Genomic DNA, 287444 nt, shown 5'->3' on the forward strand with positions numbered 1-287444 from the left:
GGAGGAAGCAGAGGGACGCGGACATCTTCGCTCCCCCTAATTTCCTCCCTGCCTTCTGCAGCCATTTTGCACCAGCAAAGCTAAAGGAGGTGCAAGGGGGGGGGGGAGGGAGGAGGTGGACTGCAGAGGGCGGAGGGAAGCGGGTGAAGAGTTACAGAGAGCAAAGAGGCAGCTATGAGGGATCCCAGCTGGTATCTCTGCTAAGACTGGCTCACAGCTGCAGCTGTCATCAGCAACATGGTGAAAAGGAAAAGCTCAGAGGGCCAGGAGCAGGAGAGTGGCCGTGGCATCCCTCTGCCCATCCAGACCTTCCTATGGAGGCAAACCAGGTGAGAGCAGCAAGCCCTGGGTGCTTAGGATGCAGCTGCAACAGGGCAGTGGAAGTGGGGAGGGAGGGCTGGCCAGCCGCTGCCCAGTGCGGGGGGAGGAAGTGGCTGTTGCAGCTGTAACATGAAGGTATGAAATAAGCTGCTCTATACTGAGTGCAGAGAGAACAATTTGTGTGTATTGGGGGGGGGTACACTAAAGATCACTTAACCCAGAGGCAGACCCAGACAGTTTCTTGTTGATTTTAAAACACCCATGCATTTTTGTTTCTATGCACCTCTCCCCTCTTTCCTGCCCTCCCTCTCCCACTTCTAATAAGATTTAAATCAGTTGGAGTTCTGGCACCAGAAACAATGTTAGACAGTGCCACACCATACTTGCAGCTTTACTTTTATCTGTATTTGCAACAGTTCTGGAAGTGTAATCTATGCTTTGAGAGGTCAGCATGCAAACAGATACGTCAACACTTCACCCTATTTCATTGGATTGGAGAGTAATGATGTGTGAGGGGCAGGCTGAATGTATGGTTGGGCTTTATGTGCCTTCCAAATCCTGGCTGTCTCTTGTCTTGAGAGAATTCTAGACTGAAACATTGCAGGATTGTGGGGGGGGGGGGGAGAGATTAGAAGGTTTGAAGTTGTGGTTTTAAGGTTGTGGTTTTAATTAAGGCCTCAGTTGCAAAATCCCTTTATTCTGACAAGTTTCTGTGACCTCCAAGGAAAATCCTGTAAAATGGTGACCTGATTAATTGCTGCTATTATTTTCTGATTTTTCTTTGGAGGGGAATGATAGCAGAGGTGGGCGTTCCATAGCTACAGGGTACAGGCCTGCATTTCATCACAAACCTTCCAGACCAGCAGTTGTAGAGGAAAACACTTAATACACAACCGATAAATGGATCCCTAGCTCAAAATACAGGCAAGACGAAGTTCAGCATTATTTAACATGTTTTAAATGCAAAGCTATGAAGTTCAGTGATATTTAACACATTTTAAATGCAGTGCTGTGAGAAATCTATCACTGAAGTAAAATGGCTGAAAACTGTCTAATGGAGGATTTAATCTACTTTCAAGAAATGTCCTGTTCCCCATAGATAAACTGTCTCTTGGCATAGTAGTGTGGGTACTTCTGTCTTCCAGAAAAGGTAATGGTATTTTGCCAGATGCCATCAACAGGTGTCTGACTTATTTTGGCATAATATCTGTCTTTTCTTGGAGTTTCAGCTATCTTCCAGCCATGTGACATGTGGAAAAAAAATCCCCAACATAACTGAACAAAATTCATACTTTAAATGCTAGATCTCTAACATTTTTGATTTTTTTTTTCTTTCAGTGCATTTTTAAGACCTAAATTGGGGAAACAGTATGAAGCTTCCTGTGTGGTAGGTGCCTATTTGTCTTTCAACTCATACTAATAAGTAACATTCTGTGCAATTTTATCTAACTGTGATGGCCGATCAGCAGGCTTCGCAGCTTACATGAGAAGTAGATTTAGTCCATTCAGTTTGATTTATTACTTTTATCATGTGAAGGATTGGGAACCTTTCCCCATCTAGAGAATCTGGATATTATATACATCTCTAGACACAACAAAAATGTAGCCTTGAATATTAGTGATTCAACTGGCAGAGTGAGCTAAGGCAACTTGGGTCTAGACTTGCAGTCCGTTGTGTGTATACTTAATTTCAGATGAGATGAATGTGGCTTTAGTCTGTGACTAATGGAGCTTTTCAGAATTCGAGACTGAAAATATAAGAGTTTCCAACAATAGGCTTTAAACTATATATTTTTTTTTCTTATTGTGCAAGAGAAAAATACCCCATCTGTCAGAAAACAGAGGATACCTTATCTTAACAGCATAATCAAGGAGAGGTTATTATGCAGGTTATTAATAAATCTTTATTTCTAACTGTGTTCAGAATAAAATCTCAAAATTGAGTCTCTAAAGGGGCAGAAACGGAGGACATTGAGTAAATTTGAATTACATGGATATCTAGGAAACCTTAAAATTCCTTGAACTGTTGCTGATCTTTGGGTGACTTAAAGTACATTAAGTAATTGCAGCCGAACTTGACAGACTGGAAAAATGCAGTCTGGACATGTATCTTAATAGTTGAAAGTAGCTAGGTCTCTCTGCAGCAATTTTCTGGCTCATTTTTCATAAGATGTTAAGCTGGAGAAGCCCTAACCACTACTGACTAATCTTCTTCTAAGAAAGGTCTAAATTTTTTAGTGTTATTGCTAGATGGCAAATACAGATAGAAGCCTGCTGTCTCAGTGTGTTGATGGGCAAAACGCATTGCAGTTTTGCCGTGTGGAGCTCAGAACATGATTGCTGGTTATACTGTTGACAGCTCCTGGCTGTACAAGGGATACAAAATGGAGCTTGTTGCCTCATACCCTTCCAGGAGCCTCGGGAACGTGCAGGGCCTGTGCCTCCTCATACCAGTGTTCTGAGGCTGTGGTCCCACCTGTGAGATCAGGTTACTGTTGGATAGAGGGACAGAGCTGCCCTCTGCATGGGTTCGCCTTGATGCAGCAACCTGTGAATCTGTGATATTCTTGGGCTTAATGCTATGCTGTATTGGCAACAGCTCTTGCTCTATCTCCACAGCGTGAGTCTAAAGGCACCTTTCTCTTATAAGCACGTATCAGAATTTTCAAGGCGTAAAAAGTACAAAAACAACATAAATCACTTCCTTTAGGTGAAGGAAAAGGAGCTTTAAAACCTTTGGGAAGAAGGGGACTGCTGGTGCTGGGCGGGCCTACAGCTAGTACCAGGACAGTGCAGCAACACCTGCGTCTAAGGCTTGGAGGCTTCCTTCCGTCCTTCAGCTGGTTGCCTTGGATTACCCAGCTGCCTCTGTGCCAGCGGAGTTACAGCTGCATATTTACATTCTGTAGGCTTTGCCCAAAGCCTCACTTGCAGTTTTGAGGTCTGGCAGCTTTGGCACTGATGAGCTCAGAGTTTTTATTTAAAACTAGTCCCAACTTTGTGACCTAAGGGCTGCGGTGTCATGCTGTGGTAGAAACCCTAATGCCTAAAGGAGGAGGGGCACTTAGTGTTTACCTCTTCTCCTTTCTCCTTATTTCCTTAATCAGAATTGTTTACAACAAACACAGACTGTTTCCACATCTGGAAAAGATTTGGAATTGCTAAAGGCTCTTGTCAGTTATGTATAGGTCTTGCAGATATAAACACGGGATTTTGATGCAACCGTAACTAATTTGCATGAAAATCCAGTGCACTTTTCGCTTGGTTGAAAGAGAACTTGATCCTTCTCCAGTTCTTAACACAATCATTAACTATGATACAAAACCTCCAAAGGTGGAGCTTAATTTTGAGTAATTGATGGGATGCAGCCTGAGCTGTTATATCTGCCATTTTCTTCTGTTCACCCATTACTCCCATCCACGGCACAGGAATGCCTGCCCGCATCAACTCCTTCCATATTATCCTCTGGAGTATCAGTGCTGTGCATGTGGGCGACACAAAGTTTATGGAACTTGACATGTAGTCAGCTTGTTTCCTGAAGCATCAAGCTGATTATCTGACATCACTGTATTGACTAACATACCTAAAAACACTTCACATGTTGTGGTCTGTCCTTTTGAGAAGTTTGACCAAAATGATTTTAGGCATGTTTATAGGCTGTTAATTGTCTGACAATGCATACAGCAACATTGTGCAGTATTCTGTTGTTTCTTACCTCTAAACCTGCTGCAGTAGAATGTGCTAATATTGCTCGTTGAGAAAGCAAAAGCATGAGGCCTAGATTCAGTAGGTATAGGGTCTGGTCTGTTACAGCAGATTGCATTGGTTGTCTGAGCTTTATTTAACGTGACAAGATTGTGTTTGTGTGTGGGGGGGTAGAATGCAGAGGTATCGCTGTATGCTTTATAATTTTTAATATTTAAAACCTATCCCTCTCGCTTTGTTTTCCTTAACCTGAACTGCTGCGCTGGCTTAAATTGATCCATGAATATAGGCCTTATACTAGAAGTTAATAATCTTCTCCCTTCCCTTCCCCATTTTCTTGCTCTATCTGAATGCTCTTGAGTCTCTGTATAGTTTTCCCTTCTTCCTTTTCCCCTGTTCTGAAGGTCTTCTGCTTTTAACATATGAATCTTCTAAAGTATATCACTTACAGATTTGATTCATGTTCAGAAGTGTATGAGTGGTAGACAAAGCTAATCCTTTTGATAAGGTGGAGGGAAGGACTCAAGGGTATGTTTTTAACTTATACACTGATTGTATTGGGCATAGAAGAACCCAGATGCTTTTTGGAGAAACCTGCAAATTTAAAGCTTCCCAGAGTCTTAACTGTCTAGTGGGCATTCAGGGGCCTGGCTGACCCTCGTGCTTCCTAGTGCCATCTGTAGCAGGTACATCTTCCCTGGGTTTAAAGCAGAAAAATATCGTATGACTTGAGCAAACCTGTATAGGAGATCCATGGCAAAGACAGACTAGAAGCTGCTCTTTCCTTCTATCTGGCTTATCTAGGTTTAAGCTACCTCTTTCCTCTCCAGCAGGCAAGTGACGTACAGGCTGACCCTGGTCACGAGGTATTTGACAGCCCCTTTAGCTCTCAATTGAGAGGAGGGTAAAATAGCAGCAGCAGTGGGAATGCTGCCAGACAAGACTGATTGCTATTCCCTGTACATCAAGTACTGATGAAGTGCCAGATGACATCATCAGGCTCACAGAAAGAAATGCTAGTATAAATAACTTGGAGGGAGCTGTGCAGCTGCACACACATGTATGTGTACACACAAACCCACCTACCCACCTGCCATGAGCAAGGGCAGCACTGCTGTCGGGACAGGCCTTTCTCCAGCCAAGGCAGGAGGCTTTCCTCTTTGTTATCTTGGCTGATGGTCCTTAGCCTCCTTTGGCACGTGGGGTGCTGCAGTCGTTGACTAACCTGCTGCAGGTAGGTGACTTGTTTTCTTAGCCAAGTGGCAACTCTGAGACTGCAGCTTCAGACCTATTCTTATCAGTACAATATCACTTTTCTGACTGACTTACAGGAAGCTTACTTCAGACAATCTTAGTCACTTCACTGGAGCATGTAACACCCCTCAGCTGTAGCAGTAGTTGCTTTGGTCATGCAAGGTGGAAATTGGGTCTTTCACCTTAATGTCTGTATATTCTCTGTACATATCTGAAAGAATAGAGCCAGTCCAGACCAGAAAAGATTCTCTAGAGGAGCAAATGATAACCTGTAGCCCTGCATCCTGAATGTCTGGCCTAGGCAGAGACTGCTGGGAGCTGAATCTCTGTGGAGAACTTGAGGCGAATCCCATGAGAACACTTATCTGAAGAACTGAATGTTGCTGTTGGGCTGCTTGTGGTAGTCATTATCAGTATTGGGACTGACTTTTAACCAGGTCCCATGCTGATAGGTACATACATAACAGCAATTTTGTACCAACTAGTGCCTCTAGTGTACAGAGGCGCTCAGTGGTTTCCATACATAGAATCTGTCTTAAGATTTTTCTGGCAAGCTACAGCCCTTCTATCTCAGATGCTTGTGATCACAGATGCTGCTCCAGAGTCTAACTGGGCTAAAGAAATTAACCCAGCTTCCTACTCAAGCCAGAAGTGAACAGAGGAATCTGGTGGCTAGCCCCATAGGAAAAGCTGCATGTGGCTCAGAAACCTGAAATATTGGATGAATACAAGCTTAATTTTTAAAATAAGTAATCCTCTTGAATTTCTGAAATATTCAGAGTGTAAGCCACAGTTTCCAGAAGCTCCTTGAGGACTTGTTCTCTAATGCCATTGAGGTACTGGAAAATATAACCTTTAATGGAAAGCCACAGTGACAATGTCTTCTGTCACTCAGGGTGGTTCCCAACAGATCTCTGACCATAACAGTGATTTGGCTTTTCCTTTCTGTGATCTGATGCTTTCCTTCCTGGTGCCGAGAAGCATACATTACTGCAACCTAATCCATGTCCTGTTATTTTTGACCAACCTCAGTGAAGTCAGCCTTTTTGTCCACATGTTATAGTTAATGCCCCCTGGTTTCAGCCATTGCTCCGTAAAGAAACTTGATTGAGTTTTCTGGCATGAAACTGGGGTTTTCTGCTGGGTGGGGAGTGTGACTTTCCACGGAGTTGTATTTACTGGCAGATCTCACACTTCTCATTGATACCTCCTCAGGTTCAATTTACATTGCTGCAAGCTTGGTCTCTATAGGCACACTCAGTACGGCCAGTTTCTACTTCCCTTATTGTCTTTGCCTGTTGCTTCTGGGGAGGTTCTGTCTTAGCCTGTAAATACAGACAAATGCATGTTTGTCTGCCTCCAAGCTGACCAGAGCAGAGCCAGCTGTTCCAGGGGTGCAGTAAAGCTACATTAGTGCAGCACTATGTTTGACTTACCAAATCCTGCCTCTCAGTAGAGAGGCTCATATCTGTCTACACCGGTGGATGTGGCTGTGACTTGAAAGAACAAATGTGCAAAACTGCTTGGATATGCAGGAGAATATGTGACTGGTCGGTACTCCATGTGTTGGAGTGGATGGTCATTTAAGAGGACTAGATGATGATTGCTGCCCTTCTTGCTTTCTTACTTTCTGATTATGACTAATTTGATCAGTGCCATGCTCCTTTTCACAGGAAAAAAATTCTTATGATTAGTGTTGAAGGATAAGCTTTATGAATCTGAGGTGAGGGTATTTGAAGCATCCACTAGGTCACAAATGCCTACAGTTACTTGTTTGCCCTAAGTCTAATGAAATTGGTGAAACAATTTGTGAATGAGTGGAGTGCCAGGAGGCTAATCTAGAGAATGGCAAGAACATGCAGTATCAGTAATATGTTTCTTAGCTTTAGGAACCTCAGTATAGGAGTGTAACTGCTTTTGTGACCTATAATGAGATCTTTGCACCTGGTCAGAGGAAGCACTTATCAAAACAGTTGGAGCAACTAGCAGTAAAGAACTTCCTTGGGGATTTCAAAGGCAGTCTGTTTTGTGTTGCTCGAGGCAAAAATAACGAATCCAGTACAGCCATCAGCTCTTTTAAGTGTTCACAAAACTACTACTTCATGGCTCACCGACAGATCTTGTGCGCTGATTATTTTTTGTGGCAGGGCGTGAAAACGTTTCCTAAGGCACCTGTGCCTTTTTAATGGGTTGCCCTTTATGTTACACTTAACTGAAAGAGAATAGAGTATGTGCATATATATGTGTGTGTCTATGTGTGTCGGGTGGGGGGGAGGGGGGAAGGAATGTATTGAGAACTCGGGTCCACAAATGAAGACTTGAATTAGCTCCTGTGACTTCCAACAGGATTTATGGTGTTTCAGATTAATAGCCAGCACAACTGCAGGTCTGGCTTGATCTCGGTACTTATTTATATGCATGTAATGCCTGCTTTAATTCTTTTTATTAGAGAAAAATATATTGAGTGACCCATTTATTTCTTGGTCAAGTACATTCATATGTCTGAGCTTTAGTGACAGTCTTTGTCTTTCAGGACAAAAGACTGACCCTAAAGAATGATATAATGAAAGCATACAGATTATGAGTTTTTAATGCAACATGTCGCGTGTCCTAGAAGGCATGTGCAGGAATATATATATGGTGTCTTTTTTCTTTTTTGCTCCTTGAAGTCTTTCGAAAGAGTTTTAGTAGAAAACAAGCTGCACGGCCTTTCTCCAGCTCTCTCCGAAGCCATCCAGAGCATTTCTCGCTGGGAACTAGTCCAAGCTGCGCTCCCACATGTGCTGCACTGCACTGCGACGTTGCTCTCCAACCGAAACAAGCTAGGTTAGTGCTCATTTGAGTTTGATTTTCCCTGTTGTTGAAATTAACAGTCAAAGCATCACAGACTGATTCTCAGGGTGCCACACAACAAATTCTAAATTATATGTTAGTTCATGCTGTGGGCTACATCTCTTGATCTGTTCTCATTTATAGCAGGTAAACTGGGGGAGCTTCCTCAGTGAAGTTAATGGACCTCTACTAGCCTTAGAAGTTATGAGCTTAACAGTCAAATTAGTCCAATAATGTTTTGCTAGTTATTTTCTAAATTTACTAGAACTAGCTTTAGCATAGGCCTTGCCACCTAACAAGAATGTGTATTTCCTTCAAGACATGGTGCAGTGTCCAATTGCAGCAGGTACTTTTAATAACTTTTTTTTATTCTCTCTCCCAGAATAAAGTAGTTGATTTTTCAATTATGATCCTCAGCAGAAAAGCCAGTCAGTCAGCTGGGATAGGTCCAGGTCTAAATCCAACATGCTTTACAAGTCTTTTACTGATTACTGATTTCAACAGAAGTTTGCATTGTGAGGCACACTAGTAGGTAATGTTAACAGGACATGGTTCTGGCAGCTTGCAGTGCTCACTTGCATTTTGTTTTTGTTCAGTAGGGTCAAACAGATAAGATTTTCAAGCCACCATCTTTTAAGACCACTGTATGTCTGTGCATGCAGTTGCCATGCAACTGACACTTCAGGGATTGAACTGTAAGTGCTGTGAAGTGAATGGAGACTTAAATCAGGAGTTTTTGAATACAACTTAACAGAATGCTAATACTTTTAGTGGTAGAACTTTAGTTTTCAGGATTGCACCAGGAAGTTGGATGGCTGCTTAGTTTTCTATGTGGCTCTGAAATTCTAAGCAGTACCACGAGTGGAAAACTTGTGAGATACTGTGTTGTCTTTTTCCATCCAGGACATCAAGATAAGCTTGGAGTAGCTGAGACGAAGCTTCTTCACACTCTTCACTGGATGCTGCTGGAGGCCCCTCAGGACTGTAGCAATGACCGGTTTGGAGGAGATAGAGGTTCCAGCTGGGGAGGAAGCAGTAGTGGCTTTATCCACCAGATTGAAAACCAGGGATCACCAGGACATCCCCAGCACAGCACCACGAATGATGATGAAGAGAATAACAGAAGGAGATTCTTCCAGAACTCCATGGCCACAGTGGAGCTTTTTGTATTTCTCTTTGCTCCTCTAGTCCACAGGATTAAAGTAAGTGGAACACTGATAAGGTAGTTGTGCGAAGACATGTCTGGGAAGTTAAAGAGAATGATTCTGGTCTTATGGTTGTTTTAGGTCCTGTAACTGACCAGGTAATTCAGTGTACAGCATTCCTTGGGCTAAAACTGCAGATGCTTTAGTACATTGGGACAATACCACTGCCATAAGGAATAATTCCAGTGACATGAGCAATTGTCACAGCATTAGGCAGACACAAAGGCAAAATATCTGAAGTGAAACATTTTTCATCCCTTAGGAATGTCAAAGGTCTGTGGCTCTTGTGAAGACTTTGGGAGCCTGAGACCTGCAGAAAGGACTGTGAGCTTTAGCTTGCTCCAGTGGTTTTTCAGACATTGCTCAGAAGTGCCTTGCTAGCTTTTCAGGATTTCCACCATGGAGCTGCCAGTGAGGTTTGTTGTTGTTGTCATTACTAATCATCTTGATGCTAATTACCAGGAATGTGTGATAGTGGTATAAGCATGGCAGTGGCAGAGGTAATTAAGAATTCTTTTGTTCTGAAGTTGGAAGCAGGCTGCAGGCTTCCTGTCTGCCAAAGTCCCTCTCTTCGTTTTATGCTGAGTGCATCAGCTTTGCAGAGCTGTGTAATGAGATGTTTTCTGCATGCTCTGACTCCTGCCTCCTGTCTTCAGCATCTCTGGAGGACTGCTGCCTTTCAGCCTTTGCATTTTCAGCTAGGCCTCAGAAGAGAAACTGGCCCTGGAAAGTAGGTGCTCAGGAGAAGTCTGGAAAAGAAAAGAAAAAACACTTTGAATAGCTTCCCTCTGCCTCTGTCAAACCTCTCTAAAAGTATGATCAGCTCCTAAAAGAGACATTATAATTGGCTACGCTGGCAGGAGAATACTTGCACAGCAGAGCATGATTTGGTATAAGTATGTTACTAGGAGCAAGGCAACCAGAGTTGTGCCCTGTTAGTTGCCCACCCATTTTTCACACTGTAATGGTCCCTTTCTGTTTGTTTGCGCAGGTGTACAAAGGCAGTTAGAGTAAAATCAGTCTAGGAAAGAGAAATATTATCCAGTAAGAAACAGTATTTTTCCCTTTGTTTACCAATAGCTTTATTAATAGCTGACATAAGTGTTCCATCTTTCTCTGGGGATGAAGCAGAGGCAGTGATGCAGGATGTCTGTGCTAACCCTGCTTTGTGTGCTGCAACAGTTGAAGGAGATAAAGTACAGTAGAGAACGCATAGTCTTTCAGCTAGGACAGGTGAAAGTTGGTTTAGAAAGCTAGATTCTTCCCCTGCTTTTACTATTGAGTTCCTGTGCAGTGTTACTCAGTTCATTTAGCCCAAGCATTTCATACATGTTTACTAGTTTCCCAGTTTCTCTGTAAGCTATTTGAACTGCTGGGATATGACGGGATGAAATGTTGAGTTGGGCTGCGCTTTGAATGAATGAAATGAAATTGGAGGCAGGCCATGACTATCCAAGATTGGGTTCCCAGTTTTTTATATTAGTCCTTCTGAGGGTTAGTTTCCCATTTTCAGAATTAGGTTAATAACAGTATTTCAGTTTCACCTTGAAAAAATGTGGAAAATATCCATGAATCTTTGAGATACTGCAGTGATGAACACTGGAAAAAAACATGAAAATGGGCCCCTTCTGTCATGAAAGCAAGGCTCAAAAAAGATGAGGTAAGTGAGGCGTATAACTTAGTTCACTGTCAGTTGTCTCTTCTGCGTTTCGGGGAGACAAAGGTCTCTGTGGAAGAATACTATCTGATCAGATAACTAAAATAATGGATGTGCTCAAAGATGACAACAAATGTTTGTACAGGCAGCCTTGAATGCTGGGGTTTTCTGACTTCTGAGGATTTGCGTATTTAGTAACATGTTCTTTAACATAGGTGTTCGGAGGGTCTGAGGAGGGGGAGATGGCATGTAATCCTGTAATACGTAACTGTAGTGAAAAGTGTTGGTGTGCCACCAAAAGCTATCAATACAGAGCAAAATTGCAACATTTACGTTACTGCAACTATTTCCAAAAATATTGTGAGGTTCTCCTGAGTAAAAATAATAATTAAAAAAACAATAAGCTCAGTTTGTGACAAAGCTTAGGAGGGGACAAGCTCTATGAGCCCCTTCTAATGAGAGGAGATTTTTTTTTTTAAAAAAAAAGAGAATAGAAGGCCTGGGAAGCTGCAAGCCATCAAGTCGTACTGTTCCTTTACCTCTGTCTGCACCGCAGACTTGAACCACTGAGGCTTATGAAGCTGTGCCAACAGAAGAAGCTGGTGTAGCTATAATTATGCTGTCAGAACTGTGCCATTAACAGTGTTTGTGATGGCTTGTGGGGGGCAGTTGAGCTACAAACACCAATGATTCCTAATGTAGATCTGGTAGGTTTGTTCAAGTAAGTGCATACCTGTACATTAATCCTGCTAAGGTTCACCTGTGTGCTAATTTATGTGATTTTTCGCTATTCGCATGTATAAAATGATGATGGCACAAGTCTAGTACCAACTGACATTTCTCGAGTAGCAATAGTGTTACCGTTAATAACAGCAGTATTGTATACTGGTATTCCATATTAATTTGTAGCATGTTTTGTGTTTCCTCAACTTTTAACCAATATTTTAGTGTTCTTGCTCTCTTTGGGTAAGAAGTTTGGGTCTCAGACTTTTGCTTGCTAAGGTTAAGTTGAGGTTGAATACTACATATAGAATTATTATATATGGCCAGAAAGGATAATGAGATTTTTGCATAGAAGTAGCCTTTTCTCTGGTAGCTTAAGGTCCTGGGAAAAACAAGGTTTATTAACTACAGTGGCAGTTTCACCAAAAAGAAAAAAAGCTTCTTGCATAGCTTTCTATAGAGATTTTCATATTGTTTTTTTTAATAGCTATACTTATCTGAGTAGTGTTTGTGGCCACTGAGTTAGCCTACAAGGACAATAGTAAAGCAATCAATATTACTTGTATCTTGTAAGGTCTGTGCCTCAGAAAGACAGTCCTTTCAAACTGGAAACAATAGTCTTTTGTCTGGGCTGGTATGATACAACCTCTGTATGTTTTTGTAGGAATCTGACCTGACATTTCGGTTGGCTAGCGGCCTTGTTATTTGGCAGCCTATGTGGGAACACAGGCAGCCTGAAGTTTCTGCCTTCAACGCCCTGGTTAAACCAATCAGGAACATCATTACAGGTCTGTGACTACTATGGTAGTAATGCAGGTATTGAGAACTGGGATCTCTCTCCCTTGGCTGATGCTGCTGTGTGTTGTGTAGCCGTCGTATATGAGGACTATGCTAATATTGCAGGAACTGGTTAAACCTTCAGGTGGTAGTTTAAGGCTATTTTGCCTGAGTCAATCAACATTTGCACAATATTTAAATAAAAGATGGGAGAGAAATCCTTTGCTCTTTAGTAGAGTCACTTCCTGTTGACCTTGTCTCTGTTTGCTATCTGTTCCTTAGGTGCTAAGAAAGGTAGAAGCTGTATCTAGCCCCAGTCTAATACTGGTGGGAAAGGCTTATCTAAACTGGCAATGGACCTATTAACAGTGAAGAACACACAGGAAACAGTATAGGTTCTCTTCCTACCTAAATTAGAATTATGAAATTAAACAAGGTAATTTCGAAAGGCCCTGAGATTGATGACTTAGGGTGTGGATTTGCTTTTGCATACTGGAAGGGGTTCCTCCTCATTTGTATGTCAGCTGTAGCAAGATTGGAGTAGGATCCATAGGCTTCCCAAGCCTTTGTGTCCTGTCTAGTTCTCCCATAAAATCTTCTTTGCTGTTATATTACACAATAATTTTGCATGGTTCCTACAAGTTAGTGAATTGTAAGTGCGCTGGGTGTATCACTGTGGCATTGCTCATTCTCAGTATTTCACTAGTTAGCCAAATCAGATTTTTTTGTTGTGACAAGGTATTTTGGATACCACCATTTATTTTGCTAGCCTTTGGGACAATCCAGAACTAGAAAGACTGAAGTTTTCCAACTGCTTTGAAATAGTCTTTGACATGTAGGCCTACCTTTCTCCAGTAGGCTTCACCCTCTGGAAATAAGAATAGGATTTCAGTGCTGGAACTAACAGAAGCAATTAGTCCTAAATTTTCTTGAACCATTGGAATTTTTTCTGTGGGTCTGGGATGTGATGAGAAGTAAAACTTCAGAAATAAAGTCTGAAACTGAAAATGTTTTTAAAACATAGCAGAATATTTTATACAGAACTGTAATAGAATATGGAATGAGCTGCTTTATGCCATGGGAGAGCCTAGTATCTTAGCATTGTTGTCTCAGTTTGGGACGAAAAAGGTTAATTTACTTAAATTTTTCCTTCAAACCAGAAATGCAAAAAACTTTACTTCAGAAGCTTTACAATGTTTTGTTTGGAGAGAGTTTGATAAGTTGCATCTGAATACCTTGCTATGTGGCAGAATTTCAGGAATTATGATTCTAGTCCCTGCAATGTCCTTGTTTTTCTATGGTATCACTGATAAGACTTTCAGTATGACATTCATGATGCAGAAGTTGTTCACACTGGAATTCACAATACAGTCTGTGAGATGTGGACTAGAAAAGGAGATGAATGTATAGGAGAAAAGGAGGAGGCAGATCTCTAAAAGACAAGGCACTGTTACACACTAGGAAGGCACTACTCAATGTCAGATGGACTTAGCATTACATTCAAATTTGAATTTTATTTTTAAAGGAACAATGACTTTCTGTAAATGATGTTGATAATGCAGGAGAAGAATTGTGGAAAAATTAAAACTGTTTTTGCGTGTGTGTGTGGTATTGTGTGTGTGTGTGTTTTCTGCTCTTAATGGTTGCAGCTAATGGCTAAGAAGTCTGTCACAACATAGAGATGATGTTTTGTTTTGTCTTTTTTTTTCTAGTGGGCACATGGTTTATCTTTTCAGTTGGTATGGCCTAAGTATTAGAGAAGTTTACTGAAGTAGATTCCTTCTTGTTTTCTTTTATCAGCTAAGAGAAGTTCTCCTACCAACAATAGGACTGTGACTTGTGAATCCCCTAATCTGGACACTGGACATACAGAGGTAAATTCAGGGCTAAGGTTAAACGAGCTAACATAGGAAGCTGTAGGGTGGCAGTGGGGGGCGGGGAGGGGTAAAGAAAATTGGAGGGGGGGGAGGATGGCAGAAGTCTTTCTCATTCAAATGTTGAAACAGTGCTTGCAGTTACTACCCTCAGTTATTCCACGTTCAGAAATTCCAGTTGCTTCTGTGGCCCACCTTCCCACTTGCAGTTTCTCATAGCTCTCCAGAAGGCTCCCAGCACTACCTGCAGAGGAACCAAAGGCATCTGGATCTTCTTAGTCATATTCTAACTTACAGGATTGGTGCTTATCTTTTCTTATTTTCTTGGGTAAGAGCCTAGCACTTTGAAGTTCCAGACTTGATCAGTTTCTCATGGTGTTACAGTATAAGTAATAGTCAGGTATAGACAAACTGCAGTAAGAAAGCTAATATGGAAGAGATTATGATGTTTATGTATCAATTTCCTTTTATTAAAACTATCCAAAGGGACTGCAAGTGGTCTGCGAGACAACCCAGCCAGATTCTGTACCTCCAAAGGCTACTGTTTCAGCATGTCATCGTGGAAATTCCTTGGATGGAAGCATATCCTCCCAAACGTCTCAGGAGAGAGGTGCCCCACATCCCAGGTACAGACCCCTTCAGCAGAAAATTAGGATCATATAACCCAATGATAATCTCCACAGAAGTCCAAATCTTCGATCTGCTGTTATCTCTATACCTCGAAGGTGCTACATTGCTTAGCTCAAGCTCTTAATTTAACAAATGTCAGTTCTAACATCTGAGTGATGAACAAGATGGTGACGCTTGATATTCCACTTGATATTCAATGCTACTTTCATTGGAGAAATCTCCAGTTGGACTGATGTGGCAGTTTCTTTGATCTTTCTAATATGTTAGTTTGTCATAATCAAAGAGGCTAAAAACCTGCAGTTCCAGCCCTCCCTAGCTGGATTCAGCCTCAGAGGCTAGTATCTTTTCTGTCTTCCTTCTTCTTTTCTCTGTTGCCTTTGTAACGCCTATTTACTGTGGATTTGGGCAGGTAAAGATAGAGCTAGATCTTCAGTAGTGCTGGATGCTCGCTGGTGTCATGAAGAAAATGAAGCTGCTGACTACGTAACACTTTCGGGGGGTGGAGAGGGAGAAAAGCCTTGGCTGTGTTTTTAGTCTTTATAGATTCAAGAGTTTGTATGAAACTCCTCTTAAATTTTGGTTCTGGTGCTTAGCTCCTTTGGGAAATGTCATTATCTACCACACTCAATAGTTTGATTACAGAAACAGAAGAAATGTAGGATGGAGTGGGATTCTGAATATGATCTAGAAACAGCTCTAACTGATTACTCAATGGAGGTTTGATGCACCATTTTGTTACTGGAGAGGGCAAAGCTATTCTCCATGGTTCTGATCCTGTTAGGAAGCTTCCCTTTTCTATCAGGCCTGCTGCCAGTTCTGGGTATTTATTAGTTTGTATTAGCGTGAGCCAGTGAAAGTGAAGTTGGGCGGCTGGTTCTCAGAATTGCCTTTCTGTGTATGTGAACACTGCTGCTCAGAGTGTGCACAGACATAAAAGGAAAAAAAAAAAACAGTCCCTTAAGAAGACAGAATCAGGTGATCAATTTGTCAAGCTCGGTCTGGTCGTTGCTATGGAGATGAAGCTTCAGACAGGCTTTGAAGAACGTGTCATTATGTCTCCTCATTTGCAGGACTCATTGATCAGTTAAAACTGTACAGGGAGCTTTGGTTGCCAAGCAACAGACAGCTAGGGAACAAATGTTTACTCCACTTACGGACAGGCAGCTGCTGTATTCCTTTGTCCTTGGGCCCAGAGTGGAAGGAAGGCTGCTTTCCCCTCCCTCTGCAGTCACAGGCAACCGAGAGCTGATAGAATGAACACTAGGTTTTGTTCTAAACGAAGCACGGATTTTGATTATTAGCATCTCAGATGCTTCTTAAGATTCCTCTGATCCTGGGATCCCTGCTCCTCTCAGTGAAATTCTCCATTTATAGATGATACAGTTTAACACTGGAGAGCAATTAAATCTGCAGCCCTTTATTCAGCGGCTGCCTTGAACACTCTGCCTTGGAAATAGACTTCAATGACAAATACTTCATAAGGAGAACATGCCTTGCTTCAGGCTGTGTTGTGCCTTGAGTATGCCTGTGCTCCATACAGGAAAACACAAAATACTGTTCATACACAGACACTGATCTGGGTCTTGCAGTATGACTGGGGAGCTATGCATCATCCTTTACATTTATTATTGAGGTAATGAGCTTTATTTCTATTGCTGGGATACTTCTGAGTACCCCATCTATGCTCTTATTTTTGTACAGGCTGCACTTACTTGACGCGATCTTGACTGTAATGATGGCTTCGCCATCAGTCTTACCGGGGGGAAGGGGGAAGCATGTATTTATCATTGTTTTTTCTTTCCTAATTCAGTTGTCAGGGTTAGGTCTTTCCTTTTTCTTTTTCTTTTTTTAAAAAAACTGTTCATCTTTAAAGTCATCAAACTTGTTACATTTTTACCTTGTATACAGCACTAAGGAAAAGCATTCAATCTGTAGGATGAATGTAGTGACATATGCTGACACAGACGGGCTGGTCTGCAGTGTCCAAGTGCCTTCAACATTGGCCTGTGGGGCTGGCAGCAAACCAGCTCCTGCAGGTTCTAAATGCACATATTCCTCCAAGACCAGCCTTCCCACCTGCCCCCCGTTTCCAAGTGTGCAACACGGAGAGACTCATGTGATTCTAAGTGATGTCAATATTCACTGCACATTTCTTTCTCTTGATAGTCCTGTACTTGCATGTGCAGGGTAACTGTAGCACTGGGCAGCAATCTGGCAAAGTACACAGTTAACTTTAAGTACCTGGAGTTTCACTGAAGTCAGTATTGCTGCTTACTGTCTAATGGGCTGCTGGTTTGTGGCTTTGGACGACTCTGTTCCGAATATGGTACCCAGCTGGAGAGGGGGTGCCTGGCAATGTCATCTGCGTGTTTTTTGGCAGAGCTGGTAGTGTGTGTGTGTGTGTGTTTTTTTTTTTTCTTTTTTTTGGGGGGGGGGGTGTTTTAAGAAGTTTGGTGTTCTTGTGATGTCTCCCAAATGCCTCAGAATACAATTCATGGAATTGGTATTGATTTTTATAGAGTCTAAAAATTGCAGGAGTACCCAGTTCACAGGGGTATATTTCTAAGATACTGAGTGGAGATATCTGGGGGGGGGGGAGGGGACAGATCTTCATCAGTCCTTGTCCCCCAGCACTTCACACCTCCTTTTGCCATGTTATTCTCATTCCTCTGAGTCCTATTCACTACTTCTCTTCTGACAGATTGTCTCCTAGCAGCTAGATACATAAGGTAGATCGGGCTAGTGCTCTACTAGGAGAGGAAATGGAGAAGATGTCTTCCAAAGATTTATGACAGGGATAGTTAATTCCTTTTAGAGCTTTTGTTTTCAGGCTCTTTAAAAAATCAGACGTATGCGTATTGCATCAGTTAGTCAAATCATCTTTGCAGTCCTGCAAAGTATACAATCAATGCAACATATAAATGTCACCCGGGATTCTGCTGTGAGCACCTGACTCCAGGAAACAGGCCTCTATCTTCAGTCCTGCGGTGTTTACAGCTTAATATAGGCCTACAAAGAACCTGTCTACAGCAAAGCAGAATGTTGTCAACACTTACTGTTGAGTCACCAGCAGAAGGATTACTTTGAGACCAAGCCAGAAATTGCAGATTCTCTGTATATAAAATGGCCTGGGTTTAGACTTTTGTTTGAGGGGAGAGGAGTTTAGAAGAAGTGTAATCTAATGTTTCTTGATAGTTTCTATGTAGGGATGGTAGTATTTTTAGGTTTAAAAAAAAAAAAACTTGGGCATGTTATTGCAATAAGATTGGCTCTGAAGAAAGATATAATCCCTTGGAAAGATCTCTAATTTCTGGAATCTCTGGAGTCTCATTTTTTTTTTTCAGGCTTACCACAGACATTTTGCTTTTGCATGCACTAAGTTCAAGCCTGTAGACTACCATACCTCAGAAATTCCATACCAGAAACCGTCAGGAAATGACAGCACCTTCAGCATAGTGAAGGCTGAAATGTTATCCTGTTCTCCAGCACACTTTGGCAAAGAGAATTTCCATAACAGTAGCTTCTACTTGCATAAGTGTCAATTTAATTGGATTAAATGATTGGTTAATTTAGCTGTCCTGTCTACTTGATGTGCAAGTGTAAATAGTTCCTTAATATATGTTATTAGTATCTGAGCAGCAGATGATCGAGTAGTCTGTTGCTGGCTAGACAAATTATTCACTCAACACTGCTTCCTCAAGGGTTATCTTCAGACATGGTTCAAGAAAGCAACCTTATCCAAGAAAATGCTTAACAGAGTGTGTGCTGAGCTCTCTAGGAGCATGAAATCTAAGTTTCCACTTAAATGCCATCAGTAACACTTTCCTTCATCATGGCCTGAGTCCCAAAGGGTCAGTTTCAGTGTCCCTGTAAACTCGAGCAGACACAGCTGTGTGAACATCCTAGTGATTTCTGCAGATGGCAGAAGAGCAGGACAGCTCTTAGTGAGTGGCCAGATTCCAGGCCTGGTAGTGGAGCTCTAGGGTCTTTTGGGGTGGATAAGCTTGTGTGCCAGGATAGAACTGGCTTCTAGCTATCAAAGAAAAGCTTGTGGTATCAAGTGTGACCCCTTTAGAACAGTTGGGCGTACAAACCTGATGCATCCTCCTTGAGCAGCTCTTTATTCAGAGAGCTGAGACTCTAGGAAGGACTTTAGGGCCCTGAAGATTCACTGTTCACACTTTTACTGTTTCATTTGAAACAGGGTGTCTGTGGTGATCCCACCATGCCAGAAGTCTCGCTATGCCACATACTTTGATGTGGCAGTGCTGCGCTGTCTGCTGCAGCCGCATTGGTCTGAGGAGGGCACGCAGTGGTCACTGATGTACTACCTGCAGAGGCTGAGGCATATGCTACAGGAAAAGCCGGAGAAACCACCTGAGCCAGAAATCGCTCCCTTGCCAAGACCTCGCAGCAGCTCCATGGTAGCTGCTGCACCCTCTCTGGTGAATACCCACAAAACTCAGGTAAGCAGCTGCCATCAATAACTGCAACTGTTGTGCTGGCCCTGGGGAATTGTGGTTGGATGACTAGTAAAAAGCACAGCTTTGGTATTAGTTAAATTGCCTACAGATCAGATACATGCATTGGTTCAGAAAAAGACTCTTATAATAATGAGGGTTTGGAGGCAGAATCTAACTTGGAGCTGATGATTACTGGAAGCTTGTGAGTTGATTTGAGAGAATTCATCTAGAGTGAACTGTGATTTAAAAATCTGTAGTGTGTGAATATCTTAATGTGGTTGTCCGAAAAAATCATACTGCCTTTGCATTGCAGCATAATGCTCAGGACTCCCCAGGCTCTCTTTGGCATAAACTCACAATAGAGAGAAAGGAAATTGTGCTTGGTACAGCACGGGACGTTCCACATGACCAATTTTGATAAAGTCTTGGAGCAGATTTTGCAAGCAGTGACAGTGAGCAAAACCTCTCTGTTATTCTTATAGCTATATTTGCCAGCAAGATTCCAGTGGACAAACTATCCTGTAGGGGTCAAAACTTATTTCCTGTTTTACTGGAAGAGGAAACCTGAACTCCTGAGTTTGATACAGTAAAGGGTTTTGTGTTAGAGCATAATTTTGGTTTGTTTTTTTTTTTATTATTATTATTTTGGGTAGTTGACTTTTGATCCAGGGATAAAAAGAGGATGATGCTACAGCTCCAGTTAATCTTCTCATTGATTTGTGCTACTTCTAGCTTGTAAACTCTTTTCCTGTTGTGGATTTTTAAGAGCAAATTCTGACTTACTAAGTTGGTAGAACTGCTTTACAGAATTTAATAAGGATTCTATCTGTGCTATCCACTTTTTTACAGTTAATGTTGCTGTCAAATGTTTTTACAGACAATTCTCAATTTTTTTTATGTTTTTTCTTAAAATCCTTGCTTTCAGTATTGTAGAGATCTGGCAGTTTTTGAGCTGTCATTTTATAAGGGAGAGAGGTGGAATCTTTTTTCCTGTACAGCTCAGATGCTCACAGACCAGAAAACAAATATAAATAACATAAACACTCTTATTGTTGTTATTTTAAATCTCATGATTTTTTAAGTCTCATGATTTTATAACCATTCACATGATTTTTGTGAAGGCTAGTGGTTACTCATGATCTTAGTCTCTTGCGTGGCAGTACTGTTTAAACTATACTGTATTTTAGTGTCATTTATATAAATCGTTGCTGCTTTCATCCCTGTAAAAGCTTTACATAGCACCATAAAGGCCAGGTGATACAAATTTAGTCTTAATCTACCTTTGCATGGGGATTTTGTAGGATTGCTGTGTGTGTACAGAAAATCCTCTGTAATATTATCTCTTAGAGGAAATGCCAGTTACCGGAACAGTACATTAGAGGATATTGCTATAGAAGTAGTTCACTGTATCCATGCATGTACTGTCACTTTGCCTTTCCTCTGATTAGCTGAATTATTTTGCACATAACATCGTTGCTACTAGTGGAGCAGTGATTGCACACAGCAGCAGCGTAAATGGAATTGTTCCTCATAGGCACTCTTTGCACTAGGATTGTGCTAGTTTTTCTCTGTATAGTGGGAGACTTTTCTCCTTTCACACACTTGGCTGTTTCTTGCTTTTCCAAGTTGTTTCTCTTGCTCTTCACTAACTTTTTTCTGTTAAATCCATTTGGCAATTCTACTAGGTGCTTTTTAGCTGTTAATGTGAGGATTCTGTCCAGGGCGTTCTTTCCTTCAGGGCTAGATTTGATTGCTTTTGGTAACCTCTGTGTCAGTCCTGGGTATTCTTACTGTACTTCATCAAATTGGAATCCTGTTTAAAAAGCTTTCCAATTTATTAAGTAGAGCAGCTGTGATAGAGGACGTGAAAGGATCTTCCATGCAGCAGAAGTTTCAGCTCATTTCTCCCTTCTTTACAACATTGAAGACTGAAAGCTGCACGGCACACAGACGTTTAGGCCCCGTTCCATCCCAACTAACTGTAGGCACTTAACCAAGCTTCTTAAATTAGGACTTTCATCACTCAAGGATCTCTGCTAGTCAGAGGAGAGAGTACCACCTCTGGAGGGCAAGGCAATGTTCCTAAGGTTTGTCGTTTCTTTGTATCAACACAAGGGTTTTTATACTGACTTTACCAACTCATCAATAAGAAACAAAGGATATGCTGGAAACCTGCATCTTCAGTCTAGGACTTAAACTCCTAAGCAGGTATCATTGTTCTTGTTCGGTTTGATGCAAGTAAAATTAATGCTCTTCCAGTAGGAAATCGAGTTCTCAAAAAATACTGGCACTTACTGTTCAGTGGGACAGTTTTAGAGTGGCAGCCAGAGACTGATTAAAGACAAAAATAACTGCATCTAGATCAGATTGGGATGGAGCAGTAGAATTTGTGACAAACTGCAGAGCAACAGGAAGAATGTGGATTTATCAGGTCAACTTCCTGCATCTGCCTAAGTCTCAGCAGAAGTCTCTCACTTCTTGTTGTCTATGTGCCTGAAATCACATTTTAAATATAATCTTGGGATAAATGAGTTTGAATCAACTGTTAAGAGAGCCCAAGAAATATTTTTCATTCATTGCCTAGTGAGTTGAAGAGCAGAGTAGGAGAAGATTCAACGAAGCACACCAACAATCCTTGTTGCAAAGCAAAAGGGGTACTGGATGAAGTGTGAATAAGATCAATGCTGACTTCTGTAGAAAGTGACTTTAATCTGAACGTATTTCAGACCAGGCAACACATGACGAGGGAAATCTTCATTGCACCTGTGTGCAGTGAATTCAGCACAAGGACAGGTCTAAGAAATGAAGCCCTTGGAGGCTCACAAACCTCTGCAGTCTTGCAGCAGAATTGCTGGGGCAAAGAGCCAAAGCTTAAATTAAACATAAGACCAATGCTGCTGTAATGAGTAGGTGCCATGTTAATATAAAGCCAGGAATCTCAAGTGTAAAACTGAGAGTTGAGAGGGTATTAATGAGTAAGTATCTGCAGAGTCACGCAAAAGCAATAGAAAACAGGAAGGAAAAGATCTGCAGTAACAGTCTCAAAACTGTTTTGCTTTCATATCCATCTTATGCATATCATAAATGTCACAGTCTACTGCATGGATGTAGTAGCCACATTTTTAATCAATTTTGAGCAGGAATATTAGCTTAATCTGTTAAAATAGATCATATACCACACTGTAGAGAAAAACTGATTCTGTAATTCATTTTAAGTGTTGTTTGCTGGATACCTACTCTAAGGAGTTTTCAGAGATGGGACCGTGTCTTTGTGTGTTTGTGTAGCGTGTCTCAGTCCTTTTGGTGACTATTAGCCACTTAGTAAAACAGTACTGTAGTAACTAACAGACAAATGTAATGAATCTGGATTAAATTCATATGATCTTTTTTCCAGACAGAAGGAGCTAGAAAGCTTTAAAAGCCAAGAATCGAGTTATGTGAAGTACTGACTGGCCTTGATGTTGAGAATGGCCAGGGCTGAAGCATGATTTCCTGTCTATTGGATTTTGCATATGACTTCTTTCCTGAATCTTTAATTATATTTGCAAAATGGCTTAAAAGCATATATCAACTAACTCAGACTGAAAACAACTGAAAAAGACTCTCTTGTGTGTCTTCTTCATTCTTGCATTGATAAAATAAGTTAGAAGGATTTAAGGGGGTAGTCTTTCACTAGTCTGAAAAGTCTTGGAAGAACATATGGGCTCCAGTATGCCAGTGTTGCAAATACTGCAGTTGATGCTTAACCCTTCTGCTGCAAAGACTATTACTGGCTTCTTCTGGACCTTCATATGCATAAAACTGCATATTCATGTGTATTGCTGAGCTGGGAAACAGTTAGCCTGCATGTAAACCTTCTCTATTAAAGGAGTCACTTCATCTGCCACTCATATGGCTGTCTCTGGATTGAGAAGCAAGAGGGGTTTTAACATGATCCAGTTCTTCAGTACAGCCTTTCTCATGGGAACGCAAGGAAGAACAACCTCTCCATTTGAAACAAGCTGATATTTAGGCAGAAGAAAATTATCCTGAGGGAATTTGTTCAGGTTAGCTGCACAAACGTCTCATGAAAAGCAGCATCAGACCTTTAATGAGAACAGATGGCCAGGAGCTGAGTTTATGCCACCTTCTGTAGCAAAGCCTTTCTTTACATTAGGCAGCTGTAATGTGCCTGGCTCCATGCAGAAGGACTGTAGAGTGCCTTCTACTGAACTGTCAGTAAGTTCCTGTCAAGGTTTCTGCTGTCTTGGGATATTCTGTGCTATAGAGATACCTCACAGGTATGGGAAGAGAACTGTGGTATGGATGAATAATCTGATCCTGGAGCACTGTTATTGCAAGTAAAGTCTTAGGTTTCTTAAGTGGATGAACAAAGCTGAAGGTGACTGTTGCCTCACTCCTGTCTCTCTTCTTTCCCCCAAAACAATCTGTGTGGCAACAACAAAAGTTTGCAACTTTGATAGGAAATCTTGTATTTATGAAACTGTATAATGCAAATATTTTTACAAATGAAGTTTTTCTTGAAGGGACCTTGCTGCTTATTGCAGTTTAATTCCAAAATACATTATTAAAGGAATACATTATTAAAGGTATAGTCTCTTGAATCCTGAACAAAGTACTTCAGAAAGGGTAGCTGTTATGATTGCTTATACATGTAAAACAAGGCCTCAAGAAGATCGTCTGACACCCATGGTCATACCTGGGGTCAGAATCAGAACAGAATTTGAGTCTTTCAGGCTGCTAGACCATGTTGTTGCAACTCCTGTGGCTTTGTGTGACAACACAATGGCCAATATAGTCGGCTTTTTTTTTCTTTTGCATGATGACTAGAATATTTGACAAGGTCCATAACTTTAGAAGCTTCTAAACCATTTCATTTTTCTTTAAATGTAAGAATGAAATTTTATGTGATGAATTGAAGGGTCTTTTCATTTAGAATCCTCTTAGGTTTTGCAATTAGCTCTGTTTTTAAGTTGATTATCCTTTGTTTCTCCTTGTGCTTGTTGTGCTCTGTTGGGAGCTGCAGGACCTTACAATGAAATGTAATGAGGAGGAAAAATCACTAAGCACTGAGGCATTTTCTAAGATTTCGCTGACCAACTTGCGTAGGCCAGCAGTTCCAGATCTTTCCACTGACCTGGGCATGAACATTTTCAAAAAGGTGAGTGGAAGAAAATTGTACTTTGATTTATCTATGATTCGGTACCTATGTATCTTGATAAGTAGCAGCTGAAATTCTACGTGGACTATGCATTTATGCTGTATGAGAGACTTGCCTCTCTTTTTATTTAAAGTAATTTTGTCTGTCATAACAGTGGCTTTTTTTATACATTTTCCAACCACAATACTTAAATCTTTACACAGGTAACTCTCCTGTTGAGACTAAGCTGAGGGAGGGTACTCAAACAGTGCTGTTTAACACCCAGTTTAAGTGCTGTTACTCACTGTAGTCCAGCTAGGTTAGTGAACTTTTTCTGATGCTTTTATCTCGTGCAGATCTGGGTTTGCAGCCATCCCAAGATACTTAGCACAGTTTTGTGGACTGTATGAATCTAGTTAATCTTAGAAGGTCATAAAATTATATGAAGGCATCTATACCCTCCTGAGGCATGAGTTCCTTAAAATGCATGTATGGTCGCAGAGCACAGATAGCCTTCCATCTTGGTTATTCACTTTGATAGGAGCTTAGAGTGGAAGGTTACAGTTGGGCTACACACACTTGTCTTTTTCTCTCAAATGCAGTTACATCCCTGAAAGCCTCTACCTGCTCTCATCTATGCTCTTCTTTCTCCTGCAGTTTAAGAGCCGTAAAGAAGACAGAGAGCGTGAACGCAAAGGGTCAATTCCTTTCCACCATACTGGGAAGAAGCGGCAACGAAGGATGGGGGTGCCATTCCTCCTCCATGAGGATCATCTGGATGTCTCACCCACTCGCAGCACCTTCTCCTTTGGCAGTTTCTCTGGAATTGGAGAGGACCGTCGTGGCATTGAAAGGGGAGGATGGCAGACCACTATATTAGGTGAGACATTGTTATTTCTGCCCAGGTTCTGTGCCGTTTGTGCTCAGAGAATAGCAGAGGCTCTTTTTTTCTCCATCAGTCCTATTGCCAGCTTATGTCTTTAGTTCTCTTTGCAGCATTGCACACCTGTTTGCAGAAATGGCAACTGTGCTGACAGTAGGCCTTGAATGACTTGCATTTTTAGCTCACTTTTTCTTTGAAAAACTACCATCTTTGCTGAGGAAAAAAAGCTATTGGAGCAACCTGTTGTCATCACTGTACCACTTGAATGCACTTTCCCTGAGTAGTTGCAGGCACTGGATAACTGCAGCCTAAAATTGATTCAAGTAATGGTTGCATCCTCTTCTAAGAAGAAATCTCTGGAGAGGCAGCAATATGGTCATTAGGACTATGGCAAAAAATATTCGCAGTTTTCCTTGAGTGAATGTTGGATACAAAATAAATGTGGCATTGCCTCAGATAGTGCTAAGACGCAGTGTTTAAATCTAAATATTGCCTCCGTCAGGCTTCTGAGCTCACTGAGCAACATCTAGGCATTGTTTCTGTTTCACTGACTTACTCTTAAGGACATAAATTTTGGATATGGTAAGCAGCAAAATGATGGTCTAATGCTATGGTGGAGCCTTCTCATGTCCACTTGTTTAGATGGCATCCTTCTGCTAAGCTCTTCATTGTGAAGACATGTTCCTCTTTGGGACACATGACAATGAGCTTATCCAAGTGAATTCTTAGTTTCACGCTCACTTTTTTTCCAACGGCTAATATATAGACATTCACATTTTTGTTTAAGAATAGCAGACTTAGCTTCCAAAACGGTCCTTACCATGTCGTCAACATCCAAAGAAGTTTGTTAAATTTTGATCTCCAGGGTTTCATCTGCTTGTCCTGGCTTAATTTCCATTTTTTTTCCTCTGACAGTTCAGTGAAGTCATGTAGTTCAGATCTGATGGTCAACATATCCTTCACAGTTCAGAGACAGTACCCCTCTTTCATCACAGTCTTCTAATATGTAACTTACTATATTCCTGAAGAGCTTCCTTTGCTTCAGCAAACCTCATCCCAATATACCTATTGTCTTTGGAAAAGGGGAGCAAAAACCAAATTCCCATAATTCGCCACAAAGCGGGGAGTTTTTCAGCATTGACCAGTCTCATTTTCCCATACCTGTTGGTGGGTGATGGAAGGAATGGGTCTGTGTCAGCTAAATCGGCATGTGCTGAGGCAAAGAGCCTTGTGGAGAGTTTGTACAGTCGGTCTTTATGTTGATGAGCCCCTATGAGCCATCCCACTAGAGTCTGTTTGGATCTACTTCACAGGGTCCTGGAAGGCCTTGATCTTAGTTGACTCAAATGCTTCAATTTCTAACATCAGGTCCTGTCTCTGGCCTCTAAGCACCTCTCAGATGTGTAAGCCAAGTATCTGTTTCTTGACTTCACTCTAGGAAAGTTTACCAGACGGGGGAGCTCTGACACAGCAACGGAGATGGAAAGTCTCAGTGCTCGGCATTCACATTCTCACCACACCCTGGTCACTGAACTGCCAGACCACTCAAACAGCCATGGAGAGAACACAGTCAAAGAAGGTGAGCTTAACCCAGTAAGAAAGAAACATTTTGCTGGAGCTCGAACTCCAAGAAGCTGAGAAAGTGTTGCTGTTTCCATATGTTAGTATCTGACTAATCTGCATTTTTTGCTTGTGTCGTTTTTTATTTTTTTCCTGTATCTCTTGAATTCTTTTTCTTCCATGTAGAAATATCTTCTGAGCCTTTCTTCTTTATCTCATACAGTTTGTTGAAAAAATTGGCAGCCATCAGCTGGGAGAATTACAGGTTTTTTTGCCTTACCACACACAACACGGCACAGAAGTTAAGGCAGACTCTTAATGAAGGCAATTTTAGTAATTTCATGGGAAGTCTTGTGGTATTTAAAGTCCCTTGTCCGTCCCTGGCTGCTGGGCTGTGCTCAGAATCCCACTTTTGTCTTAATTTCCCTGGTTCCCAATAGAGGCCTTGTTTTGAAATTTACTTGAAACTCTGAAGTGTTCCTGAGGCCCTTCTGTTTTAGAGCCCTCTGCAGAAATGGCGATGCCAGTGTGATTACAGTGGGAGAGCCCCCAGTGGGGTGAAGTGTGCTTCAGGCTTCAGACAGAAGTTTTTCTGTTGGCCTGGCAGCTCTACCTTTGTGAAACAACATTAGCCAAGATGGGGAAAGCTCTCTTCTGTCAGCAGAGCTGTTTGTACCAAGGGCTTTGCTGGCACTGCTCTACTGCTTATACAGAATGGATTTGTTTTCTCCCATGTGGATAGTGCTACTGGCAATACATGATCGTTAAGATGAGGCCGCACTTGTGGTATGGCCCAAGTGCAACCTTAAAACTCAGATAGAGAGCAGGCATCATAAACCCCATTGAGCAGGGCACTGTTGTCTGACAGTTTGCACAGAGACAGACTTATCTAGGAGGTTACAGATGCACTTGCATAATATGTGCCAGAATCTTGGGAGCTCCCAAAGATCTGCTTTTTTAGCACAGAAAATCTGAGTAGCCTGAGAGGACCGATTTGCATCAGCTGTAATCAGCACAGGCACATCTCTTTCATTTCTGACTGCCAGGCAAAGCTCTTCTCTGGGATCAGCTCTGCAGAGTGTCGTCTTGACCTGCGTTTTTTCTGTAGGACAGCAATCCCATTCACTATACCAGCTTCCTTGCCAAATATTTTTTAGAAGCTAGCCACAGTCAATGCGTGCCTCTCTAATTGGTCCCCCAGGTGCAATTGTACTGCAAATATATGAATATTAGACCAAATTATACTATTGTCAGTGATGCTCTATGGCTTTGAAGGAATGCTTCTGTAATCAGAGAATAAATACAAATATTATGTATTTCTTGTTTTGTGTGGCCAATTATATCCAAGCATCCTGTTCATTCATAATTCTTCATCTGTTTACTTTCCCTGGCCAGAAGAAACTTGTTAATAAGTTCATTTCTTCTGGCTGATACACTGAAAAACAGAGCTGAAACAGCAGTTATATCCATGTGCGTGCTTAAGAGGAGTCATGGGCATGCATGAGTAGGCATGCATGAGTGTAAATGAAGGGTCCTCAGTCCTCTTTCCCTACCTCTGTGAGTCCCAACCAGAGGTCAGCTCTACCAGTGAACTTCTTTATGAAATAAAGATGGAGCACAGGAGACATTACTTTATGCAGATTTTGAATGTAGGTTTTCATTAACTTTTTCAAAACTAACTAGCCAAAATCCCAGCAAAACAAAAAAGAGCTACTCTCGGATAATTGTCAAACTTGCTGTCTCAGGAACAAAATTTCCTAATTCCGTGTTTTCTTTATCATCATCTTTATCATGCAAGCATTGCTAATTGTCATTAAAAAGTTACACTTGCCAAGAAATAATCCTGTGATCTCATATTAGGTGCAGCAGGTACTTCCTGGCCTGATTGTTGCCTGATTTGTAGCTTAGTTCCAGTTAGGGCCATTAACCTTAGGACTTTTCTCTTAATAAATAGTACTAGTTCAGTGCTGGCAGGGCTGCACAGGCTGTGAGGGAGTATAGTCACCACTCTGGTTGTATTGTGCTAGTAAAAACTTGCCAAAGTCTATCATTAGGTCAGTGCTTGAAGATTCTCATTAAGCTTACATTATTTTGTTCATCGTAACACATTATATAGTCTTCAGTATAGGTTCTTTGTTATTCCATGGTACTGTCTGGCAGAAAGTGATCTAATCAACACTATAGGGTACCTTGGAGGCATAGGGTCTGTTAACACTACAGTGTGTGTGTGTAGACCTACTTATGAAGTTGTAATACTATGGTGAATACCTGATTAAATTAACCTGGTACAAAATGCTCTCACTAGCTGTGCTAACCAGTTTAAGCTTGGCCATATCCTGAGAACCCTTCTCTGAATGCTGTGAACTGAGACTATGTTGCCTTTCTCATCATTCAGCTTTGCATTCTGGAGGTGTTTTAGACTGTCACAGGTAGTGTTAGGAGCACATGGCTCTTCGGGCCCCCTCCCCCCCCCCCCCAAAAAAAAAAAAAAAAAAAAAAAAAAAAAAAAAAAACCAATGTGACAAATTCTTTCACACTGGTATGACCTAGAAAGCTGATCTGAATTGCTGCTACTGTTATCCTACCTTCACGCCTACATCTAGCTGCAGAGTTCCCCTTTCCCTTGCTGCTTATGAGACCAGACGTTGGAGCAGTACGGGGAGCTGAGCTAACCAAAAGCTCATTGCCCTTTTGGTAGGTGGATTTAAGCTGGTTGAGCTGCCTGATCTCCATAACGGCATCTCTGACTGAGAGGCCATGGAACTGATATACCATGAAACTGAACTGTTAGAGCAACCTTGGAGTGGTTGTAACTTGTAGTGGTGACCAAGAGTAATATTTTAAAGAAAGAAATGTATCTGTACTTTTGTTCCTGTACCTACAGCAAGAATTAGGAACCTGTCATGTCTTTCTGCATTGCAAGCTGCATTTTGAGCTGCTCACCTGTTGCAAGTAAGTACAGCCTCAGTCTGTCTTTTGATAACCCTAGAGAAGGAAATTCACAGGTAGCGGTTTTCCTCCCTACAGTGCGATCCCAGATCTCCACAATCACGGTGGCCACCTTCAACACTACCTTGGCCTCATTCAACGTGGGGTACGCTGATTTCTTCAGTGAGCACATGAGGAAACTTTGCAACCAAGTGCCCATCCCAGAGATGCCTCATGAGCCACTGGCATGTACCAACCTCCCACGGAGCCTGACAGACTCCTGCATCAATTACAGTTGCTTGGAGGATACAGATCACATTGATGGAACCAACAACTTTGTCCACAAGAACGGCATGCTGGATCTCTCGGTAATTGGCAAGGAGCGAGAAAAGCCGGGTCCCTCTTCTGTCAATATAGCTGTACCACTGGGATCAGGGTTTTGACGGGCTTTTCCTCTACCTCTTTATATGACTTCTCTCAGCAATACGTAAAGGTCAGTCAGATAAATTTGTGCATATTGTAAAAGTCTCTTCTGAGATAGTGCAACTCCAATTACTCCTCACAAGGAGGAGTGCATGGGCATGTGGAATGCACACATCAAGCCTTCGAGTGCTGTTATTTAATGGTTGTGCTCCTGGGGCATGCACTAAGTTCCCTTTAAAAGAGCATAAAACTGAACACCACCTTTCTTCTAATGGCACCTTAAAACTCACCTTTGCTGCATTCCCCCTAATGACTTGACAGCTCCTGGTGCACTGAAGCAGTGTTCTTAGGTTCACAGATGTCATCTCATGGTTTCCTTTTTTGCCTGACTGTGCCCAGCCTGTGGTCTCTTGTCTTACACTTGGATTGTAGGCTTTTGGGGTTGAGGGTTGGATCTTCTTCATTCTGAGTTTGTACAGTGCCTGCTATAATGAGTTTCTGGTCTGAGACTGAAATTTCCAGGCACTAAGTAGCAATAAGAGAAAAAATAAGTCTGACTTTGGAATATGATGTTTGAATCTGCCAGGTGGTCCTGAAGGCAGTTTATTTGGTCCTGAACCATGATATTAGCTCCCGGATCTGTGATGTGGCATTGAACATTGTTGAGTGCTTGCTTCAGCTTGGAGTGGTGCCCTGTGTAGAGAAAGTCCGGAGGAAGAGTGAGAATAAAGAAAATGAAGCCCCTGAAAAACGACCAAGTGAAGGATCCTTCCAGCTTAAAGGAGCTGCTTCTGGAGGTTCAACTAGTGGATTTGGGGCTCCCCCAGTCAGTGGAGATGGAGATGGAGGAGAAGGAGGTGGAGAAGGGGGAGGAGGTGGAAGCGATGGAGGAGGTGGAGGAGGAGGAGGGCCCTATGAGAAGAATGACAAAAATCAAGAAAAGGTTTGTCTTCCTTCCCTTTATTAAGTTTCTGTGCATACTGTAGGGTCTCTAAAGACTGAGCGTGTCTGCGTATGCAGAATGGCATATGCAACTGCCCTTCTGTCCATCTTTCTTACTAATCTGCACCAAAATGACAAATTAATTTGGTTTTCTCTGGTGCTCACAGGGGTTCCTCTGAAGAAACACAATTGGGAATTCAGGCACTGCAACTACTACAACAAAGCAGCAGCCACAAGCAGAGTTTGTAGGCATGGACATTTTCAATATCCTGTCAAATGCCTGGAATCCTCAATTGCATTGATATTTTAGGTGTATAGTGCAAATTTAAGTGTAAACAATCTAGTGTGCAAGTACAGGTTTTTTTCTTTGACCATAAATCATAAATTTTTCAATGTTGCTGTGAGAGTTGGCCAAGACAGGCTGCTGCTGACCCCCAAAGTTACTGCAATTCATAGTAGCACAGTACCTTAGACATTTTAAAAATAGACTTGATTTTTCTGCTTAAGCAAACCAGTTCTCTGTTTTTCAGGCAGAGTTTATTTAAAAAGTAGTAAGCATTGAATATTATTAACAGCTTATAAGAGGCTTCCCATTTATAGCATGATTTTTTGAGGGGAATTGAAAGGGAGGAGTCTAGTCCCTAAACTTAATAATAATTGCAGTAGGCGTTTCAAGAGTAATAGCTCAGTAATGAAGTGTTTGAGAAGAGAAATGAGGAGTAATTTGTAAAGAGTGAAATACTAATAAATGCCAGTAGTTGTGCCATGGGTTTCACACCATGTTTTCCTCTGTGATTCTCAGGATGAAGGCACATCTGTCAGCACCCACAGACTGGCACTCACAATGCTGATCAAAATTGTGAAATCCCTGGGTTGTGCCTATGGTTGTGGAGAAGGACACCGAGGGCTCTCTGGAGATCGCCTGAGACACCAGGTATTCCGGGAGAATGTAAGGAAATTAAAGCTCATTATAGTGTCCTCCTTGTACTTCTGACATCAGCTGCCTGAGATCACTGTCTGCCCCCTCTGTAGCTTCCTATATATTGGCAATAGATCTGTTGCTGTTTGTCTCAGCTTGCAGACTGTGGTGCAGCCCAGCTGAAGGAGATTTTCAGCTATCTTCTTCCTTTCCAGACTCCTGGGCTTGTCAGGAGTAAGCCTGAGGTTAGGGTGCTTCTGAGCACTCCAATGGATGGCTTGTCTGGAAGAGACAAATGCATGGGAGCAAAGCCCCTGTGTGAGGAAGTTACAAGTCATTTCTTACGCTGGCAGTACCCCAGTAGAGTAGGCTGTTTACAAGAGGTGCAGCTATTTTGAGTTGCATATCTGAATTCAGAAGTCCAAAGCATAGTTGTGTTCACTTTTCCGTATGGTGATTACAACTGATTGCTGCTGGGCTGCTCCATCAGCTCCTGATAACTGGAGTGCACTGTCTGTGCAGGCATGTTCATGTGCTGAAAGGAAGTAGAACACTCATCCTCTATGGAAGGAGAGTGGAGGTGGTTATATTTTGATTCCTGACATTTTTGATTCTGCCCAAATTAGAGCGGCAGAAAGTGCCCAGGATATAGTCTAGACATCTGACTTCTTCCAGAAGTGTTTTGAGTCTAGGCCTTAAGAATCTTTCTGAAATCAGTCCAGAGCACTGTCAAACTGTGAAAGGTTGTCTTCAGCACATGCTTCTTCGTCGCATTCTGTGCTTGCAGCAGTGGACATTTTTGATGCATGTAATGAGAATTTACACTGTGCCCATCCACAGTGAGAGTGGGAATGGGAGCCAGGTTCTTCTCCATGGCTTTGGTGAGTGTGAGCCATGCAGATGGAGCTATAATTTGGTTTTGGGATCTGAGCTAGCTTGCTCAGAGATGGATCAGCTGCCTCTGTATCATGCAGCATTCTTCTGTTAGCTAGACTTTCGGGTAACGAGGAGACTGCAGTAGTGATGTTGGTTCTGCATTGTGTTGGAGCTGACTCAGCAAAACATCTAGGCCTATGGAAAACATTAAGCATAAATGAATAGGCCTCTTGGAGCCAAAGTTTTTGCAAGATTCATTGAATTGAAGTCTTCATGGGAAGAAATTTTACTACAGTTTTAAGTCTGCTGCTCTTTTCTGTGTGTCTGTCCAGACTGCTTTGCATGCACCATTTGTGTTGACTGCATGCACAAATGCATGTCTGAGTTCACTGAAAGGCTGAGCACCCTTTTGTAGGTAGTGGGAAGGGTTCGTGCTCCCCCCCCAGAGCTGATATTTCGGACTTTCTAATTCCAGCCGACTTGGGTCCCGTTGGTTGGGTACTTTTACAATAAGAAGTTGATGGTTAATAGCTTTTAAATAAAAAGATTGGTTTGCGTAATATAAATTAATCGCTGAGAACAGGTTCATCAAATGGATGAGGTCTGAGCTATAGGCTGAAAATCAGGTGCCTGTGGCTGAGAACCTGTTTCACCAAGGCAGTAAGTCATGAGTGATGTAATATGTTCCTACTTCATTCATATTCAGCGAGATTTTACTTTTGTGGGTAAAGGGGGAGGGGAAAAGGCAATGATACATGGCTAGGAGTAACTTTGGCATACCACCTCCAAACAGTGGCACTCATACTGATGCAGTGTTTCCTTGTGCTGAATTTCTTGTTTGCTTCAGATATGAGTCTGTGTTCTGTTAAAGGACCTGAACCTTCTGACTGCTAAAGGAGGTTACTTTTGTCAACACAGTGGAGCACTGACAAAGCTAGAGCAGAAGAGGGACCCTGAAATACTCCTGTTAACAAAACTTGAACATATACTTTGATGCTATTTGATTCAATGAATGTCATTGCAGGCTCAGAATTGCCTCACAAAGCTGTACAGGCTGGATAAGATGCAGTTCCGGCAGACCATGAGAGATTACGTGAACAGGGATTCTCTGAATAACGTGGTGGATTTTCTGCATGCTTTGCTGGGATTCTGCATGGAGCCAGTCACTGACAGTAAGTATAGCTGGCATCAAAAGCTCTTGGATATTCCTAATTGGTACTGTCAGAAGGAAACTATGCCTTTTTGTCTTCCTTTAAAAAGGAAAAAAAAACCTCTGAATTTCTACCATCAAAATGCAATAGTCAAATCCTCAGCCAGTGGAGGTGATTCCAGTGAAGGAGCTGAAACTCCTCTGATTTGACCACTCGGTGATCTGGCCTAGATAACTGTATCACCTAATGCAACTAAAATTGAAAGCTTCTCTTTTGATTCAATCTACCTGCTGTTTATGGTTTCCCAAAGAAAATGTTTTCCCTCAACTATGCCTCGGGCAAGAACTTTTCTGCTTCGTGACATGACCGGACGCCAGCTGGAATGGCCTGTATAATCTACGTTTTATTCTGAATAGAGATACAATGGAGCATTAAAACCCTCTGCAGTGCCTCAGGTGAGGCAGTAAATAGCAAGAACAGATCATAAACAGGAACATGACCACAATAATGTACATGCCTGCAGTATGAATCTCAGTGTGTGTGTGTGTATATATATGGATATATATTTTTCCTTTTTCTAAATTAGGAAAATGATTCCAGATGCTATTAGAATGACCAAATACTTGCATTTGGTCACTGCACACAGTAGCAGTTACAGTGACCGTTTGCAATATAGGAGTAGCTGCTCCAAAGCAAACAAGTCTGCCTCGTCTGTTGACCTAGCTCAGATCACAGCATTTCAAAGAAAGCATAAAGAGAAACTATGTAGCAGGCTTTTGTGAAGAAGATAGCCCTAGGAAGTTTTGCCAAGTATTCATTGATGATTGACTGGCTTTTGCTTTGAAGCTTGGCAGCCCATGCTCATGAAAGTCTGTCTTCTCACCTAATAAAACTGGGGTGGTTCTTGTTATCCATATAAATGTGTAATTCTTTTTTAAATCATTCTCAGAGCTTGGTCTCTTTGGGCACCTTTTTAGAACAGCATTTTTTGAGTGCAGAAGTTTTTTGTTGTTGTTGTTGTTTTGGGGGTTTGTTTGTTTGTTTGTTTGTTTTAAATGAGCGTTAAGCTTGCCTCTTCTCAGTTTAATCAAGCATCTCTTGTTCTTTAGAAATAGTAAACAGAAAAGGTGGAGGTATTTAGTGTGTTATTTTGTAAGCCTCTAAATGAGAGGTGGATAAAGGGAAGCTGAACTGGTACTGGTCTTTTCCGATCCACTTTCATTCTATAATCATTTCTGAGAAGATTCCATCTTTCTCATTTACTTTGCCCTTCCCTTCTGCTGTATTATTTATGGATTTTAGATGGGGACAGGATTTTAGGTGGAGACTTGCCATGTCTGATGTATCTGAATACCTCAAAGTTTGTCATTGAGCCATCTGTTTTAAATTGCTCTTAACAAGAGGGGCTTGCTTGTGCTTGAATTTTACAGACAGAGCTGGATTTGGGAATAACTTCACCACAGTGGACAACAAGTCTACAGCCCAGAATGTAGAAGGTATTATTGTCAGCGCTATGTTCAAATCATTGATAACTCGCTGTGCTTCCACTACACATGAACTGCACAGCCCAGAAAACCTGGTAAGCACTTGATTTCATGTTTGCAAAGTTGCCTTTTCCCTTGAGTGTCTCCAGTGAGGCTTTACAGTCAAGGCTGAATTCAGTCTAGCGAAATTCTATGGGTAGAACAAACTATGCAGTCATGGATGAAACATGACAAAAATGTCATGCCTTCTTTTCCTTCCTGCCTGGGAGTCTGACATAGCCAGGACAAAGTTACAAACTGTGAATTGTGGTTTCATCTCTATTCAAGTAGCCACTTTGAGAGTTTTTTTTCCGTGAATTTGACCCTTTCCAAATGGATTGGTACTAGGCTGGAATGAGGGACTAATGAAAAGACGACATCCAGCATAAATCAACTTTCATCAAAAAGACTCACATAGTCTGCCACTGGTGGGCCGCATCTTTAACCAAGTAAAGGATATGGCCCAGGAATTGTGGACTATTTGAGTTTCCTAACAGCAACTTGGTAGGTGTTCTCAGGTCTTAGACCTGCGTTCATTTACTAAGCAGCTGGAGCAGAGTAAAATATCGCTGGCCCCTGGCTATGTGTAGTCTCCTCCAGAACAGTCAGCAGAATGGATGATTTGAGCTCTCTTCTTCCAAACTTGTGCAGAGTCTGTCAGTTAGTTTCAAACCACCTCCTTTATTATCTGAAATTAGATTTTCTTTTTTTTTAATTTATTTTACGTTTTTGTGAAAGCAAGCAAGAAATGCTCATGTACTCCATCCTGATGGCAGGACTATAGAAGCACTAAAGTCCAGCTAAAGCGGCAATAACCCTTTGCCAAGGAGAGCAGGGAGAGGGAAAGGACGGAGCAGCACCTTAAACCAGCAGCATAATCTCCTCATGTCCACGTCCACTTGTCCTGATGTAGATTCTGCTGGAATGTTTCTCAGCAGATTCAACAGTGGGATGCAGAAAAACATGCATCATTGCTGGAACCGAGATTATTGTTGCTGTGTGTACTTCCCCATAAAAATTGTATGCCTTTCTGGAGGCAACAGGGCTAGAGCGCTAGACCGCATTTCAGCTAGTGCATGAGCTCACACTTATCTTTAAGCAGAGCACTGTCAAGTGTGTCTGTATAGAGAACATAGTATCGGGAGTGTGTTAGAGGATTCCCTGTCATTGGGTCACTCTGCGGCTTTGAAGTCAATCGTATCTAATGTCTTGCTGAAGAAGAGCCTTACTTGCAATACGGATAGACTTATGCGTTCTTTGCTGAATGCTGGCTCTGTAGTTCCTGCTTGGGAATTTTCAGAGTAATGCATCATCTTTTAGGGTAGTTAGCAGATCAAAAGTCAGACGTTGTAAAAGTCTTCCTCCATCCCCTTGCCCCCAGAGATAAAGGTGACCTTGGCATGTCACGATGTGAGTGAATGTTTGGAACTATAAAGAACCTTGAGTGTAGGAGTAGATTGGGGAATGAGTGAGTCATTCCTCTTTTCCCATGATACAGAGCTCTAAAATAATTAAGAAAAATCCCAAGACGCCCACAGATTTTGAAACAAAACATGCAATTTCTTACACTCTGCTTTTTTTTTTTTTTTTCTTTCTTCATTTGGTCTTTTTCATGCTTTTTAATATTATGGCTAGATAAACGGGATAAAGCAGGCTTTAAGTCATCTTTGCAGCTCCCTCATCTTGCAGCTGTTTTAGCCTCTGACACCTCTACAGCTGCTTTAGCTGACTTCAGAGCATGTTCCACAACAGTAATGTTCCTCATTGCCTCCTTGTTCTACGTTCACTGAATAGAATTCCCAGCTTTTGATCCCAGACAGAAAACACAAACTCTATACATGGAGAGTAGATCATACAACAGCCAGAGGAAATAATGGCCTGCTTTACAGTGGCACGTTAGAAACTGCTGATCTTGTTGCTTCTTCACAAACTGCAGACTGTATTCTGTTTCCCTCTTGTGATGTCTTGTTAACCAGGGCTTGTACTGTGATATCCGACAACTGATTCAGTTTATCAAGGAGGCTCATGGGAATGTCTTTCGGAGAGTTGCACTCAGTGCCCTCTTGGATAGTGCAGAAAAGTTAATACCAGGGAAAAAAGCAGAAGAAACGGAGCAAGAGCCGAAACCTTCTGGGAGCAAAAGGTTGGTGTCTGGGAAGGAGAAAGCAAACGTGGCTTCTATACGGCTGTATGACTACATGCACTGAACACAAATCCATGAAGTCTGAGGGCTTGTGTGTTTTATCTTCAAAGTGTAGTGTGGCAGCAGTCTCCCTTAAAAGTTAATGAACTGAGACTGTCGTGAATTTGCAGCAAAAAGTGTTAGCCCTTGTATACAGGAGACCCAAGAAAACAACCCAGTGGAAGCACTGGGAGGAGGAAAGGGTAAGAGAAGTAAAAAGTAGTGTGCGACACAGCTTTTAATGTGTATCAGATTCTGGGCAAGATTAGTGCGGTTTATCTGACAGACACGCTCTGGTATGCAAAACAAGGCCAAAAGAAATCTCGTTCTGACATGCTTCTCTATCGCAAAGAAACTTTCTCTTTTGAGGCTTGTCATACTGCAGTGTAGGAAAGAAGGATCAGAAAGGGTTGAAAAGCTCTAGAAGTCTTGCCCTTGCTTCTAAGACCTGGTGCGTATTTGATAGGTGATACAAATGAAGGCAGTAAGCTGCTAAGCAGTGGAGAGATCTCTGAAGCTGTTTCATTGTTCAGCAGAGCCAGTTTCCATGATGTGTAGCTATGTGATGATCATGAGATGGGACATCTATTTGCTTTGGCTGACAGTTTATGTTGTCTATGTAGATCTGAGGTGGGAAGCGTCATCATTGACAAAGGTCAGGCATCAGCTGCCCCTGATGAATGTCGTAGTTGCATCTCAAGCCGTCCGATGCAAACTCCAGAACAGTAAGTATATATTGAATAGTTTGACTGCATTATTGCTAACAGCTTTCTCTGGGGTTAGTGCAAGTGGGCAGGGCCGCAAAGACTCTTCTCTTTGGATGGTACAACAACTGCGTAGAGCATCTGTTCAGAAGTTGCTAGTTACATCCAGGAATTACTATTTTCAATGCCGCAAAGTGGCCTCTGCTTGATTTTCATGGGGAACCATTTGAAATTCTCAAATAAGACTGCAGTAGATCTGTCAATATCTCATGCTACGATAGCTTTGAATAGGGTGTTAATAGAGATGTTATCACAGCTGTTCACCGTGCTCTGTTTGCAGTTTTAGGGAGTGATTTCATTCCTTTTCAGCTTCCAAGTTGTTGCAAAGGTCATTGACCTTTTACTGCTTCCCAGGAGTCAGCCTACTTCTGACTTGACTTGGATCTGCAGTCTCCTGAGAGTGTTGCATTTCCTTCATCAGCAGAGATGCTTTAGCAATTCTCTTAATGAATGAATCAACCTGTTGTTAGGTGTTACGCATGCTTGAAGTATCTATTGCCCCCAAAAATCTACCATTTAATACTAAAGTAAATTTAATCAATGTTCTGTGAAATTGTAGAAGACTTTATAAATGACTTGTCCAGGCTTTGTTACAAAACCAGTGGCTATTTAACTTCTTTGTGCCTTTGAATCCGCATATGTCTTGCTAAATTGTTTTAGAGATGCACTGTTGGAAGACATTACCCAAGGGCCCAGAGCTCTATGTTACATATTTTCTTGTTGAACTGAGCCTGCAGAGTCTCACTGTTGCTGAAACTGCAAGAACAGAAAACTATTTACTACTATGCAGAATTACAGCAGGTTGTTCTGCTCTAAGCCCTGCCACAGCCATGGAATGTGTCAAGATTATAGGCAAATATACTGTTCCTGTTCCAATACAGTAATGAGAACTGTGACTCCAGCAGGTTTCTAAATGGCTGTCATGATGTCCAAAAGCTCTTTAGTATACACACTTGTAGAAAGCACTAGTGTAGTCTTGTCCAATATGGGTCATTTTGACCAAGAAGATGAGATGTTTGTTCACTTGTAGGAACTAAAAATTGGAATGACCTGCTGCAATGGGCAAGCTCCTCAGGTAGAAAAGATGATTATTTTCTGCCTTGAACAATATCAAGTATGTAGTCAAACTTGATTATGTCCCACTGAGAATAATGTTTGGAATTCAAAATGTAAAAACCTCAAAGAGCACAGAGGTTAGTAGGGGGCTGGGAGATAGAGGCCTCATTCCCCTCAGCATCCAAACTTCACTGAAATGCAGTTCACAGTTTGCATGCTTTTTTTTTTTTTTCTAGTGATGAGCAAATCCAAGGGGCTGTTCTGGGACGCAAGGACTTCTGGCGAAAGATGTTCAAGTCACAGAGTGCAGCAAGTGATACCAGCAGCCAGTCCGAGCAGGACACATCTGAGTGCACCACTGCTCACTCTGGGACCACCACAGACAGGCGCTCCCGCTCCCGTTCCCGACGAATCTCCCTCCGAAAGAAACTCAAACTCCCCATAGGTAAATGTATGTCTCAGCATATTCTCTTTCTCTCTCTCTCTATATATATATACTGCATGTGAGAGAAACACAGATATATCTTAAGACATACTGTATCGTAGTTCCTCATGGTCCAAATGTATTGTATATTCTCCCAAGGGAAGCTGGGAAATGCTGCTCTCACCATTTCACAGGTGGGGCACTGAGGCAGAGGGAAACGCAAGCAATTTGCCTAAGGTAACAGAGGGTATTTCTGGCAAACTAAAATATTGAACCTGTGTCTCCAAAGTAGTAGGCAGTACCCTAATCTTCTAGGCATTATTCCTTGCTATAGATGAGAAATATTCCAGGTAGCATTTGATAGACAAAGAAGGATCCTTTACAAGATCCTGCCTTGCATGATAGTTAATGCATGTAAAATGAAGAGGCTGCCTTCCCATTTCCTCCCATTTTTCCCATACCCTAGCATGGCCACTTCAGAGAAATATGCTAGAATTGTTAATAGATTCTGCTTGGAAGGCATTTTCAGAATTGTCCTCAGTGGCTTATTCTGTAACAGGGAACTGGCTGAAGCGCTCCTCCCTCTCTGGCCTTGCTGATGGCGTGGAAGACCTCCTAGATATCAGCTCTGTTGACCGCCTGTCTTTCATCAGGCAGAGTTCCAAGGTAAATGAATCAAGAGAGAGTCTTTGGAGTAGATTGCTATAGGAATTTGATATTGGGCTATTGCAGTTCACAGCAAAGTGAAGGAGTCTTGCTTTTAGGTGCAGATCCACTTCCCAGAGTCACAGAATCGATAAGGTTGGAAGGGACCACTGGAGATCATCTAGTCCAACTTCTCCCTGCTCAAGGAGGGTTACCTAGAGTGTGTTAGACAGGGTTGCATCCAAGCAGACTTGGACTATCTCAGAGAAGGCGTCTCCAACCTCTCTGGGTAACCTGTTCTAGTGCTCTGTCACTCTCACAGTGAAGAAATTCTCCCTCGTGTTCAGGCAGAACTTCCTGTGGTTCAGTTTTTGCCTGTTGCCTCCTGTCCTGTCAGATGAGACAACTGAAAAGGGTTCGTCCCCTTCCCCCTGACACCCTCCCTTCAGGTACTTATACACATTGATAAGATCCCCCCTCAGTCTTCTCTTCCCCAGGCTGAAGAGGCCCAGCTCCTGCAGCTGTTTTGCCTAGGGCAGATGTTCCAGTCCTCTGATCATCTTCATAGCCCTATGCTAGACTCTCTTCAGTAGCTCCATGTCTCTCTTGTACTGGGGAGTCCAGAACTGGATACAGTACTCGAGATGTGGCCTCACCAGGGCTGAGTAGAGGGGCTGGAGTCAGTGTTGGGTACTGAAAGGCTCCTGGGTAAGGACAAGAAGGAAAGCCTTCTTTCAGGCAATGAGTATTATAGCACTGCTGTTCCCTGGAAGCAAGAACATCTTTTTTTCCCTATATGCTTATTTCCTCTCTGCTCCAGTCATTGCACATTAGAGGAAACTACATTTTATGTTGTGGGGTATGTGTGTTCATTCTTCTGCTGTTCCATTACTCCCTTTCTTTTGGGCAAAAGCTCTGCAGAGCTCCACGATTTGCCATTCCATATTGCAGGATTTCCAAATTCTGTCCATCCCCAAATGCCTACGTGTTGCCCCTGCATAAGGCACGGCATGTTTTGCCTCCTCCAGTGCCGTGCAAGAAAGAGTGGTCTTACAGAAAGTAGCAGCTTTCTATGTTCTTTTCAAATCTGTAGACAGGCCACTTGGGCACCAATGATATCTTTTGGTGTTTTGAGTATATGGTCTAACGTAATGAAATATGTGTAAGAAACACAGCCTCAGTACAGGAGGATAAGGTCCCAAGATGACATGATTTTATCAGGAGAAATGATGGAACTGATTCTATGCATGAAGAAGATAATGGAGGCTGTGGTGTGAGAGTAGCTTCTTGAAGACTTCTTTCTAGAATCTACAGAAGACTAGGTTAAACCTGTGGTGTACTTGTATTTCTCTCTCGGTGAACGAGGACAGATGGACAAGTCCTGTCAATACATCTAAGGTTTAATTGATCAGAATGCATCTTCCTTCTTTGTGCCTTTACAGCCCCTTGTGAAAGACCAACCTTTTAGGTAGAAACCTTGAAAGTTGTGTTGCTATGGTGGTCCACTGTGCTGCAGCCATTCTGTAGATGCTTTGTGTCTAGGCAAGGAAGACCAGGAGGTGATGGGATAGAGTAGCCTGACCTAGCCTTCTGTTTTTGCACAGGTGAAGTTTACCAGTGCAGTGAAGCTCTCTGAAGGAGGGGGACCAGGAGGTGGCCTGGACAATGGTCGAGATGAAGAGGAGAATTTCTTCAAGCGTCTTGGTAAATGGCGCACCTGCCGAAGACACCCATCCAAGCTTCATCACACAGAAGAAAAAGATGGTTAGAAATCAGGGTTCTCGTCTCCTTTTTTTTTTTTCTTTCTTTCTTTCTATCTCTCTTTATTTTTTTTTAATCTTTCTCTTTCTTTCTGTATTTTGCCCCTTTCCCTTTTTTCCTGCTTTCTCCATAGTTTATGTATCCATTCTAGCCTTCTCTGACTTTTCAGTCTTCGTAACCATTTTCTTTCCCTTCCTCCTTCCTTTTGTTTTGATTTAGAAGAAGCTCTAGTGAAGTAGAATTCTTAAAAGGAAAGAAAGAAAAGAAAGAAAGTCTACCCAAATTAAGCAAACGTGAAATTTGGGCTTTTTGAATCAAACTGAATTTGATCAACACATTGAAAAATTAATGCTTGCTTCAAAGCACTGATTCAGTTCAAAATTAGGTGCGTAAATCTTTCATTGCCTAGTATAATGATGGGTGTTCCATCAGTTGTTTTGTTTGTTTGTTTTTTTTTTCCAATTTGTGACCATTTGACAGTTTTAGCAGAGATCAACACTGATGAAATGGAAAGCCCTGCACAAGCCTTGTTATAATTATCTCTTTTCTTCTGTGTTTGCATGTCTAGTGTCTGCATACCATTCGTTACAGATGCTGTCCCTTTTTTCTTAGCTTACAGTGTAATAATAACTAATTTTCCTTTCCAAGGAAGTATATTTAATTGCAGTGCATTTTTTAATCAACAATCTTTGAAAAGTGCCTTTATAAATAGTACAAGGTCATAATATATTCCTTTTTCAAATGTCATGCAGCCATTCATATGCTCATGTCTTCAGCTCAGAGTTCTCATCCTTGTTGCCAGGGAGACAACCTCGTATCTTCAAGTTACATTTCTGTTCAAAAAGAAAAAATCCAAAAACACAAAAGGAGTAGATTTTTTTTTTTTTTTTTTTTTTTTTTTCTTTTTTCCCCAGCATGGTTTCTGCAGCTTTTACAGTATGTTCTGTTCTGTTCTCTGGCATTGTTTTTTATTCTCTCACTGTGGCACTGCAATGCATGTATTTCACTGACATCTGTCCCAGACCTGCAACGTAATGCACACAAGTCATTGTTCAGGCAAGTGAGATAGCAGAGTTTGAGCACATTTTGCCAGTGTTAACTGCCCATCATTTTACCACTGCAGAAATACGGGTGGTGGTTTTAAAGTAGCTCCTAGATGAAGGTTGTTATTCCTTTACAAGGCAATACACTAGACCAGCAACATGCTGTTGCTTTGTAGATGAAACTACTCCCACAGTGGAAGGAGCTGCATTGTTTTCCTCATCCACTACTTTGTGCTGAAGTAAAACTGGAATGCTCCCCCCATCTTTTGCCACAGCTCTTACTGGGAACAAACAGTTGAAGGGCGCTGAGATCTTTAAACTGCCACAGCTGTTTCTGCAGTGCTCACATGCTCATATGGTGTCCTTCGTATTTTCTTACAGGAAGTAATTTTTTCATCTTGCTAATCCTGATTTTACACCAGTGTGAATTTGCTTCTGTCTAGAGTTGTCATCTTCCTGGTCTAGTGGCACAGGCTTAATTTTGGCTCTGTGAGCAGCAATAGCATTGTTCAGCATGTGTGGCACATCTTATGTCTTTACAAAGCTGGAATGACATGCCTGTTACCATCTGTGAATTTTGAAAATGTTGTCCGTATATCAGTCTTCTGTGATTAATATCAGACTTATGTAATTGCTTTAACGAGGAGACCTTGATCTCTTTCACCTTCCAGTGAGAGAAGGCACGTATGTGACGTGCTTGGTTTTGACTTACGATATGTGTATTAAAAATACTATGATAAAAGTAATGCAATGAGTTAAAGAAATAGACCCTTGCATGTGAGTATGAAAAACAGGCAAATTGTCTAGTGATGTTGACGGTGAGTGTTGGGACACTGCCTGATCACTATCTGAATTAAAGGGAGTTTTTCAGGTTTATAAGGTGAAGTGTAACAGACATGTCCCTGTCCTCAGGGATCTCTGGTACACAATAAAAGCCACATACCAATAGCAAAAATGTTAGTTTAGTTGCACATGCCTGCATGTGTACATACAGGCATGTGTGTAATCAAATCTGAGAGACCTTTTCAGGGTGGGATGATTTAATAATACAGTAGAACAGCAGCGTACAGAGAGCCTTGAACTTTACAGTGCTTCTGTTTCTTCCATAGAGACTGTTAGGGTATATGTGCTTATGGAGAAGACAGTAGAAGGCTGTTGAGGGTGGATGGGCATCAGGGACCTCAAGATCTGATCTTTGAATACTGCTTCAGGATGTGTTTCAGCCTTCTTCTTGTCATTTGTGATGCTATGGCCATTGCTATGCTCATGCTTTTTTCCATGTAGTTCTTCCTTCTGTGTTTTGGTTCTCTTAATACTGTAGACCTAGTTTAAAAGAAAAAAGAGAGAGGAAAAATTACCTTAGAATAAAAAAAAGAGTAATTTGTCCCATCATAAAATATGAAATGTAATCTTCATCATGGTGCATCATCCAGACCGCTGGAAATTGTGTATGTCAGATATGCATGTATGTGTGTGTATATATGTGTATCTATACACACATGTATGTGTGTAAAATCTGTGTGTGTATATGTATACATGTATACACACAAATATATACACATTTATGCATAGCTAAATGTTTTCTTGAATCTTCTTTTTACCTATGCTAAGAAGATAGCATATATACGAAGTAAGCAGCAGTGTGCTTTTATGAGAGCCTTAATGATTTCCTCAGGCACTTACTGAAGGCAATTTGAGTGACCATAGAGGTTGCCAAAGTTTCAAGCCATACAGCACAGCTGAATTACAGCACAAATCCTGCTTTCAGGGATGATGTCAGATTCACAGAAGAAGCAACTGCAAGGTGGGAACTTCTTGAACATGCAGTGTCCTCTTGGGTTAGGAAATGGTCTCTGCTCACTGGTTGAGACTGTCAGCAGGTCTGAGTCACACTAACCCTCTGTAACCTGGTGAGGGTTCCCCTGCTTACAGCAGAATTTTCCCCCAGACAGGCTTTGTGGAGGGTATCTGTCAGCTGCCTCTGGAGGATTCTCTTGAAAAACTTCAGCAAAGTGCAGGGCTGGGACTGTGAAGACTTGCAAAAGGCTGTAGTGATTGATTGTAGGTAGTACTGCTGATCACAGAGAAAGTCAAGGGAGTCTGCTATCACTGTGACAAACTCTCTGCTAATCCTTAATTTTACTGGGGATTAGAGAGCTTGTCTTTGACAATAAACTTAGACTTTGTAACAAAAAGTCAAGTTTCTGTTCTTTAGCTTGTACAGGCATAGCTCTAACATGAGCCCTGAATGAGAAACATTTGCTTGTTCTTCAAATAAACATGTTACGACAGCTATAGCAACTGGGCTCAGATAGCATGCTACACGCAGCAGGTAAACAGGAGGGGCTGGGAAAAAAAGGGATGCACCCACTCATTTATGTAAGTGTTTTACCTGTTCTTTCTGCTTTTTAAATTTGTTTGTTTGTTCCATCTTGATGCAATATATCCTAAAATATGAACGTTTTGTTTACTAGAAAACTGTGTATAGCCTCATTGGAGAAAATGTTGCAGACATCCTAAAGAGATCTCTTGAAATCTGATCCGCCTCCCTCTTCAGTAGGGAAAAAAAGATGATCCATATTGTCCTTTTCTGTTGTGACTATTGTTTGTATTACACAAGTGCCAAGTGATCTTGAGGAGTAAGATCACAAAGGAACTTTGAGTTTTCAGTCATTCTTCTTTCTTGAGGAAGAAGTCAGTCCTGCACAGTTGATGTTTTGCCTCTTGTCTTCCAACGCTATGTTTAAAACTAACCTTGAACTCTTCACTCAGTGTTCTGCTCTTTGGTGCTTTACACTTCAGTATTCTCTAAACTTACATACTTTCACAGGTAAATGGGGAGAGTATTACAAATAAAGACAAAAAGCCCAGAAGCTGGCCATTCCTGCTTTGGCCAGGCATCTTGGCCTTGAAGCTACTTTTTTGAACTCAATAAGTAGAGTTTAAAATCACACTTGAAGCTGGAGAGGGTAGGGGTGGGTAGCTAGCTTGATTTTTTCAGAAGCAACTCTTACGTGGAGCTTTCCATCCCAAAGTATGCAAGACACTTCAAGGAGAGAGGCTGGGTGATACCCAGGAACTGAGTCCAGTCTCCCTTTGTTTGTTGTGGTTGTTGCAGGAGTAGTTAAGTTTAAAGTTTGTGGGGTTTGTTTTTGTTTTGTTTTGGGGGGAGTGTAAAGAAAGGACAGTAGTTGATTCCCACATTGAACATTTGTAGTATTTGCTACTGATATTTCTGTTGTACCAGGTAGTATGATATTATTAAATTAATATATAAGGAATAGGGTTTATGCATGCTCCACTGTAAGGTGAAGTTAGAAGCCAGTAAAAAAGATAGCAGATTATTCGGGAAAAAGAGATAGTAAGTTTGCAGCTTTGTGTTAAAGAGGTGAGGAGGAAGTGCCATATTCTAGTTCACCCCATATTTGAGTAGTTCCTGAGCTTCCATATCAAGTATACTGGAATGTAGTTTTAGGCAGACATTGGTATGGCAAAGACCAGGTTCTAGCTTGCTGTATGCCTCTCTCATTTAAGTCATGAATCCTGTAGAAATGCCCCTGTTATCCTCAAGATAGCATATTAAGGTAAGGAAGGGGTTTGGATCAAAATTGTACTCATCAGGACTTCTGTGCCACGTTTTTTTTTTATTGGTGAGAGACTGTGTTCCCTTCTTCCTCTGCCTGCCCTGCATCCCCTCTCTGCACCCTGCCTCTTTAGGTTGCCATAGCTTTGATGATCACTTGACCTCCAACCAAGAAGGAGGAAAACCCAAGAATGTTGTGAACCTGGGAGCAATCCGCCAAGGCATGAAGCGCTTTCAGTTTCTCCTGAACTGCTGTGAACCAGGCACTATCCCTGATGCCTCCATTTTGGCAGCAGCCCTAGATCTTGTAAGTCATTGACTGATACTTTTTTTTTTCTTTTTTTTCTTTTACTTACTGAGTGACTGTGTGTGCATATGCAGTGGTCCATTCTAGTAGTGTTGGTCATGCCCATGCAGCAATCAAGTAAAACATTAACTGCTGGTGTCGTTAGCTGGAGATTCGTGTCTGGATCTTAGTAGCTTTAGTGACTGGATCAGTATTCAGAGAAAATGGGTCTTTTATTATATGGCTCCTCATAACCAGATTATTCCTAGCACAAAATTTTTATTGTCAGACTTAAAATACTGCTCACAGTCATTCAGCTGCTTCTTGTACTGTCAACACTAACCTACAGGAATAATTTACAGGATAAAGAATGAAGACTGGATAACTACCTGGGGAAGGATGGTAATTCCACTCAGAAATTCTGGTAGGGTGTTAAACAAATTAGGCAACAGTGAGCTATTAGTCACTAGACCCAGTAAATGGAAAAGCTTCAAATGTCAGTGTGCATGCTGTTAGATGCAAATACTGCTAATTTGCAGGTCCAAACCACAGAAGTGACACAGGTCAGTCCCTTCTTCCTGACACAGACCGTTTCCTCTGCATTTCTGCAGCTCTCTGCTTCTTTTCCTTTTTTATTCTTTTTTAACATTCCTTCCAGTCTCTAAGGCAATAGCTTTCATCCTGTGGTTCCTGGACCAGTGGGGTCAGTGAAATGCTTTTTGGAGGGTGTTGCAAAGATAGTGAAGAATAATCAGCCCATTATTAGTAACTTCTCTGCACAGTAGTCTTCCACTTCATAAATATTTAGATGCGTGTAGATTGAAGAAGGTTGAAAGCTACTGCTCTAACTTCCATCCTCTCTATCCTTTTGTCTCCCCAGCTCTTACATTTTGACCATTGTGCCATCTGCTTACGTTCACTTTTTACTCACTGCTGGATTTATCAGGCCCATGAACTCTCCCGTTCTGCTAGTGCTATGCTACTGTGTCTTTTTCACGTCTAGGGAGGATTTACTCTGTGCTCTACTGCTTCATACATTCTTCCTAACCTTGCACTTTTAGGCTGCAGATTCAAGTCCAGTCTGCATTAGTACTGGCTGAAAGTCACTGTTACTATCTGTTCACCGTCAGCTTTAGTAGTTTGACTGGTACCATCCATCTTCCGTACTAGCACCTATGTTGGCGTTAATTGACCCTTCGGCCAGAAGCTGTGGAAGCAGTGGTTCATATAGAAGCCCATTTTACGCTCTCACCCTCAGAAATGGTTCCTACCAGTGAGGGTGTTGATGCAAGCTTGGAAGGTAGCCTAGGGAGGCAGTCACTTCTACTGTGTGTGCTACACAAAGAGAACTTAATTCTCCAAGTCTGTCAGGCTGCCACCATATTGTGAAATCTAAATTATCAAACACACGGAATGTGAGGTGCATGGGCAGGGAGGTGCTGACTACTGCCGATTATGAGCTGCAGTATGTCACTAAGGTTCCTTCTGGGGATGCAGTACTCTGTATGTGCTAATAAATCAGACTGTAAATCTTGGATTGACAGTGATGTCCCTATTGCCTGAAAATACCTTGTTTATTTTTTAAAATATGCCATATGCTTAAGCCACAGACCATTACTGTGTGCCCATATATGAAGTCAACTGAAAGCCTAGTGGTGGTAGTAAACTTTTTGAATATGTCTATTCTGATCTCCAGAGCTGACTTAAGGGAACTTCACAGTTTCATTTCCCACTGAAAGATGCCAAAGGTTTTGGTGAGGGACTGAATTGTTAAGATAGTTGTTTCTAGCCAGACCACATGGTAAGAGGGCATTCTTGTTAAAGTTTAGGTATGGAATCTGATTTGGATATGGTGTTTGTCAGCCCCTAGTAACTCATTTGGAATTAGAGTAGAAATTATTACAGTCAATAAAATAGCGTTGATTTCACTGTGGCTTTCACAAATAGGAATATGTTATGTAAAAAGCGTATTATATTGCATTACTTGTATTCATACAAGTACTTCTGTGCATATAAAGCACTAGATAAACTTTTTAGGGACTTCAGTAATATTCTCATGTCAAGTCAGTGCTTTCAACATATTTTAATTCAGTTCTAGACAGATTTCAGTTCTGTTTTGACAAGCTAACTTTGGAGTTGTTCAGGCTAAGACCGCTTCCATTTCATATCTATATATTTACTCTCAGTCTATAATCATCTAGTGAAAACAGGACTGTATCACAGCATTTGCTGTGAAGACTCTCTGTTTCTCAGGATTATATAACCAGTAAGGTTATTACAGTGGACTCTCTGGGCCAAGGACTTGCTACCTGTAATTTAGACTGCGATACAGAGCAGAAAAGCAGTATTCAAGCTGCCTGAAGTCCTGCTATTCGTGCTTTCTTGGACTTCTGCTGTGTGTTCTCAGAGAGGTGTGACTTGAGACATGAAGCACAACATTTATATACGTGGATTTGTAATTCCCTTACCCAATAGAGGAGAGCTAGACAAGCTGGCTTGAGTAGCTTACCCCTTTAGAGGATATGCACAAAGTGGATATATATGCCACAAAGCAGAAATTATTAACACCTACTGGGATACATACACACTTTCTCTATTGTCTTTCACTGTATATTCCTTGTAACATGAGCAGTCTGAGAATGACACAACTTAAACTACAATCTGTCATTTCAGTGGGCCTGAATTGGACTGTTTCTCTGTTTTCTAATCATATTGCCTGCAGATATCCTCTGGACTGAGAGAGCTGCTCTATGCAGTGGTCTCATTTTGAAGGTAGCTGTGGATGTTAATGTGAGCTCAAGTAACCGAGGTGAGAATTTCACAAGGCTTGCAGCTAAAGATGAAGGAAACCTTGTTTTAATCACAGCCTCGGGAGACCTTTTACAAATATCTGCTCAGCTGGCAAGTTGTCTACAAAGTACTGAAAATATGTGGAAGTTAAGTCACCTGTACTATAGGTTTCAAAAGGTGACAGCTTGTCATTTTACTGCATTACTAATGGTAATGTATGCTGTTACAGAAAATTCTCCCATTTTATTTCAGTAGAGCGTAGCCAACAAAGTATTGTGTTTTTTTTTTAACTTCTATTTTCAAGCTTTTGAAATAATAGTTGGAGTCAGGTTTGATGCAAATTAAAAGCTACTTAAGTCATTTTACCTGTCTTAGTTGCTATGGCAACCTTTAAAAAGGAAAGGAAAACAGCTACAATTTCAGTTCTTAAGCTTTTTCAGCATGCATTTCACACACATTTTCACAAGAAATTCCATTCTTACAATAACCTAAAGATTTCTGATTAGTCTTGATGTTCATACAGATTTGCCACAGTGATTTAAAGAAAGTAGTGAAACAAAAATAAATCATTACCTCCATAATGGATGCAACCTATGTATTGAACTAGGTGTTGCTTTAGGATTAGAAACTATGTAGTAACATCCTTGATTGAAATTTATAAAACTACAAGCAGTTTATGGCTTAGCAAACATTTAATGGCAATTTATAATACCTTGCAGGCTGATCTCTATATCCCCAACTGAAATCCAGACATAGTAATAATAAAATTGAATCTCTTTCCCTTTAGAAGAAACTTCAGAGGTTGAAAGGCAAGTGATACAATATTTCAGTCTATTGTCAAGTTTCTGCACAGGGTTCCAAGAAACCACTCCCTGGCTTGGCATTAAGATGTTACTTTAAGTATCCTAAAATAATTTAGATTGAAAGGGATCTTCAGAGATCATCTAGTCCAGCCCTCTGCTCAAAACAAGTCTTAATTACATAATGTGGCTCAGGAACTTACACAGTTGAGTCTTTAACACCTCTAAGGTTAGATTCTGCAATCTCTCTGGGCAACCTGTTTCTGTATTTGTTCACTGTAATAGTAATTTTTTTAACAATATCTTATTGGAATTTTCCATGTTTCAACTTGTGTCTGTTGCCTCTTGTCCTATCACTGTGCACCTCTGAGAAGAGTCTGACTCTGTCTTTTCTGTATCCTCCAGTCAGGTACTGTTGACTGCAACAAGGTCTTCTCTTTAGCCTTCTTTTCTTAAGATTGAGCAAAACCACTCTCTCCTTCAGTGTTATCTTCTCCAGTCCCCTGGCCAGCTTAATGGTCCTCTGCTAGACTTGAACCTATATGTCAGTATCTTTCTTATATGGGAGAGCCCAAAACCAGATAGAGTACTCTCTTGTGCTATCACAAGTGCTGAATAGAGGGGAAGGCTCACTTTCCTGGACCTTTCAGCTACGTTCATACTAATACAGCCTAATACATACTAATACAGCCCAAAAATGCAACTGGCCTTCTTTGCTGTAAGGGCCTACAGTTTGTCCGCTAGGACCTCCAGATCCTTTTCTGTAGGACTGTCTTCTAGGACAGTCAGCTCCCAGCATGTACTGTCACATGGAATTTTTCATCCCAAGTGTAAGATTCTGCATTTGCTTATGCTGAACTTTATGAGGTTCTGGTCAGGCTATTTCTCTAGCCTGTAAAAATCTCTCTGAATGTCAGGCCTGCCCTCAACCATATTGACTGCTACCCTGAATTGGTCTCATCCATAAACCTGCTGAGAGCACACTCCATCCCATCATCAAGGTTGTTAATGAAGACATTAAAAAGTACTGATCGTATCAGTTACTGGCCACTAGCTGGACTTTGTACAACTGATCATAACTCGCTGAACTTCATCACCCACTTAAACAGCCAGTTATTTCACCAGTGTGATGATAAGGAGTCTGCTGGAAGACTGTGAAGACCTATTACTTGCATAGAAAGTAATGAGGCAGGATATGCCTTTGGTAAACCCATGCTGGCTGCTCCCCATCATCATCTTGTTCTTCAGACATCCTGAAATGACTTTGAAGAGGATTTGCTACATCACCTTCCTAGGAACTGTGGTGAGGCTGATCAGCCTATAGTTCCTTGGACCCTTCTTCTTGCCCTCCTTGATGTGTGTGAAATTTGCCTTTTTCCAGTCATCAGGAACCTATCCCAATTGCCATGATTTTCAAGGATGATAGAAAGCTGCCTAACAATGATATTGGCCAACTCCTTCAACACCCTTGGATGCCTCCTATCTGATCACATGGACTTGTGTTAGTCCAAGTTAAGGATCCCTAACAATTTCTTCTCTACTGTGGGTATTACTTCACTCTCCTAAACCTTACTAGGAGATTCAGGGACCTGGAAGGCCTGAGGACAAGCCTGACAGGCAAAAACTGTACTGAGTATGTTTTCTACTGATCTCAGCTGTTTCTCTGTTGCTTGTCACTAGATCTCCTGCCCCCTTGAGCAATGCGCCCACATTCTCTTTACTGATTTCTTTTCCTACTGATACACTTAAAACCTTTCTTGTTGCTAATCACCTTCCTTGCTGCTTTCAGCTCCAGCTAAACTTTGGCTTTCCTGAGCTCATTACTACATGTGTGGGCAAGGTGTTTGTATTCTACCGAAGTAGTCTGTCCCTGTTTCTACCTTCTGTGTCCTTTCTTTTCGTGTTTGAGCTCAGTCAGGACCAACGTGTCCATCCATACTGGGCTTCTGCCATGCTTAACTTGCTGCACTTTGGAAGGACCATTCTTATGCTTTAAGAAGACTATCTTTGAAGATGAGCCTAATTAGACTAGTGTCATCTGATTGGTTTAAGGACTCGGGTGGAGAAATATGAGCTTTCCTTTGGCCAGTTTAGAACATGTGTGAAGTTTATCCCCATTAGACCTCTCCAATACGTCCTCTAAGATGTGTGAGCTAATCTGTTCTAACATGTATACCTCTTGTTGAAATGTCATAATGGGAGTGCTTTACAGCAGGTTTGTTCTACCAAGTAGTAGGAGAACAGAAGCTAAGCCTAAGCTGGAAGAATAGTAATACTTGCTAATGTCCTGGCTTAATGATACCAAAGGTGTTAGGAAGATTCTGTTGCTCCCCTGTCCCTTTTTCCGTATGAGGAATATATGCTCATAGGAGGATATGCAACCTGGAAGGAAATCAGAAATTGCACTGAGCAGGTCATGCATTATGGATCAGTGGAAACAGAAATGAGGAGATATGTCATGGCTTCTATCTGGCTCTTTTTAAACGTAACTAGAGAGGCTGAACTAACTTTTTTGAGGTAATTCTCCTAGTCAGTGGTTAATAATTCACTCATGACCTTTCTTGCATGTATGTCCTCAGCTGCTTCTCATGCCAGACTTGCTCTATGGCTAGACAAAGAGCAGAGCTATCTAACTAGCATCTTTGGTACTTGCATTTACATTATTTACTTTAGATTGTTGCTGTTTTGCTTCCCCCTCACCCCCAAAGAGATTGGGTGGTTAGAAATGAATTTTTATTCAAAGTGCCTTGAAGAGGATAAGGAAGGGCAAAGAAAATTAGCACTGGTAAATTGGTCTTATCAAATTTACTGTCCTTGAAGAGAGAGCCAGATCTAAAAGCTCTTTGGTCATAAACCTCTCCAGAACATATGTATTTAGACAGTAATGTCATGCTATAAAATTCCAAATTCATTCTGTATATGCTCTCACTCAGGTCTTTGCCTTTTTTGTTATTATGTATTGAAAAGCTCCAGTGGGAGTACTTGAAATGCTGTTAAGAAAAATGTGGTTTTATTCATGTCAATTTATACAATGTAAAAACAATTTCCAAAAGGCAAAACAACATGGTAGATCTAATGTAGAAAGTAGATCTTGAATGGTTTCGTACACAGGGAGAGTCTTGTGAGATTACTGTTACTGTGTTGAGTTTTGACAGTGACCGTGGTAACTTGTGTTCTTTTCAGCTATGTATCGCTGCCTGATTCATTTATCTCCATTTGTGATGTGTTTCTCTGTGGTGTGAGTTCATCCCTGTCCATTCTGTTACATCTTCATCTTTCTCTTGCTGCTGCTTCAGGTTGCTCTAAGCCTCAGGTAAGCTATCACAGGGAGCTTGTGCCCTGTGATGTTGAGAAACTTCTCCTTCACGCATAGGGTCTTTTAAGTGGAACTCCTGTATCAGCATACGTTCTTCCTCCCTGTTGCCTTTAATCCTATGTACTCGCCTTTTGTTTAGTATTTAAATGATTCCATAACCTTTACAACATGTATTTTTACAAGATTCCTGTATGGCAAGAAACTGTGATTATATTATCAACTAAAATAGGAGACTAAGGCTGTGGCTTCATCTTCTCAACGCTTACATATCTCCAGGTCTGGATAAGGTTTTACTCTGTAAGGATAAAATAAAATCCTCACTTATCCTGCATCCTGTATTTCATGCAGGCAACAAGTAATTTGTGATGGTTTTCCCAGGTGCTAGATACAAGATTTGTTTCTGGCTGTCACTGAGCATCTGACTTTGAATTTCTGCCTTCCTGGTCATGTATTGGGTTACAATCTTGGGCCAGCTGTAATGTTACTCTTATTCAATAGAACTGTTAGAAGATTGTTATTTTTTTTTCCTTCGTTTGAATAAAACATGAATAAAAAGCTGCAACAGGATGCTGTATGAGAAAGCAATTAGTACATATGTTAACGTAGACGGAACATAATTTTTCTGAATCCTGAAAAAATAACGAAGACTATTGCTTTCAAACTCCTAAACCTAACATTGAACTTGAGCACTAAATTTTCCAATGCCTGCTAAGGCCAGTGAAGCTAGGCCAGTAAAATTATATTGATTTACACCAGTAAAGAATCTGGCCCTCCATATCTGATTGTTATTAGTACAAAGTAGTACCGTTTCTAATTTCAGCAAGCATCCATTCACACTTCCACCTCAAAGCTGCACTGACAGAAACTAATCGTGGCATGAAAAAGCTAAGATTCACGTGCCTATACTGTCATTTGTGCTAAAGAAAATTGGACTCACTCCTCCAGTAAAAGTGTCAGCTGCGTGCTTTCATTTTTGATAGTTATAAAGAATGGATTATAAAGGGGTAGCAAAATACAATGTTGCTTATAATGTGGCACTTTTGCCCCTCTAGTGGCTGGATTAAGTATAGCTGTTCAGTGTTTATGGGTCTTGAGTTTAGCACTAGAGATGAGACTCATGCAGAGAGGGCAGAGATCCTGATTTCAGACTTTGGAGAGATTGCTCGATCTGTGACTCCGTGATAACCTTCTGAAGCAGTCAAACCTCTAACGTTTGGAGAGCTTTTAGAATGCATTTGTATTTAAGTGTGGTGTTTTTTTTTTTTTGTTTTTTTTTTTTTTTTTTGGCAAACATTTCAGGAAGCTCCTGTAGTGGCGAGAGCAGCCCTGTTCCTTGAGTGTGCACGCTTTGTTCACCGCTGTAACCGTGGCAACTGGCCAGAGTGGATGAAGGGCCACCATGTGAATATTACCAAGAAAGGCCTGTCCCGTGGACGTTCTCCTATTGTAGGCAACAAAAGGAACCAGAAGCTGCAGTGGAATGCAGCTAAGCTGTTCTACCAGTGGGGAGATGTAAGTGTTTGTCTCTCATGTACTCCCATTCAAAAATACAGCAAAATATAATAGTAGCTGGATCATATGTAGAATTTCAATCCTAGTAAAATTGGGGACTTACAGCCTCCCTTCAAACTAGCACTTTATAGCCTGTCAGGATCAGCTGTTCTCCTAGCAGAAATAGACTTTATTAAAATGTAACGCTAGCCACTCTTGTTCAACTTGACGATTCATCTGGTGCATTGTCCTATTTCCAGCACTTGTCTTTTGGGAATGTGTAAGGAAGAGTAAAAGCAGTCTATATTATACTTACTGCTTTTTCCTAGTTTGCAACTACATTTAGCCCTGCACTGCTTGAGCTAGAAGATGCTCAGTAAGTAACCTTCAATGGCGCTCTCTTCAACATGCTTGTTCAGCCTCTCTGAGGCCATACAAACTGTTAACCCTCATCATCTTTTGGTAGGGAATTCCACGGGTCTGCTACATGTCATGTGAAGAACCATCTCCTTTTGCTTGTTTTGAACTTGGGTCCTTCAAGTTTCATTTGATGCCACCTTTTCGTGATCTCTTACAATACGTCAACTAGTCAGTAGTGCTGTCTGCCTGCTCAGCACTTACTGCAAGTCATTTCACACAACTAAAAATAGTGGGAGGAGTTTCTTTTATAGTATCAGATATGTAATACATGTAATATGTCTGGCTGAAAGTCAGCTTTGTGCTTCTCACTTTTTTATAAAAAACCTTTGGTTTTGTGAAGTGAGTGTCCCAGGCCAGGGGAAAGAAAGGAAAAGAGGGAAAAAAGGAAACCCACAGAATTTGGAGGGATTTGAAAATCAGATAGTCTGCAGTCTTGGAGTACTTATGTAAGCCATGTTAAAAATGTCTCCTTAATCCATGTTCTCCTAGGTTAAAGCAATCTATGCTCCTCATGGGAACACATTGCACAGAACCCTGAGCCAGTGCTGACCCACAGCAGTATATCCCCGCTATACAGTACAGCCCACAGGAGAGCCTAGCTTTGGTTTGAGCACAATCTAGCCTCAGTATGTGAACTAATAATAAACTTGGCTATTGTCCTGCTCCTGTTTCTGAAGCTAGGCCAGTGAATGCTACCTGGGAACCCCTGCCCTACTCTCTGTTATGTCTCAAGCATAGTTGACTATCTTAAACATCACAACATAGAGATCAAAGTTGTTTTTTGGTTTTTTTTGTTTGTTTGTTTGGGTTTTTTTTAAGTGAATTTATGAATTTATTTGCCTCTGGTATTTCAAGAGGTCACCACATTAGCCTAACACCTTTGAAAACTCCTTCCAAGCATGGAACATGAGATTTGCATGCATTGCTACCAGTCAGGGCTATATACTTCTCCTGGTGGACTTTATGGTTCTAGACGTTTCTTCAGTTTCTGTGAAAATTGGAGCAAGTGAGTAATCATTAAGAGGCAGTTAGATTCCCCTCTAACTACCATTTTTAGAAACTAAAATAGGCTGAGTTTAAAAAAAATCCAGGAAGGTTTTGTTCTCTAAATGTTAAAGTACTACCACATGATGCAAGAAGGGAGCAACGACGTGAGAATGGAGCCAGGGAATGTTGATGGCCAGCAGCTTCTGTTTAACCTTTCTATGCTTCTGATGATTAGTTAGCGTAACAGAAGGAGCAGCTATACCTTTAGGAAGGAGTACATAAGGTACACTTCTTTTTTAGTAATTAAGGCTATCCATTTCAAGTAATTTCAAGTATAGGCCTTGCTAGCCTGGGCCTGAGAAGTAGAAGAACAGAAGATATCTCTACTCAATCTGAGGACATTGGAAGGGAAACAATTACAAGGAACGTTTGACTTTGGACACTTGAAAATCAAGAAAGTTCACTTCTGTTTTTCTTGTCCTATAATATTACTGTGAAAAATGTGCTGTAGTCTGTGGAAATGAGACTTTCCTGTAATCCTCACTGATATAGCTGATGATTTAGCATGGTTCAGCATGTAAACAGAATGGCATCTGTAAAGAACTGCTGAAAGTGAAAAAAATATTTATTATCATCCTGCCTAACTCTCAGTTATATCTACATATGGCACAAGTTAAAAGAACACTGTCAAAGTGGGGATATTTTATTACAACTTGTTGTTTCGTATATTTTAACTCTCTTTTTATATCTTGTCCCCTCTTGGGATCTTTTAAATAAAATGCACTTTTCTGTGGCAAATGCTGATTTCATTATATGAGTTTCAAATAGAGCAAAACCATTGTTCTCTTTCCCCTTAGTTTTAGTAGCATTATAAGGCATATCTGGATGCGTTCTCCACTCCAGGAATGGCATGTGTGTGTTAGCTGCTTAGCCACACCCCAGAGGGGAAAAGCATCACTTTTATCCTAGTCAAGAGAGGATTTGGAGCATAATCTTTACCAAGCGCTTTTCTTCTTGTTATTGCACCCTTGGAAGGTGCCCTGCTGCCCACTAGCATTCTGTTTCTCCTCACTGGAGGCTGGGAGAGTATACCTACAAGAGCACTGTCTGCACCACACGGCTTCATGCTTCAGGGTTGGTCTGCACATAGCACTGCGGAGGTACACTCCTTTACATTCTTTTAAGTGGTGGGAAGGGCTGCTCCTCTGTCTCTGCTTTTGCCTCCCAGAAGCTGTTTCAGTTGAAGCACGCTGCAAGCGCAAATAACAGCTGCTTGCTAAGTCTGTAAGGCTGAGCTAGAAACCTGCAAACTATACTCCATTTCTGTGTGTTAACTGTATAGACAGTATCAGCATGCTGGGCAGAGATACTGTGCACATACAAACCTCACTAAGCAGCTCCAGTATCAAGAAGATGGTATACTTCATCCAGCCCATCTCTGCCAGCTCAGATGAGGTCCTAAAGCTGACAGCCAGCCTGCGGTATGCAGAAAGGTTGGACCAGATCAGGCTACTCAAAGTTGCGTATGCTGTGCTTTTGTGCCACAAGTCTGGCTCTGTGCTACCAGAAAATTCTTGTCCGCACTGTACAACACATCATCCTTGGTGCTTTGTAACAGCAGAACTGCTGCTTTGACAGGAAGATCCTTGAACAAAGGAAAAAAAGTGTATTAGTCTCAGAATGAAATGAGGTCTTGTTCTGTCTGTCTGTCTGTCTGTTTTCACTCCTCTTTGCAGTCAAGAAGGTTGGAAATCTGTGCTAATTATGGTGATCCTTATTTGTCTGTCATCACGTATTGTGATGTAGGGTGCCATTGTAAAAGTTTAGTGAGACCAAGAAGGAATGTAAAACCTTCCTTTCCTACTCAGATCCTTTAACTCAACCTTCCCAGTATCCACCAGAGAATACCAGTGGTAAATTCTTCCCACACTAGGTGAAATTTGGACTTCCCCTTACAGTGATGAACCAACTGAATCAGCAGTCTCATTTGTGATGCTATCTTTTTGAATGATAGACTGGTCAGGTCTGTCTATCAGCTGTTTCAGTTGAGAGGCATTTTCTTTTTAAGTGTGGTGTGTTATCTGTTTGCTGGGAAGACCAAGGATAATTCATGTGGGCAATACATATTAGAAATTTAGTGCTCAATAGGTAGGATACTGTAGGATTATGTATGATTGTTTTATTCTTAAGATACGCAACAGAGCATAAATAATACATGATAAATTATTCCTTTAGAGAGAGGCAAGCCGAACAAATGACTGAAACACGAGTGGAAAAAAAAAAAAAAGTGAGGGGTATGGAGTTTAATGTACAGGCTCACAGATAACTGAGATTGGCAACTATTTGCATGAGCTCTGAAGTGTTTTAGTAAGGATACATTCTTTTTGCTAGCACACCCTTATCTGTAGCTTTACTGACAGCATTATGAGGGCTGTTTACATGCTGATAATGATGCTGGTAAGCAGCCGTGAATGAACAGTCAAGACCCTTCTGGAGAACGCAACTACATTTGTTGGAAATGTGTCTGCTCATTGTGTGGATGTCTTTTACAGTATTACCCATTTGTCTTGCATGTTTTCTTATGCATATTATGAAATCCTTGGAAAGATCAGAGAGTTTCCCCTTTAAAGATGGAAACAGGCTTTCTAGTTGGCATGCGACAATTTTGTGGAGGAAAGAGGGAATGGTTACTGGCTTCTTAAATCATAGGCTAGTTTCTTAAACAGAGGCCAGGTATTCCTATTGTAAAGCCTTAGCAAAAATCTACTATGCTTATTTTGAGTGGAGAAAGAAAAATGGAAGAAATTCATGCAGAAATTCGTGAACAAATCTCTTTCTGCCTGTTAATGCACTGGCTTGCTTTTTTCTTCTTTTTTTTCCTTCCTTTTTTGAACTAAAATATGTGTTTAAAAATCCTCCTAAACTTTGACTGTTTACAAATTTGGTTTTAAAAAAGGAAGGAGGAATAAGTACTTGTCCTTCCTTTCCCCACTATACTATGTTTTGTAGGCAATAAAAATAAAGCCAGGGCATTTTGTTCTGGGTGGAACATCTCCATAGCCTGCCAGAGGCAGAGCTTTTGACCACAAGTGAGGTATGCTGAAATTCTCACTTTGTGCTTTCTCTTTCTCTTTTCCTGTCCACAGGCAATTGGTATCCGTCTCAACGAGCTGTGCCATGCTGAGAGTGAGAGCCCTGCTAACTTACTGGGCCTCATTTATGATGAGGAGACCAAAAGGCGCCTGAGAAAGGAAGATGAGGAGGAAGACTTTTTAGATGACAGTAAGGAGACTCCCTTTACTACAAGAACCCCCGCTTGTAAGAATCTCTGCTTTAGGAACACTTAATTTTTCTTCTCTCTTCATCCTCTTGCCACTCAGCTGTATTTCCCAGTCCCTCATCTCCACTCCAGCTTCCTCCCTTGTTCTTTGCCTGCCTGGCTGTACAATGTGGCAGATAGGTAGCAGCACAGACAGACTTTGAAAGAAAAAGGGGCAAAATCAGGAGCAGGGCAATTATTTATTTCTTGGGTCTTGCTATCACCTGACTGCCAAAAGTGGTTCAGATTCTCGTTCTTCCCAGTTTTCTCTGCTAAACTAGTTTTGTAAGATCAGCTGCTTTTGTACTTCTTAATACTGAAGAGTCATCTCCCCACCTGATGTGAATTGGCACAGCTCTAACAAAGGCTTTCAAGTCTTGATTTCAGTATATCTGCCTAGTTCTCAGGCAGAAGTATAGCACACTGTTGTAAAAAGTGGTATAAAACATATAGTAGTGTAGGTGAAGGTGGTAACACACATTATGTTCTCTCCAGACATCATTTGTATACATCTGTGTACTGTAATGTTCTGGTTCCTGTGTACATGTACTGCAGTTCACCATTGGATGTAGTGTGCTAGCACTGTTTATTCATCTACTGGTCTCCTTTTCTCATGTTCTGTATTTGTTTTTATCACTGTATAAAGGACAGCTTTGAGGTAGAGGAGAGAGATGGGAAATGACCTCGAGATGGAGTATTGGCCCTAAGCTAGATCTTCACACGTGTCATTATGTGGGGAGCCAATGTTATCAGATACATGAGTTTGGGTAGCTGTGGTAGATACTTGATCAGCCCTTAGGGAGGTATATCCAAAGTAGGACCATGCACTGGAAATTTTCCCTCTGCTGCACTGTGAATAACTTCTGAAAGATGAAAAAAAACTGCATTCCCATGGTCAAGAGACAGAATAGGCTGCCTCACCCCTGCTCCCCAACTGATATCAGGTACTCCTAAGCGGCTGTTGAGCTGCTTAGCAGGATGGCCCAGGACAGGCAAACAGAGAACAGGCTGTGGTCTGAAAAACTCAATAGAAGTTCAGGGCTTTTCTGAAAGCCATGATCTGAAGAAAACTATTCTGTATTCTTTCAGAAGGCAGAGGTTCTTCCAAAAGCTGCGTTGAGGACTGCAAGGGTTGGACTGAGGAGCATAAAATATGCAGTTGGATATTTTATTACCCTGTACATTACATCTGTATTTGAAAGATCAAATTATTTCAGTCCCTACAAAGTCCATCATCCATTATGGGTAATGTGCATAGAGAAATTAACAAGTGTCAGAAGATTAATCTAGTTTGATCCCTGCAGGGTCCTCTCATTTTGTATGATTTGGAATGTTTCTTTGTGAAAAGTAGTTAGATGTGGGAAGGGAAGCAAGTGGAAACAGAAATCTCTCTCAAAAGCATATAAATGGTAATATTAAGCAGTATTTAAAAATGGATATGATTAGTTGTTGTCACATCTTTTTTTTTTAATTATTTCTATTTGTTACCTCAATTAGTATTTTGCAAATTTGTCAAGTCTTGAAGAATGCTTCATACTTCTGAAAGTTGGAATGACGTTAGAGCATTTTGTGGCTTGCAAACTGTAGGGCTTTTGAATCTGATTGTTTAGACTCGCTTGAAGCAAAGGCACTTCAAGTATTTGATAATCCCTCTTCACCGTTTGTTTAAAGTTAAGTGTTTGAATACATAAACTGAATAAACAAGTTGATTTTTTTTTCTTGATTATCTCTCAATGGTACTTGGATTCTGTGCACATATAAAGGAGCCTAATTTCAGAGGAAGCTGTCTTTTTCAATTGTCAGGGTAGTAATTAATAATAGGCATAGTACCTCTTTGCTGACTAGTCACAACTCCATATATTGTGAGATATTTTTCCTGTTTTAACCTGGTGCTTTTTCAGGATTGCACTAGATTTAGCTGAGTGCAAAACTGTAAAAGTGTAGAAGGGTATTTACTTCTTAACCTGTATTAACATTAAATGAGAAGATATATACAGAATGCTGTAAGGTCATGTTATTTTAGTAGATACTTCATTTTCAATACGCTGTAGTGTGCTGGTACCATACAATGTGCTGGTAAGTACATGGACTAATATTTGTATGAATCTTTTCCTTTTAGTGTAGGGTAAGTAGCATAAAAGTCTAGATTTCTCTCTCTTTTCTTCTTCTTTTTTTTTAGTGCAACTTGCATTGTGCACCATTTGTGAAAATGTCCATCATCTCTTGGTTCTAGATGTTGCCTAATCTCCTTCCTCACCACAAATATTTTTTTGCAGGCACTGTGAATCCTACCAAATGTTGTTGTCCTTTTGCACTGAAAATGGCAGCCTGTCAGCTCCTCCTGGAGATAACCACTTTCCTCCGAGAGACCTTTCCCTACATGCCCAGGCCACGTACTGAGCCTCTTGTGGTAAGTGGAGCACAGGAACTGGAGAGAGAGAGAGGCATTCCTACCCAGTTGTTGTGCTCTGTGCATCTCTTAGGAGAGGTAGGAGGGGGGAAGTAACCCAGGTGGATGTCTGATGCAGAGAGAAAAGAGCTATTGTCTGATGAATATGCAAAATGAGGAGGGCACATTAAATGGATCGATTAAGGACATAAGCAGATTTGTAGACTGGAGAAGCAGAACATGCACTGGAAGTCCAAGAAGGTTTCAAAATAGAACAGGGGGCAGTAGATGGACTGGGAAGCTGAATGTTGAGGGCTTGAGAGGTGTGGGAGGTAGACTACAGCATATAGCAGATCAAGTGCTACAGAGCTGATTAGAAGGGCAAGTTGATAAAGATCTGAATAAGACAGTCGAGGGAAGGATGAGAGGATGGCTTACAGAGAATTTCCTGGAGCTCAGTTCAGAGTTTGCAGGTTTGGGCCTAGGTTAGACAACAGACTTGACAGGCCTGGGGGAAGTAAGGAAATAAAGGCAAGGAGGGCAAGGAAATAAATAGGCATCTGTAAGACAGAGAGGCACAGGCAAGTCCTGGCATGGACAGTGAGCTAAATAACTGGTTAAGTGACAACTAATCTTGTAAGTTGCAGCACCCATGAAAAAACTGACTTCCTATGATTCATTTTTGTACAGATTTTCTTATATCTGATGATATGGTTGAACACTGCCTTCAGCCTGTTGTTTCACAAAAGGCATGGATACTCAGGTTACCTTTTGTCAAATTGGGCTGAAAGTGGCCAGAGCTTCAGAGGTGATAAGAACAGTAGGAGATGAGGATTTTATGTCAGACAAGCAGTATGATGTTTTAAGCTTAATTTCTTTAGGAAATCAGCCTTAAAAAATTAGAAAGGGGGAATGAGAAGCTGATTTTCTATGTGAACCTAAAGAAAGATTTAGCCTCACCATTCTGTTTTTTTTATTAGGATGACAATTGTGCTTGACAGGCTGATGGCTGGATATTGCTGCAATTAGGGTCTGAGATTGGTTCCCAAAATCTGGACTAGACCTATGATGAAGCGACTCAGTCCAGAGGTGTGCAAAAAAGACAGTTTTAAAAAAACAGAGAAATTCAGAGGGAGTCTTCATAAACACTTCATTGATATTTTCACCATGCAGTGAATGACTGTCTCCAATAGCATAGTAATAGCAGGATTTAGAATTTATTTCAGTGAAGTAGTTAGGCTCAGAACTAAGAATACGTTGGGTAATTAGGGTTAACAGGAATTCGTGCCATACAGCAATGAAGCTGATTAATAGCTTTTCAGACTCATGTGTGGGAGAGGAGGAGTGGCGTTTAGGCATAAGAAACCTTAAGACCCTATTATGCAAGAATCCATCAGAGAAAATGACCAAGGAGTGCTGCTTTTAATTTGTGCAAACGCGCAAAAAAACCCTAATGACACTCCAGATAAAAAAGTGAAATTTCTGTATTTATAGACAGATGAGAGTCTCTCCGTGTAAGAAAAAGCGGGTTGACTTGCTTACTTTTTCAGTGGGAATCAGGGTTACAGATGATTCATGTTACAGACAATGAAGTTGAAATTCTAGTAGAGCCACTCTCACTTCTTATTGCCGTTTACAGACATACCTGACTGAGAAGTGGATCCTGAGTCATACCTGACTTTTTTCCCGTTCCACAGATAGTCCTCTTCAGCTTTTGTGTTCCTGATACATTTGTAACTGAACTAGGCAGGGATCAACCATCTGAAGTACACAAAATGCAGTCCATTCCACGCATGCCCAGCTGAGGGCGTGAGCACCCCCATACCTCTGTTTCGTTGAGACACACAGTCCTGACTAAAGCTCCAGCCAAAGCATTTTGCTGAAGCTGGTAGAGTAGATACAAGCTCACTTTCTAAATGGCTGGACCTGATGAGTACGTTCTCTTGGAGCCTACTGCTCCCACAGCAGGGGGAGATGACTGCAACTTGTCATTTGCTATGCTACAAAGTCATTCATTTTAGCATAAGCAGTTGCTGAAGATAGATAAGAGCCCAGCTAACTGTGTGCTGAGAAGACTTACTTCATTTTGTCAGTTAATTTGTGGGATCAATAATTTCAAGTGAGAGCATGTTGACAAACAGCTGGGAGAAGTATTGTAGTTAAATGAACTCCAGCAAGGGGAACCATACCCTAGGAATATACCTGTACTGCTGTGGTGGCTGAGCTTATGAATGCTAACTTATGAAACTGCTATAATTTGGTCAGGTCTAAGGACATAGTTTTATCTTGAACTACTTTAACGTTTCTTTCACATCTTAAATGTTTTGTTAGATATATTTTAAGCTATTTACATGGAAATTTTCAATGCCAGAGAGACTGCCAACCTTATTTTTAGGCACTTTTTATATCCCAGGTTTGATTGTTGAGCAAAGTCAAAGTATTTTCCTTATTCTAATCAGCTGTTAGTTCTTCTGACAGGCCACTTGGGATAATTTTTTTCTGGAGATGCAAAGCTGACTACAAATGGTTTTGGGCCTTCAGCTGGTATTAGGTGCGCTAGTATCAATTAAGCCGTTTCAGCACAGTTCAGTCTACAGGTGTATGATTGAGAAAACTTTTTTTTTTCTTTTCAAACCAACTGTTAGAATAACAAACTCAGTCACTATCCAAGTAACTCTCAGTTACTTCTGTAGGAGTTTTATATGCAAATTCCAGTATGAAATTTCTTGAGCCTGCAGTATTTTATTCAAAATAACTATTTTGGATCATTTCAGGCACTTTACTATTGGTATTCACCAATCCCCTGCTCTGTTGTTTATAGCAAGTAGTTTAATGCCATCTTATATTTCAGTGGAGAACTCTCAAAGCTTAATGTCACCAATCAAAGGGCACAAAGGGCCTCTTAGAGTCTAGTATTTTAACTGCATTTGCCAGTGTGGGAGCTTACAGTCTAACTGTCATTTTTTCTATCTGTGGTTACAGAAAACAGATTATAATCCATAGTTTGTGGTACCTGAGGACTTACGCTTTTTTGGAAGCCAGTGTATGGCATCATTAATGCAATTTCTGTTAATAGGACAAAATAATAGTATAAACTAGTTTCTCTCTGATGGGATAGTTTATTCCTCAGTATCCCATTTCCAAGAATCGAAATGCAGCCAACATGTTCCTTGTTCCTTATTTCCCACTGTGTCTTTTCAGTCTGATCTGCACACAGGAAGCTTGCTCTCGGCCATGCTGTCATGGCTGTCACATTGGCGGCTAAGTTTCTCTCAGCTCTTCTTTCTGTGATGAATCCTGTTGAGGTACCTTCCCTAACCAACCACAGGGAAGCCTTTTGGAGTAGAGAGCTTAGTCCTTCCCAGACCTAATCTTCCACCAAACACCTTGGGCAACTGCCTTTACGTGCCAACTGCCTATTAGGGACCATTTACTGTTTTTTCCCTCATGAGCCTGCAGGCAGGGTGCAAATTCACTCCGCAGCATTAACCAGGAATGTGTATGGTCTGGCTACTGACACCTGCTAACCTTTCCGTGCTGACTGTGTTTACAGCATGGCTGGGCATGCTGCAAGCTCAAAGAGTACTTGAATTGGAAAGCATCAGGGTAGATGAAAAAACGTGATAGAACCTGAGGCAATTCTTCCTGAAGCTGAAAGTCCATGGCTGTAGGGAAAAGGATGGGGGCTCATACTGTTTGCATGTCTGTGTGATCTGCGTACTGCCACAGGATCTGGAGACGTGCAGGCTGCGTCTGGACCCTGAGATGGATCGGCACAGGTATGAAAGAAAGATCAGCTTTGCTGGGGTTCTGGATGAAAATGAAGATTCAAAGGATTCCCTGCACAGCAGCAGTCACACCCTCAAATCGGAGGCTGGCTTCGAAGAGAAAAAAGGTTTGTTGGTTTGTCAGCACAAAGCGGCTTTTGTATTCCCAGGGCTTGTGAAGTGGCGCTTGATTTTATGTTTTCATTTGCATAAACTGTGTTAAAAAGCAGGCAGCCGTGGAGTCATGTGACTTTGAATAATTTCTGAGATGCTTCTGGCCTTCAGAGTTCAAGATAGTAAATGTGAGAAGCAAAGACTTTAAATTTTATAAAACCACTGTTATGACTGAAACCAACTGAGAGCATTACAGTATTTCTGAAAAAGAAGATGCCTTATTTGAAATTCTCTCAGTGGAATGCTGTTACAAGCATCGCTATTTGATTCACTTCAAAAATAAATCAAAGGAGTTTTTATTTGTTTTTTATTCTGATTATAATTCTTTATTCGGGGAAAGCCACAGATAGAAGAGAAGACTGTAATCTTTCTGTGAAAATCTTTACCAGTTTGAAAGTCATGGCATCTTACAAAATCAGTAGTTGATCACTTGATCTCTTGAATTCTTTGCTACCACATAAAAAGCACACACCTGTGTGGCTTTTGACAGCTAGCAGATTAATGTTATCAACATACTGTATACTGTACAAGCAAACCTCAAGCTCACTGTGTTTGCTGAGAACAGCAGATTGTTTCCATTTTAAGCCATCTCATGCAAAACTCACATACTGATGGTACAAGTGTTGCAATACAATATACAGTCATCGTTAATATGTACAATTAGAGGCTAAACTGCCAGCCAGTTACTGTAAATGATTCTCCCTCTAATGAGTTTTCTAGATTAACTGTTTAAATTCTGTCTCTTAATAGCTACGTAAAAGTGCAGATGTTTGAATGGTGATTTTTAACGATTGTTTATAAAGGATAAATGTTTGATGATTATTTGAACAGGACAGAGCCTGTGGCTAGTTATCTTCTAGGAATTATAATGTGTATTAATGATGCAGAGAAGCTTTTACTGATACCAAAGGGCTTTGGATAAAGGCTGTGTTGTCATCTGCTGTGATCCTACCACGATTACGAGAGAAAATATTAGAAGTGTTTCCAAGATTCCAGTGGTGTAAAACTGCCTCCAAATTATGTGCAGCGTGGGATAGTTCTTCTGTGAAGATAGCTAGCTATGCATCTAAGGGAGGTCAGCTGCATAAAATGATGATCAGCCTAGGTCTTTGTACCCTTGGCATACTGATAGCCCAGAGAAGTATACATCCTTATGTCTGACAAAAAAGATCAATGGGATAAGATGTCTCTAACTATTTAGATACAGAAAAGTGGGTTTTTTTAATTAAAATTGTTACAGCAGTTATTTGAAATCAGTCCTAAGCCTATAAAGTAGCAGTCCCATCCACTGAAACGTTATCTGAGTGGGAGAATGCCTACAAGCACATGGTCAAGCTGGAAAATGGTGGTGGCAGACCTCTAACTATCCCATTTTCCTTAGAGACCGTGTTGGCTTAGGCTTGCCTCCACGTGTTACTGTGCTACTGGCATTATCCAGAATTAGGTTCTTTTTGCAAGGTGATAGTATTAACTTTCTGCATCCCTGACTCTATTTAACTACATTTTCCCTGCAGTTCAGTTGAGTCTTTTCCAACCTTTCTCTCTTTTCCCTAAGCTGTCACCTAGTTTTCCTTTATTAAAACTGCCTCCTTACTACATTTCAGGGATGGGAGAAGTGACTATGGTAGGAAAGATGAATTCTAATATACATTAACAAAAATGATTATGCAGTATTGTGGAAGCTAAATAAATGCAAAATGATGCTATATTTCAAAATAATAATAATAATAATAATGTTCTTTTCTTTGGCCACAGCATATTCTTCCGGAGATCTACTTGGGCCAAACATAACAGATGCAGAAGCATCTTTTGTAATCTACACTTGTTTAGATAAGAAAATGTTGTTTGTGACTGTAACTAAATTTTTCTCGCCTGCAGTGATAGGTCTCTTTATCTCAACTTCTTCGATAAGTACTAATCTGTTTCTTTTCATTTCTTCCTGAGTGTTAAAAATTTTGCTCTTGTTGCTCACCCCAGGTGTGGCTTAACAGATATCCAAAAGCTACGTTTTTTTCTGTCTAGAATCTTCTCCAGGTAGGTTCGAAATATAGACAATTAAGCTAGGTAGATACTGTACTCAGAGGATTGTATTTACTATTTGGATACTAAAATGGAATTCTGCAGACTTCATGAAATATTTATGAGTGCTAAAATAGTTTGGTATTTGGGGGAACTGAGCAGCTGTACTGAGCTTGGTCTGAACTGAACTCAACCAGTAGTGATTGCTAAGGGACTCAACTTGGTCACTTGGAGGGAGATTCTCCAGTTGCTCAACAACAATTTGCCCAACTGATTCACAAGCACTGAGAAGTAACTCTCAAAACCTAGCCAACTGCCTTTGGCCAGGACATTAGTCACCAAAAATTGGAGTGGGGATTGGGTTCTGTAGGAATAGGGGGCTTCTCAGGAGTCAAGGCATTTTTAATTTTTCCCTCCATGTCAAAATACAGTTCTTTTGAAATATTTAGCTTACCCATTTTATCTAAAAAGCTGTATCATGTTCATTGTCAACCACACACTGAAAGGTGATCGATCACACGTGGCCTTGCGTGATTAGATCTGCAGTACAATGACTGAGTGTTGCAACATTTGGACTGACATGCTGCCATGTACTGCCTTTGAACTAAGAGGAGAATGAAAGTGCAAGCGGTTGGTGCTTTGAACATTGAACCATTTCATGTTTGTGCTCATCAAAAATGCAGAGTGTCAATGGATGTTGTTAATGCCTGAAAGCTGCTGATTTGTCTGAAGGAGAGGATCTACGTGCTCCTGTTTCCTCTAAAGCATTCTAATGATGAAGAGTAACATGCAGAGACACGGATTTATGCAAATCTTACTTCAAAGAAGTCTTGTGTGCTAACCTCATGAAGCAGACTACCCTTCTGCAGTTACACGTGCTGTGTGAATAAATAGTTGGTCCTACTGCAGAGCTCATTGGTATTTACAGAACCCAGGCCCACAGGAGGATAGGTTTGTCCATGGTGCCTTGTTCATTCTTGGGATTCAGCCGTCTATCCCTAGCAAGAGGTGATTCTGCACTAATGTAAACCCCAGGGGCTGGCAAAGGAAACTGCAATTTGCACCCATTGGGCAGACTCTGTTTCCTCGCAGGAGCTGGCTCAAACTGGTGTGAGTTGTAGATTTTCCTTGTCCACATTTTGGGTTTCTGTTAGAGCAGCTGACTCTACTTGCTGGTGGTTGAATGAGGGCTAAATCCAAATACAGACAAGGCCAGAGGTGAGGTACTAGGTCTCCAGGAAAAGAGGTTCTGGACACATTTCTGAAAAACATCTTTACTGGCTGATTGACAGAACTGCATTGGCGGTGGCTTTGGAGGGAGCCTCTGGCCCATATTCCTTGGTAGAAGAAAAGGTGCTGCAATACACGCTAGCAGCAAAGGGTCGGGAGGGAAGGGAGGGCCAGGATATATATTTTATAAATGGGGAAAAATTAAGGGGAAAAAAGTCCTCTTTTATTCTTTTAATACAGTTCCCAGCAGGAAGATCAGGATAGGAGGCTCCCGCTTGCTCCAGATTAAAGGAACCCGCAGTTTCCGGGTGAAGAAGGGGGGTTCCCTGTCCAGCATTCGCCGGGCCGGCAGCCTAAAGAGCACCAAGTTATCACGGCAGGACTCAGAGTCTGAGAATGAGGAGCTGCAGCTGTCCCACAGCAGGGACACTGTCACTGATATAGGTAACTTAGATGAGTGGGTGGAAAGGGAGGGAACGAATAGGCAGGATCTAAACCCTTGATGTGATTGCAGAAGAGCTAGAAGTGACAAGAGACCCCACCCCACACCCAGCAAGCTAGGAAAAACCTGAGGTCCTCTTCATGGACTGCCTGAGCTAGGGCCTGGGAAGAACCAAGTTCAAATCCTGCTGCCGGCACACTGGGTGCAGAGTTAGCTCCGTGCACACGTTATCAATTCAGAGCTCCGTGTTAGAGCATGAACTCTTGGAATGCTGGTGTCTGCCAGTCAAACGCATGCTGTCTTCAGGGGTGCACATGCGTGTGCGTGTATGTATATATGTATATGCACACACGTACTCCTAAGTCATGTGATACAATGAATATGTGAGGTCATACGCACATGAGATATTTTATTGTGCATATTAACAGATAGGATATATGTGTGTACAGATATATGCTTCATATTCAGTGTAGCAGATGATGTCATAGGCATCTCATATGACATACTAGATATCTATATTTCTATATGTAGAATGCAACATTTATGTACATATTACTTATCATATTTCTACACAGTGGCATATACATACATTTTTTTACATTTTAAAGGTGTTTTCCTTAATCTTCAAAAGATGAATTCCCGTATGTTTATCTTCTGGAAATCAAATGTACATCCTGTCAAGTAAAAAAATCTCCATCACAGTTGAAATAAAGGGGCTCCTTCTACTAGGGATGTTAATTAAAAACTGAAGTTTAGATTCTTTGGTAGCTGAAATAACCTACCAAACCTAATGGTGATTTTAATGTTGCCCAAAAGCTACTTCAGTAGGTAAACATAGAGTGGGATTGCCTGTTCTGTAGACTTTGACAAGTCACAGTTACCTTAAAGAAGAGAAAGGACTAACCAGAGTTAGTAACCCAGCCATCCATTAACGGTGTTAGTATTACAACAAGCCCATAGATAATGAAATGGCTGCAGGAACACAGGCATCAGTGTGGTTCCCAAAGAAATTTGTCCTTTGCATGAGTTCTTTAGAATTAGTATACTAGAGTCAGGATTTTTTTCCCCTTTCATCCCCATGTTGTTAGCAGTTTTCGTGGGCACTTTACAGTGACTTTGCCCATTGGCATTTCTAGTTGTATGCCACTTCCAGTTGGATTTTTGTTGACGTTTTTACCACAGAGCCCAGTCAATGCAGATCACTAAACCAACCATTTGCAGCATCTGAATGGTGCAAAGAATTTTTTTTCATGATTTTATTTTACCTTCTCCCCTTCCATTAAAGAAAGAAGTGGGGAGGGATCAGTGTTTGCTATTGACAAGATTGCCTGTGAGCTGCATATGAGAGGTTCTTGTAATTGTCAAGCCAGCACAAAACAAAGATTGGTGAGGGGTGTCCAAAAGCAGTCCTTTCACAGTGGCATATTCTGTGTACTCTGGTCTGTTTCCACAAGGCTGGCCTGGCTTACAAGTGCTGTCCCTAGGCTTTAAGCACATAGGGAGCAATAAAAGCAAACACCTTTTGGGTATTTTTCTTTTGAAGAAGGGAGCCCTTGGAGCGCGAGCGAACCTAGCATTGAGCCCGAGGTGCTGAGCAACACAGGCACGGAGGAGAACTATCATCGGAACATGTCGTGGCTGCATGTAAGTATGGGTCTCTGCAGCTCTCTCGAGGCTGGTGTTTTCAGTAGAAAAACCTTTGTGCTGGCAATGACCTGATCAGAATCTCTGCTTTCTTGATGTAGCATGAAGGATCTCAAGCGTAAGTAAGCTGCAACTTTTGGGAAATGGACGTTTGCCATCTGCAAGCATCTAAAATGGAGAAAAACTGGAGCGTTTTGGTCTTGCTCCTCCTGTCTATTTCATGTATTTAGTTTCTAAGGGACCATTTCTCACTAGGCATGCAGGGACAGCCATGCTATCTCAGCTGAAAATTCTGTCTGGTTCAATATTTTATTTCCAGCACGGCTAGTAGTGAATATTTCGGGAAGAGTAGTAGAATGGGTTATAGCATGACCTTGTTTCCCAGCTTCTGCTAAATGGTATTTTAGAAGCTGCTTGGTCTGGAAGTTCTGTTGTGGCCACTATGTTTAATAGTTATCAAAATATTTTTCCTTAGTGAGTTTATCTAAGCCCTTTTTGAGCCAATTTATTTATTTTTGTCTCCATTAAATCCTATGGCAAAGAGCTTAGTTATGCACCTTGTGAAAAGAAAATACCCTTGGAACATTTTATTTGATTATACTGAGTGTCTTCTATAACAAAAGCTAACCCAGCAGAGCACTGGGTTGCTCTGACACATCTATGTGTCTCTGGTATTACTGTCTCCATAACTCAACTGTCTTGGGAAGGAAATGGTTATTACCTCCATTTTACAAGATGACAAACCAAGACGGATGTGCAGAGACGTAGCTACTCTTAAGAAGTAGTGCAAGAAGTAATGCAGCCAGTGGATCTAAGTGGTGCAGTACTACTTGAACATGCCTAGCGCTTTTGGAGTACAATAATGTAAATGTGATTTGCTCGTACAGGGCCTAAGACATCTATTTCGGTGATCTCTGTACCCATGATTTAGACATGTCATCGGTCAGCAGAACACAGCTGGGCAAGTCTATACAGTTAAATCCAGTGGTAGTTGAGGGCTCTACACTCCTGTTGCCTCATGACACTCTGTGATGGTTCAGTATAGTCAGTGTGCCCTTGTGCAAGTGCTTCCCAGAGGAGCCGGACTGACTCCGTATGCACAGACTGATGACGTCCTGCACGTACGGATGTCCCTGAATAGCTCCTTTTGACTCCTGAATTGCCTTTGGGAACGAAGGCTACCAAAAATGACTCGGTACTCTCATCTTTCCCCCAAGCATTCCATGCAGCCTGCTGTGAGCTGCCACATTTCTAAGGGGCATGAACAGACTGAATCCAATACTGTAATGGCAGAATCTTGATAGCAGACTTGGGAGAGGGTGTCTGATTAGCTCTTCATGGGCATATAATCAGGTATATGCTCATCACATGGTGGGAGGAGGGCAACGGAGGGCTCCCATCAAGATAGTGATTGTGACTGGACGATTCAATCTGTCCATCTCCTCCTTAAGGGAGGCCACAAAAAAGGAAAATGGGCAAGAGTTGACCCCGTGGGCTGGACAGTTGTCATAGTGGGTTGCAGATAGCCCTCAGGCTGTATTTTGAGGATGCACATTCCGAGTGATTTGCCCTCAGTCATGCAAGGAGTTTGAGGCAGGACAGGGAAATTGAACTTCATGCGTCCCAGGCTAGTTCCTCAGCCCCTGGACTACTCCACTTTTCTGTCACTTCTCTAATGCTGCTGGTGATGATTACACCTTGTTTAATAATGCCAGTGTACTAGGCTGAGCATGAAGATATGGGAGTGTGTAGTAGGAGATGAACTGCCAGAGGATGAAGGCATTTCTCTATCTAGCAGTTAGGATAGGACATGGTGCTTTTGCTTGTTGTGGGAGGATATATGAACTCATAAAAATGAGGCATAAACTGGAGGACACTTAAGCTATAATCTCTCACTTGATTAGCCTATGTAGGAGAAAGGAAGATTTGAAAAATAACCTGCTCCAGCTAATGCCACACAAGTACCAACACTGCATGAGAAATTCATCTTTTTGCTCATTGGAAAGAAAGTATGGGTGGATGGTAACTAAAACCACAGCATAACAAAAACCTGTTTTATTTAATGCCCATTAACAAACTACTCCAAAAGATCACTGGTTCCAGTTGCTTCTCCACATGCACCAGCATTTCCTTTATCTGATCTTCACAGCAGCCGTGAGCCTGGTGTCTTCACTCTACGGCAGTGCTCACAGCAGGTGCCTAGCTGAGACTGGCTAGGGGATATGCAGTGCTGATCAAATTTGCACTGTTTTGACACTGTTGTGCCACAGCACTGGTGATTTGAGTTATTTCTGAGTGATCCTCAAGTAATGTGAGGCCTAGAATGGGCAGGGAAAGACAAGAATCCCATATATGCTGTTCAGAGTTGTTTTAAATTAAGCTTGTGATTTTTTTGGAAGTCTGAATATTTGAGGATTGGCAGTGACGCGGCTGCCTTACCTGAGGGAGCAGATAGATTGCAGCTGCACAGACAAGAAATGCATGCAGAAGGTAGAACAGCCTCTTTCTAGTGGTTCCAGGGATTTCCTCACTAGTTTGTGAGATGAAGAGAAGGATTCAAAAAGGCCGTTTCAGCTGATGTAATGGCTTGGGGTTACCTGTGTGTTTCCTTCAGAGCGCTACAAAGTGGTTGCATTTGTGTGTGACATGAAGACCCATATATGAAAGAGCTATTGGTCTGAGCTCTGCTGCTCTTTGGGGGAGCCTTTTGAGTTGTGTCCAGAAGACAGTCGCTAATGTGTAGATTTACCCAAAATTGCCTTTAATTATTTAGTTTAGGGGTAATAGCAGCGTGTCTGCAGCAAAGCAGGGCTCAGTATAGATAAATGCCCAAATATTTACTATGTTTCTTAGATGAGTTTTGCAGCTCTGCTGCCGTGCGACGACACTTGTAGAAGTAGTAATTGAGCCAGCTAAGGTGAAGCTAGGCTGGATGGTCTGCCAAGCACGGTGAGGGAAGCATACACAGGACAACTGGTACAGCTTATTCCGTTTTGAGAGCATATCAGGACATTTCTGTTCCCTTTCCATAGACAAAGCTAACCCCATAATCTGGTTGGGTTTGCTACTTACTAATAATGATTGATTTGTTGACATTTCCCAGTCTAAGTTATTGCCTCGGAGTTGAGGATACAACTGCTTTTCTGCAAACTGAGGGAATACTGCTTCCCACAGCCTTACTCCTGCCCTTAGCCAAACATACAAATCTACAGCAATTCTGACTCAGACTGCTTTGTTAGCATTGATGTTTCTTTAGCCAGGCCTAGCACGTTTGTGAACTACTTGCAAGACTGGAGCTCAGGACAGCCAGCCACACGTTTTCAGAAAGCTGTGTTGAGCTCCATGGTTCCCCCACTAAGCTGTGGAAAAGTTAGCTTGACTGTCCCCATCGCTGGCTGCCTTATGTAGTTCTCTGTAACTGCCCTCTCTGTAGGTAACTCTCCACTTTTTTCCTTTCAAGGTTATGATCCTGTTGTGCAACCAGCAAAGTTTCATATGTACCCACATTGACTACTGCCATCCCCACTGCTACCTCCATCACAGCCGGTCCTGTGCTCGCCTTGTCCGGGCCATCAAACTCCTGTATGGAGACACAGTGGACTCTCTCCGAGAGAGCAGCACACTGAACAGCATGGCAAGAGGCAAAAAGCAAAAAGAGGTGAGTAGATGACAAAAGCAGGTGTGTGTCTGTCTGTCTGTCCATGCAGGACATAATTACCATCAAGGACTGCATAATGTACTTAAGCAGGGTTCTTTCATGAGAAATGAAACACAGTACTTCACAAATACAGCTCTGCTCTAAGAAACTAGTAAGTCATTTAGTATTATGGAAGGGATATAATCCGTATTGATTGAGAACAATCTTAGTTTCTGCTAATGACATTTAAAAGCCTAAAGCCTGACCTTAATTTTAGTGTTCTTTTATGGCCTCTACTTTTCAGCCTCTGGAGTCTAGTCTCTTTCTTCATATGTTCTTTCTTGTCCATTAATAAAATTATTTTTGAAGTTTATAAAAACTTTTTGCATAATTCCTTTTTTTTTAGATGTGATCTCCCATATCTGTTCAAAAAATTATCTACATTAGCTGCTGTCTAATGGTGCTCTCTCTTTATTGATGCACTTTTAATACCAGTTCAGTGAGGTATTCAGAGAAGATCATGTCTTTTAGCCATATGAATGGTCCCTTTAAACTTTTAACTTCAGTGGAAACGTTTCTCTGCTTACAGTAAAGCAACCAAAGAGATAGTGGGCTGAATCATGTCAACTGCTGGTTAATATTCTGTATTCCTGATCATAGCAGACAGGCTACAGTTACTCTGAATGCTTGTAATGGTGGAGTCATTCAAAAACTTAGCAATAATATTGGAAGCAAAATGTTTGTGAAACTCTCTTCAAGATTTCCGTTGTGTAAAGTGTCTGTCATCTGTAAAAGTGGAAGATGAAGGCGTATGAGACAAGTTTATAATGTTTCTTCATCAACCAGTAGATTGTTTGTTTCCTGTCAAGTTAGAAAATTGAAGGTTGTCTGTATGGAACAAAGCATGGAGTAGATGAAATGAAAGGTAATGATTCTGCTTTCTTGGAAACAATATCTCCCATATAGTTCCTCTAGCACAGAAAGCGATGCATCACTCTGAATATTTAGGGAAAGAGGCCGTCATCTGCCCTGCAAAAGGAAGGCTTGAGATGAGCAGCTGGTGGTGTTCTGGAAAGGTAGCAAAAGACTAGTATGCATTCTGGTGTGTTGTTTCCTCACCAGCTCTGAACTGCAAGGTGCAGGATACATGTTTCGTGATCCACTGAGGTCATCAAACAACAGTAAGGAAAAAAAAATCAGGAGACAATAAGATTTCCTACAAACATATGCACTGTGTTTGTGCAGACCTTGCTGTAAAAGAAATATTGATAGCATTTAATCGATCTAACTGTACAGCTTTTCCCATGTTCCTCGTGTTTTAGTGTTTTTCAAGTGCTATTATTCTCTGGCTGCCTGGGCACATTATTTTCACATTTATTGAGGTTCCAGAGGAGCCTCACTTTTACTCTCACAGATTGCAGTATAGAAGGCTGGAGATAGCTGCAGCATGCCAACATGGTCATGTGCTCCCTTGAGGCTTGTGAATCCCTGATAAATGGTTATGGAGCCCCAGCGTTAAATAGCAGGCTACCAATTTGGATAATTATTATTATCTACACTGTGCATAATGAACATAAGTGAGACTTGTCACTGTCAATTCAATGTATGGCAGTCTGGGACAGCTCTCAGGCAGGCGTAAGTTCAGTTCCTGAAATATGTTGTCCCTTATGTTTTCTGAGGAAGAAGAGAGGAAAAATGTAGCTGACACAAATCAGTGTTGTACCCAGCAAACACCTCAGTTCAGTGGTTTTGAGAAGGAAGCTCTGGACTCTGTACCCCTAACCTACTTAAAGCACTGGTCTCCTAAAACACATAGCTTTTTGCCATCTCTGAATATTACATAGTGCACATTCACGTTTCGCATTTGGCTTCCGCCTTAATCTTTTATGGAGAAAGGCAATATTAAAAAGAGTACAAAATTGGTGAGATAGATCATCTCAGTGATTCTAGGCCTATTACAAGGCATGCTACCCCTCTGCTACTGGACAGCTTCTAGTCTGTAGAAATTCCTCTTGTACGTGATTTCCTCCCTTTCCAAATTCTGGGAAACCTAAATCTGAACTGCTTTTGAACTCTCTCTCTCTCTCTCTCTCTCATTTTTTCCCCCCCAGTGCTCAGACAAGTCATGTTTGAGAACTCCCTCTCTAAAAAAGAGAGTGATCGATATCAACTTGGAAGGGAAGAAGGATTCTGGAATGTTAAAATACATCAGGCACCAGGTATTGACTAGGCCATATCCTTATTGGGAGGTTGATATATAAATGTCAGATCAGATTGTAAGAAGAAGAAAAAAGGTGCATGGAGCTCTGAGCCTGTGTGAAGGAAAGAACTGGCATTCCTGCATATCAGTTCAGCCCTATAGTTTCCCTCAGCTGAGTAGTGCTAAATTTAAGCCTCTTAAGGTGACCCTGTCAAAGAAGCCTTAAGACACAGCTGCATTTAATGGTCATCACTGTTTCTGTTTCCCATAGGCAAACATGAATCAAATACTAGGTCTACAAAAATAAAAATAAAAAAATCTCCAAATATGATTAAATATAAGCTGTACGTTTACATCAGGATGGAATAGTTTTCTTCGTCCTTTCCTGCTCAGTGTTCCTGTTGTCTTGGCAGTCTGTGAAACTTTTATGAATAGGTATTAGTGTTTATTCACCATCTTGGTTTTGCTTTCTTTTTGTCCTTTTCATTAATGTTTTGGTGACATGAGTGACTAGCAACAGACTCAAGGAAGTAGCTTGCAAACCCTTCTATTTCAGTGAAGTTTGAAAACAACATTATTCTATGGAGCATTAACTGAAATGGCTAAAATCAGAGGTTGTCAGTGGATAATCTGCAGTCTAAAACCTGGGTGAAAATACTAAATGTATTATTCACTGTATATAGTTTGCACAGCTCAGTTCTGAGGCATGGCTTTGTTTTTTGCAGGTAATGAGCCTCTCCCCTGCACCTTTATCACTGCTAATCAAGGCAGCTCCTATCCTCACTGAAGAGATGTATGGGGACATCCAGCCCGCAGCATGGGAGCTCCTGCTCAGTGTGGATGAACACATGGCTGGAGCAGCAGGTAAGGAACGAAACCAGTTAGTGTGGCTACCCCTGCTGCTCAGCTCACAGCAGATCAGAGCCTTGCAAGTCTGCTTTGTAATGGAGGAAGTCATAATGACATCAAGGTTTTTAGGGAGGCTGTTTAGTTTTGAAAGACCTGGGTGTGTGTTTGTGCTCTGTACTAAAGAGGTAGTCAGAAGGATCAGGAAAACAATCTGTCAAGCCCTGGTTGCAGTGGATAATCAGAGAATAAGCAAAATTGTTTTTTGTTTGACTGGCTCTGTAAGTAGAAGAAAAACAGCAATTTAATATGTCCGCAGAATTAACTGAAGTATTAGATTTTGCCGTCTGGAAATTGTTAGTACCAGCTGATAGTTGATTTAAAAAAAAAAAAAAAAAAGAAGAAAGAAAAAGAAAGGGGATGAGAGTGGAACTGTCACAGCTCCTCTGCTGTGCTGAAAGAAGAATTCTCATGTTGCAGGGAGACAGCAGCATTGCTCAATGAATGATCTTGGTATTTATCTTTATTTTACATTTTCGCTTGGTAGTAAATTGTGCAGATGATATTTGCTGATGACACGTAGCTGGAAGGCATCTTTACAAGAGAAAAAGATCAGGATACCATATAACTGTGAATATATTACTTTGAAAAAGGAAATCTAGAAATGAGATTAGTTTTGTTATTACAAAGTACAAGATTATGCCCTTTCAAAATAATGTGTAGATTTTTCTGTTATGAGCTTGGATCTTCTGCCATGGAACTGATACAGAAGCAGAAAAGTTCATAGTGTATCAGTTGGCCAGAGGATGTCTATGAGTTACCAAGCATAAGCCAGCTATGAAGACAACAAATGTAGTCAGAATGTGTTAGAAGAGGCATTTCAGTAGAGATAGGAAGTATTAATATTTGTTGTGCAACATGTTGTACAATTACCTGGAACACAGTGCAGCCATACACAATTATTACCCAAGAAAGGAACATTTGAGTGGGACAAGTACAATGAAAGACTCCTAGGACAGGAGGCAAAATGAAGAAACTGTACAATTAGGATATTTATTTAATTGATTCAGGTGGAGGCTGAGGGGACATGCTGTTGCACTTCATAAATGTAGCAGAGCAGGAAGCAATAGATACCAGGCAAGGAGGAAGAAATATTTAAGCCATGATGACATAAAGATAGTTACAAACTTTCTATGACTTCTTTCAGCTGGAAAACAGAAGATTTCTAACCACCAGAGAAGTAGTATCTGGAACAACGAATGTACTCAGGTTTTGGAGTTTGTGAAAGGGATTGGATGTGACTCAGGAGGCCCCTTAGGGTCCTGTCTAAACATTCACAGCCAGTATATACTGATGCTAGGTGTTCAGAACCAAGGGCCAAGCCCCTAGAAGTCATGACCACGTCACATACACAAAACAAAAATTATTTAAACAAAATATAAATTTAAGCAATTGAGTTTATTTTTTAGCCAGTCTCCTGAGATTTTTGAAATTCTGCCTTTCTGTACCTCTACACCCAAGCAAGCAGCTTAAGGACTGTGATCTTTTCCAGATTTATGCATCTCAGGAAGTCACCACAGGAGTTCTTAAAGTGGGGATTAAATTACAGGCATTTTTATCAAAAGCTGCTGACAGTACAAGCGTTTTAAGTGTTCCTCAGGTATCTCTTCCCTTTTCCTCACACTCCAGTGTAGGTTACCAGTCCTTTATTAGCAGCCCCTCATAGCAATGACTTCTCCCTAAGTCTGTTATTTTACTCTTACATCTCATCTTCTTCATCAGTTCTGCTTCCCTCGGCTTTCTATCTGCTCCACCAGTGCACAGTGCACTACTACTTCAGCTCAGTTCTGTGCCCTCCCCTTCACCTTTGCCTTTCCCAGGCCAAACATGCTGAAAGGGAGAGAGGTGCAAAATAAAGAGGGGAAACAAGCCACCTTGAACTCCACTCTTTTCTCCCCTTTAAGGCCCTTTTTGGAGGAGTAATTTTGGCTGTTCCTCTTCCCCTTTATCCAAAACTTACTGTAGCTCACAGAGAAGGGAAGAGAGCTTTGCCATTCTCCCTGAGGAACCCTAGCTGACTATGGGATAATCCTCCATTCACAAGAAAGGAAGAGGGAGGAAGATGTAAGAACTATTTAAAGGTCTGCATTTTAGTTGCAAGAATGATTTCAGCCCTGACCTAAGTTGCATTCGTCAAGGAGAAAGTGTGAGAGCTGGCAATGGTGAGTGCTAAAAAACCTGCTGTGTTAGTGTACAACAGCACCATCTACTGATGCCTTCCAAAGCTGTATTTCTTTTTTGGGTAGTGAAGCCTCTCAGCATGATTTACACTTTTAAATCAGGCCTACTAAGATTTGACATAGTTTCACTGAAAACACCAAAGGATAGAAAATTCTCTGAGCTGGTAAAACAGGAGGGTCCTTACAGATTTGGAGCAGGATTTTGTGGCAGAACTAGGAGCCTATGAAGTGGAAAGCTGAACCTAAGCACTGGAAGAGCAGCCTTCTTATTCTGCAGATGTTCACACTCCCCACGTCAGCACAACTTTCATGCCTGGCACCTTCTGAATAGGTGTTGAGACAAACAAGATGGCAAATGTCATCCTTCTACGAGGAGAAAACATCCACGTAATCTAGAGAAATTGTTTCCAGTGATGAGCTAGTTGTGTAAAGAAATCGTGCACTCTGACCGCCACCCAACTCCCACAGCACCGCTGTTCCCCCTGCTTTTGTTTCCTGTTCCTGCCCCACAGATACCCATCTAAATTAACTGGCCTCCATGGGTTTGGAGTTGGGCTATATCTGTTTATATTCGAATATGCTCAAACGAAACAACTATGGGCCAACTCAACTTCTGTTGTGCTACTTTCCAATTTGATGTAGTCCTTTCTCTCCTAATTCACAGCAGTTCCATTTTCTCTTGGAGGCAGACTGTGATCACTATGTGCTGTCCAGCTGGTTAAGAACCTTTCTTTTTGTTTTTATCCCATAAAAATAGACAAGGGAGTCCTCTATTAGGGCGCTGCCTCCCACTGTAAGAGGAAGGCTGAGCTTCTCTTGAGGCAACCTGTATTAATCTTACAGAAATCATTTAGAAATGAATCCTTGAAAGCTGAACTGTATTAGTTTTGTTATTCCAGGAGATGCTCGTCAGTCATGCTTAAGTCAGTCATGACTGAGATTTTAATGAGAGGAGCAGAGCTGTGCTTTATTTTAAAAGCAGGTTTGTCAGAACCTTTTACAAGCATCACATATAACGCTGAATGGTTCCCAAAGATGGAATCTGACTTGCTTGGTTTCAAGAAGCAGTGCAGTTTTTACCAGGTCTGGTAAAGTGCTGATCTCATTTTTGGAGTCAAGATTTCTTTTTGGTGTGGGGGTTTGTACAGCTGCAACTTCTATCTGCCAAATAAACATATTAATGAGGAAAGCAGATGATCAAATGTTCTCTCCCTGCAGCTGCCATGTTCCTGCTGTGTGCTGTGAAAGTACCAGAGGCTGTTTCTGACATGCTGATGTCCGAATTTCATCATGCAGAGACAGTGCAAAGACTAAATGCCATTCTCAAATTTCACACGCTCTGGAGGTTTAGGTATCAAGTTTGGCCACGGATGGAAGAGGGAGCACAGCAGATCTTTAAGGTAGGTGAGACACATGAAACACACTGTTGCCATTTGTAGCTTGCCTTGTGGAATGGATGTGTTGTGGCTTGCTGCCATGAAATTGTCTCAAAGTCAGATTAGGAAAAAAATGGTCACATAAGCCCCACTACAGGGGAGGTGATGCGTAAAATGGAGAGAGTCCAGTGGGGGGGCACAGATCAAGAAAAACGCTGGGGAAGGAAAGAAACCTGCATCCTTACGTGGTCTTACAATGTAGTGAGATACAGAGTTGAGATAATTTTGCAGAGCTAATTAATGTCTTGGGTACTTTTGGTCATGTTTTGTTAGCAGTGCAGTCGTTAGTATTGGTTTGCTGTAACAAAATGTCTTCCACAAACTGAAGAGCCATTGCTTGACAAGTTGATACTTTTCAGTCTGACCCAGCATTGATAGAATTCATTTCACAGAGACAGCTTACATTTTCTTTGATAAGAGCAGTGTTACAGGTGAATGATTTGTTTGCAAATGACTCGATAGGGTTTCTATAAATCCCAGAGCACACAGCATTCTTTAACCTCATGCTGAATTGGGTCATGGACATGTCTGTTAGACGATCTGCTTTTAAATTGAAAAACCACCATTTAGGTGGACAAAACAACTTCCTCTTTTCCCCCCAAATACTCTGTAGTTTTTTTTAAAAAAAAAAAAAAAAAAAAAAGTGGCTTGCCACTGAACCATGTGCTGGGTGCAATTCCATGTTTGTCTGTGAAAGCACTAGCAGAAGGAACAGAAGACTCCGTTTCACATTTAAAATTTAAATCTGTCCCCAAAATTATTTTTCTCATTTTAATCCCCTGTGTTTTTGTTTAGATCCCTCCTCCAAGCATAAACTTCACTCTGCCTTCGCCTGTTCTGGGGATGCCATCTGTGCCAATGTTTGATCCCCCCTGGGTCCCTCAGTGCAGTGGGAGTGTGCAAGATCCTATCAATGAAGACCAGTCAGTAAGTAAAAACATTATAAGAGTGAATGCCCTTATTTCCCAATAAGGACATGGGGGAAGCTTGAGCTAAAAGATGCTGTCTAATCTCTGATTTTTTTAATATATTATTTATTTATTTATTTATTGCCTCCATCAGCTGGGGAGGATTTAGTCAGTATATTGTCAGTGCTGGGTACCCAGAATTTTCTATATGGCCATTAGGCTTTTCTGAGTGTTCAACAAGAGATTGTACTACATAACACAGCCCTGTGAAAGACAGTAACTCAGTTCTTAGTAGCACACAACTGTTATTTCTCCGAAGGATTAGTTCACTGAACTTAGTGTCTGACAGACACAGCGTTCTCTGTGCTAGTTCATTTGATATCTGCTCAGAGAAGTCTATACCAAGGCTTATTGTAGGTAATAACTCTAAGAGGACTCTCTGATGAATCTCTGTTCAGCTAGGACATGTCTGATTTGTATTCAGAAACTCAGTTGCTGAATGTCACTGAAGACTCTAGTGTGAAACCCAGGATGTGCGAGTCTTAACTGCTTCAGGCTGTGTTTCTTCTCTTTCCTTCTCGACAGAAATCATTTTCAGCCAGAGCAGTGTCACGTTCTCATCAGCGAGCAGAGCACATCCTGAAGAATCTGCAACAGGAAGAAGAAAAGAAACGCCTGGGTCGGGAGGCCAGTCTCATCACTGCCATCCCCATCACTCAGGAGGCCTGCTATGAACCAACCTGCACGCCAAGCTCAGAGCAGGAAGAAGAAGGTGTGCTGCAGAGCCAGGAACTCCCTTCCAGGAAAACTGAGAACACTTGCCCTCAATACAGAGCCTAGCTTAGGGGTCTGATGTCCAAGAACTGCAATTGTTCATGCTAGGGAAGTCCCTACTTTGGTGTGCTCAACGCTTCAGATCCTGCAAAGGCAGTAGCACTGAATCAGTTTTGTAGTACTGTAAAGGTGGCAAGCAGGCACATCCATTTGTTGAAGAATCCAGATGAATAAGAACAAGTGTAATTAAAAATTAGTGCAAGAAAAGCACAAAAACTTGGAAATGCTTAGTGCTCACTGTGTGTCCTGAGTTTCCCAGCCCTGACTTCGGTGAAAAGTGCCATCTCTTTGTGCCTCAAAGCTCCAAGCATCTTGCAGGATCAGATTTTAATATGATGAGAATAGAGGACACTAAGAGTGTATCTTTCCTAGATTTAACCTTGTAATAGGTAAAGGGAAGGCTCCTTCCACAGCTGCTGCAGCAGGCAAGTTCATCCTGTCCTAAGGTTGGTGGGAGGAATCACCCTTTGGAAGTATGTGTCTTAAGATGCACAGCTTAGGATACGGTAAATTGCCCTAAATGCCTAAAGTTTCCTCTCTTTATGGTGACTAAGGAAGCGTAGATGACCAGCTTAATCTCAGTACTGAACTTTCAGATGACCAAAATTACATGAGATGAGTTGCACCCTGCAAGTTTAGTCTTTGGGTGAGAATTTTCATTGGATCAGACTAAGAGATTGAAATACTTCATAAAAAGTATTCCAAGGTATATGACATTAAGTAAGTTCAGCGGTGTTCAAATCTGGGCTTGGGAAATTGGTGATCAAAATAGCAGTTGAGTGGTACTTAGGAAAAAGTAAGCACCAGCAATGGTGTTGGGTAGTAGGAGGTATGTAAAGAAAAGCCTGGAGTCAGTTAAAACATGACTCACCAAAACCCTGGATACTCTGGGAACAATGCTCTGGCAGTTCCCAGAGCATGAGGAAATTACCTACCTGATCTTTATAGATCTGAAATTGTGCCTTTTGAGTGTTGCCTGATTCCAATGTTCCACTTTGACTGTAAGTGCCCTCCTCTAGAAAGCTCTCTAGAGTCTGTCAGTAGGATCTGGATTGACATTTCCCACTCTCTTTGTCAGTAGAAGAAGTTGCCAACCTGGCCTCCCGCCGTCTCTCTGTGAGTCCTTCCTGCACCTCCAGTACATCTCATAGGAACTATTCTTTCCGCCGTGGCTCTGTCTGGTCAGTGCGGTCAGCAGTAAGTGCAGAAGGTGAGTTGAGTTCACTTTGGATTATCGTAGAATTTCATTCCATGGAAACCTTCCTGTTGATCCGTGAAGTTGATGGCCTTTGCTTTTTGCCACACGTGTTCACAAGCTTGAGCTACTTCAAAGTAAATTACTGCCCTGCGTTATTTTGTTCATTCCTGCTATCATGATGTCTCCCCTTATATCTCTTTTTTTCATTAACCCTGAGTAATGTCATGGAGAGCACTGTGGCTGAAATACAGTAAAAATTTAATCAGAAAGGAAATGAATTGTCCAGGAAAAAAGTATAAATTGAAAAAAAATATATTTACAATGAAAATTCTTGATCAAGAACTGGAAGCTCAGTTTCTTCTTGAAGATACGAGTAAACCTGCCATGCTTACATAGTCATCAGATAGATGCTCATTCTGTTCTGTTTGTACAGCACATAACTAACATAAACGTTTATTTAACCTATCTAGGTAATACTGCAGCTCATTCACTAACACAAACCATCTTCTCTTCTTACTGGTCCAGATGAAGAACATACTACAGAGCATACTCCAAACCATCACGTGCCACAACCACCTCAAGCTGTATTTCCAGCATGCATCTGTGCAGCGGTGCTCCCCATTGTCCATCTGATGGAAGATGGAGAAGTTCGGGAGGATGGAGTAGCTGGTACTGACCTAAATGAAGTTTCAAGTGATTCTTGCTCAGGGATGACAGAATGTCCCATTTAGTTTGAACAATGGCTTAAGTTTGTTAGTGTCATAATGTAAATGAAAAAGAGGTGTGACACAACTCAACTACTTGCTCATAGTTCCTGTTGCTTGTTACAATGTTGCCATTTTTCAGGCAGTAGTATGTGTTATATATTTTTATAAGCATATGTTTTTGTTAAAATGTTCATGAATAATATATTAAATCCCCGTTAACTATTTGAAAGTATATCTGCAGTAGAATTGTGACCTTATAGGATTTTTTTTTCCTTTTTTCACATAATTTGTTTTTGGTTTTGAGAGTTTTTTGTTATCTTTTGGGGCCCTTTTTGGGGCGCACAATGTTGAGAAGCTGGAAAGGGTCTATTAGGTGGATACCGGAATGGTAAGAGGTTTAGAACAGGTGTTCTTTGAGGGGTAATTGTAGAAGCTTGACTTGTTCGGTGTGGTGAAGAGGAAGCTAAGATACAGAGGAAGTCTACAATTACTGGAAGAACAGTTACAAAGACTGTGGAGCCAAACTCTCCTTCATAGTGGCAGATAGTCTTACATGAAAAAAACAAACAAACAAACAACAAAAAACCAGCCACAGCTTGCAATTTGGGAGGTTCAGGTTGGAAAATTGAAAAAAAACCTGCTTCACTAGGAACATAGTGCAGCCCTAGAACAAGTCATCCAGGGAGCTGATAGAATCTCCATCTAAAGCAGTAAAGACTTGATCAGACAAAGCCATGGCTGACCTGAACTTGTGTTGGTGCTCCAAGCAGGAGGTTAGGCTAGAAACCTTTGGAGGACTATTCCAACCAACATTTCTTTACTCCAAATGGAAAGTTAACTACATACAGCTCTAACGTTTGGTTTATGGTCTGTGATGTTCTTGTAAACTAATAATAGGTTCTTCTGTATTTGTTTCTCTTAAATGTTTATAGATGGTGGATTGTTGCTCTTCTTTCCTATCTTATCATTCATGTTGGCTGATTGAACACTAATCAACTGTTACATTTGTCATTCAATTTTAGGTGGATGTAGTTAGCCACCTAAATAATGTATGTGTCATACTTTGATCAAGAACTGAGTACTAAAAATAAAATTTGGGGGAATTGATCAACCTTTCACAATCCCCTGATGATTATTTGAATACTATCCAAAAATACCAAATAAAATCACTTGATAAATCATAGTGACTTTGAGCTCCTATGCACCAAAAACTCCCAGACGCATGTGAATTTGTTTTTTTATAGACTGATTTGCCTAATTTGGAGTTGTTAATCTGAATAGTTATTTCCTTATTATTCCCCTGACTATACTGGTGAAGTGCTTCTTCTTACATCACCAGCAGTTAGAGAAGGTTCAAATATTAGACCTGTCATTGTTCACTGAGATCGCTGCCCTGGTGACCAGGAATCCTGTTGCCTCAAAATGGCACCTGTGTGCTTAGTACAAAAATGATAATTGTAATAGAAGGTTAGGAATGTTTGCATCTAAGTGTACATCTTCAAGGCTTTTTCAAAGTGGAGGGTTCTGACTTTCTTTTATTTCTTTTACAGTAAGTGCTGTTGCTCAGCAGGTCTTGTGGAACTGCTTAATAGAAGACCCCTCTACAGTTCTGCGCCATTTTCTTGAAAAGCTCACAATAAGCAACCGACAGGTAGACTTTTTGTCTCCATGGTGGTGTATGTGTTATATAGAGCGCAGGAGCACAGATACAAGAAAGCAGAATCACTCTCTGGGTAGTGACTGAAGAATGTTTGCTATTATAATGTGGCTCAAGGTCTTTTAGGTCAATGTCATCAGTTGGCTTCCATCTGTGTACCACTGATGTGAATGGGACATAGCTGATTTCCCTCCTCTGAGGATGTGACCCTACTTAAAGCCAAATCCTGAATAACTGCTTAGTGAGCATAGCCCGCTTTATCTGCTGCAAGCAATACTAGCTTCACCCATACCACTCTGGTCAGTTTTCTCTGAAAGGTGAGGGTGGGCTTGTCTTTCTCTGGCTTACTAGGCTTCTTCCTTGTGCCATGGCTAAAGTGTATGGAAGAAAGGACTGACAGTTTTGACTGGATGAAAGGCCCCTCTTGCACACATGCTTCCCTTAAAGAATTCGCTAGTCTGCGTGAAAGAAAGCAGCACCTAAAAGAAGAGTTAGATTCTGCCCGTGTATCTACCCAGCAGCAACAAACATTGAGTTGAACTGAGCTAGATGCCACAGTGTCTCTGCAAGATCATCCAGGTAGCCCTTTGTTGTGATAAGAAGGATATATAGTATTGTTGCAGGGAGAAGTGTGTGGCATCAGGACATTACAATCAAGACAAATTACAGTAGGAAGTTTTGGCCTCTCTCAGGTCAAAAAGAAAGATATGGACCTGAGTGCTGTACCCTGGGCCTTATGTTGGGAATCATGGTGACAGTCATAAGCATATAGTTCCACTTTATACACTGAGAGAGAGAGCAGAACAAAGGAATATGGAAAAGAAGGGAAAAAACAAAACAAGGAAGGACAGATGGGAGAAAGCCTTTCTCCATTTTGTGATGGAAAAAAAAATAAATTTGCTCTTCTCTCAGGATGAGCTGATGTATATGTTGAGGAAGCTTTTGTTGAACATTGGAGACTTCCCTGCCCAAACGTCCCATATCCTCTTTAACTATTTGGTGAGTAATTCATGTATTTACTGTGTAGCCCGTAATCTCAGCTTGACCTGTGTATGTGTGTTCCAATGAGTGGATGTCACAATCTGCAAGGAAATGAATGCTCTATAACTTTTTCTTTATCGTTTGTATCTGTTGCTGGCTGTTGATGCAAATCACTAGGCTTACACCTGTCTTTCATTCCTTGTATTTAGGGAGAGAGAGAGGAATCTTTAACTTTTTCTATTAAGCCCCTAAGCTCTGTTAAGGGTTTCTGAATTTAACCATGAGCCATGAGTTGTAGACTCATGGATTCCAACACCTGAAACCTTTAATTATTATACTTAAATTTGATTCCTAAAGTACTTTACTTTTGGACAGCCCCATTGGAGCAAATCTAGTAGCTTCTTCAATAACTGTGGAAAAGGTAGTTGCTACAGTTCTTTCAGAGTCTGGACATAGAAAAATAGACAAGGACTTCAGGAGTCCTCCCTCCTTTGTGAATTGTCTTATATAGCAGCACATCAAAGCAGAAAGGATGGGAAGTTTCCCACTGTTCAGTTCTCCCTTTTCCTCACTTGCATCTCCCTTTTCTTCACCCACAATGGCTTTTTAGGCTGGGTTACAGTAGTCATTTTGCCCAAACCTTCCCCCCACTGCCTCTCTCTCCTCCCCAGAAGAAGGAAAAACAGTAGGTTTATAGGCAGCATAGTACTCCAGCAGGTGTGAATTTTCGGAACTTAAGTTTCACGAGTTGATCCTTCTGTCAGTGAAGAAAGATATTCTTGTCCTTAGTTTATACAATGCCCAGCATAATTAGAGTATGCATAACCTGATATTCCTCTAATTTATTACCTGCAGGTGGGATTGATCATGTATTTTGTACGAACTCCATGTGAATGGGGCATGGATGCCATTTCTGCCACACTAACTTTCCTTTGGGAGGTGGTGGGTTACGTAGAAGGCCTTTTCTTCAAGGATCTCAAACAGACTATGAAGAAGGAACAGTGTGAAGTGAAACTGCTGGTGACTGCCTCAATGCCAGGTATAAGAACTGCATCTTTTGAGCTTTTTCACTTCTAAATTCACTTACTTGTTTACAGCCACTTTGCTACCACACAGTAGGTCCATCAGAACTAGATCAGAAAAGGCCCTACTTCGAAAAGCTGCATGTTCTAAGTCAGTTGTCCTTGAATTGAGGCTTCAGTCAGTAAATTCCAACTCTAATTCCTGGAGAGTCAGAAAGCTGTTTTAAGAGCTCTGAACGAAGTAAACAAAAAGTGAATTAGAACAATCTTGTCCAACTCAGAGCTTTGTGCCAGTTGGCCTGTGAAAGGCTGGTAGAATGGATCACTGTAAAACTGTACCATTCAGAGCCGGTTTGATTCAATGCAGCCTCTTATTTAAGTCTTGAGAGAGACCAGGAGGTCCATGTTGTGAGCCTAGGGCCTTATGAGCCAGGCAAGAGATTTTCAACTGAAAAACAGGCCTGACCTTTTAGGCTTGTTCCTTTCTTGGAGTGACTGTTACTACTAAAGCTAGGTCAGTCCTTTAGGAACAGGTCAATTTCTTATCAAATATGATAGATTAGATAGATTCCAGGCAGGACTAGCATTATCTGCTAGTCCTGCTTAGGAATTAATTTTAACTATTACTTATCCACCATGGGCGATATTTTGAAATTGAGTTACTAAAAGAAGCCAGGGAGAATGCAATTGCTTTTTTTTCCCTTTAGGCACAAAGACCCTTGTTGTGCATGGACAAAACGAGTGTGACATACCAACTCAGTTACCAGTCCATGAGGACACACAATTTGAAGCTCTTCTGAAGGTAGGAGTAAGTTTTTTGAACTGGACAAACTACTTAATAGTAGATTTAGCTAACCATACCTGCATGCCAGCAATACATTCTGCCTGATATTCATGTTTCTGTGTGGAGGAGAGAAGTTGTGCTCTGACAAGCATTTTTGGTTTCCTGTGAGGAGAGGCTGGTTGTGAGAAACTTGTTTTTGCTTAACAGGATCTTGTTTTAGAGGGTAGTAGAAATGCCCTGACCTCCTAGTCAGACAAAATCCCATAAATGCAACTATATCTGCAGAAACTGCAACATGTTGGGTATTTGCTGCACGTTATTCTTTGGATAAATATGTAACTAACTGAAGTGTTTGGTTTAATCAACTATAAGACTAAACAGAATGATCATGATCAAAAGGAGAAGTGATGGTTCAGTAGCCATGATGGTATCTTGGGAGATATGAGGTCAATCCTCTTTTCAAAAGATTTCCTGATGACATTAACTGAACCACACAGGGAACAGGCTTGTAAAAGCCTCCAGTTTGTCAGTGCTTTGAAGGATTTGAACATTAGTGCCTCTGTACATCTCCCATCTCTAAAACTTGGTAAGTACATAGTATGGAAATGGAATCTACAATATCCATATGGATCATTTAGCTAAACAAATACACCTAATGTGAAGAGAGACATAGAAATAAGTAACATCGGTTATCAGGATTGTGATACTAGCATATTTTGATTGCTACAAACATATTCCTGTATTTTTTGATTAAAAAAGGAAATTAAGAATTAATGCCTGAAGAGTATATCAGCCTGAGACATTCAAGTTTGGACCTTTATACATTAACTAGATAGTAATTTTTTGGATGTTATAGTCTTTGTACAAGACAACTAATAAGTAACAAGGTGTTGTTTTTTCTTTTCTTTATCTTCAGGAGTGTTTGGAGTTTTTTAACATACCTGATACCCAGTCTTCTCATTACTTTTTAATGGATAAGCGATGGAATCTTATTCATTACAACAAGGTGAGGCAAAGATGTCAGGTACAGATGACTTTGCTCTTTTTATCTCATCCTTTTTTAAACATCAGGGTTATCTGAACAAAAACAGCAGCCCATAAATTGCCAGAATTATGTCCTGTAGGCACCACATCTCTCATGTTTAGTTGCATGTAGTGAAAAACTGGAGTTTGTTAGAAGAGGGAAGAGACAGAAGTAGAGGCCTTCCTATTAAGTTGTTAATATCTAACTTCCTTAGAAAAAAAGGGAGAGTAAATTTCTCTTATGTTTATGGTCTTCTATGATGCTTGACACTTGGAGCTCCTACTGAAAAGCTTCAGAAAGTTCAAACAATGTCTTCTCAGGTTTTTCTTTTGAGAGGCTGCACGTTATTATCTTTGGTTCAATATCTGCGCAGTGTCAAGACTGGAACTGGATTGTATCTGGACAGCCCAGATGCAAGCAGAATGATTTGGGATTTTGTACCCCTGCCCGTGGTTTAGCGTGCTTTCTAAGAGGGATGAGGAGAGGGGATAGCATTTTTATTTTACCAGTGCCAGCTTCCTGGTCTCCACTAAAGGGCCTTTTATTCAGTCCTGATGAATGATACTGTTGCAATTGCATTTGTTTAAGATACACCTTACTGTTTCCTCTCCTGGCAGACCTACGTCCGTGATATTTATCCTTTCCGAAGGTCAGTTTCTCCGCAGCTCAACCTGGTGCAGATGCATCCAGAAAAGGGTCAAGAGCTCATTCAGAAGCAGGTACCTTACTGTCACCAAATATCTCTGCCCAGAAACAAATCCTGTAAATAAACCTTCCTTTCCTCTTTAAAGGTTTATGCTGCAGATATTGAGCTTTGCTAGAAAAGCAGAAATTGGCACAAAATCTGCCTTGGTGCCATTGGGCAGGTTTTATGGTGTTTTGAGAAGAGTCAAAGAACACAATGTAAATTCCCTCCCTGTCTCTCTAGTCATTTTTTTCTTAGGCAGATCATTTTGCTTTCTCTTATCCTTAGCCCAAACAGTCAATTGCCTCAGCTTCCAAGGATGCTTATTCCTTTCTCAGCACTACCTCTGTCTCTTTAAGAACCTTTTTGAGGCCTTTTCTTCGGAAGTCTGTCTGGCTCTGGAACTGGAACCGTCTGTTCTACCTCCCCCTCTGTCCTCTCACTACAGAGAATGTTTTATGTTTCTCTTCTTAGTCCTCTCAGGTACTGGTCTTTTAGCAAAGCCACTGCCAGAGGCATGACAGTAGTGACTGGTTCATTTGAGGAATCTCTGCCCTCAGAAGGATTCTGTCCTCCATATCCTTCAGCCTCATGATGTGATAGCCTGTCTGGTCCTGATAGTGCTGAGCATCTCTCGGGAGTTCTCTTACGGGAGCTAAACTCTAACTAAAGCAGCAGGGCAGTGCCTTTAATGTGCTGCAAACCCCTCAGGGTACCATTTCTCTAGAAAGATGATGGTATTGAGCTCACTCCATCTGCAGAAAGCCACCTGCTCTGTTTTTCCACAAAGGCAGGATTGTCTCAGTAGCTCAGGACTCAGCGTTTAGGGAAAAGTTGCTCTAGGTGTATTTGGAAAGGATGACACTAAGTAGGGAATAAAGATGGAGGGGAATGTGGTTATATTGAGTTCAGTATTAACAACTTTATTATTCTAGCCAAAAAACAGCTACTGTAGTTGTGTCCCTGGCAACTTGAGTGCAGGGACAGGAAATTATCATCAGGAATGGTTGTAAAAAGCAGCTGTAAAGCTGGTTTAGTGGGACTAACAGCTAAAATAATGGCAAACATAGTTAATGCTGTCTTATATGCGTATACTACAGACTAGAGAAATATCTTACATGTTGCATCTGTCAGTAGAAAATCTATGAAAAACTGAAATGACTTAGGATCATTTTGGCTACTTCTCTACCAAAGATTATTCTCGTTGTGGGTGTAGGAGATGTGTCCCACAAATCAAATCTGGGTTTGATATGTCCCACATCACCCAAAAAGATTTAAATGGCCTGTCTAGATTTTTCAGGGTATCATTTTACATTCTTCATTCTTCTATTTAGATGACTTAGAGGCCAAAATATTTCTAAGGTACAATTTGAATCAAGCATCTGCTAGCCTCTCTGTAGTCATGCAGAAAGGTGTTGGACAACATTCAGCTTCAGCAATGAAAACAGTATGGTGGAGTCTGCCCACAAAGCAGCAATCCATAGAAAAGTGCTTTCTTTATTGTTGAGTGAGCACCCAATTCTAAGCTGATTGCATTTCAGAGCAAGGTCATAGCAACTCAAGGACATGGGAAGCTGAACTTTGTCACATGTTAAGCCACATATTCCAAGTTTTGGCCTCAGCCCAGTAGCTAAGACCTGACTCAGAACTGTTGTTAAAGACAGCTGCTTCTCCTCCTGAGCATCACTCTGCCTTACAGTTACTCTCAGCACCTAAATAGAGTAGCTGCTGTCTGACTAGTCCTACCAGTCAGAAGTTTTAAAGGAGGCTGGTGCAGTGTGACTAGGTTTCCCAGCTGGTGTAAACCAGAACAGATCTTCTGAAGTCAACAGGGCTTTTTACGTTTTATGACTAACTTTTGCAATTGTATATACAGTTGCTGTCGTTAGATGCAGCCTAGCCTTGACCCAAAAGGTACGTAACCATTTCAACCAGATGTTGACTATTGTCTGAGATCTTACAGAGAGCAACACAATTGTATGGCTTTCAGTTTGGAGTTAGTTTGCCTTTAACCAGCTTGGGGCTTACATAGGCAAAGCTTACATTGATCTGCAAAAGACCACGTAGTCTACAAAGTGTTTAACAGCCATTCGAGACCCTCCATAAGACTTGACTGAAGTATTGTTAAAACTTTACAAACACAGCCCACCTTTGAGCTAAGCTGAAAAACAGAGGTCAGTCAACTCTAGCAAAAGGTGTAGCATCAGTCCCTGTGATGTGTTTAGCATCTTGGCTATACTGCAGCATCCTGCCCATCAGAGAAAGCTGTGGAAGGACTATGCTAACTTCAAAAAGCATATATAATTTTCTGAAGAGCTTTTTAACCAGATGGATTCTGCTCCTTGTCTCTTTTTCCCTCCCAGGTATTCACCCGCAAGCTAGAAGAGGTGGGGCGCGTGTTGTTCCTCATATCACTGACACAGAAAATCCCTACTGCCCACAAGCAGTCTCATGTATCTATGCTCCAGGAAGACCTCCTCCGCTTGCCTTCCTTCCCCCGAAGTGCCATTGATGCCGAGTTCTCACTCTTTAGTGACCCCCAAGGTATGGTCTTTTTGCTAGCTTTCCCTGGTGGTTGTACTGGGCTGAGAAGGTTTCTGTGACTCCCTTCATTTGCTTTAGTAACATATGGGCTTGTAGCATTACTGAAGGCTGACAAAAAACCTCTTCCTAAAGAAAATGATACACAGATACTGGCACGTAAGCATGACAGCAGTAAAGGCTATGCTGTGTTAGAGGTCTGCACGCCAGGCTGCTTTCTTTGCATCCAAGCCAGAGTTTTTTATAGTTATGTATTAAAATTGTGTATGATGCTAGAGCTGGAATACTGTGTCCTGCTTTGGTATCACCAGAGCATGAGAGTTGTTGACAAACTGAGGAGAGTCCAGTGGAGAATCACAAAGCTGGTTAAAGGGCTGGAGGACTTATATGAGGAGAGGTGAAAGAACTTGGACTTCTTTCATTTGGAGAAGACAGGGCTTGGGGTAGGGATCTAACTGCAGAATTCCATTAAAGGGATATTTTGGAGAGGACAGAGCCAGACTCTTCTAAGAAATACACAGGAAAAAAAGGAGAAGAGGCAACAGGCCCAAGCTGCAGCAAGAGAATTTACAATTGAGTATACAGAAAACATTTTTCACAGTACAAGCAGCTAAGCACTGGAACAGGAACACAGAGAAATGGTGGAATCTCCATCCACAGACATTTTCACAACTCAGCCAAACAAGGCCTACCTCATACAGCTTTGAAGTTCGCCTTGCCTGAACCAGAGAACTGGATTACATAAACTTTAGAGGTTTCATCTAACCTTATTTTTTCCTGTAATGAGAGTCTTTGTATTGATTTCTCTAAACTGTGGCTCAGAGCTCCAGTTATCAGCACTCTCCACAATTCCTAGCATCCTGTTTGTGGGCCAGTGTTCCAAACCCAAGCACCTGCAGTCCGGTTCAGGGAAAGTATCTGGGACCCTACAGCATAACTACAGCTGAAAAGGACAGCTCAGAGCCCTTTACTGACCACTTTGTACAAGTAGTGGACCTGCAGTGAAGATGTGGGCAAATTCTATGGTAAGGATATAGAAACAGCCCTCCTTTTAGAAACTTTACCTTGAAAATCAGCTAGGAGTCCCAGTTGGATCTGGATATTAAACAGACTGCTGTGCTAGAAGCTATGTTTCTTGCTGAGTGGTAAGCATTGACGAGTTATGTAACAGGCCCTGAAGTCACTTACTTTCCAAAGCATTACTGTAACTATGCATCAGTGTCTTGCAGTATTGGGACATTTGAAGGATAAAAGTACAGCGTGAATCTGTACAACTGTCCAAGCTGTGTGACGCAGATGATGAACTTTTGGTTGTATGTGCAAGCTCAGATTGGCTTTCATTTGTAAGAGAATGAGAATTTCCAACCAGTGGGGAGCAGATTAAATGAGCTGAGTGATAGTCATCGCTCTTGGGCTTCAAGCCTGTTGCTTTTAAACAAGGTTGGCCAACTCCAGTAGGCACTTGTGGACATGCAGGATGAGTGAATTCATTTCAGAAGGCAAAACAAAAGTCAGTGTTGTGGGAGGAATCTCCATGGCGACTTTCGGCCTCTGAGTGTGTTGTGAGGCTTGCTGTGGTGGGCACGGTTGATAGTGGTTGCCTTCTCCTTCACAGCTGGGAAAGAGCTCTTTGGTCTTGACACTCTTCAGAAAAGCCTATGGATTAAGCTGCTGGAGGAGATGTTCCTTGGCATGCCCAGCGAGTTCCCCTGGGGGGATGAGATCATGTTGTTCTTGAACGTCTTCAACGGTGCTCTGATCCTGCACCCTGAGGATAGTGCCTTGTTGAGGCAGTATGCTGCCACAGTCATCAACACAGCTGTGCACTTTAACCACCTCTTCTCCCTCAGTGGATACCAGTGGGTCCTTCCCAGCATGTTGCAGGTGAGCCATTTTCCTGAGTCCCAGTGAAGTTACAGACTTTGGTACCTAACAGATACCTAAAATAAAAAACATCAGTATCATTCTCTTTTAGACAAAAAGATTATTTCTGCAGGGCTTGTCAATGGTATTTAAATAGAGACTTAACGTTATCATGCAAATACAGAGAAAACTTATTTCTGTAAAGAAAAAATGATCATGACATTCCTATGTATATTTGTTTTAACATAGTTAACAGTGCTCAGTAGTTAAGACTAGTAATAAATTCAGGTATCTACACAAACTTCACTATATAAACTCTATAGAAACCAGAAACTCTACTCTGCATGGTTAGGCAAATGAATTGGATCCAGGCCTGAGGCTTAGGTTTATTCATCAGAAACAAGACATTTGAAATAAAGTAACTTCATATGAAGTACTTGTCAGGAGCTTTTCAGTCCTGTGAAGGACTCTCCCTCTCTTTTTACTTTCCAAACTGAGAGAAGATACCTTCTGCAATTCTTTTCATTTTTTCCCCATTACCTGTTATTGTCAACTATCAAATTAATAAAATAGCACTTGTGGGAGGCAAAAAAGTAATTCCAAAAGACAACTAAAGTGTAGCTGACCCCGTTTGTTTTTTCCAGAGCCTCATATATCATTCCAGCCACCCAAGACCAGCTCGTTTATTTGTGGTCATCACGAATAAGTTCTTCTACCACTTCTGAGTTTAAAACATACCCCAGCTGTGAATAGCTTAATTCCTGGTGTATCCATACATGTGTCCCTACAGGGGTCTTTGTGTAGCAGATTCTTCTGATTTCATTGGTGAAATGCATATCCTATTAATTATTGCCCCTCTCTTACGTTTATACGATATTGCAAGTGTAACAGGCCGTGTTGACTGGGTGGCTTAGTAAGCATGCTAGATGCTTGTAATTATACTAGTGACATACTAGTCTCTTTGGCCTATTAGACTGCTGGAAAGTGAGTGCATCTTTGCAGAGATCTCACACACTGATAATATTTTAGAAACCTTCAAGAACTCTGTGCTGTAATGTTAAATTTACACTAACAAAATTTCAGCATTACCTATTGCCAGCAAATATCAAGAAAATCCTTCCATTCTGCCTGCCTGCTGCCTCCCCCCCCAAACCTACTAAAGATTTGTACTGCAGAGAAGTACAGACAGGCAACTGAAATGGACAAAAGAAGAAAGCATGGTGAAGTTGTTCCTACTAATTATACTGTTTATGTTACTCTGAGAAACAGATCCCACATCTTTGAGAACACCTTGTCTGCATGATTTAGTGGCCTTTCTGGAGGAAATGCTGCTCTGAAAACCTTAAAATATCTTAAAGGTGGGAGGAACTGCTAGCATGTTGGAGTGTAGACTAGGAGTTCAAACTTGTCTTGACAAACTGGAGATGCAGTCTGAAAAAAGGAAAAACAAATCAACAAAGTTGATCAGGTTGGACAAATGTAGGTTCTTATTTAGGAACAATCAAGCGCAGAAATCTGGAAGGAAAATTAGCTGATAAAATAGCACTTCTACAGTGAAGTATGTGGGAGTTGATATAGATCTGAAGCTGAACATGAATCAATTGCCTTGATACGGGAGGGAAAAAAAAAGTGTCAAATGCTATTCTGGGGTGACTGTACAGAATTATATCTTGTGAAAGGCACATGGAATAATTCTGCTGTAATCAGCAGTGCTCCCAACTCAGAGTGCTGACTGTCCAGTTGTAGGCACTGCACTTCTTTAAAGACATCAGTTACCTGTAGGGAGTGCAAGACTAGGACGTGGAGGTACATCTAGAAAACATGACACATGAGAAAGGGCGGAAAGAGCTGGGATTTGATCAACTGAAAAAGGTGCAGATTGATGGAGAAAGCACTGTGTGGCATCAAACATGCAAAGTGCTTCTAGAAAGGAGAAGGGAAGTATCTACCTCTGATATAGAGAATAAAAAATAATGAACCAAAGCTGTGACAAGGACAGTTCAAGCTTGATACAAGAAAGCCCCTTTTCTGTGTGTAGTCTTGGCCTAAAACACAGCCTGGAATCATGGTCAAGTCTCCATCTCTTTAAAAAAAAGAAAAAAAGAAAAGAAAAAGGAAATGTTGGAAATGACAAGGCTGTGATTCTTCCTAGGCTGAGGAGATGGAGAGCCTTCCACTAGAGGAGTACTTCCATGTCCTTTTTTATTTCCTTAGGTATATGCTGACTATGAAAGCAACCCACAGTTACGCCAAGCAATTGAGTTTGCGTGCCGCCAGTTCTACATTCTGCATCGCAAGCCTTTTATTCTGCAGCTGTTTGCAAGTGTGGCCCCTCTCCTGGAGTTCCCCGTGAGTAAAAGCCATTGCTTGGGCTCTGTATGAGAAGTCTGTAGGCAGTCAGCCCCCCGTCAGAGTTCAGAGAGAGTAAACAGTGGAGCAACAAGCACAGTTCTTACTGATCATGCACTTACTGCCCTCAGGACTGCCAGAACCCTTTCCTGAACTTACTGTTGCAGGCTTTTGTTTGCCAGTTGATTTATGCTTTATTTTACCTCCAGAATCATCTGACAATGGTCACTGTAGGGCAAGTTGCTGAGATAATGGTCCACTGGTAAACATGGTCTCACTTTAAATTTCTGTGTACAAGTAAGTTATAAAAGGACAGCAATGATTTGTAGCACTTTAAGCATATGGCAAATCCTTTTCTAGAATCTAACAATAAGAACAATAAGAAAAGAAAGCTTATTGCCAAGTTTTACTGCATATGAACTCTAAGACTGAATTAGCCATGTTTTTAAATATCCATTGATGACTTTACAAGTCAATGCAATTTTAATTTAAAGGGGGACTGCCACATCAAATTATGAGCACATATAACCTACTCCTTCACAGGAGTAAAGCAACAAAGATCTGCTTTTTCTGGGGAGTAAAGTGTGCAGTTTTCAGATTGTATTTCCACTGTAGCATCAATCTGCTGAGTCAGGTAAAGCTTATTATTTGATAGCAGTAAATTAGTGAATTCCTGATGTCTAGGTGAGCTCTTTGCTATAAATACATGTTTGTGTCTGTGGATATATATACATATACTGTATATGGGGATATAGTGTGTGTGTGTGTATATATCCATATACATATGCATATATACACACATAGTGTGTGTGTGTGTAGTCATATATATATTTCCATATATGACTATCTCTCTATATATATCCACACACACACACATATATTTATATATACACACGCACATATAAAAGAGTTGCGCACATCTCCAGAATCTCCAAATAAAGATTCCTGGGATGCACAAGGCCCTCGGAAAACCAACCGCAAATGCATGTCATTGAAACAGGATGCTGCAAACAATGGATCCAACAAAGGAGTGTCAGCTCAGTGCCTGTTTGACCTGCTGCAGTCTCTGGAGGGAGATACTCCAGACATTTTGGACATCTTAGAGCTGGTGAAAGCAGAAAAGCCTCTCAAATCATTAGGTAACAGCCAAGAACTCTTTATTAAGTGATTCTTGTTTGTTATTTATTGACCCAGCATGTATTTGATCAGCATGATTTGTTCAGGGCTCCCAGAGTGCAGCAATACCTATTTCTTGTGCTTCATATAGCTTTTAAGGTTAGCTTTATTGCCACTCTCTCTTAGATATTTTCTGCAGGATGGGAATTATTCATTTATTTTGTTCCAGAACTGCTACTTCTGCATTGAACCCGCTAGCCTGAGACTAGCTCCTGGCATTTTGAATTTCATCATGTGTGGGTGAAAAATAAAGATCCCTAATAAACTGTTATCATGCTGACAAGATCAGCGTCTTTCTCTCCCTTGCTCTGTGTGGGCAGAGGACAAAAGATCCTCTCCTGTGGGCAGACTATGACTAGTAAATGATGGATGCCACTGAGAGATTTAACAGTGCTTAGCTCTGTGAGGGGAGTCAATTTATTACAAAGCAGAATATATAGGGCTCTATGATGTATCTAGGACACTATATCTCTTGGTAGTAATCTGTCTAATGAAGTATTTAGGAATTCAGCTGTTTTGTGATTTGTAGAGGAGTAATTTTTGCTGATATTTATAAGGATCTTTGATTTATTTCCAAATTGGTACTTTCCTTAAATAATGCTGATTTTGATGAACTGTGAGTCTGTACAACAATGTTATAAGTTATAATAATGGTACAGAAAGAGAAGATATTTCTTCCTCTTTGTAGATTGTAGTAAACATCTATGTAAAGCTTTATCTTCTCTTTGGGTATTCAGAGGCATCTTTGAAAATTCCTAAGTATGTGTTGAAGATGACACTGTAAATGAAGAGTTGTGTGCCTGCAATTTTCCCTGTGAAAATCAGAATTATGTAAAGCATCTGATGTGGGAATTAAAAACCAGAAGGAAACATAAAGATTGTCCTTAAGCTCACGTGTTCTTGTCACATGTGAGTTTAAGATTTTTTTCTTGTGATGGGTGACATTTGAAACAGGACTCTAGTAGCAGTTGTAGGCCTTGTGCTCAGCAGTGAGTTGTCCTGCTGAGAATTGTTTCTCGCATTCCGAGTTCTTAGATGGCAGGGTGAAAGTGGGGGTGCAGCAGGCGTTCCTTTTTTACAGATAGATATTTTTTCAAAAATCAAGAGCTTTTTGAAATTGTTAACGTGAGAAGCAAGCGACTGAAAAGGAGGCGAAGAAAGGAATGTGTTAGCTCCTTTCATAGTCAGTATATTCGTGGGATAGTTTTCTCACAGTTTTTTTCTCTCCTCAGACTTCTGCTACGGGAATGAAGACTTAACCTTTTCAATCAGTGAAGCTATCAAGCTCTGTGTGACAGTGGTGGCCTATGCTCCTGAATCATTCAGAAGGTGCTATTTGTTTCTTGGTTTGTGCATACTCAGGAAAGACATAAGAGTTGCATATCGTGTGAGGAAGGAAGACGGCAAATAGAGGCAGAGTATAAGGACATTCCAAGGACTGAAGTTCTCTGTGAGCCTAAGCCATGGCAGTATTCCCAAGCCTTGGTCTGCAGTCCTAGGACACTGACTCCAACTGCTGCCAACCGCTCGCTAAAGAACTAAGCTGGATGGTGGCCTGAGCAGCAGAGCATAGGCTATATTTCTATAATAGTGAGTGAGGTGGGGATCACACTATGTTCTAAGGGTTTCTGCAGTCACTGAGGCAGTGAAATTGGAGAGGAGAAATAGCCAGCTGGAAAGAACAGAAAATCACTGACTGAGGGGAGGTAAACTGTGTGTGCAAATGGATGACATTCAGAAGATATCCAGGTTCAGAATGTTTTTATTATTATTGTTTTGTGCATCAGCTAATTTTCCTCCTGATGTCCCTTATCAAAGAGTTTTTTAGGCCCAAGACTGCTTACCTCGTGAGAAACTAGGAAATCCTAGGCCAATGAGAGGTCTGGGGGTCTTCAGATAGAAACCTAAGCTTCCACCTGAAGTGAATTTCAGGATTGATGGAATAAAGCTGAGCGAATATTTGTTATGTTCCAGCCTCCAGATGCTGATGGTCTTAGAAGCACTAGTTCCCTGTTACTTGCAGAAACTGAAGCGACAAACCTCTCAAGTGGAGACTGTGACAGCAGCTCGTGAGGAGATTGCAGCTATGGCGGCACTTGCTACCTCTTTGCAAGCTCTCCTGTACAGTGTAGAAGTTCTCACCAGGTAACTCCTGAGTACCGAAGGCCTCAGCCTCATTTAGTGATCAGTTTGGGGAGAAAGAATGCACAGGAGCTACATGATGGGGAGTCACAGTATGTAACTTACCTTATATAATGGCTGAGTTTTAGACATGGTAAAAATAGTGCCAGATTTCACCAGTTCTCAAACAGTATTTCAGTGCAGTTGTTGGATTCAGTTTTTAGTGTGTTATTCACCTTTCCTTTGGCAGGCCTATGACAGCCCCACAGATGAGCAGGTGTGACCAAGGCCATAAAGGGACCACAACAGCTAACCACGCTATGTCAGCAGGTGTGAACACCAGGTAGTTTTTCTTTCTTTCTCATTTTTCTTACAAGCTTTTTTGAGTAATGTCTCATTGCTCAGAATGCTTAGAGCACTTCCTCAGTTGCCCAAGGAAGTGCGCTAAATACTGGCAGTGTCTATAAGAGAAAAAAAATAGATTAAAAAGCATAGCCCAGGAGTGAATTTCTGTTGGTAACCAATATCCCCATTTCTAGAGTTTCCAGTTTAAAAACACGTGACTAAACTGAAGATCAGGATATCAAAATGGAGGACACACATCCTAGATGTCTTCTTTGTTTCTTCTGTTTCCCTTTTTGACCTCTGGAAGTACACTGACAAAGCAACCCTGTCCCTCAGTTTCCTGTTTTTCTTCCTTCTCAGTCCATTGTTGAAGAGGTCACTGAGCAGAACCAGTTTGGGTAGCAGAAGGGTCTGTTCCTTCTGGCCTTGTTCCAAGAAACTGAACAGCAGTGAGAGCTCAGTGCTGTGTGTTGGTGGAGATTGGCACCTCCTCTAGTCTTCTTTTCTTTTATTCTCTTTTCTATCATCTTTTCCTCAGCATTGGTCTAGCTTCTTTTTGCAATTACAGATAGCAAAGCAGAGAATGCAGAGCATTTGACAGAAAGAGAAGAATGACAGGGAATATTTTTGCCCTATGTTTAAAAAGCCAACAAACGAACTACACTCAGGAGAAGGAAATAAGATAGGAGGTGGGGTCAGCAGACTGTAATGCTGCTCCTTGGCCAGTGCAGCCTTTCAGAATGGGCTACTGTGAGGTCAAGGCCACTAGACAATTTATCCAGTTACAGAGCAAGGGCTTAAGAAACCTTCTCATACAAGCCAACCAAAAGCCTTTGAGATTTGAAATGATTTTCTGTGCAGCACTGGTTACTCTCCTCAGAGGCCTTGCTGTACAGGCTACACCTTACTGCGCTTAAAATCTGAGTGCTTGTGCTGATCCAGAGAGGAAGTTCTCCTAGCAGGAACTGGAGTAGCTGTTGCTTCCAGAGCAGAAGATTCCTACTTGAATTCTCTTTGTTAGAAAACAACTCATAAGAAAGTCTGTGTACAGCCAACAGGCCAGTAAAATACCATGGCCTGCTTAGGACTGCAAATGAGGAATATGTTTTTGGCAAGACATGCTTTCTAAGCTGTTCCCTTTCTTTATATTCAAGAGGAATAGAAATCACTTTGCTACATGGATCATTGAAGGACTAGTATGTCAAGTTACAGGTGTATAGTGCACACATCTGGGTTGGTTACTCCTGGAATCAGTCTGTTACTATTTCAGATTAATTCATCCAGTCTTAAAGTCTCAGGGGTGCATCCATCAATTAGAGTGAATAAAGTCACAGCTTGCTTTTTCAGGCCAGGATCTAAGAAGCAGATAAATTACTACATGCCAAGGCTAGAAGTGGATATGTGCTGCTTACTTCCATTGCAAGATTGCTCAATCTAAAAAAAAAAAAAAATAATAATTATAGGGAGTATAGTGTTTTATATTTCTTGTCTGCTGATTTTGGAAAGCAGTTAATATGTACCTGCTAACTGGCAGTTTAGAGAGTCTTGAAACTGTGTGACTTGAATATCCTGATTGTTCAAAACTACAGCAATCTTGTTTACTGCCCACTGAGAAGCAAATGCTGTTCAGTGAGATTACTAATTACATGTAGTATCTGTTCCAGCAATATGAGATACCATCCTGCCCATGGGGACTATACCCCCAGGCTAGAATAGTGTCATTCTCTTTCAGAAAGGCACAGCATAGCCGTTCCTAAGTTGCTGTTTACAACTGCGCTATTTCTGTTTTCCCAGGTACCCAGAACAGGGAGCCAAACTACACTTTATCAGGTACAGTAATATCTTTACCCAGTCTTCCTTAGCATGTCATGATCTGCTGCTTAGCAGTTTCCAGGTTCACTGGGTCCCACCCACTGCTGCTGTGACAGGCTGCATAGCTTCAGAGGAAGGTAGCAAAGGGTAATTCATATAGACATTATTCTTAACAGGACTTTGTAGGGGATAAATTCTCACTTTTCCTTTACCACAGATGCAACTGTCTTCGGTTGCAGGGAAAAGCACCTGTTACAAAACAGCAAGCTGGAGAGGTTGTTATACTCTGCCCCGTTCATCTACTGCATATGACATTTCCTCCCTTTTCTTACTTTATATCCTCTAGAGAAAACCTTCACTTGCTGGAGGAGGGCCAGGGTCTTCCCCGAGAGGAGCTGGATGAGCGAATTGCCAGAGAGGAGTTCAGGAGACCCCGGGAGTCACTGCTGAATATCTGCACGGAGTTCTACAAACACTGTGGCCCAAGGCTGAAGATTTTACAGAACCTGGCTGGGGAACCCAGAGTGACTTCTCTGGAGTTGCTGGATGTGAAGTCCCACATGAGGTATTCCACAGACTTTCTACTTTTGCTAGCTCATTTACCTTTCTTTCAGTTGTAATTTTTCTTAAAGGCAGACTGGATCACTTTTTGGTAATGTAGAGTTACATGTTACATGGCTGAACCACACAGAACTTGTTTGGGATGTTCTTTAGATTCTACCTTACGCCATTTGTGTGTAAGGAAGGTTTCATGTGCCCAAGTAGTCTCATTCAGGCTCCCAGTTCCAGTGGGTGAAATAGCCCTGAGGAGGACTCATGTCTGATGCATCAGAATAAGACAGAGTGAGGAGCAGTGCAGTTAGGCTGCCTCTGCAGGGGAAGGGATGCGAAAGCTGCCTGGCTGGCTGAACGCAGCCTTTCTCCTTTCCTGTGACTTCGTGCACCAGACTCGGCCTCCAGCAAGCTGGGGGAGGAGGAGAGCAACCTCTGCACTGTGCTGCATTAGCACCTGAAATACCATAGAGGATGGAGAAGGAGCAGTTTGCAGGACCATCACCTCACTGTGTGATACAGCAGGTGCACAAGTCTTTTATTGAGGTGCAGCACAATTTGTTTCATGGTAAGAAGTGTCTCAGTGAAAACTGAAGAACCTTCTAAACTCTGAAGTAAAAATTTGAAGTGTATGTTTTCTCGGGTTTTCTAAGCTCTTTAAGATTTTCTGAGGTAAAATCTTGTGCGACTCTCACAAGTTTTCCCTTCAAGCTTTGAAGTTAAAAAATCGGTAAGAGAAATTTGAGTTGGTGTGTGTTGGAGTAGGCAGAGATATCTTCGGGGGGCTTGACTATAGGGTGAATTTGTTGTTCCCCTCATGCTGCTGGTGTGTTTTAACAGTGCAGTTACTCTCTGAGGAAGTCACAGTTAGCACTGTACTGACTGTCACTTGTCACAAGGAAAACTGGGGCTAATATGAGGCAGTCTCAGGGTTATCTGTATGGTGGGGCAGGGGAGCCAGCTGTCTCAGTACTTTTAGGAGACATAGTAAAATACTTCAAGATCATTCTTTAAATTCAGAGCAGCTAAATATCAACAGGGCATTTCTTTACAGCCTTAAGCCAAACAGTGCTCAGCAGAGTATTAAAGTAAATAGGAAAAATAGCAAAGATATTGTAGACTATCTGGCACTGGTCTTGGCCCCAAAGGTAATCGAAACTACCTTAATAGTAATTTGTTATGCCCTGAAGCCCACGGGGCCGTTCTGGCTGCCAGTTATTCCTCTGTTGAAGCTCTATGCTATTTCCCTGGGTATGCCCTGTGAAGGAAGGTGAAGCTGAAGAGTGACAGGTTAGCAGTGCGCTGAACCTGCTCTGTTCCTGCCCCCTGGACCAGAAAAAAAAAAAAAAAAAAAAACTCAGAAGGCTCCTCTACCTTTTACACATATGCTCTGGCACTCTGCAGAAAAACGACAAAGCCCCTTATCAGGCGGATTCTGTCACAATTTGAGGTCTTTGGATTCAGGCTATCTATGTAGAACACCAAATTGTGTTTGATGTTAATTTAGATCTTGTTTAACAAATGATCCAAATTCCTTGGGGAGTTTAGAGAAGTTTTTTGATTGATGAGCTGCTTCCACATGCGCTGAATTTTGTTTTTCTCCTCCCTGGCAAATGTTGAATAATTTAGAGGGTAATTTGAAACAAGAGATGTCTATTACCACACATGCATATCATTTTTATATAGTGCTTGGCTACAAACAAACTAGTTGAAAATTTGATGGACATCGATGCTTTCTCAGTGCCACCTTGATATTTTTACCCAGAGACACAAGCCTCAGAAATACATCTGCTTGGCTGCATTACAAGCTCCATGACTCTTAGCAACAGGAGTCTGAGACGAGGTCTTAAATTTTATATTAGAAAGCAAAGGTGAGACTCTCAGGACAGAGTAGGTCCTTAGTTTAACGTGGTTTTTTGATGATTTCATTGGGAGACAGGAATGTATGTCAAATGGCTGAATTTGTATTATTTAGTGCCACAAAGTAAGGGACTGTTCCCCCCCCCCTTCCCCTATCCCCTTTAATACACTACTATCCTGGTCTTATATTTGCATGCAACATAAGAATGCTCTGTGTGCTCCCTGGAAGTATTTGCTGTTCACAGGAATGGGGGAGCTATATTTTTGTGTGTGTTTACATTTTGGAGTTAGTGAGCTTAATTATTTTTAACCAAGTTTGTGTCCCTCTCTTAAGAAAACTTAAATCCAGATGTACAGAAGATGTTACTGGTATATTTCTGGAAAGAGGTTTCCCTGTGAGCAGATTCCAGTAAAACAGAGTCACAGCACATAGTAGTAGCTGGTAACTGTGTCTGCATTCTTTTCAAGGCAGAAGTTGTTTCACAGCAGTAAAACTAAGGGTTTGACTGGCAGAAGATAATGAGTTGTGTTCCAGTTCTCTTTTGTTTCATGGAAGGTGCTGGAAATGACTGTTTTATTGTGGTTGGAACCACGATTGCTTTATCGTAGTTAGTACTAATTAAAATGAAACATCATTCTGATTGCTACATGAACTCATTTCAAAAGTATCACAAGATGTAACCTTTGTAGGAAATACCTTTTTCTAAGTACAGAGTAGTTTTAACAGATTGACAGGCCAATTCAGAGACTTCAGAAAACAAGGTAATACATTATACACTTCAAATGGGATTCCTCTCACCTATTTTTAGCCATTTAAAAGTAAAATGTTTAGTCTAAACAAATCATAAAAATCTTTTTGCATTCAGTGAACAGAGATGCACATCCAATGGGCAGTTTATCCCAGTATTTTAGGAAGAGTTTAGGAAGAATTTCCTAGGTTGCTTATTTGTGCATGAAAAGTGCTAGAAGATTGACATCCCAGGTTTGATGAGATGGATCTCGCACATTATAATGCATAATTAAGTTTTCTTATAGCATTATATACTACTGATATTGTATTGCCAGAAAGAAGCATAATTGTATGATAATTTAAATTTTTAGTAATTAAGAAAGCAGACATATTCCACAGTAGGACAATATAGTTGTAAAAATTAAGAAATACTGAATAATGAAACACTTTTATACCACTTTTCATTAACCTGAGGAACTCACTGCCCTTGATATTGCTAGACAGATTTTAAAGAGGATGAATATATGTTCTGTTAAGTGAAGACATTTCAGAAAAAGCACTCACAATATGAATAAGATTATTCCGTAATTGTCTACTACAAAGTACAAATCCTACTGAGGATTCAGGGATATACAAGTTTCTATCCATTTTATTAGTAGATGTGATGTGCCTAGATTACCTGTCTTTGTCTACATCAAATCTACAAGTAGCTATTTGTCAAACTGCAAGTATAAGTTAAATGTTGCCATGGTATTTCACAGTCAATATAGAAAATGCCATTGGCAAGACTATCTGGGAGGGTTAAAAGGAGCAACAGCAACGCAGTCTCTAGAGGTGTTAGGAAAAACAAATTGAAACTTCATGGATAAGTCATCATACATAGTACATGCTGTGTAAACTTGTGGGATGGCATATTATTTTTAAAATTTAACACCTGCAAATTGCACAGTGAAACCTCTTAAACTGGTGGCTCTGAAAAATATGCGTGAAACCAAAAACAATTACTCATCAGTTGACATATAGATGATGACTGTGTTTCACGGGTGTTGGCAATGTTGTAATCTTACTTAATAGCTCAGGTACTTTGTTCTTAGCAACACAAATCGGTGACTCTTTTGATGCATTTAATATCAACACAAAAATTAACGGGCTGATATATTCTTTAGATGATTCATGTGTATATAAATATGAACAGTAATCCTAGCAAAAGAACAGGCCCAGAAGTGTAGCTGTGGAGCCTGAGGATTTAAGTAGCAAAATATTTTACTCTTGCGTTCTTCTGTTACTAAGCTCATGATGATTTACCCATTAGTTGATTGGCATGTGTGGAGAAGAGCAAATTGCACAGTATTAGATTGCCTTTTTAACAAACCCTGGTTTTAGGTTGGCAGAAATCGCCCATTCCCTTCTGAAGCTGGCACCTTATGACACGCAGACAATGGAAAGCCGAGGTCTCCGGCGCTACATCATGGAGATGCTGCCCATCACTGACTGGACAGCTGAGGCGGTGAGACCTGCCCTTATCCTCATCTTAAAGAGATTGGATCGTATGTTCAATAAAATTCACAAGATGCCTACTTTGAGGTGAGCAGGTATAATGGAAACCTCTGGGGTCCATTTCTGATGTTGCAAGCCTTGAAATATGGGTATGTCATTTTACTGAAACCGTTATGTTGTACTGAATCTTTAGAACGTATGAGAAAATTAACAATTTTTTTTTTAATGTTAGTGTACATTTGTGTTGACATTTTTCATTGTGGTGTCTTCTGGTGGTCGCAAGAGAAGAAATGCATGGTAATTGAGAACTTGCAGAAATTTCATTCTTCTCCCAAATAAGTCTAGATTTATACCGTGTCTTTGCCCTCTTTATTTTTTTTTTTTTGGTTGTGAGTTGAGGAGATTAATTTTGTTTTTTAATGGAAAGTTAAACTATAGTATTTCTGGAATAGCTTCTTATGAAAATAGTGTTATTTCCTCTGCAATATAAGAATGGTCTGAAAATATGTAGTAGTAGTGGAATGCCTTTTCATAAAGGGAGCAGAGCTGTAGTAATTGCATCTAGTCAGTGGTTGGTGAAAGCCTAGTGCATCATACAGTAGTGTTGTGATACAGGCCTTGGTAACTGCAAGAAGTATTCAATATGGAGCAGTTCCACTTTGGAGGCAGTGATACAAGTCTGGCCTCAGTAGCGTAAAATTTCCCAGTGCTGCTGACTTTCCGGTGATCTGAGCAAAAAGAGTTGTTGGACTCAGTCACCTTCATGGATAAATGCTCTCACTCTAAAAGCTCCAGTCACTTTGTTGATAGTCTGAGCTGAGAAGCAAGGTGATGTTGGAGAATATCAGAATTTGGGACTTAGGCATAGAACTTTAGGTCCCAGTGGGAACATATGTACCCAACTAGGATGGAGCAAATAACAGGGAGATGACCTCTTCTTTCTGGCATGCCTGCCTACTGCATTCCTTTTGACTAACAATCTCCTTTAATAAACTCCTGTCCTGGTAGGGGAATTTAGAAAGGGAAATTTTGATGCTTTCCCTTCTTACTGGTTTGATTCTTTGCCATGTCTTGTCTGCTTCTTGCTCATTCTTTCTTTGTCTTGGCCTCAAAAGGGCAGCTCAGGGTTCTTCCAGTTCCTGAAGATCTTTCCTCTTTGTGTAAGTTGGATGAATGTTCATAAATTTGAATTCCCTTCATATCCTCTTTGTAGCTGTGCCTCTACCTCTACCTGGCTAAAACAGCTCTTCCGTACACCTGGTGACGGAGACAGCAGAGCCACTGATCCAAATGCTGCAACCAGCTTCAAACATGATTGGGCCAAGATGTTTATTAGAGACTGGGCTGGGTGGCAGACCCCAGCAGCAGCCCATTAAGGTACTCAAATTAGTACCTTACATGCTGCCTGTGACTGCCCAGCCCCAAAACCAATGTCAGATTGGAGTGGTGTATGCCTAAGAGCAAGTACGTGGTATTCTGGAGTAGGTTTGGCAACAGCAGATGTTGAAAGATGAGATGTGTGTTTGCATGCATAAGAACTTATGTAGTGAACCCTTGATCCTCCTTGTGCCTCTAAGAAGTCTTCTAAAGAGCTTGACTAAGTGTATCATTAAGCCTTGAGCTCTCTAATAAATTATGCTGGCCAGGTCCTTCTCTCCTGATTAGTGTAAAGTCAGACGTTGGCTTGAGACCTCTGCTACCTCTGAAGAGTCAGTCCCCTGAGATGAAGGTTGGGAACCACTTTGATGTTACCTATGTTGTGTCTGCTTATGGTTAGGAGGGGCTCAATTCAGCACTTGTCGCAAGCCGTAAAGACTGTTCAGCATAAACAAAAGTATCAGAGAAGAGAACAACCTGGACTGAAGGGCTTTGGTGCCGGTAGGGAGTGAATCAGCTCTCCTACCTGGGGCAAGGGAGGTAAAGACTGCGTGCTCCTTGGCCAGTTTAAATTCAGGGCAGGTTTCATCTGGGAATCACTCTGGCAAAGTAGACTAAACTGCAAAGTAGCTTGCAGAGGATGGTCACAGATGAAGAGTTTGCTCTCTCCAGGCTAAATGGATGAGAACATCTGCAAGCTGGAAAAGACTAAGGAATTGCTCTCTATCAGGAGTGTGGCACAGCAAACAGTTTATTCCCAGACAGGCAGGCCTGAGGCAACTGTCTGGTGGCTCCCTTCAATTTACTGTCTATCAGAGGGAAGGAGTCAGGCAGCAAAACGTAGCCCACCTGCCCTTGCTGTTATGAGAGTTTTTGTGTCCCTAATACAGAGGAGCAGGAACACCTCTGCTATGTTTTTGGTCTCTCGAGTGCCCAATGTGCTCCGTGCTTTTCTGAGCTGCCTGGGTGTAATATCTTTTTCTGTGATGCACTTCGTGCTCATCTTGGACGTCATTGCTGTCTGAAACGTTTCCTTTGTGGGCATCACTGTATGTCAGTCGCCGTGTTTGCGAGTGTCTGGTGGGGGGCAGGAGGCCACTGGCTAACGGCACCTACTGTTGTATTCCAGGCGCCAGGTTGAGTGGGAGCCTGCCAGCAGTTTGATTGAAGGGGTTTGTTTGACACTTCAGAGGCAGCCTATCATATCCTTCCTGCCTCACCTTAGGTCTCTGATCAATGTGTGTGTCAATCTGGTGAGTAGCCAAGCGGCAACCCTGTGAAACTTTGCTAAACCTCAGTCTGCTGTTGACTTCTCTGGACTGAAGATGACAGTTCATTCCCATTCCTGTCATTTTACCTGTCCCCTTTACCCCTCACAAGGGGACTTCGCAAGTGACACTAGAGATAGCAAGGTTCATTTTTGAAGTGGTGCACGGGGAGATACAGCGAGCAGTGGCGTGGTCAAGCGATTTATTTCCGTTGCTTCCCACGCACCACTTTGAAGATCCACCTTTGCCTCATTGAGCTGAGAGTTGAGGGCTGCAAGTTGGAGAGTGGGGTGGTGGAGACTGCACACACCTGGTAGAGGTGGGGCGAGGGTGGCACTGGGGATACCTACCATCTCCAGTGGGGAAGGAACCTGATGGCTCTGTCAGAGGCCATCGGGTGCGGACTAGTTAGAAGGGTTTATATGGGTGTATTTACCCTACTGTTTCCAATGTCCCTGGCTTGATCTAGTGCAGGTTTGCAGTGTACAGTGTTCAGATCCCTCTCTCAGCAGAATTTATGCCCATAAGTATGTTGCATTGGAGAGATGATACAGATCAAGCCTGCTTCACCTGTCTGGTCATTCAGTGGTGGACTGTAGTGTTTCTACAGCTGGTACACTGGGGGCAAACCCTCAGTTTGAAATCAGTGCAACTACAGCCATTTGTACGAATGTACATGCTTACATTCTATCTGGAAAAAATACAAATAAAAAGGGCATTTTCATTGTATTGGATTTAATAATCTTTTATTTTTAGAATGCAAATGTTGGAACTTTTTTTTTTTTTTTTTTTTTTTTTTAGCAGTAATAGCAAACCTGTAAAGTTCACCGTTGCTCTGAGCAGTTCTAGAAAACAATGATTATCAATTCAGGTGCAGTACTGGTATTTGTCAGCCTTCTGTCCTTCAAGCCTGTACAGAACTCAGCTGCAAGGGCAGAGAGGCTCCATGCTGAAGTCTCATGTTCATGAGACTTCTTTCTTATTTAAGTAGAAGTGGCTGCAAGGATGCACTGCAAATTTGGGTTCTCAAACTATGTAAGGTTGGTTGTTACACATAGTAAGCTGAAACACAGGTTTAGAGTGGCCTTGCAGTTTGGGAGGCAGACATGGCAGAGTGAATCATACCACCGAGTACTCCAAAGGGCCTGTACTGAGAATCAGCCAGAGTGCACAAAAAAAAAAAAAAAAAAAAAAGCGAAAAGCTCTTAAGTGCAGTCATGGTGCTTACCTTCAGCTGGCTGGGAGCATCCAGGGATAGCTACCAGAAAGAAATGTACTCTTAATAGTAAGTTGCGTTTTATCTTTAGCTGCCAAAACTGTGGCCACTGTGAGCTGTGGGAAAGCCCCTGACTCTATGCTGATATTCATGTGTAGACCAGCTGCAGCTTGAAGCCCAAAAAGAGAACAGCTGGGAAGGTGAGGAAATATCTACGTAACACAAAGGGCTGTGCATCCTCCCATTTATCCTTTGGCTCTCTGGAAGAAAACATTACTGCCCTTCTTCCCAGGCTGAATTTGGAGAAACAGAGTGCATTCAACTTGCCTAAGTTTAGGGGTCTGCTATGCGGTCTCTGCTTGTTACCATCGTCTAGGTGGGTCTAGTCATCATGCAGGCAGATGCAGGGCTGTGATATAATTTCCTCCTGAGGGAAACATCCAAAACAGATCAAATAACTCTCCCCTAGAAGTGTTATTTTCATGTGCTGATTGTTCAGGGGATTCCAAACAGCCAGCTCACATGCAGATGACTGCATTTTAGATATTTGGAGTCAGGTGAGATGAATCACACTCTGAGTCCCTAAGAACAGACTAAGCTTGAGAGGAATCTGAACATTGTACAAAATCTGGCTTAGGTCAGGCTTAGGACATTGGTTTTCCAGTAGATCAGTAAGAGAAGGGAAAAGATGTCCAGTTTCAATGCAGTCTTTTTGCTTTGATGACATACGCTTATTTGTTACAGTTGTTACATGACATATCCTCCAACTCTAAATGTTCCACCAGTCCAGTGCTGGTCATTCAGGGCTGGTACTGGGTACATTTATAAATGTACCAGATTACCTGTGCACTCTGCCCATCCTTGCTGTTCTCCTCTCCTTCCTTCCCTTTGCCTGCTAGAACTCCTTCTCCTAAATGGCCCTGTCTCCTGCAAGGTCCACCAGGAGGGTTGGTTCTTCTAGAGCCACCCCAACCTGGTGTTCAAAGAAAGGCCCTCCATTTCACATCATGTTGGAGGATATGGCATGGATGAAACTGTAAGTCAGTTGTGGTGATGTGCTTTGTTTGTATTGCAGGTGATGGGAGTGGTAGGACCCTCCAGTGTGGCTGACGGATTACCCCTTCTTCATCTCAGCCCTTATCTCTCGCCACCTCTGCCCTTCAGCACAGCTGTTGTCCGGCTTGTAGCATTGCAGATACAGGTGTGTCTGCCATGGCCTGTGGCCAGGCCTGTTTTAGCTTCTAGTTGAGACACCAACTCCTCGGTGCTCTTGTTTTTTTTCTGCAAAAGCTGGGCAAAAACTGTGGAACATACACCAAAAATCAAAGAGAAGCAACACGTAAATTCTCCCGTAGTTGTGAAGTTGTGAACTGAGCTCAGAATTCACTTGTTAGAGCCAAGTCCACAGCAAGCATCCATCAGCTTAACGCTGCCATTGAAGTGCAGGGAGTTCAGCTGATTGATGCTATTTAAGGCTCTGACAGGTATATTAGGATTTTTCACAGGATCTAAGGGGCTCGCATAAGTCTGCTGTGACTGGAGACAGGCCCTGGCCTGGGTCATGCCCATGTAACCCTACCTCTTTTCCTGTGGGTGCATGTGCGTAACCGAGAGTGGAGTTGGGGCTTGTCTGCTGTTACCTGTGCTGGTCGCACAAGCAGTGTACGGGCTCCGGAAGGCAGGACACCTGGCTTTTCAGCTGCTGACTCGATAGCATCCTTGTTGTCCAGGAGAACAAACCCATCCTGGACCTTCTGGAGAATTTCATCAGTATTTCTGTCTCATAGCAGTGCCATGACTATTACAGAGTCTTTCTTCCTCTGTAACCCTTACCCTCCACATTGGCATAAAATCACGCAGAAGGGAGACCATGGGAGGGGCAGAATGCAGAGACAGATTTCCTAATCCAGCTCCAATTTGTGTTTTTTGTTATTGGCACATCCAGTTGGATTCTTCAGCAGGCATTTCTGAGCTGCGGGGCAGCTTGGGAAGGAAGGTTAAGGGATCAAAACACAGTGCTCTGAGCATCAGACAGAAAAGGACTTTTTGGCATTAACTTTTTGACACAGAAATAGCACAGTTTCTTCCAGCTCTGAGGTAATGGTTCTTTAAACAAAATCAGGAAAGGGCCATCCTCATCTTCTCTGAAATCTTTGCTCTTTTTTTTAAAAGCAGACACCAAATTAAACACTTTTTAAACAGTGTTGGGAATTTTCATTTTTATTATCTATTTATTGTCTCTCATCTATGTATTATCCTCTGCTTCCTGTTTGCCTATTCTTTTCATGAGTTTTAAATGGAATGAAAACTAAACTTGTCAGAAAAACACCTGAGAAGCCATATTCCTAATTCTTCCAGCACGATATAAAACAGAATTGCTTCACTCCCTGTCAGAAAATATCTCCTGGAGTTTGTCAACCCAAGTGTGCAAGCTTGAGGGGTTGCAAGGTTCAGTTTTGTTTCACAGCAAAGTCTATAGCAAGTGGCAAAAGCTGTAAATATGCAGATGTTCTACTGACAGTCATTTGTGTTGCTACCATTAAAAAAGATGATGAAAGACCTTATGTTTTAGGCTTGAGTAAGTGTCAAAAAGTAAATGTGCATTTTATTTATTCTTTCATACTTAATGTTAGGGATGATGATAGGGTAGTGTAAGCTGAGGCAGAACAAAGGAACAACCTCCATGTTCACATAGCAGAATATTTAGATTATGTCATTGGTGCAACTCCCTCTTTTCATTTTTTTTTATTCCCCTTTCATTTTTTTTATTCCCTGTATTCTGGGACAGATCCTGATCTCATTCACAGTAATGCAGAGATTGGGTTTAAAACCCAGCTGACTCCGGTAGGAAACACCAGGCTTTGCTCATGATGTCTATGAGTTAGGAGTCTGGGCTTCTTATCTCGTGGCTATGCCAAGCAGGTGACGCTTACCTTACTCTATGAATTCCTTACTCCTGACTAAGCGGTCTCAGGGCTTCTAATTCAGTCAGGTCACCACTGCTTGTGTTGTACTGTGTAAACAGGGTGCCTGGGGGTCATCGTTCCCTGCAGTAACTTGTGTGCGTGATCTGCTGATGAAATCGTTTAATCCTTTCTTATTATTACTGCACAGGCTTTGAAAGAAGATTTCCCCCTAAGCCATGTCGTCTCCCCATTCACCAATCAGGAAAGAAGGGAAGGAATGCTTTTAAACCTACTGATTCCATTTGTGCTCACAGTAGGATCTGGAAGCAAAGGTCTGACTAATTTAACAAAAAGAGTATTTCTCCCCCTTTTCTGACAACCAATGTTTGTACTTTGCCTGCTCTCTGTTGACTTTTTTTTATTTGGTTTCCTGTCACTGGCAGTGTGTCAGCTAAAGTGCCCATTGGGTCTGAGACTCAGAAAAGCCCCACTGGGAGCAGTTGTTGTTTCTCCTCTTTGTTTCAGCCGTGCCATTTTCTCTCGCCTTTCACAGATGTGCTCCTCCTTTTGAAACAGGAGTGCAAGGCAAGACAGATCTGTTGTAGCAGAAGCCAGAGGGGAGCAGATGTAACAGAAATTGTGTGCCCCTGTGGATTGCACTCTGCCCAATCCATACCACTTGTCTGGCACAAATCCTACTCCTTGCTTTCTTTTATAGAGGGCGATCACTGTTAAGTTCCTAAGTGAAAGTGAAGAGTTGAGGGAGTGTGGGAGGCCAAAAAGAGATGAGATCATTAGATAACTGAGCAGGACATTTCTTTGTGCTGTTTAACTCTGTGTTTATGTGTGTGTGTTGGTGTTAAAATAAACTTTGCCTTTGCTTGCAGGAGGAGGAGAAGCATAACGAGGTGTGGGGGAGTGATTTTGGCTTTAGGGGACGTTGAGATTGCACCGCATTTTGGAACTGAACAGGGTCTTTTGGGTGTCTGGGATATGGCCTGATCTTTTTCTCTCTCTCCCCTCCCAATGCATCTCAGACAGCCCCTGGCTGGAGCAGCCGGAGGTCCTGCTGCTGCTCCAGACTGTTATCAATATCCTCCTGCCACCTCGCATCATCAGCACTTCCCGTAGCAAGAACTTTATGCTCGAGAGCTCCCCTGCCCACTGCTCCACCCCAGGGGATGCGGGGAAGGACCTGCGGCGGGAAGGGCTTGCAGAGTCTACCAGCCAGGCTGCCTACCTGGGTGAGTGATGGCTTCTGCTCACCCCTGCGAAGAGACAGAATTAAAATGAAGCATTCAAGACTGTAGATAGCAACAGGGAAAAAACATCCCAGGCAGGGATGGTTTCTAAGCGTTTCTAAGGACTGAGCTCCTTTGGGCTGCCTTCTGTCTTGTCCTGAGCCAGGGGGAAAAGCCAGAGTGGGAAGCCAGGATTAACTCCAAGAAGTGCTGCAATGTGAGTGGTGTCTGCACTGCAGCTGGAAGAGGTTGCAGCATGCATAGAAGTTGCTCAGTTTTCACCCTGCCAGGCTATTGCAGTGAAGGCACAAAAGGCAAGTCAGCCTGCCCACCAGCCCCTAATGTCACAGCTTCCATGCCCCTTGGCCAGCTAGGGTGAAGTGTGATGTGGTCTGCCTGCTGGCCCTGTGCGTACGCAGTCCTTACTGACTGGTATACCTCTGCTCACCGTATGCTGCTGAAAGATAGTGCTATGTTTTCTCACATATAGCCCACAAGTGAAAGGAAGGTTAAAAAGAACCAAATCAGGGTCCAGCAGCAGTGCAGGTTATCGGAGAATATAGAGAGAATTTTGTCTCCAAGCCCTCATTCCTCCAAGCAGCTTCTCTGCTTCTGATTTTGAGAGAGCATTTAACCAAAGACTTATATTCAGGCTTTTGTTAACCTGTAACTGAGATGGGAGTAACACAGATGAGAAAGGGGCAATTCCCTACTGGTTTATCCCCCCCCCCCATCCCTGCCCCCACAAAACTGCATACAGATGTGTGATGGCTGAGATGTCTTGGCCAGCCCACGAAGACGTTTGGCTGTGACTCATGCAGCTGCATTACCAGAAAGGTTCTTTTCATTATCCCGTAAATAACCTGGAGGTTGTGGTGCTCACAGAGTAGCTCTTGGTGTGGAGATACTTGATCTAGATTTCTGAAATTGGCTGAACAGATAGGACTGTATTCCCATCCTGAGCTGATTTCGTATCTGAATTCTAGGGATTCAAAAGAAATGCTCTGGAAAAACTGCAGGGAGGAAAATGGGAAACTAGAGCAAGAAAATGCAGAGGAACTTAGGTGTGAAGTAGGAAAATTTCTAGTAACCTCACAGGTAAAACTGGAAATGGGACTCATAGGCTCTGATCCTGAGGTCTTTGCTATAACAAGACTGCCCTCCTTCCCTGCAGCGGTTGGACACCAATATAAAAGACACTTGTGACTTTGAGGGGTGTGTGAGTGTGCGTGCGTGTGCATGTGCATGCGTGCATGTCTGTGTTGGTTCATGCCCTCTGTGGCCCCCTGTTGCTCCCCCAGTGCTTGTAAGGGACACTGGTGACATCTCTGACTGCCGTTTGCTGGTGTGTGTTCCCCTGTAGCCCTGAAGGTGATCCTTGTTTGCTTTGAACGCCAGCTGGACAGCCAGTGGTACTGGCTGAGTCTGCAAGTCAAAGAGATGGCACTGCGGAAGGTGGGAGGGCTGGCCCTGTGGGATTTCCTCGACTTTATCGTGCGAACACGGATCCCTATCTTTGTGCTCCTTCGGCCCTTCATCCAGTGCAAGGTAACAGTTGCTTTGGCTCCTGCTAGATCACTCCCTGAAGGCAAGATAGCCTTTATTCCCCTGCTGCGAGCAGAGGCAACAGCACTCCTGGAGGAACTGGGTGTTTATGTAGGGAGTGACTTTTCGGAAGTCTGGATGTGCAGTTAGACCTGTGAACTCTTTGAAAGTAATCACAAAGCTTTTTCCTAGAGAACAATAAAGAGTACACCAGTCATGGAGAAGCTCTGATCCACAAAGTTGTAGACCAGGCTTAGCTCCCTAGGTTGGGAAAGTACTACCAGGCTTGACCAAGACGTCTTGCATATCAACTTAGTTTTGCAACAAAGACAGTCAAAGCACTTGGAAGTAGTGTGGATGCTCTGAACTTAGGAAAGAGTTGGTATGATTAGCAGAAAATTTCAAGAAAAGCTCTTGTGAACAGAGCTGGGCAGTACAGCTAACAGCCAGGAAACGCCCCTTGGCTTTATACGTCTCAAATATAGGTTTGACAGGACTCCTGTGGATGGACAGACAGCTGCTAGGCTGAGGCTGCTAGGGCTTAAGCTAATCATGGCTCTTCTGTGTTTACCATATGCTACTTCACCTGATTATTTTGTCTTGGTCCACTGTGTCTCACTACTTGGACACACTGAGTCATCTTGGAGGCAGGAATTGTCTCTTATATGTGAGGGGAGAGCTTGGCATAAGGAAGTCTTGATCCCCATATACTAATGTTGGTGAGGTTTTGATATCAGTTCAGTCAAATATAAGATTGTCCCTGAAGGGCAGGTGGAAACCTCTCATAGTTGCAGTCAAAACCCTGTGTCTACAAAGAGGACAGCCTGCTGGCTGCAGGCTGATGCTGCTCTGGAGACTAGTCCCAGCTCACTGGGCATCGTTTTGTTGCAGTGCTAACACATCCCAATGTTGTTAATGCCTTTCTCAGCTGCTGGCCCAGCCGGCTGAGAACCATGAGGAGCTGACTGCCAGACAACACATTGCCGACCAGCTGGAGAGACGGTTCATCCCGCGCCCTCTCTGCAAGAGCTCCCTCATTGCGGAATTCAATAACGAACTGAAGATCCTGAAGGAGGCAGTGCACAGCGGGTCTGGTAAGGAGGCAGTGGAGAGGCAAGGGGCCATCAGCCCAGTCTGGCTGGCTGGCTGGGCACGCAGGTTCACTTCTGAGGCAGTCCTGCCTGTCGTCTAGAAAAGGGGGGCAGGATAATCCGCTCGCACACCAGCAGCCTCTCCCTGAATCAGTTTCTACGTCCAGCCCATCCTTGCAGCTGAACGGCTTGTCCCCTTCCGTGCACTTCTCCCAGCAGCTGCCTCTTGCTGTTGCAGCCAGCCCCCCATAACAGTGCAGAAAGCTGTTACCTAAATCTTTGTAAAACTGTAGCTGCTCTTGTGAAAATGTCTGTCTGTCAGCAGCAGCAGATTTGTCTCCTCCTTTCTCCTCTTTTTGTTTTTCTTTACTGTTGCTAGCCAGTGAGGTCCAGTTCAGCATCTCTGAGCCCCCAGCATGCTGAACTCTCTGTCACTCCCTTTCCAGAGGGGACACTTTTCTCCTGCACTAGTTAACGTTGTGACCACGAGATGGCAGCTACAGCTTACATGCATGGAGAGATTTTATGTGCTTTGTTGTCAAGAAAGGGAAGGAAGTTTAGAAGAAAATGTTTTTTCTCCTTTGTAATAATTTGACTTGTTTCTAAACATTGCAGCTGATCTGGAAAATGTGGCAGTAAATTTCAGGGTGAAAACTAGAGGGTATAAGAAAACCAGCCACAGCACAGATCTCAGAGAGATTAGGTGAGCCAGGGCAGCTAAATTCATGCAGTATCAAGCAGATGTGTTGAGAGAGTATCTGTTCTGCTGCTTCTCTGCCTGCTCACTGCCCTGTCTGTGCAGGCTGAATAAGATGCCCCAACATGGCTGGAATGTTTGGCTGGTTATTTGTTTCCAGGGCTATCACTAACATGGGTTTTGTTTTCCTGCTCTTGTACAGCTTACCAAGGGAAGACATCTGTCAGCACTGTGGGCACCTCCACATCTGCTTACCGCCTGAGCCTTGCTACCATGTCCCGCTCCAACACAGGCACTGGCACAGTCTGGGAGCAGGACAGTGAGCCTTCCCAGCAGGCCTCACAAGACACGCTGAGCCGCACAGATGAGGAGGATGAAGAAAGTACGTAGCTACTGATTTGAGCTGAGCATCCAATACTGAAGATGTTTTCTTGGTGTCCCAGAGTACAGCTGGGAAGGGGAAGGCATTTAGCTGTGTCCCTATACCGATATGAACAGAAGGCATGTAGGGGCAGGAGGCTTAGAAATTGGTGTGAGATACTATCACAGTGACCTCCCTCCTGAGCTCCTGAGCAGAGCTTCCCTCTACCCTCCTGAGCAGAGAAAAGGGAAGGGCACAGGGAGGTTTTAGCATGTGACACTTGGGCTGGCATGCAGCCCTCACAGTGCTGACAAGGCATTTAGTTATCAGTCCTCTCTCTGATCTTGATCATGAGAGTAGGCTGGGGCTCTTGACTGGCTCTATAGTTAGTATCCTGTTGCTACAGGACCTTAATACTTCCTGCTCCTCACTTCTGTCCCAATGCTCTGACGTGGAATATGTCCTCGTGCTGCGTGGGATACAGCTTTAGCTTGCTGGATTGGCCATGTGCTCATGTTATCCAATTAGCAAAGAGGAAATTAAGCCTTAACCTCCTGACAACAAATGCTTTTTATTCTTTCTGGGTAGCTGGCAAGTCCTGAGTTACCAGGTTTTCTGGCACCAGTTTGAAATGAGTGGACTAGTGAATTCTAGTGAATCCTTTTGGTACTAATTTGCAATGCCCTGAATGTTGCTTCATCATTTCAGCTGAGTTTCATGTTATTCTTGGAATCTTTCCTTCTTCCTGATTCTGAGTTGTCCATCATTGAAAGCCAGGGTGGAAAGCTGCTCATATGTCATCAGGCTTGGGCCTCACCCTACTTTATCAGGGATATTGTCTTCTGATGCTGCAATGGTTGGTTGCCTGAGTGTCTTTTCACTTTTGTATTTGAGGACTGCTGGATATTCCCAAAAGACATTAAACAAAAAATGTGAAAATGGGTGGCTCAGAAAAAGGACCTTTGTGCTTATGGAGGAATTGCCTTTTGGGAGAAAAGAGTTAGCCTGAAACGTTTCAGGCTCAGCTCAGCTTTGTTTCAGCTGAGTTCATTACTGAACCTTGCATGATGTACCTGATGTTGCACTGCTGATACAATGCTCAGTTAGACACTGTGGCAAACATTGATTTCAGCCACGGATTAATTATGAGCCACTGTGTGGCATGAGTGCTATCTTCCTGTTTGCTTGCAGGGCTCAGCCCTGCCTTGGTTTAAAGCTGCCATAAAATACTTCAGTATTTCAACACTGGAAAAAGGCCCCCCCCCCCGATAAAATTACACAAAACTTCCCCTTTGTTTTATCTGTTTGTAATTAAAGTTATTGTAGTAAAACAAACAATCAAAAAATACAGAGTAATTTCTTTCTAGATATATATCTATGTATATAATCTATACATATCTGTGTATCTATGTATATAATTTCAAAACAACATTGAACATTTTAAGCAGTCCTAATCACAATCCAACTATCTGCATAGTTCAGCGTCAATATGATGCATTTGAGTCAATTTATCCTTATTTGTTTTCTTCTGAGACTTGTAAAATGCATGTCCCAAGCCGCCTTGAAGATTAAATGGTCAGCTTTGTATTTTGGTTTGTTATGACTTTCATCTTATAAATTGCTTTGCTATATCTGAACAGCTGTTTGGCAATTACGACTTTTATGCGAAAGCATTATATATTGGTGAACAATTCAATAATCATAGGAATCAAACCCTAGTAGAAGCTGAATTTACTACTTTTTCCTGAGAGACATATAAACATAAAACAGACAGATAAATTTCTGCCTCATGTATGCTGTGGGATCCTCATCCTGCAGAACTCTGTGCATATGCCTTTCTGAATTATGATAGTAAAATCTAATAGAAGCATTCAAATTTGCAGGCTTGGGGCCTTGATAAGTAAATGCTGCATATGCCTTTGAGATCCTAAATCCTTTGAGATTTAGCGCTTGACAGCGCTAAATGTGGAGATGGAGTTTGGGGTGCTTGTTTCGCCTCCTTTCCTGTTTTTTTTTTTTTCTTTCTTTCTTTCTAGATGACTCCTTGAGCATGCCCAGTGTGGTAAGTGAACAAGAAGCATACCTTATGGGTGCCATTGGGAGGAGGCGGTTCTCCAGCCATCTCTCCAGCATGTCTGCACCTCAGGCTGAGGTGGGCATGTTACCCAGCCAAAGGTAACAACATGGGCTTTTCACCTTTCCCATTACATTCACGAGAGCAGAAATGACACAGGTATATTATGTGGGGTAGTAGAATCAGCGCCAACATAGTGATGCTAAATTTATTCATCCTGAAGTAGTGTTGGACCAGCGGTGTGGGTTTGGAAATACTGATTCTCCAGGACAATCTGTGTTGCATAGGCTCCAGAAGGAAGAGCTGTCATCTCTAGAAACCTTCATCTTAAACAGTTTCAGAAATACTCAGCTCTACTGTTTTCCTCTGCTAATACAATGAATAGCAAAAAGAGAAGACATGATTTTTGGTTCTGCGTTGAGCCAGAGGACTCTATATGATCCCCTATAGGGAGTAGGGAGTAATCCCAAGAAGCTTGGGAAAGAGGATAGAGGTATTCTGTCTGATTTACTTTGTTTTTTTCTATGCAGTCTTTGTCCTTTCTAGAACAGTAACTAGGTTGTCTCAGAAAGCGAATGTCAAGTTCAAACATGGGATTTAATGAGAGTATTTAAAACCAGATTGTTGTTTGACTTGTTGATTAAAATAATCCCTGAATGCCTCTTATTCCTGGCGAACATGGAATAGGGAGAAAGGGATAGGAATTTGGGAAACGTACAGGTCTTTAGGACGTTTAGAGAGAAGAGTTTGGCATTTACATACTATTTTTCTCTAAGTAAGCATTTCTTCTTTTACTTCTTCATGACGTTGTGTAAAGATATCTGATACCGAACAGATTAATTTATGTTATTTCGCTTGAACCTTTAAAGAGTAAATTCTACATTATCTCTTGACCAGCCTTGGAAAATCAAACAGCATTGTCCTCTCCCCAGTCTTGCTCAGAATTAATGGAATAACCTTGAGGCATAAAGGAAGAGTAACAGCTGTGGTACATACCAGAAGAGATAGGAGAAGTGATTTACAAGGGCAGAATTGCACTGATTTTATCCAGGAGTTTTCAGAAAAGGGCTTACGGGAATTCATTTGACTTTTGAACCCAATTCATTCAGTCCCTTTGTTTCTTGAAAAATTAATATGTAAGACTGCATTTTCCCTAATCTTTCACTACAACCTGTAATGCATAAAATTTATATGAGCCACAGTTGACTGATTGCAATGTTTGCTTAGCGCAGTTCCAAGTCATGATGACTGTGAGAAAGAGAGTTTAATTAAAACAGAGCTTTAGTCTCTATTTTTTAAGTACACGGTATACCAGGAAAATTGCTTTTCATCTGCGTAGGGGAAGTACAAGCTCAGCAGGCATAATCATAGTCCACAGCATCATGCCCTTTTTAGTTATGGATGGTCTCTGGGCTTCTTGATTGCCTCACAAACATAAACTAATTAATGTTAAGTAATATTATTATTGCTTTCCTGCTGGTTTGTTCGTTCGTTCTTTCTTTCTTTTTCTTCCATGTTTTTCCTATGAGCTGAGAGAGCTGCTCCTGCTTGAATGGCTGAAGTGTAGAAAAGCAAAGTGGTTGTGTACTCATTTGCCAGGGTCCATGCCAGCTGTTTACTTGCAGTTTCATTGCAGTACAAGACCTTGTTTTCCAGATGTTTGTCCTTAGAATTGTATCAGAATGAGAGTGGTCTGTAGCTCATGGGAAATAGATTAGCACTCCCTCAGGAAGAACTGATGGGTTGTGGGGAAGAGGGGAGAAAAAGACTTTATATGAAGCTAGGAGTAAGCAGAACCAAAATAAAGGAAAATGCTGCAGGAAAATGGCTTTGAAAACATTTCCGTGCCCTTATTTCCTGTGAAAATGCATCCTTCTGAACTTCCAGCTCCACAGTTCACAGCAAAGATTTAGAAGTATCCACGTAGGGTAAACTCCCTCTCAAGATTTCTCCTGTTATCAGATGTTATTTCAGCTCCTTCTGAGTCATGTATGTGCTGTTAAGCGTGCGAGACCAATTAACGTTACCGTCCTTTTCTTACTTTTTTTTATTCCGTTGGTATTTTTTCCCTTGCAAACAAAGACAGTCGCATGCTTTTTGCCTTTTCTTTCCCTAAATTCTTAATCTCCCTGCCCCTCCTGCAGTGAACCTAATGTCCTCGATGACTCCCCGAGCCTGGCCACTGAGGGCAGCCTCTCTAGGTACAGTGTTAACACTACCTGTCTGTCAGTGTGCGTGCCGGGAAACGAGCAGTTTCCTATCTCCTCTGTCTCTTTCCCTCACCTTTTGTTGCTCTTTCCATCTCTGTCTCTTGTGGCTCATCGATATTCAGGCCTGCAAGTCAAAGGTGTAGCAACCCACCTTCAGTTTTCAGCTTTGATTGCCAGTAACTTAGAGGAAATTAAGGGAAAGGGAAAAGAGAAAGTTGTAGCAAGTTGAATAGTGGTCTGGCTAGCCTTGAGGTTTTCCCCTTGTTTAGCAATTACTTGAAAGGCCTGAGGAAGATTACCCACAAGGCATTAGCTGTAGCCTGTTAAAAGCATTAGTCTGGAGGCTTATATAAAACAGAGACATCTGTTTTTCCAGTCATCTCACAGTGCTGTCACCACAAAGACTTAATAGCAACACTGAGCTGTGTTCTTTAACGTTCACTAATAAAACTAATTATTGGATGCTTTACAGTGATTCTACCTATTTTAAAAAAGTATTTCCAGTCCTCAAATAGCAGCTTTTGAAAGCTTGCAGGTAAAGACCATTAATGCATATTAAAAATTGCCCTGTCATAGCCTGAGTTCAGAACAGCCTAGCTGCTCGCCATTTGCTGTGGACAGGAGAGTTCGTCTGCAAACCCTGTTACGGCCTTGCCTGTCAGCTGGGTCAGCTGTGAACTTAGAAGGGAGGTCTGCACCTTTAACGGTCAGCTCAGCCATGTTAATCATTCTTACTGTCCTGCTGCTGTGCTCATACCTCTCAACTGATCCTCACGAGGTCAGAGAGCTCTCCTTGGTCCCAAGAGCATCTCTGTTTCCTTCCAGAAGAACTCGGCCTCTTACGCTGGCAACATGGAGGGTAACATGCTATTTCATTACTTTACTACACCCGCTGAAGATGTGGATATGTTGAGAGGTGTTTGTGTGAATGGTTTTTATTTTGTTGGTTTAGTTTGGTTTTAGATGTCAGCAGTGGTTTTGGGTGGGGACAGGCTGCTTTGTTTGATCATTCTTCTTCTCTCTGCTGAAAAATGGCAAGTTTATCATTGGTTGTATCACCGAGGTCATTCCATGATTCATGGCATCCTTTGTGTGCGTGAATCCTGCCTTGGCAGAGTGATCTCTAATTGGTGCTGCTGTGAGAGTGGCATGAGGAAAAGACTTCAGCTCTTTGGCAGAGGCAGGAATACTGTTACCAATTTTCATTATGTAGCAAAATGGATTGCACGGTCATCTGCACGTGTTTTGGAGCCTAACGGAAGTCACACAACTGAAGGAGTGCCCTCCCGTAACTAAAGCTAGAAACTCAATTACAGCTGAGGAGGATAAGGAAAGGAAAAGATCCATATCTGATCTAAAGCCATCAAGAGCTCATATCAGGTTACATTAGTGCTGAATTTGAAATGTTTGATCTTGTTAAGTGGGAGTCACTCTTAGTAATAACTCCTGGTGACAAGGCCAAGGAATTCATGACAGCTAAGTCAACTGATGAGTTTGAATCCAATAATTTATTTTGATCCCTGAAATTTAATCAGCTCTACAGTGGGTTCCTACTAATTTCTGTCACGTCAATCTTTACGAGGAAGCAGGACACCCTATCCTCCACACTGTTCTATGATACAGAGCTTTCCTTAGACCAAGGATCGCTAGGTGTGTTTAGGGGCTGTTCCTACCGAGGCTTATATTTTTTGTCAGGAGCAGGCACTGACATCTGCAGAAGAGGCATCAAGGTTGCAAAACTTTAGAAACGAATGAAGGCAGCGAGGCAAATAGTGCAAATTCTTCTACCAAGTCTGGATTGCAGTTCTGTGCAGCAAGAAAAGACAGTGTTTCAGCTGCATTGTTAAATCTGCACATTGGATTCCTTCTCAAAAGGAGAAAAGTAATATAGCAGACCTCGTAGAAGTTTATTGTGCTGTGGGAATCACAGGACAGGGTGAATGTGTTTTTATATTCAGGAACATTTGCCTTTGAATAAAGCAGGCTTCACTTTTTCTCAGATAACTTTGATTTTGACTGGAGCACAGTAACAGCAGTTTAGGATTGCTGTGTGAATTCAAAGCTGATGTTTAGTCATAACTGACACAGAGAGATATATCATATGGAGAACAGAGTCATATAGAAGGTAGGAGTTTCAGATAAATTAAACAAATGGTGACAAACAAAGGAAATAAGTCCGTTTCCCTCGGCTATTATAAGAATTAGTCAGCCATGTATAAAAGCAAGGAAGACAGGAAGGGCACAGCGTTTAAGTGCTCTGGAGTAAGTAGATAGCATGCAGTACCTAGCTGAGGAGCAGTTGTATTCAGCATTATGCTTTGTTGTGGTTATAATGGTTATAATCTGAGAGGAGACAATATTTCTCCAAATTATGAATGGAAGAAGAAAGAGAGCTTGCTGTACTGGAAAGCTGCTGCACAGAGATGTTTCCTTTTAAAGGTTCTAGTTATGCCTATCTTAAATTAATTGTGGCTAATAAGGCAAACTGGAGTGAATTCCTATTACCAGGGTAAGTGTAGAGGAAGAAGAGTTCTTTCCTACTGATCTACCACTAACCTGTCTGGGACTATAAGAGCTGGAGTTCGTCTGTGTTTTAACCTGTCTCTGTTGGCCTTTGTCCCTTAACCCCCCCAGTGCAATGTCTTGGGACGCAAAGCGCGTACATGCTACCGTAACAGCTGGGCAGGCATATATGCCTTTTTAACAGACTTTCAAACTCTGTGCTTCCTTTGCTGTTTTGTTTTCCTACCTTTCTCTTATTCCAGCTGCATGTCACTTCTTAAAATTCATGAAAATAACTTATCCAAGCGAACCTTAAAAAATTTCTTTTAGCCCCTACTATGTGATTGGTTGTCTTTTCTTGTAGTGCTGGCAACATGCTTCCATGAAATCAGTTTTGTTTGCTCTTTTGTTCACCTGTCTGTGCCCTAAATATCTAATGGGAGTATTATTATTGTGAGGATACATCCCCTGTCAGAGATATTCAGGGAGTGACGGAACAGCATTTGATGGGCGGGAATATTTACTGGTTGGTATTTCCCAAGTAAATCTGGTTTATGCACTGTAACAAAACCCCTCTTATCGATCACACTGGTGCAGGAGGGAAAGGTACTGTTAGGTGAAAAGGCATTTGATTTAATATTGCTTGACTGGGTCTCTATAGGCTGACAGAAAACCAATATACTTTTGATTGCGTTTGGTAAACAAGGAGAGACAGAAAAGGATGGAGGGTTTACTCAGAGTCAACAGTCTGCCTACCACCCTAATTGTCACTGAAGCAAGATCAGTTGTGCTCTTCTTTGACAGGAGCACTAAGCCTCGTGAAGTGAAAGGATTTATCAGGAAATTCCGTCACTCATCTAAAATTTGCAGTCTTCATAATTCTTTCTCTTTCCTTCCCACCTTCAGAGCTGGTGGGCAGAAGGCAAAAAATGCAGCCGTACCAGGACTGTGCTGCATGCAGGCAGCTCTGTAAAGCTCTGCTGGTCTACTATTTACCTGCAGTAGCTACTTGCAATTTCAGCTCATAAGATGATCCCAAATTATACCAATTTTTGTAATGATTCTCTACTGGAAATAAATATCCACCAGCTCACTATGCTCATTTCACTTATGATAGAAGCCAGGTTTAAAATCCCAGACACCAGCAGGAAGCCACAAAGTCCAGCCTTTTTGTTGCTCACTTCTCTATTGGTCGCCTTCAGTGCACGGGTTACTCCAGGGGAATCATTTATTTCCTCATGTCTAGCCTCTGTGCACTCAGGTGGTCTTCTTATCTAATGACCCTTTTAAGATGTTTTCATGATGCTTGTGAAATGAATTTTTTCACAACTATAAGTAGCTGTTTACACTGAATATAACTCTAGTCTTTCTGCTACAGGCATTTAGGTCTCCTCACTTGTAGAAATAAGAGTCTTCTTCAATCAGAAGTTACAACAGTATTCTCAAAAGTTAGTTGAATAGAAAACTATTTTTGACTTTTTCCAGCCAAATAATATGTTTTTTCCTGCTTAATTCATACACTAGTAACTACCCTCAAAACTTCTTAAAAATCAGTGGAATAAATTTTTATGTAATCTTAGAAATAGAAGATTAAGAAAGTTTTACAAACTGTAATTTCAGGTAGCCTAGATGATAAATGTAAAGACTAATTTAAGCTCAGGCTCTCTGTCTTCATAAGGGATGATGTGTTGCTTCTGGACCAAGCAGTCTTGTGCTGCCGTCATTGTCTGTGTCAAGGACGCAGTCCTACTACCAGGAAGTAATGTCGAGGACTCTGCCTATTCATGGCGGGTGTTAGCACGATGTTTAGGATGCTCGGTGTATAAATAATTTCAACGCCTCCCCCCCCCCCCAAAAAAAAAAAAAAAAAAAAAAAAAAAAAGAAAAAGAAAAGCTGGATAATATATTCCAGAGGCTGATGATCTCATTTCAAAGAGCTGTCTCGGGACGAAAAGGACTCAAATGTATCCTGTTTTTTTTTCTGGCTTTGAGCTTGCAGAAGCTCTTCCTTTGTTCCAAACCTTTGCAGTTGCAGGGAGATTGCTGAGGGCCTGGCTGGGATTAGAAGGCTGTGGTTGGTCAGACAGAAGAGAAGTAGCTTCAGGGGCTTAACATAATGTCTTTCTACTGAAGTTACCAGTTGCATCCGCAGCAGAGTTGATGGAAACATGCGTACGGTTCAGTGCAAAGCCTGACTTCAGTTTAAACTGGTAGGAGAGGAAGGAATAGGCCTTTCAGCTCAGTTAACAAGACTTTGACCTGAAGCAGAGCAGGAGTGCTCTCGTGGTCTGTTCTGCCAAACCTGCTAAGGGCAGTAACTTCTGCCAAAGGGAAGAATGAGCAGTGTAGGAGAGAGAACTTTTTAAATCTCTTCACATCCTCCGTGTTTTTTTCTGACCAGCTCCTTAGCTTTGTCGTCGTCTTCCGCTCCTGGCAAGTCAGGCATTAAACCTTTTCTCTGCTGGTGATACTGAGCTCCTCCAGGAAGATCCAAGGAAAACATCCAGAGAAAAGAATGTTGTTTCCCTTTAGATTAACGCATGCCGAAGGCAAAATGTATTATAATACTGAATCTTCAACAGTGGATACCAAATATAGCTGAAAGTTGCTTAAGTAGATCATGTGGCTCAGTGGATTCCAGTCTGTCGCAAGTAAGCAGCTGCCTGATTTAAAAGAAATCTATCTAAATGTTACTTACTATTGTAACCATATGTCTCTCAGGCACCATTGATTCAGCTAATATGTTTTGTGACCACTGCCTGCTAAATGAACGATTTTTAAGTGTTTGGAGGAATACTATACATTGATTGGAAAAAAAAAAAGGAAAAAAGAAAAGAAAAAAGGGAGAGGGTGGCATTTTTATATTAAGTAAATCAGTTAAATTAGTAAATCAATGATCAGTTGAATGGTAGAATGAGATGATATGTAGCGGAGTCTGTTTCATTGCTAAAAATTCTTTTACTGGAGATTTTCAGCTTTTTTTGTGTGAAGACACTAACAGCCAAAATATATGTTTATGTGTACATATATATATATTTATACCTACTTGTATTTTTCATTTGTTAGCCACAAAGAGGCTTAAGGCTGCAAGTGTTGAGTGTGGGGCCTTGTTCACATAAATCATGCATCCATTATGTGAATGGATCCTTTGTCACTTTGTGTTTGTTTTTTGTTTGTTGACTTAATTTGAAATTAAAATCAGATGACAAAATTGTAGTGAGGCTGTGGGGTCTAATTGGGAGGGGGAAAAGAAGCTTTTAAAGCATTTTGAAAAAGGAAAAGCAAACAGGAAGGTTTTTGAGCTAGGAAGGTGATACTCTCGCCTTTGTTGATGTAGCCTATGTGGCAAAGGATGCAGAGAATTGAGTGTTGTTCAGTGGAATGCATCAATCAATGACTGAAAACTAAAATTTGCAGTTATTTACAGTTTGATGCTATGTGTGCGTGGCCAAGTCCTGAATGCCATGACTCCTCCTCTCGCCCTTTCCTAAGCCCTGGAAGCCACAAACCAACAGAAATGTCCCCCCCCCCATCCTTCAAAGACAGTATTGCTCTTTGAAGTGACTGTGCCATGAGTGGTTTGTTTGCTTATTTATTTATTTATTTTAGTCACAATTCCCAGGACACCTGCTAATTATTCAGAGTGATTCGGTGCTTGGCCTAATGCTGTCCACATCTAACAGGGTGGCAAGTGTGCAGAGCGAGCCAGGACAGCAGAACCTTCTTCTGCAGCAACCCCTGGGGAGGAAGAGAGGCCTACGACAAGTGAGAACATGGGGAGGGGAAAAAAAATCTTCTCTCCTTCTCGTTGGTTTGGTTTGTTTTTTCCAGTCTGTGTCAATTTTGGAACAGTCTAGGAATGTGACCTATGCCTTTTACCTAATTTGTGAAATGCTAGTACAGTCGTTTCAGTTAGAAGCTCTGACAAGCTCTCCCTAAGAAAGGAGGTGCACTCCATTTCAAATTTCCCCAAACTTTTCCGCACAGGCTTTTTTTTTTTTTTTTTTTTAATTTTTTTTTAATTTGAAGGAAGGTCACACAAACCGTGTTGCATTGAAGATCTCATAAACTGCCCTGTATTACATTTCATACTGAAACTGAAAAGGTGTAAGAAGCAGAATTTCACTAGCTGTTTTGATATGAAGGAGATATTTGAGACATAGGAACTCTAAAATGTGTATCTGCTAAATGTACAGTGAGTGGACATCTAGAGGGACAGAGGGTGATGACAGTGATTTGTCCTCCTTAGAGGACCACAGATTGTGTAATATGTGATCATGCCTCAGCCTAACATGATTCTTTCTTTCAATATGTAGCTTCGAAGACCACTTCTGTCCCGTCAGAAAACCCAAACTGAACCTCGTAGCCGTCACGGAGCTCGACTTTCGACCACGCGGCGGAGCATCCAGCCAAAACCAAAGCCCAGTGGTAGGGCAGTGCTGCATTTTCAGAACTAACACTTCATATTTTAAAGTAGAAAATACTATGTTGTTGTTTTGGCATTAAGGAAGAGTTATTATGTTTGAAGAGTATGCAAGCTCCTTTCACTGTAGAAATAGGAGGTGCCATGTTTTACTAGTTTGTGCTTGGTTCAAGTTGGTAGTAACTGCAAATTGTTACAATCTACTTGCTCTTCACTACCATTTGTTAAGTGAAGATGCAGCAGTTTAATCTTTTTCCCTCATGAGTGGGTATCCTATCAGAAAATCATCCTTTCAAAGTACTTTGATGGTTTCTCCAAAGGCCATCAAGGTGAGATTGGATGTGGACAGTGAATTATTATATCTCCTGAAGGTGTCCTCTGCTGAGAATGCCTTGTCTGAAACACTCAGGTGTGCAAATCTTTAAGCTGCTAGTGAGAGTGGAAGAAAGAAGGAAATTCCACATTATTTGCAACCATAGCAGTACAGACCCTTAAGGATTGTATATGGAAATAAACAGGAGAACTGTTCTAGTCTTTGCTGCATCCACGCGATATGTTTCCAGGGGCCAGCCCTGCTAAGTAGGGCAGGCAGCTGTATTCTGTACCATCTAAAGCGAGCAATTAATTTTGGAGGAAAGACCCAGAAGAACCAAGGATGCTTGCTAACTTTCTAGGTCTACAGCTGCCCAGTCAGAACTGTGCTGGGGCAGCAATGCTATTGGAGGTGCTTGGAGCATGAAGCTTGACCAAAAATAGTGGAAAAGCAGGAGCAGGAGAGTCAGCTTTACAGTCAAGCTTTAGCCTAGCTGCCTTCACCCTGTGCTGCTCTTTGTTATCCCTAAATAGTAGACTCAGCCCAGAGTCTAGTGCAAGAATGGGGAGCAATCAGCTGCCCTCTTTGTGTTCTCTGATTTCCTGCAAAACCTTGGCGAAGTCCCATATATATTTGCATCTTGGTTTTGCTTATTGAGGGCAGTAACACCTAACTCACATGGGAATTCAATTCATTATATTCTTCTAGGATGGAAAGGTGTTATGGGTGGCATTTATCCCACCAAGCTGTGACAGAGAGAGGTAGGATGAATAGTCTTCAGGAGAGTCTTGCCTCTTGCATTGGCTTTAGAGTAAGACTAGGGTAAACAGCTTTCAGATTAGATTCCATTTAGACAGCTTTCAAAGATGGAATGAATCAGGAATCCTGTCTTAGTTGTAAAAACTCTAGGGGTGGTCTCTTTGCCTTGCATGTTGTGTTTTCAGTCCTAAATCCAAGCATTTTAATACTCAGTTTTCTGTATCTTTTTGTACCCGTAGTGGAGCAGAAGCGGTCAGTGACTTTCACTGAAACCCAGCCTGAGGCACCAGCAGCCTCCACAGCCAGCCCCTCGGCTGCAGTAGCCCAGCAGCAGGGCTGCAGCCCGAGCAGCCCCCCAGGGACCAGCCAACAGGAAGCTCTGAGTAAACCCATGCTGACTTCCTCGCCTGCCATTGTTGTCGCTGATCTCCATAGCCAGACCACTGGCCAGGTAATGTGATTGACAGTTTTAAGCATGTGTGCCTGCTGCTTCATCTCACTTGGGTTGATTTAAGTTGCAAGGGAAATTTATAAGGTGTGATGCCTGATGCATCACAGCAATATAATGAAAACCAGCTTGTGAGTGAAGACAGCCCTCTTTTTTAAGTCTTTCCTTTAAGCTGTGTTTGCTGTGCATCCCCCTACTTTTATAAACCACTGACTTCTAGATCTTTGCAGTGATTCTTAATCTGCAAATATGTTTCCTGCATCTTCCCCTTTCCGATCATCCATACAAGTCCTTCTGAGCCTCCTCACCAATGCAAGCATTCATCTACTCGTCTTCACAGCTTGCTCTCTGAGAAGTGCAGCTGAGTATTTGCTAGACCAGTTAGTCCTTAAGAGAAAGGATTCCTTTAAAAACTCACGTCTGCTTTAGCAAAAGTATCACGTTTCAAACGAAGCTGTTTGTCCAACACTCTTTGGTGTTGGACACTGCTGAGGGCAGCACAAGGACAATCAGCCATCATTCCAGCCCATCAGTGACATTGAGATCACTTCTGTAAGCCCATCTCATGTCTTATGGATGTGAATGTTCTTTGCCATGAACAAGTGAAGATATTTGTTACAGGAAAAAGTACTCCAAAATGAAATGAAGATGTACTAATGACTAAAATCAGATGGTCCTTCTGGTCTCTGCTATAAATTTGATTCACCAGCAAAAACATGCATCATCATTAGGGCAGAATTTTAGTGATTTATAACCTGCAAATGCCTGGCTCTTTAAAGTAAAAAGTCGTTATGGGTGAGAAAATATTTTATAGATGTTCCCTTGCGGGTTTTTTTTTTTCCTTCCCTCTTTCTCAGAATTCTAGCCTGACTGTTACCTCTCCTCAGTTCCAGAGCGAGGCACTTTCTGCTGAGAAGGAGAAGGAAAAAGAGGAGAGTTTGGAGTCCCGGCCAGCAACAGCACAAGGCACCCCACCCACACAGCTCTCTGACACCGAGGACTACGCTGGCCTCGAGACCACCAGCTTGCTGCAGCACGGGGACACTGTCCTGCACATCAGTGAGGACAACGGGATGGAGAACCCCTTGCTGGCCAGTCACTTCAGCTTCACACATGTTGAGCTTGGGGAGACTGATGTTGATCTAGATGAATCTCATGTTTAAGTCCTGGAGAAGTGCAGTAGTGGGAGGAGGAACAGAAATTGTACCTTCTTCTTTGAGTCCTCTAGTAACTGATTAAAACAAGAGCACTTTATTATCTAACAGCTGAATATAGCTAACAGCCTATTTGCTATAGTCTGGCAAATTTCTTTTTTGTCAAATCTGTTTCAGTTCAAGGTGAGACCACAGGAGCAGAGGAGAATTTTTACAAAATTCTCAGGGTAGGTGAGCGTGTGCAGTATGCAGTCCATAAAACCTTGATCTGGCAGCAGTTTACTGTGATCACGATCGGCAGCTTCTCTGGGTAAGCAAGCTGTTGTACTGTATGAGACAAAAGGAAAACCACTTAGAGGTTGTGCCCAGGGTTTATTTTTGTAGTTTTTTGGGAGCAGGACTGTATCCAAGGCTCTTAAAACTTGGTACTGACAGTCAAAGTACTGACAAAAAGTACCAATCTGAAGCTTGATTTTTCACCCTGGGACCATTGTTTCTAACCAGAGAGTGAGTGATTAGACTTTTTTTTTTTTTTTTTTTTTTTTTTTTTAAGTTACTGCAGACTTCAGTTGAGTTTACTTTTATCTGTTGGTTTCATTCCACTCTGTAAGATATTACCCTTGTGCTACAAAAACATTTGCTCTGTAAAACTAAATACAGTACATACTGTAGGAAGGAATGCACATGCTGTGCACAGATATAGATGGGCAGGGGGCAAATGGTCTGCAGGTGGTATAAATAGTCCTAGCTGTCCTGGTTAGGGGTACTTATTCATCTCTGCTGTTTAAAAACAAACCCAAGAAACTGCATCTGGAATGCATGGACCTTTTGGTACCTAGCAAATGCTCCACTGATGCTGTCTTACATACTTAGATAAAGGGATTTAAAGTAGATATTTATATATGGTATTTTCATGTTCCTATATATATAATATAATACGCACACATAGTTATATATATATATATATATATATATATACATTGTAAACAAAAAATGGGTATTGCAGGGCAGAAACTTGATGAAAGAATCTATTTTTGGCATGTTGAGATTGAATTTAAAAAGGTTCCATTTTATGTATGTAATGTTCATAGCTGCAAGTATTAGATACATACATGTAACATTTATGTGTTAGGTCATGAGGCCCTTGGAGGATCAGCTGAAGTCATGGCTGAATTGTGGTCTATGCTGCAGCATCATGGCATTAACTGAAATGTGAATTCAGCCATTAGCTGCTATGGGCAAACTGCAGAACAGCTGTGAAACAAGCCATGAAATCATAAGCAATGCCCAAAGTTACTCTGTGCTTTGAGATTTGTATACTAGATTTTTCAGCTTAAATTAGAAGAACCAGAGGCTAGAGTTTGTAATTATGGTATTATTGTGCACAGAAATATCCTTAGATCATCCTGCGACTTTCTAAAATGTGCTAGCTAGGAATTGGGGATTTTTTGGCCCCGAGGGTTCGTAATATGAACATGTGTGTCATAAAACAGTCTTTCTGAAGGGACAGAATGATATCCTATCCATCCCCCTAAAAAGAACTCACACATCTCTTCAACAGCTCAGAAATAACTGTTTAAAATACTGCCATAAAAACAACAGTCTCGCTGCTGTGCCACAGCATGCAGTTTTTACTGTGGCTTGGAAAATTACTGTGTATCTGACTGAGGGCTTCAGGCTTTTCAAACCCACGGAGCCTTCACATTGTGCTGCCGTTATTTGTCAGATGGGGTGTACAGCTCCCATCGGATTTGAGCACCGTGAGGAGAGAATTCATGCACGCTAAACACGTGAAGATGACACAAGCTGTTCTCCCAGGCTTGTCCGTTGAGTTGGTGAGAGGGCACCTCTTGGAGAAAGCAGGGATAGAGAGGCAAATATATGCGTGTGTGTGTGTGTGTGTACACACACGCATATATATCTGTATTCACACACTGATGTAACTGTAAAGTGCACATGGTTGCGTAGGAGAGGTGATGGGGTGAAGATGGCAGTGTCTCCGTGGTGGTCTCAATGACACACTGCTTACTCTGCTGACCAAAAGTATGCTGTACTGATTCTTATCTTCTCAGCACGCCGGAGCCAGCAGCAGCTGCCTATAGGAGACTGCTTTGGATTAGCTCCTAGCTTGGAGGCCACTCAAAGAATTGCTAAATTGCAGATGCTCAGTCCTGCTGTTCACAGGGACGCACTCAGGAGAAGCAGCACGGCTTCACTTTCAGATCCCAGGTAGGCTGGGTTACTGGCAGCCTGCTGGGGAGGAGGAGAGCTTTGGTGCAAGCTGGGTAGATAGCCAAGACACAGCGCAGGCAGAGTTCCTGGTGAGTTTTACGGCGTTTTCTGCTGATCACGAGGAGAAGCAATTCACTTTAATGCCCAGTAGATGCCTTGCCATGGTATTCCAGATAAAGAGAAAAACTGTGATTCACTTCATCGGATTTGGTGCATGTAACAAATGTTTCCATTAATGTTTCCCACTGTCACAGGTGAATCCACAGTAGTAAGCCATAACAAGGACCAAAACGCCGCTTTTTATTTAAAGTCTATCCTGCTAGAAATCAATGCAGCTTATAAATGAGGTGATCTGTAATTTAGTTTTATTATTCTGGTAGCCCAGTGTATGGCTTTAATTTTGTCAGGTGCCTGTTAAGAGACTTGCAGACAGGCAGGCAGACCAGTCAGGCTGTTTTCCTGCGTGTTTTGTTTCCACCTTGGCTGCACTTACTCCTGTACTAATGCGGTGCGCGCACACGTGCTTTCGCTGGCTCTGTGCTTCCTTTCCGCGTGTCTGTAACAAAACTGGAATGTTTCTGCTGTGGAAAAACATGATGCTGCTTCGTGAGTGTTAGAGGCCTTAAGTGCACGTCGTGTTGGCGAACGCCCGCGCTGCGCAGCTCTCGGCACTTCGTGCGCGGCCGGCGGCGCCGCTCGCTGCAGCGGCTCGGGGCGGCCCGGAGCGCCCAACGGCCGCAACCGCCGCAACGGCCCCAACGGCCGCCGGGGTGGGGTGGGGGGGCGGTGCCGCCTCCCAGCAGGCCGCGCGGCGGCGGCGCATGCGCGCGCGGGGAGGGGGAGGAAGGGGGGGCGGCGGCCATGGCGTCGGGGTGCCGGATCGGGCCGTCCATCCTCAACAGCGACCTGGCGGCGCTGGGCGCCGAGTGCGGCCGCCTGCTGGACTGCGGGGCCGACTACCTCCACCTGGACGTCATGGACGGGTAACGGCGGCGGCGGCGGCGGGGCCGGGGGGGCGCGGGCGGGCGGCGCGCGGCCGAGCGTAACGGCGCGCGGGTGTGTGTGTCTCGGCCCCAAGGCACTTCGTGCCGAACATCACCTTCGGGCACCCCGTCGTGGAGAGCCTGCGCAGGCAGCTGGGCCAGGAGCCCTTCTTCGGTAAGGGGCGGCCGCGGGCGGCCCGCAGGGCCCGCGGGCGGCGGCAGGCTGCGCGCCCGCCGCTGCCGCCCGGCCCCGCGCTGCCCTCCGCGCCGCGCCCCTCTTCCAGACATGCACATGATGGTGGCCAGGCCCGAGCAGTGGGTGAAGCCGATGGCCGTCGCGGGCGCGAACCAGTACACCTTCCACCTGGAGGCGACCGACAATCCCGGGGCGCTCATAAAGGACATCCGGGAGAACGGGATGAAGGTGAGGGCGGCGCGCCGCGTCTAGCTGCCGCGCTTGTGGTAAGGAAAAAGGAGCAGCTCCTGAGGAGCACGGATGGGCGCCTGCAGCCCTAACGGGCTTTGCCCGCAAACTTTAAGTGCTGTTCAGAAACCAAAACGCAGTCTTTAAAGGGGTCTTTTCTTACTGCAGCGGCTGCTACCGATTTCTAATTCAGCTCTTAGGAGTTTGGCACCAGCTGGTCGGTCTAGCTGTGTTTTATTCTGAAGGTACGCTTCTGTCGTCTTCTCCTTTCTGTAGGTTGGATTGGCCATCAAACCTGGAACTACAGTTGAACACTTGGCACCGTGGGCCAACCAGATAGATATGGCGTTGGTGATGACAGTAGAACCTGGATTTGGAGGGCAGAAATTTATGGAAGACATGATGCCAAAGGTAAACGCATTTTCCCTGTTCTTATTTATTGAACTTAAGGAATAGTAGAGAGTAGTGGTGAGGTGAACGAAAAAACCTTGCCTCAGTGTAAGAAACTACGAGTTGCCGCAACAGCTTAGTACAAGAGCTTAAAGCTAAGCTTTTATTTTACTGTTTTGTAGGTTCAGTGGCTGAGGACACAGTTTCCCTCACTTGACATCGAAGTGGATGGTGGAGTGGGGCCTGACACGATCCACAAATGTGCAGAGGTAAGAGGCTGAAAGAGAACAGCAGTTCCAAACAGAGCAGCAAAAGACTCAGTCTTCTGAGGAGACTAAAAATAACATTTGGAGGTATTGTATTCTGTTTTTAGAGGGAGCAGTAAGGCAGATTTAGTATCAGTATCTACTTCAGGTTTAAGGTATGATCTTGTGACTTTTTAAATAGTGACTCCTGAGCCCTCCCCTAAGCTAGAGAACTTGCTGGTTTCTTGCACACTTAGGTTGTAATTCATATGTTAAGTGGGAGCAACAATGAAGAAATTCAAGAAAACCCATTTGGGGAAGAGGAATTTTTTCCAAAATTGATTGGCTGATGTCATTAGAGGCATGATGCCTATGTCCTGGAAGCTGTGCCGGTTTGCTTTCCAGTTGGAGTTCACTACCACATTTTGCAGCGAGAAAGTCTGAAGAAATGCATCATCTGTTGTGTGTTACTGAGTGGGATGTTTAATATCTTCCAGGCAGGTGCAAATATGATTGTATCTGGCAGTGCTATTATGAAGAGCGCAGATCCAAGATCTGTGATCAATCTTCTCAGGAATGTGTGTTCAGAAGCTGCTCAAAAGCGGTGCCTGGATCGATGAGACCTACTCACGCGGTGTTCAAGAAGGCTCTGTGCGTGCAGGAGAACCCTTCTTTCTCATGCGTAAGGGAGGGCTGGATGAACGTTAATTATGGAAACTTGTTGCTGCTGAACAGAAGAATCATTCCTTCGCTGCAATGAAGCAAGCAGCACTGGAAAACATTCCGGCTGTTTTTCAGGGTTGGAAATGCAATGGTTTGAACCTGTCTCTTGATTCTGTGGAGGCTAATTTTGTAGTACAACCTGTAATGCTGACTGGAATGAACTAGAATTCAGTCAGTTTTCGCTTGCTCGCAGAGTGTAGCATCACAACACACAATCTCTTGTGGACGATGCTAATGAAACTGCCTTCTGCTGTCTGTGTTTTGTCATTTGATCTGTGCGTTCCTACCATACTTTCACAATGGTTGAATTAAACACTTCTCTTGGTGTGGTAAGTCTCTTCTAGCTGACTGTCAAAAATGAGTGGTTTTGGTAGGGGGTTTAGGAGAAGTGGAGCTTGATGGGACTTCGGGTTGTTTTTACCACATACACCAAAAGCTCTTTAGTACTTGACCTACTGTAAGTCTCGCAGCTCAACAGGTCCCAAAACTGGGTAACAGTCTGTCACTTACTGTACAACTAACCAGCTGAGACAGCTCCTACTGAAATCCTGGAAGTGATGGGATTCCACAGACTGTTGCTTTAAAAACCGACAGTGACGTGCTTCATCTTGACCCACAGCCTCTTCGTACTTGATCACGGAGTAAGTGCTCAAGAGAGTGGCAGACTGGAACGTTACCTGTCTGCTCACATGATTTCAGTGTGTGCAGGTTGAAATACATTATGTCCCTGCATGGAGATGGTTCTTCAACTGTAAAAATGAAACTTTTTAGTTCTTGTGCCTTTCTTCTTTTTTCCTTTTTTCTTTTTTTTTTTTCTTTTCCTGTAACTTTCCACCTTGTCCTATTCAGGTATGTTAAAGGGGCAGAGGTAAAACCCACCAGAAAATGACCACAGTAGGGTATTTCAAATAGATCTGCTTCCTGTGGCCCTAGTTAGTACTGCTGGCTCCTTTAATATTTTATTCTGCTTGGTATCTTTTTCGTGTAAGTTGTAATTATAGAAGGGTTGCAAACGATCTGTTGCTCAATGGCAACAGGCCAGAAAGCCTAAAAAAAAATCAGTTTCCAGTCCATTTCAGTAAGGCCCCAAACAGCTCTGTTGCTCTTCTAGCAAAGCAGCATACGCCATCTACCAAGCGCTGGGGCAGTACTGAAGGGGATGCATCTCCTACTACGATCAGGAACTGCGAGGGGTCCTAACAAGCCAGCCAGAGCGCTGAGTGCTGCTAAGTACCTTGTGCTGTGGAAGGAGACAGCTGCAGCACAGTGTGGGTCACAGGCATCTCAAGTGGTAAGAGTCGGACTAGTTCAGACAGTCTAGATAAGCCTCTCTGAAATGGCTAAACAACTTCTTTTTTCCTGTGTGGTTAACTGTGGTTTAGGTGAACAAATATCTTTGCTTCCTATTTACACTTTAACCCCCATTTGAGAAGTAGCAAAAGAAAAATGGAGTCATCTGGACCTACCACATTGAAGGCATCTTTCAGAAGATGATTGTGGAGAAAACAACTTGGCTAAGAAAGGTAACAGTTCAAATGGGTTTTAGATGTGTTAAAGCATCAATTCCTGGTTCTGGAAAAAGCTGTTTAGAGTCTTAATATATTGTGTATATAGAAACAGCCTAATCTCTTGTATTTAAAATGCAGGCTAAACAGTCAGAAAACACAGCTGTGAAAAGGTAGTTCGCACCTCAGAAATGTGGCTTTTCATGCTCCTGAAAGCATTAGGATAACTGGCAGTATTCTTGCCTCCTGCAGTTGACTTCAGGCTGATTTGAAAGGATAATCAAACCATCTCTGTTTTCTTTAATTAACTTGGGGAAAAAATTGCCAGTTACTTGTATGTGCTGTGCTTTGCTCTGACCAAGGAACCAGAGTATGTTTTCTTTCAAAGGGTTTACTCCCTCCTTTGCTATTGTTTTCAGTCTGGTAGTTGTTTGCACTTCTCTTGACTCTTAGATGAGGAGCATTGTGGGAGACAGAAGTTACATACAGAGAAAAGTCACCCACTTGTTGCTTCCATCTGAGTCCCATCTGAGTTGGGGCTGAGCTGGCACCAAGTCCCTTTTATCATACACCCGAGGCTGAGGTTAAAGCTGTCAGTGACCCCAGAGATGCAGCATACATGAAAGTAATGATATTTGTTCTTTTCCTTCTTAAGAATTGCCCAGTTCCCCGCCTTGATGCAGTACCTGAAGTAATGTATTAGACTCTTCTAAGCCTGTTGTCCTGCACTCGGTAACCTCCCCCCCCCCCGAGGAGGCATCGCAGTTGCGGGACCTGAACTGAGCACTAACATGACAACTAAATGAGCTGCTTGCGTGGCACCCACAGGATCAAACTCGCCCCCAGAGCTCCTACGTGCTGCAACACTAAGAGCTGCAGCAGCAGCGGAGGGACCAGACTACGGCGATGCGGAGTCGGTCAGTGAAGTCGCACGGACGTGACAATGCAGTGGCACTCTGCACTGGAAAAACAGGGTAAGAGAAACTCTTGTATTTGAGTAAGGCTGCAGCTGGATGTATGCTCCAGCAAGCGGTACATAGCACAGAGCTGCACGATACAATCAGACTGCAGTAAACACACGCAGAGCTCAGTTTTCATGGGGCTCAGAATTCTGTATTTGTACTTACATGCTATTAAGGTCCTGGATGTAGTGATGAAGCAAGTGTTTAAGCCCTGATAGCAGCACAGAGCAGAACGTAAGTGGCCTTGAAAATTTCTCAATTGAAAAACGGTAACCCCAGGGGAAGTAGCTTTCCTCAATGAGGCTGCAACACTCAAGTTTCATGGGGGCCTTGCTGCATTATTTCACAGCCAGCCTTTCTATTAATACCTTTGGCCACAACATTAGGGAGCAGCACTGACAAGCTGTTCTTACAGCTTAACAGCTACAAGACAAACAGCTTTTTTTGCTGTTTAAAATTTTGAAAAATAAGCAGGCGTTTCTTGCACATCTTATGACCTCAAGAATGAGCCTGGCTCTGAACTCTCAGCCTGTTCCCACCACCACCGGCTTTCCTGTGACACTAAAATTCATGCAAAACACCAAACTGACTGGAGGTGGGAGGCCAGCTCTTAACAGCAGGCTGTACGCTAGAGTATAACTGCTGACTGCAGATGCAGGCAGCACATGGAGAGGAGATGAAGGGAAGGGGATGGTCCTGTGACCAAGTTCTGTTCAGCAAGGTTTTCTAAACTTGTCCCAGTAGTGAAATGGTGCTATGGGAAAACACGGTACCTCAGTGGCTGGAGCAAGGACTGCTGCAAGAAGGCTGCACCTGGGTAAGTAGCACAGCCGAGGGCTTCTCGGAAAGCACCTCGTTTGACTGCATTACTAGTGCACGTGCACACAGAGTCCCCCATGTGCTGCCCCTGCTAGAGGAAAGGTTGCGGGGGGCAGGCAGTCACCAGGAGTAAAGTAAGTGCAGCCCATTCTTCGTCACCACTTAAGACGTGCCTCTCACCTGATGGTAGCAACCTGCACACCACTAACATTTTCAGAGCAGCTCCTAGGCAGAGGCTTCAGGTAGCAGAAATGCTCTGGCATAGCGTTCTCTAGTTTGACACTGGCGCAGGCAGCTTTCCTTGAAGGCAGCCAGTTTGCTGTTGCAGGTCTAGCCAGCTGAGAGGCAAATGTTAGAGAAAAGACTTCTAATGGCGGGGGGTGGGGGAGTCAGGGAGGGCGAGTATGACCAAATGAACGTTTTTATAATTTGTCCAATTTACAGAGATTTTTTTTTCCCAGTCTCCTGGCTGCCCAGTCTTTCTTTTGCCAAGCCTTTTAATTGCTGCGTTGTGAGGCACTAACTCTTTGACACAATGGCTATGCAAAAGCACCTAAAGCAGGCACAAAGAAATGTGCTTACCCCTTGCTCCTGCCAGTAACCACTTGTAGTGACCCTGCAACGGGCAAGGCAACAAGCGGCTGCTTTAGCCCAGCATAGTGGAGAGTGACTCAAAAACAACACAGTGGTTCGCAGGACAGCACAGCTGGGAACCGAACAGCAATGCAGAAACTGCTTTCCAGTCTGCTTATGCTGACCAAATGTAAGTCCATCTCCTGTCTCCATTTTTTTGAGACTTATTTTAACACTTTTTTTTTCCATCTAGAGAAACACTCTCCTCTTACTATAAAATACTCAACTGGATTTCCATTTCCTGACTACACCTTCAAGACAACAGCTAAGGCAGCCAGCTGGCTGGTTTACTTTGTTCCAGCTCTAAATTGCAGAAAGGCCTTGCACTGCCCCAGGGATCAGCCAGAGCAGAAAGCCCTGCCCTTACAGCAAAGCTGCATGAGAGCAGGGTGGATCAGACCTCCTAATGAATGGATAAAGGTATGGAAGACCCGCAAAGCATTTGAGACACTTTTAGCTTTCAGAAACCATTTCCCAGCAGCAGACACACATGCAGGAAGGGAGAAATGGAAAACTCTCCTCTGTGCTCAGATGCGGGGGGAAGGGAATCTTAGCCTCACAGCCCACCAGCTACTGAATGAATCACCACGATGCACCAGTGCAGCTTTGGTATGACAGCAAAGCTTAGTGCCATGCCCTGCGGGGTGCTTGCAAAGCCATTCTCAGGCCAAGCAGATCTCTGTGCCACGAGGAAGTAGTACTGCTATTTCTTCACATCCTTCAAAAGGCCATCAAATTCAGACTATATATACACCATATATAGAAATAACTTTTAATTAAAAAACAACCTTGCATCAAAGATTATTGTATCGGACATTGAGGCAAGATTCAAGTTTAAGACAAACCAGTGTTAAAAAAAAGTGTTTAAAAAAATAATCAGAATGTGCAATAAACTACAATGTAGCAATAAGTTGTAGTGTTGAAACTTTACTGAACTGGTTTCAGATGTCCAGTGTCTATTTCCTGTCATTTTGACAAAAAAAAGGGGGGGGGGAGAAATTGACACTAAAACTGGGTCATCTGTCCAGTGCCATTCAGTTCCAGAATTTCAAGTGGAAGAAAATTTTGCACAAAACAGAGATTCCTATAAAACTGCCTTCAACTGTCCTCCACAGAAAAACTTCCCATTGCCTCATTGTACTTACATTCAATGCTTAATCTTTGTTAGTATCTCTTGAGATTGCAGAGACATTCCAAACTATGCTATTTAGATGCAAGTTTAAACAACTTGCTTTTGTTTCCCCACTGTGAACTGGCTGGGAAATTAAAAGCCTATCTTGACTCACAGTGGAATGCTTTGGGGCTTTTTTCCTTACTGGTCTTCTAGACATCAATAATCTTTTCCTTTTCAGCTAGTCACCAAATGTTGGCATACTTACGAGACTCTTAGAAGGCACTGTACAGAAATTTGAACAAGACTTTGTCTTTAACATATTAAAGCAAACTGTTGTGAGTCTCATTTGCAAGTGAAGGTCTGAGAAAGTAAGATGACCCAAAACAATATTCAAAAAGAGCTGCATCACTGATTGGACTTGACTCCTCCTTCCATTCTGTTTCTCTGTACCCACCTGACAAACAGAAACACTACTTGTGGAGTAGCAGATACATCAACTATTGAAATACAGTGGTCTATTTCTATCTTATTGCTTGAGGACATCTATAAGAAACAGGCCCTGGCACTACTGAGAGCTGAGTAACACATTTTAAGCTAGATGCAAGACTTCCAGAACTCCTGCTTTCAAACTGATGGTTCTTACCTATCCCTGTCTTATGCACGGGTTACACACGTGCATTTAAAGAGAGGCAGATTTTTGCCATAAGTTCATGCCACACAAGAGAAGAATCAGACATTGTCCCTTCTCACTATCTTTTCAAGTAGGTTTTTCTGTGTTCAGTTGAAGTTGTTTAAGGTAGACAGCATAGCCTGCTGTACCAGAATCCATTATAACCAGAAAGGCATTTGAAAACAAGCAAAACAAAAAAGGACAATTATTAACAAATGTGGCAATATGACAACAGAAAGCAGTGAATGGTGCCAGCAATTTATGTGCGCCCACTCCCGACACTGGGAATATTAGACTTCCAGCTTGAAATAATTACTTTCTCTTGGGGTTCAGGAAGAAGAAAGTGTTGTCTTTGGGATTTATCCTGCCTGTTACAAAGCAAGAAAGAAAATATATTATGTGCGGCTAACATACAGGTTTTGAATTGTGCTGTCATACGTTGTGTGAACAAGAGAGATTTTACCTTACACTTTTCTCCACCTTAATTGGCTTTCTTAATGAACCACATTATTCCCTGTCACCTTTGTTTTCTTGTATTGGTGATTCCCAGGCAAACATTTTCGCAGTCTTCTGGCTCTTCTGTAGGTTGTTTTTTTGGTAGATGGCCCTTGTCTGGCAAACCAGTGGGTGTACAAGTACAGAGCGCGTCGCTGGGCAAAGCTGCACTTGACATTTCAGTCTGATTCGTTACTTGATCTTGGCACAGTAAAGCTTCTACCTCTTCATCTTTTAGTGGAAAAATTCGAAGTTCCCACAGCCCAGACTGAAAGGAATCAGAAGAGCAGGAGTAGGGTTTGAAAAAGAAAAATGGAGGGGAAAGGGATTTCAGTTGAGTCTTAACTAACTGATTAGCTATGTGCAGAATGATCTGCTATCAAGTAACACATGAGTATCATTCTTTACAATGTTTGCAGGGCTCTTCAGCTAAAGAATACTACACTGCTAGGCACCAGCTGTCTGCAAGCTCCCTTCATACAGTTGTAAGCTAGTAACAGAGCTACAATGGAAGAGGCACAGTACCGGAAGGGGGAATGCTCTCTTTTCCATGGTGCCAGACCGCTAGGCAGCTGTTCCCATAACAGTTAAGACTATCTGGAGCCCCTGTCAACATCTCTGAATGCAGGCCTGCCATCCTCGCCTCTAAAACGTGTGCTGTGTTTACTGAGCAATGAAAGTTTTACCTGTTGACAAATCTTGGACTTCATTCATAAGGGGTATCAATCTAGTTCTAAACAGGAGCGCTATGTTCAGTCCACATAAACTAGGGCGACAGTCTGAGATTCTGAGCAAGGAGAGAGGTGGACACATTCAAGGTCTTTGTTTTAGGTTATGATCCGGTGGTCACTGAAGACCTGACCAAACCCGGAAGCTACTAAGAGCACCTACCTTTGCCTCCTGGCCCTCCCCGCATTGCTGCGTGATCCCCGAACAAACAGAACTGTGGGCGTCGGGCGTCAGGTCGGGAACAGGTTCCGGAGCGCAGTGGAGAGAGGCGCACGAGCTGCCCTGGTGGTCTTTCTGCGCTGAGTCTTGGCTGTGTCGTCCATCAGCATTTTTGCTGTACGATCTAGCATAGGAGCAAAGAGAGAGTCTTAAGGCCTCCTCCCTGCCCCTTCACAAAGTGGGAACAGTTTAGCTTTTCTTCTTAAAATGTTGCACCGTATGTGCTACCTGTACTCTGCTTATTTAACACAGACGAGCACATGAAACACAAGGCGGTTGATAACCTCCTGGTGCCAAGCCAAAGCAGAGAGCACTTTGTGGAGCATCTATCTGGAACAGTCCCATTCTGACTGCAGACCAGCCGGAGGCCTGTCCCCCTCCTCCGCCTTGCTCCACACGCTCCCACAAAACTGCAATTCTGGACAGCAGAGCGCAGCGTGCTGTGGGCTGTTCCCGCTTACGGGAACACGGCCTCCTCCAGGGGAGCCTGCAGCGTCCGGACCGCATTACAGCCCTTTTCTCAAGGATGAGACTGTGCCAGTGCAACTCGAGAAGGAAGAGCAGGGCCTCGGGCTCCCCTTCCTCACCGCCATGCTGGATCAATGCACAGTGGCCTCCCCTGGCTGCTTGTGGTAGGTACCCTCACTCTTATAAGCACTCCTCATAAGAATTTGCTGTAATAAAATAGACATTTTGACCTAGTCTTTAATGCAAATTGAACTTGATATAAAATACTGAAATGCACTTTAAATGCACAGTGAAAGCTGACTTCTTGTTCTTTCAGCTGAATCAGGTAAGTAAGTGAAGAAGGGCTCAAGTTACTACATTCAGTAGCTGAACTCATAGTAATGGGGAGAGGTACAAGCTAACCGGCTCACTACTGCATATGGAAATGGTTCATTCAGCATACGAGCTTCAGAACTGCATAACTTTCCCTTTTCAGCTACAAAAAACAAATGCATCTAGTACTGTCCCTGGCAAGGCCTGCCCTCATCTTCAAAGTCAGTCAGTCCTCTGTGACAGCCTTTCTGAAGCTGCTGCACTGACACCGACAGCCCCAGTGTCTCCATAGGAATGCTCTTACAGAAGTCAGTACACCTGCCTGCTATTCCTCCTGGGCCAGCGGCTCTGCTCCCACAGCGACCACCTTGCTCGCTCTCTTTCTTCATACTTTGCATGACGCAAGGAAAAAACTTCATCTGAGAGATCCTCTATCTGTAATCAATCACAAATAAAAGAAAGACAGCTGTTGCCATAATTAAGAACATCACTAAAAACAAAGAAAGCAAGACAGCCGATATGGCACGTAATTCTGCGAAGAGCTATCATCTGTTCACCAAACAACAGACAATGACACAATGCATACAGGCACATAAAAACGTAAGTATTCAGGGTATACGCTCAAAGCTGCAGTTTAGAGGATGCTGCCATGCTCTGCTGATTTCTTTTATATCCATTCAAATTAACCATGGCTATGCAAAGCTAAACCCCAATGCAACGAACAAATTTTTCCCTATTGTGGGAGATCACCAAGGACAGCAGTAGCTCCACTTTGAAAGTAACTTAGCAAACCTGAGGTGCCGCATTCCTACTATGAAGCCAACCATAAAATGGTTTCTGCTTACTCCAAGGAAGTGAGCTGCATGCTTCCAGGACAACTTTTAACATGAACCTGACGATGGGATGTTTTTAAAAAACTGCTCAGTCAAACAAGAGACAGCTTTTTTTCTTTTCTTTTTCTTTTTTAAGGTTAAAAATTCTTCAGATGCAGATACCAAATCTGACCTTCACTTTGAAAGAGCTGAAATTTTCCTTCTTCTTTTGGCAGCGCACCAGGATGGCTGCCAAGACGCAGCTGGGCAAGGAGCACTTTGCTGCCCTCCCTCTCCGCTCCCCAGCCTGCAGGATGGGCTCTGGGCTGGACCATTATCCTGGCACAGTTTAGAATTATTTCAGAGTGAGTGAGTGAGTGCTCTAAACCACTCTGTACCTTCACAGTTCATCTAAAGAGTTAGTTAGCAGAGGGCAGAGCATAAGCATGCTAGAATTGCAGCTTTTGCAGCAGCCACTCCCAATTCAGAAGTGCAGCACGTGTAGGAGTCATAGAGCTGCACTGCCAGATCAGTCCTCGACAACAGAATGATACCAAGAATTGGGGGTCAGGGAAAATAAATTGAGTTTTCTATTAAAATAAAAGTCTCAGGGCTGTTATGGGACCCAGCTGCCAAAGCTGTAGCTCGCTGGATCCTCCCTAACCCAGCACCCAACAGGAACCTTCCGCCAAGCAGGCCCTGCTTGGTTTGCCTGTCTCGTGACTTCTTTTTGAAGACTCCTCATTGTTTTTATTTATTTATGTTAAAAATAAACCACTTTGTTAGCTGCTTGGCTCCTTTCATGCAAGTCAACTTAACGGGTTTCAGCCTCTCTTTGGAAGTCACCAGCTCTTTACCTTGGATGGCATCTGCACATTATATGTAGCTCGGTTCAGATTATGTCTTTCCAAGGTCAATGATGTATAGTGTGAAAAAGTGAGAATTTTATGACCTACAAAAGTGCTATTCCCACAGGGAAATTACAGGATTTTTTTTCCTGTGTGCTCAGATTTCCTTTGAAGTGGAAACAAAAGATAATTCTGAAAGACAAACTTAGACTTTGAAGATACTTTTCTTAGCAAATTGCCAAAACTTTTTCATGCTGGGGAAAAAAACTTCATTTTTAACAAGCTTCTTTTTAAAATAAATAAATAAATAAATCCACTTTCATCTCCAAGCAGAGTTTTGTGGAAAAAAAACCTCAAAAACACCTCAAAAAAGAGATACTTCACCTTCCAGCTAGAAGTATGTAAGAAAGAAAGACAAAAGTTGTCTGTTTAACATCCAAAAGCAAGAAAACCCTCAAGTCCTCCCAGCAAGTAAGTCCCCTGAAACCCTGGGAATAGAGGGGCAGATCAGTGCTGAAACTCTTCTTTTCTCCCCAAAGAAAGCAGGACAAAGAGAAATGAACAGCAGGTTCTCAAGGGACAGTGCTCCTCTGCCTCCTTATTAATTATTCTGTAAATAGTTTAATTAAACATCCTTGCAGGAGCACTCTCCTGTGCATGTAATTTGACCTTCTACTCCAAAGAAAACAGGTGCAGTTTCCTGCTAACAGAGACAGCATCAGACCAAAAGGGAGCAGTGCAGGGGGTAAAATCCAACCGCCACCAAGAATTTTATGCCTGTGAAGAAAGACAGGGACACTGTAAGGCGTTCTCTTCTTCCAGGGCCCGCAGTACGGTGCCAAATACAAAAGAAGGCAAGCAGCAAAGACCATGATGCTCTCTGAAAGGAAAGGTTCGCTTCCACCCTTACTGAGGAGGCTATCATTCACGGAGAGCCTATTTTCTACCCCACGGGGTGGTAGGCATAATAATTTCTTTTCTTTCTTTCTTTCTTTTTTTTTTGTTTTTAGCATAATACTCTATACTGTTAAATAAATGCAATTTTTGTTCTACCACTAAGGCACCCAACCCTGGTTGCAGAGATACTCTGAAAGTGAAGCTCAGGCAGGATATGCCAGATCAAGTACAAATGCAAGCCCTAGAGCTACAACAGCTGGCAGAGGCCTATGCAGTGACTGGACGGAGACTAGTGATATCCCAAGGACATCCAACGGACAGCAAAACTGGCAGGTTTCTTTTCTAACTCTAGGAAAAGACCAGATGATAATAATAAAAAAAAGACGAGGAGGACACAAAACCAGACTAGAGAACAGACCCATGGATAAGTAAGTAAGTTCATGATTGGCTTAGGAAGTGCCTCAGATCCCTAATTAGGCAAGAGAGGAACCCCTCAACTGGAAAGTCAAGGGACGTTCTCTGAAGGAAAGGAAAAAAGAAGGGAAAAAAAAAGAAAAAGCTGGATTCTTATGTCTGGAGGAAGCAACAGCAGAACACAATGTGCAAACAGGCAAGTGGCAAACGCTGAAGGTTACACTGTTCCTGACAAAGTAGAAAGAAAAGTTTGCTCCCATCAGCCGGAAACTAAACATTGAGAAGAAACTGAGAAAATCTGCTGGTCCCACAGGCAAAGCGCCAGATTACCTCCTGAAGAGCAACCGGCCACGGGAACTGGCTGTGGAAGACGACGTGAGAGGAAAAACAGCCATTAGAGCACAGGTACTGCCAAAGAGAGAGTCAGAATGGGAGACCCAGCATCAGAGTCCCCTGGAGCTGGGGGTGCTGAGGTCTGACCAGAGGACCGCAGCGGCCCTCTGACTGCGCCCTCCGTGCTGACAGCAAGCGATGGAGCAGCCAAACGAACGAGCGAACAGGCCATCTCCTGTAGGCCAGTTCGGAGCTACAGCTACAGCTTTGATTCTTAATAGATAAAGTCATGTTGATGTCACCTACCGATCAGACTGAGCTGACTGGGAAAAGATGAATTTTCACAAATCTGATCGACATTAAATACTTTACTTTTGAAATTTGAAACTTACTTACCTGTATTTTCACAAAGTCACCGACTTCTAAAAATATATACCAGTTAGCACCATTTTAAATAACTGGCTAATTAAAATGCAGCCTACCTCTTCTTCATCTGTATGAGATCTTTCCAGAGGTTGAAATTCAACAACTCTCCAGCTAGAAATGAGACAAGACAAGTCAAATTAAGTTTACCTAAATGGTGTTTCATTATTTCAACAGTAAAGACAACTCTTCTGTTTCAACACTACATCGTCACTCACTCCTCCTTCAACAGTGCTTGTGCTTCAAAAATTCTTTCAAATAATTTCAATTTAAGGTGCTGAAAAAACATACTCTAGTGTTAAACTTTGCCTTTTCCAACCCAATATCCAAGCTTTCCTCTTCCCAGCACACTAAGCTCTTTGACAGTTTTTAATAATATTCTTGGCTTTTAAAGACAGTATAAAAACTGACATGCAAATTAGAGATTCATAATACAAAACAACTGCATTTTTCTATTTCAGGTGATTTGCTAGTAAGCCACCAATTTACCACTGGAGATCAATTACTCTGTCTTAGAAATCTAAATCTATTCTGTTTCGCTATTTTGCTTTTTTTTAAATGAGATGTCTCTAGAATCACAGATTACAAATAAAGGGTTTATACCATATGGAAAATATTAAGCTTGCTCTACAATATCAGAATGAATAAATCTTTAAAACATATCAAAAAAATTTTTTTTCTTTTCACTTCACTGAAGAAAATTAACTACTTTCTTCTGGACCACAAAACACAAGAAAGACAGCAATCTCAAAATAACCATCAGAGAGAGTCAGCCTAATAGCACATGTAAGCCCACAAATATCACTAGAATTAAGATGATATAAACACACTTCTATTTTTAGTCAGCTGTGCATTTGCTGCTGCTCTGTGCATATCAGACTATATTCCTTGTGCTAGCGGCTGTCCATTCTTCCCACCACTCCAGTCTTTCATCTACTCCTACACACAACTGAAGTGCAAAAGGGGGAAAAAAAGTCTTAGTATTATGAAATTATCTAACTACATGTTAATGCTTTTCTTCATTAACATTCTCACATTCATTTTGCTATCTTTTTGTAAATAAGGAGATCATGAACAAACCTCGGGGTAAGAATTTCTTTATATTGTAGCTTCTCCAACTTCGATGGCGCCACCAGTGACATTGGAATAACAATGTTGTCTATATCATAGGAGCTCTCACTTCTCAACCTCCTCCTGGAGTTATGCTGTAAAATATTAATACAAGGAGATTCGTCAACACTAATCAAAGAAACCCCATTAGCTGAAAAACATTAGAACTGCACAAGGAGAAATTCTGCAAATTGAACAGATGTACCAGAAGCTGAATGACTTTTTTTAAAGGCGAATTTCTGAAAGATGGAAAGTTTATAGATTTGTTGATTTACTCAATGCTAGTGTAACTGTTACTGAAATCAGTGGGAGTCTCCCCTCCCCTGATTTCAGTTACAGTTACTTCTGAATACTTTTGAGAACTTTTAATTTAATGCTACCTTCTCATAACGTTCTGTCTATAAGGGAGACCTTCTAGGATCCATCTACTAACCCGCAACCCAAGTGGTTCTTCAGTGTGATACAGTTAAGAATTCCAGTTCCATTGGTCTGCTCATGGAAAGGAAAATAAGAATAAGTGTGCATTATCAAAACTGCTTGGAGGATGCAGATTTAAACTCAGCTACGCAGTAGTCATTCCAGGATTGAAACATGAGGATTTACAGAGCACCAGTGTACTGTTAGGCTTTGTAGAACTGCAGGTCTGCCTAAAAATCTGAATATTAAGATGATGAAATCCTTATGAATGGCAAGAAACCAAAGTGTGTTTCTGCGTGGACTTCATTGAACCAAAGCTCTGTTGTTCCTTAGCAATCTCATATACCAGAGCTTCAGCCAGTAGTTCTGTGCAAGAGGTTTTAAATAGCAAAGATGAGATTTAAAGACTATGAAATCTGAAGAAAAAAAATATTAGAGGCCTAATACCAATAAAGCAAACTTAAAATTCATGTTTATGACCTGCGAAATTCATTTACAAGCAAATACCTGTTTTGGGAATGCTAGGTATCCAATCTGGAATAAATTAAGTAATCTAATCCACTTAATTCACTTTAAAAATGTACTTTATTTTAAATCTAAAGTTTGTAGTTCTGGATTATTAATTTGCACAACTCTCTGTTAATGTTTCAGTTAAGACACTGATACATTTCTGGTTTACCTGTGATGAAGTGCTGTGAGTAGGTCTAGACAACGCATTGATGCTGGTCACTGCAGCAAAACTGCTATGGGATTCTGGTTCTGCGTGTTGAAAGGAAAACGTCTCAAACCTAGTGTTATGTTCGCCTGTCACAAAAAATAACATCAACAAAGTATTTGCTGACCACTGTTCATTACACTAAAGATATTTTTCTGTACAGCAATAGGAAAATCATTTCTAGAAGCCCACAGCTAACCACTTAGAATTAATGAATACAAAAAAAAAAAAAAAAAAAAAAAAAAACAAAGCTGTCTAAATAAACACTTGTTACTCATCCTGTCACTGTTGTCCTACAAAACTTGTCCTTCTCCTTCTAAGGAGGATTTATTGTCTTGCAACCAACATCACATAATCAGACCTTCTTTTACCGAAGCTGCCCCGGACTACACAAGCAGCAAATGTCGGCAGGCTTAGAGCAACGCTCCCCAGCACCCGCTTTCTAACTGGGCTCCATCTCCCCGAAATACAGGTTAACTGAGCCCTGACCATTTCCTTCTTGGAAAAATGACACAATACAACTGACAGCAAAGTTAGTTTCTAGATCTCCATGTGAGATTTCTTCCAGTGCTGGTTCACTGCTCCAGACAAATTGTAATTCTCACTTTTTCTAGCGTAAGCAGCATTTAGGGGAATTCAGAAGTTCACCACTGGTGTCCTGCATTCCTGCTATCCTTAATTTACAGTAAGAAAAGAGAACTCAAATTTAAGACAAACTGATTTAAAATACAAACTCATAAAACGAATTAGCAGATTCCATCAGGAAAAAAAAAAAAAAGAGGTAAGACAGATCCTAAACACCGTATTGCACCGTCTGGGTCAAGTACGTGAACTCTCCTCTCCCAGGCAGCTCTGCAACTCCTTGGCACACAGCTTTTATTTTTGGCCTTGTTCATCAAGCTGACCTTCCCCATGGATAATTTCTCCTAGACAGAGCCCAAATTAGGAATAAATATGTAGTACTACACCCTAGGCACTATTAAGCTACAACTTCTGCTGCTACTCACAAATACACCACAAGCAGTGTTCTGGCATTGGGAAATGCCGAACGGCTACGACCCTCATGATAAAAGATGACTTTCTTCTTCCGTTAACTTAGAGAGCTCAATTCCACTGGCAGCAGACTACATGCAACTTCAAAGGGTTTATACCAAGAAGCTCTCTCCCTTACTAGCGCTCCCGAGGAATTCAAATCATTTCTCTCTCTGTGTGCAACAGCACACCTGGAGCCCGGGAAGCAACGCGGCCGCGAGCGGCACGGCGCCGGCACCCTGCCTGGGAGGCTGCTTAGAGGGCAGGAGGAGGAACAGGAAAAGGGGCCCCGGTGGGTGAGAGGGACAGGGCAGAGCAGCCCCGAGGAGGAGACGGGCGCAGAGCGCAAGCGAAGGCTGCACAGCAAAGGGAAGGAAAGCACCATAGCACACAAGGGGAATTACACATCTCATCGAAACCAGAGACCGTTTTCAGTCTGTCCAAAAATGTCTTTCAGTCTTTCCTGTAACTTTTTCATCGGTAGTTTTTGTTTTGTTTTGTTTTTTAAAGTATACTAATAATTTCTGGCTAAATCATCTCTGTAGTAATTCCCATATCCCTACCTCAAGATTACGCCATCAGCTTTACCTTTAAGTACATTTTTCCGTAACGTTAACTGTTTATTTATGTATTTTAATTCTTTCTTAGTGGAAATTTTAAACCAGCACACTCTGTCCTCTTTCTTATTCCATGATTTATTTTGCTCAGATCTCATGAGGAATTCTGTGCACGTGAGTTTCATCTGTAATGCAGTCTGCTAGGCTTTTAGCCTCCAACAGCACTGAGAGGTAAGATGCTGTTTTTCTTTACAATGGGATGCCAAATTTTCTGTCCTAAACCACCACGCTACTCTATGTGGCTCTACAGAACTCTCATGGCAGTTTCTATTAATTTACCTAGCGCTGAAGTACAGACTCAATGGCTCGAACTATAAAGATAGCATGGGTGAAAACACTAATTATAAACACTGGCTACCCACAAGTCCTCTTAACAATCTGGAAGGAAACCAGAACCACAAATGACAGTACACAACAAATGAAACACAGCTGACCAAAGATTCTAGAAATAGTAAATGTTTGGTTGAGCACATGATTTGACAGATAACTTTGCAATTCTGCCTGTTTCACTGACTACTTAAAAAAAAGAGTAAGGGCAACTGGTGTTAGAAAAAACACAACCAGACTGCTAAGCAGTTTCCTTAAAAAGTATTCCAGAAATAACAGAAGCTTGTCTACTTTTGTAATACATGCGGAAGCAGAAAGAGAAGGATTACTATGCTTTAAAATAGGGCATTATTTTCATGGTGCTCCAGGTCCATTTCTTCACTCCTGTAGAATTTTGCAGCAGTATTTTTTTTGAGGATAATTTAAAATTTGTTCTTAAAAGCCTAGTGATAATAAACTCATTTGTAGAGTATTTTAAGTAGTAGTACCATCTTACTACCATTTTTGTCTTACCTACTGCTGTCTCACTTAGGTGCCTTTTCTTTCTTCCCTCTGAGAGCTGGTCAGATGTTCCTGACACTGACTGGCACTTGGAATTATACAAAGAGCCACTGCTCCATTGTTTGAGAGAAACGTTATGTTGATTATGGTCTACAACAGAAAAAGCATGTATCAAGTTGAACACTTATTTTCCACTAGTACAATCTACAGGCAGTCTAAATTGGAGAACTATTTATAATGGAAAAAGCAAAGAGAGTCGTAACAGAAATCCAAGCAGTAAACAATACAGCAACCAGGCGTCTGTGCATCCAAAGAGCCCCTGGCCACACGCTCCCGCTCGGCCTGGGGCCCTCCTGCCCTCGTGGACTTGGGTCAGCGTAACACAGGGGAAGCTGCCACTGCTCCCCTCAAACCAAACTGCCCATAGCAAAGACACCGCTGGAAATAACCTACTGTGCTCGGAAGAGGAAAAAAGAAGAAGGGGAAAGAATGTCCTAAGGGCTATAACCCTTGATGATGCCACAGTTCACATGTAAAATCATGCATTTCCACTGCTGTTATTAATCTGCCATACTGTCTACAAGGATATATTTTTTAACTTTTTATCTTAGAAAAGAACGTGAAGAAAACAATCCCAGTGTAATCAGAAAATGAACCAAGTGGCAAGCTAGTCAATTAACCTCCAAAAGTCTTCATGTGGTAAGACGCCATCCATTTCTTTTTCCCTAAGACAGATGCTCACCTCACTTGCCATGACCGGGAAGGACCTAAATCCCCAATCCCACTAACACTGTCCCCTTCCATGAAGAGATTTGCTCCGCTGGGGCCCTGGTGGGATCCTGCTGTTGTTAGTGAGCTGGCATTTCCTCCCACCACGCTGCACGGACACTGGAAATGGCCCAGTCTTTCATTTTTATATCTCTGGTCTATTTACTAATAAAAGCAACTAAAGTGGTATGATCCCGCACTGTGAACCCAAGTACACAAGTCTAGTTTGTCCTCAAATCTTGTACAGTTTGCTGTTGTTCAGGAATAATCTTTCACCTCTGATTGATGGCTGTACAGTGGATATAGCGTTCATTTTCCTTATCTTTTATTTGCCCAGAGCCTAAATATACGTGTTTTACTCTGTTGCAGTGTGTTCTGGGAAGTGTTCTTTTCCGCCCTTTCCAATCCCCTAGACAGTTACCTTCTCCAAAAAGCCTGCTTCGTAATAGTTCATAAATCTAAACTTCTTCAGGGCAGAAAATACTGGCAAACTAACCCAAAACAGTCTGGCAAACATAAAAATATTTCACCTTACGTACCATTGTCTGGAGACATTTTAAACTCCACCCCAAGAGATGGCGCATCAACTGGTTCTCCTTTAATGTCATCCTTTTTTAACAAGGTTTCAAAATACACATGAAGAGGAATATCTAAAAAACAAACAAACAAAAAACCCAAAAGAAAAAGCATCTATATGAGAAAGAACCAGTGATTTATTCATCATTGCTAAATGCCTAGGAATGGATTTATGTAAGCTTATGTAATATTCTCTATGGGCAATATAGCTGCCTTGAGTCCTTCAGCTCCAGAAGACTGAAGCGACTGTTTGTATGGCAGCAGTGACTCCACGCAGTCACGCTGGAGCCAATACAGGAAAAAATGGCCCGAAAAAGGAGAGCCCACAAGTAAAACCCAACCACGGCATCTCAAAAAAAAAAAAAAAAAAAAAAAAAAAAAGGCAAACGAGACATTCTGGAGATGTGATTTTTGCATGTGTAAATCAACAAATTTGAGGCAAGGTAATTCTCAGCAACACAGCTACTGCGTATCTGCCACCCTCCACTGTAGACAAAGCACCCGTAGTATTTTCTGTCAGGTATCTAAGACCACAAGTACTATGCAGGAGAATCTCCATTAATTGCCTGGAGGTAAAAACTCTTCATTTCTGTTAGTGTGAGAGACATTAAGAAGAAATACATCATAGTAAAAAGCAGGCCAGACGACTACTAAATTCAGAATGAGAAAGGGAATGAGGGCAGGGCCGAAGGGGAGGCATGAAACCACTGTTATTTATGTACAACCTTAGCCTCAGATGCCCTGAGGACTTGCCAGGAGAGGAATCTCCAACATGCTGTGCTAACTAGAAAGAACAAATTCTTTCAATTTGATACTGATCTAACCAGATACTTTGTCACAGGACTGAAGGTGACCTGGAAAAGGTTTTTTTCTCCCCCAAGGTTTTTGGCTCTTTTCCTATTCTATATCTGAATGAAACATAAAGAAGACTTGAAAGGTTTATCAGACACAGCTTTTAAGAAATAAACATTTATCAGTAGGGAATGCTTTTCAGTGAGGAATCACATGGATGTTTCAGAGATTGTTTACTATGTGCTCCTACAGCTTAATTAAAAGGGTAGGAGTGTTTGTCCCAGTTAAACCACAGGCTATGTGCAGAAACACCAGAGACGCCTCCCAGACTTCTTAGATATAAACTACAAATTTCCTGCTATTTGGATGCAAGTTTAAAGAGGCAGTTTTATGCTCAAGGTATGCTGCAACCACTCACATACCTTCTGGTAAAAATCCTTAGTGAAGTGAAACCTCCGGAGGGAAGACTTTGAAATGTAATGACAGCTACATGTCCAGAGGCAAGAACACTAGTGAGTCAGTCCAACTACACCGTATTACTAGGTTACCTGCAAATTGTGATTCTTGCTTTAAAAGTAAAGAATAGGGGCAACAGAGAACAACATCTGCGTCATGAATCTGAATCCGTCTGCTCTTCAGCTAGGTGGCAGCACAGCAGATGCTCTTCTCTTAAACCTGCACGTGGGAGTTGTAGTGAACCTGCGAGAGTAGAGACCTCCTACAGATGCCCCGTCCACACCTGCGTGCAGGCTGCTGAAGAGTTCTCCAAACTGAGGATTTACTTCAATCCCCGACCAGGATGGAGTGTGTACACTGCCATTCTGGGAAGACACTGGGTATGATTAAAGACTCAGTTCCTCGCAAGACCCAGCCTCACATTCAGGATTACTCTGTGGCAAAGAACTCTCGGCAAAATAGCAGAGTGCCCACACTGGTCAATGACTATCTGGAAGTAGTTTTTTCCTAAGGCAAAAATCAAGTCACATGAATCCCTTCTGCTGAGAGCAGCATTTAATACGCTATTTTGAAGTCTCAAGTGTTGTCAAGTCAGCTGCACTAGTTTCAAGGCTAAGAAGAATTAGAAACATCTGCACTACTGTTCAAAAACCTTTAAAGAATCAGTTTACAGAAAAGATGAACTTCAAAGATCACCAAAACTGCTGACTATCACAAAAATAATTAGAAAAACTAACTAAAGCTTTTGGGCCTACAGCAAAGGGCCTGAACTGAAAGCTGCTGACAAAAACAGCAGAATGGAGATACACCATTCAGTGGGAAAAAGCGCTGTCAAAGGGCCTACCACCAACTCAAAGGGTTGTGATCAGCAGCACAAAGCCCAGCTGGAGCTCAATGCTGGTGTCAAAACTAACATCTTCATTAATGACCTGGATGATGAGACCAAGGGCACCCTCAGCAAGGTTGCCGATGACATAAAATTGGAAGGAGCGGCTGATACACCAGGAGGCTGTGCTGCCATTCAGAGGGACCATGACAAGCTGGAGAAACAGTCATAGAGAAACTTCATGAAGTTCAAAGGGAAGTACAGAGTCCTGTATCTAGGGAGGAATACCCCATGTACCAGAACAGGCTGGGGGCTGACCTGCTGGAAAGCGGCTTTGCAGAGAGGGACTCAGCGGTGCTGGTGGGCAACAAATTGAGCATGGGCCAGCAACGCGCCCTTGCAGCAAGAAGGCCGGCAGTATCCTGGGCTGCATTAGGAGAAGTGTCACCAACAGGTCGAGGGAAGCGATCCTTCCCCTTAGCTCAGCACTGGTGAGGCCGCACCTCGAGTGCTGTGTCCAGCTCTGGGCCTGCAGTACCAGAAAGACGCAGATTTACGGGAGCAAGTCCAGTGAAGGGCTGCTGAGATGATCAAGGGGCTGGAGCACCTCTTGTGAGAGAGCTGGGGCTGTTCACCCTGGAGGAGAAAAGGCTCAGAGGGATCTGAATGTGCATAAATATCTGTCAGGAGGGTGTCAAGAGGAAGGGGCCAGGTTCTTCTCAGCTGGGCCCAGTGACAGGACAAGAGGCAACGGGCACAAACTGAAATACAGGAGGTTCTGTCTGAACATAAAAGCACTTCTTCATTGGGAGGGCGATTGAGCACTGGAACAGGTTGCCCAGGGAGGTTGTGGAGTCTCCATCCTTGGAGATATGCAAACCCTGACTGGATAGGGTCTTAGGCAACTTGCACTAGGTGACCCTGCTTGAGCAGGGGTGGAGCTGGACCAGATGATCTCCAGATCTTCCAACTCCAATTATTTTGTGTGATTCTTTGACTCAATTAGAAATGAAGTAACCTAAAATGTGAAACTAAATTTAAATATTCAGCATGCTAGGGAAACTCTGAATCTTGTTTTTACAACTATTTCTTGTAATTCTTTTTCCCTCAAACTTTAGACTCTGCCCATTACTGCACAAAAGACCTATGCAGACAGTGAAACTGACTGCTTGCACGTGATACCAAAACAAAACACCGTGAAACATGCAAAACCACCTTAACCAGAAAGTTTTCCCTGGCCAGTCTCTCTTGCTGTAAACACCCTGCTGGAATGTGAAATCTAGTAGATGTGTTTTTCAAAAGTCAGGATGAAGGTAAGATGTTTATTTAGTCTAAACTCAAGTACTTCATCAGTGTGAAGCCTTCTATAAGAGAGCAAGTTATAAAATCACTGAAAAGAAAAGTTAGACCATGGACTCTACAGCTCTCACAAACACAGCATCCCTCTGTTAAAGCCATGGAGTTGGAGTTACTTACCTGAAGGGAATGATAAGACTGGATGGAAAGAAGAGTCCAGCTCTTGCACATAATGCAGTATTTTAGATGCCGTACCATCACTATCGCCCAAAGGTGAGCCTGCAGCCATATATGGTAACTGAGTTTTACATGTCAAGGAGGCATCTCTAGATGGCAAAGTCTGTGGGGATACACAGAGACAAAGGTTAACTTCTCCTTTACTTGCTTCCTCAAACAGGACCACAGAGGTCAGCACATTGGTGAGTGACACTCTTTGCTATGTGAATGGGAGAAGTATTCCTACAAATCTGAGCTCTAAATATGAGATAGTATACTTATCACAGACTATGGAGTACCATAAAAAGAATAATAAAAGAAAGAAATACCTTTTATTTAAGGCTAGGAAACAGTTCCCAGAGTTTCCAGGGCAGAACGTAACTGTTACCAAGCATTATTTTGTTACATGCCAAGACCAATGATCTTATAATTCCCAGGCCAGTGCAACAGGCATGGTGCAGATACACAAACAAAACTAACACAAGACTAAGTACAGGAGTCTTCTCTGCTCATCCCCCTTTGATGTCCTGAATTCCCTAGTGTCTCTATCTCTAGATAGTTTGAGCTTATAAATTTTAATGCAAGACACAACATTAAACATTTTGAGCACAACGTGTATCTACACAAAGCAGGAGGACAAAGTCCTTACCTTGCTGTAATTTAAATGTTAGATAGGCAATAGAAACAAAGAAAGATACAGAGCAGTAAATATAGAAGAGGGATGCAATAAGGATGGATTAATATGTAGTAAGAGGAATTGTAAGAGAGAGGATAACTGCAAAGAAAGACTAATTTAGCTGTTTGTTTGCAAGGCACATTAAAGTACGGGAAACACACTTTATGCTTATGATGAATTGTACCATAGCAGTAGGGGCAAAGTCCCACGAAAGTAAGGCAGAAAGCAGGGTGAAAATGGACAGAAACAAAAAGCAGAATGTGGGCAATATCATGCTGAGCTCTGACAGAAAGAACGAAAGAACTGAATGTGAAAGGATACAGGGCGGCAGTCAAGAGAAGCCAATGCAACAGAGCGAGCTAGAAAAAACACTGCAGGGAAACAGCGTCGCTTAAGCTACTTTCAGCCTTAGTGAATACTAACCGCAGTAGCCCCAAAGGTACTGATGTTCTTAAGGGCTTCCACCGCCATGTGCAAAAAAATGGCTTTTGCTACTTTGTCAAAGGCTGTGAAGCTCAAAGGCAGGAGGGGAGGAAGTGGGGACACTGGGGGGGGAGGGGGGGGGCACACCATGCTAAGTGCCAGGTTTATCACCTCCTGGAACAAGATTTCAACTTAAGAAACAGTACGAATGATTACAACAGCAGAATTCCTGATTCTCTTACGATTTTTATGGAGTGAAAGGAAAACACCTAGCAGCTGCCACAGCGGCAAGACGGTCCTTTGATCATCTCTACTTGTATTTTTAGTAATTCTACCTTCTGAATTCAAGATACCCCCTTAGCTGTTTCTTTCTGCTTGAAATATGCCTGGCTGTACTTGAACAATATCACTCATCTGCTAGTGATGCAGTGATTGCACCCACAACCTAACTGCCCCCTCCGCTTACTTATCAGTGCTTCTGTCAGTGGCATCAGTATTCATAACCTACACTGCACGTCAGAAAATACCCCATAAAAATGTTCTCTCTTCCCTTATTCTCAACCAAACAATTCCCTAAACTGGTATTTTATTGCAGGCTCTATTAAAATTATATACATTGCATGTTACGAAGCTGGAGCAGGGAAGAGACCCTGCTGTGCAGGGTTCATAGTTTTTTCAAAGGAAAACATTAAGAGTCCTAAATCCACCTTAATCCCCATGTATAGGTTTACAAAGAAGTACTTCCAACTTAACTTGGAAAGAGGTCTTTTCTACTCCAGGACTCCCTCAAATCAATGCTTTATTATTTCCTGTGACAGACATATGGGACTCTTCATCTCTAGGTTTAAACATCCATGAAGTGTTGGCAGAACTGTGACCTACGCTTAGAGACTAGAAAGATAAATTTGAAAGCAAATTTAATGCTTCCCATGCCATGGACCATTAAGCTAAAGCTTAAACAGCTTTTAGGTAGTTGCTTTACCTTCAGTACAGTAAGGGTTTGCTTTCCAAAACTGCAGAAAAGCATATTTCCCCTTGAGATTGCATTTCTTCTTCAGAGTCTGCTATTGAATCTGCTGCTGCATCTCTGTGCATGAAGAGTTTTGTGTTCCTGTTTTCGCGTGGGCATTTTTTTTTTAATAGAAATGAATCCACATTAAATAATAAATTTCGTTCTTCAAAAAAGAAAACCCAAACAGACTAGACTAACATTTACTGACATCCAAGCTTTTAGTTCTGGCTTGCTTTTTCTTCACTTTATTCCCAAACACATTTAGAATACAGCTTAAAGCTAAGCCTGCTCCAACACATGCATAATATGGTCAAATAACCTCCACAGTCTCAATCTATTTTAAAACAGTAATAAAATCCAATTGCCAACATTTATAAATACCAAATTCTTTTCCTCATGTTGTCTGTGATGGGAGTTACAAAATGCTATGCTTAAATTTGCACATTATTTTCTTGAACGCTCTGGCATCAACATCTAAATAATTATATCTTTCATTAAGTCAGTTCATCATTCAAGAGAAAATATGGACTTACACTGAAGCAAGAGCTATTTTATTTTAAATGCCTGTGAAGCTGCTAGAAATGAGCTAAACAATCTGGCATCATCTGGGCTCCGAGCTATTAGATCCGCTTTAAATTTCTGATGAGGTAGTTTTCCACTGGAAAACGCTGAATTAGTGAAGTCATGATATTTGTCAGGAATATCGATTTAATCAACTCTTGATGAAAAAAAAATTACTGAAGCACTTCTTTCTGGAATGAAAGCATGTTGCTCAAAGGAAGTGCTTCAACCTTACTGAAATAAAGCTGGAGAACTTGTTTATTGGAAAACTCCCCTCTGCCAGCTTCCGATTCAGCACGGAACAGAGTCTACAACCCAACCGGGCAAAACAACCCCGTAAAAACAAACATTTAGCCACAGCAATGGCAAGTTGTTTCAAGAAACTAAGTCATACTGATGTCTTTGGGGAGATTTGAGAGAGGCCTTTGAGAGAGGCCTCCACAGCAAGCCTGGCTACAGCAGCAACCCTGCCAAAGGCAAAAACAAGTATTAGCAAACTCTTATCGGGTTTTCCTCTGCTATACTATACCTTGCACATATCTCCTGAAACTTACTTCTTCCCCATTGAAATATCAAACCTCACACTTCCTGAGTTTAAGTAGATATGAAGAATAGTATTACACTAAATACGTTCTATCATGGAAAAGAAAATAAACGGTATTTAAGAGAAAATCAACAGTGTACAACCTTTACATTAAAGTAAAAGCAGAGCCCTGTTTTAAACTTCGTAAGAAACTTCCAATAGTATGATGGATTTTAATCTTCTTGCAATTTTTCCTTCAGCACCGTTTTATCGGGTCACAGAAAATATAGTGAGCAATTTACGTTGATATTCAAAACACATTCTTGCACTTGTCTGTGACAAATTGATGCCTTAGTTGAAGCCCAATTAGCTCATGTCTCTCTTCCAGAAGGACCAGAAAGCTCAACAGTATCAGCAACCACTCTTTGCACTGTGAAAACAGCTTGCTTCTCTGAAGCAAACACTTACGCTGAGGTGTAACAACCCAACAGGGCGCCACAGTTCAATTACACCAGTATGTACGAACCCAGTAGGTTAATTAAGTTAGCGCAAATACACTCCACTGAATACCTGTCATGTCTGCTTCTGATTACTTTTATAAACTTGAAAAAGGCAAGGTAAAAGCATCTGTTCTCCCCCCAACCAAACACACACACTCAGCAGTTTACAGCAGTATCAAAGGGGAGGTTTCCCCTTCAGTGTAAGGGCAAATGAGCAGAAAATTAAGTGCAGAGACTTAACCGCGGGATCTGAGAGAACCGCAGCATGGATGGCTCTGCTGCAGAAGGGGATCGGTGTCATAAAAGGATCAGTAACTTCTACCCTCCTCTTTGAGCACCAAACACATTGCTAATTTTTTATCCTCTAAAAGCAACATGTACACCTGCACCCACACAGCTCAAACAGAACACCAAGTTACTGGCTTGCTGCTGTGCTTTAGCTTTAGAAATTGCCTTAACAGCCAACCCACTTCCCAGCCTCCCTCTTCTGCACCTAATCGTCTGCTCCAAGGAGAGGTGCATCGCTCTGAAAGAGCACACGGTTAAATGAAATGTTTGTATTTCATAGGCTAAACCTCTGGTGTTCCCTGAACTACGTACACAGCCTCAGCGCGGAGCGCAGGGAACATGCCACCCACGGGTAGGGACAGGCTACGCTGAAAGCCCCGAAGATTATCTCCTGTCAACATGCACAGGGGGAAGGGTGCCAAAGCACCTAAAGCATCCCTACCTGGCACGGTGCCTGACAGATGATGCCAAAGATACAGACTACACCACGCAGCCTCCCACCAGGTGAAGTTTCCATAGATGTCAAAGGCCCTGATCCTTCCCATGCCCTTACTGCGGTCTCTAAGTGGGAACTGAGAGGAACAACCTGCTCAGCATCCAGCTTGCCTCAAACTCAAATTTTGGTCGGTGTCATAAAAGGATCAGTAACTTCCACCCTTCTCAGAGGCGATCTACCTTGTACAAAAGTTTAGCTTCTTAGTTCTGTTTTAAGCCACCGAGAGATAGATTTCCACCTGCTCTGGGAGATGCGTGCTGTATTAAACATCCCAACACAAAGACTTTTTGTTCAACTCACAAATCGACTGGAAATCAAAGTTAGTGTTTAATCTTTGACCAGTTCAACAAACCAAAAGGAGGAAGACTTTCTAACCCACTCAGACATGTTTTGTAAAAATGCCAGGTAGAAATGAAGGTAGATATCATCAGTACAACACTACAAAAATACCATGATAAGCCAATGCTACAGGACTGTAGAAAGCACACCTCAGGCTCATCACTCTGCAAAAAACCAAACTCACTTTTCAGGGACTGACTATTTTGCCATGAACTTCTACACAGGCTGGACTCAGTTCCACTGGCAATATTACAGCTTGTGAGACCAGACGTTCCCCTTTCCCTGCTCCCCAGCAGACAACAGGCTCGTCACACATTCGGCATTACCACAGCAGGATGCATGGCAATTCTTTTTGGCTTTTCAGAATAGGTGTTTTTACTAACAAAAGACTTATTCAAAAAAAAAAAAAAAAGAGAACAACAAATCAATAAACTTGCAGTGTTAAAACAGTAATTTTATCAACTATTACCTTCACTTATAACATGGTAAACCACACCCAAAGGAATCGCCTCCCCAGCCCGGAGACCGACCAGGTTCACAGATACCTGGTCACAAGGTACCAGCCACTCTCACTGCAGCACGATGCATCCTCTTCTTGAAACCAGCCTGCAGGAGACTGGGCAACACAGCAACACTCCTCATATTCACTGCTTTTTAGAAGGCAGCTATGCCAAGAAGCCATGCAGAAGCAGGTGGTGGATGGCACTATCTAGGGTTAACAAGGAGGGGGATGAAAAAAAGCAAACTTTGTTCGGTGCAACTAAAGGGAAATGGCTGCTTCACTACGTGAAAGGCTAAACTCACCCGTATCTCCTCAGATACAAATGAGCTACAACATGGACAATACAGTAGACGAAATGAGATTATTTTCTAGGAAGCAGGCTCTAAAAGAGCCTGCAAACAGTTTCTATAAACACTGCCTAACAAAGTGTTTCACCTGGCAGAAAACGGGGTGCAACTTCCCCAGTATGTACAGTATTCTGAGTAATTTCATGTCTGTACACATACTTCTTTATAAATTAAAACTGAGGAAAACTGGAAAACTCAACTCACTGGAAATGAGGGCAAGGGCACTCATTTCCTGCAATTTTTGGTGCTAACTATGCATCACTTGCAGGTAACAGACATTCAGCAAACATAAGGGCTCTGCTATGCTGAGTATAATACAAATTATGTAAAATATACTTTTCCCTAAGAAAACGAAAACCAAAAGATGTGGTCCTTGCTCTCAGAATCCCCTATGTATTTATCACAGAACATCTAAAAAAATATATCACCAGCTCTAAGCATGCATTAAGAAAGTAGTGGGGTATACACTCAAAAAAAATGAATCACAGAACTGGCACAGGAATTAAAGTAAGAAACCTCAAACCTAGAATTTAATTACAGTAGCTTGGAGAAAAAAAATACAAATTTCCAAAAACCAAAGGAAAGCAGATCTTACACTCTCACTTAACTGTATCAGTTGGAATTCTATGAGAAAAAAATACGCTGATACTCAACTGCAGGAACAAGCAACATTATCCCCACTGTTTGCTTGTGGTATCTAAAATGTGAGCTTTTGCACCTCTGTGCCGAGCTCTCAGGGTGCTGGCACAGCTCCAAATTTGAATTCCAGCCTTCTGCACATGCCCCAGGTCACACAACCACGTTTTCCTCCAGCAGGTGGAGATGCAGAATGCAATCAGAGTTTTCAGATGAAAAAAAAAAAAAAAAAACCTCACTGTGCTCCACAGTTTTGCAAAGAAAAGGGTAGGACCAAATGTGAGAGTGTTCAGACCTCACTTCTCTACTATTGTTTACAGTTGTTTATAGCTGTCTAACATTTTAATACGTTAAAGCACTACCTAGCCCCTAACATCACTCAGTGAAGCAAGACTGACCAAAAGAAGTGAAACTAATGTCTTCAGTTACGATGCTGTATAAGAAACTAACACAACGTATTGGCAAAACAAATTGTGTTGCTAAAAAAAAGGAAAAAAAAGGAAAAAAGATCTGCCATAAACCACATAAGGTAAAATACTAGCAAAGAAATCATCAGGACACACCAGCCAAGCAGAGACCCCTCTCAGCCCAAGTAGTAACAACTCCATATCTGTTGGCTGCTTTTAAGCAAACCCAACAAGTTTAGAGATCTCAAAGACAACTGGTTCCTTCATTTCAGGCAACAATAGCTAGAGGTAGAGATACTTAAGTTCTCACTGTAGAAAAAAGTATTTGCAGGAGCTCGCAGGCATTAGACACTGGAGTATCTGCAGTGGGAAGAGTTGTAGTAAATGCAAGAAATGCAGGGAAGACTGGAGCTCATGCCTTTCTGGATGCTCAAGTTCTCAGACCAATCTGCTACTCACATGATTATCTCGTTTTAATGTTTTGATATTCTTTGCTCTTAGCGTTAGAACTAAATCACATGCATTTTACAGGAGGAGACAACGACCCAGAGACTTTCTGACTGGCCACCTGCAGCAGTGCAGGTGAGAAACAGCTCCAACGTTTCGAACGAAGCACTCCTGGGCTTCCAGCCCTGCCTGCAAGCACGCGTTTCCCCACCAGCGTGTGCCTGCAATTCACTCACTCGTATTAGTCTGCACTGAGTTTTTAATATTCATTCAAAAATCATGCTGAACAAATGTGCAATCATGTCCCCTGTTCTGCAACACAGATTGCGATCCCAAGGCTCGCTCTGCTTGTGGACTGACTCACGATCAAGAAACGTCCTAAGCTCTCACCAAGCTATTTAGATAATGAAAGAAGAAAGATACAAAACAGGTCCCACAGCCAAGAGATGACTCATGGCCCAGCTGTGGTACTTAAGTCATTTTGAACTAGGAGGCAAGAAGATCTGGCCCCAAAGGATGTTTCATGCTGCTGAGGACCCTGCCTGGTGACAGTTAAGGCAAACACCCTGCATCCTGTTTTATTTATCCCCACTGCAGGCTAGATATTGCGTGGATCTAGCAGGTCTTCTAGAGTTTCAGGACAGTTTGAGGGATTCATTTATTTTTGCAACTGCCTTTTGCATGAGTTCTGTGTTTTCTTTTAGATGCTACTCTGTGTAAGCATTATTTCATTACAGGAGTATGTGAAGTCTTCAGGAAAAAAAACATAGCAAAGCAGAGGACAATACAGGACATCTCTCAAGAGGCGCTGGGAGGCTACTACGTCACCCAGTACTCGAACTTCTGACAGTCTTGTAAATGTATGCAGCATGGCAGCAGATAGCAGAAAACGTGGCTCTCTTCCCAGTGACCTTATGAACTGACAGATGGGATAGCAGCTCACAGTTTCATACTTTCCTTTTCCTAACATGATAGGGGGGTTAAAAAAAAAGGAAAAAGAAAAACAGCTTCCCAAAAGAATCTGAAGGGATGTGAAAGACAAAATTCTGAGCACGATTACACAAACAACAGGTACATATGCTCGTCCTTTCTCCCAAAATAACAAATTGTTCCAAGTTAGCCTAGCACTTCTTAGTCTCCTTAAACATGGGAATTCTGCATTTCAATGTAATTCTCTAGCCAGAACTCTTCAGCCATCATTTGCTCAATCTACTCTGCAGAGGGACATCACCCACAGCATTGCTGCACACCCTCTTGCCATAGGTTTGCACCAGCCAGCCAGTGTCTGAAGGAGTGACCATGTGAGGACACAGGTGCAAGAGCTGAAGTGCTCAGAAGGTTCAGTCTTCTCCTTGGACCTCGGCAAGCTGGTCCCTCTTACCTCCCATCTGCTTGCTTCAAACCAATTTCCTCAAGGATATGGGAGTCCTTGCAAAGTATTGTACCAAGAACTACATACATATCTTATACTAGCAGAAATATGGGAGCAGCACTTGCTAGAGACAGCACAGTTACATTACCTTATGAATCCAACTACTTTCCATCCTGCTAAGAAGAAACTCCGTTTTTCCATGTAAGACTAGAGGAAACGTGCTGGACTATCTACTGGGAGCAAAAATGCATCTTCAAAGAAAAACAGTTATTGACCCCAGAGGCCATTCCCCATTTTGCAATTCTGTCCTTCCAAATCTGCCTGACGTGGCAATCAGCCTGGGCTGATAGCCAGAACTCTTCCATTACAAGCCGACCAATCACATTCAGCAGCTGGGTAACCAAGCATAGCACATGCAGGACCGCAGAAGTGACAAGGCCTGTTAGGCTACTAAATGAGTAAGGTATCTTGCACGAAAAAAAAAATATATACCTATAATGGCTCTTAATTCAAGGACTTGATATGCATTTAAGTTAGGTTATCAGAACATGCCAAAAGTGTCCAGCCTAACTGCATCACTTCCCCAAAGGATCCTCGTTCTCCTGTTTTTAACGAACATTGCGTAAGAACCTTTGTTCACTGCTTTACCTTAACTTTGAAAACTTTAATTGAATTTGGCGCTGGCAAGAAGTTTGAAGTTGACAGCTTGATTGCTTCCACCACCTCTTCTTTTCCGCAGGAATACGAGCAGAATCAGCAGCAAGAGAGACAGTTCTTTTCAGGGCCCTTCGGTTAACTGCCCCACAGGGAGGATGTTACAAAGCAGAGCACAACCACAGGTCTCTGTGCCAAGAGCTCCACTTAGCACAAACTGATAATTACAATGCATCTCGGTGCATGCATTTCCATAGCCTATTGCTGGTGTTGGGGTTATTCGATCTTCAAACATCTCAAAGATGCTAAGATCCAGAGGCAATAAACAGAACGCTAAGCAAGAGGTACAAATTAACGCATCCATCTTTGGATCCGTAAGGTCTGTTATTAAAACTTAACAATTGTAAAACTGAGTTTTAGGTTTTTGGAAAGCAAGGTAGACATTCCAAAACTACTAGATTCTGGATCACAGCACTGCAGGAGGAGTATCTAGAAACTTTATCTATGCTCTGGAATTCCAGAATTTTAGGCTGGAATTCCTTTACCTGGAGAAAATCTTCAGCTTCCATTCAACCTATGTAAGCAACTAGGCTCCTCTCAAAGTATGAGAATGTCTTAGTGTTTTTGTGCATGGAGGGTGGGAGGGAGGATATGGAGGCAGCAGTGTCATTTTTAAATCGAAGGCAGCAAGAAGGTATGTTCATTAAGCTCCAGGAGGCCTCTTCGATGCAGCGCTCCCCACAAGGGATTTTTAACCACACTGTCTTTGGATATCTCCGCACTTTCAGCACAGAGCCACCGGAGGTAGCTTAGTGTAAGTAATCCAGTGCTGGACATGCCCAGAGCACCAGCCAGGCACACAGTTGCACCTGCTCCAGTATTTGAAGCCTTAACTCAGAACTTCCAAATGCACGTTTTGATTCTTGTCTAGGTAAACCACTGAGCATGCAAAGCAGCTCACTCAAAGATAAAGATGTAAATTCTACCTTGTACTCCCATGGCTGGGCTGCACAAATTAAAGAAGATGAAAAGCCTGAAGCGTCTAGGAGCAAGAGCTCCCAAACGCTAACCACTGCCTGCCTCGAGCAACCCCCTTGGGAGGCTGCCAAACTACTAGAAGTCTTTAAGCTCTACTGCCAGGAAGCTGGGAAGTCAAGCTAATAAGAAACAGACAATAAAATCTCTTCAATAAAAAGTCGAGCACTCTGCTGCACATTACTGCAGAGGTTGCTGAACGAGCACACTCACACAGAACCGCCTTTTGGATCCCCAGATCCATGGTGCACCTAGGAAATCCTGGACACTAGCAGAGAAGATATGGAGATTTCCATCAGTCTAAACCTCTAGAAAGTATCTGCTACTTTAAAGGCGAACATCTAACCATTCTGTACGTTAATTCTAAAATGAAATTTTAAAATCTCTCTGTTCCTATGTAACGCAACAAGTAGGAATCCACTACTGCCTTAAAATGAACCACCTGCTCGTGAACAATGTTTCTTAAGCTTTCTCTGAAACGCTATCAGGAGTGCTGTTGCACTCCCTATATATATCTTATATTCAGCCACCTCAAACTAAATAGAAAAGCAGAAAAATAGCATCATGGGTGCAATTAAAAGACAAAGTTAAAATAATTTAAAATATATGTATTACCAAGTAGTAAGAGAGCAGAAAGTAATTCTGCAAAAGCGTCACTGACTTTCAACTCCTATACGTCCGCTATAGCATTAGAATGGAAAATCCTAGTAGTTTGTATCGTTGTGACACAAAAGCACCTATACTACACCACAATTTCTAAGAGGCAAAGTAAGATCAAGGATTTAAAACTATTTGAGATTAACACTGCTGTAAACAATGAGTTCACCCTGTCTTTGCTCACAGATTACTGTTGCTTTACACGCAACAGTTAAATTCATTCTCTGCGCTTAAGAACAACACACTATAAATATCAGATGTGAACAGATATGCCCTGTATTACACATCAGAATGTTTTCTTCCACTTTAAAATATTAATTCCTTTGTAATGCATAAAATTTTAGAGTTTTAAAGCATTCATCAAATGCCATGAAAAAGGCAATGTACCTAATCAGGAATGGCAAAAACAGAAACAAGATTAAGATACTGCAGTTTAATTTCCAAGAAAATAACGTGCCACCAGCTGTGTAAACTCTCTTGCAGTTAAAACAAATATCCTAAAAAAAAAGTAGGCCACAGATTTACGTTGTAGCATGTTTCCTCAGCAGTCAAGCCTCCAAGGAAAGCTCTCAAGATGTCTCTTGGAAGGTTATGGAAAAAAAAAAAAAACTCTTTAAAGATAGTCATGCAACAAATTGATCTGATGAGCAGGATTCTGAGCAATCTTTAATTTTTATGTTCAACTCATTAACTCTGAGCTCCTGCTGACACAGCTGGTACTCCTGCCACATACACTACACGCTCCCTGAACGTAACAAATAACCAGCTCAGCGTGCTCCATTCTCCTGCCATACCAGACAGACACACACAGGCTTTAACAGCTGGACTATCTGGTTTTGCCTCCTCAAGAGCAAGGCGAGGGCTCACCTGCTGACTCCAGTAACACGTCCCAGGCATTCTGTAGAGCTTCCTCTTCTGGAAGCTATGAAGTGGCCTTGTTCGGGCAGATGTGCTCACACTGGTCACAGACAGCGATCTTAGTCTTGTCCGCTCTCTTCTTCTTTTCTTGATGTGTTGATGATCAAGCAACCAGCTACTCGAAGAGGATACTTCTCTGCTGTCTGAAGCTCTGCAATGTCATAATTAACAGGGGAAGGAAATCCAAAAAGTTAAACGTGCTAGACATGCACAGACCCATGTTTCAAGCACTGATTAGTGCTAGCCATCTAATTCTAGAGAATTTTACAAACACTAAAATATTTTAGCACACTGTTTCAAGAAATCATGCAGGTGCTCTGTTCTTTGTTTAGTTCTATGTTATGTCACAAAAGAAAGTTTATCTGTGCAAGAGCATCATGCCAAACTGAGCATGCTTCTCAGCCTGTGTATTGACATATTGCAACCCAAAAAGTGGCAAGATCAAGTAGGAGAGGATGCATTTCCCTCAACTTTCATTTTCAGTGATTTGCTACTCTTAAAATAGTTATTGTTATTGGTAATTCACTATGTTTTCATTCCTTTCTATTTTGTTGCCTTCTTTTCTCCAATGGAGCTAAAGCCCAGCCTAAGGAGGCTCTTGCAGAGGATGGTCAGTTGACTCTGTCTGTCTGCCTTTAAGAGCTGGCAGCTGCTCGCACCCACATGATTTGGGAGAACACAAGCTCAGTTCCAAACAGAGTGACACTGTCTTACCTAAACATGTGCAAAGCCAAATTCTATCATTCAGCCTCAGTCATACCTGAATTTCCCCGAGTTTACCACCTTAAAATCCCCTTACCTATCATACCATCATCCCCTCACCACCTTAGCCACATGCACACTTCTTGAAACTACATCTTTACTAATACAAAAAAAAGTTACCTGCCAAAAAGGAGCCAAGAGCAGTTAAAAAAAAAAAATCAGAGAGTATGCACATAATAGCTTGAATCACTCTTGCCAAACAACAGACTGTCTGCTCATCAGAACAATGTGCACTGCAAGATAAGAATTCAAAACATCCTCCATTTGGGTGGGAATGACTCAATGGGAAGAACGCACTCCACTTTCATAGTTCTCCTGACTTTTATGTTGTTGCTGTAGCAACATCTGCCTGCAAAGCTAAAGGCTTGCTGCAAAAAGCCCTCAAGTGTGCATCTATTTGTACAGTACTGAAGACCCTGACTGCAACATTGAATTGCCTGAGAATTGGAGGTATATAAGGTATTCGTTGGCTCATAACAGGTAATCTACCTGCATAAACTGTTATTTTCTCTCACGGATTTTATCTAGTAAGTCACAGGTTGATTACATCACTTAGTAGAGTTATGTAATGAAACATCAAAAATAATTTATTACAATGTCATTTATCAATCTTTTTTGACAAACAGAAGCAATTGTTATAAAAGCATGATTAAACACCACCGCATGCTGCGCTGGTGGGGTAATAAAGTTTCATGGGCAAGAATCTGAGGTATCCTTTTGGCACATCAGAAATACTCAACAAATGAAGCAGACCCAATGAGAAAAAAGGTGCTAATGAAAGGAAGAATGGTAATAACGATTTAAAGAAACCTTAGTATGTATCAAGAATGGCCAAAAATTCTGAAGCGTGACATTCTTTTTGCTAATATCAAATTTTTAAGGTTTGGGAAAGAAACAGAGTTTTTAAAGCCTATGCAAAAGTTTCTCCAAATACTTTCTCTGAATCTCCAAAACATTTTCTTTGCAATTATCTGGATGTCACACAGTATGAAGTCCAACTTCTGGACATCCACACACTTCCTTCTTATATGACAGACAACCTGGACAGGTAAACTAACACAAAAGTCACCTTCTCATCCTGGCTCCATTTCTGCAATTCCTGACTTTGTTCAGATGGTCTGCTGAATTCTTGGGCAATTTCCCTGTCATCTTTGCCAGTTGCTCTGTTTGATCTCCTACGCCTTAGGGTAAGGCCCAGCTCTATCTTCAGATGGAGCAGAGATCTTGGCTCTAGGGAGCTCCAGTATACAGCAGCACGGCTTTCCTACCACTTGTGCATGCGGGCTTCCCAGGCAAGGTTGGCCTTTCCAGCACAGCAGCCTAGCTAAAGAGCAGACACTTTGCTCACAGATTCACATATGCTGGAGAAGCCACAGGACAGGCTCTACTTGTACTGAAGTAGAGAAATTTCTAAGTCCTCTCTCCTGATAAGAAAAGTTATCACCAGCTTGAAGAGCTGCTTCTGTATTTACCTTCATACAACGCATCTGTCTGATCTTGTCTGCATCAGCTGAATCTGGATCCCAAGAAGAACTACATAGAAAAGGAATCTACTAATGAAATGGCGATTCAAAGTCACCCACGTTTAATCAGCCAGAAACCATAGGTGCACCACCAATTCCACAGGGAATAATACACAATTAACAGACTATACTGCAACTCCAGGACTGCCAACCTCAAAGCTTCTCACGCTTAGACCCACTTTAACCGTGGACTACCGAATCTTTCATAGAAAAAACCCACAAATAATTTCAACAATTTACCCAAGTAAAAATAGCTATCATTCTTTTTCCTCTTCAAAATCCAAAAATCACATTACTTTCCATTTTATTTTGACCCACTTTCTCAAGTACATAATACAGTCAGAGAACATCCTGGAAAAGTGAGAGGAGAAGGAGCCAAAGAATTAACTCCAATATACCACAGTCTGAATTAATTACACCCAAATTGAAACAAAGCAGAAAAACAAACAAACAACAGACAGACAGACAAAGACATCAGAAGAATCTAAATACATTAAAGGAAACAAAAACTAGAAGGAGACTGAAGTTCCCTGCAGGATTGCCATGATAACCATGCTATACTCTGTTCAACTACCACCTTTAAAAAAGAGTACTTACTTGTACACTGCAAAACACTTCACAAGAGGTGAAAATTACTTCTGTATAGCTTGAAAAATCAAAACCAAATAGTTTTCTGATTTTCAAGATGACATACAGAAAGATCGCAGTTCCTCAGATTCCCTTCCAACACCTAACTCACCATCTCCAGTTCAGAGCTACTGCACTGAGAAAAATCTTCCAAGTCCTCCCATTCTTCTTTGGCTATCAGTAGAAGACAACCAGTTTTAGAGACAGCACTACCTGAGCAAACAATTCTGTTGCTTACGACATGGAAAGAGAACTGGTTTTAGACAGTTTCTTGTAAACACCCAATGGAAAGTATCATCCCAAGACTCAGCTGAATCTTCTGTTTTTTCCCTACCTTATTTGTAAATAATTGATACACCAGGAACATAAATAATACAGGACAGGACCCTCTTCATCCTTAAATTTAGGGCACAGCCCCTCAATCGCTTTGGAACAGACGGCAGTTACGGAAGCTGTCCACCCAAGCTGCTCAGTATAATCTCTTTGCGGGAAGCTACTGCTTCTGCAGCAAAGCTGCTGCAACAGCCTGTGTGGCCACTCCGAGCCCTTCTTGGTGCCGGGGGCCAGGGAATTATGTTCTGCTGCAGACACTGCAGTAAACCGCCTAGCCGTAGCAGACAGTGAGCCCTCTCTTCATCCACCTGATCTTAATCAAGACCTATGAATAACTCAGCAACCCCTCCACCCCCCAAATCACATTAACAGTATCTCAGGAGAAACAGCCTACGTGCCTAGGTCTTTTATAAGACAGGATGGTAGTCAATTATTTTAGTGTTGTTTTGAGACTAACGCTGATTACTGTCTGTGCTGTATTTTAAAATCTTTGCATAAAAGATATTACTATTAAAAACGTGGAAGAGTACTAAGAAATATTTTTCTACCGTATTCTCAAGCTGATACACACACAAGGTCATCACACAATCAGTAAGGTTGGAAGGGACCTCTGGAGATCATCTAGTCCCATTCAAACCCAAACATTTCCTGGTGCTGGTTCCCCTGAGTGATACTATCTTCCGGGTAAATAAATCCATTCAAAACAAAAGACCAAAAATGGAAAGATACTCTCTCAAAAATCCCCGAAAAAGTAGCTGACAAAGATAAATCTTGCTTCATATTGGAGATGTGCTTAAAATTAACAAAGCTGGCACACCAATACTGACCCACGTTGAGGCATGGGTGACACTGTGTACATACTCATCTAATAAAGACTAGTTTGTCACTTTTCCAGAAATAAAGTTGTACTCGTGATGGCAGGTTATCTTAAGTTTTAAATAATCTAAAGTACTGTTATTTGATATTTTCCTTCACTACTTCACCAATACATTCATCATACCAGTATTCAAATGCAGTTGCAGTAACTGTTTAATTTTATGACGTCTTTAGGAATAAAATCAAAAACTACTATGTTGAGCCTTACAAGCAACACTTTTACTTCTCTTGAAGTTTCCAGGAAACAGCTCTCTCTTTGTAACTTACTACTGTAAGGTTTGTCGGTTTGATCTATGTATTACCAGAAGTCGGTCTCAAACAAAATGCCACCATACTATGACCCACCTGAAGGAGATGCCATTGACCAGCTGTCTGTGTCTACAAGTTTTGGAGGAGAGAGGAGAAGAAGCTGGAGACAGATTGAGTGGAGCAATTAGGCTACTGATGATTTCACTCAGCTGTGCACTCTGAAAGATAAAAAGTTTTTTTTTTTTTTTTTTTTTTTTTTTTTTTTTTTTTTTTTAACCTAGACTGAACAGCTCCAAAGTTCTGAGGTTTTGTTCTAGTTCTTTCTACTTGGGGTCTCAGACTTGTACATCATGGAATAAGCATACTTAGTTTCTGCTTGCAATTATTTAAGAACAACATATTTCTTCTTTCACAGTTACGTACAACTATACAAAAACAAAAAACAAACAAAAGAAAAAGTGCTGAACTACCAGCCAAAGACATATTTTAGACATTTGGGTAAGTAGCATACAAAATACATTAGTGATTTTTGTATTTGAACAGAAGATTTTAAAAAAGGCAGAAGAAACCAGAACATTTTTACAGCTGATGTTAAAACAGCTGCAGCTCAGAGCTGTTAATTGGCTTTTCAGAGATCATTTCGAAAGCAAAAATATCTGCTGTCTCCTTATTGTACACTTTGCTGCCTCAAAGTAATTTTCTAGTTAAAAGAATCCTCTTTATTGCTTACTGTAATTGATAAAGGTGGTTTTATAAAAGCCAGTAAATACAGGAGGACCACTCTAACTGCAGACACAATGGCCAAAAATCTTCGCATGTTCTCAAAAATGACAGTGAAAACTCTCCCTAACACCATCCTCCTCCTCTAAAACACTGACTTTTAGAATTGCCTCAAGGCAAACACAGCTCATCTGTTAAGAATTACTCCTTATAAAGCAATGAATTGTGGACTAACTCCAGATAACACTTCACATTGCTTTCGTTTTAAATGTTAAAACTTAATGGTTAGTCTGACAATATATGGAGCCACTAGCTTACTCAGAGGAAACTGTCAGCTGCATACTGAACATGAATGAAATGTACCTCAAATAGCATACACATTTTTAAAACGTTTAAATTATTTTATAGGATTATCAACTAAGATCTGAGATTATTTTAAACAATAGTTAACAAAGGTTACCCAATAAGTAGTTCAGTTTACATTTTCAGGCAATAACATTTACACAGAAAGTGGCAGAAAAAAAATATTTTCCTTTTTATTACTAGTCACGTCTTTTCTGTTAATGTTTAAGTGATGCAGTCGGGTAAAAATTTCATGTCTGAATAAAATATTCAGGGATGGATATCAAAGCACAGAAATATCAAGTCAATTACAAAAGGTCTGAAAAAAAGCAAACAAGATGCTAGTAAAATATTTAGCAGATTCATTAACAAGTCCGAACAGCGTTCAATTTGTAAGGAGCAAAGCTTCTCTCAAACAAATGTAAAAGCATCAGAACAACAGCAGATGTCCAAAATGCAAGGAAAAACACATGTTTTTTAAGAAACATTCTACAGCTTTGGAAAGGACTTTAAAACAGAATGAAGAAAAAAAACAAAAACAACCTCTTCCCCCCTGCAAGGCTTAGTCACTCTGTACTCTTTATCGATTCTTTTTTTTTTTTCCCTAATGAATTTTATTTTAAGAAAAACTTTTATCTAACACAGGAGTCAAGAATTGTGGAACAATGAACGATGGACATACTTTGGCTTATGGCATTGCTATTTCCAACAGTGAACAAGAAGAAACCCAGACTTTCTCCTTTGGCGTCAAGGTTGAATTACAGAAGTGATTGTTAAAAATCAAATCAACTCCCCAAACTTTTGGTGGTGTAAAGGGCAGAAAAACTGATGTAATTAGTGAGATGCTTTAAATGAAGATCACCTTTGTTCCTAAGTCACTTTCAGATAACCAAAGTTCTTGGAAATCTGCTTATAACTACGTAGATACTATCAAAGAAGAAAAAGGAAACAGGAACAGGTATACTACCTGACGCTACTTTTACCTTATTTTAAGAATGTGTGTGTGACCAAGATGAAAGAGCGCAGTAGAAGATGCAGGTATGTTTAGCAGCACTATGTATAGCAGCAGGGTACTGCACTAACGTATCTTACCAGCTTTGTTAGGGTTGCTTTACACTAACTATATAAATTCCTTCTGAAAACAAGTTTTCTGCATCTCCTTCAGTAACGTGATCCTACTAAGTTTTTATACGCACTTTCTAGCAAAAGACAACTCTGCCACAGTCGACATTGTATTTCCTGGAATTAACCTTGGACAGGACTGTTTAGCACACCACAAAGCCAAACGCTGCTAGAGCTACGCCTACGCTGGGTGAGAGCAGACGTGGCAGTCCAGAGCTGCTAACAGCAGTGCTCCACTGATGCTTGAAAAGGCCAGATCACCAATTATGTTTTATGGGTTTTTTGTTTGTTTTTAACTGTAACATAGCTCCATCTTCTACTGCACTCTTTCATCTTACACAAGTATTCCCTGACACAATCTGTGGCAACACTACACTGAACATAACTATAAAGGAGAGGTGGTTTTGTGGAGACCTATTAAAAGCAGCTATGTGGCCACTTTGATATAATCGAAGTAGCAATCTGAAACACCTGAAACAAAAGGTTAATTTGTAAACCTGGTGACGAATGTACATATTTAAGTCCTGCAGTTCACCAGCTCCCACTCTCAGGTGCGTGAAGTATCTTTCTCTCTGTAAGAAATTACCAGGGAACCTGCCTATTTTTGAAATAGATCACTTGGCTCTGCTGGATCTTCTGTTCTCCTTTTACTTTACCTGTTTTTCTATGTTTCGTAAAAGCAGGGTAGGACTGCTGGGTGACATTTCAAAATCATGCTCCGGCAAAGAATCCTGTCTCTCAATGGCAGCTTGCGAATTCCCTGTGGCGTTTAATAAAGCTTCTTGGTCTGTCAATTGTATTTGCTTCTTCAAAATGTCTTTTGGAAATGGGAATTCTTCTAAGATCACCATCCCCTAGACAACAGCAATTGAACACAGTTGGTTGATGACAGATTAACCCTCCTAAATCATTTTTAAGCAGCAGTCAACCCTGGCACATCCCCCTTAAAGCCCTCCCAGCAACTCTTTGGAGCTCTTAATCTAGATTTTAAATACACTTAGCACCTAAAACATAGAAATACTAGCAGTTTTTATTAATGAAAAGCTGCATCATTCATGTTATTCCTTATAATAACAATCACACTACAGTTTTATACCACTGCTTAAACATCCATGCCAAAATTCAAATCAGAAATTTATACTTATTAGAGCAACAACATGATCGTTTGCCTGCTGATTTAAGAAGGTTTTTTTTTCCTGTAAGAAACAACCACCTTCTGATTTGAAGTTTGTTACAGTCTTTGCAGCCAAAAAGTTTCTCTGGGGCATTTTAAGATGTTCTATTTTTCTTATTCCCAACCCCAACCTAAATGAAACATTGAGGCTGTTATTCTTTATATAACAGAGATGGATACAATTCCAAAAAGGTCTTTTACAATTTAGTCATTTATTTATTTATTTTTTTTTAACGTGAGCACTTTTAGTTTCCTACTCATAGAGGCATCCATTCTATCAATCTCACTGTTTTTCAAGACCATTTGCACAAAAGTGGTATCAGTCAAGATCCATCACCTACAGTACAAGTCTCCTAAAGAGATAAATATAGGCTTTCACGGTAGGGAAATAACAAGAGTTTCAGAAACAGAAATAGAAAGAGTACCTTCATTGTGTTTTCCACAAGACAGATTACAAAAATAACAATGTCAAAATACATTCCTACGTAACATCTCAGTTATTCTGAAGTAAGTAAAATAATAAGCAAAAGGAACTTTGAAACAGTAAAAAATGGGTCCTCAGATGGTCCCATTATTTTGTCACTATCTTGAGCATGTAACTTCAATACTCAGAAAACGCTATCACACTTTTATTCTGAAAAGGGAAAAGATGTATTTGTTTTGAAGCACTGACTGTTACTCAAATATTAAGCAGTATTGAAAGAATGGGATCATTCCACTACACTGTCTCAGATTCTTCTTTCTAGTCAGAATATTCTATGAAAAAGTGAGGGAAGATTGTCATTGTGCGAGTTCAAGCAATCCCTGTATTATTCCTTTTAGGAAGACAGACTTCATCTATATTGTGGGAAATTAAGGCTACTGTAGTTCTACTCATATCCTGACTCCTGGCTTAGCAGCAACTTGCTCTAGAACAAGAAAGCAATTTGCTTCCAAAGAGAAGACCAGGAGAAAATACGTAATTGATCTGTTCTTCTTGTGCCTCTCACTTATTCCCGTTTGTATACAAAGTCAAAGCTGACAATCAAGATACCTTCTTGAAAACAAAGCTAGGTGCTTCAGTGCTCAAAAGGCCCACAGAGATTCTGGATTTCCATCAGGTCAACACCAGATTTTTTTTACATCCATTATCAGGTAGTAGCCTACCATCTGTGCTTTTCATTTACAGCTGATGAAAACGAATCCAGCCAGTATCACTCTATAATCTGTAGACCACAGCAGTTACAAGGCAGGCATTACATTCGAGGATATTCAAGCACAGCTCTTATTTTAATGCAAGGTTTTAATAGGAAAGCAAGCTAGCTCAAAAGCTAGCTCAATAGCTTTAGATTATAAGACAGTAAAAATATCACAGTCCATGATTACTAGAAGAAGAAAAAGATCCTGAACAGCCTAAAACACAAATTCTGAAGTCAGAAAACTAGGAAGACAAACAGGAAAAGTAGTCAAATGGGGGAGACCTACCCCTTCCCCTCTACTTAAGTTTTATTTTTTAATTTGCAGAATTCTGGTGAAAAGTATAGAAAGAAAGGATGGAAAGAAAGGATTGATCTGAAACTATAGTCACACAATTCACACCATAAAGAGAGAGCAGTAGCAGGCAAAAAAGCAAAGAAAAAGAGTAAAGGATAACTGACTCTCTAGGAACTGAAAGTTATATTGGTTGCAATCAGTAGGTTTTGGCAACAAACTTTTTTTAAATTTTAAATGTAATTTTGTTTGGTAGACAGATATCTATCTACCTACCTACCAAAAAACTAAAATAAATATACGTACACAAATAATTTTTTCTTTTTTTCTTTTTTTAAAAAAAGAAAAGCAGAATCACTCTCAAAGATCCAGACTTGCCACTTCTGGGTCCACACGAATGGAGAAGACACTGTAAAAGGACAGAAAACTGTCCACAAGTTAGAGGCGTGGCATTTTGCTTGAAGTCATTGTAAACTGGCTATGAATCACTTTTTTTTCCCCCACTTATAACACAAGAAAAACACTTTGAAATCATTGAACACAGCATACAAATTCTAATGATATTGTGTAACTACTTTGCTGCCCCTAAATGAAAACAAAGAGCTCTTCTATCGGCCTGCCTGTCCTGTGTCCTTCTGAAGCTGCTGTCTTGGTACACTGCAAACACATATACCTCCTGCCCCCCATGAAGAAGAAGAAAGAAAAACCACACAGCCAACAAAAATACATGTCTATCTTCTCTAAGGGACACAATGCCAAATATTGAACCCCACAGCTAGTAAAAGGGGCATGAAGTTTGCAAAAAGGAATGTCACTAAAGATCTCCACCAGGAAGATGACTAGGCTCCAAGCCAATATACCACTTAATGTGAAGAAAATGCATGACTAAAAACACTCTTTCTCTCATTTCTCTGCTGTCGATTTTTGCCTGTTCTCCAGCTCATGAGACCTATGTCGTTTAAAGTCTGATAGCTTTCGGTTGTAACAAAGTTTGCATACTTGGCATGTAGGACAATAGTAAGATACAGACATTCTCTCCCCTCCCCAAAATATGAAACCTGTGACCATTTCTATGGACGAGGCAGAATAGATTCTCAAACAAAGCTTTTCAATTTGTTTTTGAAGGAAAACTTAATTGGGAAAACTTTGTGAACAGGGCAGAAACAAAGCTGGATACGAAAAGAGAAGGGCCTTAAGGGTAAAAAGAAGAAAGAATAATTTTTTATGCTGTCAAAGGAAATGCTCACTACAGCAATTTTCCTCTCCATTTTTCCTCCCTCCAAGTCTCAGGTTCAGCCAGATAAGGTCCGAAGCATCTGCCACCTCCTTTTAATTTGTGCTCATCTGGCTCTAACATAAGACAAGCCAACCTACATGATGCTCAAAAATGATGAGTCAAAGAGCGCTCCCCTAAGACCTCTTCCTATTACATCCACCAGAAATACCACCAGTTTTGGCTTCTTACACACGAGAATGACCTGGACAGCCCATTAAACTGATAGAAAGATAGATTATTAATGTTTTAGGAATGCGACTTACCACTGTCTAGCCAGTTCGTTTTTAAAAAAATAGTACATGAGTTACACACATTGGAATTTCAGTAATAATTAATCCTTGAACTGTTCAAAGCACTATACAAACATTAACTTACTAATCCTCAGAATAAACATTCACTTAAATAACAAAAAAAAAATTCCCAAATCCTGTAACACAAAAAAGGATAACTAACCACCCTCTCCTGAAAAACAAATCTTGCCTTTTCTACAGGGGGAGTAACTAGCACAGTAAGTGAAATGCCTTGTCCCAGGTCCATGAAAAGTCATTAACAGAGTCATAGTCAGGGACAGGAACGTAAAGAGTTCCTGGCTCCCAATCCTGTACTGATGCCTCTAGATTACAATACTTCTTTTTAGCCCTTGATGCCTTTCTCATTAACCTTTGTAATAGTATGCAATAGTATGCTTGGATACCACAGCTCTGGGGGAAAACAAACAACAAGCAGGAGGAAGGAAAAAAAAATTACAAGAGACACTGTCAAAAGATTATCCAAAGAACCCATCTATGGGCTTACAGACAATACCTTGGTGGCACGTATCTGCCTGTGAAGGTCAGTTAGTTGTTGGATTTTGTATTCTAGTTCTGAAATCTGGGCTTGAAGCCACGTCCAACGGCAGCCAACTCTAGCTCTGTCTGCAAGCCACTTCCATTCAGAAGTATAGCTGCTGTGAAGACAAAATGCGGGTTAGTCCAAAAATAAAGATAACCACATTTGCACAAAAACATTTTTGACAGCTGCTCTGCCTCATGTTGCAAGCATCTCAGTTACTTTCAGAAGGTATCTGATTATACACAGCCAGTTTCACATCAGCTTATTTCTGTAACTACAGAACTTGCCCAAACCAGTACGATCAGAGTTCGCTGGCTATTCACAGCTCAGCTAGTTTTTCTGTTATGTGCTGTAAAACCAGGCACCGGAGAAATGACCAAACTCTATCAGTTAATGCAGATCACAGATGTGTAAAGAATTCCAGTAACTCCGCAAGCAAGAATGAAAATCCTCTTATGCTGTACTTCCTCCCACAAGCTTCCAGGAATATCATTAGCTAACAACTGCCATCTAGTAAGACGGGATAGAGCGATGACCAGCTACCCAAAAAACTCTGACATAGTTTAGCTTTCTTTTATTCTACTTATTTTTGAAGCTTAACTGGGTAAGTATAGTTTTGGTAGGTCAAAATAATGCCTCTTATTGCTGTTTACAAAGAGCTGTATTTACCAATACAAAAGGTATGTCTCCTTGATGTTTCACATTATGATTACTTTAATGTTATTGCACTAAAATCATCACTGGTTATCAGGACACTTTACTCAACCTATGTATTAATAAATGGATGGCATAATGGTACCACTCAACAAGTCATTTTATTATTCAGACAAGAAAAAGAAAAAAGAAATAACACAATGCAGTATTTTAATATGCAATTTCCACGAGTACTCTATCATTAATTAAGTATTTTTATTTTATAAGAAAACAACTGCATCTTTTGCCATTGAAGTTATCAAGTATTTTGCCACAGCTAACTTAAAAGAATTGTAAAAACAAGACCAAAGTTCCTTCTGGAAAATATGCCTCTACTCGAGTACGTTTTTGGAGTAACTACTGGATTTGAACCCTGGAAGAAATGGTATGGTAAATTCGGGGTAGGCAGAATAACTAAGCTCACCATTCATCCAGCAATAAAGAATTCTAGAGGCAAAACCCCACTGATAAAGGAAGAGACTTGGCATAGGCACACTGGGCAAGTAGTACTGTTTCGAGCACAATTTTGTGTCAACTACCTCACCAATGGAAAAAAAGGTAAGCTATCATAAATAATGGAAAAAAAAATCTCACTATTTTCAGGTCTACTTTAGCTATCATAAATAGCAAGAACAAGCAGTTTCTGGTAGGTCACCTTTAAAATACCTAATATCCCCTGGTTTTACATAATTTATCTTCCATTTTCTGCCTACATAATTTACAACCAGCTTTAAAGCTCTCCTACACAGCCAAGATGAACACATGAAATTAGGAGACTGAAGTGGCCTGTGGAGGGCTATATGCTACATGCAACCAAATAAAGTGGATTACAATCACAAAAGAAACTCCAAGAACTCTTATAAATACATATCATAATAAACTCCTTTTTAAAATGTTATAATTTATAATAGTGATTTTTGCCTAGGAAGAAAAGGGCACATGAAGTCATTTTGTGAATATACATTTTTCTGACAACCCTTCCTTACTTCTCTTTGCTTTCTCATTATCACTAGCACACAAATACCTCGATTACTTGTGTTTCAACCAGGCCCTCTTGACAAGAACTTTCTTCCTGTTCTCTTTGATAAACAAATTTTGCAGTTGTGCTTAAACAAGTGGGGTGGCTAGAATAGTCAGGATTTGTCTCAAGATCCTAAGATGGCAAAAAGCTAGTCCTAAGAGAAGAGCTGCTTAAGGAGGCTATAACAAATCCCTTAGTTAATCATTTTAACATAACAACTAAATAGGAATAAAGCGGATCACCAAAAAAAAAAAAAAAAAAAAAAAAAAAAAAAAAAAAAAAAAAAAAACGTGGGCAGACCCAGGCTGACAGAATACAAATGAAAATAGCAGAATTAAATTACAACCTAAATGCATCAGGTGAGCTATCCTGAAAGACACCGAGAGGGACCCTACACACCCAGAAGGACTCCACTGCCATGACGAGAAAGAGAGGAAAACACTCCCACAGACGGTAAACAGGAGAGGGGTGGAAAGGGCTGGAGCTGGTCTTAGGGCGCATTCTCCACGCAAAATCAGTATGCCAGGAAAGGAACCCCTGCTCAGATACCAAACCACAAAGACAACAGAACAGGTACTGAAGATAAATAAAGTCACTATCTTCGGTAAATTAGTGTCTTATATATTAAAACAAACAAAAAGAAAAAAAACCCTCCTCAATGTAACACCAGAAGTTATTTTTCAAAAACTTGCTTGGAATATGTTTACTTTTCTTTTCTTTTTTTAAATAACCAATATTAGATCTCGGATTAATTGCACTCAATGTTAGATCTACTATTACATGTATGTTTGTTTCCTTCTAAAATACCACGTAAATATTAAGGCCTGAAAATAAGTGTAGCATATAATTAAACTAGCAGTATTTAATTACGCTGTAATAACAATGTCCTCAGGCTCCTCTATAGAAGAGTTTCCACAGGACTAAGTGGAAACATTATAAGCTCGTGCTCGTGCCGGGGAAAGCAACTGCAGCCTCCCTTTGCAGCCGCTACAGGCTACTGCACGCCTGTGCCAGCACCTGTGCTAGGGCAGCCTCGCGGCAACGTGGGTTAGAGAAGCGCGTGCGGTTAAATCTAACTCTGGGAGGGGGGAAGGAACAAGTCTGAGCCTGGAGCGCTTCCCCAGTTTGATGCCCTGCAGACAGGCAGAGAGGCTTTTGCGCTGCCCAGAGGAAAGCAGTGGGAAGCCCAGTGGAGCAGCCCACATGGTGGCACCTTTATGGATTGGGAAGAAAGTACGAGACACCCAAGCTGCTCAATTCTGCTCCCAATTCTGTCACTTGTCCCTTGTTTCACCTTACATTCTTTATTTACCATCTTGGCTTTTCAGTCTGTCTGCAAAACTGTATGTTAAATCTTTTAACACCTTAGAGGAAGACAGAAGTCTTTATAAGCTAATCTGATAGTCTTGAAGCGAGCTGTTTACATATGAAATACGACGGTAATCCAAGTGATAAACGGTAACAACCCACTATTCCAATTAGAGAGAGATAAATAAATAAATAAATCTTGTTCCTGGGATGTTAGTGGATAGAGTACAGTATTTCCTCAGGGGAGGAAATGAGGCAACAAGAATTTGTGGGGCACCTTTTGATGACCAGGAGTAGATGACCAATTCCTTCTAACACTAGGATAATTAGAAGTCCACACTCTTCTGGTATCCCTCTTGCTCCTACCTGATAGCTTCGTATGGAAAAAGAAAGCTGTTTTAAGGCAGGGCCAGCAAATTCATTAACACTCCAAATCCAGAGAAGAGCAAAACCACAAAGGGCTACCAAAATAACCAGGGCTGCTACCGAAGGAGCAAGTCAGAGCAGGTGCTAAAGCAAAAAGCTCCCTGCATTGGTACTCTATTGGGAATGCGATGTGTGTGGGGGAGGAGGGGGGCAGAAATAATAATAAAAAAAGTAGTTTCTGTCTGTCCCACTTCCTGTGCATAAGCATCTTCACTTGGTTTCTGTGCTTCTGACTCTAACCTCATACACCCTCAAAAGGAATTTCAAAGTCACTTTTCTGCTGGCAATTCAATATAAACCACAGCGTTGTATTTTCTGAGGTTTCAAATGTTCAGTACTGTAGTACATGGAAATATTTATCAGCATATGAACATACTACACTTGGGATCATTCTAAATCTGTAGATGATCTCCTGCTTTTATCTGTGACTATCAGAATTCAAGACATCACAGAAATACTGACTCTGTATGAATAAAACACCTCATTTTGTTTTCCCTAGATGCACAGGTTGAAACTGCATCAGAGAGAGAATTTCTCATGTGAGACACTGGCTTGCATTTTTACAGTTTGGGCTGAGCTGCAAGAGGTCAGTCCTGTGCAAGTTGTAAGAGCAAACAAATAAATGCAAAAGAAACAACTAGCCACAAAGAACAGAGACACAAATGCAGAAAGTCAGATAAAAGCAGGAAGAGAACACTTGGACTGTACTGTATCACCCCAATGTGTTGGAAAAAAATCAATTTTGGATTGCAGACACCAGCAGAGGCAGTATAATCATTTCACTGAAGTTGCTTGCTTTTGCCAAGACTGAAGAGGCAAGTGATGAGCCTTAAATAATATATTGCTATTACAGTCACTACTACTCGCTGAACTTCAAAGTCTTTTCTATAGATTATATAGACCAATACTACAGGACATGATTCCTTCCTCTCAATTGTCACATCCCTCAGCACTCCTACCTTCCCCCAAAAGAGAAAACAGAACTGAGAACAGACCATGTTTTTAAGTAATCAAACCAGTAACAGATTGGGATTGCAACAGCAATTTTGATAAGCATTTCCTCCTACCAGCACCTCCATTAAGCTGTGGGTGAGACTTATGTTTTCCTGATAGCTAAAGTCAAGTGTGCCAAGAAACAAACCCAGGCAACGTAATGGAGTGCAAAGGGGAACTGCCAACCAAAATAAAATTGCTGTGCTAGATGCACACAGTTGTTTGTGGTTTGCTTTGCTTGTGAGTTTTTGCTGTTTACAGGGGACGTAATTTTTTTTCTATAAGCAAACAAAACAATAGGCCTGAACAACAGTTCATAGGTAATATATAATTGTCAGTTAAAATGTTCTTGTAGATGAACCAGGCAGAGAGCAAGGCACAGTGTGCACAAAACTTCTCCAGTTCAGAAACTCTGCATAAAACCTAAAGACTGGCTGTTCCTGACATCCTCTTGCACTTGAATTTCCTCCTCCGTCTCCTAACATGTTGTACTTTCCTCTTTACACCATGCTAAGTTCCCTTCAGTTTAATCCCTGCCGTTCTGGCATCTAATTTTAATAATCACTTCCCTACTCAGTTGCCTCCACAGCCTAATTTATAGCAAACACATCGTTTCCTAGTCCTTGTTTACTCTCATAATACAGAGTTATGAAAGGGTGGCCAACGCTCCTCGCCACTGAGGCTGCACACCAAAATACCATCAGGTGAACACGAGAGCTCCCAGAACAGTCCACAGGCTGGTCTGAAGTCTCAGTGCACAGAAGATGGATTGGGTCTGTGGCAGAGGTCCCAAAGTGACCTCAGGCTCCTAACCTCAGCCCTCCCTGCCAGCTCATCCCCCGCGCTCAGGGGGAGTCGCCAATCCCATAGCAGCACCGGCCACATTCAGACAGGTCACTGTAAGAGTAAAAAGTTAATTGTCTTCCTTGGTGGGAGTCACTGAAAGTAACTGCAGAGGTTTATCATTTTGATGAAGGGCACAACTCTGGAAACTGAGAAGCAAAAAAAAAAAAAAAAAAAAAAATCAGAAATTTGACCAGAAGCTTTAAATCCCATCTAGACATCACATGACTCATGATGAAATTCACGAGAGTGAAGACATACTGGAACAGGGCGGGGGGGAGGAGTCCCAGTTCCCTTGGTGGGCTCACTCAGCTGTACAGAGATATGAAATGATTCACATTTAATACATGGCACCGTATCACAAATGCTAAACAGCAAATTAGTACTGTGTGGGGCCCAGAGGATGGGAGCTGTCAAGTCTGTGACCTGCCTGAACTGGCCCTAATGGCACCAGCATTAGAGTCAGTTTTCAATGCTCAAAGAGCAGCTGGCTCCAATACCAACCTTCTTCTGCATGCCAGCAAGGTGAGTGAAAGGCTTCTGCTACATTCTGACACTATGTTAGTGAAATTCAGCAGGCCCATTTCTCTTCCCCCTCCAAATATTGACACTTAACAAGAAAATACCTACGAAAATCAGGAGATGGTAGTGTATTAAACATTTTAAATGAGTGAACTGAGAGACATAATGCATGTAGTTCAGATAATCTTATCTAGATTTTACTCACCAGATAACACCCACTCGCAACAAAAACTTCCAACTCTTGTAATGGCTGAACAAACATGTCCAACTGTGAAATGACCCGTAAATGCTTTTTCAAGGACTAATTCTTCCAGCACACCTACTTAATGTTTGTTTTCAGAATGAACTAACTTTGGTTGCTGTTGAAGCATTAATTCCCCAGACTAGTTAACAGTTAAAATCCGTAATAACCACATAACTGAAAAAAATAGTGAGTGCTCTTTCATGAACTGAATCTCTATGTGTTCCAAAAGGTGTAAAAAAGATGAAAACAAAACAAATGCAACAAATCTCACCCCGTGCTATCAAACCTGATCAAGAAGACATAATGAAACACTATTTACTCTCAATAGTTCTCTGTAACCCTTTGTTCAGACTGTCCATAAGCACATACAGCATAATGACTGCAGAGAGCAATATCCCGCTTTTAGTGAGAACCAGCCTCAAACAAAGCTACGTGCTGGGGGTTGGGGGCAAATAATAATAATACTGATAGCATCGGTTCAGGGAGACTCTCTGGTGCTCAGAACTATACTGCAATCTCCACAAAGATCTGCAAGCAGGTCATTCTTCCTGAACCATCAGGGATACTTATCTTTCTTGATGCTTAATAGAAAATTTCACCTGGCAGAGATTTTTCCCCTGAAACACTGCACAGCTTCAGAACAGATGGGTTACAGTTCTCCTATCATCTGCAGACATCAGCAACTGCTTATCACAACAGCTTCTGGCGCTCGCTCCTGGTCCCGCCGTCCTTGACGTCCTGTTGCCATTTAATACTTTCAGAACTGCATCCAATAACGTATGTTGATATTAACACATAACGCGCACCTTGATTTCCCAAACTGAGAAACTTTATCTAGCTGAACACTTTAGCTGAGCCATGAGGCCTAAGGAAGTTATGCATTAATATCTGAAGTTACCAATTATAGCTGTGATTTTCCCCTGAAAACAAAATTCATGGTACAAAACTACTTGGGGGAAAAGTAAATAGCAACAGAGTAAGATTTTTATGCCTTCCACAAATCATTTGACAAGAAGCAGAGGGAAGAGAAGAAAGGGGGGAAAAAAATCAATCAAAAAGTCTGTAGCAGATAACTGAAGATACAAAGAGAAAAAGGGAAAGAAACTGCACACTCCCTTCAGTTTTAAATATCTGGAGAAAGTTCATGGGGAGAATCACATTGGAGCTCTACAAGCTCCCTTATCTCAGAAATTGCATCCTCTGACTTAATAAGGTGTAATAGCCAGTGTGTGCCAGCTGGGGGGGGGGGGGGGGGGCGGGAGGGACCTATCCAGAAACACACACTTATCACAGGCCTTATATTAAAAACGGAATTGTTACAGTTGCACTGAATTGTTAACTCGGAGTTCAACAAAAGAAAAATTCATATTCTTAAAGCAGCGCTGCCTGCTACTGTTCTGAACTTTCCCATTGGCTGACTTTATGACCCACTAGGTACTTTTCAATTTTTTTGAGCTGTTTATGGTAAAAGGCCAAACTGGTTGGTGGAGGGGGGAGCGGGTCAGTTGGAATATTAACTGCCCAAGAAGCAAAAACCTGTGGAAATAAATAAGCAGCAACCTTTCCTCTTTTAATTAAAAAAATTAAAAAATAATAAAAAAGCAAAACACATCTCTGCCAATACCTCTTGGTAAAAGTAATTTAAAAAATAAGATTCCCCAACTTCTTCCACCAAACTGCAGCATGCTGTAGATTAGAACACCAAGGAGCAGACAAGAAGCAGGCAGTGCACCTATGCAAAGGAAAAACTCAAGAATACCAGGGCTAACTGGAAAGACATTTCTTTTCTTGCTTTTGCAATGGTACACAGCAGCAGCCCAACCAGAAAACTCCAGGAATGCAAGCCTAGAAATTCTCTTTTAAGTTAAGTATTACACAACTGCTCTTGAAAAAGAAAACAAGTAGTGCTACAACTGGATCTCATACTTACCGTAAGTTAAGAGAGAGCTTACAGTATAATCCTTTAAAGATATGTAGAATGGAAACATCATACAAGCAGCATTACCAGTGCTGCCTTGCCACTGAAGTTGGTCCCGACAGCTGCATCTGCATTCTTACAGGAGGGAGGTGGGTACAGCATTCCCAGAGCACCGAAATCCAGCTTGCAGCTAGCTTCATTGAGCTATGTGAAAAGTCTGATTTCGATGCAGAAGATGCATATAGAGCTTTTTTTTTTTTTTTTTCTGTACGAGAGCTTTTCTGAGCACAAAACTTTAAACAGTTGATCCAGAATTTAAACGTTAGGTAAAACATTTGCATGAGAGTAAATTTACAACGAAAGTAACAATACATTTACACCTATTTCTGTTTAAAATATGATGGTAAATCATATTTTATGATTAAATTAAAAAAGAGTATAGATCAATATATTTAAATTTGACATCTCAAGTTACATTCCTAATCCATATTTAGCAGTATGAATGAAATCCTGTTACAGAAGACCATTCCTATTTTGGGAAGTCTTATGCACACTTTTTATTTAATGTGAAAAGGAAAGCATTTAAATGACTTCCTGAATCAGGAGGGACCCAAGTACACTGACCCTTAAAGGCACTGGATGTATCCCTTTGAAGGAGATCCTTATGAAATCAGTTTTATTTACAAAACTAAATAATATTTTTCTTATTTTACAAGATGTTATCAAAGATAGTTCATTGTTATCTGTAAATAGATCTTTAACAAACCCACACACACATAGTGGTTTTGCAGAAGTAAAAAAAAAAATAGCCATAAAATACTTACTAAATAGCAGTTCATATCAGGAACCAAAATCTACCATTAAGTATGCAAGATTATCATGCATGTACATGCATCTGGTTATTAGATTTTCTATTCTACTATATTGACTACATGTTAAATTGTCATTCAGAAGTAAGTTTTTATTTAATATGCATTCAACACTCATCTAACTCATAAGCTTTGACATTCCCAGCTCTGAGATTCCCTTGCAGGTTACAACTTGTCAAACCTTTTGCCTTACATTGAAATCATTCAGTTTGCTTTCAGCAGTTGCAAAAATATTAATGTAAATACAGGTTAGAAATCAGGATCTTCACTTACAAGAGCATTACTCTGGTATTGCAAGAAAGAAATCTTGCTCAAAACCAAGTTATTGCTGCTGTACATCAGGCTTCAAAATGAAAACAATAAATGCATGTGGGACCCTAAAGGACTTGTAAGCTCATCTTTTAGAAATCCAACCAAGTAATGCTGAATATACGCTGAAATAATACATGTATCCTTAGAATGAAAATAGAGTGTAATATAAAGCTAGCTTTTCTTTCATTCCCTGGTAACAACTCTCCTCCCACATCCTAGTGACAGGAGCCAAGAATTAAGAGAATGGAATTCATGAAAAAGCAATGTATAAAACATTTCAAAAATCAGTGTATCATTAGCACCTATGAGTCTATACTTATTCAAAAGGCCTCACATTAATCTTTCATGTAAATAAGACATTTTCTTGACTTGTAAAAGTAAACAGGACATAAAAGAATGGAAACAATTGGGTTTTTGTGCATTAAAAAAAATTATAGAGAGCAGTATTTAGTCTTGGCAGACTCTCCTCCTCCCCGAAACCAGAATTCAGTTCTCTTATCAGGTATGAAATGAAACTACAGCTCCAAGTGGAAAATTAGGACCTGATCTTGTAAAAACAAACAGCTTCCTCTTATAACATGGCTCAAAGACAGACAATAAACTCCAGCCCTTAAGCGGTGCCTTCTATAGTGTGGCCTGGAGAATTGCATTGATGTTGCTCAATTAGCCATGAGAAAAATGCTAGGAAAAATGGAAAATAATCTAGAACAAACAGATTAGATCCGGAGATATCAGTCATAATATTTTCTTCCTTCCTGCATTCTCTCCCCCTTACTGCTCCCCTCCCTGCCAAGTATTTGTACTAAGAGCAGATTTCCCATCTTCTCTCTTTCCAATTGGAAATCCAAGGGCGAGAGGGGGGAAGAGAAATAAAAAGAAGGGGGAGGATTGACTATCTCTGCACATTCATCATGAAAGTTTCCAGGCACAATAAACCCTGTGGGCATGGAAAAAATGTAACAGTGCTTCTTCATCAGGCTTGAGGTTGCTGGAAGATAATCAGTAAAACATGTCTTGCAGAAATCAGATGAAAAGCTTAGAAGTATTTCAGAAGAAAAAAGAAATCCACCAAATGATGCAAAAGGACTGAATTCAGATGGGGGAATGAGGATTGGGAAAACAGAGCAGGGGACTGTTTGCCCAAGAAACACTTCAAGAAGGCACATCAAGTTGGACTTTTTGTGACTAGACAGACACCTACTTGTTCTGCAGAAAATTCTATTTTAAGAAGCTTTTGTCTCTTATCAATCAGGCACATGCATCGCTACTGGATGATGTGAGCAGCTGTGCCCTCAAAGGATCACAGTGATCTACCTTTTGATCTTGAAAAATCATTCACTTCATGTGTATAAGATGAAAATTTCTTTACCTTGCAACTTTCAGGCTTTCCTACCTAACATCACCCCAGCATCAGACTTCTTTGTGGTGCATCTGTAAACAACCAGAACTTTACTTCTAACCACATCAGGAGCACACACAAATACACGAGGAAGGATGTACAGCTGGCCTAGAAAGCTATGACATGCAACACCCAGAGCTGTGCTGTTGAAAAAATTTGAGCATTCTCCCCCAAATCACCTTCTTTGAAATCTGTCATCATTTGTACTGATAACCTTTGTCCTCACAAACCACCACAAAAAGTTCCAGGTAAATGCAGCTGGTGAGATGTTGTCTATTTTGCACTTCAGGTGGTTGATCTGAGCTGTGAACTCCAGAGGGAACTACTTATACTCAGCTGTGTGATATACTCAGCTTGGGTCCTCTGCCCATTTTGGTTGGACACCAACATTGGCCTTTGAGAAACTAGACAGAAATACTATCATATCCCCTACGTAGTATCTCATGGAATTTCCTCTCCCAAAGGCTGGAATAGTACTAGCACATAATACAAAATACAGATGAAAAGTTGGTGCATTGCCTAAGAAACCTTCTATGAAAGTTGTGACACATTAAGGACATTCCTAAGCTGACAGTAGCAGCAATATGATAAAAATTCCTGAAAAGAGCCAACTATTTTTTCACATTTCTCTGTGGGAAATATTACAAAGGACCATGTGTGTTCCAACTGAGTTCCTGATATAGGATGAGACTTTTCAGTTACTCTGAAAACTAGAGAAGTTCAGTAAGTATTGTGAATTATCTACTAAAATATTTGAGCTCACCAGGACACCAACAATCTCTTCCCCAAGGACAGCACCTATATAATGTGTGAGGGATGAACAGCAGTCCAAAGCGTTCTAATAGCTATTTGCAACTAAACAATATAGGTATTGAAATAGATGGATAAGAGCAATCTTACTTGAGACACAAAGCATTGAGATACAGCTCAGGAGAGCTTATGTCAACACTCGTTGGGCAAAACTCCTTTCAGGATAATGAGAATGAACAGGCTCAAAATGCTAAAAATAGCTCCAGGTTCTTTCCTATCACGAAGAATTTGGAGCAGGAATCAGAATCTCTCGCCCTCTGTCACCCAAGAGACTGCTGTCAGGTAAATGCCATAACAAGAAGCACCTTCCCCCTTGCACACTGTATTGACCATAAATAAATAAATAAATAAATAAACGTGAAGTCACAGTAATTGCCTTGAGTTAGATGCACTCAGTAAACTGTGATACAGTGAAATTAGTTTCCATCAGGCTATTTCTTTTCCTCCAAGACTGTATCTCTTTTTAAGTGCATACCACATGGTGACCGTACAAAAGGTCAACAGAAACTACCTGAGTGACAAGGAAACCAGAACACTGTTCTCTGCTCATCACTGCATTAATAGAAGCTTATAACATCTACCACTGAATACGATGAAGACTATGACAGTGAGAAAGAGTCTTTGCAGATCATGAAGTTTTCACTGGGAGAAATAAAAGTCATAAGCAAGGAAATTAGTTTTCTCTCACCTAGGTAATCACATTATTTCTGGAAAGCACTGAGAGCCACTTCCCTAGGAGAGAAAGGCATTTCAAAGTAACATAAATCCACTTAGCAAGAAATAAAAATGGATCCTAACTTTATCTGTTTCCTTTGTCCAGCTCAAAGGCAATCCAGAGAACCTTAAAGCTCAGCAAATGGCAAATCCCAGCAACTGTGCTGGTCAGTAGCTGACATACCTTAGTCATGTAGCAGAGGCACAGCCTTCAGCCACAGAGACAAGCCTGGAAAAGGTGGAGCAAGGAAGAAAGCCACTCTAAGCTTAAGGAGGCAATAAATTCAAACAAGAGACAGCCTGTCCTCACTGCAATGTTAATTCAAGCATTGCCTCAGCCTATGCACACAGACAAAAACCTTCAACTTAAATTAGGTGGTACTTTAACCCTAAGCTGGCTGGTGCCGGGGCACAGTTCAAACACAGGTGACTCTTGCACTTGCAATGCAGCAAGGCCCTAGCAAATGCACCCTTGCTAACCTAGTCATCTCTGTGGCTGGACTACTGTTTAACAGTAAGAACATAAAAAGGGGAAAAAAACAACAACAAAAAAAAACCCCAGGTTGCATTCCGCTGAAGATCATCTGCGTGATCTCTTATCTCTAACAGCAGCCAGGAGAAGTCCAACAACAAGGCAGGCATGGAACAGCACTCCTCCAGCATACTCCCCAGCTTCCAGCGCGTGGCAGCTTGGGGATTTCCTGAGCCAAACATGGTGTCTTTGTATTTAACAGTTCTCAGTGCAACAAAACACACCAAATAACCTTTATGTAGAAAGATGACTGCAAGCAATCCAAAGGCCCGAAGAAGAAATAAAGGCAAAGGAACATCAGAATAGAAACTGCAATATCCTCGGCAAGGAAAAAAAAAAAAAAAAAAAAGAAAAAAAACTATAAAAATTCAATCCAAGTTTTGGATTATTCACTATCCTCTGAGAATCAGAATTAGTTTTTCATCAGTTTTTCCTTTTCAATTTATGTAATCACAAGATAAGAGACAGAACCATTACTCAGAAGTTCACCCTAATCAGCCACAAGGATGTTGATTCTGCTATGCTGGGAAGAGCCAACGATGCAACGATGCATTTTTCCATTAAAGGATTTCAGAAGGAGAACAGAATCTTTTGCAGACTCAAATCTTTAAGGTGATCATAACTTAGTTGGTAATTGATTATGCTTTAGTTTAGTCTTTAATACAGTGTTTATCATCCTGACAATACATAAAAGAAAATCAAAACTCATTTATACTTTGCATTTTTTTCTTCTTATCTGCTTTCAAAACCTACAGAGTTTAACAAAATGCAGTAGCAATTTGATACTATAACCGCGCTATACCGAAGCTTTCACAACAGAAACTAATAAATATGTAACAGGGCACTTTCAAGAAACAGAGCAAGGAAAAAAAATTATTTTTCCCCCTCAAACTTCAGTGTCTCTCTCAATATTCTCCCACTACTGCTTAACAAACTTTTTGAACAAAAACAGTGCTGTCTTTAAGTGTTAGAAATGTAAGTGACATGAGACTCCTACCGAGCTGTTGTGTGTATGAATTTCTATTTTGCATGTCAGTGTCCTGATACCTAGCTTTTTCAGTGTTAATTCTCCCAATGACTAGATGGTTTGACATCTGCATTAGATGATCATTTTTTGACTCTTTATCACATAGCAGTAGATTTTAAGATCCTGATACTGACTAATTCTTAATACCGCCAAAGAATAAACTGTTTATACCATCCAAAAATATCATTTAGAGCACTTCTATCACTAATTTTAATTTATAGCATCATCTTAATATTGAATAGATAGTGGCATTAATGTAATGCAAACTGATAAACAAAAGCACAAAAATCTAGCTCTCTATAGTCTAATAGAGTAACATTCCTTAAATGCTGTATCCAGAGGTTCTTACTTTCTGCCTGCATCCTGCCAAACCTAGCTCACGCGGGCAGTCCTGCTGATTTCAGTTAGCACTATCTATTGAGTAAGGTTACTCACACAAGAAGGAATTTGCAGGTCTAGACCCCTCTGGCTTGATTTATAACCATGAAGCACAAGTCTAGTAGTAATTTAACACTTACGCTTCCACAGTCATTCTTGCAGTCTGTTCATCGCAATCTTCGTCTGAGCTGCTACATGTTGCGTCAGAGTCGAGATCCTTCTCCACGCGAGAGAGCAGCCCTCCAGCAGAAAGTGCAAACCCCCGGATTTCACCCGGTGCAATGCAAAATCCGTTCTGTATGTCTTTGTTTGAACTATCCTCCAAAGTAGCTGCGCTATTTTCTGGCCAACCTTCATTGCAACTAAGGGAGCTACTGTGTGAAAATGTGGTTGGTTCGTGGAAAACCTTCATTCTTTGTAGCTGATGTTTCACAAAGCATTTCAGCTGCTGATCACAGTGTTTGATAACATGCTTTGCCAGGAGCATTTGTAAACGCTTCTGAGTTCTTTTGGCGCGACTGATTTCCATTTGTTGCTTAGTGACACACTGGAGCAAGCGAGCATACACCTCATCCCGAGCACAGCTCACAACCCCTTCTGAAGGCCTGTGAAGAATTTGGTGCAATAAATCCCCCTTTTTTGTTTCGGCACAGACTTCCAGAGCCCTACCCAAAAACCCATTCTTCTTGCACCATTTACCACTTAAAAGCTGCGTTTCTTCTGTGCCACTGGATTCGGTCACACTTGAATCCAAAAGTCTTTGCATTTCTGCCAAATTTGGAGATGTGATCTCTGGAAAAGTTTCCCCCTTGACCTGCTGCTCAGGTTGTGAACAACTAATCTGCCCGAATGATGTGTCAGCACCGTTACACAAGGAATTCCTCATCCTGGAGCAGTCGGGCTCTCCAGATTGCCTTTGCTTACCGCTTTTGTTGCTAAATGCAGAATTGGTACCCATTAACAAGACAGACTGATAGTGCTTGGAGGACTGTGGAGAACCAAAATGCTGCCCACTTAGGAGATCATTCCTGAGGTCCTGGGGCTCAGCCGTGGGGAACCCCAGGACAGAGCACGTAATCCGTGCGATGGGATCCTCTCGTATCGCCTCTTCCACTGCTCTGGAATTTTCCATGCACAAAGTTGTATCAGACTCCATAGCTCTAGAGGACAAAGAAGGTGACAAGTGGATACCATGACCTTTTGTTGCTGCCTCTCTGAGGGCTGGTGTCATTATAGCTACTGTACGTAGTTTACAGCAAACCTGAAAATAACATGCGCTGTGTAAATTTTCTCATTTTAACAACATTGTATACATAAAACAATTCTGTCAGGTATTTCACTTTTAAATCATTTCAGAATTATTCAAAGATGCTACAGAGAAAGCAAATTATCTAAAGAGCACAGACAGATCGTGTACCCTCGCGAGTCAAACAAGTACAATCTAATTTTTCTTTATGTCATACAGAGGTTGTTTCAAGTGCAGTAAAACCTTTAATGTCTCAGGGGACTAAGTGTTCATACCTCATTGCATTTCGGATTCTTTTACTCTGAGAAGACCTCCAAAGCTCAATATCTAACTTTGCCTAAACTGAAAAATGTTACTATAAGCCATAAGACTGGAAGGATGCATTTAAAAAGTATGCGTGCACACACACACACACACACAAAGACTCCTAGAACTGTGGCTGCATTTTGTTTTAACCTGCTCTGGAGTTAAGTATTGCTTTGAATTATATATTCAGTTTTTATTCAGGTTTTGAGTCAACAAGAGTATCAGTTGGTTAGAGCACGGTGCTAATAATGCCAAGGTCATGGGTCCAATCCCCGTATGGGCTACTTGCTTGAGGGTTGGACTAGATGATCTCCAGAGGTCCCTTCCAACCTTATCAATTCTATGATTCTATGAAGAGTATCACAGAAATGGCAGGTAGGCAGCTAGCTAACAGAAGTTCAGCAAGGCAGACCACTTGATGAATCTCTGCAACAAACTCATGGTTACTATTCAGAGAAATAGACTGGTTTATCAAATGCTTGTTACATATAAACTTAAAAAAAATATACTCTATACACCCACAAATGCACTTTAGGAAGCAATCACCAAGGCTGACATTTTAAAAACAGATATCTTTAAGTTCTAAGTGTTTCCTACAACCTTTCCTGTGCTTTGTATCCAGTTCTTCTTTACTCACTGGGCACTGTTCACATAATAAAAAACAACACACTCATAACTCCTTGTAAACAAAAATTCTTTGTTTTTACTCAATCTCCTCAGCCAGTGGATTGAAGCACATTAGATGAACGGCTCCCAAACTTCTGGGATCAAAAGACCAGTATCAAACCTTCCCCACTGCCAGTCAGCAGCTTTGCTGCCTTAACATATACTATTTCACAGCCCACAGTGCAAGAATCTTTGTTTTATACCATACCTTCAAATTTGTTTAGGAGATTATTAAAAATATCCCAAAAGAGATTTGCTTGGATGTGGCCTGCAGAAGCCTGTAAGATAAGCTACTGTCTGTTCTTGATTAAGAACAAATCCAGAAACAGGAGAACAGCAGCAGAAGTGACTGGAGCACAGTATTGCGAGTATTTTCTGTTTAATCTCTCTACTACTTGACTACCTTTTCTACCACCTTCTTCGAGTATCTTCATTTTTTTTGATCTCCACAGCAAATGCCTAGCTAAGGAATTTTCAATCCACCGATCTTGTAAGAGGTCAACACTTGAGTTCATCATTTACGGATCTTAAGAAAAGCAAACTCACGGTCTGTAAGCTTGGTTTAGTTTTAACCGAAGCTTTGCACCTTCAAAGTAAAGAACAGTAAGGTCGGACATGGAAATAAAGAGTTTAGAAGCACTAGTACTTTCTCCTTAGCCCTCAGGACACCAAGCAAAGCATGAGGAGCCACATGCGCGGGTCCTTACACCCAGGACTGCCCGTATGCAGCATACAGCTTCTGTTGCTCCACATGCCTGTCTGCTGGGAGGCTCTTGTAACTCGACAGCACTCTCAGCACCAGCTTGACGCGTGGCTTTTTGTCTTTCCACTTTTGTAACTACAACATTTTCAAATTCATCTTAAAAGAACTAGCAGGTGCAAGATTATTTTTAAATCCAAGAGAATATAGATTCACTCTGATGTCTCCTCTGTTAACAAATGGTAAAGGACTGAAGTAAAAGTGATTTAGCACTGTTAAAATCAAGGAAAAGTGAACTGCATCTTCTCTGAAACTACCACCTTCTCTGTGGGTTTGCTATAGACTCCAGAGCAAGTTCTCATACTAAATCTTTCCCTGGGAACCCCAAGAAGATCTCTCAGAAGCACACTGTCAGTGGGATACCTAAGTATACTGAGTAATGAGATTATAACCTCTATCTTAACCATCTTCCTTAACCCATACTGTTTAACAATAATGGGTTATTACCCTTGAGAACCAGAAAATGTCCACACATAGTGTAGCTATTACTCAAACAAATGAGAAGACTAGAGACAATTTGCTTATTTTACATTTATATATATATATATATATATATATATATATATATATAAAAAAGCGGCATAAAATTTTCAGACAGAAGTGTTGCGTTTCAACCTGGTCACATTCCCTCAAATACCACATATAATGCTGCAATTTGAAATTGAATTGCAATTTCAAATTTCCTAAATTGCAATGAATATCATTGCAAATATCAAATTACTTAAAGGCATTTTTGAGTTTTGAAAATTTTCTTCTTCTTCAAGGGAAAAGGGGAGAGGAGAGAAAAATCAAAGTACTCTCTAATTAAACCACTAACATTAAACTAAAGCACGCTAGACAACCACTAACTAATCAGGAACTCCTGACATAAGCTGTTTAAATTATAATATAGCTAAAAAACAAAGAAAATGCTTTCCAGAACTGAAATCTATTAACTTCCTACTGAAGAGCTTGCAAGCCTCACAAATTGCTTCTGCCCTGAAGACACTCCAGGTGTGTTCCTCTAATCTCAGTGACATTTAATAGAATTTAAAGGCTGGTACTGTCCCAGTCTCCAGCCTTAATTACCAAGCTCTCAGCATTTCTCTACAAAGCTCATAACAAAAAAGTCATTGATATATAAGCAAAGTATCATGTAGAAAAAGGTTTTAAAAAAATGAGTGTAAGTACTTGGCTCCATAAAATTGTAAAATTTTAATGTTTACAATCTAGGGATATTTTATTTCATTTTGGCAGAAAGCAGCAAAAATGATTTCACTACACTGATTGAATAAGAGCCTCCAGAGCCAAGACTACTACCTCTTGCAATTACAAAAAAATGAAAGAAATTTAAAAGAAAAAGGAGTGGGAATGGAGGGGGAAATCATGCAATATGGTATCTAGGAAGAGACTGTAATTTCATTCCAGAAAAAACTTTTCTGTCACAGGTAAACCTTTTTAAACATTTTTTTTCCAGTGTCTAATACCCGAGGTTTCTCATCCCAGTCTGCAGGCTGCTGCTTTTGCTCAGGTGCTCTTTCACTTCCCCACTCTCCCAGCCTACGGCTGTCACTTTGTCACACACTGCTGCAGACACTGCTCTGGAGGGCTTCTGCGTCCGTGGGAGGGGATTTGTTTTTTAATATTTCTCAGTTTCTGATATATTGGTTTTCAATTACAGAAATTAGGGGAATGTAAAACTCCTCTATACCAGCCTATTGTTCTTCTCTCCTTGTAAATCAAGTCACTCTTTGTCATCTCAAGTATCTGAAACCTTGTTAATAACAAGGTCTCTGCAGACAGTAAGATTTTTAAGTTTACTATTTTTTTGCTTTCAAATTCAGGAGCTTGCTTTGCCTACAAATAATATTCCAATTTAATATAGCTAAACTGTTTCCAGTTTCCTTGTACATTAACAATATTTCATATATATGAACTTCCAGTGTTTATCATCTGTTTGTACAGATCTTACAGACAGCAAAGTGCTTCAAAAGCAAAAAAAAAAAAGTTATGGCAGCAATTTTTTCATGTAATACCCAAAATTAAGATTCCCCAAGCCATGCCCTAAGGGAGGCATCTGCTTGAGTACCCTTTACCTAGCTCCAAATTTTTACAAAGCTCCTTAGATCATAACGATCTTTAAGAATTCATCCCTCTTGCAGATCCATTTGATCCTTGTTAATGAATTTCAAGCCACTGGCTGTAAAAAAAGACAAACAGCTCAGCAGCATAATCTTCACTTCCTCACAAAATAAAGTTTGCAGCAGCGACCACAAAAGAGATACTGGTCTCACTGGATATGCCCTGGTTAGGAATATCACACACAAAAAAGGAAAGATTGTATTGAACACACTTGGGACTGCTCCTTAAAAAAAAAAAAAAAAAAAAGAAAAGAAAAAAAAAGTCTAAGTAGGTAACTTTTATTTTCAGTTCAAAAGCAGTACAGTTGCTCATGGCGGGTATTTAAACTTTTCAGTATTTTGTTCTATTAATAGATCAAAAAAAAGGTCTATGTGGGGAGTCTCAGCTTTCAGCAGTGCTCACTGTGCAGTCAGTACTATATGGATAAAATTGCAAGCTCCAGTATTTCCACTCCCCAGAAGATATATACATAAATTCCTCTTCTTTGAAAAAACACACACCTAAAAAGGATTTCTCTTTGAACAGTAAAAGAACTCAATTTAAGACAGACCACCCAAACAGTTTTAATCATAAAAAAACATCAAAAAGGACACACGTCAAGCGGAACTCATTAGTATTCATTTATGATAAAAATCCGTGACTCATTAAAATCTCTGAACAAAGTTATTTTTCTCGTTCTTCAGCAGTGCCTCTGAACAGACGATCACATATGATATCCAAGCTTATTATCATTCCATCAACTAATTCCTGTTCAATCAATAATACTAAATCGTACACTTTCAGCAGAATATCCAATATCATTTTTAAGGTATGCTAAAATTAAAGACTTTTTGCATTAAATAATCCACACACACCTCCCTAAAAATGTTACATATGTCTCTAATATAAATATTTGTAATGCTTTTAGATCCATTGTTATGTCCGTATTGACATTTCAGTTATCCTTTTTAATTTCGTTTTTGAAGAGGACCATAAAACCTGTTTCTAAACAAGACCAGTTCAGCTCCTAGACACTAGTAAGATGACTGGAATTTTAACTCCCCACATCATTTACAGTATTTCACGATGCAAACCAACAAGGTGGGAGAGTCAAGCCTGCTTTCTAAGTCAGTACACTTACTAGCAATAACATAATGCTTTATCCAGTTCTGTTTTTTTTTATTAAGGGGAAAAATGAAATCCAATGCTCTTTTGGCAGAAAACAAACTCTAGTTAGTCACTGGATTTTGTTCTTAGGTCTGCTGCATTGTTTCTCATCGCTGAGTATCAAGTATCTTGTTATGTTTTATTTTGGGAAATGCTTCAACATTTTGCAAACAAGGAGCCAATGAACTAAGCAGACTAGAAGACTTGCTCGAGACCACACAATAATTCGAAGCAAAAGCTGAAAGACGCACCTGGATTTGAGGCTCGGTGCAGAACTTCATACTCTGCTTCACTAAACACGTTTACCTTACAAGCATGGGGTCTCCAGTTTGGGAAAGCAACTTGGGGAGATGCACTGAGCACCCTGTCACTCACCTGGAGGCGGCTGTGGTTATCAGCGACAAATTTCAGCCCAAAAGAAAACTGCATATGAGAAAGCATGTCCAAGCTTTCCATATGTCTACTGATGCTAACATTAGAGGTAGTAATAACAATAATAAAACTCCAGTGTATTGCGATAACGTGCAGCAGAGGCAGAGCCGAGCAGGCCTCGCCGGCGCGGCAGGGGAGGGGAGGGGAGGGGAGGGGGGCGGCGGCGAGACCCGCCCCACACGCCGCGCGGCCCCGTCCCCCGGCCCCGCCTCACTGGGCCGCGGCCCCGCCCCGCGCCCCAGACCGTTAGCCCCCCCCCGCCCCGCCCCCACACCAGTCTCCTCCTCGCGCATGCGCGCGGCCCCTCGGCGGCGCCACCGCCACGGGAAGCAACCGCCACCCGGCCCCGCTCTAACCCGCCACCCCCACCCCGGCCACCCCGCGCCTCAGCGCGGCGCTTCCCGCTCGCGCGCAACGGCGGCTACCCAGCAGCCCCGCCGCCCGCCCCGGCCCCCCGCCCCGGCAGAGCCCCGCGCTTGCCTCCGCCCGCCGGCCTCTCCACAGCGGCGCCGCCGCCGCCTCCAGCCCGCGCGGCGCGGCGCCCGGCGCGGCTCCCACTACCGCTGTTGAACAGTCCGCGCCCAGCTAAAGCGCCGCTCGGGCGAGGAGGGCGGAGCCGCCGCCGCGGGGGGAGGGGGCCGCGCCGCCGAGGGCAGGAGCGGGGCGGCGCCCAGCCAATCCGCCGCGCCTGGGGGCGGGGCCGGCGGCAGGGGCGGTGGCCCGCCATTGGCGCGGCGCCCGACGGCTGGGGCGGGGGCGCGCGCCCGCGCTCACACCCCCCCCAGCTGCGCGCGCGCGCGCCACTCCGCGACAGGCCGGGGCGCGCGCGGGGGGGGTGGGGGGGGAAGGGAGGAGCGGCGGGAGGCGCCGCGCGCGCAGTTCAGTCAGGGCGAAACGGCCGTTTCAACGGCCGTTAAAGGCAGGCGGGCGCCGGCTCCGCGGAGCACGGTCGCCGCCTCAGGAAGCGCCTCCAGCGCCCGACTGAGCAAACGGCCTCCAGCTCTTCAACTGGCGCAGGCAGCTGCTCGCTTGCATAGGAAATGCTTTATTAGAGTTACCCAAACACAGTAATTAAAATAAGGCACTCTTGGTGCTGTGTAAACATGAAGGATAATCATATATTCCATTCCCCTGTCATGGGCAACTGCTGCCCACTAATATGTGTGCATAAGGGCAGCTCTCCAACAGGTTCCATCAAGAGTATTCATATACAATAATAAACTGAATGGCACCAAAAGTTTCACATTTACCTCAGCACAGTGATATTTGTCAAGTGGCAGTACAAATCCCAAGCTGTGTTTACTTTTAATTTTGTATTATTTACTTTTCTTATTATGTTAAGTGGTTTCTCTGATGACGTGATTGTGTTTAATTCCGAGAATTGCAGGATAGGTTCAATATAATCACATTAAGTTTGAAAGACTGATCTACCCACAATATTCCAAATACCAACAAAAATAAAAATCGTTTTTCACTACCAGAACATATGAGGTTTTTGGAATTCAGAGATTAGCCTCAGCATTGTCCACCAAACTCAAAGTAGCCCATTCAGTATCAGAAATCGTGTATACAACCACCTTGTTGTGACTACCACTTTCATAACAGCTACTTTTAATACTTAAGCTCTTCCATTCAAAGAGTAAAATACACTATATATCTTTGTTACTTACGTTCTCCAGCCTCACTTTATCCCATATATTAATGGGAAAGGATTCAGGAATACTCTCCAAAGAAGTTAACATCTGCCCTACTTGTCACTGACAATGTCTCTAGCAATAAGCTCTTTCATTATTTCATTGGTACCACCATAGATTGGTTGAACACGGGCATCCACAAAGGCTCTGAGGAAAAAAGGAAGAAAGATTAAAAGACTTCTCAGAATGTATGTACAGCCAAAAAAGAAGAAACACCACCACCACACACAAGTCTTAATCTTTTGAGACCCCTCTTTTTTGAAGCATGTTATTCTTCTGGATTACAAAATTATACCTTTCATTAACTTTAATCAAAGACATACGTTATTTAAATAATTTCAGATATTAATCTGGTATGCTGTTCCTATTTTGAGTGTCTGACCAAGTCTTGCTGCCACAGCTTTAAAAAAAGAAAAAAAAAAAGCCACACATTTTAATTCTCAGAGCATTCTGTGCATTAGGATTCATTTGCCAATTATAGAAAAAATGAAAATGTGTGATGTTACTCTAAATTTATGAAAGAACAATGGTAAAGACTCAGAATTAGATTTCAGTAGTGTGTTCAGTGAAGATCACACACTGCAATTTCACACTGCGTAAAGGGAGAAAGTTGTTCTTGGCACAAGTTAAGGAAATCTAAATCTGTTATTAAATAAAAAAGATTAATCAATTTTTAATCTATTGTATTCACCTATTTAAAAATATACTGCATAAAGAGAGAAAAAAAAATTTCAAGATCTAGACTTTAAAAGCTATGGAAGTATGTAATCTCATCACCTCAACTCTTCTCTACCATTTGCAAACCATTTATTCTACATCCAGGAGGACACTGTGATATAAATATTTTTTTGATAAAGAAGGCCTTTTTAAAAAGATGCAGAGGAATTCACAACACAGGGCTACAAGTACTTTAAGATCTTATTTGCATATTTATCAATGAAGTTTATTAAACTAGGAAGATTCCTTTTATTTCAGCACTTCTTTATAAAGGCGGTTCATTTTTTCAGACAGGTTTCAATCTCAGTTTTAAGTGAGTTTATAATAGCCATCTGTCAACTGCCAACAGTACTCTTTTTGTAATCCCTACTACTAGATTTTCCCCTTTTTTAAAAATGAGAAAGTCTTACCCCTGTTATTGTGGCAGTGGCATGTATACAAAATGAAAAAGAATTATCTTCCTACATAACATACAGGGAAATATAAAAAAACACCACCATAAAATGTTCACAAGTTCATAAAGTAGGCAAAATAGTTGGGAATAGCAAATCTCTCATCTCTTAGTTCTTCCATTTAAAAAAGTACAAAAAGTTGAATGTGATCTCTAAGGCTCTGGATTAAGCAATCTGCTATAGCATTACAAACTTTTTTCTTCCCTTGATACATTTGCATTGAATTTAAGATAAACATATAAACCAGCTTCCCCCGTTTGTTTTTACACTGCTTCTGTTTTTTCATTAGTACTTTTCCTAAAATATTCATTTTTAGTTTGCAAAAAATAGATAAGGATTGCTCAATAGCTTATGAATTATTCACAGAATTAAAACAGAGCCTTCCTGCAGACGTCTGTACAGCGGATTGCCTTTCAACAAACATGATGAGAAAAAGAACAGTAAATCAGCCCTACACAAAACAACTGACAAGCAGATGTAAAGGAAGTGCCTCATTTTACTTTGCTGGTAATCTTTCATTATTCAAGTCTGAAATGTTGCACTTACTTCGCAATTGGATACTCCCACATGTACCCCCATCCTCCATGCAGTTGCACACACTGAGTAGCCACACTGTTTTGGAGATCAGAAGACCTTAAATGGACAAAAAGAAAAATGTTTTTTAAAGCATATATGCTGTGAAATTAATTATTAGAGATACAGACAATTTAGCAAAATAAAAACGTAACTATCAAACTTGTTCCTCTACAAAACTGTTCTAAAACATTGGGCATTGAAGTAGTTTATATTGCGAGGGCCTTTCTTCTTCCTGCATGAATGGTAAGAAATTAATGCATCAAATTGAAGATTATTTAAGATCTGTTGTCATTATGGAAGAGCTTTTACAGAAAACAAGCTTTCAAAGCATACAAGCTGGTGTGCCTTTTTAACTGGCTCAGATGTGCCAAGAGATTTCTTTTGTAAAACAGGGTGGTGTGTTTTCTCATCAAATCTTTCAGTTAAATCAGAAGCAACAACATCGCAGACTTTTTCTACTAGCAACACACCACGATGCTCTCTGAACACAACTGTCATCTGGGGACACTGCAGTTTCCTCAATATATTTTACTGGTTTTCATTCTTTTTTTAAAAAATTACCTTTTTTTTTTTTTTTTTTTTTTTTTATAAACAGGACTGCTCACTGCAAAACATTCTATTATTCTACGCTTATAAACCTTTAAAGCATTCCATTTTGTGTGCCATCCCTCTAGAATCTGATAGGTAACATGCCATTTATGGTTTACTTTCTGCATCTCAACTTCTGGAAAGCTACATATGTGACACTATTTCAAACACTCGGATGAAAGAACCCATAGGATATTCACTGCACTGTAAGTTCAAGCTGATGTTAAAAGACACGAAGAAACACTTCCTAAACATATAACTTGTGTAGAGGGGCAACAAAGAAAATGATTACTGAAAGCAATTGCTTCTCATGTAAAAATCTAATACTCCCTTCATCTATACACACCCTCCTCTCTGCTGATATTCGTTTATTATATCAAGTTTATATCCGCAAGTGAGTTACTGCAACAGTCTTTTCTTAATTTATCTTAAAATTAATTTAACTATGCAGTACAGCTGCTGTCACTGCAAAACAAAAGTGTACAGACCCAACAGACCTATCATTAGAAATCAGTAAAGAGATACATAAATTACCTTTAAATCCTTCAAAACTCCACCTCAAAGACCATTAACTGTATAATAGATTTTAAGCAAAATTAACTAAAGGTGGTCTCCTGAAACATTAAGGAAAAAAGCAATGCTTCATTCAAGCATTTTCTAAACCATCTAGAAGAGTTTTACGGAAGAGAACCACAGGAACTCCATTATGGGAGAGGGGAAATCCACAACAAACTGTGAGCACTAGTATTCAGGAGGGTGGGGAATTCCTCAGTTTGGAAAATCTGTTGAGGAAGTCAGTCTGTATCTGAGTTGGCATGACCTGTTTCCTCCTCCTCAGAAGCAAATGCCTCTGCTTATGTACCTGGTACTTCTAGGTAGTCAGCGCCAGGAATATCACTCGATCAAAATCCTTCCTTTCATGGTTAAATACTCTCACTGGATTTTACTCTCCTTAGCATTTTCTGAACACTTCCTCTTTCCTTATATTTTACAAGGCTTTATGTTGGTCTAGAATTTGTAAAGTTGTGCATCTTCTGTAAGATCACATGCTAGTGTAAGTGTTTGATCTGCATTTCCCCCCCCCCCATCTCTGCAAGCAGAAAAATATACAGGTGCCAAATTCATTGGCCCTATCTTAGATGTGTCTACTCATCTAGCTTTCTCTGGTTAAACCTAAGTTAACAGATAACACCACTAAGTACAGGGAGAGGGAAGAGGAGATCTGGCCAATAAAGGAAAGAACTGTTTAGTCTCAGTTACAGTAATAGCTGTCTGTAGCCAACTCTCTTCCTGAAACAGGATAGCTTCAAAAATTGTCTAGGCTGTACAGCTATTGCTAAGTGATGTTAACCAAAATGCATTCTGTATCTTATGCGCTTGCAATTAACCTGGGTTTTGTTCTGTTTCTTTTTTTGGTTTTTTTGGGGTTTTTTTGTTTTTTTTTTTAAGATTTGCCATGCTAACATGTAAACATCTTCCTAAATACCAATGAAATATTCACTTTAATTGAAGCTAAAGTTGAAACTTTATCTTATTATTCAAATAATCCCATCTTAGAAGCATGCTGTTACTTGAAATCAATCTGATTAACTAACATTGGTTTTCAGGGTAACTGTTTAAGACATCTATTGACTACATGACTAAAGTTTCAGCTAATGGAGACTATTAGAAGCTGATAATTTAAGTATTAATCAGACTGTAATTTTATCTTTTCATCAAATCTGAACAGTTAAGAGTTCTTACTATTAGGCTCCTGTCAAGATCCCACAAGAAACATTTTCAAATTACTTTAACCACATACCAATACTTTGCCATAGAAGCTGTAGAGGAATCCAGACGTTTATCTGCATGTAGCTGCAAACAGCTGTCCACAAAAGCTCGGCCAACGCAAATCTGTGTTTTCATTTCTGCCAACTTGTGCTGTACCGTCTTATTTTGGAGATGGACAGAGGAGCCAGAGGAAAGGAAAGCAGAAGTTGTGGTGTTTTTAAAAGAATATTTCAAGTAGAAAATGGAGCATTTTCTAAAAGGATTTCTGTAAGATGAAGCCTACTTCGCAAGCAGAATCACACAAAGAAGGTATCTGTCCAGTTAAAATAATGTACCATTTCAAACAACTTTGGCTCTATGCAGCAGCAGAAAACTTACTTTCCATGCAGTTATATCTTTAACAATCTTATTACAGAAAATTATTGCCCTTCAATTCTCAAAATCAACTCAAAACATGACTTCATGAGAAAAATACCAACCAACAGCCTGAAAACATAAATTCCTAGAGAAAGATGAGTATTAGGTATTTGATGCTTTGCTGCCCTGCGCTCCCTCTTGTGGGCAAATAAACTTTTATTCTGCAGAGCCAGTAATTTTCTTAGTTTATTGTTTCATAACATATTGGATAAACTCTAAAACACTGTACGCATAGAAAATTTAAGTGATATTCAAAGGCATACAAGTAGAAACACAGGAAATTTTAGACTGACTATCACAAAGTTTTCTAACACTGAGGTCTATTACATTGAAAAAGCGCTTCCAGACAGAAGAGGAAAAATCCATTGCTAAGATGAGGGGAAAAAAATCAGACAAGGTGAGTGCTCAAGTATATTGTAGTCACTTCTACACTAGTAGGGAGGGGATAAGAATACAACCCAGTAATAAAAGTTTTTCTGATCTCCTAGTTCTAAAATTCTACATAAGCAGTGTTCTTTCTTCCCTTGACCAATTAATATAATTGGCCAGTCTACTATTACAAAGTGATTTCAAACTCTCTACTTCAGCATCGCTAAATGAATCAGGCAAAACAGAGCTCTAATTAGAAAGGAGACAATTTTTGACTATGCACATTTTAGTAATAAGCAACAAAGGGGAACTGAAAAGATATACCAAAATTGATTTGGGGCAGAAATATTATACTTTATAGCATTTATTTGCTGCCTTGTGGCTGATAGTGGGTTAGCCTCAAAAAGGAGGTTATTTTGGAGGTGTATGCACAGTGAACTACTGTAATTACAAAGTACTCCACTCCTACATAAAAAAAGACTGCAGAAGACTTCTGTAGTGTTAAGGCTGCACACTGCACAAATTTCATCTTAAATTATGTATTTCTATGTGTGAACTTTAAAAACACAGATAAAGATCTTCATTACCTGAAAGATACTTAGCATTCCAGCCTCAAAGGGCTCATTTCTGCTCCCATTCACAAAAACTGTAATTTTCATAAAGTCTCAAGACTTAGAACAAGGTGAGGTTTTTTGTTGCCTTTTTTTTTCTTTTACTTCAAGAGAGTGTCATAATCAATAAGACCACCAACATTCTCTAATCTATAATAATTCCTGTCCTATAAACCAAACATACAGGAGCTTGGTCTGCCTCAGTCCCAATAGCTAATACGGTCTTCAGGAAAATTCTAGCATCACATCATCATGGAAAGCACCATGTTTTTATGACTTTATGACTGTAACTAAAGAATATAGGGAAAAATACCTCAAAATAAAATTAACTACCATTGCTAGGAGTGAGTTACGCTCTCAGAGAATGATGCCATAGGTTTCATATGCAGTCACTTAGGTAGCCAGTTACTTGGCAGCTGAGGTATCTTGTTACAATATCCATAAAGCTAAATACAATGACAACAAGGTCACTGCTTGTGAATCCTGACCAGCAACAGTCTCAGGGATCATGTTTCTGCAGCACATCACATGCAGAGGGACACCATGCCTGCACATGCACCAAGCTCTTCTGGAGTTCATGTCATTCTAGTCAGCAATAGAAATGCACGCAGGTGTAACATTCCCTGTGATTAGGGCCTCAGACTGTAAAATGCAAACCTAACAGTAAACAGATGAACTTTTACCATAAGTATAACAAATCAGTATATTTTCTAGCAGCATATTTCACCAGGCAAACCTATGCAAATAAATAACCCTCTGAAAACAGTCCAGTAACTTTCATTTGCTTAATATTCCACACACAGAGGTGAAACAGAAGCACGCTGAAATCTACCTGCAAGTCTCTCAGACCAAACTCACTTGCAAGTGTGCAATTGTTTTTCCAAAAGCTTTTCTTTGCTTCACATAATTCCTTGTTTCTTCAAACATGAACTCACAGCTGGCAAGAGCGATATCAGCAATCACCAGTCTTTCCTTTTGAAACACAAATCACAGAATTCAGTGAAATTAGTACTACATTTCTATCAGGTGCACACACATGGATGCACAGTTGGGAAAACAATGTTCTGTGTTGCTCATTAACAGAGCAAAGCAGAAGTCACACTAAATATCAAACTAGATACATTGGATTACTCAAATTAATTATTGGGACACATATCTTGATTTATGATGCCTAAAGCCCACTTTTAAGGCTTTTTGAGTAATGTTCTAAAGTTTTATTAGGCCAATGGTATTAAAACAACTACAGATCAACTGCAGGACTCCTACTGACTGAAAATTTTACATCAAACTCTGCTTCAATTATTGATTTTCATTACTTATTTAAACAAAATTGCATTTAACAATTTCAACAGGATGTTCCGGGGGGGGGGGGGGGGGGGGGGGGAGGGGACTAAAAACACAAAAATTTTTCCATCCTCTTATAACATGTTGAAAAACTGAAACTAAAAACAGAATAATTACTTTTAACGGTGTTGAAATAACTGGATGCATCACTGAGAAGCTATTCATGAGTGCATCTATTTTTTTAGAGCAGGGAAACGTTTTCTGTCAAAAATACAGGTAATAGAACAACCTTGCAAGTTTTAAGATCAGGTTTTATATTTACTCAGAGTATAAAATTAAATAAATACATCTCTACCAGATGAGGCAAACATGAAGTCACAGTTTTGACAAAGCACAGTGACATTTTGAAAACCCACGTTGCTTCTGTTTAGAATGACTGTCCTCTGAAGTAATTCTAAAACTTCAGTAAATTGTAAACAGTTATTTCCACTAGCAAGGTGTTTAGCCAACTAAATTTTTCTATTTCGCTATATGGATAAAAAAAAGAATTTCTTATATTTTTAATGTATTTCTGCTGGCTAGAATAGCAGTGTTTGCTTCTTTCTTTCAATGGAAGCCAAAAACACCTTTATGCTATATTTAACTTATTGAGTAAAATGTTTCCATCTTAGAAGTACAGAAGATAACTGCAGTATGTTCTTTTTAATAGGTTGCTCTAAACTCAGGCTGGGTCACAGACTAAGGGATTTGGCTTTGAGCTGGCGGGACATCAATTTTTTCACTAATGCCCCAAAGAACTGCATTTTTTAAGCACTATGAACTGTGTTTTTCAATTGAAAAGCAGCAGTACCAACAGGACGTTGCTCACAGGTACCCTGAGGTAATTCACCATGACACATAACCTCCAAGATTAAGACAGATCCTTGCAATGGACAAAAAACATGTCTCTGATCTTCCCACTGGTAGCAAAGGCTTGTGTTCCTCTTACCTGAGGAAGTTCTGCCATCAGGTAATAGAAGCCTTTGTTCTCTTCCCCGAGTAAGGCACTGGCTGGCAACCGCACATCTTCAAAGAACAGCTCTGCTGTATCCTAAGAGGATTTTAAAATGCAATCATTTACAGCCTGGCAATCTCACCTCTTCATTCCATTACTTTTTCACTATTTTCTTGCTATTGTATTCTTTAACTTGAAATCATAAAATTCTTTAGGTTGGATGTGTCCTCCAGAGGTCATTCGTCTATCTCCTGCTAAAAGCACACCCAGCAAGGCAGGAGCCTAAGGGTTTTGTCCAGTCACACTTCCCACAGCTCTAAGGATGGAGACCCCACAACCTTCCCAGGACCCTGCTCCAGTATCTGACCATTTTTATGGTGAAAAATTTTTTCCTAATACCTACTCAGATTTTTCCTTGATATAACTTGTGTCCTTTGCCTCTCCACCTTTCGCTATGAGAACGACCTGGCTCCATGATCTCCAAACCCACCCATTAGGTAGTTGATAAGACAGTAAGATCCTATCCTTCCAAGCTCCCTTAGCCTCTTTTTCTACATCATTTATTCCAGACCTCCCACAGATCATGCTCAGTACATGTTCTTTGCCTGTAGATATTTTGTTCATTCTCTACAGTCTAGGAACGAAAATAGAGGTACAGTTCCATTTTATCTTTATTTTGCTGATTCTAGGTATTAAGTACTTTTGGACTACCTCCAAGTCTTAAGGATCGCGTAAACTCACTTGGGCTTTCAGGCCGATTTTGTGCAACTTGCGTCCTTTGATGAAACCTTTTGTTCCATTTTCCACCAGAAAAAGGCTGATCCCATGAGCAGGGGATCGGGCCTCACGGTTTGTAACCGCAACCACAATCACTACATCACTCATCCAACCATTCGTGATGAATACCTGTAAGAAAAGCAACATGGAGTCAAACAACCAAGAGACTATAAAGCAACAGAAAGCAGCAGCATGGATACTTTTACAAGTGAATCAAGATGCAATCTATTAGTGCCCTGAAGGTTTTTAAAGAATTTTAAGAATTCAGAAAGAGTAAAATGTGTTTTGGAACAAGATCTATTAAGTAAGAATTGGCTCAAGAAGCATCCTGTGAATGAGAAGCATGAAGTTAAAGAATGCACAAGTCTGTTTCTTTTGTTTGTACCACGGAAAAGAAAGAATGTGGTATCAAAAGTAGACAGAGTATTGTAGATGCTCTGTTTTCCAGAAATAAAACACGTAAGGTATAAAATGCAAAACTATGGATGGCTTCCTATCACAGCTACTGACTGTAATTCTGTAGTATGATCCACCCACCTGCATGTAACATTTTAGGATAGGTGCGTGTGTCACACTGCACGGAAAGTTGGAACATATATTACAGATGAGATTATAAATCAGAGCACCAACAGACTTGACAGATCAAACAGAGGAACAAGAGACAAAATACAAGAAGCTCAGAATCCTAACTCTGCCAAAAGAAATGAGCAATCTGTCTTCTTTGGCTTCAATGATGCAACATAAGCGAGTACACCCTTTTAAACACATATGTACATATTTGCTTGCACACACTCTCAGCACTTGAAAACCCGCTAAGGCTAGAAGTCTCTACAAGTACCAAGTTCTCATTGAAATGACAGAAAAAAAAAAAAAGGAGAGGGAGGGAGGGAAAAAAAAAAGATGAAAACAGTTTATAACCTTAAAAGAATCCTGTTGAACTCACACATGTGTGCCTTCTTGCTCTCTTATTATGGGAAGAAAAGAAAGCATTAATGCTGCCTGCCTTGCAACAGCTTGACAGCATATGCATAGCACATGATACAGTATTTTTTCTCCTAACTTGAACAGCAGGCTCCTGAATAAAGATTCCACAAATTGTATTGTGACAACAAAAGCTTTTACTCAGACTATAGAGGATTTCATGGCAGAGTATACATTTCGCTGTTCCATCTCAGCACTGAGAAACAGCCTTGGTCCTGCTTATATTATGAAAATTCTGCATCCAGTTCAAGAGAAAACAAAGTGTTTAGACAAGGTTGCTTAAAAGCTACAGAAAGAATCTACTCCATAAATTAGTCCATAAGTTGTCAGCAGCAGAAGTATCTTAAGTTCTAAAAATGCAATTGGCAAATAAAACTTAAAAAAAAAAAAAAGTGAAAGAACCAGGGGGCAGCTGCTGACACTGGAGTACATCCTTCACTGTCTAAATACACTCACTTCCCAAAGCCTGTGAGCAGTGTACACCTCTATTCACTTACCTTACTCCCATTCAGAATCCAGTCACTTCCATCTTTTTTTGCATATGTTCGTACTCCCTGCAAGTCACTAAAATGAGATTTTAAAGGTCCTTTAAGACACCATTCAAGAGTGGCAACTTGCATCTTAAATTATACCAAGTATAAAATAAGGTAGACTATAAAGACTACCAGCAAGATACACTCAGTGAAAATACATAGGAGGATAGTGAAACACACCAAAATGGCTTAGAGTATAGCACAGAAACCAAAAGCACAAAGGGATAATAAATCTCTGCAACTACACAAGAGCATGAGGTCCCATTTTAATGCATCTGCTCATGGGAGGTGGGAGTAATGCAAGTACTTACACTAATGGGCCAGCATCCCCATAAACCTCATTGCTTCAAAGGACAAATCAAAATGTCAGATGCCAGCCAAGATTACATTGTCTAAGCAGGCTCAGCTCTGACGAGGAGGCTCTGCAGAAAGCCACCGAAAACATCTACCACTTGCAGAAGCACACCACACCAAGGAGTTTTGCTTTTCACATGTTCCCTGCCCCACAACCATTTTGGAAGCCAGCCAGATCAGCTGTCTCCCCAACATATGTGCTGTCTGCCCTTCAATAATGATGATAGAGGAAGACTTCTCTGAAAGGATTCAGAGGAAGAAAATAAGGTGTTCCGTTCCACAATAAAAGCTAGTACTAAAGACCACCAGTCTCCTTTACTGAAGCACGTAATAGTCTTCTGAATACAAGATTTCATACTAAAGTGTGCACAATTCAGACTACAAAAGCAAATACAGAAGTGTATTTGCCCAAAGTGGCATCAGAAGGTAACAGTAATAAAGCAATCTACAAATAACAATTGTTTTTGACATTCTACCTACACTATGATATTGTCTAGTCACTGCAATGACTATAGAACTATGATGCTCAGTAATTTTTTTAATTGAAAAAAAAAAATCACTAGACAGCATATAACATTAAGATCATCTGTCTCTATTTTTAGCTTACCTGCCAGCCCCAGGTTCAGTCATGGCGATAGCTCCAATACACTTGCCTGCAACCATTTCAGGGATAAAGCGTTTAATCTGTTCTTCAGAACCATAGTTTGCAATGTAGGGCATGACTATATCTGAATGAAGGCTGAATCCTGGGCCAGTACAGTTAACATACATCCTTAGAGAATGGGAAGGGGAAAAAAGTTCAGACAAAAGCACTAAAAAATAAAATTTAAAGTGTTGAACTTTACTCTGTCACTACATGGACCAGACACTGAAGAAAACCCCATGGCATGGAAGTTTCAGACTAATAATCTAAACTTGTGGCATTTGTACTGCTGTTTATAGGATGTACTTTCACAGCCAAATAGTTGTGCAACCTACCAGATTAAGGCTTCCCTTGGCCACAAAGCGGGGCACAACGACATTTATTATTTAAACAATCATCTGAAATACTTGCAAGAGAAGGGATTTACATGTCTGAACTATCCATTCCATTATAAAGATAATACTACTTTCTGTAAGGAAACATATTCTACAGTAAGGAAATCATGTAAAAAAAATACAGTCTCTTGAAAACACAACAAACTCCTCCTGATGTTTCTAGTACTTACTGCTCTTCCCAGACCACAGCTGAAGAGAGAATATCCCCTCCAATGCCGCCATATTTTTCCGATATAGCAACACCCAGCAGGCCCTGCTGTCCGGCTTTTTCCCAGAGCTCCCTGCTCACCTGGCCGTCCTTCTCCCACCTGCAAACAACACAGAAATGGAGGCACACATGAAATCTCCCATGCGCTGCTCTTCGTTTGTCATGGCCACTGCTTCACACTAGGGCATCCGCAGCCAGGTTTCACTGCTCAGAGGAGGCACGTTCAGTCTCATACACAACACATAGGGTCCACATACAACTATGTCTTTTCCCAGCTAAGAAGAGAGAGTTTAAGAGCAGGTTTTCTATTCTTCCAGTCCACAGATACCACCGACATTATAAAAGCACAATCTGTATAACAGGTTTGAACACCTGTTTCCAACATATAACATGACATCTCATTATGAAAGGCAATGCTGCCTGCCCCTCTGAGTACCAGACTAGGATTTAGGAGATTTAGCCACAACCATCTGGATAATCACAAACAGGTCTATCTTCATGACTTTTCACACTCCCCATGTACAGAACTGGTATTAATACATCAGTTTCTGTGAAACACTTGGAGTCTACCAATGAGAATTGTTTTATAGGAATCAAGCATTAACATAGTAGTAACTTATCTATAAATCTGTCTCTGTGCACTAGTACAAATTGGTACTATCTCTTGGTAAATTGCTGCTATAAAGGCAGTTTTGGGTTTGTAAACAGACAGCTGAAGTGGATCTACTGACAGTTTGCAGGTTTTAACACCAGAGGAGAATCTCTTATTCTCAGAGGAATGGTACCTCTTTGTACAGAACTGGTATTAATACATCAGTTTCTGTGAAACACTTGGAGTCTACCAATGAGAATTGTTTTATAGGAATCAAGCATTAACATAGTAGTAACTTATCTATAAATCTGTCTCTGTGCACTAGTACAAATTGGTACTATCTCTTGGTAAATTGCTGCTATAAAGGCAGTTTTGGGTTTGTAAACAGACAGCTGAAGTGGATCTACTGACAGTTTGCAGGTTTTAACACCAGAGGAGAATCTCTTATTCTCAGAGGAATGGTACCTCTTTGTGCAGTTTGCTCACTCATCAGGAAGTGGCACAGCGTGTTTTTTTTTGTTTGTTTGTTTTTGTTTTTTTTTAAATAAGTAAACGCACGCTTTGAAGTTATGTAGTAGAGAGACTAGATCAGTCACTCCTCCGGCACATCCCACAAGCAACTGAGCTATACCATAGCATTTTATCCAAAGCTAATCAAGTATCTTATATGAGTATTTAAGCTCATATCCAGAGCTCCCCCTCCACCTATACTAGAAGCCTTCAGCAAAATCTCTCATGACTATCTTTGCCTTTTGCCTATTTTCAGGGCCATTCCTGTCTCTGCCTCACTCATCACCAAACTCCTCATTATAATCATTCCTGAATCACAGCCGCATCCACTGATGCCACACTTGTCTATTCATGCCAGCCCAGGCAATTACGTATTATGTATGAAGTACACCTGTTTATTTGGAAGGTGTGAGAAGAAAATGGTTCAGAGGCCGCTGAAGTGATGCAAGAATACAAGTCCAACTTGTTCCACTCTCTCTAGGAAATGGTTGTGTCAGCTAACTAGTCAACAGGATCTTCACTAACCCCTATCTGAGCCAGTATATGTTCACAAACTGCACCAGAAGTAATGTGAAAAGATTCGGGGGAAAATGTCTGTTTTTGTACCCAGAGATTTTTATACAGAGGAAAAGTATTCTACTTTGAGGTCACTCTTTGAAGATGAAAGTAATAGTTGGAAACCACCCTGATGTAAGCCATTTCCATTGCCTCCCGCTGTTTATTTCTGCCCCTGAGCCACAACACGCCTCCCACACAATTGTGCCATCTCAACTGTTCATGCATACACAGTGAGCTGCATCAGGAACTAAACTAGCAGCAAGATTTAAGACTAAGCCCTTCTCCACCACCCCCCATTGTTTTTGCAGGAATCTTTTTCAAGGAAAGCACAAAGAAAATCACTTAAGACAGTACTGCAGCTTAACACTTTGCACATGAAAAAACATATTGAATGAGCTAAGCCTCAGGTATTTTAGCTATAACATGATTGGATATAGCTAAAATAAGGAGGAACCCACCCAAACTTCAGTTCAATGGAGGCACAACACTTCCACTCTGTACAGGAGCCCATATGCAGATTTGCACAGGAGCAAGAGACACACATTTACACCAAGTTATTCTGCACAACTTTCTCAAGAACACACTGTACAGTTTACTATTCTGCACACATTGCATTTACAGTATCTGCTATAATGCAACCTAGACATGATGTTAATGGTTTTTTTTGGAAGACAGCAGTTGCAGCATAAGCATAAAATACCAGAACAACATAGTGACTAAAGCGCCTTGCTGACTCTACCAGCAAGACACTGGTGTCAGAGTTAGTATGTACAAGCAAGGATACTTTGGCTGCAACTCTGCAAGCTGCATTGGTCCCGCAAGGACACTGAGTCAGACACCAGGTCACCTTACAGTGGAGCTTGAAGCACACGTTAAATCCTGATCATTTATGTTTTCTTTCGCAGATGAGTTTCATAGGCAGCTTAGTTTTAAACAAGTCAGTTTAACAAGAAATGCAAACTTATGATGGGAAGCAGGTGTCCTGTTTATCTTGCCATATTAAGAGTAACATGCTGAAAAGCATTTCCATAAACATATAAGTTATCTGGACAGAGAGCACAAAAGGCAGCTTACTCCGCGTGAAAAGGTGCCACTTCTTCCCGGAAGAATTTCCTTGCGCTCTCCCTGAAGATATCATGATCAGAAGAGAAGATCCTTCGCGTTCCTATATCAATTAAACTCTTTGCAGAAGATGGCTCTTGGCGTTTTGCACCATGCTGCTCCGTTGGCAGAGCACTTAAAAATAAATAAAAATAAATTTTAAAAAGGGAAAGTCTGACGCTCTGCTAGGACACCCCAGCTCGCCTGATGCGACGGGACACCCGCTCGGCGGAGCAGAGCTCGCGTGACAGATCCCCGGCCCGGCCCGGCCCGGCGGCCCGCCGGGTACCCCCCGCGCGTGGGGACACAGCCATGCGTGTTTTTACCCCCTAAAAGCCGTACCTGGCGTGCGCGGAGAGCGGCCGCCGGCCCTCGGCTCGCAGCAGCCCGCGCAAGCGGAGCAGCCGCGCCGCCATCTTGCGCCGCGGGGCGGGGCGGGACCAACGGTCGCGGCAACGGCCGCGGCAACGGCCGTTTTGGCAGCTGCCCAGCGGTTGTCGAGATTTCCCCGCAGGAAGCCTCCGCCCCTGCCTTTATCGGGCGAGGTTTGGGTTAAAATTAATGCCTGACCGGCGGTTTGCTGGGAGGTGAGGGGTGCGTGGTCAGCTGAGGAGCTTGGTCTTCGCTGGCGCAGGTGTAAACCTGCCGCGGTGGTTTTGAGGGGAGAAGCGCCCGCCTCAGTTCTGGTCCCTGCCCTTTCCAGCCACGAGGTGGCACCACAGGAATAGCTTTAGCCTTCAAATGTCACCTCCTGCGGTGAGGGAGCACGCAGAACAGACACTGGCAAACAGGTCGATGTGCTTCGTATCTTTTTTTTTTTTTTTTTTTGGGGGGGGGGGGAGGAAGAAGGGAAGGTATTAAAAAAAAAAAAAAAAAAAGAAGAAGAACCTTTATTAAGAAACTCCCCCCCACCCATTTTTTTACACCTATTAGCAAAAGGAGAGCAGAAGTAGAGCGCCAGCACCTCAGCTGGCCTCTTTCTAGATGCTACTGTCTCCAGACAGGACACCATCTCTGTGGCGTGTTTGGGGTTGTGTGTTGCCAGAATGACATAACGTCATGAAACCAGTGGGCTCCCTCATCTGAAGACACTCTGGGTTGGGGGCTTTGTTTCAAATTGGTTTGGCTGAGCCCCCTGCCCCCTTTTTCCTGCCTTATCACCTGTTTGTTTATTTATATATTATGATTTCCAGTGTTGATATAGTTGACTGCCACACTTGGCAATGACCCATATCCCCTTCAGTGCCTGCTTTGTTAGAAACAATGTCTGATGTGCTTATTACAGTGAATGAGATTTAAAGCATTATCTTGCTGAGGAAATGTGTGTGGCCTTGCAAGATGCAAAGCTGAGAAACAAGCTGATTGACTGTAGGTTAGCTAGAGAAAGTGTTCAAGTACAGCTCTGTGGGCAAACAGGTTGAAATTATTTTCTCTTTTTGGTCAAACTTCACATTCCCATTGTTCAACTGAGGAGTATCTCTTCTCCAGACACAAAGACTGTACAAGTATATTTGAGTCAGAACAGCTGTATCAAATGAATTATCTTTTCTTCTTGTTGTTTGGAAGAGATTTTTTTCTGTTCTTCATTTCCTCTTTGTGAAAGAAATCACAAAAGAATTGGGCAAATGAGTCGCATGGCATGCATTTTTTATGTCAAATAAGTCGCCTACAACTTTACACATCCTTCTGAGCTAGGACATCAGGGGACCCATTACATCTGCAGCAGTGGGTATTTCTGTGGAAGGGTGTTTGTTCTCTGGGGTAGGTGTGTTGGCTTTGACTTTGATAACAGGTGACTTAATATAGAAAACTACAAGTTAGTGCAGCCCTTGAATGCAAATATCTCTCTCTTTCTTTCTTTTTTTTTTTTTTTTTTTGGTAGAGCTTTGCCTGTGCCATGCCATTGGCACATGGCTTTTCAGTTATTTTTGATATCCAAGTTACAGCTTCTTGAAGTGGAGGAACTAATTAGAGGCATGTTCTTCAAGCCTGATAAGTCATTCAAAAGAGATTCTCTGGCAGCTGCTAAATACTGTGTATGAGCCCTGAAGGTGATTTCTGCCAACGGCCTAGGCTGTGGACATATTTGGATAATAGCGACTCTTTTTAAGAGCTATGGTTCTATGTTTTCCTCTGTCTTACTACAAGTGATGGTGATACTGTCAGTAAAGCCAGGCTGCAGGATTTGATAGGAAGCTTTGAAAACACAGTGAGGTCCAGCACTGACTCATCTCACAAAGCTCTGTGCTCACTTTTAAGACTCCCAGTCTATGTTGCAAAGAGAGTATTCAGCTATTTATCTCTGGTATGAATAGTCTAGAGATTTGGTTTCTGAGTAAGTTATTTAAAGCTTGTATGCTGTCTTCTTTCAAGAAGAACCCAAGTGCTGATTTAGCATGTCTGGCTACCACAAGACCTGCATGATCTTCGTCCAAGTTTTTAATGCTGATATTATAGTGCAGAGTGAGCTTGAATAAGATGCAGAGCTCTCAGCTTACTTCTGCCTTGGTACGTGAGTCTCCTTAGTGTGCCTTCGCACAGGGTCAGGCAATTTGAGGCATGTGGGTGCAAGATGTGACAGGAGGAGACGGGCTGCAGCCAGCACAAGTGCCTGCTCGGAGCAGAAGCCCCTGGTAACTGGCTCTCATTCCTCCATCCTGGCACAGTGTTGCGACTGCACTCTCTGTCTGACCCTGTGCAGCATATTGATGCACCTCTAATGGGAGAGGCAGCTCCAGTTCAGCCTGTGCTTTGGAGCACAGGAGGGAGGCATGCAGGAGGGAGGCCGTGGCACTGCAGACCTCTATGTGAGATGCAGCGATCACTGGGTAACTGCGGGGAGAGGGAGTTAGGAGTCAAGGGTGTGAGTCTCATGAACACAGGATGTGACTTGACAGGCCTGAAGGTGATGAAGGCAGGGGATTTCTCACCAAGGAACAAGATGTTTTTGTCCAGGTTTCTTAAAGTGAAACTTCAAACTATTACGTTTCAAAAGGTTGCCAATTGCAGGATGCTAGTCTGAAGTCTATGAAGGCTTCCTATATGTGTATGTGCCAGCATGTCTTCTTTTCTATTAGTTGGATAGCCATCTGCAATTTTCAGCATGTGATGGTATGTATTTGGACTGGGCAACCTTAGCAGTTGCTCAGTAAATTACTTCAAAATCTTTTCTATCAAAGCTGAAGAACCAATAGCTGTTTCAGGGAGCATTCCCAGTGAAGATGGAGGTTACAGATTGAAGGTATCTTGGTTTCAGCTGTAGGGAGAATTTGGTATCAAAGAAAGTAACTTCAGCTGCCAGGGTTGTTCATCAATCTGTGTTTACCTTGGTATGTGCTAAGTGTGATAAACACCCTCAAAGAGGACGCTGAAGACTTCAGCGTTCCAGTCAAGTTTGTCCCCTGATTAGAGCTGTTGTCCTATGTAAATTGGTCACAGACTGTTAGGAGTATACTTAACTAGCAAATAACATAAGCCAGAGCAGCAGCTGATGAACATAAAAGGCACATTGCAGCAGTCATTGAATAAAGCAGAGGTCAATATGTGAATTGCTGCAGGCTGAAAGTGTGATTGTTGTCCAAAACAGATCTGTGCAATACAGCATCTCATTGTTTCCCAAAACAGGTCTGCTCCCTATACGTGTGATCTGGATTGCATTTATTTAAGGAGAAAAATACACTTTTGTACTTGTTATTAAATCAGAATCAAAATGAGTGGTGTGCTATGTTGTTTTAATAAGCACTTACAATAACATTTTTAAGAGTTGCTTTTCAAGTAGTATTGATGCTTACAGTTTCAGACTTTATGTTCATTATTTGTTTAGTATTTGAGAGAACACTGTTACATTTGGCTGGTTTAATGGAACCTGAATGATAAAGTTAACACAGAAATCAATCTTTCTTTATGTATGACAAGTAACTTAGATGCTGGCATTCCCTAATTCTGAATTCTGTAGGCTTTCTGCTCATTTAATGTAGATTTTTGTGCATAGAATACATATGTATCATTTCAGTGATTTTTTTCAATTAGCAGTCATTGATCAGGTGCTATAGATTCTAATGAGCTACTCAACATTTCCTCTACAGGTCTTCAGCTGAAATCCAGCCTGAGTCGGGCATTAATCAAAAACATTCTCTTTGATTCCGTGTTAGTGCTTCTTGTGAAATGAGTTTGAGAGATCTCAGCTTCAGCTCTTGTGTTCTCAGCTGATTCCCATGTTTTATGCTAATTGTGATAGACACAGAGGCCAGCTGTAGAGATTTGGCCGTCTCTGCAGGTGTAGATCAAGGTGCTCGTTTCCTAGATATTGGTCTAGGCATAGGAGTGGAGCAGAGGCTGGGAGAAGCTTTTCAGCCTGTGCTGGCTTTGCTGTAGCTCTTTAGCTTCTTTTAATTTTTGTTCAGTCCCTTTAACAAAAGGGAATGTGCTGGGCTTATCGTAAGAGTATTTCACAGTTTGGGAGACTTCAAAGTAGATTACAGAAAGGTGAGTCTTATTATGCCCAGTTTATCACGGGACGGGGAGACAAACATGCTGTATGTAATGGAGTAAGCACCAAGCTGAGCAGAAATGGGGTGATGGAACCTACTGCTGAACTGGACAAAATAATGTAATGACTACTGAGGAAAGAAGGATTCCATTAATGGATTCTTCATGGCTTTCAAGAGCCTGAATTAGCTGATTATGACTCTCTTACAGATGTAGATGTTTAGCTTGGAGGATGCAGAGAGGTGTGCTGGGGTTGTTGTGTTACCACTGTGGTGCTTAGCAAGGTTGCCTTGTGATTGTAGGGCTGCACTGAGCTTGAATGAACGCTTGCCTGCCTTCTCTGCCCAGCTCATTGCAAGACTGTAGAGGACTTGACAGAAAAGTGGGTAAGTCCTGCTTTTCTGCAAATGCATTCTGCCATGTGCACTGTGGCCTGGATAGGTTGAAGTTACTGCTGTCCTTTATTCCATCAGGAACATGCAAGAGATACCATAGTTAACATCAGCCTTCACTCAGAAGGTGGATGTGGACCTGGACAACTAGGGAACAGACCAGAGACAGCCTTGTAAGTTGTTCTCTTTTCTTTTTCTTTTGTTTTCTTTCTTTCTTTCTTTTAAATTATTTTTTATTGTTGTTTAAAAGCAAACTTACCTGTTCAGATGCCTGGGAATGTTACAGCTGAGAAACTCTGAACTGATACCATTTATTAAACTAAGCACTGTTGTTTGCATGGGAGATAAGGCATTGAAAATGCTAGCATTTGGTACAGCATGAAGTAAAAATGGATCCTTTTTCTGTCTCACAAAGAACCAAAGAAAACTCTTTCTTGAGCAAGCAATCCAGGGAGTCAATGTTTGGAAAAAAAAGAAAGTGGGAAATTTATTTTGGTTTTATTTCTCTGATTTGGCAGAGCTGAATGTAATAGTCCGAGGAGTCAGTTTCCCCAGGTAGCAGGTGTACATGGTTCGTTAACATATGCAATGTTCACATTGTTCCTTAAATGATATGGAGGACATACATATCCAATGCTAGATAACTAGGGTATAGGAAGCAGTTAATCCCTCTACCTGGAAAAACATACGGCTTTCTGCCATTTCAGCAAGGATTTTCAAGGTTCAGCGGACCTTGTCCACCCCAGCCCTTGAAGAGAGTTAACTTGTTGGGAGGATAAGAGCCTGGAAAGAGGAGTTTCCCATGTGAAGAAAAAAGACCTTTTAGCAATCCTGAAAACTAGGAACTCTGAAAAACAGCCTTGAATCTTGGTTTATTTTCTTTGGGAAGTGGCTTTCTAAACCATTCTGCATTTTAACTATGGGGTGGATGGCAATTTTATTTATTTGTTAGCATACATACTCATTTTAAGCCTTTATTTTTGTCATGTTTTCTTAGAAGGCCTTTAAAACTGATCCACAGATGCTCTGTGGCTGCTTGCTAAGCATTTAATAATGCACAGTGTTCCCAGACACCTTTAATTTACTGGAGGGTGGATGCGGGTTATGTGGTTATCGCTCGCTAATTAGCAAGGTTGTAGGAAACTAAATACCTTCATCCTCAAACTAGCTACGAGTAGAAATCATTGCTGTCATATGTCTTTGAAGCATATGCAGAGAATACAAAATGAAGAAGACAGTCAGTAGGGTTTTTGTAATAAAAGTCTTATTTTAGGATTGTGATCTCTGCCACACGCACAGAAGTTTTTACAAGTGGCAGCTGTGCCTGATTGCAGGATTTCTTCAGTATTTCCCCATTCTTTATATACTGTGAAGAAAAGTTAAATATGGTTATGCTGTAGAGATTTTCTTTGAACAAGAAACTCGTGCAAGTCTGACAGTTCCAAAAAAGGGTTTTGAATTAAGTTAAAATTTTGTCCTAAAAAGGAAATCTACTCTGATCACAAATTTCCTTCCCCAAATGCAAGCATCTTGTGGCTCCCAACTGCAAGTCTTTGTGAAGTGTGAATCAAGTTTTGAGTCCAAACCCTCCCCACTGCCCAAAGAGATTGGCTTAAAGAGACATGAGACTTAATTTTCCCAAAATGTAACGAATCATGGCTGCTTGGTTCCCCCCACCACCACCACCATCCAGACTTCTGAGCCTTCTTTACAAGCTTCGTGGTAACTATGAGAGAAAGACATCTACTCTTCTTGTTTTACATGATGCCTGGGGTTCCCCATGTGATCTCTTGACCCCAGTAGTGCAGTCCTTTAGAAAATAACTTCAGTAACGTCAGACTGGGTGACATGGAAACAGTTATGCGCTACTGTTCTTTCCTGATGCTCCTAAGGACCTGCCTCCATGGAAAATGGATACTAACCAATGTGTTGCTGCTAGGTATTTTCAAAAGAAGTTAGAAATTGTCCTCTGTTATGTGCTGTGGTGCAGCCCACAGGCACAGTGGTTTTCCCTTTTGCTGCTTGGCATACAACAAGGAGATGAGGAAGGAAAGGATTATTTGATGGACTGTTCTCTCTGCGCTGACAAACAAGGAGAAATGCTCCAGACAGCTGTAGGGAACATACCTGAGGAGTCACAGTGAGGTGCCGCTTCTGTATTTGGCCTTCTCTGGACATTGTGCTCTTCCCTGTCTCAGTCTCTCCATAAAGTGCTCCCCGTTGCCTGGTTTCACTCATCAGACCATAACGAGGCCAAGTGAGATTCAGTGAATATCCGTGAGGGTGGGCAGGACCAGAATTCCCTCAGAGCTGTGTCACTGGCTGAAATTTGCTTTGTGACATTTCTCCATGCCTAAATGCCCTTCATCCAGGGGAAGATTGTGCTCCCTTAAAGATATGAACAATGTGCATGAACTTGGAAAACACAGTAAAAATGAATTTGTCTGCTTAAAAGTATAATTAATAATTTTCGTGGCTGTTCTTTTCAGTCAACATGAACAGTCCCTCCTGTCGTTCTCCTCATGCTGCTGAGGAAATATGCACATACATGTTTACTGCTTTTCTTAATCCCCACTCGTTGCTTACTGCAGAGCCTTTCCATGGGACTAGCAGTGGCTGTTTTGCTACAACAAACAGTTTGATTTAGGAGTGCTGTTGCCTATCATTGCTACATTGATAGAGAAATGAAATGTTTATGAGCTAATCTATACCACCCTCTCAGACCATAGATTTTGGTAATGGAAAGTTCAGTTTAATAAACTGTGGCCTGATATGTACTGTGCCAGTTAATCTAGAAGGCTGATGCAGGAGTGAAATCTTACGTTTTCAGCAACATTTCAGGCTTCATTCTGAAGTAAATGCAAGTGCTTGGCTAAATGAAGAAGTATTGCAGTTTTAATTGTAAAAGAAAAATAATAGGTTGCTAAGGAATCATCCTTTTTTTCATTGCACATTTGAACGCTTTCCTGTATCTGTGCAAACAGAGAGCATAAAAAGGAAGCAGATGTAAAACTATAGCAGGACTGCAGGGACAGCAAGGTACTACTGAGAAGACAACTGCTTGAATCTCTCATGTTAAAAGTTGAGGTTTGATTGAAAATCTGCTAAGATGGAGCGATCGCTCTTGCAACAGTGGTATGAACTACCTTAGAAGGGGGCCTATGTGAAAAAGGGAAGATATTCCAGTGTGGGAGCAAGTTTATGTTGGGGAAGGTTGTTTAGTGGATTGAGACCTTAGCTCACGCAGGAGTGTTGTATGTACTGTGGTTTGTTTGTTTTTTGACATCTCGGTACTAACGTAGAGAAGATGGATGTGACCGCTCAATGGTGCGGACAACCAAGTCTGCCCATCAGAGGAAAGGACACCTTCACCAAACTCTGCCTCCTTGCTTTTGCCATCGCAGCACGAGGGTCTGCTAGCAGATCTCTGTGAAGGCTCAAGGGGGCTTTGTATAGTGATGTTGGGGACCTTGGTGACAGGAGGTTTGTATATATTGCTATTGTGTGAAAAAGATGGAGGTGACCACAAGGCTGAAGATTTGCTGTCCATCTGGACTGATGCTGTGAGATGACAGTGAGTACAGACACTGGCTCCAGTTGTCTTAGGGTCAATTAATGCACCTTCTATGTTCTTTTTGCTTTAGTTAAGAGTGACTCAGCTGCTGTTGTACTTTCCTGGCTTCTTTAATGTTCAGGTGCGAAGGAGAAATGCCCAGCATCTAGCTGCTTCTGGGCGTGAGAGAAGAAAACAACACAGAGAGGGTTGTGAGGAGACTTGTCTGAACAACTTTTAAAACCCAAATGAGCTTGGGGCAGTGGGTGGAGCATGCCATGTACAGCACTTGCATGCTCTAAGAACAGTAAATAGCTCCTGACGCATCAGGCATGCCTGATTGCTGTGCCTTGTTCTCCTGGATAAAAACCCTTTTCTGTCCTTCTGAGTTCATTGGTTTTTATTTCTATGGTAAGCGCAGAATTGTGCCGACTGCTGTTTGGAGAGGAGTTTTCTAAAATGAATTAAAATCAAGTTTGAGAGTAGGGTGCAGAAACAGTTGCTCCCTTAAAAAGCTGAGCGTCCTTGCTTTTGACACTCAAACTGCTCCATGTGAGAGAGAAACAACTGTAATGTGAGCGGGATACCGAGAGCGGGAGGCCCTGTGTGACAGAGGGGGCTTGCCTGGCAGGTGTTCTCATTGCAGTCTGCTCTGCAAGTGCATTCAGGTCCCACACGCCGAACAGAGCGGCTTCTCCCTTTTTGCAGCCGGAGGCTGGTCCCTAAGGCCTGGCAAGACAGAGGGGCTCTGCTCCTCTTGTATTTCTTGCCATCTCAAATCCCTCCTGCTGAGCCCATGCAAACCCTCCTCTCGGAGGGTCTTCCCAGCTGCCCCTGGCCTGGCGGAACCAGCTGTGGTGATCTCTTTGCTCATACATGAGGCAGCAGCCCTCTTCCAGTGAACAGGGCCTGTATCAAGAGCTTGGTTATATTCTTAGGCTTGGTGACCATCTTTACTCAGTTGTCCTGACCTTTTTGCCCTGGTTTTGCATGATGCCTGCTCTGTGGTTCTGGTTGCTGTGTCTAGTGTTGCACACTAAGAGCCAGTGTTTTGCAGCTTAACCTTTCTCTGGGGATTTAGCCCTGGTCCCTAGGAGTTAAACTGTCAGTTGCTCTGAGTAATGGAAAATATGTTCACTTACAATGTTCTATTTAAAATACAAAGCAATATAATGATAGCAAGAGGTGTCAGATGACCTGGTCAGGGAATTACTTTTTCCACTAGAGAGTGAGGAGATACAGGACAGACTTCCCCAGCTGCTGGGATTTTTGGAGTCTGTCTCTGCTAGTGAAAAAGCGGCTCTTACCATGCACTGTGTGTTATAAATGAGTGAAGCACAGTGTCACTTTGTGTGTAGAGCATGTCTTTCCCTGGGGAACAGAAATGGGAGAGGAAGAGGAGGCCCCTTCTGGAGAGTATCCCCCAAGATCAGAGTCCTGAGCGATCTGTGTGCTCCTAGGTTTAAGCAAATAGTCCAAACATCATATCATCATATAGTTTTGAAACAAAAGAGTTTTTTTTTTTTTTTTTTTTTTTCCTCCTATAGATGGGAGAGCAGGGTTTGGTGGGTTTCTTAATTAAAAAAAGAAATCTTTTCCTAAAACTGTCACATCTCATTTCTACACTTATCTCTCTCTCTCTCTCTTTTATATATATTATATATATATATAAAAAAAAATATATCTTTTTTATATATATTTGTGTATATATATATATTTGTGTGTGTGTATGTGTGTATATATATATACAGGGATTTTTATATATAAATATGTTTGATGTTGAAGCAGTCATTAGCTAAAATAGGATAGTATATATAAAGTTTGGTATTCCCCATAAATGACTGAGTTATTTCAGTTTACCCTCAAATTTCAGTGTTTTATCAAATAAGCACTTCTAAAAGATATTTTTCTTTTTCTTTCTTTTTTTTTTTTTTTTTTTTTTAATTAATAAAACTTCTAGATGGAATGAAAATCCAGTCCCTGCACAGCTCTGAAATACTTTGGGGCTCAGTCTGTTTAACGGGAAAGGAGTGTTTTCTTAATCACTGTTTTGTCTGAAAAAATTATTTCTGCTCTTATCTATATTACTCTCATTCTAAAAAGATAATGTTACCTTCCTTGCTTGGAGTTGCAGTTCGAAGAAATACTATCAGGCTGGTTATGTTTCATAATCTGGGATTTTGTTTTAAAGAAGAATATGAATTTGGGTTTTTAAAAACAATTCCAGAGAATATTCCCACGAGGCTTAAAAACCTGCCTACTTCTGCACTAAAGTAATCCCATACTGTCAGAACATCTTAACATCTCCAGGGTTGGGCCCTAAATATTTGAAAAATTAATAAAATTAGCAATTCTGGAGGGAGAAAAGATATGGATTTTTTTATTTTATTTTATTTTTACATGGCAATGTAGCATGAGAGGGAAATGTGGAAAGGAGGCTGATGGTATATGGGGAAACACTGTTTTGGTGGAGTGTTTCGTCTGTTTTTCCCCAGCAACTGTGGTCCAAGATTTACTTGGCGAGAGGAACTGCCTGGTACCTATGTATATGCAATATGTTAAGAGACTGTAGGGTGACTAGCAGTCAGCTTGAAGGGTGTCTTTCAAGGGAGTTACTATAAATAACTTGCTTTAATGTATCTTGCACTTTTTTCCTTGCCTTTTTAGGATGAGATTAAATAACAACCTCCTCCTTCCCTTCTGTTGAGGGTTTCTCCCGTTTTGCACGTGGGAGCCCCCTGTAAATAACCTGCTGGCTTAGGTCTCTGGGCAGGGCGTGATTTGGAGGTTAATTTGGCCGCGTTTGCCAGCATGTTGAGCGGTTAAGCAGGAGGTTTTTTTGCGAAGCCTCAGGAAGGAGGCAGCTGCTGTGTCAGCAGCTGTTTGCGTGCTGTGGGTTATTCTCACGCCGGCTCCCCCTCTGCTCCCTGCTGCACCTGTTGTCACTTGAATTATGGTCATTTCATGTATAGTAACTTAATATGGCAAAGTTGGATTTTAGTAGAACAAGCTGACACTTGGAGGGGAGACTCATGGGTGCTTAAGAAAAAGGAGCTATGTTTAAGGGCAAGGATGCGCAGGTGGGACGTAGTTTTTGGGGCGTAGTTACTCTCGTGATTGTCACCAAAGAGGAGTTCAGGCTCATCTTGCTGTGGCCCCCGGAGTGACTGTCCTGGGGCCGATTCCCCTGGTGCGGAGCTGGTCTATTTTTATGATCTGTTGTTCTATTTTATCTGTAAAGCTATAAATGCGTCTGGTAGCTGGGACGCCTTCCTTGTTGTGCTGCAGACCCGTTCTTGCTGTTGTAGTGCATAGGAGGAAGCTTTGCTAGAAAGAGTTGTTCCGCGTGACCCCAAAGCAGGGCCACCCTGGCTGTCTTTGGGCCTGGTGTGCTGGTGGTGTAGCAGGCAGGGGAACACCTTGCCAGGAGAGGCTGCTGAGCCCATGGGAGACTTGGAGCTGTTGACACCAGCTTCCCATTGTCTTTCTCCCAAGAGCAGTTAAGTGCTAATCTAGGGAGTAGCTCCCTAATTACTCCTTCTCCCCATCCTCAAGGAAAACAATTTTTGTACAGATTGAGTAGGGTGACTTCCTGAAGATGTTTATTTTATTTCCATAAAAGTTTATTTTGTGAAATATAATATACAGAGAAAATAAATTAATTATTGGGCACTGCTTTGAGTAGGGTTTCAACAGCTTTAGAGAAAGAAAGATTTTATAGCTTCAAAGTGACCACAGGGATTTATTGACACTTTAATTTTCCAAGGGATTATATAATTTCATTGACAAACAACATGGAAAAAGATGCTTTGGAAGGATGGATGGACAGAGGATGGTAGCACTTTGTTCCATCTAGCTTGCCTTAATGAAAGTTTGGTTTTTGAAATGAAAGGGTGGTATGTATGGATGCACTGGTAAAAAGTAGCGGGTTTGGAGGCACGTTGTCAGTCCTACATGGTGTCTGTGTTGATAGTGATTGACAGAGCAAGTTTCACTGAGACAAATCTCTGGTGCCATCTGGTCTTTCCAAATTCAGCTTGTTCTGAGAAGGAATGGGAAAATTGGATTTGAAGTCACTTTACCAGAAGAAACACGTGCAAAATCGAGCCCTTGATTTCTCACTGCTTCCTTTTAAAGTGTTTGTTGCATGCAAGGGTTGGAAATGTCCTTCCCAGGTTATTATAATGTAGTTTAAATGGACCCATAATAAAAAGACCCACAGTATCTTATCTTTGTATTTCAAAGACAGCTGCTGTTTGTTTTCTGTGGAAAAAATAGCAGCTTTTTTTTTCTCTTTTTGTCCTACCGATACATTAGTTCTAAATGTGCAGGTGCTTCTAAAGTCCTGTTTTGACTACTGATCGTGACTGTTAGAATACTTTTATTTTAGATGATTACTGCATTTTGTTTGAAGAACTGTTCCCATAGTTCACAAAGGTATTCAAGCTACTCGCTGCTCTTACTGTAATCTACAAATCAGAAGGCATGGCTTTGATTTCTTTTTTTTCAAACAAATTATCTCAGTGTTTGTAGGATAAATATCTCAAGCTGTCAGTTTGCATAGCTTAAACTCTTTCATTTTGCCTTACAACAGAAATAAAAGAAAAATGCTGAAACTTAAATCTTTAAATGTCCGCAGATGAACTGGCATTTGTCATGGTCTGGATATGTTATCTTAGATTAAGCCACTAAGCACTGTCTCAGTTTCCCCCAGTTTTAGAGCTATGAGCAGGATCCAGGAGTCTGGATTCTTGTTTTCTTTGTTCTTGTCCAACAGTCTATTTTGGTTTTATTTGTATTATTGAGGAGATGGCATCATGTTGATTTGATAACCTATGTCTGGCCATGAGCAGGTAGAAACTATTAAGAGGAAGAGGAACAAGGTTAAAGCACACAAAAGAGAAGGACATACCGCTTGGCATCTGGGGAATTCCATTTAGACGGACAAGATGTGCTTCACAAATGCTATGAAAGAGTACAGATATGATAGTTAGAGCAGCAAACATTGGTTTGGGAAGTATCTTTAAAAATAAGAGCTATTCATGAGTTTAAGACATTTTAAAGACCAATTCCTGAGCAGATTTGACCTAATATGCAGTTCTAAGTGTTTAATGTTGTTCATACCAAATTCTCTCCTTGGTTGGATGTGATAATAGTAAATATATGGCAAATAAAGCACTTCTGAGCAGTAGCAATGGGTTAGCTTTCTTCCAACCATCACAGCTTTTCTGCAGAAAAAGACTTAAGGCTGATAAAAGTAGCCTTCTCTGTTGTGACTAGATTTAGTGTCTTTAGTAGTATAACTGCTGGCTAAGTATGTAGCAAATAGCAACAGTCATTTTCATGCTTATTATACTTTAGTGTAACTCAAGTGCTTTGTCTGATCTGCCTGAGAAATCTCACAATTAAAAGCCAACTGCAAAGAAACTGTGAGAGTAAGAGAGAGAGAGATGAAATGTAGGGTAAGAGGGTGCTGAACCCTTGGACCTACCCTCATAGTTGATGCAGCCATTGGAGTCTTCCTGACCTTTCATCAGTTCTTCTACTTCTTCTTCTGTCATCTTCTCACCTGGGGAATAGAGAGAGCCCAGTTAGTTGTTAAACAGACACTCAGCTGGGGCTGAGAGGCTGAACCCTAGAGATTTTCCATTTTCTGGAAGCTTTTTTGCTCTTTATCCTCCTCCTTCCTAGGTTAGTAACAAAAAAGATCTATAATTGAACTGAGCTTTTTAAATTTTAACTTTTCTTAGGTGTTCTGCGCATGCACATAAATACATATAATCCTGTTATGCTACAAAGCAAAGAAACTTTGGGGCAAATTTTCTATTGTTGTTCATATGCTTTGTGCCACTTGCAGCCTTTTCTCTCTAGCCCTCAAGTTGCAGGCATTCTTAGTACCTAGGCTGAGTTGAGAAACAGCAAAAGAAACCTTTTCTTTTGGGCTTCCTACAGTATTTTTTGTTCACTTTCTCTTTGGGTTCCTAACTCAGAAATTCAGAGTCCTGTCGGGCTTTTCAGCCTGCTACTTCCCTGGATCAGCTAGAACACCCTCTTCCTTTCTCATGCTTTTTTAATACTATCGGAAGTATTTTTCCCTTACCCAGAGTAGCCAGTACATGACGGAGCTCAGCCCCCATGACTGTGCCATTGCCCTCCTTGTCAAAAACACGCAGACCTTCAACGAAGTCTTCATAGGTACCCTGGTCTTTGTTGTTAGCAGCTGCTTGCAGCATGGGCAGGAACTCCTCAAAAGTAATTTTCTTGGCGTTCAGCTCTGGAAAGAAAATACCGGTTGTTATACTATGAGACCCTTCTACTTGTGTTCTCCTGTTGGGATATTTACCCTGAAATGCAGGAGAGTCTCCCACCTCATTTGCTCACCTTTTTCTAGCTTTTATTCTAGCTTCTGCCTCAGGATTTGGCAGTTCTGCTGCAGAATCTGGATTTTATCTTATCATAGGAGGTTACATTTTCATGTCTGTCTTTTTTTTTTTTTTTTTTTTTCCCCACATCATTGCTCCAGCCCTCTTTTCATACAGCCTTAGATATTTCTGTTTGTGTGCATGTTGTACTTTTCTTTCAGAAGTGAAACTTGCTGTATGAGTTCATGTTTGAAAGGATAATGTTTTGGGAGTGGAGCTGCAGAATACAACACAATAGAAACCTGGAACCCCAAACAGTGAAAAATGGTGCTCAGAGAGGGGGTAGACTTAGGCAAGCCCCAGGAGTTGTCTGCATCATGTTACTGACCTCTTCAGGTTTCAAAGTGGCTGTTGGTTTGTGAATGGAGGCAGTGGCTAAAAATCACTATAATCTTCTTTGTGATCTTTGATCTTTCCTTCTAAAGAGCAAGGCAGAAAACTGCCCTCTAGCTCTCAATTAATAAGAAAAGCAAAGCTGAAATCACTTTACTTTATGCTATAAGGCTATATTATGAGCTGAAGTAAACTGAACCTTGATAGCATGAGTGCTGTTTAACTAATATCAAGGGCAGTATTACGCAAAGAGAGGTTCTGTTGCTCTGAGTTTACTCTCTTCCTCCAGTGGCCACAGTTTAGTCTCAAGTTTTGTTTTCTTTCACAGATTAGTTTTCTTATTCTTCAGGCTTTCTTGGGCCTGGTAGCAGAGATTAGCTTAAAAATAGCCTCGCTAAAAATAAAGTGTCTACCCAGCACATATGTTCAAATTCACTATTGCGCATGATCAGTGTACGGGTCCAAGAGCTCACAAGCTTAGTGTGTTTTAATACCTGTGTTTTCACAACCCAGAGGTGCAGGTCTTCAGGGAAGCTTTCCCCAAATGGCTTTCATTGGAGCAAGGCTGCCAAATGAAGGGATCACTTTTTTTTTCCTTAGATATTTGCAAAGAGCAACCTTTAGCTGGGCAGATATAAAATGTGACAGATGAAAACATAGATTTTTGAATATAGAATAATTGTAGAAACTGTTTTACTACTCACTATACAAAAATCACTGTCGAGTGCTGCTATAGTCACTTAAAGCACTGTGATGGTTTCACCTATGTTAGTCCTTTACTTAGTGCTTCCCCCTGGTGCTCATGCTTAACTTAGGTTCTCTGAATGGTCCCTCAGAACACCCTCTGCCATACCTGAAGGTCTGGATGTAGTGTTGCCCATCTTGGTGTGGTCCTGCCTGGTTTGAAATGAGGATCAGCTGCAGGCAGGTCCTTGTTAAAAGGCAGCTACCATGATATTTACCATTTCTTTTATCTTGGGGAGGGGAGGAAAGGAAATGGAAAATGACAGCCCATAAAGGGCTAACATATGCCCTGGCATGTCTGGGTTTGTAGCTGCTTTAAGCAGCCCACCACAGGCAGTAGAAATACACTGGTGGGTTTCCAGTCTCAGAGCATGTCTAGCCTTGTGCAGAAAGGCCTTGAGGGGAGAGCATCAGTTGTTGAAATGGACCTACAGCTCCTCAGCAGGGGCTGAGGCAGAAATGGATCTATGAGCTGCATGAGCGTGTGTTATACCTACACCAAGCTGACACCAAAATGATCTCTCTTTCTCTGTGTTCCCCACTGCCTCAGTCCTCTTCAAAATGAACTCGAGGAGTTCCCTGTATCCCTGCTGGCAAGATTGCTGTGCACCCCTGAGAGTGAAAGTTCCTCTCCCTCCTACTGTGGCTAATGATATTTCCACAGCCTGCAGAAGGGCCATGTGAGAGGCTGCAGGGTAGTTACCCTCTTTGCTGGGGTTGCCCAGGATCTTGTTGATCTCGGCGTTTGTGGGGTTCTGCCCCAGCGCGCGGATGATATCGCCAACCTGGCTCAGGGTGATCTTGGCATCACCAGTCCTGTCAAAGAGGAGGAAGGCCTCCTTGAATTCTGCAAGGAAAGAGCATGAGTTAAATCAAGCCTGGCAGCTCTGCATTGACGAGTTATATTGACCAAGATGTGAGTCTGTTGTCTTCTGGCATCCTTCCACCAACTCTGGGGGAGTTAGCCAGGAGAATCTTTGGCCCATGATTCCAAGAAAAACACCTCCCCTCTGACATTTTGGTTTCACTATTTTTAAACTTTTATATCTACCTTTCATATCTTTCCTGACTCCAATAGCTATCAATAGCTTTGTAATTGATCCCATAGTTATTTCAAGCACTGAGGAAGATAGCTTGATATAAATGCTGCCATTTAAGAACAAGTTTCTTTATGTGGCATAGCAGCAGGAGGTGAAAATGTTCTGGAATAATCTGCTCCATTTTATTTCACCATGGGACTGAGACTCTTCCATAAAAGTACCCAGCAGTGCAAGACATCTGCTTGCTTTGATGGATCCTGTCTGCAATCCCAGTGTCTCAGCTACGCAGTGTTAATGGGAAACTTAAAGGTGAATTTCAAATGCTCCTACTTTCACTCTCCCTTAAAGCTGCCTTCTAATGACATTTTTACTGATGTTTTTCCTCTTGTCTGCCCTTTGTGATCTGTCTCTGTTTTGTAGAGATCCTTGAAGATCTGGCTTTTCCAGTAGCAATGCTTGTATTGTGCCTTTTTCCAGTGTATTTCCCATTAAATGAATGATAATCACTTGGGGGCACTGAAAGGAGCAAAGTCTCAAATTCATTTATTTTCCCCTTTGCTGCAGACCAAGGACTTGCAGTACTGATGCGTCTATAAAAATCGGTGCAGGTAAACACCTTCATCACATTGTCAGTCTTCATTCCAGTTGCAAAGCTCCATGTTAATTATGTTACTGTATTTTTTTCAGTCTTTTAAAAAATATTTGTTACAATAAGAAATATGTAAAAAGTCAAGAGTTCACCTAAAAGGCTACCTTTGACCTTCATAGGTGCAGGGCAGCTTGGTCTGTGCTATTGATCTCTTCTCTACTGCAATGTCTGACCATGCTGGGTTTTAACTCCAAGAAAACCAAGTGAAATATCTTTCTCTCTAGCTGCTTATCTTATTTGAACGGGTGTCATCACCAAGTGAGGCTTGGTGTTTTGCAGCATGTATAGGTGGAACGTTCTTTTTGCCTTGGGACAGATTTAAGAGTAATAAAACACATCTCTAATTATGCTGGAGATGTATAAAATGGAGGGATTTAGCTTCTTGCTTTAGCCATCCACATACTGCCTCACTGGAGGAGTTGCTGGCACCCAGTAAAACTGCTGATACAGGATGCAGGCCTACTAGGCTGTAACCTAATACATCTGAAACTAATCCCCTTACTGTCTGATGTGTGAGACCTATAACCCTTTACTGTTGACACTCTCCCCTTACAGCTTTTATTACTGACTGTAAAATCAAGGCCTTTTGGACCTGCGTAGAGCTTCCCCTTACAATCTACCAGCTTCATGTTGGCTCTTGTTCTGGCAGCTAAGGTCAATGGAGCTGTGCTGATTTATGCCATATGATCCAATCTTTCATCTGGTTCATCAATGGCATTTAGCTACAGCTAAGTGTAAACTGTCAGGAGAATTTCTCTATTTTGTAAATGCCATGAAATTTTATGTTTATTGGGTTATGAATATAGCTCCCTGCTTCAGAGAAGAGCCCAATTTTATTTTTCTCTCTCTGATATTCACCTCTCTGCAATATATCTTTGCTGATTTTTTCAGTTTATACCTTTTCTGGAGCAAGCAAGTCTAAAATCCCTCTCTGAAGAGGGTTATGCCCAGCTGTTAGTGTGTCAGTGTGTGTGGATGGAAATAGCTATAGAGGGTGGAGCATCAGTGTTTCAGGGAAATCCTCCCTCTCTCAAGTGGCTTTTAATTGCTCCCTTACTTGGTTCAGTCATCACAGCATTACAGCAGCTGGCTGATCTGAAATATGGAAGGAAGCTGAAAAAATCTGTTACATTTTTATACATGTCAGTAGCTTTGAACTAACAGCATTTTTCCATAAACTCTCCAACCCTTTTACAAAAGTTTTAGAATTGGAAAGTGAGGAGGAGACGAGATGATAATTTCCTTTGTGATTAGGAGTGTCTGGACTGGAGAAGAGGCACATCTACAGCACTGTGCCCCTCCCTGTTGTTTTTGATGGTTGTGATGGTGTAACCTAGAGCAGGCTCTCTGTCAAGACATGTGTCTAGCTATTTCTCTGAAGTTTTAGTAAATTCTTGCCGTTTTTCTTTTACATATTTTGTTCACAGTTGGGGAATCTATCTATATAATATATATATATGTATATTAAAAAAAAAACCAACTTTTATACCTGTGTTACTTACTATAGCCCAAATGCATCTATGAAGTTACTAAAAACACTTGGGCATAGATTACTAGATTACTAAGGTTTCAATAGGGATTTCTTTCTTTTTTTTTTTTTTTTTTTTTTTTTTTTGAAATGACAGAACTTTTCACCAGGCCTGTTTAGTAGATTGGGGGAAAAAAGAACACCCTGGAATTGGCTGTTGACTTGCTGAGAAGCAGGAAATACAGTATAGTGCTTTAGAATCACAGCATATCCAGACTGATAAATCACACGCAACAGTTTTAAGTCATTTGATTGTTAACTATTTCCATGTTTCATAAACACATTTACAGTAAAACAGCCTCTCTTTTCTCCTTTCCACACCTCCTGGCAAAAGTAACAAGCAGTTTTTTGGTGACATCTCTTAAACCATCTGTTCATGTAAAATTGCAATGTCACTACAGCTAGGTTAAATTTTATGCTTACTGCCTCTTTCTGTTGTCCTTCCTCTGCTTGTCTCCTTTTTGATTTTAAAGAACAAGACCCATTTTCGTCATGCTTTAGAACAGTCATTACGTGAACACAGCTGGAAAATATTCAGCTGGTAGAGCTGGTAACACCGGCCTATTTCTTCTTCCTACTATTGCATGAACTTATCGGCTAAGGCAGCATATAAACACTCGGATAAGTTGCATGGAAATCTAAGGTCAGATTCCTGTTCAGTGCGAGTCAGCACAGCACCTTGGAAGTCAAAGAGTGTGGTGACTAGTACCAGCTAAAGTCCAAGGTCCTCCTTTTACAAAAGTTAACCCCCCTAGCCTGTAGCTTCTACTCAAACCCATCTACGTGTGAAACATGTTGGCTGCCTTGTAACTTACCATCCTGTTGCTCCTTGGAGAACTCGATCTGTTGGAAGGAAATCAATCACAAAAAATAGCTTAGGAAAGGGGGGCTAAGGGGGAACCTGTTTTTAAAGCATCCAGTTCAATGCATGAGTCATTTCCAAAGCAGTAGAAATGTGGCCTCTCAGATGTGCAGAAGTAATTCGGACACCAACAGGGCTGTTAAGACTAGTGAATATTTAGCGTTCAGTGGACATTGTTTTTCCCCCCATTAAAATTTAATTTTTATTTCACTTACCATTAATTTGGTCAGGAGTGAAGGACTGCAGTTGGGAAGGAAAAAAGAGAGAGAGAGAGAAAAAAAAACTAGTACTGCTGAAAATGCACTGAGAGAAAGCAAATAGCACAAAGTAGCTGAGCGCTCTGGCATCTCTGTCTTGCCTGATGCAATTAGGCTGTGGCAACCTCAACTAGCAACCTGCCTTGTAAAAATGTATCACCAGGTCTGTTAAATATTCTGCTGAAATCTGCATCCCAGGGAAAGCCACGGTTGTGGTTTAAGCAACACAAATCTCAAGTCTCTTAACTAACAAAGTTGTTAATGTACAATCAGGTCATTTACTGCTTTAATACATACCCCATTTGATTAAGATTCTTTGAAGTAATATTGCTTAGCAAGCAGCTTTTTACATTAGCATAGAAAATAAACCCATCCATTAAAGTCTGTGTTTCAAATTAGTTTTTCACAGTACATTGTTTCATAAACTACTAAATTATGATATTTTATTATACAAAAATATTGTTCTTTTCCCTTGCAACTTTAGCAGGTCATACCAGATTAAAAAATGCTTAGTAGATAGCTCTAGCAAATTTTAACTGTTGAAGCTACAGGAACCATAGTTCTATCCCTGCCTTGTGCAGAACTTCAGGCAAACTGGACAGCCTAACACAGTTCATTAGGTTTGTTTGGCTTTCCTTCCTCAAACCAAACTGGCATCTTCTGGCCTTCTCTCCCCCTAGAACTAACTCAAGCAAGAAGCCATATTTACTCATGTAACACACATTGGCTCACTGCTAAACATTAGCTTCCCAGTGGACCCACCATGATTGAGAGTTGGAAAAGTAGAGCAGCAGACAGGCAGGAGGGATTAGCTGAGGTCTCTGAGAGTGGTCCTGCTTTCCTGGCCTTTCTTCCACTTATTTATGTGGAGGAGCTGACGACATTGCCTGGATTAGGTGTCAGAAGGAAACCGCCACTCCCCTTGGCGAGTTCTTTAGCTTTCTTAGGGCAAAGTGACAGAAGGCTCCATGTCTTGATGGACATCTTACGAAGACTATTTTTAGGAGGCTGGAGAGGGGCAGGGAATGGCAAGCCACAGTAAGTTTGAATTATGTCAGCAATTTCTGGGTCTGTACCATTGAGGGGGCTATTCCTTGTCTAGATTTACCAAGACTTCCTTACAGAGAGGGCTCCTCTTTCTCTGGTAAGCTATAAAGTCAGCGAAGGAAGAGCACTGGGAACAAGAAGTCCCATATGTTTTCCCAGCTGGCTGGCTTTCCCTATGGCTTGCTGATTGCTTATTGTTAGGTGCAGCTGGATGGCAAGCTCTGGGCTTGTTTCAAAGCCCACAAAATTGCTCTGATGCCTTGCACCTCTGCTGGGCTTTGCTCAGTCCCTTATCTGGATAACATATTGCTCAATGTAAGCTCAGTGATGCTGCTGCTTGTCTGCCCTGGGGCAATCTAGGTGTTGTTGAAGATTCATGTGCTGACATGGTGGTGTCCAACTATGGAGCTCCTCTACATTGGTCACATTTTCCATATTTTTTTAAGAGAAAACTTATTTATGCCTTTTGGAACCAATAGCATTTCTAGACTTGCAACTGATGTGGGATTGTACCCTGCAGGGCACTGAATCTGTTAGTGGTAGCTTGCACTCTAAGACCCCTTCCTTATAGGACTGGCATTAAACAAGGCCCCAGAGCTTCAAGCTCACTGATGTGGTGAGAGGGGGAGGAGTTACCTGGCAGAACTGAAGAGGTTTTTCTTATGTAGACATGAAGGAAAAGCAGTGATAGAGACAGAGACCCTCAAAAAGCTTTGTAAAGTGGATGCGTGCCTTTTAACAGTGGGGAAAGGGGAGAGGGCTTGTCTTTCAGGTTGCAGAGCAGAGACGTTGTGGGCGTACAAGAAAGGAGTTCCCAGGTATGTCTCAGGAGGGAGAAGCTGCAGTTTCTTCAGTAGCTAAGGCCTAGTCTCACCTTGTAGCATCCTCCAAGCCTAGACCACATCTCCAAATTCTGTGAGATTTTGTAAAAAGATGTAAAAACTTTCCTTCAAACTTCTTCCTCTCCCTGTCATCTCAACTGGATCAAGAGGGTTATGCAGCCAGGCTAGAAATGATTGAGGGACAGATACAGTTTCTGTTGCAAATTCAAATCCGGGCTCTCTCTAATTTCTATCAATTTCCTTCATTGAACACTTTTCTTTCCTGATTCTCCAATGATAAAATGTGATTAATAAGGGAGATTCTCTCTTGTAACACAGTTAGGTACTCTGAAGATAAGTATAACCTTTCTAAACATCTGACTATTCTCCGTATATTGAGGGCTCTAAAAGAAAGAATCAGAATCAAACAGACTTTTTTTTAATTGAACAATCAAAATGGATCTAAATACTTAGGTTGGTGCTTTTAACCTGCTCCCTCCTCTTAAAAACTAGAGATACAACTACAGAGAAATTTCTAAGCAAGTCATTCTAACTGAAAAATATTTTGTCAGAACAGATTCTTTGTGCCTTGGAGGAATATCTGGAAAACATACGGAGCATGAAAAATGCTACACAGCCTTTGCTTTTGGGTGTTCTGTTATTTGTAATTTACTAGCACTTGAACAGGGACACATTCAGGAAAAAGTGCTGCCATGACCAAGTGGGTTGCATACAAAAGGGAGCTGGCCACCACAGGTTAAGCAGAGTGCAGGCTCCCTGGGTAATGTTAGTTGTGGTTGAAACTCAGGCAGTAAGAAAGCTAGTAGAGAACTTGGCCGTCAGCCCCAATGTATTAATAGAGGAGTTTTCTAAAGGCTTTGGCAGAGCTGAAATTTTGCCTGGGTCCACGCAGTATGTTGCCTTTTGTGGAATTTCCCCTTTGTTCTCAGCCTTTCACTCTCTACTGCTGGCAACTGCAAGATGTTCCCCTGAAAATACGATTTTTTTTTTTTTTTTAAAAAAAGCTTCTTCTTTTTTTTTTTTTTTTTTTTTTTTCCTTTTACTCAAGGGAATGTTGGATTAACTCTCTAGAACACTTTTTTTTCTTTTCTTGCTTTCAGAGCAGCTTTATGGTTGGTTAAAACAAATCTATCCCAAAAGATTTCAGATGCCAACTAGGAAATGTTTGGAGGCAGATTTGTTCTGGATGTAGAAAACAGATTTTTAGATTAACCAGCTGGCTTGGATGTCCTGTCAAATACATAGAAGTTGAGAGAGGTCTTTGTCTAAGCTGACTGCTGACTGAACCCCTGACTATGGAGTCAGATTTTATGCTCAGCTCAGATTTTATGCAAGAAAATACTAGTGTACAACAGCAGTCCTTCATTTTGTTGCTGACTCTTGAATAAAAGTACACTGGACAGAATTTTACTGTGGAGAAATATTCTAGCATGGACACACTGCATACTTTTGCATTAAGAATCATCTTGGTCTAAGTCAATGTGGTCTGTTACAGGCTTAAAATGCTACCCTACTTGAGTAAGGGCACCTACAGATGGCCTCAGGATACAAAATACTTTAAGTGCCCTTTTCAAAAATTGAGGGTATAATTAGGGAGACATATTTTACAGTGGATCTGATCTTGACAATGTTCTCTGCATTGTCAGAAAACAATGAATCTGGGAACGTTAGAGAAGAATGAAAACTTAAAACTTAAGGGAGTTGAGTGGAAAAAAAGGATAATAGTAATAATAAAAGGTTGAAGGAACTGCATTACATAGAAAGACCAGAAAGAGCTGGATTTTTCTGATTTGACTCAATCCTGATTAATGGAATGATTATTATCCAGAAGGAAGTTTATACCAAAGAAAAGGTTTTAAAATGTTAAGGGGTTTTCCTGTATTGTTTGCAACCACCTTATATCTCACTTGTTGCTAGATGGAGGCATTTAACCAGATCCTGGCTGTGTATGGATGTATTGGGGGGGAACTGAATGCAACTTTTTATCAGCAGGTAAGTGTGGGACCCAGACCACACAAATGATCATTTCCAAACTGCTCTCTTAAGTTCCTGGGCAGTAGGACCCAGACCTTTGTGTCGTGCTGTGCACGCCTGTTGAGGTGACAGTCGCTCTGTGTAAATGTCTGGGAAAAGAGGCTACTGGAAGTTAAAGTTGTTCTACCTACTTGTTCCCCTTTGGATGAATTACAGAGAGGAGAATCATCTCTGTTAGGATGGGATTAGAGAACCAGCAGATATTTCAAAGTACTTTCTCCATAGAAGGGATTGAGAACATACTGAATGTCTTGGAGAAAATCAGAGAGGAAGAAATTAGAGAATCCCCTGGGACTCTCATATGACTGATTTCTTATACAGGACAACTTTTTTTTCCCCCCTTTGGTAGCGATCAGTTTGGATTGTGCCTGCAACAGTTAATACGATATCTGCTTGCCATTAATGCATAATCTTTGATCAATATAGCTGCACATATTTTCTGGTATGCATCATCAAGTACGGGATTACACAGCTCTCAAACACCTTTGAAAAGTGGGCTGTGGTTCTCCAGTCATTCTCCAGTCCCTCACCCTTGTTTGATAGCTCTTTTGATCAATGCATGGATCTTGGAGAGGCTATTTCTCTTTTACGGAAGAGTCAACAGCCTCGTGTATTTAGCCTGATTTCTTTTATGGAGCAAAGAAATATTAGGAGCAGATGAGCTCTCAAGAAACAGAGCTCTGTTTTTTGGAATGAAACTGTCTAGGAATACAATAGAAGAAAAAATAAGAACAGGCAGCACTAATATATGAGAAAGAATTGTGTGTGAGAGACCGTCAGGGTTGGAAGAGTAGTTCAAAACCTCTTTTAATTTAATGAACTTAACCGTGGGTGAGTTTGTATCCCCCCCGCCCCAAACTGCTCTATGTAACTTTACAGTTTGTTTATTTTAAAGTTTTGTAACTTTGCAATTACTCTACAGTTACACAAAATCTTTTGGATGAGCCTTACAGATTCGATTAATGAATGTGCCCTTCTAAAATGTTGGAGTGAAACATGCTCCAGCTGTGCTGCTGATCATACTGTTTTGCACAGATTTCATTAGCTTCATAGTGGGAAGTGGCATTCAGTTGGGCTCATTTGTAAAAGTGTCCCATTTTTAATTGCATTTGGTTGTGCATGAATGTGTATAATTGAGAGGATGTGTGGAAGAAATGTGAGGCTTTGGAACTCTGCTCCAATCTCAAAGAGATCCGTTGTTTTAACGTGCCTCCCAGTGGCCATGTTAGAGTATCAACATCATTTGAACTATTGCTGCTTGACATTTAAGTGCTATGCAGTAAAGCAGCCAGCTGAAAGTGCTTTTTGGCAATACATGTAAGATGTAAGAAAGCCTCAAGGAAGCAGGAGCAAATTTCTAGCTACGGTTGTCTCATATCTCCTTACAGGCAACTTCTTTCTTTACTCGTCACTGGCTAAATTGGTCACCTTCTTTTTACCTTACGTAAGACAAATTCAAATATCTTGTTGCTATCTCCTTGTGCTCTAAAAGATTTAAAAGAGTATTTTAGAAATATTCCAGACTTGTTTTGATTTGTTGAGGGGAAGAAGGCTTCCCTCTCAACAGCTGCTAACACTATTCATTGAAGTGAGCTTTTGAAATAGTACTCTTGGTGTCATTTGCTTTAGCTTACATTATTTCTACCAAAATTTGTCACTCCTCAAACCATCCAAAGGCTATAGGTATCTTTTAAATGTTGCCAAAGCTGTGAATAACTAAGAATGGATCTTAGTACAAATCATAACTTTTCAAACAATTTTTAAGCTAGCAAACATAAGAAAAATAGCTGTGTATATTTGGGCAGTTTCTGCTTCTGAGGAACTCCTTGCTTACTAGCGCACTATGGAAAAAAGGGGGGCAAAGTTGTTCTGAAAACTTTTCTCTAAAAAAGGTATTTCTGGTGGAAAGTGTTTTTTTCTTTTTTTTTTTTTTTTTTTAATTTGTTATTTTTCCTTCTGGTTTTCGATGCTGTCCCAAAAGGATGTCTCGGTGCATAGGTGAGTGTGATGTCCAGATTACCTGCACTGGGACGCCTTTGTGCTGCACCTTGGCTATCTGGTGACTTGGTACCTGCCTGTAATTGCAACCTGGCCTTGGCAAAGGTGGTGTGGCTGGTGGGGCAAGGGATTTGTGGAGGGTGAATTCTGAGTGCTGCAGTGTCTCAGCGGTCAAAGTTGGAGCAGGAAGCTGATCTGGATGGTGTCAAGTGTTTTTTGCATTTCTTAAGGCTAAGTCATATTTGCATCTGCCCCCTTCAAGCTTGAGGACTAGTGACCTTGCCCTATGGGTATATATGTTCTAGGGAATCATTCTGGAGTCCTCACTGAATTTGGATCAGGCACAATATGAAGGCCTGGGGCAAATGCTTCAGCCAAAACCTTACTGGTTTCTAAGAAAGCCCTTAGCAGTATGAGTGAAGCTACTATTAACGTTCCTCTTCTCATTCTGCCACATTGAAAGTAGTTTGTCTGCAGCATGATCTCTCTTCCAGTGCTTCAGCTGACATTTGCAGTCCCACTTGCCCTGCAGCCCAGAAGCTTTCTGTCAGTGCATTTAGCAAGTTTACCTCTCTCTGGTTATATCTGATGCAATTTCTGTTCAGAGATGATCTACTTGAGTAGTGAACGCAATAAGAATTAAGGACATTTGGAGAAGCATTTTTTTTTTACTGTCTTAAAAGCTCTATATTTAAGAATAAAATGATCACACAGGTTTGCTTTCATGCAGCAGGCTTCATCATGCATCACACAATTAAGCAAGGGCTTAGTAAGTCTTTGCTGGTAGATAGTTCTGATTCTGTCTCTCTCCTCCCATCCTCCCCCCCACCCCTCAAAAAAATAATGCAGGTAACTTATTATTTGCAATCTGGCATTGCATAACTGGGCTCCCATGCTGGGGTTTCAGTCTTGAAATTCTGGAATGGGAAATGCTCTTTGCCAAATGAGCATCACTTACAGTACAGATAGCTGTGAGAGCCTGATTGCTTTGCATGGTGAGAATCACACAGGTGTGTCTTTTGAGCAAAGGGCCTGGTGTGACACCAGACTGGGGTGCTGTGTTCTTAGCAGAAGCCTGTGAGGCACCAAGCTCAGCATCTCCAGCACCCAGGTCCCAAACCATTGCAGTCAGTGGTACTAGATTGAATTTGGACCAATGACTGGATGTGTGTGCTGGGAACTGCCCTTAGACTTCTAATTAAAAAAGAAAAAGTGTATTCTTCATATAAGTGATGAGAGTTGAGTTAAACAGACGGAAACATGGGCAGTATGAAGTTTATCCATTCCTCGCTGCCTTAGTTGTCCCATCCCGGTTATTGCAGATATAGACCTGTAACGTGCTGGCCATCAGCTGGAAGTTTCTTCTCACTGCAGTGTGTGCATGAGAAGAAAGTTGACCAAAGGGATGAGCTGCCTTTTGGGAACTTTCCTGGGCTACATTTTAAGCACAAAAATTCCTGGGGACTCAAGAAACTGACTCAAATGATCTTTCTTCTCTCAATTGTGGTCCATTCCTGTAGTAGTCCATATGGTAACTCTCTCACGTGTCCAGTTTAAATTATTAACCTCTGTATCTAACATTCAAATCCAGGGCATACCAGTAATAAGGAAAGCTGAAACTAAAAAATCAGCTTCAAAAGACCTATGCAAAGCAGTTTTGTTTTATGTTGATTTCTGAGTATGGGGGGAGGGGAAGGGGGGGCTTTAAACTTCCCTGTCAAAAGAAAATCACCCTTTTTCTCCCAGTCCCTGCCGTGACTATGTGTAGCTGTTACGCTGTAGCCAAAGGTGAGCTGAGAAGGGGCAGAGTGTAGAGTCTTGCCTCTAGCAGTATTCAGTTTCCCTGTTCATCAGTTTTGTAGTCCATAGGTGGTGCTCAAAAATAGCAAATCCCATACCAGCTTTTACTAGTACTAGGAAACAACCAAGTACTTGTTTTAAATGTCAATCTAAGGTGAAGAAGGAACAGTCTCTGTCAGCAAGTGGGGCAAAAGGCCTGTCACCACTTCTGAAGGTTACTGGAGATTTTTGTGGTGTCTGCATTTAAACGTACCCAAACTGAGACCTTTTAAAAACAGGCTTGATTTTCAAAGTGTGCACCCCGAAAGGCTTTGAAAACCAGGTTCCCTGAAGATGTGCCAAGCAGGGCATCTAAGAGTAAGGGTAACCTGAAAGGAAACCGTGTACGAAAACCATTTTCTGAAGTTTTAGAGAATCTTGTAATCTCTGATGACAATTTAAAACAAAGTGCATGGCCAATATTGACTGACTTGGTTTAAATTAGCCCTTATTAGATGATTCTGTGCTTAAAAGTTCCGGTCATAATAGTTAGGAGCAGTGTAATGTCTTTTTATGAAAGCTGAGAAAGCCTTTTAATGTGTGTTCCTGTTGTATAGCTCCCCAGAACATCATGAGCAACACAACCTGGCATTCCCAGTAACCCCTCACTAGTAGCAAACTTCTGCACGGCCACTAATTTGTCTGAGGAGCGAAGGGGAGACTGCTTGATGCTGTTCAATGTGCTGGAGGCTTTGACTCTGTTCCTGATAGTTTGCACAAAGAGCACCATAGCAGGATCATTTACTGAGAGTTCAGGTGGAAAGCTTAGCTTGTTGAGGAGTTTCCACTTCCAGACTTTTATTGGAGATGATGCTTTATCTTTTCCTATGCTGATACTTCACTAGTTGGCTGGAAGGATTAGTTAATGCTAGAGAAGGAACTAGACTAGAATTCAGAAAATGTGAATTTGATTCTTGATTCTGTCGCATACATCTCCCAGGCAGGTCAGTTATAAAAAGGCTTTGTTTCCCTTCATTGCCCGAGCTCTCAAAGGGTGAAATTTGGTAACCCAGGACTGGTTGGGACTTTGGGAAGTCATCCAATCCATACCCTCTGCTCTGAGGCAGGATCAACCGTGCTACAATCATTCCTGATCTCTTCTCAGAGCTCCATGCGCAAGACTCCACAATGCACTTGGGCGGGTTGTGACCACTGTTGGGTGAGAGGGGAAGGTCAGGGGATGGAGGGGATATTTGCCATCCTTGCATGCAGCATGGGTTTTTGCATCATGTTATGGTCACAGCTGTACGGTTGTGTTGTGCAGCTGGGTATCCACCGCATTACTGTGTGGTTCTGTATTCTTGTTCGTGCTGCTCTTATCTTTGCTCATTTGCAAATAGAAATAGTGATGCTTATGTGCTGTCATTAGTGCTAGGAGAATAGTTTGTTTTTACCAGTCCAGGTTTTCCCCTCTCCTTCAAAGAGAGAATATCATGTCTGATATCTTTCGAGAGAAAGTCTGCTTAAATTCATTCTATCTTCTTTATTAGTCTAAATATGACAAAACCCAGCAGATGTCTCCTGCTGTAATTGAGAACTGTCTGGGTAAAGGAGTGGGTCATACTGAATTGCAGAGATGCCTCTGACTACAGCCTGCCATTTTTTAACTGGTGATATACTATTAAGTCTATTTATGTAAAGATAGATCAGTTAGGATCGCTGGAGCTGAAAATTCTATTTTCTCCTAATGAACTGGACAGAGAGCGCCATCAAATCACGTTAAATTATTTAGTAGGAAATCTAGCTCGTGTCCCTCTATCTCTGAAGATGAACGAAATGTGAGGTCTAATCTAACTTTCGGACGGTATTCTCAAAAACAGTGGACTGTCTGTATAGCCTTCATTATGATTGTTTTAAATTTTTCAAAATGTATTTCTTCTGGTTTTATTTTGCCAGTGAGTTCAGATTCAGTCTTATTGGAAACACTAAACATCCTGGTTCACCAAAATACTGACTTACTGGAACAGACTGGGAAAACTAAAGAAAACTTCAAGAAATTTGACTAAACAGGTCATAATCCCGGGGCTTTATGAGTAACAGTGTATTTATTAAGGTAACTTTACCAGAATTCATCCAGAGATTAAAATGAGTAGGTCCCATTAGGAGTCTTTGTATTCCCTCTTTTCTCTGTAAGAGGCATGATTCCTTATGTAGAATTTTGTAAACTGGTACTGGGATCAATCAGCTTGTCAGGTAGGTGGAGAATAACTATTTATAGTCATAGCCAGAGGAACAGGTCTGTCTCTTCATCTCTTTATCTACTTCACCTCCCTCTGCTCTTTCCTAAATAAAGAATTTGCTAGCATGGAGGAGTTCTTTTCCAAGTGTCAAGGCAACAATTAGTGATGCTGATTGTCATGCAAAGTCTAAAGACGGTATGAGTTCAAATGAAAGTGCTGGCAGAGAAAAGCCTCCAACAGACTTTTACTCTTCTGCAGCAGCTTGCAAGTTATGAGCAAATATATAAGGGGGGAGGAAATCACCTGAAACAGTTCCATACATGGATTTCCAGCTCACGGTCTGAATCCATGTTTGTTGTATGATGAAAATGGAGGGGAGAGGAAAAAAGAAGATGAAACTGCCAAATCTCTTCTTTTTATTCCTCTGGGGTATTTAGAGGTTTCTGCTTCTAAAGACAAGCCGTACTGATTTTGAAGCACATGACCAAGAAGAGGTCATCAAATGTTTGCAAAAATTTGGGAAGGAATTTGAGAGAAAACTGCAAAACAATGTCTGATTTTAATACAGCACTATGGGAAAACATTGCATTTCAAGTTTCAGTAACCCTTTCTAGTTCTCATGCATCTGCTTTAGTTTTTTTGACAGAACTTTTAAGTTCAGCTTTACCAAGTGGGTTAGACTGATCTGATTTGATCAGAAGTTCTGAGGGCCACCCTCCAAAATACTTTGGAAATCACCAGGCTTTACTCTTGTGTTAAATCATGCGCCATGCCTTACACACCTCCAGCTACTTAGACAATCAAAAGCTCAGCCAGATCAAGAAATCCATTGATTGAGGTTACTCATTCATTTCACTGCAGTCCCCAAACTGGAACCAAACACACATAATGTTTCACCGCAGGTTTCAGCAGGGACTCTGCTAGCTTCCCCATTTGAGAGCACTTTGGGTCAGCGATCAGCACACGTTCATCCATTTACCTTGATGCTCTTGAGATCAATTGTTGGTTCTTTTGGTTTAGCTGGCGCAGGTGCTGGCGCGGGTGCGGGCGCTGGCGCGGGTGCTGGTGCTGCGGCTGCTGCAGGTTTCTTTACATCCTTCTTTGGTGCCATTTTTTTTTTTTTTTTTTAATTTGAAAGTAAAGATGCCCCCCAAAACGTTAGAAAACCCTTAAAAGCGATTCCTGGGAGAGGAGCAGTGGTCAGAATGATCTACAGCCTTGCCTTGGAAGTGGACCCGATGCCTTAGACTCTAAAAGGGCATATATATATTTCACTTAGTGCCTCATACAATCCCGACACATGCAGCTGGATTGGACAGTTTGCTAATCAAGGGGTATGTCATTCCAGCTCGGGCTATAAATGGAATATAGGAGTTCAGGGCTTCATAAGATCAAGGGACTTCGGTAGCTTTCCCTCCCTCCCCCTTTAAAAATCCCAGCCACCTTCCCTGCGGTGTTTTGTGCATGAAAAGGAGAGGGAAATACGACAAATCCAGTTTCAGATCTTCCATCAATGTTCCGACATGGACCGAACAGCCCACTTTCTCAGCAAAATTTTAGTTCTGCTTAAGTAATAAATCTTTCTTTCCTTCCCTCCCCTTTCCCCCATGCCTGCATATCACTTCAGGAGTGTTTGGTTTCAAGCAGGAATTTTGACTTTCATGGCTGGGAAGATCATCAGTTTCCAAGCTCATTTGCCTCTCTCCCCACAGCCCCTTACTTTTCTTCTGCTTCCTTCTTTAACAAGGAAGTGTTGATCAAGCAAAGGCTGTGGGAGTTTAAAAATAAAACAGACAAATATGGAAAACACTGCAGTACTCTCAGTCAAGGCGTCTCTCCCAGACCCTGAGTGTTTTTTTTTTTTATGAACTATCCCTTTCTATCGTATTAAGACACTATGTTTAAATTTAAAAATTGATTTCTTTAATCTTTTTCTTTGATCCTCTTTGTTTTCTGTCCTATGGATAAGCTGAGCCCCTGACAGAAAGATCATCAGCTGGATGTTATGTTTTCCTACCCATAAGGTTTCCTTATTCATACTCACAAACTAGCCACTAGGCAAAGGAGGTATTTGTGTTCTCAGTTTGATTGCCCATCTTAAGCTTCTTGCTTAACTTTCCCCCCATTAGTCTCCAGATGGACCTCTCTGTTCCCCCATGCTCTCTAGTTGTCACTGGAAGACACAACTTTCAGAAGGAGACAGCTTTTCTGTTTTCACTACACTTTTTTTCAGCAGAGCAAAAGAGCTTCTGATTCTTTTGAATTTGATGATTCCCCCTGCTCCATATAATTTCAGATTTTTTTGCAGAAAAATCCATGACTTGTTTCTTCCCTTGTCTAGCAATCTCTCTTCCATTTACGCCCCAGACTCTGAAAGTTCTGTGCTAATAAGTGGAGGGTTCTTGATGGGGTTGCTATTTCTGTTTTGTGAATCCCTCTGTGGAGTCTTTTGTAGTTAGAAATTTGGAATCTGAAGGTCTGTACAGATCCTTCACATCCCAAGCCCAGCAGGGCATCCAACCACCTGCATTCTCCCTTTTAAAGAAGGTAAACTTAAAAAATGCATGCATGAAAATCTGATGGAGAGTGGCTAGAAGGTGTGTTTTCACTTAAGAAAACCTGTGTTCAGATCCCTTCTTTGCTACAGCCTGTGACCTTGAGTAAGTTCTCATCTTTTCTCTCTCCTTTTTTTTTTTTTTTTTTGAATCAATAGTCCTATACTAATGCACACAATTCAAAAGCCAGTCTCTCCTGTTCTGTAAAGTGGAGATTTTATTTCCTGATTTCTGTCTTTAGTTTTTTGTCTTCCTTGGGAAAAAGAGTCTATGATTTATGAGCTCTACCAGCTGCCCTCAAGATGCCTGAGCAAGAAATCCCTGCTCTGCTTGCGCTGCCCAGGGAGAGTGATGGCATGAATGGTATCTTTTGCTCCTGCTCCCCAGCAGCTTTGGCTCGTTGGCAACAGGACAGACGGACACCATGAGCAAGAGAGTGCTGGGCTGTTGTCCCAAGGTGGCCAGGGGCTCTGGCTCATGGGCCCAAATGGACTTTGCTTGGTGGCTCATGACAGACTGTTCCAACTGCTGTTCTCTGCAGAGATTCTGGCACAAAGAGGTTCTCCTCCCTGCTGAAATATTTGGATGCTCCAGTAGTCCCTCAGTAATTACAGGTACTAACATCAGCATCGACTATGTTTCATTTATATCATATACTTAATTTCACTTGTCCCAGTGGTCCTCATGTTTTGCTGGCCAATGGTTACAACTGAGAAAGTTATCTCCAGGGAACAATACTATGTTTTTCTCTTACTGCTGGACTCTGTTTTAATTTTTGAATTGCCTGCTGCTACAAGCATTAAGGCGTTGAAACTATGCACTGAAGTCTCTTGGAGAACACATCATATATCCCTGTCTTTTACAATGCTAATGTTTTCTGTGTTACTTAAGCATGCCAAACTGCAGGCCTCTCCAATGATGCTGAGGTCTTATGTTGCAGAAACCAAGCTTTAGCAAAAGCCAGCAGCAGAATTGGATCCTGGTAATATAATCTGAAATAGTTCTTACACACACCCCTAGGCCTATTAGAACTTTGATTGCCAGAAAGAACTGTCAAAGATCTAGTCATTTCTACAGCCACCTTAGGGTTATAATAAGCCTGAAAGCAACCATTAAATATGTTTTGAAAGGAAGACCAGGCTTTAGAATGTGAAGCATGAACTTAGTACTGCTCTACACAGTATGGCTTGTCTGAGAATCCAGAAGCACCTGGAGGTGCTTTGTGCCACCAGAAAAGGTGTTTTTATGAAGAGCTGTCACAAAATAATCGTATATTGATCAACTGCGAATATAAACAGGTGCAAATGAGAAGGAGGATGGCAGATCCATATTTTGCTTGCTGCCCAGAGGGCTGGATTAAGGATTTGGCTCCTGTCAGGTTTCTGGGCTTGGGACAGAACAATGCAAGCTTATCTGCTTGGTGCAGGGCAGCGCTGGGCAAGCTGGGATGTGTCCCAGGACATCCCTGGGAATGTGGTAGGCCCCCAGGGCTGATGCACATTGCTCCTCTGAAAAACCTGCTAACCAGACCAGAAGTGTGGGGATTCCACAGCTGGCTTGGATATCCCTGCATAGCATCACCTTGCACCTGGTAGATACCTACCGGAGGTCCTAGACTCTCCCCATCTCAAGTGTAAGACAGAGTAATAGTCCTACCTTCTTGCAATTGCCATGAGGATCCTGGATGCTGAGATCATGAGATGCCTGACAGCGTGGCAGAAAGGCTACAGGCATAGCCCAGGTAGGGAGGTGTGCTCCTGTCTGTCACCATGGAGCAAACAGCCAGCTGAAATGCAGGAGACGAGTGAGCCTTTGCTTTTGCCTGGGAGCTGTCATCTGCTGGTCTCCGACAGTATTGTGCCATCCCACCATGAACTGCAAACCTGTTTCCAGGTATTGCAACAGGCTCAAGTGAGCATGGATGCTAGAACAAACTCCCTAGCTTCCCCTTCCTCTCCCCCCTCTCCCTCGCTTTTGTTGGGACTTGCTAAGATCTGTTTCTTAGAGAAAGCAGCAGCAGCAGCTGAGGATGCGAGTTATCACTGGCATCCGCCTTGGACGCGTGACTTCTCAAGAGTGCGTAGGTGCTTGGTGCCTCCCTTCTGCAGGCGAATCCACGGTGAAGAGAGGCATAATGAACATTGAAAGGGCTTGGTGAGAGCTGAAGCCCCTTCAAAATCCAGCTGTGAGACAGCTGTTCCTTGGAAACTGTGTTCTGCTAGTCCTGTTACTCAAATAGCTGTTTGGGTCTGCTTGCTTTTTTTTTTGTTTGTTTGTTTTTCTTTTTTTACTTTTCTTTTCCTTTTTTTTTAATAGTTTTTTAGAAGGATGGAGTTTTGACTGATGCAAAACTGTATGAGTTTGGGTTGAATTTAGTTGAATTCATAAAAGGTGTAGAGTTTTGTTTTGTTTTCCTTTTCCTCTGGAGTTTTGACACAATTCATTCTGACACTTCTGAAATGAACTACGTTGCTTTTCCAGGCTAGACTCTCAGACAGATGGGCATTGATCAGGCCACCAGAGTAGAAGTGGGAGTTCCTGTGCTGGGCTGAACGCTGAACAATTACTTTGAAGTCTCTGCCTTTCTGGCCCAGTTTTAACACAAAGCCCTGAGACAGACCCATCATATAGCTCAGGGAGTTTGATTCCCCTTTAGGAGGGGGAAGCCCCCAGTTTAAATCTATGCTCTGAAGTAGGAAACTGAATCTTCCATATTCAGAGGCGCACGTGAGCCATGGAGCTGTTGGCTGAAAGGATGAATACTGCTGCTTTTTTTGTGTTTCACACCCAACTGACTCTCCAGTAAGACCTTTGCTGTTTTTACAGTGCCTGAAAATGAAGTGAACTTGAGCCCTATTTTGCCAGTAACATAAAAATGAGGTGCTTAGTTTCTGATTGGCCAGAAACTAACTTTATTTTTCCTTTTAGGCTTTTGGTAAATCCACTAAGCCATAAAAGCTATAAAGAGTGTCTGAGAGGCATTCCGACTAATCCCAGTGTATCTGCAGTGTGTTGCACGGGGACAGGGAGTTAAAGCATGCTGCTTTCAGCGTAAGTTTGCTCAGAAGGGCCTCGGCCATTGATTTCCTTCCTGGTGCTTTATGCTGCTCAAGTCTGCTGGGGCAGTCAGAGGGCTGGTCTAGGAGGCCACAAAGGAAAAAAATCCATTTGAGCAAGGCCCCATTAATTTGTACGAGATTACTCCATGGCCAAAAGGCCACTGCAAATTTAGGGTGCTCCTGATTGTGTGCTTAAATGTGTTTTCCTTACCTTGTTTTATGAAATTGTTGGCAAGACTGTTGCAGGACATCAGACTAAGCACTAGAGAAAAAGTTACTGGTCGTTCAGGAGGCACTTAATTTCAGAGAAAATGTGTAACATTGAGAATGCAGGCAGTGTTTACAAATACCTAAGGATCGTCAACCTATTCCAATCTTTTCTTGGAGTATTTCTTCTGTCCCATGCCCGCTTATCTTCTCTAATCTCAGCTGTCTAACATATCCTTCATTTCCTGTGATAAACTCCTGTCTGACACCTGTTGCTGTTAAATATTTACTGTGCTCCTCCTCTGAAGATTGGGTAGTAGCAATGTCTGCAGGAAAAGTTGTAAAAGTACGTGTAACATTTGACAAGCAACAAAGCTCTGAGAAACACTGAAACCTGTTTGGAGCTGTGCCCTAGTAGAACCCCCTAATTTAGCCCATCAATAGGTGAAGTGACCTATTATATAAAGCAACAAGCAGCACAGGGAAGCTCATTCAGAAGCTTTTAGAACAGAAACAAGAGAGGTGCAGTGAAATTCAAAACTAAATGAGGGAATGATGGTTTTTCTGCACCGTTACACTGTGAAACTCACTGTCATGGGGAATATTTGAGGCCAATAGCATAATAAGATGTAGAAAGGAGTTGGGGATTTAAGTGGCTATCAGGAATATTGTAGTTATTATAATTCATAACAAATTTTGAAGGAAGGAAGATAGAGACCAGGTAGATCTCCAATCACAGGGTGGATTTTTCTACATCAAGTTACTGCAGAGATTGTTGTGCTATCTCTGAACCGTATGATTTTGACCATAAGAGAGAAATTACTGCCTCATATGGAGTGAGAGGACTGCTTATCCGGTTTGATTTTTAGACATTGCACAACAGGTTTAAAATAATGAATCAGGGATCTGCTGCCAGTAAAATCTCTGAAGATCTCAGCTTCAGTCTGTAATGTTGACAGTGTGCAATGGTGTGCCTAATTATCCTACTAAAGATTTGGCTTTGATGTTGCTCACAGCATGCAAGGCACTTTCAACACAGAAAAGCAAAGGTGGTTCCTACTTTAGGTGCTTGCATTTGCAAGACACCCTGGCAAGCACGTATGGAAGAGATGCTGCGTCTAGTTCAGTAAATGTTCTGGTGGATCTTGGTCAAATGAAGTCTTGTATAAACATGTTTATACAGATGTTATATGCATCTGTGCACTTCAGCTGGACTTCTCAAGTGTGGGGGGAGCTGACTGTGCAAGAATTTGACAAGTGAACAGTTAAGACTGGCATCACTAGACTTGCATGTGGTGGGAAAAAAGATGATGATGGACATAACCTGGAGACAACATTATATAACAGCAACAAAGTTGAATTATATGCAAAAAGGGAGGTCAGGAGTGGGATCTGAAGCAAGGAACAGCTGTTGTTGCAGAGGGGGAGCTAAGATGCTCTGGATGCTCTGTGGGCTTGAGGGAGATGCTGAGTGTGTTTAGGAGGGAGAACTTGCCTCTTCATTCCTCCAGCTGCTGTGTGAAGTGTTGACAGCCTAAATACAATCAGAGGCACACAGTAGTAATAGGGTAGTATAGGCTGAAATCAAGGGATGTTAGAGGAGCAGGCAAAGCAATGAATATATAAAGAAAGAAAATGCAACAAGCCTGGAGTGGTGGATTTGATCACAGAAAGCTTGGGAGAGAGCTTGCCCCTTGTGTGCATAGGAGGTGCCTTAGGAGGGCCTGGAGAAGCATGTGCATGTGCACTGGTGTGTGCTGGGGGCAGGGAGGGCACCAACTGGTGTGCCACATATAGCCTGTGGCTGACTTAGCACTTGTGCCGTATTGCCCTCCCGCTCAAGGTTTTCTAATTCTGTCCCAGCCCGTGTCAGCATCTCCCAGCAGCTGGCAGGGAGACATATAAGATGTTCCTCAGAGAGCTCTCTAGCATCTCTAACCCTCCTCCCCTCCCTATGGAGGGCTGATGACAGGGGAAAAAGAGCTTTCTGAAGGTGGGTCTGCTTCTCACCCTCCCTGAACAATTCAAGGGCCACCTTCAGCTCATAGTCAGGCCTCATGGAATTCCTCCTGGCACTGTGATTTTCTGGGGAAGAAATCAAGCTGCTCAGGTGTTCTTTGCTGTTTACTTTCTGCTGTCCCATAAAGTTTTTGATCATTTTTGGCCTCTCCCTCTGTTTCCTCTGTGGCTGCACAAGCATTGGTTTGTGCATTGTGGTGCACCCAAGGCTCTGAAATGGAAGTGCCTAGTTAAATGAAACCAAAACATGAGCAAGCAGGACAGCATCTGGCTGCTCTTCCCCATCCCCTTTGGCGAGGGCTGTAGTTGAGGCAGAACGTGTGTATTGATTCTCATCAGGCAGGATTTGTTTTACTGAGGAAAATGTTAGCTGGTAGGCCCGGTGGGATAATTCCCACTACATGGTTTTAAATGTGAAGATTAAGCACTGCATGAGATGCTAATCCTGGTATACTCTCTCACACTGTATATGATAAAATGCCCCTGATGTTGCTTTGGGCAATTAGGATTCCTGCAGCTTCAGTGCCCCACGCCCTGTGCACAAGCTGCAGAGGTTCGCTGCCTTTCCCTCTCCTCCTGGGAGCGTGTGGCACAAGAGTTATATTACTGCTCATTTGAATGAGTTTTTTCAAGTCCCATTTCAATAATCTGCTAGGAGATGGAATGACTTCAGAATTGGAAAGGGCATTAAAGGATAGCCAAGTGCATAGCATAGGGTCTCCACATACCTGCATTGCCTGGGAAGTTTCAAAGTGACTTATGGAGCATCAGCCTCTCCTCTTTCCCCCTTTTTCCCTCCCTTTTTTTTGTTTTAACATATAGTATCCCAGAAAGTCTTGAATCAACTCAAGATCTGAAGATGAAACCACCAGCTGGGATAAATCATCAGATCTCTGGTGACATCGGTTAAGTTTTGCAGCTTTCTGGCAGGGGTGGTGTCTGGGCTTGAAATCTCTCAAAACTCAGGAAATATATCCATTTGTGTGTGTGTGTTCTCTGCAGTTAGTAGGGCTTTGGAAAATCTGGTGTTGTCACTATCTAGATCTCTTACCTTTTCAGCCATCAGTAAGACTTCTTTCCAACAAGTGGTGCTATGGACAGCCTTTGAGACCCAAAGCTAGAAAAAGTAAACACTATTTTTGTGGTCATATCTTCTCTGTCATTGAAATCCTGTCTCTGCTGAACACACAGTATACTTTTGCTTAAATGTTGCCAAATATTCAGACATTCTAAAATGTGTTGGATGCGTCAGAACACCTTGTTCTCTAAATTTGAGAGTCTTGCTGTTATTTTAGATTTTTTTTTTTTTTTTTTTTTTAGTGTTATGCAGCTCAGTCATGCGAACCTTGAGAATGCAAAGGAAAAACAAAGCTGTAAGAACTGGAATTTTTCAGCTATTATGGAACTTCTGTAAGGATCCAGGTAATATTTATGCATTTTGAATCATATCCTTGAAGATGTTGTTTTGGGGGGAGAGAAGGAACATAGCTATGCTACCGTATAATCACTTGTATCCTGTGCATCTCTGAAAATTGTTTTGAGTCTAGCTAGCAAAGTCAGGGCTTATTAAGCCCTAACAGAGATCCATACTAAATATGATCTGTACTATCATTATCTGAGGGGGCACAAATGGGCATATAAAGCATTTGATTAACTGTTTCTTTCTCAGGACTCAGTGTGAGAGTGTTTAAGAGCATCCTGTGCACCATCTGAATGTGTTCATTGCTACCTGCAAGTAGTTATAGGCAGAGGATTGATTTGGAGAGGTGGAGCTCTCAGTCTGCTTTGGAGGGTTGGGGATTTGAGGCCATTCTGTGTCTGGTGGCAGGATACTCCCTGATGGCACCCCAGCAGTAGCAGCATTCTACGGTATGTCATCGTAGCCCTCGGTGCTTTCTGATAGCACTGTGTCCTCTTATCCCAGCAGGATCTTCATGCCTGCTGCCCGGCCCACCCTCAGAGAGGTGGCCTCCCAGCAGCTGACTAACAAACTCGTGCAGGGCTGAGCTACCAGTGAGCAGTGCCATTTCTCTCCTCCAGCGAGAGGGCCAGGCAGTGGTGCCTTGCGCTCCTCTAACCAATCAGGGCACTGTCTTGGGAGGCAGAGCTTCGTCCCATCAGGCTCTTCAGTGGGAGAGGGAAAACTTTTCAAACCCTGTTGTGCTGTTCTGTCCAAGCAAACAGCATGCAGTGAGCTGCCAGGTGCCTGCTATGGGAAACAGGATGGTCTTAGTCTCAGCACCGCTACCGATGTGCTAGATAAATCTGAGGCGTTTCAACGAGCTGTGATGGAGTCAGGCACTCCTCGCACCAAAGCTACTTGTGAGCACAGGCCTGTGTTATTGGGGAACAGTGATGCGTACACACATAACATCTCTCCTCCAGGATGTGTCAAGTAGCTATGCTGACTTGCTTTAAATAGCCAGCTGGTTTTGAGACCCTTATTTAGCTGTAGGGAGACAAGTGACATGGTGATGCTCAAGAATGTCGTTTTGCTTCTCATGTGACCTATGAGATCAGAGGTGATTAGCAGGAGATATACAGTGACTTCTCATAGAAAGTTCTGTTGGATATGGGCTCTAGAAACCCGATGGTGCTGGCACAATGTCAAAACACGGGTGGTGAAGGACCCCCTAGGGAATCTCCGCTGCCATAAGATGCAAGTGAGCACCTGAACACACTGTGAAAGCTTTTCGTGTCCTCTGCTTAGCAGCAAATGCAAGCTGCCTCTGCTGGGAGCTCTTTTAAAAATGACATGGGAAGTTGTTATTGCCTATGTGGTGCAGGTAATCAGGGTTGTTGAGGCTCACCTGCAGTGCGATACGAGCAGAGTTTTGGTTTGCAATGTTTTTACTTGAATAGCAAAGCCTGCATTTTCTTCCTGCTTGTTAAACTTCTGTCAAAGTCAGTTGCAAAATGCTTTGCAATATGAGATGACTTCAGAGTTGTCTGAGAGGCTGATGACATACTTTATAAAGACTGTTACCCTCAAAGATAGTTCAGAAATGCCAGTTATTTTTATTAAATACTTTTGTCCCAAACTCATCTCTTCAGAGCAACTCTGTTAAGCTGATAGAACTGCAACAGTTGGTTGTGGGATTTTGAATGTGTCTGTGTAGATGTGACTCTTAGTTTTAACTCTTTGTCCTTCTAGTTGATTTCTACTTTTTCTTTTCCTTTTTTCTTTCTTTCTTTCTTTCTTCCTTCCTTTCTTTCTTTCTTTTTTTTTTCCCCCTAGAGAAATTTTAGAACACTGAACTGGGAACAGCAAGTGCAACTGGACCCTAAGTGCCAATGACAGTCTGGATGAATGGCTATAGAACGAATATTTGAAATGGATGGTGATGTGGAGAGTGGCAGAAATCTTCATTCTGCAGTTATGGGTGCTCTGAAATAAACAGGCGAGAGATCAGATCATACAAGGTGTTGGTACCATGCAAGAGAGTTGCCTGACACAACCTCCAACTTCATGATTTCTGTTTCATTAGATGTGCCACTTTAGTTTCAGAATGGGCATGTTCAAAATGATTTACCCATTAATTCTGACAGATTAGTCTTTGTTTCTGGATTTGTAAAGGGTTGATAAGTGTTAACTATTCTCAATTTAAACTATGAGCAATTAGACTAAACAGTATTTTTATTTCCTGCCTGGATTATCTAACTCTGAATGTGATGCTGGAAGAAAACAGATTTGTCCTTAGTTTTCAGCAAATACTTTAAAAGAATGTGTATAAAGTGAGTAGACTTGCTGATGATTTTTGCCATAGAATAGAAATATTTTCAACAAATTTGAAGTGAACTGACTTAGAAATTCAGGTGAATATTTTTCAGTAAATCTTTTTCAGTATTCGTGCAACAAAATTAGCTATAAAAGAATTTAGTGTTTTTTACATAAGGTGAGCGCTTGTTTCATCTCCTATAGAGATGAAACACTAGTTTCTGGCACTTACCTACTATTTCAATAGCTATACTTTGTGGTACCTGTACTGTCCCAAGAGAGCAGAACTTCAGTAATGTTTTCAAGCAATTTGATGAAATAATTTCGTCACAGAGGAGTGTCTTCTGCCTTTTGCAATCTCAAATGCATTGTCTTAACTTTAGCTTCCTCTGGAGTACGACAGGACAGTCCTTTGCATGCTTCATAGTAGAAGAGATGGGATGCACATAAATATTTTTGTCTCCAGGTGTTTGTCCTGGAGCATTACTGCCTTGTGGTTATCAGTCATTTCAGCTCTTTTTCATCTATGCCATCTTCTGTGGCTGATCACCTGTGGCACATGGATTTGGTTCTGTTTCCTGGTAGATATCTGAAGTAAATGATTTAGCTGAATGTCTGAATACTTTGAATTAGCAATAGCATGAAACCTTATGATCTCAAAAACTATTATGAAAGCATTTTGTGGGTATGAGTGTGTTTATTTGTCCTTGTGTGTGTTTTATACAGATAATAATTGACAAAGACGTTTTATTGGTTCTTCTCTTATTGTGCATAAGCAAACTGGCAGGGGTGAAGGAGATTGTTTAGAATCAAATTATACGCTTTGGGGCACTTTGCATTTGAATAGCAGCTCTGTACACAGTACGATCTCCCAGCTTTTACTTTGTTCCCTGCAATGAGTATAAAGGATGTATTATTACATTCTGTAAAGCACCTCAAATAAAATCATGCTGCTACAATTCAGGAGTCTGAGACTCCAGACATTTGGAAAGCTTTCTCTTGCTACAGGTAGAACTTGGATTTAGCCCCCATGTTGTTGGATGCATCTCCCAAAGGATGGGAAGTAGTGCAGCATTAGCAACCTCCTGCCAGTGTCGCCTTTCTCCCTCTTCCCAGTGATCTTCCCAGCGCTGAATGTCAGCTTCACATAGCTTTTGCAAGCATAGCCTGGAGAGGGTGGCTGATGTGCAGAGAATGCTGCTGTAGTTACCAGCCTGTGAGGTTTGAGGCTGGAATGTCATTTTTGTGCCCACTGCTTTTGACAGGAACTGTTGCTGGGAATATCTCCCATTTGTCCTTTTCAGGGTCTAAAATCAATTGAGACTTCTAAGTTTCTTTTAAAATTAGATGGGGCTTATGCTCCTTTAGAGCATTGCTGTGGATACATTCCTCAAGGAAGCTTCAAGGGTGGAAGCTGTCCCACCTGTCTCTCTTCTTAGCATCACTTGTACTTCCTAGTTCCCTTTCATTATTATGAGGTAGGCAAAGATTTTATCTTCCCCCTTTGAAAGGTTTAATTTCCACAAAGATTTTGTTTAGCATTGTTATCATTTTAATGGTAGCTAGCAGAAGAACCATAATCAAGTCTGTCCGCTGTGGGCACCGACATGTAGCACAAGTGTGTGGCTGATCTGGGTAGCACGTTTACTTCTCTTCCTGAGGCTGCTGAATGCTGAGGAGCACCTCAACTCCCCCAAACACATTGACTTTACCAGATCTGATTTTTTCACCTGAAGTTTAACACTAACATTCCCCTCATTCCTAATTAACTATACAGGTACGTCTTGTCGCGCAGTCCCATCGCTTCAAAGGGAAGGACAAATCCAAAGCCACAGTGTGGTTTTGAATGCCTGTTCTCCTTGTTTGCTTGCTTACTGGGAGGAGAGGAGGACATGTTCGCCACAGCAGCAACGCAAGATTGGACAGCTGAAGAGAATAGCCCAACAAAATAACGGTGGCAGCTCCTGGGACAAGATGATATTTTCCAGGAGGAACATGTCACTGGCAGCTTCACCAGGTGAGAGTGCTCTTCTTCGCTCTGCAATCTGGTACAGACGTGGTTTCCCTGCCATTCTGTGCTTGGTAATGAGGATGGTAATTGTTAGTTATTGGCCGAGGATTTCAGCACTCGAATGATTTTCAGAGACCAATTCTGGATTTTCAAGAAGTGGGAAACATTTTGCTGTTTCTTTCTTTCTCTCTCTCTCTCTCTCTCTTTAAGAAATCGGCCTCCCTCTTTTTTTTCCTGTTTTTAAGCTGAACAGCATCCAAATCAGGGTGTCTCAGATCACATCACTTTGAAAATCTGTTGCTACAGGTAGGTGTTTTTAAAGAGCAGGCAATAGATAGCTCTGCTTCTAATGATGTCTCTGAGGCTATAAGTAACTTACATATAATTTTCTATATGTTGGGTGTTGCATTATCAGGGTTCAAATTAAGGAGAGAAAGAACCTAATAGGAAACAACAGTACAAAGAGAATAAAACTAGATATAAATATGGTCAGGCAGCCAGTTACTAGTGAGTTGAAGTCGTAGGGAGAGCTAGTAAAATAGGTATGAACAGGATTTTGGTACTCATCACTTTGAAGTGGCATCACCTGCAAGCATTTGGATGCTGAATTGATGTGAACAATTTATCAGGAGTCCAGCTGCCTTTCCTTTCTGAGCCCTGGGGGTAGACCTGCACATGACCACGTAATGGAGTCTGAATTCTAGTCCCAGTGCCTTATGAAGCAAACACCTGCTTTGGAAGTAAAGATGGGGAAATTTATTATTTCCAGTTCAAATTAGAAAGACTTTCTCAAGACCACATAGAAAGTCAGTGGCAGAGCAGAAGTCAGACCTGGTTGTTCAGCCTTCCGTTCAGACAGCAGGTTCTCAGTTACCCAGTGTGGTTTCCAGCTCCCTGTTTTGGGAGAAGAGAATCTTAGAGGAGATTCCTAGTAGGATTTATTTCTCTCTCTCTCTCTCTCTCCCCCTCTCTCTCTTTTTTTTTTTCTTTTTTTTTTGGGGGTGGCTGCCTGCCTGTTTGTTCCTGCCTTCTGTGTGTTCCTGCAAGATGGAGCTTTTCATCTTCCCAGGGGCATTACAAGCTGCCAGTTACTTTTCTCTCAGTGTTGTCTTCTCTCCCAGCCGTAACTTTCAGCCTGTGCAGGGCTCCCAGCCCCATGTAGTATAGAAAGATATGTCCAGACAGTTAGCTGGGGCTGACAAAAGTGAGCCCAGCAGCTAGCAGGGCTCTGGGAGTGCCAAGAGATCCCTGCTGTTTTTAATAGCTCTGTGACAGTCTTAGCCAACAAACACAGTATGTTTCATTATAACTCAGTTTTCACACAAGCAAATGACCTTTGCAAAGGGTAAGTAACTTGCTGCAAACTTTCTCAGTCCTTTTAAAGAGCTAGTGGCAATTTCCTCGCTTGTGAGTTGTGCATGTCCTTGGGGATCATACCAGGGCTGGATTGCACGTGAGCAGAGGAGATCGTAAAATTTGGATTGTAACCGATAATCTGCTGCTGCAGTCTGCTTCCCTGTGACCTGCATCAGTGTAGCACATCTCCTTTGAGCTTTCAGTGCCAGGCAGAGCTGACTGGGAGCAGCTCCTTTTACCCCTCTAGCTCAGCTAGAGGCAGGGAGAGAGTTTTGCAAATGCAAAGGGCTGACAGGTACCCATGAAGTGTGAGATGCTGCCCTCTTTCTCTGCCTGGATGCTACAGATTTGGCCAAGATTTTTCTTGTTGTCACAGCAGTACCTCCCAGCTGCTAACTTCAGGGAGTAGTCAGTGGCAGAATGTGATGCTAGTGGGTTAATCGGAGTACAAATGGTTCAGATGTGCCTTCTTCAGGGAAATGAAGCAGTTTTATAAAGATTTTTTTTTCCTGATATTCTCTCTCAGAGCTTGGATGGCATAATATCAGAGACATTAAATTGCATCACTTTCAGCTGAATGTTTGTGCATCTCATTTGCTGAGTTACTATTTTCTTCCTCAGCAGCTTCTGAGCATCTCTAAAGCAATCTTGAAATGATACTATTTGTACTAGGGACAAGAGGCAAGAGGGACCCCTACGTTACCTGCTATGCTGAGAAATAACAGAGACAGTCCTTACCTCAGTGATACAGTAAATTAAGTGAAGGAAATGAGAGAAAACTAAAGCAGAGAGCCACTGAATGATTTGCTGCAGGAGACCCAGCTTGGCAATTGCAGACGGAGGAAGAAGGTTCAAGTCCAAGGCAAGGAATATCCCCTGGAACATGCTGTCTCCAGGAGCAGCTTTCAAACATGACCTCCAACCTCTATTCTCTAGACTTCTTCTCTCTTGATGAAATTGTGATGTTTAGAGAATTATCAGGTGTCACACAGACTTGATATGCTTGAGTTCACCCGTTTGGAGTGAACTACCTAGGCTGACCTGAGTGACTGGTCTGGTAGATGGTGGCTTTCTCCTGGTTCCCAACAGTGCTCCCAAAACTACTTTCAGGAGTGGCACAGGGGGCTGTTCTGAGCTCCCGGTCCTGAAAACCAGTTTATGAGGCTTAGGGAGATGATGCTTAAGGATTTGCCTTGTTTGCCCATGTTTCTATATTCCCCCAGTAATATTTTAGACTTTCTTGTCCAATTTCAGTCAAATTAGATGGAGGGACAGTGGTCTCAGAGATGATTGCTTTCATATAAGTTTTGTGAAAATTGGCAGCTGGAAGAGTCTCAAATTAAGCATTCCAGTGAGGGAAAGCAGGCAGGACTCAGCTGTTACCTGGCCTGTTGGGCAGCAGCCATCTGGCTAATTAGCTTACAATTTTCACCCTCCAGCAGCTTATGCACGGTGGTCAGCATATAGCTCTGGAGTAGCCACCAGTCCTGCTGTCTTCTGTCCTGCTGAGGTTTCATAGCAGAGATGGAGAGGATCTGAGATTATTCAGTTGGAAGGAGGAAGAATTAGGGAAGGAGGGGCACAAAATGTGGTAGTTTAGGTTTCTTAGGTTTAGATTAGAAGAGAACTTAAATCTGATCAAATCATGTATCTTACTATAAATCATATATGATTTTTAAATCTCAGAATGAAAAAATCAAGAGGATATCTGGCCATTTTTTTTTCTTGTTATAAAGAATGTCTCTTTATTTTCCCCTCTGTGACATCTTCTGTCACAATCAAGGGTATGGAAAATAAGTGCTAATGTCATTGCTTTTCTGTTTTATAAGGCAATAATTCAACACTTGAATGCATAGACTATTCAGTTGGAGACTAAGTGGTTATCAGAATGAATGAATTAGATTATTACTGATGAAAACTGGGGAAGATGGAACTGTTGGTATTTTGAAGATAACAAAAGAGGGAGAGAGAGAAAGTGGAAAATAAATGTTTTGTTATGAAATGCAGCCCGAAAACTGGATCTGTGTGCTTCCAAAACCTGGAGACATATGTATTCATCCGAGATCCCTACATCATGCTCAGGGCTTGCAAAGCACTGAGTCAACCCTGCTGGAACAGGGTATTGCCAAGCTTTGGATGGTATAAACACCTAGAAGTTTATACTCCATGGTGATGAATGACCAGGGGTTCCCATACACTTCCATTGGCACCTTCTCACTTCTGGTCCAGAGCCCAGCTTCTTGCAAATGAATTTGTCAGGCTTGTAAATACTAAGGGCTGTAGTCTGATGGGGTAGAGAGCCCTATCCTGGGAGCTTTCACCTGATGTGGTGTTCACCTAATGCCAGTCTGCAGTAGTTGCGGGGTGGCCGGACTACTACTCTTTCCCATGGTAGTGAATGAGCTGCAGATTCTTCATGGGTATTCTTGGATGTGGGACGTGCTCTCATTCAAAGTTTGTGTCTTATTGTGACCTTCTCACGGTCTTTTAGACTTTATATTTTGTGGCGTCTTTCTTGTTCGGCATCAGGGTGTCATTTTTTTCAGTCACTTATAAAATCTGATCCCTTCCTCCTTGCTATCAGGAGCATCACTGAAATGGTGACTGTGAAAGAGGCATCACCTCAGTGAAAGTGCAGGGTGCTACAAAATGGCTCCAAAAAGCCTCTGGAAACAGAGAATCCAGTGCAACTTAAAGGTGCTTTGGACCTCTTCTGCAAAGAGGCTATTCAGTGGGCCTATGGTCTCCCCTTCATCAGTGAGACATGCCTTAAGGAAGGGCATTTGGTAGCTATAATAAAACTCCACCAAATGGTGGAAATATGATCGACTCTTCAATTAATCTGGTTAGAGCCAACAGCCGTTATGTGGAACACTTGTTCCTGCTCTGTATGCAGCTGCATACTATAGTGCAACTATTTATGGGCCAGGCTCCAATGGGATTTATGGATGATGATGAGCTAGCAGTGGATTCAATTACTGCCTGAGCTCACTGCAAACGTTGCAGCAAATTGCAACAGCTGCAAAATGAGCTTTGCACGAGGGCTGCCCAAGCACCATGTGCCCTGCTAGCTAGAAATTCTCCAGCCATGAGGAGATGGAGTTAAATGGCTCCCCACAGCTATGTTCTTCTCTTCCCTTCATAAAACTTTCATGGTTGTCTTTTAGCACAGCCTCAGCATCTTCTCCAGTGCTGGATCTGCAGAGGAAGCAAAGCTGTGTCTTGTCATCTACAAGCTCCAAGTGTGCCCATTCTTTGGAGGATTCACATGGCTGTTGTGTTTTTAGTGAGGCTGCCATCTTTCATCCTCTGGAGAAAGCAGAGAGGACACACAGTACTTCAGGACAGAGGGCTGGCTGGGAAGTATCCTATGAAACACTGGTGGTGGCAAAAAGGCATGGCTTTTATCCCTCTGGAATGGAGGGCTGTATGAAAAGGGCTGTATGTTCCTCTCCTCCCTCTTAGTATCTAGAACTGTTTAGTATCTAGATTACCTAAATACTGAGTATTTGTTCCGTGAACAACAATTCAGTTGTTCCGTGAATGGTCCTGGGTACTCCTGGACTGTGCTCAAATACTTGCTCCCCATGAGCAGTGGGGAGGGCACAGTTCTTACATTAAAATGGTTTTGCCTTAATCCCCCATAACACTTTTCTTTCTTAGTGCAGCTGATTCATTAAATGATCCAGAGTAAAACCCACTACTGTTCTTCCTCAACAAGGTGGCACAAGGAGAGGAACAAGTGGCCCTCTAAAGTGCTGTTAAGAAGTGAGATTTTCTTACCTTTCGAAAAGGCAGGAGCCACAAGGGGGAAATAAATGTGTTTGTATTAAAGGAAAGGTGCTTTTCTATCTACCAGCTTGTGGTAAAGGACTCTCTCACAGAAGGTGTTTGATGAGGAACATCCTGCTTGTCTCAGTGATGGAAGAGTTTGTCTGCCTTTTTTCAAGAGGAAAAAAGCAGGACTATCAGGGCTTAGTTGCTGGGATCCTTTAATTAATATGCCAAGGCCTGCTGTTAAGGTTAAGCACAAACAGGTTTATTAGCTAGGCCTGAAATCTGATCAACCATTCAAAGTTAATTAAACTCCTCCTGACTCCTACGTTCAGCTGTTGCTGAAGGGATGGTTTCTAAATGGCTGTAAATCAGTGCAACTCCACGGGCTTTACATGGCTGAGATGCTGGCTCCTAGTCTGACTTGCATACGTGATTCTTCCAGAACATCTCTACCACAAAGATAAAGCAAAGGTAAAGAGGAAAAAGAAATGGCAAACATAAGGCACAAGCTATTTTGCTTTGATTCAGAAAAGGAAGAGAACAGTCAATGAAACATGCGAAACAAGCCTCAGATTCACCTATAATTTGGAAACCCATGCTCACCCATTTTGCCAGAGTTAATGAGCTATGCGTGGTAAGTTGAAAAGCCAATCTAAGAAGATGCTGAACCCAACTGTTCAGCTACTCCAGCATTGCTGCTTTTGCACACCTGCTTTGTATGGGGAGGAACAAGCTGCAGAATTCAAGGGTGAGGTGTTATTTGAAACCCTGCATTAAGTGATAGGGTAGCTTGTTTTCACTTGTCTGCAGTTATCAAAAGGAAGCTGTAGATTCATGAATAACTATGAGTTTAAAAAAACATCGCTTTGCCTTTACTATGCTTTACTGGTTTTGCTAGAAGCTCCTGCCCTTTTGAGATGCTCCCAAATCCTGGCTCAGGGATGCTGGCTTCTAGTGGAAGCATGTTGGATGCAGGGATATCTTAAAAGCCAAAGGCAGCCTGCAGAGTTGTTAGTCGTTTACTTTTAGTGTATGGGAATGAGGGGCAGTTAGTGGAAATACTTGCACAGCGTATGTAAAATTGACATTGAGAAGCATAAAGTGTTTTCACATAACACGGGGATCACTTTCCTGAAAACCTCTCTCTGCAGCTGAAGGGAGCGGGTTGTCATCCCCTGTGCAGTCTTGCAGCAGAGTTTGGGCAGGACTGGGAAAAATAGCTTCCCCACCCCCCCGGATTTGTGTGTAAGTTGGGCCTTGCAAGGCCTGATTTAGTAAATTTTGATTCTGAACCACGAAATTGTCTGTTCTTGCTAGATTTCCTGCAGCGCTCTCAGCAGCCTACTGAATTAGTTTCTCACCCATGTTGTTCATCTGAAGTTTCCTATTATACCATGAGAGTATGTTCCATCTATCAGCAAGTGGCCAGATACTGAACGGACTAAGTTAAAAGTCTCTCGGTACTGCAATCAGATGTTTAAATTTAGCTTACCATAAAAAAGACTTTCTTTGGGACTTCTTGTCCCATTTGTTTTGTCTAGATGGGGTTTTCTTCTGTTCCCTGTCAGGGCTGTAGCCTGAGAGAAGTACTTGTTTCTAGCAGGGAAGTAGGAGGGAAGGGGCTGTGCTTCTGCTGTGCCCCCTCCTCAACCTTTCACATCTGATTCCTGTATCCTGACATCATCCTCCACTGGAGACAAGGCACATCTGTATCCCATGAAAAAGAATGCCTGTTGGTTTTAAAGTCTTGTTATCCCAGAATAACTCTTTCTCCGTATCTGAGGCTCTGCCTGGGAAATTTGGAGGCATCTCCTCCAGGATAGCCTCCCTTGGCCAAATCAGTAGGAACTATGCTAAACTTGGCTGGGATTAACTCTTGGTATGATCTTGTGCTTTTTTTTTTTCCCCCTTAGAAGTTGAAAGTAGGAACTAATCCCGTCTTTACCTCTTTTCATGTTGACTCCCGATCAGACATTTTGGCATGTTTAAGCTGTTTCAAGTTGCCCATCTGTTGAGAAGACTTAACCTGCTCCTGCTCATTGTATTATCACAGCTGCAACTGAAATGAGATGTTCCGAAATCTGCCGGTGAGCCCTCATGGAACCACCAGCATGAACCTGCCCTGCTGATACACCAGAGGAAGAGTGGAAGTCCTTTCAGCTGAAGGTGGCCGTCTGCCTGTGTCGGGGCGCTCTGACTGGTGAGGTACAGAAACGATGCTTTAGGTTAATCTTACAGACCAAGTGGCTCCAAGCAGCTTTTCCAAGTAGGTCCCAGTCAGAATATTTGTGGGCTGTTTATATCTCTTTGCATCGTTCACTGCTGTGACTTGGAGCATGCAGCCAGCAGCTCTGATGTAACTTTACACGAATAGTGCCCTTTTGAAGGGTGCTGGCTTGACAGATTGACTCTTCTTAACAAGGAGCGGCTTTGTAGAGAATAATGGTGTAAATCCCACTCTCCCTCCACAGCCTCACACACACACATGCTCCAACTTACTAAAGCCATCTTTGTCTCCTGAGTTTCTCCCTCCTCCTGCATATGTGCCAGTCAACTCTGGACCACAATATGTCTGAGCTGAGAGAGAAGGGAGTATTGACCTGGGCTGTTTTGAGGCCCTGGGTGAGCAGCATGAGCCAACATGTGCCTGAAGAGCATGGAGAGGTGGCCTGTAATGGAGAGGCAGAGCCCTTTGGGTGATCCAGGTACTCCTCAAAGCAGATCTGGCAGTGTCCCCACTCATCACGGCCCCGCTGCCCATCAGCCAGACTCAACTACCCCAGGCTAAATGTATGCAATGTCTCGATGCAGACCAAAGAAATTAAGAGCAGGTTTTGGTATAGGCAGTCACAGCTCCTGGAGTCCTGTGAAAATGGCAGAACAACGAACGTATGTTTTTAGGTGTCTGTGTGTGTAAGTACAGAGGGATACGGAGTTAAGTTGAATCGGAACTAAAATTAGGGCCACTGAAACCAATGGGTTTACATAGGTGTCAGTGAATTAAAACTGTTCCCTCAACTGTTGTGTTTGCTGGTGGGGAAACTATCAGTTTCTCTACTCATTAGTAGCACTAGTTTGCACTGTGCCTCTCAGCTTTGCTGTACTTTACAGACTTGTTAGGGCTCTTGTGGGGAGAAATCCCATCAGTAGCGTTACGACTCCATGATGCAGAAGGATTGTGGGCGGATGCTTATGGGGAGTTAGGGCATCTAATACAATTGAGGATATCGGGCTTAAACAACACTGAGAACTGCTGCTGATACAAGAGAGAATGCTTAAGATGTGCATTTTTCACTCTTTTTCACTGGACAGATGTGAGAGGACTCCTTATTTGTGTTTTACTGGTGGTTTTATTATATTCAATGAGATAGGATGGTTGTTGCTGTTGTGCTGTTAGGAGTGTGTTTTTGCAACAGTCCCCACTCTCTCCTGGGAGCCTACAAAGACTTGGGAAGAGGCAGAAGGGGAATACCTTCCTGGATGTGCACACATTTGCAAAGTGGTGCCATGTTTTTAGCTACTGGTGCATGTTTTCAGATTCAGTTAGAGCAGTCTCAACAAGTTAGTGTTTCTGAGTGGGGTAAGCTCCGCAGCAGGGTGGGAGAATTCAGCGTGTTGAGTGGCTCGCGTCGTCCCAGCAGATAGAGCTCAGGTATTGCTGAGTTTGGGCATGCGGAGCCCTGACTCGGCTGTGCAGGTATCTGGGCATGGTTGAATAATGCATTGCAGGCAGGGCCTGGATTTTGGTCTTCCAAAGTAATAACCATCCATTTCTCTTTTGCTTTCATTTCTTTGGCAGCTGCTAAGGTAGGGGTTTTGAGCAGTTTTGATGAAGTGCTGTCAAACACTAGCTAGCGTTGCACAGTGTTAAGGTGGGGGATGAAGGCTGCAGTCGCTGAGGCTATGCTCTGAACTCTATCATCCTGCAGCGCCTGCACACAGGTGCAGGGTGTCCTGGAGCGCAGGGCTGTGCCTGAATAACTGTGGACAGAAGGGACATAGTGTTGTTTCCACTCTAACGATAGGTGTTGTTTCAAACAGACGTTGTTTCCTTTGGCTGTAAGCAGTGTCCAGGCACAGTGAGACGAGCAGAGGGGCAGTGGGGCCACAACGAACTCCAGGGCAGGCAAGGGCCTAGCCCTGGCTCTGCCTGCAGTTTGCTATCAGGCTGCATTGCCACCTACTGGGGGGACACAGCTAAGGCCACCTCCAGGCACACTTCAGTTAGGAGTGTCCCCAAGCCATTCTGATCTGTGACAGATCTTCCCCTATCCCCCCCCCCCATCCCCCAAAGCTTGCAGAGGAAAACATGAATTCCCCTCGTTTTCTGCTGTTTAAGGCCATTGTGGGGGCACTCATGTCGTAGTACCCTGTCCATCTTGTAAAAAATAAAATAAGAGAGTAAAGGTCAAGATGCCTTTCTGCAGCTTGGCCCTTGTGCAGAAGCATGGCCAGTGTCACTTCCCAGCTTGGCTCCCTGGGAGAGGAACTGGGTGGGTGAAAGAACCAGAAAATCCATCAAAAACCCCAAACAGGAACATTTCTGAGCCTTTAAGCTGGACCAAAAGGCTGTATTACGAGAACTGCATCACCAAACCCACAAGGGCACCTTTTTAGGGATAGTATTATTGAAGCTCCTTCAACAGGGCATGCTGAAAGCTGCTGAGGAATCCCTGACCCCGTTGCCAGTAGCAAACTTGTTGACTTCAGCATGTTTCCTCAGGGATTTATTGCAGGCAGAGCCGCTCTGCCCTCCTGCTATTGCACAGGAAACATTCTCTTGTGTTCTCTCTGTTCTCTCTTGGATTTTCTCTTCAGACACTTTATAACTTGATGTGTTGTAACTCTTGGGGTTTATATTTCTCAGTCTGGATGTCTGCTTTGAGTTCAAGGTCTCTTTCTTTGCGTGCAGCAGAGGGGACAACAGAGAACACTGTAGCTGAAGTGCTCAGCCATTCTAGCCAGGGAGATCTGAGGAAGCTGTGCTGCTTTTCCTAATGTAATAACAAAAAAAACACAACCAAAAAAAAAAGACTCTTGCAACAATTTAATCCTATGTGCTAGGACCTTACTGCCTTGGAGCATGACTTGTGATTGCCCTGGGACCAGCCCTTTGGTATCATCATGAAAAAACCCTACTCAGATTTGGCCAGGGTATTAATCTTTGGGAAAAGAATGAACAAAAGGAAAGAGGGGAAGAAGAAAAGGAGGAATGGGAGGATAGCCTTTCATTTTCTACCTTGCTCAGCTCCTTGCCTGGCAGATAGCAACAACATCCCCCTTGTCTTTGCAGGTGGGAAGTACCCTTAATAACATTCCTCTCGTGCTCTGTAAGGGGCTGCCCTTATTAATGAATGTCCTCTTGGAATCACAGAATTTAAGGCAGAGTTTTGCTAGGGACCATATTAATCTGAAGCGTTTTCTAAGTGTGCCAGACTTCAGCATCCAGTGTGTATTAAATGACTGCAATGCTAGTTTATAAACTGATTTATCAAATGAGCTGTGCTAATGCTAATGACTGCTAATGATGGAGGCACTTGTGACTGATTTGGCAACAGAATATTAGCTGTAGGTTTAGCATCAGCACAGACTGCACTGTGATTTCCCATTCCTGAATATTAACTTTTCATATGCCCAGACAAGTTGGACACATTCAGCAAAAACAGATCTGCCCTCTCCCACTGTCCCAGTCTTTATTTCATCTCTTTTATGGTTGGGCCTGCTGTCAGCTCTTGAGAGCTAAAATCACAGCTGGCTTTTAGGGAGAAATGCACACCCATAGATGCTGTTTGGCCAACAGTATTTGGGACATTTTTCATCTTACTGATAGCACTGGTAGGCAGAGGAGTGAGCATGAACTGAGCCAGGCTGGCAGTGCATTCAAACTGTGGTTTTATTTTTTGTGGGTATTGAGGCATTTGATTTTAATACAAAACACCATAATGGACAAATACAACCTTCCCTAAGAACTAATCTTTAAATGTCTAAACTTCTGATAGAATTCCTATGAAGTAGCTTGTTGAAAATAATTCTTAAATCCCTCAAATTTGTAGGGCTTTCTGAGGCCTGGCAATACCAGGTTTACTGTGGCTTCCACTTTCTGCATGCAACTGTTGCCTGTTCCTGCTCCCTCTGCTCAGCCTAGAGGAGGGTGGAAGTGAGCAGCACCACAGCCCCGCATGAGGAAGGAGGGGCTAGCAGTGAAAACCTGCACTACACTACTTTCCCATCCCAGTTGCTAGATCCCCTCCCTGAAGAGATTTGTCACAGACCTTAATAGAAATGGAAATCATAGAAAATACGGTTGTAAGACACCTCAAGTAGCCAACTCTCTCCTCCTGCTGGAGGGCTGGATCACCTCCTCTTGCTGTTGGCTAATGCTGCGATAGTCCTGCTGCTTTCAATAGTCCTAGTGCTTTCAAGAGCAAACATACGTTGTGGCCTCCCCGGAGTTCCTCGGGGAAGAACACTTACTGAAATGGAAGCTGGGGCTCCTTAGTTTCAGGTAAAGCCCTGACAGTCTCATACTCTGTGTGTTAGCACCTATGAAAAAAGCTACTTTGGATTGCTGCAACTGGAGAGGCAAAAGTGTCTGAAGCATACCAGCAGCATTTATCCCGTCACAGCATTCCTGTACTCTGCACGTTATGAGCGTGCCGGAGGACACTGTAGCGCCTTAACCAGAGTGGCTATTGGCATATCTTCAATGCTTTGGATGTGATTCCTTGTCATAAAGGAGGAGAAAAATTAGCCCACAGTTATTGTTTTAGCATTTTATTAAGCAGTGCACCACCTGCAAATTGTACACCAGGCCCTGGTGATTTTTCAGACCAATATATGAACCATGATGCTGCCATGACACTAGGCTGCACGAGCCATCTCCTGGAGGAGAAATGATGGCCAGGAGGAACCCAGGCTTGCAGGCAAGCGTGCCCACACTGCCACAACAGGTAGGCTGGAAGGAGGCTTACAGCAGGCCTGCTTTAGGACTGCCCACGTCCCCATGCTCTTTGATTAGCAAAATCCTGCTCTTGAGGCTGTGCTGCTTACTTTCTAGTCACTTGCCCATGCTGTTGCCACCCCATGAATGATAGGGAAAAAGACCACAGAGCCTGCATGAGCTTGAGGCTCCTGATAGGGACACTCATCCAAAAGCAGATGAGCTTCTCTGCACTTCAGGCTGTTTGTTAACAAACAAGCTGAAGTGTGTGATGGCAGCACAAGGCTGGGCTATGAAGAGACAGGTGATCATGCAAGGGATGGTTTCCAGCATTTGCTGAAGCAGCCCATCTACAAGGTTCTTGCAGGTCTACGTGTGCCACCGTTAGAGGTGAGACTGCCTCATGTTCAGACATATGCGAGCTCACTGTTACTGTGCCCGGTCTGGTCCTCAGGGCAGGAGAAGGATGCACTGGGGAGTGAGAAAGGGCAGTAAGGCTGCCTCAGCCTCCCTTCTGCTGGTACAGGAGTTCACCTGTTGGGAGGCTGCCCAGCCCTGCCTGGCAGCCCCTTGCCTGGGAGGCTGCTCTTAGGCAGCCTGAGTGCTTGGTAAATGCACCCTTGAAAGACCAAAACCCGTGTCGACTCCTGTGCGGGCCAAGGAGCCTCCTGCAGCCAGCAAAAAGCAGTACAGCAGGTTCAGTAACCTTTGCTGCACTCTGCGTTTAGCTCATGCTCCAGGCTAAGACAGTGGCTTGCCGGGTCAGGCCTGTAACTCTGTGTAGCATCCGCAGGGACAGCAAAGCAGGTTCACCCCTTGCAAAGATCTGGTATGCTGGCAGCCCAAAGCTTTATAACATAGGGTGGATTTTCCAGCTGCTAGTTGTGTGTATTCGTGTTTGCATGTCAAACTACAACAAGCAGTAACAAGCCAAACAAGTCATTCAAGCTTTCCTAAACCTGAATAGTTTATAAAACAAAGCCTGTTTTAAAGAAAAAAAAAAAAACCACAGATAACAGGTTTAAACACTGACAGAACTCAGTGGAATACATTTCTTTTCCCATGCTGCTGCTGCTATGCTTGGTTCTGCCTAACATCTATAATGCTCCTACTCCATTTTAAACACAGACTGGGAAAAAAAAAATCAAAGCCGAACAGGAGAGACCACGCCAGCAGGCGTTCTTAGCTTGCTTTTAAACTGAGGTTTGCCGTTCAATGATCAATGGACTTTTGAAAGATTTATCGTAAGGTCGTGAATAAGCACAAAAGCTGCTGGATTATTTGTTTGCCTGTCACTGAAAAAATGCACCAAAAGCTACACATAATGGCCTTTGCTTGAAAAGCAGACAGGTGTAAATCTAGGACAAAGCTTTGGCATGTCAGCTGCAGCTGTGCCACTTGCAGTCTGACAGAAAAGACATATATAGAGACTCTACAGTCCATCACATTCACTTCATGTGGCACAGCCCAGCTACTGAGCTTCCTACTCCCTGCATGGTCAGAAAGAAAATGTTTAGAAGCAAATTGCAGGGCAATAGTCTCAGTAGTTCATCTTTTGTTTTCAAAAAGCAACCTAATTTCTGTAACTGCTTGTCAGCTTAAAAAAAATGAAATGGGCAAAGGTCTGTTCAATAAAAATTCTTCTCCCAGTAAATGGGATACAGAAAATAGCAAAACTCTGTAAAGCCAACAAAACAGTATGCATTTTTTCCCTCTTACTCCCAGCCCTGCATTTTTAAGAGACATCAGCAGAATCCTAATTCTGTCTTTTAAATAAAAATAGTGCAATGAGATGACTAGAAGTGTTAAAGAACTTAGCATATCATCAGGAGGACGGATTTACATTCAGTTAGGTAAACAACGAGTTTGGAAAGAAGAGAAAGCCACTTTGAACTGCTTTTCCAAATGCAGAAGGATTCAGGCAGGGAATTGCCAAACTCAGGTTTAGAGTTCAAATGCAGGGAACTTAGCCTTGGTCGGCACCAGCAGGTCAGCGAGAAAGTAAATTGTTCCAGCCATTCCTGAGGACAGAAAAAGAAAACATGCTCCAGAGAGATTCCCTTTGGGTACCCGTATTAGTTATCTAGAGGGTGCATGAATGAGTCAGGAAGACAGAAGCAAAGAAAATGTATTCAGAAGGACCTAAATCATTTCCAAGTTCTGAATGCAGTTCTCCCAAGCCACTCAGACACTTGAGAAGGGAGAGCATTTTAAGTTAATCAAATATTGAAAAAAGCCTGGGCAAACTGGAGGAGTCTCCCTTTTCCTGCCCCCTCCCTTTTGTTTTATCTATCCTCAGGTTTGAACATCTGAATGCCTTTGCAAAATTTTGGGCCCTGTCACATTCTGCCTCAGATTCCTCTCTGATGTAACTAGCCTTGTGTATGGACTGTAGCAAAGCCAGGGAGATTTACAGTAGCTGAGGAATTGACTTTCTCAGCAATCCCTGCTGATGGCACATTTTTAGGGAGCTGTTCACAAGAGTGACAAAGTGCCACAGGCACCGGCAAGGCCTATAAGAATGTCTCTTTATTCTTCATTGATCACTGGAATGGAACTGGAAGGCCCAGGAAGGCTTTTAATCCTAAAAAATACATAGATGAGTGAGACTATCTGAGAAGTCAGGCTACAATTGCTGTAGGGCAGACTTAGGCCTGTACCCATTAAAGAATTCCTCTTGAGGCCTATGAGCAGGAGTCCCAAGAAGACAGGATGCTCCAGCTGGAGCCACTGCCTTTGCTACAAGAAGACTGCTTCCAAGAATGGGTAAAAACAGTGAATACAATTTCCCTCCCATCCTCTACATTGAGTTTTGAATTCAGAGAAATATGTATTCAGTTCTCCTCAGTGCTGGACTGGATCTTATCCAGTTGCAAAACAAAGACGAGAGATGGAATTTACCTTCAAAGAGAGAGAATGGTGTGTCTGGGGTCCGGCACCCATGTTGACCATAGCTTAAACACCACTCTGCAAACTGGGAAAAGGGGAACAGAGATGTCCAAGTTTTGTTAGAGATGGATTTTAAAAATTACCACCCCCATTCTCACATCATCCCTTGGCAGAGCACGGTTCTGCATAATATTCCTTCTGTACAGGCAGTGACTGCGCTGTTGAAGGACTGTGCTGGCGGAGCTGGTTAGATCTAGAAATCAGGTTACAAAGGAAGTGGCAGTGACATAAAAGGCAGAATTGAATAATCTCTCCCCCTTCCTCACGCAGGCTCTCACCTTGCAGGCCCTGTACAGGTATTTCATGTTCTGAGTGAAGTTGTACAGTGCTAGGAAGCCATAGGCATTGCCAGCTGTCCCATGGCACAGCCCATAGCCTTTCTTCAGTAACCCATACTGCCAGATCACTTCTGCGCACTGCAGGGCATCGTTTAGGTACTGCTCTTCCCCAAACACCTGTAGAGATAACAAAGATTACCCCCTTGCTGAGGCAGTTTCCTCCACACTGACAGCATCCCTGGGTGAGCAGGGACACGCAGGTTAATTACTAGCTCCTCTCCTATGGAAATCTTAATGCTGTTCTTTGCTGTCTGCTTTCAAAGGAGTGTTTTTAATGTGATGAATAGGGTTGTGTGATATTACTTAATGCCCAGCTAGCTATTGCCATCTGTCACCTGTGACACAACACCCTACACGACTGGTGGGTATTTTCAGAAATAAAATTTTAAAGGGCTAATTTCCATTTCAGTTGGTGGTCTTTGTGGGGTGATTTCATTATGACAAGCCAACCTGCTCTCTGGCAAGGCGTTCCCAAAAGAGTTATTTTGATAATCAAATTCCATGTTTAGGGGTCCCCAAAGGCTCTTAGGATGTCTAGTACCTTGTAGGCCTGAACAAGCATGTAGATAAGACCTGGTGCCCCGTGGCACCAGTGGATAAGTAGGTCTCTGGTGTCATCAATGCATGGAGGATAGTTGCCTGATGGGAACTTGAGCTGGCAGACGTAATCCACACTGGGTTTGACTGTGTTGTGCAGTTTCACTTGGCTCACTCCAAGGCCAGGCTAAGAGAGAGAAAGCGTTAAATCAGAGAGATTTATCATTCTGTGTCTCTGTAAATCGCCCAAGGCCTGCTTGAAAGGCAGAAACAAAGCTGACTGTTGCAGCATCCCTTCTTGCTCCTTGTACATGAAGCTATTTCTTTGGTCTAGGCTTTCACACTTCACAAAGACCCACTTGGCACTGAAGAACAGACCGTAGGCTACTCTATCCTTCATCAAGGTCTCACTTCCACCCATACCCTAGTGTCCTCAGAAGTACTGATTGGCCTTATGTCAGCCAGTGCTCTAAGCAAGAGAAGAGAGGACTTCTGAAGATGAGTAGCAATGTTTTCAGGTAGGAGGCAAAGCCTAGAGAAATAAGATTAAGGATGAATACCAAGACTATTTCCTAGCACGCAAAGCACCTCAGCTCTGAGCTGCATGGCCAGCCCAGCTGGAGGGCTGTGATGCTGTGTTTCCACAGATGTTCTCAGGTAACTGCATGTTCGTGATTTCACCACTGATCTCAGATGAAAGCAGGAGAGGGATTTCAGTGTCCTCTTCCAATTATGCTGCCACAGATGGAAATCTTGTGCAGTTCTGACTTCTCTTGACAGACTGCAATAGGAACTCTAGTTTAAGAATCACACAGTTCCCAGGTTTAAAACTTGTAAATTAAAAATCAGTAATTATGCTGTAAAGCCACTGGAGATAAAAGTCCAGTGTCCTCCTCTCCATATTTCCCTTGTTTGCTTCCCCAAGATTTTCTGTGCATTATGCCTGGCTGTTCCTCTCTGTCACAGGGCACAACATTGTGTGCTTACAGGGAGCTGATCCTTGTTGGGACAAGAGCATTACAGGCTCCTTCTACTGCATACAGCAGGGCACAGGCATGAAGCCCAGACAGTAATTTATGGGGGACTTAGTCTTAAAGTTCTTTAAAACATCAGCTTGGGAACGAGCTCAGGGGCTCAGCACAGATCTGGACTCCATAGTCTACTGCAGTTTTCCTTGCCCCCAACTAAGCCATTTGGAGGGTAATAATCACCCTCCATCTTTCTAATTTCTTCTCTTGCCAAATCCTCTTCTGCTTCAAAAGTACCAACCACCCTTTCCTCTCTGAGTTACATAAGAGGGTTAAATTGGTTGAACTGAAGAACTCCACTCCTGCATATGGGCTTGAACTTTGCAGCTTCTACTTCAGACTTAAAGAAGAGCTCAAATGCTTGAAAGTTTTTTTTTCCTACCAGCTGTGATAGTTGAGTCTAATAAAAAAATATTGCATCTTTCTATGAACTTTGCCACGTTAAAATAATTTGCTTTAATCAGTTATCATTATTAATGCTTTGACAATACAATGTTATTTATTGCTGTGAGTTTTTAAGAGCTCAAGCATTGTAAGCATAGCCACACAATGACCCACATAGGGGAATTATCACCCACATTTCAGAGCTAGGTAATGGAAGATTCCCATAGCTCCAGTGAGTTATCTAAAATTTTGAGAAAGACAGTATCAAAGCAGAGGGGAACAGCAGCTCCTTCCTTCTTGTCTCACATTACCTGCTTCAGGCACTACAGACCTCAGCCACCTTAAAAAAGTAAAGATTTCTACCTCTTTAATATTTGGATAAAAGCCCTGATTTGGAAGCCCTGGTGTTTCCTACTGTCCTATTATGACTTTAATCTCTTTCACTAGCCTTTTCTTACAGAGATTTTCACTCTGAAATGATCTGAAGTTGCTCCAGGGAACCACTTAGAAATGCAGGAAGACCACAGATAGGAATAATTGACAGCAATTAGCACAAAAGGTAGGTGCTCAGACCAGCTGAACCACAGGGTTCATTATGTGAAGCTGCTGGTATAATTCAGGTCTGTGCATTTTCCTAGGGGTCTCCGTGGAGGAAGGAAATCCAGTTTCATGGATGTGGAAGAAAATACTGGAAATGGGGATGCATAACCCAGCAAGGGAGCCTGCCTGGCTTTGAACAAGAGAAATGAAACAGCTGCCAAGGGTCTGTCTGCTCCCGCTGTCTCTTACCTGCATGAGATAGTAATAAATTCCAGCCAAGCCATGGGCTGCCCCTACGTAGTACTCCTGGTACCACTCGTACATGAGCGGGCTCTTTGCTGTGAAGTTCTTCCTTTTGGCCAAGTTCTCTCCTGAAGCCACAACTGCTTCGCAGACCTGTAGAGAGCAAGAGAGGTGGGTGATAGAAATGCTCGTGCCTTGGAGCCAGCACAGTGAGTATCCCAACATGGAACAAAGCCCTAGGCTTTTGTTATTCTGCACATGCAGAGGAAAGACTGTGGATGAGGGAGTGGAACAGCTGCCACCTCAGCTCCGTGTGTGGATTAACATGGATTAGGAAGGGCCTCTGATGCCTGTCCCTTTGAAGGATGGTACCAGCAGTGGGGATATCTGGAGATGGTTTTTCACTTGTTGCCAGATTTCTAGCATCAGTTTCTACCTGCCCAGAGAGAAGCTGGATAGGAAAGGACAGAGGACTGATTTAGCCTTTACTGTTGAGAAGCCGCAGTACCTGTTGAATGTGACTTTGAGGGATCTTTTCCTCTCCGAAGTGCTTGTTCACAAATAGCAATGCATAGAGATAGCCCATGCGCCCGTAAAGCAATTCGTCTGGCACTCGAGAGTCAAGCTTGTGTAGGTGGAGCAAGCTACAAAGAAAAATTTGTATGGGCGGATTAGAAGAACAGGATATCCAAAACCATGTAACGGAGCAGTGAGACTGGAGCTCTGAAATACTGTTTGTCCCCTAGTGCAGCCCACTCCCTGTGAACTGTCAGGCCAGCTTCTGGGTCCTTGCCATCCACCTATGCGAGACAGATAATCCCTCTTTCCCCTCTGCTTTTTGACTTGTTGCTTTAGTCTGTTCAGTGCTGTACAATGCAATTACAGCATCTGCTTGTTTCTATAGCACCAGCTCTGTAAAAAACTCTTTGTAGGGAAGCCTAGGCTACAGCACAGGCAGCATAAAGCTACTGACTGCTCAGGGAAGGCACGCTGCCCCAGTTCAGCAATGAAAGCCTGTCTGCCATTACTCCCTTGCTCCCCCTAACGCCTTTTGGAAGTCAGCCCTTTTGCCAAAAATGACTGTTTTCAAACTTAGCTGGTATCTGTTTAACTTGGCTGCTGGGGGAATGCTAGAAACTAAGCCAATGCTTAGGGTGTCTGGAAAAATCTCACCCCTTACGCTTAAGTCCTGATTGAGATAGAAAAGCCACTTCCCTTCCATGTCCCAAAATGGCGAGGGCTACCCTGTCAGTAGAGAAAGCTTTCAAAAGGTAAAAAAATCCAGGTAAGAGTCGGGGGGGGAGAAGGGGCTGGACATGTTCTTTAACATCAAGTCTTCTAGGGTTATGTAAGAAACCTTGTCCAGGGAGAATTAACCAGCCTAGACAAGAGCATAAGTGCTGCAGGCTGCTGACTGCTTGGCTGGCACCAAGCATTAGACCCCAAGCACAGAGCAAGAGGCCTGCTGGAGTCAGGAAGTTTCTATGCCATTTTTTCAGGCTATTGGCATGTGGCAAATACGGTGATACACATGTGGTACTAACAGTGACTGACAGTGCAAGTTTTCTGTTTTGCCTCCTATCACACTTCCAACAAGGTTGGATGTCCTTCCCTGTCAGAGCAGGAGGCAGATCGCTTTTAGCTTTAGTTTTCTGTTCACCCAAGGCAGCAACCTGAAAAATGCCAGTGCTTTTAGAACACCAGCATGAGCAACTTCAAGGCTGTTTCCTCAGCTGCATCCTGCTGTGGTTTCACCCTGTGTGTGCAGGGCTCCCCTGCCACAATGGCATGACGAACAGCAAAGTGCCTCAGCGGCCCTTGCTCTTAGGCAAAACAATGTGCCACAAAGGAAGGAGCAACCAAGTGTCCAGAGTACTTGAGAAGCAGATAGGGAATGTCAGGCTCTGACTCTGGCATGAAAGCCTCTCTTGACACTGGATTCAAAGTGAACAGAAAGAGAGAGAGAGGAGAAAACAGTGTCTCAAGATAGATAGTGCAAGATGACTGGGGTGCAGCTGGACTGATGGCATGCAGAATGCATTTTTTTTAGGCATATGAAGGTAAACTGAGGTCCCTGAAAGAAAGCCATTGCTCACAAACCAGCCTATTATCTCAACTACAAAAACAAAACAACAGTATTTTCTGGTCAGAGGGAAAGTGAGGCAGTTGTACAGTAAGATGGGATTTTGCACACCACTGGCTCTAAAAGCAAACCCTTGACCTCCTGAGTTGGTGGGAGATGGCAGGTTAAAGAGGACGCCTGAAACATAGATCAGCTTTTCACAAGCTCTTGGAAAATGGGCTACCCTGAAATATGAAGTCTCTCCAGAGTATTAAGTACATTTATTGGTCATGAACTCATTTCAGTAGGAGTAATCAGCCAAAAAAGCTTGCTTCTGTCTCCTCCATTACAAGGAGAACCTGGCTGATGAATTTTCTCCTCAGGCTCTTTTTTGCAGTATGGTCAAGCTAACTGCTCTGAGAATTGGTGGTAGAGTAAGGACATTGTAACTTCTTTCATAAAAGCTCTATTTTTTCTTCTCCTCAGACCTGGGAAGGAACCTGTTTCCATGGCTCTGCCCTTAACTATGCCATTAGATGGCAGTACAGAATTAATCTTGAATTTCCCTTCTGCCACAAAACTATGGACAGAACAGGATGTGAATCCTATTTCTCTGAATAATTTCTAAGATGGTAATACCAGCATAAAAATAACCTCAGTCCCCTATCCCTGGTCCCAGCCTGCAGGCTGCCAAACAGGAGCATTTGCCCTTATGCTAGCTATTCTCCAGGTCCAAGCAACTTTGCTCAGTTGCTGGATTTGTGCTCTCGCGCAGGAGACTGCAGCAAAATGTACTCAGGTTTGGGGGAAAGGGACTGGTAAAAGCCCAGACCAGCTCTAGGAGCAAGAGCAGGAGGAGCTTTAGGTCAAAGACATAACTGAATGTGTTACCGAGTGATGCAGTCTTCTGACTGCTTCTGGTTCTGCAGTTTGTGGTAGATGACAGCAGCCACTGCCAGGGGCCCAGCATCTCCGCACAAGAAGGTGATGGATCGTCTTGTCAAGCAGCTCAGGCTCTTCTTCACATACTCGTGGGCCACCTGGAGGTAGGCAGGGTCTCCATATACATTGTACAGGTGCAAATACAGCAAGGCAATGCCTGTGAAAGGAACGTAAGGACTGCAACCGGTGAAAAGTTTACGTATTTTGTCCTTTCCACTCTGCACTGTGGCTGTTTAAACAAATCTAGAAGTCAGCTCTAGGTTTCCTCTAGGGCATGTGCCATTTAAGAAGGCTTTTCAGACACATCCAGAGGCACAACTAGAGCTGTAGCATCCACAGCTGCTTTTCCTGCTCTTCTCTTCCACTGGGAAGCACCAGCGAGGTGGCTGTAACTCCCCGGATACCTGTGGCTGCTGAGCAGGTCCCAAGGCCTACCTCAAGGACAGGAGCATCCTAGAAAAGAAAGGACTGCTGGACTCCCTCCTCCTGCCACACACTATTTATGAGCAGCCCTTCTCTAAAATATAAACAGCTACCTGAAACTCTGATGCTGTAAGAGGAAAAGAAATGAAGGGGAAACAAAAAAAAGCATGCTGCAAAACTACTTTCTGTGGTACTGAGGACAATTTCAAATTTAGATCACTTCTTCATTTTGCCTGGGTAATCTCCAAAGCTTCGTGCTATAGACAATTCAATTTCACATGTATATTAAGGGCAAATTTCTACCTCCTGCTGAAGTTAATAACCTTGTCCTCTCTCTAAGCAGTTCAGTGCTAGTGTTTTCAGAGAGAAGTTCAGCTGTATGGTACCATCGCTCAAGTTTGTAAGGATGTGGACATAAAGCTCTCTAAAGGGGAACCCTCCTTTTCCAGCTAGCAAATGTCAAGTGACTCTTCATTTAACATCTAGCATAGCCTCTAGATTCCTAATAGGTCTGAAAACTCCAGAGTGCAAATTGTGCTCAGACTGCTACCGGCTTTAATATTCCACCTTTTGCTCTGTAAGTAGTTTCTAGTCCCACTGCTATCATACCACTCTAATTATACATGTAACTACCATGTCAAGTTAGAACTGAATTCTAGGAAAGTAAATGTTGCAGCATTGTTTTCCTCCAATTTCTTCTTTGCCATGTGTCTTTTAAAATATCCCTCACCCACTTTATCCCCAGGCCTAAGCATTCTGTACCAGTAGCTCTTGGCAAAGGCTCCAAGAATTCTGGCTTGTACAGAGGGATGTGCCGGAAGCCAAGGCATTACAGTGTTAATGCTAGAGATACCTGCTAACTGCAGAGGATCATGAGACAAAATCCAATTTTTAAGTTTCATGCAGAGCCTGTTATTTAACATCTTCAGCAGGACAGTGAACAGCATCTCTGACTATGACACACAGAGTGTTATGCTTGCAGGAGGTGCTTTGTTGTGTTAAAAAAGCTTCTTTTGAGAGATACAAAGGGGAA

At 41.8% G+C, this 287444-nt stretch overlaps 6 protein-coding genes across 14 annotated transcripts in view; 2 read left to right on the forward strand and 4 right to left on the reverse strand.

Moving 5' to 3' along the window:
- Positions 1 to 237: 237 nt before the first annotated feature.
- On the forward strand, positions 238 to 134917 carry UNC80 (unc-80 homolog, NALCN channel complex subunit). 3 transcript variants are annotated; one of them, XM_062578654.1, is made up of 65 exons: positions 238 to 329; positions 1660 to 1708; positions 7950 to 8106; positions 9016 to 9314; positions 12362 to 12485; positions 14275 to 14348; positions 14835 to 14974; positions 19183 to 19444; positions 24468 to 24602; positions 25239 to 25461; positions 26903 to 27043; positions 30052 to 30320; positions 30962 to 31318; positions 32120 to 32266; positions 34137 to 34284; positions 35694 to 35842; positions 37763 to 37929; positions 38592 to 38693; positions 40025 to 40233; positions 40772 to 40878; positions 42462 to 42561; positions 47379 to 47551; positions 55736 to 55948; positions 60481 to 60616; positions 62930 to 63063; positions 66772 to 66937; positions 70473 to 70676; positions 72218 to 72318; positions 75779 to 75976; positions 78067 to 78174; positions 78881 to 79019; positions 82460 to 82641; positions 83473 to 83604; positions 84171 to 84357; positions 85498 to 85629; positions 86143 to 86286; positions 87875 to 87975; positions 88894 to 88980; positions 89818 to 90001; positions 90692 to 90786; positions 91685 to 91774; positions 92410 to 92511; positions 94841 to 95021; positions 96634 to 96902; positions 99096 to 99230; positions 100231 to 100369; positions 101639 to 101735; positions 102381 to 102551; positions 102778 to 102870; positions 104667 to 104702; positions 105031 to 105249; positions 109210 to 109410; positions 111830 to 111953; positions 114260 to 114385; positions 116299 to 116422; positions 117128 to 117334; positions 118695 to 118879; positions 119805 to 119970; positions 120867 to 121046; positions 123062 to 123200; positions 125244 to 125300; positions 131495 to 131576; positions 132128 to 132239; positions 133546 to 133757; positions 134648 to 134917. In XM_062578654.1, the coding sequence occupies exons 1-65, from the start codon at positions 238 to 240 to the stop codon at positions 134915 to 134917; spliced, it is 9984 nt and encodes a 3327-aa protein (XP_062434638.1). The 3 variants fall into 3 exon arrangements, with proteins under 3 accessions (XP_062434638.1, XP_062434639.1, XP_062434640.1); XM_062578655.1 differs by lacking the exon at positions 70473 to 70676 and having other exon boundaries at positions 40025 to 40239; XM_062578656.1 differs by lacking the exons at positions 70473 to 70676; positions 125244 to 125300 and having other exon boundaries at positions 32120 to 32251; positions 40025 to 40239.
- A 3065-nt stretch (positions 134918 to 137982) lies between these two features.
- RPE (ribulose-5-phosphate-3-epimerase) lies at positions 137983 to 140238 on the forward strand. Of its 3 annotated transcripts, none has more exons than XM_062579288.1 (6): positions 137983 to 138123; positions 138219 to 138298; positions 138408 to 138547; positions 138824 to 138958; positions 139120 to 139206; positions 139757 to 140238. In XM_062579288.1, exons 1-6 carry the CDS (start codon positions 138002 to 138004, stop codon positions 139940 to 139942), a joined length of 750 nt encoding a protein of 249 aa, XP_062435272.1. In that variant the 5' UTR covers positions 137983 to 138001; the 3' UTR covers positions 139943 to 140238. The 3 variants fall into 3 exon arrangements, with proteins under 3 accessions (XP_062435272.1, XP_062435273.1, XP_062435274.1); XM_062579289.1 differs by having other exon boundaries at positions 139680 to 139886; XM_062579290.1 differs by lacking the exon at positions 138219 to 138298 and having other exon boundaries at positions 138430 to 138547.
- Positions 140239 to 144563: 4325 nt separating this feature from the next.
- Positions 144564 to 205537, reverse strand: KANSL1L (KAT8 regulatory NSL complex subunit 1 like). 5 transcript variants are annotated; one of them, XR_009958837.1, is made up of 16 exons: positions 205472 to 205537; positions 198455 to 199575; positions 184279 to 184420; positions 180211 to 180408; positions 177467 to 177588; positions 172950 to 173151; positions 161172 to 161331; positions 157585 to 157695; positions 156290 to 156427; positions 153765 to 153889; positions 152639 to 152763; positions 151618 to 151672; positions 148154 to 148266; positions 146995 to 147175; positions 146072 to 146371; positions 144564 to 145976 (listed from the first exon to the last, which is right to left on the reverse strand). XR_009958837.1 is itself a non-coding variant. In XM_062579285.1 (15 exons), exons 2-15 carry the CDS (start codon positions 199543 to 199545, stop codon positions 146126 to 146128), a joined length of 3006 nt encoding a protein of 1001 aa, XP_062435269.1. In that variant the 5' UTR covers positions 199546 to 199575; positions 205472 to 205537; the 3' UTR covers positions 144564 to 146125. The 5 variants fall into 5 exon arrangements, 4 of the variants coding, with proteins under 4 accessions (XP_062435269.1, XP_062435270.1, XP_062435268.1 ...); XM_062579285.1 differs by having other exon boundaries at positions 144564 to 146371; positions 184279 to 184417; XM_062579286.1 differs by having other exon boundaries at positions 144564 to 146371; positions 153765 to 153844.
- A 479-nt stretch (positions 205538 to 206016) lies between these two features.
- ACADL (acyl-CoA dehydrogenase long chain) lies at positions 206017 to 221536 on the reverse strand. The gene is made up of 11 exons (XM_062578996.1): positions 221458 to 221536; positions 221089 to 221250; positions 218317 to 218454; positions 217716 to 217880; positions 216719 to 216785; positions 215205 to 215369; positions 214458 to 214559; positions 213044 to 213157; positions 210820 to 210947; positions 208401 to 208487; positions 206017 to 206832 (listed from the first exon to the last, which is right to left on the reverse strand). The coding sequence occupies exons 1-11, from the start codon at positions 221529 to 221531 to the stop codon at positions 206739 to 206741; spliced, it is 1296 nt and encodes a 431-aa protein (XP_062434980.1). The 5' UTR covers positions 221532 to 221536; the 3' UTR covers positions 206017 to 206738.
- Positions 221537 to 233247: 11711 nt separating this feature from the next.
- On the reverse strand, positions 233248 to 252434 carry MYL1 (myosin light chain 1). The gene is made up of 7 exons (XM_062578589.1): positions 252303 to 252434; positions 241080 to 241107; positions 237751 to 237894; positions 235649 to 235822; positions 235040 to 235117; positions 234461 to 234513; positions 233248 to 233590 (listed from the first exon to the last, which is right to left on the reverse strand). Exons 1-6 carry the CDS (start codon positions 252432 to 252434, stop codon positions 234485 to 234487), a joined length of 585 nt encoding a protein of 194 aa, XP_062434573.1. The 3' UTR covers positions 233248 to 233590; positions 234461 to 234484.
- Positions 252435 to 276783: 24349 nt separating this feature from the next.
- LANCL1 (LanC like glutathione S-transferase 1) overlaps positions 276784 to 287444 on the reverse strand; it is a 15916-nt gene continuing 5255 nt past the window's right edge. Inside the window, exons 3-9 of the mRNA XM_062579085.1 lie at positions 285938 to 286145; positions 283493 to 283628; positions 282991 to 283137; positions 280794 to 280976; positions 280193 to 280369; positions 279867 to 279939; positions 276784 to 278986 (exon numbers count right to left, since the gene is read on the reverse strand). Of these exons, the coding sequence (XP_062435069.1) occupies positions 278910 to 278986; positions 279867 to 279939; positions 280193 to 280369; positions 280794 to 280976; positions 282991 to 283137; positions 283493 to 283628; positions 285938 to 286145 (1001 nt within the window). The 3' untranslated portion in view covers positions 276784 to 278909. The remainder of the gene's footprint in view (positions 278987 to 279866; positions 279940 to 280192; positions 280370 to 280793; positions 280977 to 282990; positions 283138 to 283492; positions 283629 to 285937; positions 286146 to 287444) is intronic.

This window comes from Rhea pennata, chromosome 6 (genome assembly GCF_028389875.1).
Source record: "Rhea pennata isolate bPtePen1 chromosome 6, bPtePen1.pri, whole genome shotgun sequence".
NCBI lineage: Eukaryota > Metazoa > Chordata > Aves > Rheiformes > Rheidae > Rhea > Rhea pennata.

Excerpts from the sequence above, each read along its gene's own strand:
- KANSL1L (XM_062579284.1), bottom strand. The coding sequence starts at position 199,545 with ATGACACCAGCCCTCAGAGAGGCAGCAACAAAAGGTCATGGTATCCAC. Across the intron at positions 180,409-184,278 it reads GGCAGATACGTGCCACCAAG|GGGATGGTGATCTTAGAAGA; the intron begins GTATTGTCTGTA and ends GCTGTTGTCTAG. Across the intron at positions 146,372-146,994 it reads GGGAGGGCCAGGAGGCAAAG|TCTGGGCTGTGGGAACTTCG; the intron begins GTAGGTGCTCTT and ends GATTCCTTTCAG.
- MYL1 (XM_062578589.1), bottom strand. The coding sequence starts at position 252,434 with ATGGCACCAAAGAAGGATGTAAAGAAACCTGCAGCAGCCGCAGCACCA. Across the intron at positions 241,108-252,302 it reads TTGATCTCAAGAGCATCAAG|ATCGAGTTCTCCAAGGAGCA; the intron begins GTAAATGGATGA and ends TCCTTCCAACAG. Across the intron at positions 235,118-235,648 it reads TCATGTACTGGCTACTCTGG|GTGAGAAGATGACAGAAGAA; the intron begins GTAAGGGAAAAA and ends TCTATTCCCCAG.
- RPE (XM_062579288.1), top strand. The coding sequence starts at position 138,002 with ATGGCGTCGGGGTGCCGGATCGGGCCGTCCATCCTCAACAGCGACCTG. Across the intron at positions 138,124-138,218 it reads CACCTGGACGTCATGGACGG|GCACTTCGTGCCGAACATCA; the intron begins GTAACGGCGGCG and ends CTCGGCCCCAAG. Across the intron at positions 138,299-138,407 it reads GGGCCAGGAGCCCTTCTTCG|ACATGCACATGATGGTGGCC; the intron begins GTAAGGGGCGGC and ends CCCCTCTTCCAG.
- ACADL (XM_062578996.1), bottom strand. The coding sequence starts at position 221,531 with ATGGCGGCGCGGCTGCTCCGCTTGCGCGGGCTGCTGCGAGCCGAGGGC. Across the intron at positions 217,881-218,316 it reads GCTGTGGTCTGGGAAGAGCA|GATGTATGTTAACTGTACTG; the intron begins GTAAGTACTAGA and ends CCATTCTCTAAG. Across the intron at positions 210,948-213,043 it reads AAACAATTGCACACTTGCAA|ACGGTACAGCACAAGTTGGC; the intron begins GTGAGTTTGGTC and ends CTCCAAAATAAG.
- UNC80 (XM_062578654.1), top strand. The coding sequence starts at position 238 with ATGGTGAAAAGGAAAAGCTCAGAGGGCCAGGAGCAGGAGAGTGGCCGT. Across the intron at positions 30,321-30,961 it reads ACGGCATGCTGGATCTCTCG|GTGGTCCTGAAGGCAGTTTA; the intron begins GTAATTGGCAAG and ends TGAATCTGCCAG. Across the intron at positions 34,285-35,693 it reads CATGGAGCCAGTCACTGACA|ACAGAGCTGGATTTGGGAAT; the intron begins GTAAGTATAGCT and ends TGAATTTTACAG.